At 38.1% G+C, this 259,355-nt stretch overlaps 1 protein-coding gene across 11 annotated transcripts; it reads right to left on the reverse strand.

Moving 5' to 3' along the window:
• Window positions 1-388: 388 nt before the first annotated feature.
• PCNX1 (pecanex 1) lies at window positions 389-185,956 on the reverse strand. 11 transcript variants are annotated; one of them, XM_087448299.1, is made up of 37 exons: window positions 185,456-185,956; window positions 138,170-138,378; window positions 127,371-127,476; window positions 122,065-122,110; window positions 120,924-121,013; window positions 112,032-113,738; window positions 99,989-100,121; window positions 94,349-94,533; window positions 81,474-81,564; window positions 79,886-79,943; window positions 77,837-78,054; window positions 71,804-71,957; window positions 69,395-69,427; window positions 66,646-66,817; window positions 65,770-65,880; window positions 63,825-63,916; window positions 57,617-57,726; window positions 57,105-57,210; window positions 55,635-55,727; window positions 52,458-52,608; window positions 50,141-50,282; window positions 49,229-49,406; window positions 46,545-46,653; window positions 44,988-45,117; window positions 41,131-41,189; window positions 39,198-39,413; window positions 34,907-35,160; window positions 32,964-33,194; window positions 27,097-27,197; window positions 26,173-26,323; window positions 20,524-20,754; window positions 19,367-19,641; window positions 17,761-17,966; window positions 14,708-15,150; window positions 14,148-14,288; window positions 13,907-13,943; window positions 389-749 (listed from the first exon to the last, which is right to left on the reverse strand). In XM_087448299.1, the coding sequence occupies exons 1-37, from the start codon at window positions 185,606-185,608 to the stop codon at window positions 709-711; spliced, it is 6,963 nt and encodes a 2,320-aa protein (XP_087304425.1). In that variant the 5' UTR covers window positions 185,609-185,956; the 3' UTR covers window positions 389-708. The 11 variants fall into 11 exon arrangements, with proteins under 11 accessions (XP_087304425.1, XP_014639841.2, XP_014639839.1 ...); XM_014784355.2 differs by lacking the exon at window positions 389-749 and adding an exon at window positions 8,306-13,758 and having other exon boundaries at window positions 185,456-185,955; XM_014784353.2 differs by lacking the exon at window positions 389-749 and having other exon boundaries at window positions 8,306-13,943; window positions 99,989-100,118; window positions 185,456-185,955.
• Between the last annotated feature and the right edge of the window lie 73,399 nt (window positions 185,957-259,355).

Below are 259,355 nucleotides of genomic sequence, written 5' to 3' on the forward strand. Positions count from 1 at the left end.
GCTTTTCCCAAGGCTGGCAAAAAACTGACATTCAGAATTATACACGTCCGCGTGCTCTAATTCTCTCCATAAACTGACATCTGATGACCAACGTGGCCTCTCACTAATCTTCTGATATGAGGCTGGGAGCGCCCTCATCTCTAGAACTGTAAATTAATACACTGGCAGTTTGATCAACATATTGATCTTCTACTACTTTCTTTATCATTAGTTGGTTCTGAAGTTAATTCAGGTTCTGAAAGAAATCAAGTTTCTAAAAAAACTTAGGTTCTGACAAAATCAAGTTTAAGTACTAACTCCTAACAAACCCTAAAGCCAGCCATATTTGGATAGCCAATCGGCCCTTCTGCAACCTCTCCTCTCTCTCTCCACATTAATTCTAGCTCTAACAACATCTTTCTCACTCCTTTATCTAAAACACACTTGGTGCAACTTTAAGTACAAAGTGATGTTAATGAAAATTTCATGATAAAAAAATGCACCCTAAATTTGTCTTTATTGTCCATATTATCTAGAAAAGCAGGGGCTGAGGATCCTGCATTTTTTAGGTCCGATGTCCAGTTTCCATTAGGCTGCTGTGCTGGCCATGGCAGATGAGCCAGTGCTTGCCTTGGTGGTCATGTCGTACCATCTAACGACGGGAGACACGGAAGCTTTCCCTGGTTTCCGTGTTTGTCATTTCTTCGGCCCTCTCACCCATGGCCCAGATCACAGGTAGGTTTTTCTGACCTGCATTTCCAGAGAGTGACCTAATACAGGTTGAGAAACAGAGATGTTAACTAGGGACGCGTTGAAACTTGTGGAATTGGATAGTTTTCTGGCTTCCAGAAAGGAAAAGATATTATCTAAGTGAAGCTATTTTTTTTTTTTGCCTCCTGTCCTCTCGCCCCATATTTTCAAAGAAAAAGTAAGTCTAAGGTCACATAAAATGAATCATAAGCCTCTGGACTGGATGGTTTTCAGTAATTAAACCACTCTGTTTCTCCAAACACATTCTACTCAGCTCAGAAAAAAGAGATCAAGTTCACTTAGCTTTTATCTGAAGCACATTTCAGTGCTTAGGCCATCAATGGAGATTTTGCTCCATTTAGAATGAATTGAAAGGTTAAACTTAAGGCTGGAAAAGGACTTTGCATTGGGTGTCTTGTGTCTGCTATTACTGCAGGTATATCACCCCAGTGTGTCACATCTGATACAGGAGGGTCAAGAAGGACCCAGGAAAATAACCGCCTAGAAAAGAGAACATGCAAAAACCCACTGTGTTGTGACTAAAGAGGAAAGAGTGATTTCTAAATCACAAATAATGTGACTCTGTAATCTAATCAGACCCCGCAGGCATGAAAATGTTAATGAGATCCCGTGTATCTTTCAGTGGGCAACTTGTTTTATCTGAGGTGTCTGCCCCACCTCAATGATACACTTTGGAGTGGATAGGACAAAACCTTCAGAATAGCTGCCATATCCACACCTACTTCTGAGGCCAGTGACCCTGTTTTCTCTCAGCTCCTGCTATCTCAGTGGACTTGGTTTATACCATGAGACCCTGTGCCCTCCACTCACCACCTCCAACCCTCTCCATCATGGGTGGCTACAGTGTGTCGGTTAGCTAGCAACTTAAGACATGGCTGGACTTGAAATGAAATACCATAGGCTAAGTCAAGGTGAAGGCAAGCCAAAGCTTAAGTAACATGATATTATGATATAGACAGAGAGGTGAGGAAGCCAGTTGATAGTAAGAAAAGGATTAACATTTGACATGGGAGATATTCCCCCCCCAATAATGGCAAATTAGCTTGTTGCAGACCAACCCTTCAACCAAAAACAATGAGAAAAGCTGTACAAAATATAAAAATAGGGGCCGGCCCCATGGTGTAGCGGTCAAGTGCGCATGTTCTGCTGCTGGCGGCCCAGGTTCAGATCCCGACGCACACCAATGCACCGCTTGTCGGGCCATGCTGTGACGGTGTCCCATATAAAGTGGAGGAAGATGGGCACGGATGTTAGCCCAGGGCCAGTCTTCCTCAGCAAAAAGAGGAGGACTGGCATGGATGTTAGCTCAGGGCTGATCTTCCTCACACACACACACACACACACACACACAGAAAATACATATATATATAAAAATATATTTGAATGCACTGAAGAACTACTACAGTAACTACAACTTTAGGAGCCAAGACCTAGAGCGAAGGAAGCCCAGAGAGATAAGACTTGCATTCGATGCCACATCTGCCAATCTGAAAGCAGTGGCTGAGAGGCTGAGCAGAGCTTTTGAACTCGCACAGGCTGCAATGTCAATAATTACAATTCAGGGCCCGCCAAGGATGAAACCCAGACTTTAACTATGGATACCTGAAGGGCTATGCCGCAGAAGTAAAGGTGAACTAGAAATAGACTGGACCTCAGGAGACTGAAGTTCACCTTCCAAATAGCTCATTCTCTATATTTCCTACCTTGTCTACCAAAAGTAAAAGTATTATCTTGAGGAACATAATAACATCCAGAGCCTCAATTATCTACACATTTTCATATACTACTTTATTTCATATCAGAAATAAGCATGCAAACAAAGACAAAAACTGACTGAGAAATAAGAGAAAAAACAAAGGAAATAGATGTTCAAGAGATCCAGATACTGAAATTATTAGACATGAACTTTAAAATAATGGTGGTTAATATGTTTAACAAATTAAATAATAAGAGAAAATATCATCAGTTAACTGAAAACTACACTAAAGAATCAAATGGAAATTATGGAACTGAAAAATACAAAAACTAAAATTAAGAACAACAGATCCGTTTAACAGATTAGATACAGCTGAAGGAAGAAATAAACTGGAAGACACATAGAAGAAAATACTCAGATTGAAACATGGAGAGACTTAAGATAGGAAATTCAGAAAAGAATATAAGAGATAAGAATATAAGCAATGTGAGAAGAGGAGAGAAAGACAACGTGGCAGAAGGCATATCTGAAGAGAAAATGGCCAAGATTCAAGAGATAATAAAAAACTTTGGCAAGATAAATACAGAGAAAACTGCATATAATCTAAATATGGAAAACTACTAAAAATCAAAGGCAAAAATGAAATCTTAAAAATAACCAGAGGAATAAAAAGGCATTGCCTTTTAAAAAAGCAGTAGACTAAAACAAAGTATGGAAGCTGGAAGATAATGGAATACTACTTTTGAAGTGCAGAAAGAAAATAACTGCCAATTCAGTACTCTATCTCATCCAAAAAAACTTAAAAAAAAGACATAGTCACATCAAGAAAAATAAAAACTCAGGAAATTTGTTATTAGCAGACCAAGAAACAGTAAAGGGAGTTCTTTGGACAGAAGGAATATTATCCGAAATGAAACCACAAAAATATGGAAAGGAACAAAGAACAATAGAAAGAGTAAATATGTGTATAAATCTAAATTAATATTTACTATACTAAATGATAATAATGTCTTTGAAGTTTAAAATATATACAGAGTTAGTTTAAAACATATACAGAGTTAGGGGCTAGCCCCATGGCGTAGCGCACGCTCCGCTGCTGGCTGCCCAGGTTTGGATCCTGGGCGTGCACCGATGCACTGCTTATCAAGTCCTGCTGTGGTGGCGTCCCATATAAAGTGGAGGAAGATGGGCATGGATGTTAGCCCAGGGCCAGTCTTCCTTAGCAAAAAGAGGAGGATTGGCATGGATGTTAGCTCAGGGCTGATCTTCCTCACATACACAAAAAAATATATATATAGTTAAAAATGCATGTGCAAAAGATGGGAAGGTAGTAATGGAGTCAGTCCAGGAGATGGTGAGGTACTCAGTAGACAAGGTGCAATTTCAATAACCACTAAAAGAATAATAAAAAGATGTATAGGTAATAAGCAAAAAGAGAAGTATAATAATGCAAATGACTTATTCCAAAATGTGGCAAGAAAGGAGTGAAAAGATACACAGAAAAGATGGAACAAAAAGGAAACAAATAGTGAGATGGTAAATTTAAGCTAAAAATACTAATAATTTTCTTAAGTGTAAATGGATTAAATACTCCATTTAAAAGGCAAAGACTGTCAAACTAAATAAAAAATCCTAATTATATGGTAGTTTATAAGAGTACACCCTAAATATAAGAGATAGAAAAGTTGAAAGTAAAAGAACAGGTAAAGTTATACTACACAAACCTGTTAAGCTGTACTAACATCAGATAAAGTAAACTTTAGGGCAAGAAGTATTACTAGAGATGAGAGGGCATTTCATAATGATTAAAGTTGTCAATCAATTAAAAGAAATCTTCTAAATTTATATGCACTTCATGCAGCCTCAAAATATATAAATCAAAACTGGATAGAAGTAAAATGAGAAATAAATCTATAACTATACACCAAAAAAAAAAAAATCAATAATATATGGGATCTGAATAACGCAACATTGACTTAATTGATATATACGGTATAGGAGGCTTTCATAACTGCAGAATGCACATTTTTTTCCCCAAATGCCCATTGGAACATTTACTAAAATTGACAATATACTGAGACACAAAGCAAGGCTAACCAAAGTTCAAAGGATTAATATCATACAGAGTTTCTCTGACCAGTTATTAAGCAATAACTAGAAAATCTCCAAATATTTGAAAATTTGGGTCTAATTATCCCATTGGTCAACAAAGAAATCATAATGAAAATTAGATAATTAGAAATAATAATGGAGGGCCGGCCCCGTGGCTTAGCGGTTAAGTGCGTGTGCTCCACTGCTGGCGGCCCGGGTTCGGATCCCGGGCGCGCACCGACGCACTGCTTCTCTGGCCATGCTGAGGCCGCGTCCCACATACAGCAACTAGAGGGATGTGCAACTATGACATACAACTATCTACCAGGGCTTTGGGGGGAAAAAAAAAATAATAATAATGGAAATTCATAGTAATGACTGGTAATGGAAATATGACATATCAAATCTTGTTTGATGCAGCTAGTGCCAATGCTTAATGAGAAATGTATTGTCTTAAAATGCATATAGTAAAACCTAAAGTTAAGTGTCCATCTCAAGAAGTTAGAAAAATAGCAAACTAAACCAGAAAGAATAAATATAAATGTGGAGGGCCGGCCCCGTGGCTTAGTGGTTAAGTGCGTGCACTCCGATGCTGGCAGCCCAGGTTCGGATCCCGGGCGCGCACCGACGCACCGCTTTTCCGGCCATGCTGGGGCCGTGTCCCACATGCAGCAACTGGAAGGATGTGCAGCTATGACATACAACTATCTACTGGGGCTTTGGGGGAAAAATAAATAAATAAAAATTATTAAAAAAATATATATATATAAATGTGGAAATAAATAGGTAAACAAAAAATACAAGGGATGAACAAAGCCAAAAGTTGGTTCTTTGAAAAGATAATCTCTCCTTGAGGCTAATTAAGAAAGAGACAGCAAAAGTAATGAGTATCAGGAATGAAAAAGGGGATATCTCTACAGATGTTACAGACACTATACAGGTGAAAGAATATTATGAGTTAATTTATGCCAATAAATTTGAAAATGAAAATGAGGGGGATGTATTTCTGCAACAGTGACTCTCACAGTATAGTCTGCAGACCCTGGGGAGTGCCCAAGACCCTCTCAGGGGAATCGATGAGATCAAAATTATTTTCATCTTCCACATGAATGAAATCATATGGCACGTCTTTCTCTACCTGGCTTATTAAAAAAAATATTTTCACAATAATACTAACATCATCTGCCTTATTCACTGTATTGACATTTGTAATAATTGTGCAAAAGAAGTGGTAAAACCGCCGGTGCCTTAGCAGGAGCTAAGGCAACGGCACCCAACTGTACTAGTAGCCACTGTATTCTTTACCACCGTGCACTCGCAGGGGGAAAGATCAACTTCACTTAAGAATGTCCTTGATGAAGCAGTAAAAATTAATTTTATTAAATCCTGTTCCTTCAAGGCACATCTTTTTTATGTTCTTTAGGGTGAAATGGGAAGTATGCACAAAGCACTTCTGCAGCATACCAGACTACAGTTTTCTCAAAGAACAGCCCTTTTGTGATTATGAGCTGAGTTAGTCACTTTTCTTCAGGGAATGCCATTTTTACTTGAACAAATGACTAAGAGACAAACTACGGCTATTCGGACTTCTGTACTTGATAGGTATTTTCTCAAAAATGAAGTGAGCCTGTTGCTTCAAGGAAAACAACCGGCAATATTTGTTACCAATGATAAAATTTGAGCTTTCAATCAGAAATTAGAATTTTAGAAAACTTGTATCTGCCACTATAAGCTTTACAGCTCCCTGATAAAGTCAATGTTGATATGAACACGTGATTTTTAAATATTGTATAATGAAATGTGTCAATATCTGGAAGATCTGCATAACTCAGGGAACTATTATGTTCTAAATAATCAATAAATGATGTTACAAAATCACACAGGTAAAAGATCCATTCCAAGTAAGATAAACCAATGGATTTTAATGTAATCCAGTAAAAATGGGAGTCCACATTGCAACTAAACTTTACGAAACTACTACTTGTCAAATTTTAGTGATGTATCAAAATAAGAATATCAACAACTAAGTGAAAAAGCTACTAAAACGCTCCTCTCTCTTCCAACTATACATATATATGATAGATTTTCTTCATAGGCTTCAACCAAAACAATATAATGCAACACATTGTATGTAGCAGCAGACAGGAGTTCAGATGTTTTATACAATTTCCTTTTAATTTAAAACATTATTTTAAATAAAAATATTCTGTTAACATGAGTTTATTATTAATTCATTTAGAAATAACAATATCTTTAAAATGTGTTGTTTTAATTTCTAATGCAATAAAGATAAACCACATAACAAAAGCTCTTGGGGGGGGTGGGGGTTGCGCGGAGGAGGGCTCAATACTTATTTAAAATGTAAAAGTACTCCAAGATCAAAAAGTTGAAAACTGCTGCCGTAGAAAAACCTAACTTTCCAAAACTAACTAAAAAAAGAATAGAAAATCTGAATAGTCCTTTAGAAACTGAATCCATAATTAAAAGCCTTCTCCAAAAGATTATTCTAGGTCCTGGGGGTTTCACTGGTAAATGTTTTTTCCCAATAATTTAAGGAAGGACATAATTCACATGGAGAAAAGCAGAAGTGTCATGAGAGGTAAGGCAGCCCTGAGAAAAAGAGAGCAAGTATCAGACCTATGTCCACCTCAGCTTCTGCTGACACTCTGTTCTAGGTCTACTACAGATGCATCCTAAAAGAAACACCTTATTTCTTAGGTGGTCTGAGTCTCTGTTTCTTGAAAACAATACTCAAGTTCTGGAAAACTATGTACAGATGTGTTGTGGACACTGTGATCAACTCCTCTGCACACATCGTGCAGCAACCGTACAGTTTGGGGAATGGACTCCAGGTTCAGGGCTAGGCTCTGATTCGTCTGAGCCAGTCATGGTGATTCTGTTTCTTTTGTCAGTGACCAGCTTAGAAAATTAGCAAAACACCTCTGGATGCTTCAGGAGGAAAAATCCTAAGTAAACTGCACTTTAAGAATAATGAAGAGGTTTTATGGGACAAAAATGTCATGCCAACTGCCCTTTGGATCTCTGGCTCTCAGATTAATGTAGCTCATGTACCCAGAGAATTCCTTTCTTTGAGGATGAGTTTCATTTAACTGACATGTTTTCTGTCACTAGAAAAACCACTGTCCTTCGAGACTGGATCCCACTACACTCCCAGGTGTGCCACTGTGATCCGGCAGGAAGACAGCAAGTTGTGTGGGACTCCAGGCAGACAGCACACGTTCTGCGTTCTGCTGGTTCAGGTTGTTACTAACAGTTAAAATGATTCACTAAAGGCCTAATAAATGATTTAATCAAGAGCATATCTATTCTCATTGTAAGTCAGCTTGCACTTTCTTTAAGTTATATACATGAAATCAGTGGGTTAGTACACACCCCAAGTTAGCATTTGCCTGATTTTAATGATCACAATCCAAATGTTCTTTCCTTTTTCTGTATTATAATTTAGTGTAACATAGTGAACACAGATGCATTTTTATCATTCTACATGTTCCATCTAATATTATATCATTAATATGACACATTTAGATAAATTCAGAAGATGTAAACTACAACTTTCCTACCATGTGTGAAAAGATATCCTTTTAATATGAAATATGTACGTTTCTATCATAAGCTGGATCACATGTGTATAGGCCAAGGCTTCTGTTTAAGTTATTTCAGAACCAAGCAGATGTTTTAAAAATATGCAATGCAGGGCTTAATACGGTGTATTCTAATTTTTCTTAATTTGACAAAAATGGACAGAAGGCAAAATGAAAAAAAAATTTATTTCCTCAGTGTTTTATCCACTGTCAATACTGTATTTTTGATGCAATATATTTGCAAAGAAAAAAACAATCTCAGCTTTTATTTTCCATTTTAAACAACTACAATATTTACAAGCTCTTTCGAATAACAAACACTCAGACACACACACACTCACGGACACACGCGAGTACATATATTCTTATCTCTGGTTTATACTGAATGCTGGTAGAGGCAATGAATACTTTCAGAGCCCATGATCAGAAAAGGGAAACCCATTTTCCTTCCTCACACCCACCTTCCTAGAATCATTTTTAGTATTCTTCCTTCCATTTCCTCATGCAGAGCTCATTGCCAGACTTGTATAGGGTTAAGGTAATCAGTTTTTACAATTTATTTTACTTAAACTATAAGCTTTTAAAAAGCATAAGCAGACATGATTTTCCCCCCATTTCTATTATTTTGGTTGTAGAATCAAGCTTCGTATATAAAAAATCTTGTTTAACCACAATTGTACTAAACCCAAGAGCCATCTGGAGCAGCCGTCTCCTCCTCCACTACTATTCTGTTTTAAATTCCAGGGTATCACCCCATCTGTGCAAGTAACACCCAGGAATTCATCTTTATCACAACCTTAGATGACTTTTGTTCCTTCTAGCTTGGCTCCTCTGAATCATAAACTGTCAGGTACAGAGCTGAGGCATAAGGAAAAAGATATAAGCCTATATAATAGGTATAAGTCTTAGGACAGAGTTGTCATATAACCTTTTGGTGACAATCAGCTCTGGTTCCCACGAAGAATGTTATGCTGCTTCCATAAAATGGCAGATAATGAAGTTCAGCTAACAAATTGAACTTATTTACTCTAATTCAGAAAGAATACATGGCTAACAGGCAATAAAGAGAAATTCTTATACACATAATTCATGACAGATAACTCTGGTGAGGTTCCAAAGCAGAAAATATACTTCTGTTTCAAGCAAAATTAATACTCCACTCACATAGCTACCAGATCTATTTGTATAATAATTAATTCCTTTTCCAATCACAGTTCTTACCTAAATATTTAACAAGTTAAAAATGAGAAGGCCTAGGTGTATATCAATGAGATTTTTTTTTTTTTAAAGAGAAATGAAGAAAAGAGAGGTTGGTTTTTTAATACTTAAAAAAAAAAAGAAACTGTATATCCAACGTAATATTAAAATTTATGCTGCACAAATACATGGTAATATCTAATTTTCATCTTTCTCTAGATCAGTAAAACTCAATTTCCACATAGGACTGAAACAGAAAGTTCAAAGTCCATTAACAGGTTCCATGTATCATCTCAGACTTGACTGACATTATTCTCTCCATTCATCTGGGAATTAAAGGAAAAGTCTCGAGAATAAAAATGGATGTTTTATACCTCATCTGAACAACGTATCATATCAAAGGAAAAAATTGACTGTGTCTGTCCAGGCAAAGTAATTTTATAAGATTATATTATATGACAAAAAAGAACAAGAATGAATACTGAGGACTTAAAAAAAAAAAAAAAAGAGCTTTGTCCATATTTATGAAAAAGTAATGAAAATAAAAACAAAAAGTAATTAATCTGGGCAGCAGTTTATAGTTTGGTAGTTAGTAATCATAAATTCAAAGAATTCTCATGCAAAATTACTAAGTTATCTTTTTCTCAAGTCACATATTTAGGAGGAAAGGTTTTTAAAAGTTAACTAAAAGAAAAAGGTAATTTTAGATTCTGGGCAAATCATAAGTTTAAAAGACCCAGGTCTGCAAGAATGACTCAATGCAGCAATCCACCAAATGAAGAATTTCTAAGCAAAGGCAGAAGGATGCTGCTCAGAAGCAAAGTAGAATTTATTAAGGCTAAGTTACCCTTGCTTAGATTTGAAGTTGTTTTTTATATTTTGATATGAGATGGATAAACAAACCAACCCAGGAAGAGAAAAACACCTCTTCTTAATGAGCTGTATTTCCTACATAAAAACTTGTATTTTCATTGCCTGACATTTAGTACACAGAGTAATTTCCCATATCTCAGTCAGGATAGAAATACTGTCTGACTGCTTCTGTTTCAAGGATTAGTAGAAGTATCTCAGATGTACTTGAAATATTTTAAAAAATACTTCAAATCTAACGGAAGTTAATCTTCCAGTAATGGAAACTCAAGGAAGGCATAATACTGATTAAGCCTGTTCACTAATTTCCTGGAAGATAATTAATCTCCTCTTACCTTAAATGTATAACAGCCTTACCACCTACTCTCCCAAGTGCCTTAAATATCAACACCTTATATTAATCTAGACTTGTGGAAAAATTAGAGTTCTTTAGGAAAAAGTGAACATTTAAAGTTTTATCAAGTATTGAAAATGGTGTAAAAAGAGGGCTTACACCAAGTTATAAGCTGGAAGATTAACCAAAAGCTTAATTTTGAGTTATAAAATGATTTTTACCACTGAATGAGGAAATAAGATACAAACCTAACAATTTATAACTCATTCCGGGACTCTCTCTCAAAAAGGGGAAAAAACAAAATCGAACAAGAAAAAAAACCAGAAAGCTATCAATGAAACTCTATTTAAAAGAAATAATAAAAAGCTAGTGTTTTAATCACATATTTTTACTTTCAAATGATGGAACTTTGCAGATTTTGGCAGTTGTGAACTAAAGACACTAACGAGCGTGTGCTGGAGTCCTGTACATTCATGCAAAAGCTCAGCGGAGAATCAAAGAGCTCACTTCTCCCCAAGGCAGGGGGGAGTGAGGGGGTGCTGGGTGAGACACACATGATGGATTTAATTAGTGAAAGTGTGCATATTTCTATACAATAATTTAGGTCGATTTATTCTTAACACATGAATCTTTCTTCAATTATAACCACTCCCCCTGATGCAATTATTGGAAAAGTATCATGATTTTTAAAAGACTATCAGTTGTAGACTTAAAAAATAAGGACATGGCTCCTCTTAGGGTTCCTAACTGATATATTCACTAGTTACAGGGCTATCTGATAACAAAATTCAACTTGTTTTGAGAAAAATGTCCATTAGTTGCTATCCCAAATCAAGACCCAATATATATGTTCTGTATAAAATCTACTTTTTTATTTGAAATCTGACTTTTTAGAGTGTGTGATGTGTTTAACAATTGGGGGTGGGGGTGGGAAGCTAGGAATAAAAATAATTCTAGCCCTTATGATTAAATCATCTGAAGTTCAGATTTTTTTTTTCTGTGTAGGAAAATGAAGATTTATCTGCCATTTGAGTGAAAAGGCTCCTCTTATCTTCTCCTCTAGGCAATGAACATGAAAAGATCACGCTCATTTCAGAAAGGGAACAAGCAGCACGGAGCATAATTCCTTTGAGAAGATTTTAAATAAACATATAGAGATAGAGATACAGAGATCATATATTCAGTTTCAGAAGGAAAAAAAAGGAGCCTGAACCTTCACGGCATACTAGAGATTTGCCAAAAGGAGGCAAATACAAAATATAACCCCAGTATCAGGAAAACACATTTTAATTGGTCGATTTAGAAAGGGTATCTTGGTGTAAAGGTTCAGAAAACCACTTCACAAAGGTTTTTAAACAGTAAATTTTGCAAAGTGTGAAGTCTGGAAACATCAACACGAGGCACATTGGGTCCTGAATAACCGCAAAAATTTGAAAAAGGAAAAATAAATAGGTTTTGGAGTGGAAATGCAATAATATGCTGTATATTAGCCATTTACTTCCTTAGTTTTCATTCCTTCTACTGAAGCGTTAGGCTAATCTGTAGATCTACATCAGAATTAGTAGGAAAAACAGCTTCTTTCTCCCGTCACTTCGTCAAAAGATACTTTACACCCGTGCTGTCCAATATAGTAGCCACTAGGCACACGTGGCTAATATGCACTTGACATATGCCCAGTGCCACATGCTGAATTAGTAACACTTTGGATATATTGGATTAAATAAAATGTACGACTGAAATTACTTTCACCTGCTTCTTTCTACTTCCCATTCACAGGGGGTGGAAAGATGGCTGCTCCTAAATGCTCAGAGGAGACGTACAGTCTTCTTTGGAGTTTCACACAAAAAGGGAAAGTTTTCTGAAGAATTTAAAAAATGCCAAAAATTTAAAATTAAACCTAAATTGGAGTTCCCACCTAGCCCAACTGTAAATCTGAATTATATAATTCCCTGAATACACGCATTTAAAAAAAAAAACCAATAAAATTTAAGTTATGAGACAACATATGAATTAAGTCAATTTCACAGTTATAAATATTTCAAATTACAGCTACACACTATAAATTACAGAAAATAAAATTCAAGTAATAGAAAAAGAAGAGAGGAGGAAAATAAAAGGCAAAGTTATCAAAGAGGATTTAACAATAAGAACTGCACCATTGGGATAATTTTGTTTGAAAAATTTTACTTGATTAACTGAACTGCATGTGAATAACTTCAAGAGCTAAGAACTCTTAAAATAAAAGGCAATCAATCCTTTCTTTAAATTTCTGGACATTCATCATCGTCTTTGAAAAGCAAAAGTATTTTCTTCCCAGAACTGACCCCAGCAGCGCTCGCCCCGGTGGAGAGAAGCAGAGTGCCTGGGGCACGCCCAGCGGGAGCGCGTCTGAAATGTGGACACGGGAGCTGGCAGTAGTGTTCACAGGACCGAGTCACTGACTATTGGCTCCGGGAAACGCCAATGATGAAGCCATGTATAGCTTGAGATTCGATATTCATTTTAAAGAAAACATCCAATGTACTGGCATGAAGTACAGACTACTAACAGAAAAATAGGCAGCAGAGCTCCTGCTACGTATGTTTATAAGGAAAGGGAAGGGGTTCATCCCAAAGGCAATTTAAATAATGGTATTTTATTTTCATATATAAATAAACGTTCTGAGAAATCTCAGACTTTAGTGCATTGTTGTAAAAAATTAGTGCAGTTTTTCCATTAAAGTTTTTAGCGCTCAAGGCATAAGATAAATCTATGTCTGTTCATAGTCTCTTTCACTGTACATTAAACTTTTATACTGCTATATGTCAAACTGAAGGTTTCTACACTGGTCTGCTTTTAAAAATCAAGGTAAATGGATTTCATGTTCTATGACAAAACATGGCAATTATTTTTGGCAAAGAAATTAGAAAAATATGAGATCATAGTTTAGAAATCAAGAGTTTGTTGATTTAAAGCATAGGCAATGCATAGGTAAAAACTTTTTTTAAGGATGAGGATGTATTTTAACAGAACTTTATCCTTCATGCAAAATGTTTTCTTGGCAGCTAACTTAAAAAAATATTTCAGCTTTATTTGGGGATGGAGACAGCGACAGGAGTTGGGGTGAAGGGCGAAGGAGAGGTGCTTAGCGAAGCCCACTCTGTGTTCGAGTCTCTCCTACATAGGATCCAAGCGATACCTGCAGGCATCTTCTGCTCTCTCCTCTCTTTTTCCAGTGTCTTGGAATTGAGAGGGAAAAGAAACGTAGTTATAAAACACTGGCTCACACTTCAGCCCCAAGTTCTAGTACACCGGTTTCAATTACAGTCACATATTTATCATCAATCTGGACCAGAAGCACTGTCTTGTCGATGTGGGATCTAGTACCTGGATCTCTGCTGCAAGGCACCCATCGGTGAATCACCTAATGATTCAGAATACAACAAGAAGTTAGTGGCAGAGACCCTGAATGGACTCACAAACTCTATTCCTTCAATTAGGATTAGAGGTAGCAATTCTGCTTGATAATTAAACGTAAGTATATAAATCAGCTAAAAACATGCATACAAGTCAGTCAGGCTACAAAAAGGTCAGAGCACCAGACCATTAGCTTCATCAGAGAACTTACATGGCCTTCCATGCCCTCCTGAGGACTCCAGTCTTTCCAGCTGTTTCTCCCAGCTTTTAACCGAACACCCTCATCAGGCCACTGCAGCTCTTTCCTTTTTGACAGGTTGATCCCATCCAGAATTTGACTGGGATCCACAATCTATATTGTAAATAAATATGGATCATTTCCAAAACATTTTTTTCCTGATAATGAAAAATTATATAATCTCAAACAAGATTTCTTTGACAGTACTCTATGCCTCAAGTTCTCCATTGCCTATAATGGAATAAAAAACAATCTAAAGAGCCATCTGCCATTTCCTTTTAGCCTACTGGTAGACCTTACTGCACTGGCCAAATGGCAACAGCTGGACAGGGAACAAACATCACCACTGGAAAACTGCTTGCTTTCAGTTTTTATACTGACAGAAACATTTTTTTTAAACATTCAAAAGTGTTCTAAGTCTTCAGACTAAATAGTATCAGATGTGTTTTCACAAAACTCCTTTACTCAACCAAGGCGAAATAAAAACAAATGAGTAAGAGAAACAGCGCAAGAAGAACCCCGGGTTTACTCACTTGGACTCTGTAAATCACCTCCCCCTTTTTGGCGTGTGAATTATTGGCGGGACTCAAGGTGTTGCCTGGCTGTGCATCAGTGGCACTGCTCTGACCTCCATCTGTCCCAAGAAAGCCCACGAGAGTGTGATGCTTGCAGGCTGGGATGCTTTGGCTGGAGCTGCTGGAAGAAGGGAGGCCATGCTGCACACAGGCCAGGCCGCCCTGACCGGAGGGTTCCATTTGGTTCACCATAGAGAGGCGGGACTGGATGGATGATGGCAAGTTTCGAAGTGATATCTGACTGGTGGAAGAGCGCCGACAAGGCACAAGCCCCGTGGTGGACATCCGAAGAGAAGAGTGCCGGCTGCTATAGCAGTAAGAAGACTGGCTGGCCACCGAGGCCCGAGCAGGGGACTGTCTGACCAGGGTCGACTGCACAGAGTGAGAGCTGTGGCTGGTGCCTAGGGATGGAGAAACAACAACAGCACTCACTCCAAGAGGAATGACTCAGACACAACTATTATTTTGTAGTTTCAAAGACTTTCTTCCCTAAGCAGTTACTTGGGAAATTTATTGAATTTCACATTTAAACTTAAAACTTTTAAGTTGTCAAAAAGAAATAAATATCTGAGACCTGTTTTCTTGTGTGGTTTTTATAATATAATTTTTATTTGCTGAAGCTTTTTAAAATTCAAATTATGGGGCATAAGAAAGATACAACTAAATTTACAGAAAATATCAGGACTTAAGGTTGGGACAAATCCTAAAATATTTTTCACAGAAATATTTCAGAATAACAAGAATACTTCTTTAATACATCAGGAATGAAATATCTCATGGGAATGAGAGAAATATTTATTAAGGATTTACTATATGTAACTACTATTTCTCAAAGTACAGTATTAATGCCCTTTCAATCTAGTGTAGTGACAAGCTACACTGCCTGTAGAAAGAGAGTGACACCACATTATAATTTTCATATACTTGAAGGGATTACTGCTAAATAACGTATCAGCGATACTGAATAGCAGGTTCTTCTGTATTCTTTTTCTAACAGCTTGATACGATTATTCAGATTTGTCCTTTTCCTGACTCATAAGTGATGTGAAGATTATTAGAAAATAATTATTAACCACAGTTGTCCCCCCTTATCTGCAAGGGATACGTTCCAAGATCCCCGGATGCCTGAAACCATGGATAGTGACGAACCCTATTTATTCTACCTTTTTTTCCTATACATACATACCTATGATAAAGTTAATTTATAAATTAGGCACAGTAAGAGATAAATAACAGTAACTAATAATAAAATAGAACAATTATAACAAGATACTATAATAAAAGTTACCGTAGATCTTAGCAACCTTAGCATACGATATTTTTTCTTTCCTTATTAAGTCGAGAACTTGCACCTTTTCACTGAAAGAAAGCACTTTACAGCTTCTCCTTGGCATATGTGAATTGCCAGCATCACTTCTCTTGCACTTTGGGGCCATTATTAGGTAAAATAAGGGTTACTGGAACACAAGCACCGTGATATCGTGATAGTTGATCTGATAACCAAGTTGGCTACTAAATGACCAATGGGCAGGTAGTGTAAAGGGATGATTCATGTCCCGGGCGGGACAGAGCAGGAAGGCATGAAATTTCACCACACTACTCAGAATGGCATGCAATTTAAAACTTATGAATTATTTCTGGAATTTTCCATTTAATATTTTTGGACCTTGGTTGATCATGGGTAACCAAAACCGAGGATAAGGGGGGAATACTATATATTGAAAGGGGATTACTATATATTGAAAAAATAGCTACACGCACTTTTTGTCTGAAAATAAAAAGAGCTCATCAATGTAAGAGCAAAAGGTACATTTAAAGAAGCATATTGAAAATTATAGGTTTTCACTCAGAAGTTAAAAAATGACATGCAAACTGTTGATCATATACCTATTTAGAGTCTTAGCAATTCCAGTGCCATTGAAATTTCTTTTTTTTTTTTAACTCAAGTAAATGTCTCAAGACTTCACCGGATCCATGTGAAGCAGTGGGGGAAAGGACCGTGCTGGATCAACCGACCAGCCACATGGACACAGGAAATCTGGTTCCTGCTGCAGACCAGGCGGACTGTAGGTCTCATGTAAAAGGTAAACTAGTACCCCAGTAAACCACTACCTTCTTTTGGGACAGGGAAATTTTTCTTAAATAGGATACAAAAAGTACTAATCACAAAACATCAGTAAATTGCTTCACACTAAAATTAAAAACTTCTCATCAAAAGAAGGCACGACACTCTTCACAGGAAAATGGAAAGCCAAGAGACAGAACGAGAAAAGATATTTGTAGTACAGAAAACTGACAAAGAGCTCAAAATCCAGAATATACAAATATAAATGAGAAAAAGATAACCAAATAGAAAAATGGGCAAGAGACTTAATAGGTAGTTCAGAAAAAAGAATAGCTGATAAACTCATTTAAAAGCTTTCAATCTCAGGCATCAGAGCAATGCAAATTAAAATAATAAAATTAAAGACCACCCCCTTCTCCTGCCCCTCTGAGCAAGCAGGGAGCAGAGATGGAACTGATAATACGCAAAGCTAGTGAAAGTTTACAGGATGGGCATTCCTGTACATGACTGCTGAGAGTACCAATTGGTACAAAAACCTTCTAGAAAGACTTCTGGCATTATGTGTCATGAGTCTTAAATATTCTCATAAACTTTGACTTAGTGATTCCATTTTTAAAGTGTCCAGCTTAACAAAATAGTGTGCACAAAGATTATTACAATCCTTGTCCAACAAGAGGGAAGTTAGATAAATTATATTAATTAAATATTATTAGCCTTTAAAAATGATACTTTCAAAGAAATGATATTTTAAATTATACATATACATATTTATATATATAAAATGATTAATATAAACAAGTAGGATAATGTCCAACTGGGAATCAAACAAAATATTCTATTTATACATTTCCAAGTAGGTAATATGTCATCCTCTTTATCCACACGTACTAACTGAACCCCACAGCTAAGAGGCTAACATCATACACATAACTTTGTTTCATATTACCGAGTGTTGGAGGATAAGAGGTGATAGGCGGATGGAGTCCTGCTCCCGACCCCTGGCCTGGATTTCCAGTGCTTCCTTGGGACACACTGCTGTGGGGATCATGGGCAGTTGTTGCATTGTTAGTAGAGTAGGAAGTTCCACCTCCAGTATCAGAATCTTCAATGTTGCCACCACTGTTACATCCAGCTCCACAACCTTTCCTTAACCTAGGAACAAATACCAGAGTAGGAAGCATTATCCCAAGATCACTTCAAGGTAAGTATTTTACTCTTTTTCTAGCTATTCTGAACATTTAATGTACTAAAGCTCACCTTTGCAAGTCTTTGTGGTGCAATCAATATTAGTAACAAAAAAAATCTGTTATTATGTTTTCATATCTCCCTCTTATATTCACTGCCTCAAATCTTCCCCATCGATTTCACTTTTATACACTCTATCACCTTTCCTATACCATAATAAAGAACTGCACATAACACAGTCATACCATTAAGATCACAGTTAGAAACAGAATTCTTGCCAGTGTCTATTCAGTGCCTCTGAAGTATGCAACCCCTGAAAATCTAATTTATTTAAATTAACCTAATTTATGCTGCAGCACACCTGAAACGAGCTGCTGGAGTAATTTCTTTCTTTCTTTTTTTTTTTTTTAAAGTGTAGGGTCACCAACTGTCCTGGTTTGCCCACAAGTGTCTCTGTTTGGCACTGAGAATCCTGCATCCCAGGAAACCCCTTAGTCCCGGACAAATAAGGCACTTCTAGCACAACACATCTTTTTTGAAAAAAACTTGCTTTGAACACGACCCTGGTTTGTGTTCTTCCTTCTGCTTGAACAGGGATCGACGTTAAAATGGTGCAACTTTACTCTTTAACGTTGGCTATTCTTAGAAGAATTTAAAAACACCCATTGGAGAGTTTGTTGCTCTAATCCCAGATCCCGTTTTTCTTAAGCTCCGATATTTAAGGCTCTGAATAACTCTTAAGAAACTGAAAATAATATCCTGCGATTTTTCTTCACCATTCACCAAATTATGATGTTCCTATACAATACATCATAATTTACTAGACAAAAGGCAGAGAAAAAATTCATGTGCATTCTTGAAGACACTACAGATTTGCCATGTGAGTGATGACTGGACTGTTAAAAGGGCAGTAGAGTGTATCTGTATCCTTCAACCAGGAGTTCCAACATGGGTCGAGTGCTCCCCCTACTGCTGGAACGGAGTAAAATAGAAGAAAGTAACCAACTTGCACAAGTTACTTAGTTTTTCTCTAATTTGCCCTGTTTACTGACTCACACACTCTTATAGTGGCAATATGCTGCAATAGAGAGTCATAAAAATTAAACAAAGAAAGGATACTATCCAAGATACTATTCACTGAATGCTAGAGCAGTGGTTCTGAATCAGAGTTGTACATTAGATTTATCTAATAAGAGTTTGAAGATATAAATGCTCAGACTCCACCTCCTGAAGTTCAGATATAACAAGCTGATGTCATGCCATGGCATCTGTATTTTTTCTACCGGCTTTCCCGGTGGTGCTAATGCACTCTGCCTAGATGAAGGACAGGATACACCACCACTGAAAAATGCAACCCCATGGCTCACCTGTGCCAGGTTGACACTATAAAGCTTCTGATATTTCCCAAGCTGATAGGTCCCCCAAGAATTTCTTTAAGCTGTTCATGGCTGTCAGAGTAAGAAGTTGTCAGGGGTGAGACAAAGATCGGGTAGCCAATAGGCTGATCACAAGATGAGTTTATCATGTTTCTCAGAGCTTGCTTCGCATTTTGGATGCTACCTCTCTCTGGGTTACGGTTACGTAGAAAAACTAGCTCCTGCTGTTGTCCTGCCCAAAGACCTCGGACACATTCCTTATTCACCTGAAAACCAGAACACACAGGAATTAGGTGAAGGGGCCAAGAATGAAATTCACATAAACAGAAGAGCGGAAATGGGAGGGATACAAAAGACATTATGACAACCAACTGTGAAAAGCAGAAAACAAATATAAGTAGGTCACATGTGAACACGAGTTAACCAACTTTCCATTGTCATTAGCAGGTTGTTAAATAATAAGTACCTACAGAGCTCTTCCCTCTGCTCTGTCATATAAAAATATCAAGAAAATGTAGTCCATTTAGTTCTCCAAATTAGTGAAGTACTGAATTTTGAAATTGAGATAACACATATTTTTGATAGAAATCAGAAGTAACAAATATTTAGAGTTGAAATGATGTTTGTAACTTTGGGGGTTGACTAAACGAAGTAGAGAAAGAAATAAACCATTACAAACTATCAAAATAAATTTCAGAAATTAAGGCTCTTAAAGCCGTGAGATGTTTAGAAAAACAAGGAAAAGTTAGAGTGAGCGATTTACAGTTAGCTACTGATCACTATGAAGTACAAGCTATGTTGTTATTTTGCAACCTAGGAGTCACAGCATATTAGCATGATAGTGCTGACCTTTGAAGAGATGCTGTCCAGATTGTAATAGATAAAAGACCACCATATAATGGATAAAAGAGTGCCAAAATAGAAATAAAGCAAAAATTTTAGGGCTTAATGGTACATGAGAAAATTTCAGAGAACAGAATAAATTACTGACAAAATAAATCAAATTAAGTGCTCATAAACAATAAATGCCAATGTAGTATGGTCATTATTTTTTTCTATAAAAGAGTTTTAATTACTTTTTAAAAGTTTGGATAAGTTATCTAAGTTCCATTTTTTTCAGACACAAAAAAAATGCCTCCAAAACGTACTTTAATGACCCTGAAGCTAAGGTAGCGTCTGTTCAGCATGATGATTTTATATTCATTGGTGCCATCATCCATGACATGCCGCAAGGCAAGCAAGGAAGGAGAGTTGGCGAGGACAGCACTCCGCCACGCAGGGTCCCCTTCATGGGCTATTACAAGGTTTTTTTCGTGAGATACAATGGCCTCGTAGAGCACGGTAGGGTCATCGTACTCATCTGGAGAAGTGAAATGATCCTAGACACAGAAACAAAAAATACACCTTTTTTAGGAAAAGAAGAGAATGACTTCCAGGATGACAAAAAACTTCTATAATTACTAAATCAGTTACTAAATAAAAATTCTTGAAAACCAGTTTATACATGTGCCAGCATGTTAACATTATTAGAGATAAATTATAGATTCTTAAACTTATCTAGGTTAGGAATTAGCTCACTACTGCTATAGTACTTTTGTAGATTCCTTGATCCAACCCTATCCTCTAAACAAATATTTTTAGTTTTAGCTAAACAAATATTATTTCCAATTTTTATATATTTTGTTTTCCTCATTTAAGTTGGTTTTTCACATCTTCATTCCTATTCATCTTTTTCTGTTAAAAGATTACCTCACTGTTATCAGTTAAGGAAGGCAAAAACTACATAAATATCTCTAAATTGTGTTTCCTTTAAGCTAGGCACTTTTCACATAAACCCACATCTCTAGAATGATTCTAATATAACATTTATCCTGCCTCTCATCTACTTAAGATATGGCTCAAAGCTACAAGCTCTGAGGACAGATTAAGGGTCCTAGTCCTGGAGAAGCTAGTGAAGTCTTCCCTGAAAAACATCTTGGTCTTGATAACTACTTATTCATTTGATAAACAGTTACCTAATATCTACCATGTGCAAGATTCTGTGGCAGGTAGCACGAATGAAACAGAAGAGTGTATGAAATGTATCTCCCATTCAGAAACCTACAAATAAACAGGGGATACAGGATATATACCCAAATAACAATAACACAAACCTGAACTTCTAAAATGGCATGTTATTAAGGAGACACAAATATTGTATTGGCTACCTTCATATTTATGGTATAGAGGTTGATAAATTTTTACATCCAGGTAAAGTAACTCATTTGTACTCAAGCCAATTGACCACAGTGTGAGCTATCTGAAGGGGAGACGAGTGAGAGCAAGAAGGCAGTATCCCCAGGAAAGCAACTCCAAGTCTGGGGGTTGGCCTACATGAGAATAATAAAAGTATTCACTGTACATAATGCTTCATAATGTAAAAAGTTCTCCAACACGCTATTTCATCTAACTCTTACGACAGCCTTCAAGTAGCTTGAGCAGATAATACCAGCATTTTAGAAATATCAAAACTGAAGCTCAAAGAGGCTTAGCTCCCTCCTAGGTTTAGGAGTATTTTTTCATTCTGATTTAAAAAATTATATGATTATAAAAGTTAACTGAAAAACCTGTCAGGTCTAGTTGATGTGATTAGGGAAAGCTACACAACACAGGTAGTTTTGAGCTGGATCTTAAAGAATGAATACAATTTCAGTGGATGGAGATGGGCACCGTGGGAAAGGGCTCCAGGCAAGACAACCTGCAGAGAAACGCAGAGGTCAGTGAAGAGATCAAGTTAATTACAGCATAAAGTCTCTGTGGGAACTGGGGACCTATTGTGCTGCCAAGAACCGTGCTAGCTACTGGGGAAAATAGTAGTAAGCAAGACAGATACAAGCACTGCTGTCATGGAACCTAGGGTCTAGCTGCAAAACGGTGAGAAAATTAGAAAACTAGGTTTCAGCTAGATTGTGAAGCACGTCACTGGTGCCTTGTCCAGATTTCTTCTACTAGGCTGGTGCACTCCTCTCTCCATGGTTTTGAGTGTTGGCTCTTAACGGCTCACAGCTGTTCTCTCTTCTACAAACCACCTTCAGCTGACGGAGCTGCTTGGGTAGGAAATGCCAGGGGAGGTTTGTTCTCCCCATGGTTGTGGGGGTGCGAGGTACACAACATAACTCTTGGTGATGTTCACATTCCAGAATGCCCTCTAGACTTCAGCGGAAGCTAGAATACAGCTGAAACACATTTTCGCTTAGCTCCTTCCCTTCTTCTTTCCCGCTTCCACCATTTCCTTAAAAATTTTCCTGAGGGCACCCTCTCAATTAACCTCTCGCACAAGAATCCTGGACTGTGACTCGGCTTCTAGAGAACGTGGCCCAAGATAAGAGAGCCTTTACAACTTAAAATACTGATAGGCGGTGCTTGATGTCTGTACACCAACCCTCCTAATGTTTCTTTTAAATACTGAGTTCACTTTACTATGCCAGCAGACAGCTGGATGTCATAAGATTTGCTCTCTTTTAGCATAGTTCCATTAGGGAAGGAATGACATTGTTGTAGAGTTGTGTTGGTACAACTACTTGAACAGAAAAAAGAAGTGCAGACATAGGCAATGATCAAATTCTTAATAAAATGGACACAAAGTTGGAAACAATCAGGCATGTCAAAAGTGGAGAATGTTTAATCTTATCCAAATATGTCTTTTCACTGGGCTTAAAATGGACGAATGAGTATGTAAAGTTCTATAAACATCATTCAACATTGCTTAAGTGGCAAAATATTGTAAACAAGCAGAATGTCCATAAATAGGAAAATGGTTGAATAAACTGAGTAAAAATTATACTCTGGAATACTACAGAGCACTAAAAAATGGAAGGGGCCTCTATACGTGCTGACTCGGAAAGGTGTCCATGTTATACCAAATGGAAAAAAAACCATGTTACAGATCAATTTATATAGCACAATTACATTTTTAAAAAGGAAAATATTTATAAATATAGATGCAAATGTCTACATAAACTTGGTGAAATCAGAAAAGAGATGCATCAAATCATTGGCACTGATTGTTTCTTTGGGGTGTTGTACAATGGGCTGGGTGATGGGAAGATGCTTACTCTTGGGTGATGTTTACTTTTTTAACATTTTTCATTATTTTTGAAATAAATAAAAAGAGATAATGTTCCCAGTTCTTCTAGAAAAAGTTTCAGAAGCATTTTAGAAATACACTTGAGAACTTATGAGCAGATGCACGGGAAAATACTACTTTTTGAAAACAATGAAACTCATTCATTTAACAAACATTCATTGGCCGCCAGGCACTGTGCTAAGCAATGAGGACATAAAGATTAATAAGAAATTATCCCTGTCCTCAAGGATATCACAGATTGAAAGATTTTCATCACATATCACTTACAAACAAAATTGGACTTTGACTAGTTTATTTTAGTTCTAACAACTATGTAATCCTTAAAGAGACTAATAAGAAAGGAAGAACGAATAAGGAGGCAAGTTATTTTACAAAATATTAAATAGAGGGTAAGACAGAACACACGAAAAGGGCAATTTGCTTAATTTCTCTGAGTTCTGGTTAACCTTCATCTACAAAATAAGGATTAAAATAATTTTTCGGGTTGTGGTGATATAATGTGTATGAGAGCACTAATACATTATAGGGCACTATCCAATTATATTACACAGACTATAACAGTTTTAATTTCTCAAGTAAAAACGTAATACATTAGACTGGAGAATTTTTAAAAAAATAAAAAAGAACTATAAGGGAAAAAGTAAAAGTTAAAAACACCTATGAAGTGCTAAAAGCACACTATCAAAGACTGTTTGAAAGGCAAAGTTAGAAATTTTATATTTTTAGCTCTGGGAACATAATCTTTTTTTTTAAATCAAATTTGAGGTATAATTTACGTACAATAAATGGCACCTATTCTGACAATACAGTTAGACGCACTCTGACGAATATGCACCTGTGTAACCACTGCTACAATCTACAGAGAACATTTCCATCACCCCAAAAAGTCCCTTCCTGCCGTTTGGCATTCAGTCTCTACATCCCAAGCAACCACTGATCTGCTTTCTGTTGCTAGAGATTAGTTTGGCCTGTTCTAAATTGTGTGTGTGTGTGTGTGTGTGTGTGTGTGTGTGGTGTGTGTGTGTGTGTGTGTGTGTGTGTGTGTGTGTGTGTGTGTGTGTGGTGTGTGTGTGTGTGTGTGTGTGTGTGTGTAAGATTAGCCCTGAGCTAACATCTGTTGCCAATCCTCCTCTTTTTGCTGAGGAAGACTAGCCATGAACTAACATCTGTGCCCATCTTCCTCTACTTGATATGTGGGACGCCTGCCACAGCATGGCTTGATAAGCAGTGTGTTGGTCCACACCCAGGATCCAAACCTGCGAACCCCGGGTGACTGAAGCAGAGTGCGTGAACTTAACCACTATGCCACCGGGCCGGCCCCCCGCCTGGTCTTTTTGCACCATGCTCTCACCTTCTGGCACTGTATCAGACACGGCTCCGCTGCTATTCATAGGGGTTTATGGCCAATGTTTTCAGAAGTGGGTGGTCAGATCCTTCTTCCTAGTCTCTTAGTGTGGAAGCGCTCCACTGAAACCTGTCCACCATGGGTGACCCTGCTGCTATTTGAAACATGGTGGCACAGCTTTCAGCATCATAGCAACCTGCAGCCACCACAGTGTGACAACCGACAGACGGGGGTGGAGGGTGGAGTGTGGGGGTGTGGGGGTGTGGTGGTTCCCTGACCAGGAAACGAACCTGGGCTGGGGTGGTGACAGTGCCAACTCTTAAGCATGAGACCACCAGGGCTGGCTACTTCCTATATAGCAGATACATAATTGGTACCTTTTGAGAAGTTCTGAGGTTTTAAAAACATTATAATCTGAAGTCATTATCTTTTTTCAATTCACTGAATTTTGTCTCAAAACTATGAAGCCAGTCTGAAGATAGACAGTTCCACTTGATCCCAAATGTATATTTTCCCCACTGTCCTCCAAACAGTATTACATTTTTCACCGATTTTCAAATAATACATCCCTTACTAGTAATACTCTTAAATAATATGAGACATTAACTTCATTGCATTACTTTAATCATAGTAAAATCACTTGAAGAATAATTCATCCTTTATTTGGGGGAAAAAGGATTCAATCAGATTTGAGCACAGCAGATGCATTTTAATGAGTCTTATCATGTGGTCTCTATCATCAGATCTGATAACCACTGTCAAGCGGAATGATCAGAGCAGCCAGTGCCAGTACTTAACTTCAACATACACTCTTGACAGGATCCAGGGCTTTGGATATGCATTTTTGGGCCTCATTTTAATTTTATTACCCTACCAGGACTATTTAACTAATGCTAAATCTGTCCTAACCATCTATTATTCTGCATAACATGCTAAATGAAACTCATAGTTCACTTACAAGATGCCTGAGATGCTGCTACAGTGCACTGGGAGTCAGCTAACACTCACCCACGGAAGAGGCAGGAGTTACAATCACGTGAAGTCACAGCAAGTACTACAGACGCCAAAGACTTTATTTCTGGCTTGTCACTGCTTACATTATTCCTCAAGTTCATGCCCAGATCAGTCACTCTCTAATATTAATATTCAAATTTGCTGTTAGAAAAACAGGTTCAGGCTTCTAAGATTTAATCTTGCCATGAATCATGTTTTTCTTTGTTTCCAATCATAATATTTCTCAAAAGGTTCCTAAGAAACATAATTTGGAAGTCAAGTGAAGAAGTACCATTAAACACCAGTAATGCATTAGAAATTTCCTCTTCTTACCTGATGAAGTTTGATGGACATGCGGATTCCAGGGACGACCACTTTTCTTAGCAATTCCATGTCAGCAAAGATCCATTCATCTCGAATTGAAGAAATACGGAAGTCTCCCTTAAATAGGGCATGCAATCCATAGAGGAATGACTCCAAATTACTGTTAAGATTGGAGATAAAAGTTTACATATTTCGACAAAGGTCTTCCATTACACTGATTCTTACATGTGGTTGTGCATCAGAATCATCTGAGAGTATTCTGAAAATATGGATTCCAAGAACTAATGTCAGCACCCCTGAATCAGAATCACAAGGGACAGAGCCTGTTTGACCTGGGACCCCTGTTTATGAACCACTTTAATAGGAGGCCATGAAAATAAACAACAGGCAAATAATCTATAAGTTAAAATAAATTAAGGAGGCCTGATGGAAAACATCGTAATCACAGAAGAAACTTAAAATATGTGGTATTTCTTAATTCTAATTCATTTGGATGCGTATGTCAAGAAATCCAGTTTATATTTAGAGTCCCAAAATCTAACGTACAACTATATTAAAAGTATAAATGCTCTGGACAAAAATTGAGAGGAAGTATGGAAAAACAAAAAGAGGTGAATTGTTAGAAAAACAGATGTATACGGGAGGAGACCAATCAAATGTTATGGGGTGATTAGTTTTTAAAATGTCTTAAATCCATTAAACTCTCATTATCAACAGTTGCCCGTACACATGTGAATTTTAAAAGCCAGTTCTGTTAACCACTTAGCAGAACTCAACTGTGTTCAGCAAAAAGATCTACACAATACAATATCTGAAGAGACTTTTCACAATAAATTAGCATAGAATGCTTCCATGGAAAATTATTTCAAATTTTTCAGATTTAGGTTACACAGCTTCCCACAGTCTTCCTGAAAACAGAAACGCCTTCGTTACCTGGACATATGGTGGGATGCTGTCCCCAAAGCTCTCCGTCCCAGAACACAGAGTCCATAACAAAGAGTCACCAGGGATGAATCTTTGTCTACATCCACTGGCTTTAAAAAAAACAAAGAATAGGGGGTCAAAAGGTACAAATTTCCAGTTATAAACTAAGTCAGTCATGGGGATGTAATGTACAGCATGGTGACTATAGTTAGTAATATTGTATCGCATATTTGAAAGTTGCTAAAGAGTAGATCTTAAAAGTTCTCATCTCAAGGAAAAACAATTTTTTTAACTATGTATGCTGATAGCTGATACCTAGCCTTATTTTGGTGATCATTTCACAACATACACAAATATCGAATCATTATGTTGTACACCTGAAACTAGTAATGTTATATGCCAATTATACCTCAATAAAAAAAGAAAAAAGAAAAACAAACAACAAAAAAACAAAGAATGTTAGTTATCAGAAAGGTATATAAGTATTTAACGAATCAGAAGATATCATTTAATAAATCAGAAGATAAGGAACTCAACTAGTACATAATTCCTATCTCTTCAAATAAAAGTTCTAATGAAAAGAAACTTAACAAGCAAAGTATAAATGTATATGAGGAGGTTCTTTGGAATCTCTAAGTAAAATCCAATACTTCACAATACCGGAACACACTCAAAAAGAACTGGCTGTGTTACAGAATGTCAGGATCTTAGCTAAACATCTCAAAGCACTTACTAACATACATCATTACTGATATTGTCTTCTCCTAAAAACACAATATTCTATCTGTTAATTAGTTACTTCTGGACTTAACCGGGCAGGCAGGCTATTAGTGATAGCTTCATTAGCCTATTAGTGACCATAATCATAGTAAAGAAAATCAAATTGATATCTGTAGAATATTGCTTCCCCTCAACCTTTTAATTTTTTTAACAATTGCATACCTTAATTACTATTATATATATAATAATATATAATACAATACTTATATATGTATAACAAAATGGTATACTTTATACAATACTAAGGAAAATCTTGGTAGCAGCTCAATTACTGAGAACAATCTAGGGCAATGGTTCTCAAAGTGTAGTCCTAGGACACAACATCAGCATCACCTGGGAACTTATAAGAAATGCAAATTCTTGGGCCACTTCAGCCCTAAGAAATCAAATTCTGGAGGCAGGGTCCAGCAATCACACTCCAGTGATTCTAATGTATGCTAAAGTTGAAGAATCATGGATATAGGCTAATAAGGAGCTTAATGATTCCAATGTTACCAAGGTATATATTTTTGGCTTTATAAACCATTAATTTATAAATAAAAAAGAGAAGTTGTCTAAGATACTAACTTAATGTTGATTGGTTAATTTAATTATCATTAATTGGGTAATTTAGTTAATTAATAGTACCTGTGTAAGAGATATTCTAGTTGCTTGCCAAATGGAGTTGTTTCAAAGATATATTACCTCTTACAGCACATATCCTAGTTTCATCAAGCAGGTTCTTTGAAGGAATTTTGGATCCAAGTTACAAAACAGTAGATAAAGAATTTGAGAACACTTGTTTTAAGAAATAGAAAAGAAAAATAAAAGAGATGGGGTGTGTAGAGACTTGAAGTTATATAAACAAACCACTAAAGGTGGTTATAATGGGTGGTAAAATTATGATTTTCTTTCTTTCTTTTCAGTCTCCCTCTCTCCATTACCTAGTCAACTTTCTATGCTAAAAATGTACTGCTTTTGTGATAAGAAAAAAAAATTGTTTTTATTGAGTTCAAGCTTCTGCATCTGGCCGAGAGAGTAATAAAGACCAGATTTACCCTTGCACCTGAAACAATCAAAAACAAACCAAGACCTGAACAGAACATATGAAGCAATGATTTTGAGACATTGGACATTAATTTCTGAGAGATGAGAAACAAACGAAGTAGCCCTACGCGAGTTTCACACGCAGCACAAGGAAGGGGAACACAGGTGCAGCCCAGAGGTCTCCAAGTTGAGGAGACAGCTGGGAGTCTGGGGAGGTCAAGGTGGCTAGAGCTGGTAGGGAAAGTGCCAAGGAGAGAGCTACACAGAGAAAGCAAGCTCTGGGAATCTGCAGACGGGCCCTCTTGAGTCTTCAGCAGATTCCTGATCACCACATGCACCAAGGACCCAGGGCCAAGAAAAGAACCATCAGAAAGGGGCAGAAAGGAACAACGGAAAATCTCATGATTAGCTAGGGTACTCACAAGAGTATTGTCTCAGTAATGGGGAAAAATTAGCCCCAGACTAAAGGCTGCTCTGGTCCCTCCTAAGAAAGCTCAAAAGCAAGCCCCGAAAAGATAGAACTGTCCTCCAAGAATTTAATTGTGTCACAGATCAAAGTTCAAGAATATTTACAAGAATACAAAAATACTCAACACTCATCAAGGTAAAATTCATCAAGTCTAGCATCCAATCAAAAATTGTCAGGCATGCAAAGCAGCAGGAAAATATGACCCATAATTGGAAGAATAATCAGTTAATCACTCACTCAACCAAAACTGACCCAGAATTGACACAGATGTTAGAATTAGTCAACAAGGACATTAGAAGAGTTACTATAACTGTATTCCATAAATTCAAAAAGACAGAGGAAAGGCTGAGCATCCTAAGTAGAGACATGGAAGATTTACATAAAAGACACAAATTAAACCTCACGAGATATGAAAAATGCACTGTCTGAGATAAAAAAGATGGGATTAATGGCATTTTTTTGTATGTGTGAGGAAGATCAGCCCTGAGCTAACATCTGCCAATCCTCCTCTTTTCTGCTGAGGAAGACTGGCCCTGGGCTAACATCCGTGCCCATCTTCCTCCACTTTACACGGGACGGCGCCACAGGCTGGCTTGGCAAGCGGGGCGTCGGTGCGCGCCCAGGATCCGAACCGGCGAACCCCGGGCCGCTGCAGCGGAGCGCGCGCACTTAACCGCTTGCACCACCGGGCCAGCCGGATTATTGGCATATTAAACAAAGGCAGAAAAAAAGTAAATGATCTAAAAAATATAGCAATAAAAACTATGCAAAATTAAACACAGAGACAAAAACGACTAAAACAAGAAGGAACAGAACATCCCCAAGCTGTAGGACAATACCTACATATGTTGGCAGCCTAATATAAATGTACCTGGAGTCCCCAAAAGAGGGAATAGAGGAGAACCAAAAAAACCTTAAAAAAAATAATGGCTGAAAAATTTCTGAATCAGATAAACTATATATCTAGGGATTCAAGAAGCTCAATGAACTCCAAAAAAAGAAACATGAAGAAAACTACACCAAGGTACATCATAATTAAATTGCTTAAAATTATTGATGAAGAGAAAATCTTAAAAGCAGCCAGTGCAAAAAAACCCATCATGCTGTACATATTATTTGTACATAGGAGCAAAGATAAGAATGTCCAGACACTTCTCATCAGAAACAATGCAAGCCAGAAGGCACTGTAGCAATATCATTAATGTACTGAAAGAAAAAGTAATTGGTTCTACCCTGGTAGCTCTGTTTTGTTACTGCTGGAGAAGGCATGTGTCTTACATCCTCAGCTGCATTAGAAATACAAAGAATTCTTGCTAATACTAACAACAATGGCGAAAGAAATGTATTGTCATTTAAGAAGCAGGAAGCAAAACCAAGCTGAGAAAAACTCTTCCAATTTGGCATTCAGGTAATTTTAATGCGGTTAGTCCAGGGCCACACTTATAAAAATATTTTATCTAGCTGTTTAGAATACAGGTACAGCTAGTATAGGGGAGATTATTTCCTACTAGCATACATATAAGAGGAGGAGTAAAGAATGATTTTTTACTTCTGTGTAATATGTAAGTTAGAGTACAATCTTGGAAGGAAACTACGGAAGGAGAGTCTCAAGGCAACTTTTTTAACACTGAGGTGAGGGTACCAGAACTTGGAGGCAGCAAATCTTTCTGGCCTAATTAACCTCCCTTGGAAGAGGCTATTCTGGGAACAGTGATTCAGAAAATAGAACACATGGTTTTAAGGAGGTGGAGATAACCTTGTTCAACTTCAAAGAAAACCTGGAACATGAAGGGGAGTATATGGTACAGCTGATAATTTTCTTCTAGAAGGGACAGCAGAGCAGAGTGTAAGCCACACTGACCTAGTGATAAGAAGCTATCTGAAGAGACTGGGAATACCCAAATTTGGAGGTAAACCTTTTGAACATATGATTCATTAGCAATTGGGAGGAGGACTTCCTTGGGCTATGTCTATGATCTCAGCAATAATCTCTAGAAGGGTCCTTAAATTTAGGAAGGATGGAGCCTTGTTCCTGAGTAGGTAGACGGTGAATTCCTAGTCCAGGCGACCATGGTTAAACCAAACAAAAGTAACTAATATAATCTAAGCTAGAGAAAGGCTATGAGAGTAATACAACCACTCCCACCCCCAAAAAATATGTCCAAGGATTTGAGAACAGTATGCAAAGCATTCTAATATATTTCATTTATAAAAAAATAAACTGCTTGTTATGTGTTTGGAGGAAGAGACGTTTAGCTTTGAGGTCCTCCATTTCCAGATATTGTCTGCTGGTCCTTTTTCTGAGCCTCTTAGGAGGTTATTTTATTCTATTCTTTATTCTTCTTTAAAAATATGCTACTCTGCTTAGTATCTGTTGTGCATCCAGTACAGAAGTTCAAAGGACACTGTTCAGAGAGGAAGTACAAGGATGCTCTCTTTCTTATCGATGAAGTGAAGAGAAAAGAGGCTGCTATGATGGTGTGCCTGACTCTAAGCAGCTGTAAAGGAAGGACTAAACCAGGTGCTACAGCTAAGGACAGGTGTGCACATTCCAGACTATGAGCAAGGCACCAGTTGTCAAGGTGGCTCACTATCCTCCACGCTACAGAGTAATCCTGTACAGGATGCCGGTGGTTCAACTACATAAGACTTTTGCTTGGAAAACAATAGTGGTGGTAGGAATTAGCTGTTAGAAGCACAGGCCTTGGTATTGTGGTTATGTTACATGGAGTCTAACCAGGGGGGCAAAATTGCCACGAGAGCCATGAGAGCTAGAAGAATAGTAGTAGTTGGTGAAGTCTACAACTCACCTTACCTTTATGATAAGACAATTTATCTGAAGTGTGGATTAGAAACCACCTGAATCACAATCATCCAGACTGACACAGATTTTGGGTCCCCAGTCTAGGCCTACAGAATTAGAATCTCTTAGGTGAGGTCCAGGAATCTGCATTTTTACACATTTCCTAGGTCATTTTTACCATGTTAACACTTCAAAGTCAATTGTCTGTTCAATATGGTAGCTACTAGGCTACATGGGCTATTAAATTTAAATCAATTACAATTAAATTTAAAATTCAGTTCCTTAGTCATATTGGCCATATTTCAAGTGTTTAATAATAGCTACATGTGGTGGATTAGTAACTACCATACTGGAACAGCACAGAATATTTCCATCATTGCAGAAAATTCTATTAGACAGCACTGGTCTAGAATGCATTTGGGATGAAGATACTAAATTATCCTTAAGTCTGGTGTGTGTGTGTGTGTGTGGAGGGATTTAGTCTTTAAGAAGGTGCTACATGTAATCTGTAACCTAAATTTGTGTACATGTATGCATGCACAGGGTGCAGGGGATGCTATCTAGACAGTGATATTATGACACTGCAAATGAAAAGAATGAGGGAGGCCACTTTCTTTAACCTGTTTTGGCAAAGTTGGTTGATTTGGCCCAACCATAACAAACAAGACAGGTTCTCTTACCCAGATGGTCAGAAAGAGGCAAATGTGGAAAAATTGACCTCATAATATGAACAAAGATATTCTTTCCACCTTTGGAAAAACAATTCAAAGAGTTATAAATGAAATAAACAAACTCTACCTTTGCTCTTCGGGAAGAGCAATACTCTATCCAGTTGAGGTAAATCACACAGAAACTCTCCCTGGATATGCCTGCTAGTCGATGGTCATAGTCTTCATCAATGTTTGGATTAAATGTCGGGTCCACATCAACATAATTTCGATCTGCACACAGACGTAGTCCTTCCTGCATTGTCTCGTTAGCTAGCCACTCCTCTAGCTTAGAAGAGGTTGTAACATAATAAATGATACCCTAACAAGGGAAAGATAAAATTCAGGCTAAATCATTTTGAATTAACAACTCCTCAGTAAATAAATTTCAACTGTTTACATTGATAGTACGACTCAAAAATATATTATTGTAGCTCAATACCATAAGAATACATTTTAAGAATGCTATAATAATATACCTCAGGCCTTCCTGGATGAAAAAACATTTAATTTAATACTTTTAAAATCACAACCATAAATTCAGCAAGGCAACTTCAAAACAATTCTAATCTATTGACTTTAGAGCTTCAGAATATAGGATCTTTTAAGAGATGTTAAAAACCTCTATTGTGGTGCATTTATTTTGAGAAATTTCTCATAGAAAGCTATTTAACTATCTTGTGGTCCTAGGTCAAGTTACAGAAATGTAACTAATAAAAAAGCAATAGAAATATACATATTAAGAGACAGAAAATGCCACACACGTGCGTAAAAAATGTAAAATCAACCTCTAGCTTCCTGAGGTTGGTAAAAAGACTCAAGGTTCACCCCAATCAGCACAAATAAGGTGGTACATAGAGGTAATAACACAAGATATGTAAAATTCAGATATGGGTCATTAAAATTTAGCACACACTTTCCTCTTGAAAATACTGGTTTTGCCTACAAGCCCCTAAATCATAAGGATGCTGTATTTCTGTAAAATCGTTAGCAAAAATAGAATACCTATGCAGTAAAGAACTAACCTTGCCCAACGAGAGTCTTGGGTCCTGGAAGGTAACCTATAATCCCTTGGAATGTCCTGCCTGATAAGAGAGTCTTGGTTCACTTGGAGGCTTAGAGTCATGACCTCTAGAGGAGCTGCAGACTAAGGCTGGCCATGTGGGGTGGTCAACCACATCCCAAGCGACTGTGCTCCAACAAAAACTCTGCATGCCGAGGCTCAGGCGGGCTTCCTTGGTTGGCAACATTCTGTAAGTAGTGTCACACACAGTTGCCGCGAGAAATAAGCGTTGTTTGCACAACTCCACTAGGAGAGGACAACTGGAAGCTCATACCTTGGTGTTTCTGGACCCTGCCCTATGTGCCTCTTCCCTTGGGCTGATTTTAACCTGTATCCTTACACTGTAATAAATCCTAACCAAGAATATAATGGCCTTGCTGAGTTCTATGAGTCCTTCTAGCAAATTACTGAACCTGAGGGTGGTCTTGGGGACCTTGAAATTGCAGCTGGCATCACAAGTGAAGATGGTCTTGGGGAGCTCCTAAATCTTGCAATACTTTTATTCAGTTTGTTGAAAGCAGTGCAAAGCAGTGTTTAACAGCAGGAGCTCAGGAATAAGACAAGCCTGGGTTTTAAATCCCTGACTCCACTTGCTAGTTAGAGAACTTTGGGCAAGTTAACTTCTGAGCTTCAACTTATTTGTGAAACAGGGATGCAATATTCCTTTAGAGAATTAGGTAAGACACACGTATATGTATGTATGCATGCATGTGTGTATATCCCTCAGCACAGTGCCTAAAACATATAAGCTACAAATGGTAGCTATTAATATTAATGAACAAATAGAATAAGTTCCACCAAAGAAAGAAACAGCAAGACCTCTGTAGGTATATTTCACTGACTATACTGGATACCAGAGAATTTAAATCATGACTTAGAAGCAAAGCATAAGTTAAAAAAAAATTATATATATGTCTTTTCTAAGAAGAGCCTCTGATCATCAGAGGATCTAAGTAGGCACATACCCTTACCTTGACATAGTAAGTGGTGAGTACTTTCCGAAGATCAAAGACTTGAAGCATAGAAGCAGCACTATTGTCAGTGATGCTATAACCCTCCAGAATATACTTGGTGACTATCACTTCCCAAGCTAGCCAGCGCTGGCTAAATGCAGCATTAAATGAAAGTACATGAGGAATATGGCCAGGTTCACAACAGCAAAATCCTTCATCTTCCTCAACACCTTCAGTAATGGCCTCTACTTCCCGTTGTTGACAGTAAGTACCTTAAAAACAGAGAGAGAGAGAGACCACTTACAAAGGGGGAGAAAACATGAAGAGGAAAAACAAATGCTTCAAAAACACAAGGAATTTAGAAAAAAGACACATTTTATAGCAACTGTAAGTATATGATTAATTTGCCTTAGAACGTTCATTAACAAACCGCAGCAAGCTCCAGAAACCAGGCATACTATATCCAGCTCCTACAGAATCACGATGTGCATTAGCACATTCAAGATTCTTAGAATTTGTATGGTAAAGAAATCTCCTTAATTTTGATACATCAATTCCCAAACTTTTCAAATTTGGGTTTACAATTGCATTCATACCAAATGAAAGCCAAATGAATAAAAGTACACCTCATGAAGGTTTGAGTTAATCCCAAAAAAGAAGAGAGGAATGAGAAGTGAATCATCTGAGGGCACACAATACAGACAGACATGCAGAACTCAAAAGAATCTGAGCTCTATTTACCAGATCATGACCATGCTGCAAGCAGAAATATTATATATATCTTGCTTATTTGGCTGTATAATTTGTAATAGTTCATTATAATACTAAATACATAATTAAAATTTTTTCTGTTGCCAATTCCATCAATAATTGGATAAGATTACATAATTGGCATTTGAGGCTTACCTGCTGATAAAGCTTCAATTAGGTATGAGGTCTGACTGTCTGCCCTAGCAAACAATTCTTTGAAGTTACATTCTTTTGTACAAGATACTTATCCAACAGGCATTCTCCTCATTAGTATTGTTGAAGTAAAATTACAAAATCAGATTAAATACAGAATTAGACCAACAACAATCTAGTGCCAACAAAATATCATCCATCACACTAATGTTAATTTTTATTTTGCTCTGTGGTCTTGTTTCCATTTAATTTGTAAACTTATATTATGTAAGGACTATAAAGTAATTATACTTCATTTTATAAAGGTACATATTAAAATTATATCATAACAAAAATAACTTAAGTGAGACTGCACAATAATTTTTTTCCTCTGAAGAGAATATATACACCATTCATGTTTGAAACACACTGCTTTGAGAGAAAAAGATGCCCTGAAACCCAGCCCCAGCTGGTGGTGGTGGTGGAATGAGAAAAGAGAAGGCTGAAGAGGCAGGTATGGCCCAGCTAATGCACTGCATTGTTTAGTTCTCTAGAACCCTCAACAATTCTATTATTTGATTTTATCCATATTATTTCATTGTTTAATTACATTGGTGAACACTTTCAAAATAATGTTACACAGTGGTTACAAGAAAAACCCTCCCTTGAACCTGACATTAACAGGAATGCCTGCTGTGGTTGACCATTACATATGATACTGACTATAGATACATATATACATTTTTTTTCAGAATAAGGATGTAATTATGGAGAGTATTTTTCAAACCAATAATTAAAATGAAATTTACTCAAATGTCTTCTGGCATGTTTTGAGAGAATCATATTATATTGTTTTTCTCCTGGGACCTATTAAAAGAAGATAAATTCTATTAATTTGCTTTTTAATACTTAAATTAATTTCAAAAATGATTGACTTGGTGAAGGGTACTTAAAAAAGAGTACTGCTGGTTTCTGCTTATTATGGGTTTTGAGTATTTTTGTATCTATTTTCACAAGTGAATCAAACTACGGTTACTTTTTTAGCTAGTTTAGCCATATTTTGACATCAGTATTACACCGGTTTTATAAAAAGCCTTGAGAAATTTTCCTTCTTTATCCATGTGCTAGAATAGATTAGAAAGGGCAGAAGAACTATTCAATTTCTAGAAGAAACTTCCTGAGCCTGGGTTTTTAAAATTGTGGCAAGAAGTTGGGTCTTTGCTTAGGTTTTATGTGTTATCAGTTCATTTTATTCTTTTTGTCATCTTTCTGGGAAGTCAGTCAAAGGAAAGGAAATAATTGTAGTTATTGTAGTAAAGGAAATAACACAATGAGAGCTATATTCTACGCAGATCACTTTGCTAGTAGTATATATAGAAGAGATGTGGCAAGAGGGAATTTGGAGATTTTGACATTTACTCAGAAGGGACAGAATGAGGTCCTTGTTCAGAGTAGCAGAATAAAGTGAACAGAGTAATGGAATTAATGCGGGATGTTTTCACTCTACCCCAAAACCCCAAGAATATTTTCTACCTCAACACATCCTAGTAATACATTTTACTTAGAAAATAAAGTCAACAATAAGCACAGGAATTAATAGTAATAATTGAAAAAAGAATTTTGAGACTTGGAAAGTGATTCTAGAATATCTATGAGGAATTATTACCAATTGTTTTCTGGATTAGCTAGATCTTTCAGTCACCTCATAGTGAATATAACTGGTAAAAATAAATACAACTAACTATTATGAAAACCAGACATGTTAAAATTAATTTGAATGAAAATTGAAAGACTGTAAGGGGTACTGTGTTCCCAAATAGGTTTGATTTGAGTTTTTTTTGGCAAATAATGAGAGTTTGGATGGCAAAGGATTTATCCAAAATTTTATTTGAATCTACTCAGCACCAGAGAGTGAAAGCTGGGAGAGAGAGAATTTGGATCAATTTCTGCTTTGGAGAATTTCTGATCAATATGGTAGAACAGCAGATGACAAGAAAGATCCCCTTCCGACTCACACACATAGAAATGCTAGATAAAATAGCCTCCCCACGTACATTTGTAAAAAAAAAAAAAAAAAAAAGTTAGAATTAAAAAGCAAAGGTGGAATCTTCAGGTGCCAACAATTAAAAAAGAAGTTAAAGTCACAGCAGTGGTAGGTGTAGAGGTGAGGGGGTACTGACTTCTGAATGAGTCTAGCTGGACTAGATTTGAACAGCACTGGGTAAGACTCTAGAAGAGATGGAATTAAGGTCCTGGACTCCTGATGGAGAGGCAGAAACAAACCATAAGACAAAAATAGGACATTTTAAAAAAGAGAGAGGATGGAAATATATATAACAATGAATAACAAACATCAACATTTACTGCCTTAATCTGAGTGTTGCACAAGTAAAATCTTATTTCAGCGAACGCAGTAAATTTAGAGAAGCATCTGCTCCACTAACAAAGATATTACAGGACACAGCTGCAAGCCCTCTGATTCAACACCAGGTGAAAATAAAGCTAGAGGGTACAGGTCTGATTTGATCCTCTATCTAGTCAAATGCTTTCTGATTTCCTATTTCAGGTTAAAAACACACAAGGCCCTTCTTAGAAAAGATCAAAACACAGCTTGGATGCTTTCTCTAAAAACTCTGAAGTCCAAATATTCTCTAGATTGCAAAAAGACGCATGAATAGGACTTTCTTCAATTCCTATAAAACAAGTCTCTTTTCATGCTTACAAGATATTCAACTTACAGCAGTTGGTAACATCAAGTTGATATGTTTCTGAATGCACGATTTTCTTGTAGAAATAGCTTCATTTGTCAGTATACAAAACTGTTGAGGGCTGGTGGGGGAAGAGGAGTAACTGCTTAATGGATGAGGGGTTTTATTTTGGGACGATGAAAATGCTTTGGAAGTAGAGAGAGGTGGTAGTAGCACAGCATTGTGAATGTACTAAAAACCACTGATTTGTTCACTTTAAAATTGTTAATTTGATGTTACGTAAATTTCACCTCAATAAAAAAAATTGTTGAGGACAAAGGCATGGCGTCTATATGAAAGTAACTCGGTTAGCTACTCTCTGCCTCACACAAAAACACAGCATTCTATGCTACCAGCCATCTAACACATATATGCAACCGGTTACCAAAAGAGACTGGCAAGAGAGCAATCACAGAACAGAAATTCAACATCACCAAGAAAACAAGTCAAATATACACTAGTGACACTACCTTCACATATATAGCATACCACAAAAACGATTCTTCTCTGAATGTGAAATTAGGGGAAAAATCTAATAATTACTCTTTAACAACTTTTATCATTCCACAATTCCAAAGACTAAGGACCTAACTTTATGATAACTTTTGATTTGAGATGTAAACACACAAAACTTAGACGTCACAGGAGTACATTATAGAAATAAAAGGTGAATGTCTTACCTCTGAATTCAAGTCCCCGCAGCTGGAAAGTGACAAGCCCATTGCCTATCTCTATAAGGTGCACTAACGCATTGAGGTAGTCAGAGGCAAGAATGAAACAGTCTCCTGTGCTGTAGTTTCCCCATCGTCCTAGGAGCAAATCACCACAGAGACTGTGTTGTAGGGATCTGGTTAAATGTTCATAAAAGATGGAATTCAGGTTGTTGTCATCTGATCCTACAAGAAGGGATTAAAAAAATGTTAAATTTTACTCTAAGTCCCCTTTATATCAACAAACAAGATTGTTAAAAATATTAAAACTAATTTCTAGTTAGGATTGTATCTAAATTTTTTGACAAGGAAAATAATATTCATACCCTTACAATTTCTATATAAAAATGAAATATAAGGTAATGGGAAAAGTTCAGAATTTGAGTTAGAAGTCACATAACCTCTCTGACTCCCTGGTTCCCATCCATAACGTGGGAATTGGATTAGATGAAAGCTAAGGTCTTTTCCACCTCTTGAACAGTCCATGATCTTTTCTGTCACTGTTGAATGAACTACACCTTTTAATTAAAAAAACCCCAAGAGAAATGAAAAAGATAAAAGAAATTCAGAACTAGAACAAAAAGACATACTGGTAAAGGAAGTGGATAAAGTAATACAAGATTTGAACAAACAAGACAGCCCAAAACAAAGAGAAGTTGGTAGGTCAAAAAAACCCTATAGATTAAGATGGCTAAAGCCAGCTTAACAGAAATAACCTATATATACAGAAACAGCAGCAAAGAACCTAAATAATTGTTTAGAGTCATCTTTAAGAAAAAAAATATGATAAAACATCACCCAATAAGTGAAATGAACATCTTTAGTAGTAACCCATCCAAGGCACTAATCTGTAAATGGGTGCCCAAAGTATAGCATTGGAGAGTGGCAAAATATACAAAGCTTAATAGTTATTTCAAATTCAGCCTAACTAAATAATAAAATAATGAAAGGGGAACTCCAGACTCTAACTTCAATAAAATGGGCATATTAATTCAGAACATGGTCTTGTTGATGCGCAGAATGGCATCATCAGCATCGTGAGAATTCCAAGCCCCTTACGAGAACACACTAGAGCTGAGATGGTTGTTTTATCTACCAGAACGTGATAATGACAGTCATTAATAACCAATCCTCCTTATTTTACAATTACGAATCAATCTGATTATTATAATTTAGTTTCTCAAATAGAGCATTTGAAGGAATCTGCAAGTCAAATGGATACAAATATTCCAGTCTATTTGGGAGTAATACTTCTTTTAGTAAAGTAATACATTGGAATTCTGGTTGATATGTTAATCTCTTATAGTTGGCACTGTGAGATTCACCCTCTCTGTGTCAGATTACTAATGGGTGGGCCGACAAAAGGATGTTTCCCAAACAACAAAACTAAAAACCAGAATTTAGAATAATGGTACCACCACCAAAATGCCACCCACTGAAGCCCTATCCTAGTGGCTATTTGGCCTCCCCACATGACATCTCTATATACAATAAACTAAATGAAATGAAATTAATATTTACTGAAACATCTGGGGAAGGGGGGGAAGCAATCATATTAATAACACACATATTGGTCAGATTGTATACTCTTCAATACATCCTGACCAGTTTTTACTTTAACTGTGTTCTGTTTTTTAACCTATGTAAGAACAATCTTTGAACTGCATTTTTTATTCCTATTAGCATTCTTAAAATACATTTTATAAAAGATGGGATTTAAATTGTAGATACTCTATCTTTGGCAATGTATACATTGCCAAAGAAAAACAAAATAAAGCAAACGATATTTAGTTTTTAAAAAAGGAGCATTTGGAATCCAGAAAGGATTCCCAACAAGTCAGGAGTGAAATATATATAAGAAATTCCTTAGAGTTGCTTCTTTACTCACAAATAGAGCTATTACCTGGATTTCTATCAAGCTGGGAAGCCAATCTTGTATTTGAATGATCCACTCGTTTTGTGCTGAAGAGGGCAAAATAAAACATTTTTAGTAACCTTTTTTATATTTAAAAAATGTCTAATAATTAAAAGGGAGAAAACTATACAATATCGATGAAATAAATATTATCACTATGAATATGTCTGAGAAAAACCTTTGATCAGCATACTGATTACACTCCTCAGTAGCACAATTTTAGGGGGAAAGTGTTTTTTACTCTCCCACCTCCATCATACATAAACACCTCAGTTATTTCCTAACTGGTGTTTCACTGAACAGTGTGTAGAAAGACATTAATGAGTTTAATGTAAAAAAAAAATTTTTTTTTGATCAGATTGAAAAAATGCATACTGTATATAGTTCTTAGAAATATTCTTTGCAAAGGGAAGGTACATGTATTAATGTCCAGCGGTACTGGGTTTTTTAGAACAGTGGTTCCCAAAAAGTGACCCACAGAACCCAGAGTGGGTGACTCAAGACCCTTTCAGGAGTTTTCCAGATCAAAACTCTTTTCATAATAATACTGAGCTGTTATTTGCTTTTTTTCATTGTATTGACCATTGCATTGATGGTGCAAAAGCTATGGTGGGTAAGACTGCTAGTGCTTTAATATGAATCAAGGCAATAGCACCAAACTACACTATTTTTCACTGCCACACATGCACAAGAAAAAACAATAAATAAAAATCCAAGTTTCAGTTAAAAATGCTCTTAATGAAGGAACAAAAAACATTACTTTTATTAAATTGCAGCCCCTCAAAACAGGTCTTTCTAGTACTGTGTGTGGCAGAATACACATAAAGAATGCACTTCTGGGGGCTGGCCCAGTGGCATAGTGGTTAAGTGCACATGCCCCGCTTCAGCGGCCCAGGGTTCACGGGTTTGGATCCCCGGCGTGCGCCGACACACCGCTTGTCAAGCCATGCTGTGGCGGCGTCCCATATAAAGTAGAGGAAGATGGGCACAGACGTTAGCCCAGGGCAACATATTCCTCAGCAAAAAGAGGAGGACTGGCATCAGATGTTAGCTCAGCGCTAATCTTCCTCATCAAAAACAAACAAACAAAAAAAAGCACTTCTGCTGCATTCTGAGGCAGGATGGTTGTCTCAAGGGAAAACATTTGTGCAACTGTTTGAATTGCAAGCTGTACTAGCTACCTTTTTTTTTTTTTTCCACAGAACAACATTTTTACTTGAACGGCTGATTAAACTACGATAATTCAGACTTGGGTATTTGACAGACATCTCTCAAAAAAGAAGAAAGTGAGTTTGTCATTTCAAGGGAAAGAACTGACAATGATATCTGTTGCCAAAAATAAAATTCAAATTTTCAAGCAAAAATTCGAATTATGTAAAACTTATATCTACCATCATGAGCTTGATAGCGTCCCAATACTTTAACAGTTTTCTTTTGAGATTGGTAGTGGTATGAATGAATACATTTAAAAAATTTTGTATAATGAAATGTGTCAAAATTTGGAATATCTACATTACTCAGTGAACCAATACTTTCCAAATGATTGATAAAGGATGTTATTAGATTTCATGGGTATGGGTATATGTATGGGTAAAAGATCCATTCAAAGTATAGGACATATCAGTGGGTTTTTATATAACACAGTTCCAAAAATTTATGGATATGGTTTTAAATTCCACATTGCAACTAATCTTTAGGAAACCATTTGTCAACTTTTAGTGAAGGATCAAAGAGGAATATCCACAATTGTCTAAAAAGGCTATTAAAGTACTTCTTTCTTTTCCAATTATACGTCTGTGAGGCCAGATTTTCTTCAATACTTCAACAAAAACAACATAATACAACAACAGACTGAATGCAGAAGCAGATATGAGAATCCAGCTGCCTTTTATTAAGCCAGACATTAAAGAGATTTATAAAACTATAAAAACAATGACAATCTTCTTTACTGATATATTTGGTGGGATGGGAAACACAGTTATTTTCCTTACAAAAATGTTATTTATGTTAACATGTAATAGGTTTATTGTTGCTATTTTTAAATTCATAAATAAACATTTAAAATCTTCCGAGTTTTGGGCCAGCCTAGTGGCGCAAGCAGTTAAGTGCGCACGCTCTGCTGTGGCGGCCCAGGGTTAGCCAGTTTGGATCCCGGGCACACACCCATGCACCGCTTGACAAGCCATGCTGTGGCTCGTCCCATATAAAGCAGAGTAAGATGGGTACGGATGTTAGCTCAGGGCCAATCTTCAAAAAAAAAAAAAAAAGAAAAAAAACATCTTCTGAGTTTTGATTTCTAATACAATAAATATGGGTAGTTAAAACCCATATCAACAAAAACTCTTTGGAGACTAGAATAATTTTTTTTTTTTTGAGGAAGATCAGCCCCTAAGCTAACACCCAACGCCAATCCTCCTCTTTTTGCCGAGGAAGATTGGCCCTGGGCTAACATCCATGCACACCTTCCTCTACTTTATATGGGACGCCACCACAGCATGGCTTGACAAGCGGTGTATGCGTGCACACCCGGGATCCAAACCTGCGAACCCTGGGCCGCTGAAGCAGAGCTTGCGCACTTAACCACTACACCACTGGGCTGGCCCTAGAATAATTTTTAAGATGGTAAAGGCGTTCTAAGACCAGAAAGTTTAAGAACTGCTGCCACAGCCGTTATTTGGGACTAAATTTAAGTTGGTCCAGAAGAATAGGATATAAATAACACTGAAATTCACCAAAAAGGGAAACACTATGTGTGGTTTTAGGTGAAAGACCAGAGCAACAAAAGTTTCAAATTCACAAGCTAGTTCAATGTTTAAAAGGTGAGATTACCATTTTCACCTATTATACATGCCAAAGTGTGAAAGTGTAGAGAGAAAATAAGTCATGGAGATGGCCAGTAGAATTATAAATCAGTACAAGCTCTTTCTGAATTGATATGCTAATACATATTAAAAGTCTTAAAAACGTTTAAGCTCCATGACTCAGTAATTCCCCCTTTAAAAAATTTTTCTTAAAAAAAAAATTTGAAGAGATAACATACAAGGATAGTTTCTACACATCAGATTAAACAGCTGGCCTAAGGAACTAAGCCTATTGAGAAATTAGAGAAAATTGAGAAAATACTTTGTGCACAAAGATTGTCATTAAAAACTTATCCTCGGAGGGGCCGGCCTGGTGGCGCAAGCGGTTAAGTGCATGCGCTCCGCTGCAGCAGCCCGGGGTTCGCCGGTTCGGATCCCAGGCACGCACCGACGCACTGCTTGGCAAGCCATGCTGTGGCGGCATCCCATATAAAGTGGAGGAAGATGGGCACAGATGTTAGCCCAGGGCCAGTCTTCCTCAGCAAAAAAAAAAAAAAAAAACAAGAGGACGATTGGCAGATGTTAGCACAGGGCTGATCTCCTCACACACACAAAAAAACTTATCCTCATGAAAACCCAGAAATAACCTATAAAAAATTTAGCTCTAGAAATAGCTATTTCTAAGAAAACTATGAGATAACTAATAATGACTATTATGATGTAACATTGTACAGCATAAAGTTTCAGAGTACTAACATGAAACAATTCTAATACCATTAAAAAAAGAAAAATGAGTATATTCAACTAGAACTATGTTTAAAAAATCTTACAAATAGGAAAATAAGGTAGAGAAAGTAAAGAGTAATTATTCTTTGACTCTTCTAACTTTATATCATTTTGAAACTTTAAGAGTATTCATAAAATTTCAGCAAAATACTTCAAGACAAAAAATTCTTAATCATGAATTACTTATAACAACACTGCCAATAGTTTTTCCTAGTAAAAAAGATAACAACTGGCTTTCACATGTTTTATTTTACTCACTTATAGTCTCTCTCCCAGAATTTCACAGGTCGAACATATGAAGTGATGAATATTGCACTTCCCAGAAAGGGGTTTAGTGGAGTAGAAAAGAAGGCCGATACAGCAGCTTGAACAAACAACATGGCTGAATCTAAGGGAAAACTAGTTAAGGACCTTAACATTCATCCGAGCATGTGCGCACACACATGCATTTGCACATACACACATTCATCTGAGCGTGCGCTCACACACTCAAATATATCTCACAAACACACTGCGACGACAGCAATTAGAAAAATGAGCTTCGGGGCCGGCCCCGTGGCTTAGCGGCTAAGTGCTCGCACTTTGCTACTGGCGACCCGGGTTTGGATTCCGGGTGCACCCGGACGCACCGCTTCTCCAGCCACGCTGAGGCCGCGTCCCACATACAGCAACTAGAAGGATGTGCAGCTATGACACACAACTATCTACTGGGGCTTTGGGGAAAACAAGGAGGAGGATTGGCAATAGATGTTAGCTCAGAGCCGGTCTTCCTCAGCAAAAAGAGGAGGAATAGCAAGATGTTAGCTCAGGGCTGATCTTCCTCACAAAAAAAAAAAAATGAGCTTCATGGGGGAATACAGAAAAGGGTGGCACTGGACAGTATAAGGGGGTAGAAGTAAAAAGACACAGCCAGGAAAGTACAGCCTGGCATGATGCTTTGAAGGGAGGCAAAGAAATATTTGCTAACATGTATATGGCAAAAGTCCATATATCACTCTTGGGTAGAGATGCCTGGGTTTAATTTTCCAGAAGATAAAACTAAAATTAAAGATACAAAAAGTCTGTATTTCAACATCTATATGGTCACTAACCTTTATTTTTAGTTAGAAAGTACTTTTAAGAAATGATGAGAATAGAAAATTTTGGACATAAAGTTTAGTTACAATCATGATTATGAAAAATGTTTTGTATCTTCATTCACTTGAAAATATTTCTAGGGCCAGCCCCGTGGCTTAGCAGTTAAGGTGCGAGTGCTCCGCTACTGGCGGCCCGGATTCAGATCCCGGGCACGCACCGATGCACTGCTTCTCCGGTCATGCTGAGGCCACATTGCACACACAGCAACTAGAAGGATGTGCAACTATGATGACATACAACTATCTACTGGGGATTTGGGGAGAAAATGGAGGAGGACTGGCGGTAGGTGTTAGCTCAGAGCCGGTCTTCCTCAGCAAAAAGAGGAGGATTAGCGTGGATGTTAGCTCAGCGCTGATCTTCCTCACAAAAAAAAAAAGTATTTCTAAAGATTTTGTATTTAGAAAATTCCTGGACTTTAATACTCACATATATAAACATAAAATTTTAAATCAGCACTACTTATTTATAAAACCTTAATACGTTTCTCATGTTCAGATGATCTGTAGGCCACAGATGTTAATACAAGTTAAACAATCAAAATCAGTATAGGTGTGGACTCAAAAGATTGTGGATTTTTGATAATTTATCACAAGGTAACCTATACTCTATGCCTGCAAACCAACATTCTCATCAAGGATATCACTGCCCTTTCTTATAAAACTTTTATTAGAAGGATACGAGGCACTGCAAAGGGCTGAGCAAAAGCATGAAAAGCAGAACCCCATGTAATCTGCCATGGGGCGATGTAGGTGTACACGAACTGCAGTTTATAAAGGAGTTCCCAAAGCTGTAGGAGGAAAGGAAAATAATCAGCAAAAAACTTACCATCAGATATTTGAATGAGAAAATGAAGACCTCTAAAATGTATTTTCTTCCTAATAGGGAAATGACTTGAAATTATTTGCCATTTGCATAAAAGGAAAAGACATATCAACTGCCCAAACACTGTATATATTTTTAAGAAAAGACAGTTAGCTGATTTCTGGATTTGTTTCATCTGTTTAAAAAGTTCTATGCCTTCTATTGACTATTTTACTACTACTACAAGCAAAACAAAAGGCAGGAAATCTAGACGTCTATAAAGCTTAAGTAATATATCTGTATTCTAACACACACGTTCCTCAAATTTTAGTGCTTTAGAAACTATGTTTTAAGTGCAATGTCAATAGGAATTTGAAAGCAGCCAGGTAGGGCATGAAGTTGTAATACAGTTGTCACTGCCTAAGAATTTAGTAGTGTGTTGGGCAACTGTTCATAATCTCCATTGTTATTGTCAACGGAAACACAACATATTTTAAGCTTATTTAAGTTAACATCTGTTTTGTTGTTGAACATGACTTCAACATGAAACAGAATTACTGTGTTTGCCCCAGACTGCCTCTGTATGCTCGGCAACACAAGGCCCAATTCTCAAAACAGATCACAGAATCTTAAAAGCAAGAAGTTCTGACAAATTCGGTGCCATGATCCAAGCACCAAACACTTCATATTTCAATCATTTAGCTGATTTACAAATGACCCCGTTTAACTTCCAATTTAAAAAAGAAATCATAACTTCAACCAACTAGAAAATGCAGATGCACCCCTGCATTCTTTCCATGACTTAGAATTATGCTGACAATCGTCGGCACTGATGTGATCAGGACGACAGGAAGAAAGAGCGGCATGTATATGATCAAGATGCCATAACTGCTTAAAAGCAGTGATTCAGAAAACTCTCCAGATTTCTAAATATGAAACAGAGTGTACTCAAATTTTGACTGTAATATTGAAAAAAATGATATGCAATTACATGGATAAGTGGTTAGTAGGTAAAAATATTTTTTTACATTCAATTTTTTCTTGAAAGATTATTAAATCAATAGCGCATCTTACAATGATATCTTAAAATAAAAAATATATCTAAAGAGATCCCTTGAATATTACTTGCTTATTATCACTGTCAAGTTCTATCAAGTAACCATACAACATGCAAATTCCTTAAGGGCAGAGCTTTCTCTGTTTTGTTCACTGATGAAGCCTAAGCATCTAGAACAGTTCTAGAACATGGTATGTTCTCAAAAACATTTCACTTAACAAACAAATGCATTAAGAAAATCCAAACTAATACAAGTTAGGCATAGTGACCGTATTTCAAGGATTGTTTAGTTTATATTTTACTGCAACTTTCATTTTTTCCCAACCAGTATAATACAATGCAATACAATTTCCAATCTAAATATTTAAATTTGTGAGAAATCACATGCTTCTTTATACAAACAATTCTCTGATTAACTTTCTGGCTTCTTCCTTTGGTTAACCATGCTCACTAGAAGAGGGAATAAATGATAAAAATGCATGCAAATTAGTGATGGAACAAATACAATACTGCAATATTTTAGAAGCTATTTAGCACAATATTTTGAAATTGACTATCACTAAAATCTTGTTCAGATTAATGGTTTTCCATTTGATCTGTTTCCATCCTACATCAGACCTCTATCACATCTAAATTACTGTCACAATCTCTTAAACTGTTCTCCATACCTTCAGGTTCTCTCTTCCCCAATTCATCTCAAATGTGGCTGACCAGGCTAACTTTCCTAAAATTGGGCTTTCATTGTGTTTTGTAGCTGCTCATATGCTTCAGCTCTCTGTTACCTATCAAATGGGATAATATATGTCAAAGTCCTTTGTATGTGGTCAGTGTTAACATGAAATCTAAGGTCTACTTAATTTATAAATAACCTGACTGCACAACCTATTTCATTTAGAAAGGTAGTGTGGTTCAGCAAAAAGTTTCTTGGAATGGGAGGCAGAAGATGCATATTTACCATCTTATTTGTAAAAGAACTAAAAGCATCTATCTTACGGGTGGATAACACATTTTCGCAGCATTCTGTAAAGTTCACAGTATTCTGCAAATGTCACCAAACTAATTTCTGATTGCTCCCACATGGCCTCACCACCCTCACTATCTACCATCTTCATTCTCCCATCAGGTTATTTCCTCCCATCATCTATCCAGCAGCCCACAGCCCAGTTCAACTACTACCATGGCTATTTCCAAAATTATTCAAAACCACACACCCCTTTGGAAGATCCCATATACTTAAAAATATATTCTTATTAATGTTTCTCTAATTTTTCCACATAACTTACTCTTACCTTCCTAGCTATAGCAAGAAATATGTTTTTTGGATCACAGTGATTTGCATTGTTTAGGAATTCTAATATGTTCCTAAATAACTGGTTGCTTGAAGAAAGACATTACTTGAAAGATAATGAAGCAAATGAAATGCAAGCATAATCCTCACTAAATAGCATATTACTTAGGGAGATACTTTTTATAGATAGGGATATTCTTTTTGGTGATAAATTACCTTGTTGAAGAGGATGGACATGAAAAAGAGATCTAATAGCATGGTCTCTGAAAAAGCTTCATAGTCAATTTTGAAAAAGAGCACAGTGAAGATGACTGTGACATACTGATACGTAGGGCTGCTAAAAGAGGATCGTAGCAACTTCAGACCAGCAATGGTGATCATTAAAGCACCTAATCTATAATATAAAGAAAGCACAACTCATCAACCAATGACTGAAAACTTTAGAAAATGCGCTAACTTCAGAAAAATCACCATTTCATTTACTAAGCTTACAACACATATCAAATTTAAACTTCTAAAAATGATTTATACAACTAAACAAATCACATCCTAAAATAAACTATTATAATATTCCCTTTTCATAATATGTATTATGATTCTTACCCTTTATATAAATAAGTATGTTTAAAAAATAAGTAAAAGTACTGCAATTTTCACTTTTGGTTCTCCAGTTTCTCAATAATTCTATTGCTTTAACATTAATAGCATTTAGCACACGAAAAACATATATTAACGCTTACCCAACAACATGTACCTAGTCTAGTAAGTGGGCCTATAAGATGACTGTATAACCAAGTGACCACCTTATATAGTCTGATGTACACAGTACACAAAAATAACCATCTCCCAAAGTTATCATCTGATATTAAAAAGTAACCTTATTTAATAAATATTCTCTCATAAAATATCAGTTGACAATGAGAGGTCTGGAGTAGTGATTTGCCAAGAGCAGAAACAGATGTTCAGAAAAAGGAAGTCAAAGACAAAATTTCTTCTGAATTCTTTATCTCACAGTGCCTTGTACCAAAGAGACACTCAATGATTATTTGTTACTTGATCAATAACTTAGGACATTGCTTATGACAGCCTCCAGTAGCCAAACTTAGATTAGAGGAGTACCGTACTTACTCTGTATCCAGTTTTTTTGGACTAGCAATTGTCTCTGCACTGCTACTAAGTTCATTGAGAACAATCAATGGATAGATGATATTCTTCTCCACAAAAAGAAGCCACACATGAAGTTTCTCAAACCACATCATAGTGGCTGCATCTAACAAGGCAACAGAAGTCAAGAAGACCACATCATCTAATGTATAAAATTGTTTGGCAATGTGATGAGAAAGAAAAATCTTACAACTCAAATTCAGCTCTACAATTCCAGTACTTCAAGCAACTGTCAACTTCTACGGATTCTGAGACACATCCAACTCTGCAACTTAGATGAGACTTAAATTTAGATGAATTTCATTTTAAACTTTAATTCTTGAAACCTCAACTTTTAACCATAACCTTTTCTCGTTTATGCCTATCACTTTTGGAGAAAAGGTTACTAAAGATTATTACACTTTCCCTTTCCCCATAAAGAAATAAATGACCTATTAAATTATCTGTTCTTAAAATCCCAGATACACACACATACACACACACACAATCATGCGTCACTTAAACAATAGGGATATGTTCTGAGAAATGCTTTAGATGATTTTGATGTATTATGAACACCAGAGTGTACTTACACAAACCTAGATGGTATAGCCTACACACACTTAGGCTATATGGTACTAATCTTGCAGGAGCACCATTGTATATGTGGTCTGTCGTTGACCGAAATGTTACGTGGCGCCTGACTGTACGTATCTTATAAGACATATATCTCAGAAGAGATATAAAAGTATGATATGTTTTGGATTCACACACTTCATAAGAGTCATTTTCATTGCCAATAATATTTTTTCCAATAATTTAGTATTATTTCATTGGGGAAAGTGTCTAGGACAAACAAAGATTTAAAATAAGGTTCTCTGGCTATCTGAAAACAATGTCACCAGGCTTAGGGAAGTTCTCTAATGCATAATATTTTTCTTTCAGTTGCTAAAATCAGTAGAAGGGGAAAAAAATCAACTTGGCTAATACCTAGTCAAAAATGTTATGTTGATCCAAATCTGTAAAAATTCAGATTATATGTTTTAAGATCAAAAATAAACAATATGATCAATGATGTACTTTAATGAAAACTGCTCTTTAAAACAAACCAGATACACTTGCTATCCTTTATATAAGAAAGCAATACTAATAGTTCACCATCAAAAAAACACATCAGTCTGAGTTATTGTCCTGATGGTAAGAATGAGCCAGTACAGATTCTTATACAGTTTTACGACATTTCCCCTTATTAAAAGAGCACATATTCTGTAAAAGGCCTGCACAAGGACATCAGTATGACATGACATTACTGCAATCTACACATTAGTGTTTAATTATCTCTCCAGGATCAAACTGGTGATCAAGATTACAGTACCATGATGCTTTAAGCAATTTTGTTAAAAGGCCCAGGAAATTTCCTTTGAGAATGCAAAGTCAAGGAAGGTATAAAAAGCTTTCAAAAGCCTCAGAGTTCTCTCAAGAATTTAATTTCAAACAATTGAGGAATTTACCCCCTATGGTAATTCATTAACTGAAGAAAAAGTCTGAGGAAAAAACGTTGGCCTGTTTAATCACTGGTAAGGAATAAATGATGACATAGATATGAACTTTTATCATTTCTCTAAAATGAGGAATTAACAGTATATTACAGGTCATGAGCCCAGTGAACAAGGACTGAATACTTGTAATAAGAAAGAAAAGTCAGGGTCTCAAGAGGCAAGAAGCTCGCCAAGCGAACGAGCCTTCTACCTCTTTTTGAGTCACTTTATACTTCATCCCAAATCTGAACGAGTAACAGCATTTACAAATGTTTTTAACTTCTTTTCACTTGATCAACTCTTTTAAATCCCTCTTTGGTAGGACCTGGTGTCTCTGGTGGAAACAGAAACAAAGACCTTTCTATTCTCCCTACACTTTGAGTTACAAGTATTTCAAATAGAAGTTTTAAAGAGGATTGGGTTGCCTGCATGTGGCAAGGAAAATTGAGTGAAGGGTGGGGACTGGAAAGAGAAGTCACAGACACACACAGAAGGATTCACCAAGGAGAGGGCTGTGAGGAACGATTTAGAGAAGGAAGAAGTAAGGTTATTCTGTGGCAAGTCGGCATGGCAGCACTGACATTTACACCTCAACTGAAAGCAAAGCGTCCTGCAAAAGGTTTGACTCATTACAGCTTCAGACCTAAGTACAAGAAACACAAGCTACAGCGTTACTTAATGCAACTTATTTAACTGTCATCTGTCAACAAAGTAAAAGAAAAAATCCATAGTATTGAAAAGAAGAGTGTTAATGAAATACTTACTTCGAACTTCATATTGATTATACTCCACTGTCTTCAGCAGAGGGTGAGAAAAACAGTGCCAGGGTAGCTGTTTTCTAACTTGGGGCAGCAAGTAATGGGTTACAAAACCTACGAAGCCGACCAATGCATACAACACATACTTGAGAGCAGGCTAAAAGAAGAATAAAGTTGAAAAAATTAAAAGTGATACTGAGACCCACAAGAGAACTTCTAATTTGTCAGTTCAATTTTGCCCTTGATAATGGAAAATAGCAAAGTCAACTTTAGAATCTAAGAACTAAATATTTGCAGTTAACATTTCTATATTATGTAGTTTTTCTGATTAAATCAGCTATGAAAGTTAGTGATTGTTTGTGTATTACAGCTATTTAGAAATGTGTTGGCGGCTGGCCCGGTGGCATAGCGGTTAAGCGCGTGAGCTCCACTTCAGCGGCCCGGGGTCCGCAGGTTCGGATTCCAGGCGCGCACCAACGCACCGCTAGTCAAGCCGTGCTGCGGCAGCATTCCATATAAAGTGGAGGAAGATGGGCATGGATGTTAGCCCAGGGCTAATCTCCCTCACAAAAAAATTTTTTTTTTAATGTGTTAACTACTTTCTTTGGTGTCTCACACTATCATATAATTAGAGAGTGGCCTGAGGTGTACTGCTTGGTACTCCAAGAATGTTTCATGCGACTTGCAGAGCTATGTATTAAATTGTTTTAACTAGCAGAGATAAAGGACATAAGCTAAATAAAACTGTAAGTCTGAGTGAAGAGCAGGATAAGACGAAAAAAAATATTATTTTTTCCTGCTTTCATATGGTATATCATTAGAAGAAAGTTTTTATGTATGACTAAATTCACAAAAGAAGAAAACAAGCACCATTACTTCAAATATTCAAATTAAAAGTCATATATTTGGAAACTCTGGAACCTCTTGGACATGAAGAGGCCTCCATGTGAGCCCTGAAGACCCAGTGGACCTTACTCAGCTTGCAAAGTACTCAAAAATTAACAGCTCAAATTGGAAGAAAAGAAAAACAGGCAAAAATGTTAGACAAAATTAAACAATATAACCTTTGCTTCTGGTCAAATGGAATAAAAGGAATTTACTCTGCCACATGAAACAACAAAAACAGAATAAAATACACGAACCAATGGTTTGCAATACGCTAGACATAAGGAAATAAACAGTAAACTCTGAGAGTAAGGAAACAGATAAGGTCAGTGCCAGGACTGCCCCAGCTTACTGCCTTGAGAGAGTTTCCAGGTTGTAGCGCAGGGAGGGGAACCCTTGTGAAGCCTGGTAGCCCGAGTTGAAGAGAGAGAACTGAGAGTTCGGCAAGACCAAGGCAGCCAGAGTTCACCAGAACAGACAGTGTACCAAAGAGAATGCTGCATAGAGACAGAACTCTGAAGATCTGCAGAGGGTCTCGCTCGAGTACGCAGGGGAATCGGCACGTGTGTGAGGAAACTACGTGAGGCCAGGGAAAAAACCACATGAGAGGATTAGAGAGAATGGTCCCCAGCATGCACACAGGGCTAGGAATAGTGCCTCTTCCCACAAGTCAGACGGGAAAAGCTCAAGATTCACAGGGCACTGGTCACAGTACTCAAAAGGGTGTTGCCTCAGTAGGGGAATATTAGCCTCAGACCAAACATAGCCCTGCTCCCAAATTAGAAATCTTAAAAGCAAGACCTGAAAGGATCAAACTGTTAACAAGTAAGTTAATGGTGCTGAAAAATAAAGTTCAAGAATATTTCTAAAATACAAAATTGTCCAATACCCAACAAGGTAAAATTTAAAATGCTTGACATCCAATCAAAAACTACCACGCACGCAAAGAATCAGGAAACTACCATCCGTGAGGGAAAAGAAAAATCAATTAATCAAAACCAACCCATAAATGACACAGAAGTCAGAATTAGGACACAGGGACTTTGAGTTAGAACTGAATTCCACATGTTCAAAAAGGTAAGTAGAGGCATGGGAGATACAAAAAAAAATTAAATCAAACTTCTAAAGATGAAAATTATTAGTTCTGAGACGAAAAATACACTGGATGGGATTAATGAAAGATTACACATTACAGAAGAAAAGATTAGTGAACTTAACAACATAGCAATAGAAAGTATTCAAAATTAAACAGAAAAAAAGAAATTAAAATGAACAAAGCATCAGTGCACTGTAGGACAAACTCAAGAGACCTAAGACGTAACTGGAGTCCATGAGGTTGGGGGTGGGGGGAGGACAGCAGAAAGAGAAGGACAGAAAAAACATTTGAAGTAATAATGACCAAAATTTTCCAGATTTGATGAAAACTAGATTCAATGTCCCTCAAGCACAAAAACATGAAGAAAATTATGCAAAGGTATATCATAATCAAGTTGACACCATGTGGGAACACGGATCTGCACAAAAGAATGAAGAGCACTGAGAGTGGTAACTGCACGGCCTACAGATGAGCAGAACTGTACTGGAGGAACAACACTGAGGAGCCTCACCCACACCTGGACCTGATTTAGACGACAAGGTTCTAGACTTCCAGTTGTACTGGAATGAGACTTCTGGGGGTTTGAGGAAGAGATAAGTGTATTTTGCATTTGGGAGAGATGTGAATCAGGAGGCCAGAGGGTGCACTGTGGTAGTCAGTGTCCAACGTGGTTCCCACGGTCCTCACTTCCTGGTATTTATGCTGCTGTATCCCCCTCCCACACTGTACCAGGGTTGCCCTATGTGACCCGTAGGTACAGAAGAAGTGGTGGTATGTCACATCTGACATCAGTTATAAAAGACTGGCTTCTGTCTTGGGCTTTCTCTCTCTAGGATCACTGGCTCTCTCTAGAATCACTGCGTGAGGATACTCAGGCAGACTACAGCAAGGACCACATGGAGAGGAACTAAGGTCTCTGGCCAACAGTCAGCAAGGAACTGAGGTCTGCTAAAAACAGCCTCAGCTGAATGTAGCCCCAGATGATCGCAGCATCATAACACACCCTGAGCTGGGATCAGCCAGCTAAGCCACTCCCAGATTCATGACCCAGAGAAACCATAAGAAAATAAATATTTGTTGTTAAAATCAAACAAATAAAAAGTCAAATATTTCAGCATTATGCACAAACATTACAATCAAATCAGAAATGAGTCCAAACAAAGTTGTTTTCCCCCAACCAAAAGAACAAAATGATTCCTTACCTGCAGTACTGTGAACACTGTGCTTACATGAATAGCAAAATATAGCACACCAATTACAATGCATACCACTAGGTCAGACTGTAAACGCTCACTCTGTGGAACGAAACAGAATTACCAAACAATTACGTAAAATTACAAAAACATCTTTCCCTTATTCCCAACTGGCAAAGTTTAAGAAATAATTTTTTCATTGATCCTATTCTTTAGCACTTCTAGATATTTCTTACACATAACAGTTATGATAAGTCTTATTTTCTTCCTCAATTTCCTTATATTGTGGTTTGACACTGCAATACCAAGGAAATTAAACTAATCTAGTTTCACACACTGTATAACATATCATAACAAAGTCTTTTAGAATGAAGATTTTTTCCCCCCATTTGTCTGTAAGTTTTACTTTTACATATGGGAAAAGGAAATGAGGTACTTAAGTTACTGTATCATTTATAGGTTATATCCTTTTGGATAACAAAGTTATATTTTCATTGGTCTTTTGAAATGTTCAAACTGCAGGCATATGTCCTATTTTACTTACTGGATTTGGGTTCTTTTAGTGGTTGTAGTAAAAACCAGAAACCTCTTAATATCTTTGGTCATCAATTGACCTGTAGATTTATGCTTTTAAGCTAGATTCAGAAATATCCTACTATATTTAACAGGAAATGTCCTTTGCAAACAGGGAAACTCAAGTCAGAAAAAATTGTTTAAATTATACCTTGAGGAAGTTCTGGTATTTCTCAAGTTTTCTAAAGAATATGTGAACAGCTTAAGTTCAATGAAGATAAAAATTATGTCTAATTCAAGTCATATATAAGTTCAGTCTTTCACAAATGGAAGTAATATAAAATAACTCAGAAAAAGAATGTTTTATGTTTTGTTCCATAAAGCAGATATAAATCTATAGAATTCATTTTTCAAATAATTACCGAGAGAATACAGGCAACATTAAAATTCACAAAATTAGAAATTTAAAAAAAATTACTACATTTACTTAATTAAGTATATTAAATTAGTACAGGTTTTTGTTCTCTCCTTCAATCTGGAAAATAAACACACACATGCACTTTTCAGACCCTGAGAAACAGAACACGCAAAAACACCAGCAGATGGCTTACAAGGACAGAGTTTTTATCCATAAGAACAATAACAACAAAATCAATCTAACTTATGTTAATATCCATCTTTCAAATCCTAGCTTAAATTGCATAGGATTAAGAATTCTATAAACAACGAAATTAGCTAATTTCATCTGATTTGAAAACAAATGTTTAGCATACTGTTCCATGTAGAAACAAACTGTGAGGAATGAGCATTTCTTCTAGGTTAAAATTTGAAATAAAAGCAATCAATAATACACAACTATACATTTTCCTCTAACTATTAAAGGCCTTGAAAAAGCGTTCCTTATATAACATGATGAACTGTCTAAAATTAATGTCTTCTAGGTGATTTTAAAAAGCTAAAACTTACAACAGAATTTCTAAGTTTTTCAGGCAGTGGATCTTTTACTTCAGACAGAGGGTCTTCTGGATTTTTCTCTTCTGTTTTTGGAAAAACCTTGGATTGTACCAAAGAGCTTTACATTAAAAAAAAGAGAGAGAAAATAATTAATAAAAAATACATACATAACCTGAAAACCAGTACTTCAAATGGCAAAGTTTATGACTAAAAACCAAGTGATCCAAGTATATTTAATCACTAGCAAATGATAAGTTCTAAAAAGTTTAAGATGCCATAAATAAGCATACCGTGAGAATATTTTTATTAAAACATAGTTTTAATACTTAGGAGAGAAAAAGCTAACAAATACTCTCAGTCAATGTGGTTAGAACGACTCAGAGTTAATATATTTCGAAAGTGAATTATAGATTACGTCAATACCACTTTGCAAGGCATTCGGAAACAGATCTTGAAAGTTAAAGTTGAAGAAAATGCCAACTTATTTAAATTTCTTTAAATCAGTAACAATTGATTTCACTTACAAAAGCACAGATGGATCACTGCTTTGTCGGCTGAGATGATAGGACACTGCCACTAATAAACCACAAAAAATGGAGAAAAGTACTGGAATATGTTGGCCATCCCAAGAATCCTGGTGGAAAAAAAATTTGACAGAATATGCTTTTAATTTATAATCATATAATCCTTTTATGTCAGTATTTTGGAGAAAGATAATTAATTTCAACAAAAACTTTTTAGCCATATTACTAATTGCATTTTATTCCAGATAAATTTAGATTTACTTTCTGATGAGCTGGAATCTAGCTGCTACACCGACTTCAGATTTCTTTTGGTACTGAAAGCTCTATTTATACACTAGAAACAATACATTTACTTATGATTCATGCTGCTGTCAATTTCTTTCAGATTTTAAGTGGTATTAAGCTTACAGTAAACTATGTTTTCCCTTTGAAAAACAAAATGACTTAGTGAAGTAAATTTTTTGATTATAAGTAATAATGGAGTAGGAAAAGGCAATACACGACAACACATTAGGCAAAACAGAATGCTGACATTTGGGGTGCTACTTTCTTGATGCCTCTGCTCATGTAATATGCCATTCTATCCTCCATAACATTGAGCTGGCATTCAGTGTTTGTTGAACAAATGAACTGTGTATTCCCAGAAATAAATAATATAAAGGCTAGCTTCTAAGGCCAACCAAACACATGGGTGTGGTTTGTGGATATACCATGTCTGCTCTGCTCACTGCAGTATCTCTGGAATCCACCAGCATGGTACCTGGTACAGACCACATAATACTGATAAAAGGAATAGTTAACAGTTCTGAAGTATGGCCTGTGAGGTAAACACCATTCTAATCCTTCATCTTTCTCTGGGGATTCATTCATGAGAATGGCAGGAGTGGTAGTAATAAACAAATGGTAGTTTATTTATACAACTTGCTTTGTTTTCCATTTAATAGTAGTCTTGGAAGTTGTTCCACATCACAACATAGAGACCTTTTTTTAAATAGCTATGCCAAAATCCTATTATCGTATTGAACACTGTGTGTTGAGCCCCATTCTTAGATCTTTATAAGTATTTCCTAAATAATTCTTATAATCATCCTTAGAGATACGAATTACTACTCCCAATTTATAGATGAGAAAACTAAGGCACAGAAGGTTTAAGTAATTTGTCCAGTTAAGCGGTGGTGGAACCAGGAACTCTGATATGTTGGAACTCACTGAGAGGAAAGTTAAACAATACGTGAAGAGTTTGAGAATGAAAGAGAGATAAATACATAAGAAAACAAAGGAGAAAACAAAATACATATAGGAATAGCATTTGCATCATGATAATAAGGTAAATATATCAGGTGTCTGAGGGAGACAAGGAAGACCGTGTGTGTGGTGGAGATGTGGGGGAGGTGAAAGAAAGTTAAGCCTACAACTTCCATCAAGCGCAGTCCATGGATAATGCCTAAAACTTAAGAAAATACAAGAGTAGAAGTAGAAGTGAGTTACGTAGAGAACTGAAAGTTGTAACTCTGAGAAAGGGATAAAGGAGTAGGGATTGCTGTTCCTAGTAATAAGTCTTGTAGAAATACCTGACTTTTTAAAAGATATGTACGTACAACTTCAGTAAAAATTAAAACTAAAAAAAGATGTCCAGCGCAACCACTTTGGAAAACTAGCAATTCCATTTCTATCTATTTACCCAAGAAAAATGAAAACACGTGTCCATAAAAAGACTTGTACAAGAATGTTCACGGCAGCATTATTTCTAATATCCCTAAAGGAGAAACAACTCAGACGTTCATCTCTAAGACAGTAGATAGGAGTAAGGAGGATTTAAAACTAAATGAGATACTTCTCTGCAATAAAAAGACACAAACTGCTGATACACATGTGGATGAATCTCAAAAACATTATAGTGAACAAAGAATGTTACCTATAAAAGAGTAAATATGGTACAATTCTATTTATATGAAGTTCAACAACTGTAATCTTATATAAAAGTGGTTACACAGGGGGACTGGGAAGGAACATGAGGGAACTTTCTGGTGGTGTTGGGACTATTTTATATCTTGATAGGGGTGTATATTACACAGGTGTATGCATTTGTCAAAACCTATCAATTTGTGTATTTAAGATATATGGATTTCACCATATATGTAAATTCTATCTCAATTAAAACACAACAAAACAAGTATTTGGAAAAAAACAAAAGACGCCTGTCTGTATTTGATGAATGCTTGATACTACTTTTTATTGCTCTCAGATGAAAGAAAAACATTCTTAAATTGATCTCAAAATGACTTACTTCATTTAGATTAAGAATTTAGCATACTCACGCATTCAACGTAATTCATGAATATGCAAACAGATAGTAACTGCCACCTTTATTGAGTCACTAACTAGAAAAACAAAAAGCAGAACAAACCCAGTCACCTCTGAGTTTTTAATGAACTCTTTGATTTGTAAGTAGGAGAAAATTCAGAAACTATGAAAAACAAAACTGCTTAGGGAAGCTGATCTAGTTCAAAAGATTAAAAGGTGGGTTTGTTCTACCCACCATAGTGGGTCTGAACATTTTTGCTTTATTATATAATAACGGCCCAAAATCTAGCAATCTCTTAAAAATATGAAAACATCTAGAAAGTATACACATATTAATAGGATGCACTAAAGTTGCCTTAAAGAAAAAATTTTAGCTTTTAATGAGCTAAAAAGTTCAAGGAAAAACAAAAGAGTAAATATAAGGAAAGCAGAAATCAGAAAATAGATGGAACAGTCTATATTAGTGAATAGATAAAAAGAAAAATTAAACCAGTCCTGAAGGTATGCAATGATGTCTGCCAACGAGTCTAACTGTCCAGAAGTAACTACTGTTATCGATTTCTTGTGTATTCTTCCATAATTATTCTATGTATATACAGGCCATTGGATGTGTTTTTTTTTTTTTAAAAAGGCACAAGGTAAACATCCACTTTCCGGCATATTGCCTTTCTATTTAAAAAAACAAGAAAATGTGGTGTGAACGTGTGCGCACGTGCACACACACACAGAATGGAATATTATTCAGCCTTAAGAAGGAAAGAAGGAAATCCTGTCATTTGCAACAACATGGATGAAACTAGAGGGCATTATGCTAAATGAAATAAGTCAGACAGAGAAAGACAAACACCGCATGGTGGAATCTTAAAAAAAAGCTGAACTCAAAAACAGAGCAAAGTGGTTGCCAAGGACTGGGAGGTGGGGGAAACAGGATAAGGTTGGTAAAAGGGTACAAACTTTCAGTTATAAGATGAAAAGGTGTGTGTCAGGGTAGGCAGGGAGAAAGGGGTAAAGAGGGTCAAATGGTACAAACTCCCAATTATAAATTAGGTTATTCATGAGATGTAATGTATAGCATGGCAACTACAGTTAATAATACTGTACTACATATTTGAAAATTGCTAAGAGAGTAGATCTTAAAAGTTCTCATCACAAGAAAAATAATTTGTAATTATGTATGGTGACAGATGTTAAGTAGACTTATTGTGGTGATCATTTTGCCCTACATACAAATACCGAATCATGTATATCTGAAATTAATATAAAGTTATATGTCAATTATACCTCAATAAAAAAATTAAAAAGGGGCCAGTCCTGTGGTGTAGTGGTTAAGCTCGGTGCAATCCACTTTGGTGGCCTGGGTTCGGTTCCAGGGCACAGACCTACACCACTCACTGGTGGCCATGCTGTGGCAGGGACCCACGTACAAAATAGAGGAAGATTGGCACAGATGTTAGCTCAGGGCGAATCTTCCTCAAGCAAAAAGAGGAAGATTGGCAACGGATGTTAGCTCAGGGTGAATCTTCCTCAGCAAAAATAAATAAATAAATAAAAACAATTAAACAAAAAATTAAACCTAAAAATTAAGAAAAGATGAAGAAAGTCTGAGGATCTAATGTATAGAAATAGTGACTATAGTTAATAATGCTGTATTGTATAATTGCAATTTGCTAAGAGAGTAGAACTTAAATGTTCTCACCAAAAAAAGGAAACATATGAGGTGACGGATGTGTTAATTAACTCAATGGGGGGAATCCTTTCACAATGTATACGTATATCAAATCATCACGTTGTACACACTTTAAATATCTTACGATTTTGTCAATTATACTTGAATACAGCTTGGAAAAAAACTCCAAACAAACAGTATGTCTTGGAAATTATTCCACTTTAGACACAAAAATTGGTTTTATTCTTCTTAGTGGTTGTACAGTATTCCGTTGTGTGGCTACCCCACAATTAATTTAGGTCATTTACAGCTTTTTGCTGTTACAAACACTACTATAATGAAATTCTTACACACAATCTTTGCTCACGTACCTAACTAAATCTGCAGTTTTATTATATTATAATGGGTGACATCTAAAACTAAAATAGTTTAATGCAAATCCCATGTCCAAGAAGAAGGAAGAAAACTTATCTTCCTGCCTGCCTTCGGACACAAGGTTCTAGTTGGCAGTTTTACAACTGCTGCTCTTCTGCAACATAATCATAGTTAAACAGGCCTGTGTACACCAGGCTAGAAAACTTACTGCACTGTTAACTTCTACGATTGCAACTTCCAAATAATGACTCACTTTCTAAAACATGACTGCAAACACAGATCTAAAACCTTTATACTAGGATGGTTTACAGGTAGCACACCTGGGAGAAGCCTGGATTTGGATCTCATTGCCTCTAGCTCCTTCCTGGGCTTAGCTCCATTAAGTGTCTTCTTCCCTACTCAATTTTCCCCCTCCCCTTTTAAATGCAATCAAGTCTCAGATCTTTTAAAAAAATAAAAACCAGAACACAGCCCCCATCATGTGCACAAATTTCCCAACTACATATTAGAAAGAGTAGAATACATTTCCTTAATATCTATTCAAACCTAAACTTACCTTAATCTAGCATCCTCAGCCAAAAAAACCAAAGAAGCTGTTTTGTTCAAGTCACCAATAACCTATTAACTGCCAAATTCAATGAAAACTTTTTTCAAACTGTAGTGCCTCCGAAGTTTCCTTTGTGGGATTCCTTTTTGGGATTTTCTAACCACCCTTTAAATATTGGCATTTCCCAGGGTTCTATCCTGGGAATTTGTTCTAACACAAATTTTTGTGTTCATAATTTGGTGACAATATTTTTAAAATGGAACTAATAAGGCTCATCCAGCTCCTTCTAAACCAATAGAGACATTAAATTTCAGTGCATTAATATATTTTTATTGTGGTGAGGAAGATTATCCTTGAGCTAACATCTGTTGCCAATCCTCCTCTTTTTGCTTGAGGAAGATTGTCCCTGAGCTAACATCTGTGCCAGTCTTCCTCTATTTTGTATGTGGGTGGCCGCCACATCATGGCTGATGAGCAGTGTGTAGGTCGGCACCCGGGATCCTAACCCGCAAACCCTGGGCCACCGAAGCAGAGTGGAGCGTGCAAACTTAACCACTGTGCCACTGGGCCAGCCCCTCAGTGTGTTAATTTTTACTAGAATGTATGTTAAATTGCACTCCTTGAACTTGTTCTCATAAGTTTTAAGAAATCTTTTTTATTTTATTATTTTTTTTATTGTGGTAACACTGGTTTATAACATTATATAAATTTTGGGTGTACATCATTATATTTTGATTTCCCTGTAGGTTACATCATATTCACCACCAAAGACGAATTATAATCCATCACCACACACATGTGCCTAGTCACCCCTTTCACCCCTCTCCCTCCTCCCTTCCCCTCTGGTAACCACTAATCCAATCTGTCTCTTTGTGTCTGTTTGTTGTTGTTTTTGTCTTCTATTTATGAAAGAGATCATGTAGTATTTGACTTTCTCCCTCTGACTTCATGAGTTTCAAGAAATCTTGATATGAACAGTAGTTACTCATATTCTTAACTAGAAATCTAAAATTAATTTCATATTCTGTTACCACCATGCCTACCTCTATCCCAGGCCAGCCTAGTTTTTAATAATCTATTTATAGTATAAACCAATGATTATTACATGGAAAAGGATTTTCTTTTAATAATGGTTAACTATGAAATTGCTTTCAAATTCGAAGTAAATGAGAATGAGGATAATGTTCAACATATGAAGATCATGGAAATTAATGCTAATGTGGCACCAGGAAAAAAATCATTATTAGTCACTTTAAAACAATCTTCATATAGAAAAACAGCCTTAAAGACAAAACCTACTACAATGTGTTGCTCACCTTTAAAGCGCCATAACACAATCCATACAGTAAGGCTACTGCCACGACGCTGCAGATAAAACTGTAAAGGGCTGCAAGCAGGCTTGTAGTGGCTGGATGGAAGAGGAAAAAGGAAATTAATATTTTATAAACATATATGGAAAAACATATATGGTCACTGGAAAGTATTTAAAATGGTATAATATTGACTATAATTAAATATCTACTCATTTGATTTGTAAAAATTCAGTTACTTCAGCCTGTCCTTTCAAATGATTTTGAAATGACAGGTTTACCATCCACAATTTTTGATACAGATAAAATACTCATCTTGAAAGTAATGAACATTTATACATAGCAGAAAAAATTATGCCTATATTATGCTTCAAGAATATATCCTATTTACAAAAGTATGGGAAAAGGCAGCTTGCACAGGCCTGAAAAGGAACTGGAGATGTATTAAGTACTCCCTGAAAGATATCAGTCTATGTAAATAGAACTTGTGTTACCCACAGAAGTAAATTTATATTCTTACATTATATATTTTCATAATATTATATACATATATTACATACATTTATATATTATACATATTATATATATACATCTATATTATTACATTATTATTTATTAATTATCACAAAAAAGTATAGATCTGACATTATTAACAATAACAACAACAAAAAATAGACCCAATAGGATTACTAGTAATAAAGAACAGGGGATGGCTAAGACAGCTATTCTTTATTTTAAAATATGGATAACAGATTTTCTTTAATGGTAATTTTATCTGGTGACCATAAAAGAAATCTACAGGAAAAAATTTTCTTTAGGAAATATTAAAAAACTAACACCTTGGACAAGTTTGCAAATTATAATATGACAAAGCCCCTATTATAAATTACCCACACTAAACTCTCTCCATAGTATTTGGATTAATATTGCATCTATAATAGTCCCTAAATACTAAAACTGCCTTCTACCCACTAAGCTATGTTGAAGACCAGCCCAGTTTTAAATCATACCCCTTCCAAAAATTTTCAAAACATTAAAAATGCTCTAGATACACAGAAACAGAAAAAACTTAGTTTCTATTGAAAATTTAAGCCATAATATCAACATTTTATCAGCAGAGATTATTTCAATGCACATACTTGGAAGATCTGAACTGCAAATGTGAAGTATGAAGAGAAATGGACTATAATGTTATAGTATTTGTTTCCTTTTCATATTTTTCCCCTAGTTGTACACTCATCTTTCAGTAAAATTCTAAATGGTTAAAGTAAATAAGGGTATATTTTAACCACAGCAGCTGCCATAGGGTTATTTTCAAGTTCTGCAAACCATTATCTATTCTAGAGTAATATTGGTATGGTCTCATTTATTTTGAAAATAAAATATACATATAATAGGGGAATAAATTCCTAAGTATATCAATTCATATCCACATATTCTACTCTAAAAACAGAGATACTTCTAAAAATCTTATTTATTAAAATGCTTTTACTAAAAGCATTCTGATTTTGGCATTTCCAGTCTAAAGATAAAATAAAGCTCTGAAATCAAATACATAGACCAAATACATATACCAGTTCAAAATCCACACATAACGCCATTTATCAGAGCTCAATCTATTTGGGATAGATGATCTTTTATAATATTTCCTAAGTCTACACAGGTTCCATGTAAACTCACTATAACTTTTAGTTTTGGACAATAGTATTGTATCACTTTTTACAAATCAACTCCATTATTCCTGAATCTTTCACTAAAGTAGCTGACTTGACTACTTTTTCCTATCTATATATTAATTCCTGCTCTGTCTTTAATTATTAAATAAGTGCCTTTTTCTTTCTAATTTCAATTCTAAAATGAAAACTGGAAAAGCATTTTAATGTTCAGTTTATTACTTAATCATCTGTAAAAGTCATACTGTAATCTATAATTTTTTTAAGGAAGTACTCACCATTACCACCAAAGATATGAATATCCAATTGTTCACAAAGGTACATTACAAATGTATTCACCTGAGGCAGGAGACCAATGAAAAACACTATCGGGAAACAGAGTGTAAACACTATAGAAGGAAAGAAAGGCATATTAAAAATAGCGTTCCACATGCATCCTTTTTTTCATTTATGATCATAAAATAAATAATAAAAAGAAATCCAAAATTAATATATAACTTCTAAACAATTTTTGCAAAGACATAATTTTAAATTATTTCTCTCTACATAATTGCTTGGGTATCAAATAATCTTTTCAACTATAAAGAACAGCTTTTAGAATTATTTCAACCATGTTCACATAATAGGAACCTGAGATAAAGAATCCGAAGGAAACTTTCCATTGCATATGCTTCAAATATAAAAGAAATACTATAATATTTGTTCATCATTAACTTTTTTCATTCGTAATAGCACTATAGTTCTGTTCCTCACAGAGAGGATTACAATAAACAGCAAAGTAAGCCTATTAAAACTATTTTTAACGGGGCTGGCCCCGTGCCTTAGCAGTTAAGTGCGCGCACTCCGCTACTGGTGGCCCGGGTTTGGATCCCGGGCGCGCACCAACGCACCACTTCTCCGGCCATGCTGAGGCCGCGTCCCACATACAGCAACTAGAAGGATGTGCAACTATGACATACAACTATCTACTAGGGCTTTGGGGAAGAAAAAAAGGAGAAGGATTGGCAATAGATGTTAGCTCAGGGCTGATCTCCCTCACCAAAAAACAAAACAAACAAACAATTTTTACCTATATAACGCATCTATTTATCCAATAACTGTTTGTATACAAACAAATTAATGTTAAGATCTGAAATATTTTAAAGACGACTCACCTATAACTAAATCCCTGGCTGATATAAGCACCAGTGGATTGGTGAAAGTTATTCCATATAATTTGAACTTGTTTGTAGTAAGGTTTCTGCTACCATAGTCCAAGAGCCAAATAAGACCACAACATAAACAGAAGTAAACTGGTCTACTGTAGGCAATGATACGATTATGACCCTGAAAATGATATTAAAAAAGAAGTCAGTTTAGTTAATTTTAAGAGTCACAACTAGCTACTGAGATGTTTGATGGCTTATATCCTAAGGATTCAAAATGTTTCCACATGGAAGCCAGGTTTCTGACTGTGGCAGAAGAGAATTACAAACATGGAAAGCAAGAAGAACAGAATGAATCCTGTGATACTGGATTGAAATTAGAGGAATCAGTATGAACTCACTGTTTTTAATATGCATATAAATAGATATAAGAATAGCTGTGTGTGTGTATGTGTGTACATGTGTGTATATACAGACATATATTTTCCAGCTTTATCCACTGAGAGGACCTAGAAGCAACGACATTCTACTAATAAAGATTATTAGCAACCAGATCTTAGATTATAAATACTATTATTCACTAAAAAGAACTAGCACTCGATAGAGGAAATGCTGGGTTGGGGCTAGGGTAGGGAGAGTATAAGATGAGCCTGGAACATCCTATTGTGCCCAAAAGGAAGAAGTACTTAAAGAATGATAAGGATACATCAAAAGGACACAGAGGGCAGCTTCATGGGCTCCCAATGCCCAAATCAGGGACAATTTGAGCATCAAAATAAATAATGATAGTAAGATTACAGTCCATTGAATAAGAATTTGTGACTCCACAACATTACAAAAAAATTAAGATAGAAGGGAAAGTTCTTCCTTACAGTAAAAAGTGAACTAATAAATGTAGAAGGAATAATGGAATTAGAAAATCACTATTTGGCAACCATCAAGTGATAGTGACTCAGGCAAGCAAACAAGTGGGTAGAAGTTTGCTGGCCATTGGTCATATGTATACAATCTCAACATATCTCCCTATGAGATATTTATTAACTACAAGAGAAAAATAGTAACATTACAGGAGTAGTTCTTAAGGGGGTGGGAGGGGATTTTTTCTCCCAGAGCAAAATTTGGCAATGTCGAGAGACCTTTTGGTTGTCACAATTGGGGTGGGGGTGCCAGTAGCATCTAGTGGGTAGAGGTCAGAGAGAATACTATACATCCTATAATGTACAGGACAGCACTCCCCTCACAAACTCTTAACAAAGAATTGTCCAGCTCAAAACGTTAATGTTGCAGAGTTTGAAAAACTCTGCCGACACTACTCTTACCCAAAAGATCAAAGTTAATGTCAGGAGTAAAAGGAAAAATCAACATCACGTGCTTTCTGATATGATGCACTGAGAAGAACACATCATTTTTGTAATATTCCTACCAAAAAAGCATGTCCTGTATCTAACCGAGAAGAACCATCAAACTCAAATTGAGAGATGGTCTACAAAATAACTGGCCTGTACCCATCAAAAATGTCAATATTGTGAAAAACAAATTATAAAGAACTGCTCCAGATTAGAGGCTAAAAAGAACAAATGCATAATCAGGGATTTTCTATTGCCAACTGAGACAACAGGAAACACCTGAGTAAGATCTTTAGATTAGAAAATACTATTATATCAGTGTTAATGTCCTGATTACGAGAATTACATTGGATTAATTTAAACAAATGCCTTTGTTTCTAGGAAACACATACTGAGGTGTTTAGAAGTAAAGGGGCATCGTGTCTATAATTCACCCTCAAACAGTGTAGAAAAGTGTGTACGTGTTGTGGGGGGCGGGGAGAAGAACTAGAGAGGGAATAAACAAACAGGGTAAAATGTGAACACAGGGAACTGGGTGAATGGCATTAGGAAATCTTTGCACAATCTGTGCAACTTTTCCCTAAGTCTGAAATTATGTCAAAATAAAAAGTTAGAAACAATACTTCCATACATTATTACACTTCAAAAGCACTCTTACAAAATAATAAACAACCTGTTGAAAGAAAGTCATTTGCCTCCTTGTTCTGTTTTGCTTACGTACTCTCGTTAAGTATTCCAATGTATGGGCAAAAATGATAATTTTACTCAAGAAAGAAGGCATGATCATAAACTGTTCTTGGAGTCTGTTTTTTAACTACTTTAAAGAGAAGCCCTTTGGTCTTTCTATTAAATAAATACTCTAGGGTAAGGTCTAAAACTTGACTTCACAATAAACAGTGTTAGGCAGCTAATACTTTTGTCTAAAGTCACAAAGTGATTAACAAGGTTTTTAATCTCCTTAGAGTCCATAGGTCTAAACACCAGATCAATGTATTACTTCTTTATTCTTGCTCCTAATGATTACCTAAGCAAAATAATGTAAAATTTTTCCTACTTCAAAATTCTATTTTTCAATACTTATTCATGATTTATTGTTCAAAATTTATTAAATGAAAGTTATCAAATAACCATGAATTTATATGAACCATGTCTACCTAACTGATAACCTCCTCCTAAAACAGGGTGTCAAACAATGAATTACTTTGCTCATTTTCAACCAAGATTTAGAGTCCACAATTATAATGCAATTTTATTTCATGCTAATAAATCACCTATATATCTAGTAGTGTGTCAAAACTCAGATGAGAAAATAATAACATAAATCTTAATTCAATCTGACATATGACAAAAAAAAAAAAGGTTTTGATGAATGTTAAGGAACTACCAGTTACAGGCATCTCAGAGTGACTTACATGTCTGGGAGAAGAAGAATCTGGTTGAACACTCTAAAAATGAAACAGAAAGATAGATTATACTACTGAAACCCTGGTAATTTTACAAGCAACTTCTAAAATGCCTGAAATAATTTCAAGTGAATATCTCACAGCTAAGAAATGACCTACGTTAACTCTGTTGAAACATAACAGAAGATGAAACATCAGCTCTAGACACTGGTGTCCCTGTGATATTAAAAACATTTCAAATCTTTCTTTACTCTTCAACCTATTATGGTTAATTAGTAATTTGCATCTGGCTTAACGTTTCTGAAATGGCATTTGGTAGACAGATCCATCTTACTGCTCGGCTCTTTGCTACACATAAGTATAGTTAAGGTAGAACACTTTCTTATGCAACATCACTCCATTCAGGAAATGCAAAAAACTTGGCTTAGCTTATAAGAAGAATCCTAATTCTGCCCACAAATTCCAAGCTTACTAAACAATTCAATGGCATTTGTATTAAATATATTATCTGCATTTTCACATCAAAATCATCAAATAGGTTAAGCTATATCCTTGTAAAAAACTTTATCAACTTTCCATAAAAATGTTCCAAAGGCATTATGCAGCTACTTCTGAAATCGTGACTTTTCTCTCAAATTCCAGTTCATTTCCAGTAGCATAGTAAGCAGTTTCACTAGGATGGCCTGTCATCACCCTACAATTCTAGACTGGACCAAGCTCAGAGTTTGGCCCTAGGCTGGATATGAGACCAGGTAATCTTTCCGTTCTTTCAATTCCAACATCTACCCTCTAACAGCTTCTACTCCAGCCTTTCTTATTTATGACTTTACTATTCTTCTAGTCAACTAATTTCAAAAATCTCAGTCATCTTTTACCTGTTCTATATCTAACCATATTAACCTGAAAGCAGTGGACAGAATTAATGGGACAAAGGACATTGGGGCCAGGGAATGATTTTAAATAGTTTAAGGCAATAAAGGGATGGATTAAGGTGGTTGAAATGGAAAGCAAGAACAAAGGCCAGAAATTTTAACATGGGATCACAAATTTAATCAAAGCGCCTTGGTTACGTGTTATTAGGGATACAGAAGGATGGCGTAGAGGCTCTAAGATTTTGAGTTGGTATACTACTGTCAAAAGAAAAGGAACTGGGAAAGGAAAATATTTATCAGAAGATGATGATGTGCTATTTTTAAAATGTGCCAACTGCTGCTTAGATATATAGAACTAAAGCTTGTGAGAAAGGTGCAAACTTTGAGATACAAATCTGGACATAATCCGTATATGAGGCAACAAATAAAGTAATAAAAGAGGATGACCTCACTCGCAAGGAATTGCAAACTGAGAAGAGGGCCAAACAAAACCCTAGAGAATTCTCATAAATTAAGAAGTGGTCAAAAGAACAAAGAGGCATCAAAAAAAGGAAAACAAAGATATGTGACAAGTAGGAAAATCGTCGGGGTAGTATAAAGTCACAGAACATCAATGAGGAGAATATAGAAATGGAAGGTAATATTCAGAGGTATCATATGATGCAGCACTCACAGAGAATGAAGACTAAGAAAAGGACACGGATTTGGCAATTAGAGATTATTAGTACCACAAAGACTGTAATTTCAGTACTGCAATGAGGAAAAAAGTATGGATGGGCCTTGAAGAAATGAAGCAGTTGACATAGGTGGTTTACCCCAGATGTCTGTCTACAAATGGAGAGAGAAAAAAGAAAGGACAGCTGATGGTATAAACAGAACTAAATAGTTTTCAGGATGGGGGAGGGTTCTGCACATCAGCATATATCAGGCAAATAACCAATACAAACAAGGGTATTTACTGGCTAAGAAAGAAAGGAAAGGGAACAGTTCATGTTAACAGTCCACACTGATTTTGCATGGAAGGTGAAAAATTTGGTGTATGATTCTCCCAATTTTCGAAAGCTTAAAATTGATAACATTTGGCATTTTAGAGCCACTTTTGAAACAAGAGCAAAGGGACATCAATCTTCTGCTTTCAGTGTCCCAAAAGAACATATATTCTAGTTTTGACATTATTATATCCACCAAGGATGGATTTTAATAAATCTCACCTACAGAATAGAAGACTTAAAATACGGGAGTGAGAGAGTTAATGTTGATAAATTTAAAAGAAATGAACTTCAAGAAAGCAAATTATTTTTAACAAATGCCCAAATATTTTCTTTTAATACAAAAAAATAGTTTTTAGGAAGCTTCACTTACATATCATTATTTTTTTAAAGTGTATATATCCCTTTTGTTCCCTATCCAATCTAAGGTAAACATGTAAACATCCAAGGAAAATAAATCTAAAAATTATCTTACTATAATTCAATGAATGATACAAAACCTTCCGCCTTGTAACACAACTATTATTCCAAAGTCTGAAAAGAAGAGACGCTGGTACCTTAAGCAATGAGTACTGACAGCTGGCTATCACCAGGCAGAACTGGAAGACCCAAATCTCTCTGAAGAAGCCGTGAATGAGAAGAACAGATCCCAAAAAAGCCACAAGGACAGCCAGGATGACAGCTAACACGTTTTCCAGGATCTCACGATTTCTGCAGACAGAAAAATTTATGAGTAAGTATATCATCAGTGTAAGAAACTGATCAGAGTGAAAAAAGGGAAGACATCAATATGAAGCTCATATTATGTTTCCTGAGAGGTTTTTTGGTACTGGGTTTGAATAAGATTTTGGATCATACTGAAAAAGAAACTAGTTTATGTGGAAAATTAATACAAATTCTTATGTGCAAATAAAGATTCCTGCAGTGGACTGTGAAGTTTTAATTTTAATACATAATATAGTTTTAATTTCTATTTTAAAAACTTTACTCTTCTTAACATCTTCTTGATCTGCCAAATTTGTTGCAAAATAACTAACTGAGATGGCAAATAAAGGAGATACACAAAGAACCAAATTTGAAAGACAAAATCTTGAAATAGTTTCTAGAAAATTAAATTTAAAAGTTATTTTAGGGCCGGCCCCGTGGCTTGGTGGTTAAGTGAGCGCGCTCCACTGCTGGCGACCCGGGTTCGGATCCCGGGCGCGCACCGACGCGCTGCTTCTCCGGCCATGCTGAGGCCGCGTCCCACATACAGCAACTAGAAGGATGTGCAGCTATGACACACAACTATCTACTGGGGCTTTGGGGGGAAAAAATAAATAAATAAAATCTTTAAAAAAAAAGTTATTTTACATGACAAAGTTGGTAACCAAATTTTGATACCAAGTGGTTTCATTTTCCCCATCTCTAAATCATCTGAAATTATCTGAAAACTAACTTACTAGAGTTACTTAAATACAGGCTCTTACACATGTTGAGAAAGATGGCAGTGATCAAGACGATCAATATTGCCTCTGTGAAAGTTGCTGAGACAGTTCTATATTTTATTAAACTGATTCTGTACAAGAAACAATATGATGCCGAAGACATTACATATAGCAATGAAAATGATTTTTATATGTCATACCAAAAAATAAAAATCTGTCTCATTACTTCTTGGGGAAATTTTATTCACAAAATGCTAATTACTTGCTAAAAGTCTTGCTTTTAAAGAATATTTACTGACACAGGAACATACTCAGCACATTTGCTATACAAAAAACAGGACACAAACTGTGTGTAAAGGAAGATAAAAGTTCTGTTATTTAAAAAACACACACATACACGTTAAAAAGATAAAATATCAAAATGACACTACTCATAATGGTTCTCTCTGGGTGGAAGAATTATGGTTGGCCTCTGTCTTAAAATTTTTCTATATATTTAAATTTTCTATAATGGGTAAAGAATTAATTACTCTTATAATCATAAAAATGTTTTTATTAATTTGTTTTTTAAGTCAATGTCATGTTTATAATCAACTGACCTAAAAAATAAAATTCACAAACATCTCTGTACTATTTTATTTGATAGTTCTACCAGATTAAAACAACTTCAATAGTATTTTCAAATCAATAAACACTGGTGTTTTCATTGACCTTATATGGCAGTTGTGGAATTCCAGATTTGCCAAATCCAATGATCCTCATTGTCCCTGCTACACTACATACTTTCCAAGTCGCTAGACACTGAACATGTGCTCTCCTTTGGTTGTTTTTAGTTTTTGATTTTGATGAATCCAATTATCAATTTGTTCTTTTACTGATCTTGTTTTTGGTGTCACATCTAAGAAATTTTGCCTAACCCAAGGTCACAAAAATGTTCTCCTATGTTTTTTTTTTCCCCCAGAAGTTTTATGGTTTTAGATTTTACATTTAGGCCTATGATCCATTTTGAATTAATTCTTGTAATATGGTACAAGGTAAGGATACAAGTTTTTTTTTTTGCATATGGTTTCAGTACTATTTATTGAAAAAGCTATCCCTTCTCCACTTCACTGATTTGGGATATTATTCTGATGCCATCTAAGCCTGGAGTTTTCTTTATGGGAAGGTTTTTAACTTCAATTTCCATTTATTTGATACAGGACCAATAAGGTAATGTATTTCTTTCAGAATGAACTTTGATAATGTATATCTTTCAAGAAATTTGTCCACTGTCAAATTTATTTACATACAGTTGTTTATAATATTCTATTATCCATTTAATACCTGTAGAATCTGTAGTGATATCTTATCTCATATTCCCGATATTGGTAATTTATATCTTTTATTTTTTTTTTTCCTGATCAGCCTGGCTAAAAGTTTATCAATTAAATTGATCTTCTCAAAGATGGAGCTTTTAGTTTCCTTGATTTTTCTCTATTGTTTTTCTGTTTCCTCATTGATTTCTGCTTTGTTCTTTATTATTTTCTTTCTTCTGCTTATTCGGATGTAATGTGCTCTAGTTTTTCTCCTAGTTTCTTCAGGTGGAAGGTGAAGTCCCTCATTTGACTTTTCTTCTTATTTAGTGCTATACTCTCCCAAGTACTGTGTTAGTGGCATTCCAAAAATTCTGATATGTTGTTTTCATTTTTATTCAGTTCAAAAATACTAATTTTCCTCTTGATTTCTTCTTTGATCCATGAGTTATTTGGAAGTGTTATTTAGTTTCCAAATATTTAGGGATTTTTTCCAAGACTCTTTTTGCTATTAATTTATAATTACTTTCACTATGGTCAGAGAACACACTAGGTGTGATGTGAGTCCTTTTAAATATGACCCTTGGATTATGGCCCAGACTATGGTCTATCTTAGTGGATTTTCCACGTGCACTTAAAAGAATGTGTATTCTGTTGTTATGAGTGGAGTGTTTCATAAATGTCAATGAACCTAGGTTGGTTGACAGTACTGTTCAAGTCTACTATATACTTACTGATCTTCTACATACTTGTTCTACCAATTATTGAGAGAGGGATGTTGAATTCAACTATAACTGTGAATCTGTCTATTTCTTCTATTTCTATCAGCTTTTACTTTATGTATTTTAAAGTGTTGTTTTAAGTGTAGAAACATTTAGGATGGTTAAATCCTATGGATTAACTGACCCCTTATCATTATGAAATGACCTTCTTTATCCTTGGTAACATTCTTTGCTCTGAAATTTACTTTGTCTGACATTAATACAGCCGCTCCCGCTTTCCTTTGACTAGTGTTAGCATACTATATCTTTTACAATCTTTTTACTTTTAACCTATTTCTGTTTTTATATTCAAATGCATTTCTTGCAGGCAGCACAGAGTTCAGTCTTGCTTTTTTCTCCAATCTGATGCCTTCTGACTTTTTCCGACTATAATCTTGTCATTTATTTTCCATCTGCTGATCTATTTGTTCTTAATCTTTTCCTTCTTTTTCTGCCTTCTTTTACATTAATAATTTTTATGAATCCATTTTATCTCCTCTTTTTACTTACTAACTCTTTTGTTATTTTAGTGGTTGCTTTAGGGTTTACAGTATACATTTTATGACAATCTACTTTTAAATGATGTTATATGACTTCACATATAAGAAATTTATAAAAGTATACTTTTATACCTCCCTTCCTGGCCTTTATGCTATTATTTCCATGAATATTTATGTTTACATATGTTATAAACCACACAATAATTATTATTTTTGTTTAAACATCCAATTATCTCTTAAAGAGATCTAATTAGCAAAATCTTCTATATTTATCCATGTAGTTACTTACCATTTCCAGTAATCTTTGTTCCTTTGGGTAGGTTCAGATTTCTGTTTGGTATCATTTTCCTTCTGCCTGAAAGACATCCCATTTTTTTTTTTTTTTTGGTGAGGAAGATTGGCCCTGAGCTTTACATCTGTTGCCAATCTTCCTCTTTTTGCTTGAAGAAGACTGTCCTTGAGCTAACATCTGTGCCAATCTTCCTCTATTTTATATATGAGGCACCACCACAGTATGGCCTGATTAGCGGTGCACAGGTCTGTGCCCAGGATCTGAACCTGCGAACCCCAGGCCACTGAAGCGGAATGTGCAAACTTAAGGACTATGCCACCAGGCCAGCCCCCTGAAAGACATTCTTTAGAATATTTTGTAGCATTGAATTCTTGCAAAGAATTCTTTCAGTTTTTCCCAGTCTGAAAATGTCTTTATTTCATCTTGGTTATTAAAAGATATTTTTACTCGGTATAGAATTCCAGGTTGACAATTTTTTTTTTCCTTTCACTACTTTAAAAATGTTGCTCCACTGCCTTCTCACTTCCATTATTTCCCATAATAAATGTGATGTCTTCCTTATCCTTGTTCCTCTAACAAACTCTGTCTTGTTTTCTCTTGCAGTTTTTAAGATTTCGTCACTGGTTTTGAGCTATTATGTGCTTTGGTGTAGTTTTCTTCACGAAAACTGTGCTTGGGCTTTATTGAGCTTCTTTAATGTGGATGTTTATAGCTTTCATCAAATTTGGAAAGTTCTCCCCCATTATTTCCTCAAAATTTTTCTGTCTCCCTATCTCCCCTTGAAGTTGTCTCACAAGCTACTTTTACCTTCTTTCTAAGTTCTTTTCTTTGGGAGATGGGAGTGGGAGGACGATGCTTTTTTCTTTCTGTGTCATTGTGGATAGTTTCTATTGCTATGCTTTCAGGGTCACTAATATTTTCTTCTGTGATGTCTAATCTACCTTTAATCCCATCCATTGTATTTTTCATCTCAGACATTCTAGTTTTCATCTCTATAAGTTTGATTTGGGTCTTTATTTATATCTTCCATGTCTCTAATTAACTTTTTTAACATATGGAGTACAGTTATAATTGTTTTAATGTCTTTGCTAATCCTAATACCTGTGACAGTTATAGGCTGGTTTCAATTGATTCATTATTTTCCTCATTATAAATGTTTTTTATCACTTCTTTGCATGCTTGGTAATCTTTGAATGCCAGACATCATAAATCTTAACTTACTGGGTGCTGAGAATCTCTGGATTTCTGTAAATCTTCTTGGGCTATGTTATACTACTTGGAAACAATTTGATCCTTTCAGGTCTTGCTTTTATGACTTGTTAGGTGGGTCTGGAGCAGTGCTCAAGCTAGGGCTAATTATTCCCCACTTCTAAGGCAAGACTTTCTTGAGTGCATATTTTATGCAGCATAAAATATAAATTATCACTTTCTTCCATCTGGCTGGTGGGAACAGGCACGTATTCGCGGCCCTGTGTAAGTGTCAGGCACTGTTCCTCTATTTCCTTCACAGTTCTTTCTCTGGTAGATTCCTCACAAACATTCACTTATCAAAACACTGCTGAATAGTTGAAGAGACCCACTGCAGACCTCTTGAGATTCTCTCTCTGATATTCTGTCCTATGGATTTGAGCTGCCTTAGTCTCCCTGGACTCTTAGCTCCATCTCCTCAACTCAGGAAGTCTGCTGGGCTCTACTTCAGTACCTCCTCCTTGTGTGGCAGCCTGGAAACTCTCTTAAGGCGGGAAGCTGGGGCAACTGTAGGGCTCACATACTTTGTTTCCCATCTCTCAGGAATCACTGTCTTTTGTTGTCTTGAAAACCACTGTTTCATGCATGTTGTCTGTTTTTCATTGTTTCAGGTAGGAGGGTAAATCCAATCCTTGTTACTCCATGCTGACTGGAGGCAGCATTTGGTCACCAAGTTCACGATAGACTAATGTTGTTTACTATTAAGACTAGTGCTAAGAAATAGGGAAACAGAAGTTTCACCTTACAGCTTTTTACTTAGGGTTATATTACCTATAATCTTATGATCATTAACACCTCCTATTCTCTGGCTTTTAAGTACAGTCCCATGATTCTTATTAATAATAAAAATGATTTTTTGTATAAACATATTAAAATGGCCACAAAAAAGTTTTTAATGGATTCGAGAGTTAACGTTTGGGAACCCTATTAACTTAAATTTTATCTCAAAAGGATCAAAATAGAAAAACATTTCCAACATGGTAACTAAGTAAAAACTTCAATGGGTAATTAGAGACGTCAATTTAAAAACAAAATCTGTGCATATCTCTAACATCAGACTATATTCTCACCTATCAAACAGGGCCAAAAGTGTAAGTCTGTCAAAGTTAATGCCGATCCACAACTGGGGCAGGATCCAAAAGCGATAATAGTGTTTAACCTTTTGGGCAGCTTCTTCTGTTGGACCATAAGTAGCTGCCAAGTCAGGGCTTAGATCAATGTCTTGTTGCTCCAACAAATCTGTATCGATGGTCAATAGTCTGTTCAGTCGAATCTGCGGAAGAGAGAGCTAAAAGAAAGTCAGCATTAAAAGGCTTAAAATATCTTAAATGAAGTCAAGATTCAAGGGCTACTCATTAGTCCACTCCCTGTGGATATTTTACGACCATTATAAACTAGAGCCATGAGCCACATAATGACGTTTCAGTCAACAACAGACCGCATAAACAACGATGGTCCCATAAGATTAGTACCATATAGCCTAGGTGTGTAGGCTATACCATCTAGGTTTGTGTAAGTACACTATGATGTTCACACAATGATGAAATCGCCTAATAACGCATTTCCAAAAGAACATATCCCTTTTGCTAAGCAACACGTGTCTGTACAGAAGGTGACAATAGGAACTGAACTAAAACAAAGCAAATTAATCAATAGGCCTTTTAGAAAGGTTGTTATTAGGAAAAGTGTTCGAAATCTTAACACTTTATGATTGTGTAGCTAGTAAATCCATTAAAATCACTTAGAATGAATCACTAATGGCTTCCCTTCTCCCTGTCACATTTACGGTCTTTTCTCATTAAGCTGTGAACCTCATTGCCATGTTCAATCTGAGCTCCTCTGCCTTGGATCCAATGCCTTCAATTCTCATTTCTTCCTAGTGTCTTCACTGTTACTGCTGTTTTCAAATCCCTCCCACATCCCTTTTTGTGTTGTTTTGGCAGGCTGCTAATCTGAGGCTACACAGGAAATTACCTCATTACATTTCTTTTAGCTTTAACTCATCCATTCACCAGTTCACCAATTTCCCCTTCCTCTGAAAGAATCAAAAGCTTACTGTATCTAGCACAGCACTAGCCAGCAGTTTGCTATCTCAAGACTCCCATATGTTTGAGTGGAAAACAATAAAATAATCATTTTCCCACTTTTGCTTTCCTATGGAGTTTCCAGGAATACACTACAGCAAAAAAGTAAGGACAGCCTTTACTTTTCAAACACATAAGTGAGTATAGTCAAGAAAATTTGCTTTCTATATATAATAAAGCCATTTCTATCTCTAACCATTGACAAATACTTCCCCAAACACTTTTTTTTCTTATCCTCTATGCCAGGGTTTCTCAACCTTGGCACTACAGGTATTTTTGGCCAGATAATTCTTTGTTGTGGGGGCTGTGCTGTCCACTGCACGATGTCTACCTGGCTTGTAACCACTAGATAGAAGCATTCCCCAAGTTGTGACAATCAAAAATGTTTCCAGACATTACTAATTGTCCACTAGTTGAAAACCTCTGCTCTATGCCAACTCACATCCATTGTCTTAAAACCCTGCTCACAACTTGTCACCTTCAGGAAGCTGCTAATAATTAATCCCTTTGGCACTACACTTATCTACATGTATCTCTCATGTGTTGCTTATAAGGATTTCATCCATTTTGTCTTTTCCAACTTCAGTATATACTTCTTGATGGCAAAGGGAGTGTTATCTTTTTAAAATATCCCCACTGTATTTCATGTGGCATTTTTAGTGACGTCATTAGTAAGTTTCCCCCACCCACACTGGTATATGAACAACCAATAGGTAACCAATGGATAACTGCACCAAAATCATAATATTCGCAGTGAAGTTTTAAAATGGCACAACCAGATTATGACGCTGGTGAGAAAATGGACCTTTACATACCCTCATAAGTGTAATAATTGATCGATATATAGCTAATTAAACTTCATGGTGTTCTATGTTTCTTAACAAAGGACTTATAAGAAGAAATTCACTATGGGACAGCAAAGGTGATTTTGCCATAGTTTTCAACAAAATTGATATTTTATAACTACATCAACTTTTCTGATTTGTATAGTTAATCTGAAAATACATCATTTTATAAAAATAAAGGAAAACCTACCACATCATGTGGATAAAATCGAACTGAGGTAGAACTGGATACATGAGAATCCGTGTCACTAAAATAAGATGAAAAAGACTTTAACGGATAAACAGTTTGTCAAGCAGTAAAAAAAAAAAAAAAAGTCCTTTAACAATTGGATGATATTTACACTGTCTTCATTGTTTCATGTAAACTTCAAAATGCAAAACAGCATTTTCCTCGAGTTGTGATTAAGAGATAGCCCCTGGGTCAGGGTATTTGAATATCTATATTTGAATCTCTTCATCAACTGAATGAGATCTTGGACAAGTTATCCAACCTTTTTATACCTCAGTTTCCTCATTGGTAACATAAGATAATCGTATCTCTATCACAAAGTTCTTGTGAAAAGTGTTTAAGAAAGCAATTAATATATTGCCTGGAACCAGAATAAATTTTAGCCATAATATAATAGCCTAGAACATGACAACTCACTTTTCACAGTTCAGTCAAGTTTAGATTTCAAAACCTGAAACCTTACCAAATTTATGGTATAAAGAATTGCTCTTAACTTGAATTATATTAAACAATGGTTTCCATTGTTCCATCATCCTATTCTACTGTTACAAAATCATCTAAGACTCAAATTTAATCATTTTTGACAGGGTGAATTCTGAAACTGGACTAAAGGAGCTTTTTCAAGAGTACAGTTTTCTAAATGTTCCATCTTTTCAGCATGCTAAGCTAAGTGACTATAAGATCTTATTCCTTTACATGGCCCCTCAAAACTTAAAAAACTAAGCGAACTGCCCATAGATGTGTAACATTTAAATAGGTGTTCCCTATTATTAAATGAAAGTCCTAAAATAAGAATCAAATGACCCTTGTGAAAAAAGTGAGCTAATTAATAATGGATTTCAAAGCAGCAACTAGAATAGATGAACAGTAAGGTTAAAATTTTAGAAAAAATTTCAACACATTCTAAACAATAATTATGCGATGTGATCAAGATCTCTAATTTCTTATTTGAGCTTTTCTCCTACCTTCTCCATTATCTTATATAATTCCTTCCTATGAGCAGGAGGGAAAAGAAACTAAATGTAACATATGACCCATATTTTAAGAAATTCCTCCTTCTCATAGCTGGTAAACAAATTTTAAAACAAAATGAGAGATGAATCATTAAAAAAATACTGGACCAAAACCCTTATAAGGAAATAAAAATTTTAAATCACACAAAGAAAGAGATCTGATGGGTTTGAACTTAGTTGTGTAAATATTTTTCTAACAAGCTTTTTTACATTATGCACAATATATATATATAGCATGAAATCTATAGTTAAATTTGGAACTGTGCAAAACCACTGTCCCACTGTAAGATCTACAGAAAATTTTTACTTAATTTTTTAAAACACAGAATAGTTTTTGTTTTAAGAAGAATGCTTTCTTTTTTCTATAGCAAAAAATTCTACTTTAACTCTGTAGAGACAAATGCACTATGACAAATTATTCAAGTCAATATAAACAAATGTTTTCAAAATAACTTCTATATCTCAAGGCTTAAAAACTTTAAACAAGTCAAACATATGTAAGTACACACACTCTCCTAATACGACTTCACACATACCAGATATTGGATGCTCTTCTTGCTGCTGGTTCAAAATTCACAAGTGACATATCACAGCCACCAGTCTCATAAAGCGTAGAAGAGAACTTACCTAGCAAATAAATGATTTTTTTAAAAAGCCATTAGAACACTCAGAATTTTGCCTTCAAGAAACACTAAATTTTAAACTTGTTACAATTTAAGAAAATGTACTATAATCTTTTTTTCTAAAATATTTTAAGAACAATGATCTGCATGTAATTCAGCATGATGTGAATTGAAGACGAATGCTCAACAGTGGGGCAAAATGTCCACAGACATAATCAGGTATTAAAAGGGATTTAAGTCAGCTTTGCAATACCAGTCTCCTTCTCCTTTCACCTCCCAGCACAGTCTCAATTCAAATAATCAAATGAATAAAGTTAATGTTGTTTAAAAGTCACCTGGCTACTACTTGCAAGTGGTGACTGGCCATTTGGAAAGCTGCTTAAATTTTAAGATAGCTCAAACTGCAAAGCAACAAATCTGTGTGATTACCTTCAGTTTTGTTTTGTTTTGTTTTGAAGAAGAAAAGAAAAGTATCAAATGGATCTAAGGAAGTTCAATGAATGAAGTATAACAGTGTTGGTGATATTTAAATTACAATATTTAATGAGCACTACTACTTGTATGATTCTACAAGAACTCTATGAAAAAATTTAAGAACACCATTTGCTGTAGCCAAATATCTCCACAAAACTGATAAAAGGTTTAGAAATTATATTGGTTGCAGAGGAATATAGGTTAAAAAATAGTCTCTTAAGATGAATTCTATAAGATAAAATGATTTCTGATACTGGAATTTTAAAAATCTGGATACCGTCGGAAATGCACTCTTCACCTTGACGATCTATGGTAGCCTTATCAGTGGTGGGTGAGGGAGCATCAACAGATGAATATAAATTTCCAGGAGGGCAATGAGATGAGGTATATAACTCTGCAACCACTTGGGTCTAGTCCAGGCTGCTTTTCGAGTATTTATATGAAGTTTTTGTTTTACTAGCTGGAATTACTGAGGTTATAAATATGAGGAATCTTAAAAGGCACATTTCAACTGATGGCAGGGCTATAAGATTTCTCTTCCATGACTACAATGTAAATAGTATACAATAAAGATTTTTAGATTTCTCTTCCATGACTACAATGTAAATAGTATACAATAAAGATTTTTATTTAAGTTTTGAAAAGCTTGAAAAATGACAATACAAGTCCCCCATACTATTTTAATAATATAACTAAGGGTTTGCAGAACATTTCAACAATTACTTCATTCTTCCAAAGGACTAGAATCAGAAAAAATACTTTATTAAATAGGATTATTAGAGTTCTTTCTACAGGTCACAGATAGAATATGCAAATATTTTATTTTATTATGACGTTTTCTGTAGTAGCATTTTTTTTTCTCAGAATAATATATTTCTGAGATAAATTAGGAAAAGAAAGCATTTTGTGAAATGCTTATTCATTTGCTGTTTTGCAAGGGAGAATTATTCAAATAATGTGGATTATCTAAAACTGCTTTTTACTCCCCTGTCTTTTAGTCAAGAGTCATTCACTCTTGGCACCTCTAACAGAAACCAGATTATGAACTAAAATGAAATAATACAAGCTGTCATTTTGGTTACTTCTTAGATATACTACTGAAAAAAATTCTGAAGTGGTAGGGTAGATTGCATAAAGTGTTAGTGAAGAAAAAAAATTCAACAAACATACTGGCTTGACTGAGATTTAAGAATTATTTTTAAATTGTAATTTTTAATGCTCTGCTCTTTCCTCACTTATCATGGATAATCAAAGACTGGCTGTGCCACTATAATCAACTTACATTAATAGAAAAAGGAAACATCTGATCAAAATCACAGACTGCATAATGCAGAAGAATTATAAACCCGTATTAAATGACTAAATCAGAGAGTAACAAAGAGTTGGGATGGCTTGACTACTATGTGTGAAAGCCAGCAAGAATGGAATGTATAAATGAAAGTGTTTACTGCACATAATTTTGTACGTATTTTAGAAGTTAATTCCATAGTCAACAGAGTTTAAATTACTGGAGTATATTCTGAGTATTTAAGCGTTCCATGAAATTTTTAGTAATGTAAGTCCTGTTCTTGGTATACAGAAAATAATAAATATTTATATGCAACTGAAATCAACTAAAGATACTACTCTTTGTAATTTTCAAATGGAACAGTAAAAGAATATTGTCTTTACACAACTATGTTGTCTTTATGTACAGATGTCTAGAATGAAACTCACATAGAAATAGTTGCATTTAAAAAAATATAAATATAAACATAAAAATAAAGCATGCCCCCCAAAAGCTTTTTAGATAGAAAGAAAGCTGGAAAAATTGAGTAGTTTTATTACTACATAAATCTACAATTCTGAATGCTTCTATGAAAACCAATCACTAACAAGTAATAAAATTTAGAAGCATAAACCATGTCTAAGAAAAGGGCAGCTATAATTTTAACAAATGTGCATGATTTCAACAGTGCTTTTTTTTTGTTTATAAAGAATATCTTAAATTTGTATAAATTTTCTTAGCATACATAACAATTTTATATATATCTCATTTGAGATTAAAACCATAATCATAGTTAACCTTTGAATCCAAAGTAAAATGTGCCCTTATTAATAGCCCTATTTTAATATTATTCTGTATTAAGAAAAAATACTTCAACTTAAATATTGATTATTTCTAATGATTATCAATTGGGGGAAAAGTAGAGCATCAAGGAAATATGTCCTCCTCACATGAATTATGATTATAAACTAAGTCATCTCATCATAATTCAAGTCCCAGATTGTAAGTTAATTTTACATAATAGGATGGCTGTGACAATTTAAAAAGAAAAAGATCAATTTCTGATAAAATAAACAAGACTGGAGGCTGGAATTTCAGACTTAATAAAGATATTGACCATGACATAGTATCTCCAAATACAAAGAAAATAAAGATAAGGTACCTGGTATTTCTCAGTTTTGAACATTCAATAATGACTGCTATTGTCTACAAAGACTAATTATACAAAACATTTTTTTGAGTTAGGAGAAATTCAAAGTACTAACCATAGGTCAATACATAAGTGATGAGCAACAGGAAGACCAGTAAAATTGCATACTGACTTAAAGAGCAAAGACGCTTGAAGCATTTGCCTAAAGCCATGGATGGTGCAGCAGACAAATTCAAAATAAACACTGGCAAAATACTGATAAAAGACAAGAGACACTAATGGGATTCTCTAACTTAGCCTATCAGTCAAAATCCTCGCCACATGACACAAAGTTAAATGCATAAAGATTATAAAACTAGTACTTGCCTAAGAAACTTCTATTTGGAGCTTGATGTCACTCTCATTTTACCTATGTATCCTGGAAGGAGGTAGTTACTAGGAGAACAAATTATCTGTAGGGCTTTTCTAAGTCTCCCAGTACCAACAACACAGGAGGCCTCTGAAATTTCTTGGATGATTTCCTTCTTTGGACCCTCACCCCCACTCCTTTCATTCTGCATCCTCCAAGCCTAATCCTCATACACTGTCTTAACTGACTTTTCACTTTTCTAGTATTTCTCTTAGGCCAGGGAGGGGCTATAAGAGCAAAGAGAGATATGAATGTATTATTATACTTTTAAAGAGAGAAGGCCTGTAAGGCTAATTCCAGTTTTTTGGATAGCACCCCCCTTATTATCATGAGTGGTGACTATAAGTCTCTGAGGAAACATGAGTTTCCAACCAGACAGAAATGATTCAATTTATTGCTGCTTATGGGTTAATGGACTTGTTTCGCCCTAGACCAAGGATTAGCAAACTTTTTCTGAAAAAGGCCAGACGATAAATATTTTAGGCTTTGTGGGCCAGATGGTCTCTGTTGGAGCAATTCAAGTCTGCCATTGTAGCATGAAAGCAGCCACAGAAAACACATAACATAAATACATATTAATTTACTTTATTTATAAAATTTATTTATAAAAACGAGCATCAAGCTGGATTTAGCCCTAAGGCTATATTTGCCAACCCCTGTCCTAGACCAAAAGCCTTAGGCTTCTAAAATCTCTTTAACTCTTGTGCTACAATGAAATCAAGTCACTATGCTATTGTAATTAAAAGTTTCAATACTGATAACCAAGCCTTCTTCCTGGAATGTGCGACACTGCACTACGTTTTTAAAACAGGAGAAGGCGGCAAATGGCAGATGTAAGAAGAGGTGGGTTTAGATGATAGCTTTTGAGGACTGGTAAAGAAAGACAGATATCTCTGTTGCTTGGCATCAGTAAAAGGGATTTATTTACTGACATGGCCACTATTCTCTAGTTCTGACTTAATATGACATGCCTTCATTCATTGTTAAGTCTCCACTCCCACTGCCTAATCCCCAGATGAGGGGCACCTCCCAGAATTGAATGTACAAGTTCATAGTCTGCTATGATTTCATCATTTGATCACATTTTCTTTCAAAGGGACAAGTCTTCCTTCCTTATTTTGGTAAAGTAATCCATAACAATGATATTGATGACATTACAACTGGTCAGGTAAACAGAAAGGCAAGCCACAGAATGGGAGAAAATATTTGTAATTTGTATCTGACAGATTAAATGTATCTAAAATATCAAAAGGACTCTTACATCCCAATAATAAGACAACTCAATTTTAAAAGTGAGTAAAAGATTTGGACACACTTCAGAAAAGAAGATATATGTATAGCCAATAAACAGACCAAAAGATACTCATCATCCTTAGCCATAAGAGAAATGTAAATTTAGACCACAATGAGAAACCATTATACACCCATTAGGGCTAAAATGTAAAAGGCCAACAACAGCAAATGTCAGCAAGAATGGGAACAACTGGAACTCGCGTACACGGCTAGTGGGAATGTAAAAGCACTTCTGAAAAGTTAGAAGTTTAGTTCACAACAGCCAAAACATGGAAACAGTACAAATGTCCATCAACAGATAAATGGATACTGATATACAGTATGCTCATACAATGGAATAATACTCAGCAACAACAAGGAACAAACTTGCATAACACATGCAACAACATGATGAATCTCAAAAGCATCATGCTAAGTGCAAAACTAAATACAAAAGGCCACGTATTGTATGATCGCATTTATACGAACTTCTAAGAGAGGGAAACCCACAATGACATAAAGTACGTAGTGGCTGCCTGCAGCTGGGGCGAAGGAGGGACAGACTGCAACGGGGCACAAGGAATCTTTTGAAGATGATGGACATGTTCTGTAACTTGACTGCATATTTCACAGGCATGCATGTCTATTAAAACTCTTTGAACTGTACATGCCAAGTGGATCCAATTTATTATACCTAAATTATATATCAATAAAATTGATTTAAAAACAAAGCAGGAAAAAAAAAAGACTAGTCAGGTAAGAGTCTAAGTAGATAGATGAAGGTGAGATAGTACGTAGTCAGTGAAATTCCTACCGGATACTAATCAAGATTTTGGAGAGTGAGTGATATTTGTTGTTTTGGTTTTGTGCTTCATTTAAAAAATACTATGCATTGAAGATTCAAAAGTAGTGCAGTATATAAAATGAAGAAAGTTCTCCACTCTCCAGCTTTTGGCAATGGCTGTGTTCTTCTGAACAATTTTTACATACATTTTGTCCCAAGACAAGTGGATCATTCTCCTCATACACACCTTTTAAAATTTACTTATTTTGCTTACTAAATAGCTTAACTTTTCATGTCAATAATACAGATGCATCAAGTTCTGAATATTACACTATGCTGATGCACCATCATCTCTTTCAGAGATTCTCCAGTAACGGACATTGAGATGGTTTAATGTTTTTCAAAATTACAAAAAATGCTACAATGAATATCCATGTACATATACCTTTGCATGTTTGTAAAATTTGCGGATTGAAGGGCATTTGAGGTCTATAGTTCTAAACTCCCCTCCAAAAAGGTTGTGTCTGTTAGTTGTCTATTTCTCCCAACTCTTTCCAACAATGGACATTGCTACATGTTCAACAGATAAAAAATATCTCAATCCTGTTTTTAATTTGCAATTTTAAAAATTATGAGCAAGGTTGAGCTGTTTGCCCATGATTGCAAGCCCCTTGTATTTCTTTGAACTCTCAACTCTTCTATTAGGTCACTGATCTTTATCTTATTGATTTGAAATGCTTATTGTGGCAAAAACTGATAACAGACCTCCACTATTCACCCTCTCCTTTATCATTATTTATTATCTTTTATTATTTATTAATACGACCTTCTCCTCAGTGAATTTCATCTGGGCACATGTCCACCTAGTTAGAAACATTTCCCGGTCTCTCTTGCAGCTAGACGTTTCCATGTGACTACGTATGGGCCCATGCGAGGTGGAGAAAGCTCCAGGCACATCTCCCAAGTAACACTCTAAAAGATGAAGGCTAGCCATCCTTGACATTTTTGAAGGCACTCTCTCTTCCTATTTTCAGGGAGATGTCAACACCTGGAGCAGTCACTATGGACCAGGCAGGGAAGCAACATGCAGAGATGAGAACCAATCCATCTGCTAGGGATGGCTCCCAGCCGACTTATGAGAGAAATGCAAACTTCTCTTTTATTTCAACCATGATGGGGGGCGGGGGGTCTCTCTACTAAATAATCTAACCTATTATCCAACTAATGCATATATTAACTTTAGTTTAGAATTTTAAGAATGTTAATGTGAGAAAGCAGACAATCTTGTCTAGGGCTTCAATGAATTCTTTACAACACAGACCAGCAAGAGACAATCAGATATCTCAACCACTCCCCGTTATCTTCCGTAAAATTCCTAGAGCAGTTCAGGCATCCAAAACTTTTAAAATAATGTGCTAGTAGTCTTTCCAAAGTAACAACAATAAACCTCCGAGCATTATCCAGGAGATAAGTGTTAGAGTAGATAAAATAAAATTTGTCTAGGTTTATTTTTAATTTATAATATTTGTGCGGATAAAACAGATACTCTCAAACCCTGCTAGATAAAGTATAAACTGGTACAAGTTTTCCATAAAGCAATTAACATATACATCAAAGTCCCAATAATGTTTATTCCCCTTGACCAATGATTCCATTTTAACATTTTTATTCTAAGGAAATAATCACAGCTGTACAGAAAGGTTTATGTAAAGGATGTTCAGCAGAATGTTTATTAAACAATAGGAAATATCAGGAATCATCTTGAAGACTAATAACGGAGTTAGTTAACTGGTTAAATAAATTATGATTAATAATAATAATAATAGCAATGATTATTTATGTAATTGACTTACTATTGCCAGGCACTGTTCTAACTGCTTTGCATATTTTAATAGATATAATCCTCACTATCAACCTATGAAGTAGGCATTATTATTGCCCCTTCTTTCATAAACGAGGAAACTGAGGCATAGGGAGAGAACATAACTTGCCCAAGGTCACACAGCTAATAAGTGGTAGAGCTTGGATTTGAAGCCAGGAAGTCTGCCTCTAGAGTCCACTACACTATACTGCCTTTCATGTAGATCTAAGTGATAACATATTACAAGTCTTTTAAAAACAAGTTAAAGAACAATTAATAACATGAGTAAATATTCAGGCATGCTAAGTGAAAAAAGCAAGATACAAAACTCACAGAGTAGCACAAAAGTCACACAACATGATCCCAAGTCTGTTTTAGAAAAGTATATACGTGTGTGCATTAAAAAAGACAGAAAGGAAAAAATTATAAATCCCTGAGTGATGAGATTACAGACGACTTAATTTTCTTCATTATATTTTCCAGTATTTCTAAACTTGTATTGCTGTTATAAGGATGGGAAAAGCACATTCTAATTTTATCAAAAGGAAGTATAAGTAGAATACATCCCCCAAACCTCATAACAACTCTTCCTTCTAGATATAATGAAGCATTTTTACTGTTTCAATAAAAATAAACATTTTACTTTCATTTATATATACTTTATGTTGCCCTCCCCCCAAAAAAGAACAAAAAATAGAATTTAGTATTTTGTGTGTTTGTGTGTGTGTGTGTGTGTGTGTGTGTGTGAGGAAGATCAGCCCTGAGCTAACACCTGTGCTAATCCTCCTCTTTTCGCTGAGGAAGACCGGCTCTGAGCTAACATCTATTGCCAATCCTCCTCCTTTTTTTGTCCCCCAAAGCCCCAGTAGATAGTTGTATGTCATAGTTGCACATCTTTCTAGTTGCTGTATGTGGGACATGGCCTCAGCACAGCCGGAGAAGCGGTGCGTCGGTGCGCGCCCGGGATCCGAACCCAGGCCGCGAGTAGCGGAGGGCGCGCACTTAGCCGCTAAGCCACAGGGCTGGCCCATGAATTTAGTATTTTTTGTGCTCAAAAACATCAATAAAAAACAAGACCAAGGTTGTTGTAAAAATAATATAACTTTTTGTTAAGATGAATGAAAATATTCTACCATAACATAGGGGACTGAAATATAGACTGCAAGGTCCTTTATAGCTCTCTTGACTCCGTGTTTATAGTAACGAGGAAATAGCCCAAAATGCTACAGAGTAGTACGTAATAATCTTTTTTAAACACCAAAGACTAACTCTAATAAAATCACTAAAAGTATTATAAGTCATCTGAGTCTCTGCTTTTTCAAGTAAAAAATTTAAAAGCCTCCAAATCAGGGGCCGGCCCAGTGGCGCAAGCGGTTAAGTGCGCGCGCTCCGCTGCGGCGGCCCGGGGTTCGCTGGTTCGGATCCCGGGCGCGCACCGACGCACTGCTTGGCAAGCCATGCTGTGGCGGCGTCCCATATAAAGTGGAGGAAGATGGGCACAGATGTTAGCCCAGGGCCGTCTTCCTTGGCAAAAAAAAAAGAGGAGGATTGGCGGATGTTAGCACAGGGCTGATCTCCTCACACACACACAAAAAAAAGCCTCCAAATCATATTTCTGCTTAATAATGCATAGCTGCTATAAACTGCTTAATAAGAAGGGCAACAGGCAGTGGCATAGCAGTTAAGTGCGCCTGCTCCACTTTGGGGGCTGGCATTCGCAAGTTTGGATCCCAGGCGCCCACTGATGCACCGCTTGTCAAGCCATGCTGTGGCGGCGTCCCATATAAAGTAGAGGAAGATGGGCACAGATGTTAGCCCAGGGCCAGTATTCCTCAACAAAAAGAGGAGGATTGGCATCGAATGTTAGCTCAGGGCTGATCTTCCTCACAAAAAAAAAAAAAAAAAGAAGGGCTATACGGTGCTGCCAGATTTTCTTTAAGTCTTTTTCTAGAGCCAATCACATTTTCAAGTTGATAAATTCTGTAGTAAAGTGGATTATCTCAAAGAATACCTTCTTTGTCAATCCTTGTACACAGTAATGAAACAAAAGAAAACCTTAGAAAAACCAATTCAATCATCACTTTTTGAACCTCTAATACATTAATGATATTAAGACAATCAAATTCATCAGGGGAACACTACCTATGATATTTATATATTTTATATTTATGTCTTGATAAACAGAAAACTCCATTGTCCTCATTCCTTGTCTATATGATAACAGATATTTTTTTCACATGAAAATAAAAGTTCTATATATACTTTTTCAAAGCATATCCTCACCGCTGACCACCACTAATTTCATACACAGAAAAAACACAGATAAATTTTCCTGTTTTATCTGATCTTATCTAGAACATTTATTTCCCCTGAGATGATGTTATATATGAAGAGTTTATCAACTATAATGGCATGTTTCATCACTATGTCAATTTATTAGTCTTAACTTACAAGAGGACCTGGGATTAACATAAAAACTGAGAAGTGACTGCCAAATTTTATAGAAAAAGCTTAACAGACATAAAATAGAACTTGACCTGAATTCAGAGTCTCTTGTGTAACTTATCTGGGCACTGAGCCACAGCTCGTTTTACTTAGTAGTACTGCAGTTTAATTCAGAAAACAGTATGAAATCAACTGCTAATAAACAAGTCCAACGAAAGACTGATGAGAAGAAAACTGACCTTTAAGATGTGCTTTCTTTTTCTTTAAAGAGCAACATGTTACACTGAAGGATTTGAGAAATTCTTTGATGGTAATTTCCTTTTCAAAGATGTTAACTTCAAAAATCATTCGAACAGTTTTTTTAACTAAGTTTGCAGGGAAATGAAGTCTACAAATAAGAAAGGAAGCCAAATTTCTCCAACCAGGTTCTAAATTATATACTTATAATTCAGTTTTTAAAATTAATTATGATTAGCAATTATGCCTGCTGAATACAGATGATGAAAATACATTTTCCTCTGCTGAATAAGCTACTAATAAAATCCTTATAATATCATCTTCAATGAATTTTTCCACCATGTCTAATGCTACCTGGTAACCCCGAAATGCTAGTTAAAATGCAACAGGGAAGTAAAGATTCTCAGGGTTTAGTATAGGGAATGGATGTGGTTATCTATTGTGACACCACAGAGTGAGGATGTAGAAAACCCAGTTAAGGAAAACTACCTAGGCCTGGAATTAAACAATGGCTGACTGTACGTTTCCTTTAATCCAAAAAGGCTATTCCTCAGTTTAAAAATAAACACACAACTATCACATATCTATGTGTACATATACAAACATTTCTATGCACTCAAACATGCATATGTATGAGTGTACATATAAGTTTGACTGTCTGTATGCGTATGAGTGTGTATATATGTATGTATGAGTGTTTCATATAAATGTATTATGTACATGTCTACATTTTCACATGTAAAAATTTTCAATTGAAGAAGTTAAATTTGGAAGGAAGCACTCCTTTGTAAATACTCCACACTTTTAGGGAATACCATGGCTAACTTGAACATATTTGAGTATATAGTACCCAAATGCATTCACACAAAATTATCTTACTACTGTTAACTAAAATCACATAGAAAATTACACCATGCAACAAAAATATTCTAGTGGAATATATTATAAAAATCAGTGTCTCTACCCACAATTCCTTTAAGTTCAGCTACAGTTCATTTTCAGAATCTCTTTTGGCCAACTTTATGTGCTATGGAACAGGTATACACTGTCCGTTGATTGCCTGTTTTGTGCTAATTATTACCAGGCATTCAATTTGGCAGTATTCAGCTACCATAGGCCAAGAATTAGCTATCAGAAGGCAGTTAACACAAAAGATAAAATCCAAATTTCAAGAGAGTGTTCTGAATATTCACCAGCAGATGCTAAAGTCACTTCCAATCAGAAGAGTCTTATCTTCAGAACTGTCAAGACAGTCCATACGTACATATCTTCAATAATTTCCAAGTGGATTTAGGACAGGACCTTACAATTAAAGCTTTCTTAGCAAGTTATTTGAGTGAATTAATAATTTTTATAGAGGAAAATCATCTACTGTTTCATTTTACGCTTGATTTGACAAAAGTCTAAAAATCCACAGTGGATCAAAACTAAGCGTTTTATTGTAGCTAATCTACTACCATAAACCCAATGGGCAACAGTGATGGTGACTGTAATTTTATATGCACAAATTGAAAAGTCCTCTTCACAGGAACTTTTGGTTAATGCGAGAGAAGTATCAATGAAAAGATAACTGAATACATCTGCAACTAGAAAAGCATCACTGTTTTAAGTCAAATAAAGTAACTGAAGTCTACCTTACTCTCTCTCAAGTACCCTCCTTATAGACTCCCTGGCCTCTTCAAATTACAAATCCAAAAGCAAAAGCATTCTAAAATTAAAATGTTTTATTTCCTTCTCATTTTATTTAGAAATCACCAAACATTCTAATGTTATAAATATCTTGGATGATCATTTTCAAGTTTCTGTAAGATTTGCTAAAGACAATTATTTTCATCAATATGCATATCTAATGCTTATTAATATCTCTCTGTAACAAGGATTTTTACAAATTGGGAAAAGAGTCAAAAATAAATAGCATATGAGATTTTATTATACATAATTTGGGCACCTTACACCACATATCCTTCTAGTCAAAGCAACAACTGGATTATCATATTTATAAATGAACGGCAATTATAACACGGATAAACAAAATCACGGTGAGCAAATGTAATGCTTTCAAATGGGTATTTCTGAATAAGATTTTCTTCTTCATTATATTTACTTAAATTGTTATTAATCTGCATTCTGAACACAAGAAAGCTGAATTGTACAAAGAAATAAAAACTAAAGTAGTATAAAATATTGTCTTTAAGGCACAAAACAGATATTTGAGTGGATATGCATTACTGAGGTTTTAAACTGTACCACCTCTCTGGGAATTAACTACTTAACAACTTATTATTTATATTTATAGGTGTGTTAACAGGAAAAAGAAAAAACTTTACAACGTTATAATTTGATATTGGTATAGAACCATAATGTCCTCTGAGTACTGTATTTAGAATTATAGTAAAGTCCTACTTTAGGTGATGAACACTGAAGTGAAATATAGAATACCTAAAAAGAAATATAGATTCTATAGTAATAGACCATTAGAAAGTATTTTTGCCTTTCCCATAGCACATTCAGATTAACTGAAAGAAGTTAAGGTTTAATGAAAATAATTTTTAAAAAATCAACATTTTCCCACATGGCACAAATGCCAAGAAATAACAGAATTGCCCAAATCATTATAAGAGAACATTGAAGCATGAACATTTATTAATACTTTTAACTACCTATTAATAATGGACATGCTCAAAAGAAAATGTAGAATGTGAGTAGAAAGGAACAGAAAAAGGAAAAGCAACAGTCAAATTTTCCTTACAGACAGGGCAAATTCTATAAAAAGTGCTCTTACGCATAGTCCCAAAACAAATCGACCTCAAGAAAGAACTGCAATCATTGTCACCCATTATCTGCTGCTTTCAAGTTTTCTATCACCAAGATTACATAAGGCCTGCATACCAAGTTCATCGTGCACACTGCTGCCGCCTACAGCAGATGCATTGTCATGTGACGCTTCTAAGTGGACACTCCCATTTCTCACCAGCAAGGAGGCACTAGCACTGAGCACTGCAGCCTGGGAAGGGGGGCGGGACTGGACTCTGACCTGGGCTGTGGACTGCTGGCCTTGCTGACCATCTTGAAGGCTAGGAAAAAACATGGATTGGGGAGACATTACAGGGAAGAAAAGAGAAAACAACAGCTAGAATGAAGTCAATATAGAAAAAACTGATTTAAAAAAACATCTTTTTCAATGTAACCTAAGAAAGAGCCAAGAAACTTTGTAAAATACATAGATTATACTGCCAGCTTAAATATTCTGGTCTTTAGAAATCTGATTCATGGTGATGAACACAGTAAACATTTAATGTATATATAAATCAATCAATCTGTGAGTTTTTTCCACCTCAAGCCAACAAAGCTCTAGTATAAGGAAAAAGGAAGAAGCAAAGAAGAATCATGAGTACGTTAAATATTTATGGGTTGTAGCTGGTCCCCAACAGATAAACCCTGTTTTTCAGTTAAATATGCATTTCTATTCATAACTTTATAATAATAATTCTAGAATTGTTATTTCAAATTATCTGGAATTTCAAATTCACAATTACTCAAGATTTCTAAGTACTTGAAAACAAAAGAATTTTTATCAAATGCAACCAAGATGACAATTTTGAATCAAAAGAAAATCACAAAGTAGGGCAAGAGAACCAGAAAAACAAACACTGACTCAACCAAGTCAAACTCAAATGACTGCTGGGATGCTGGCAGAAGTTATAAACTATATATTTTATATGCATAAAGTGTTTTTTCTGTGAAAAGTGTACATATTTCTGAAATAAGGCCACAGGCTTTATATAGAAGGTGTTAGTTAATAATAATTATGTGCCCTTAACAATTTTGTTATTACCTTTTCCAATTCATATAAGAGTTTCATGAACAAGGACCCATCATTTTATAAAATTTTTAAAATAATTTGGAAACCAGTAATTTCTCAAGGGATATTATAGTCTTTTCTATATTTTATAAATATTTAAAATACTTAGTATTTTGTGATTATAAATTTATTATTTATTAAAATTGTTCATAAAAATTATCTAAATTATCTAAAATTAAGAAACTATTCTTAACTCATTTTATATTTTTATATACATTTTTAAAACACTATGAATTTTAATGTTCTTGGTACAACACAAATTTAAACTGATAAAATTCATGAAAATATTTTGAGTATAATTATTTTGTCATCTTCTACATGATGCTCAATAAAACTCTGCATTCTGTCACTAAAATTATTAGACCTTTTAGGGAAAAAAAAGAAGAATGCTACTTAGGATGGTCTCATTCAGTTACTTTATCATTTTCATGAGTATCAGCTTCTCTCTAAACTTTGAATTCAATGCAATGGTTTATCTGATGCCAATAAAACAACAAACTCATCTGCTGCAGACTGTGAAGAGAGGTGTAATTTGAAATAACCATGAAATAAAAGACTAAGTAAAAAATACTGCATATTATTGCTTAAGCCTGTGGTTACGGCAATAGAATACACTCTGGAACTACACTGCCTGATACAGCAGCCACATGTGACTATTTTTAAAGTAACTAAACTTTTAGTTCCTCAGTCACCATCCACATTTCAAGTGCTCAATAGCCACAAAACACAGCTAGCGGCTACCATAGCTTAAAGTTACCAGAGTGGGCAGAAGCTAGTAGTTAGTGTTAGATTATAGAATATTTCCACTACCACAGAAAGTTCTATTAATCACCACTACCTGGAACCTTTATTTTTCAGGTTTCTTTTAAAGCCAATGAAAAGCACACTCTCAAGTAAAGTTTAGGAATGTATGTAACATATTTAAAAACCAAGCCTGCAAAATGTTGACTTGTCAATGCTTACTGGCATTATTTTTTTAAGCCATAACTATAAAAGTATTCATTTAATAACTCCTTTGGACTAGAATCTTTATATAATAGACATAAATCAAGAGATGGTCTTGGGAACTAATACAATCAAATACCTTTGCATCTTCTGTACATATCTAATAAGTCTGTTACTCTTCCTCAGAAGCTACCTAAACTTATCCACAAACCTTCCAAAATGACCAAATTTCACAAGAGAACATTCTGAGTAGTTCAAGTACTATTTCCCTTCAGATTCAGAAGACAGAGAATTTTATAGAATATGTACTCAAATTTTTTTATCAATTTTTTTCACTTAAAGTCATAAAGGTGTTATATGGCAGTTAGATGTATTTTAATGTGAATATATTTGAGAATAACTAATCTTCAACATCCCCAAATATACAAAAAGTTTTCAAAATATTAGGCAATGCATGAAAATCAACTCCAGAATAAAGAAACGAAGGAAATAGCCAAAATCTATGTGGTTGTAAAAGTCAAGTTTTTGAACATCAAAAGCTAGTCATAAAATGTTTAAGCCCCTTGAATTTCTGTTTTCAAAATCCTTCAAAAACAACAAAAAAGCCTGTCATTTTTGCAGAAATTGTTAGAAAAACTATTTCTGGAGGGCTGTAATTTACCTTAAGCTAACTAATAATTGACAAGAATTAATCTTTTTAGAGTACGAATTAAATACCAGTCTGAGAAAAGGTAGCAACTATTTTACAACACATCAAAAGGAAAGGTAGGAATTTAGGTCTATAACTATCGCTATCAATAGCATCGCTGACATGCAATCTTACTAATTAACATTTCTAATTTAAATGATAGAAAAATATAGTTGGTCTTGTCTTTCCTTCCTCTGTACCACTTATTTAGTATTCGTCACATTCCGCCTTATACTGTTAGTTATCTTTGTATGTGTCTCCCCAACTAAAAAGTAAACTCGGAGAGCATAATCACATTATTGCTATGAATCTCCAGATGCCAGGGAACACTCAGAAGAGTGTCTTGAACACAGTCCACAAACAACAAATATTTGGTGGATTCATTCCTGAGCACCAAAAAATGATCCGTATGGATTCCTAACCATGGACTCCCAGTTATTACTATGCTTTTATTTGATTACAGATCTTTCAATCTTATGACACTTTTAAAAATAAATATAATACACTAAAGCTTTTTCTCTTCCCCAAAATGCACTGATGATTTCTTTTCATTCCAGTCCATTAACTAGAGTTCTAAAAGATATCGCATTTAGGTTGATAAACATAGATAAATACAGAACTAACTCTTAATATTAGTATTATAAAATTTTAAAATATTCATCTTTGCTTTTATCTCTAGTCATTGGGAAGAGCTAGCAAAGGCCTACAAAACCTACCTACAAAGCTAACAACGAAAAAAATACTTTTAAAAATAATTCTGCAACAGGATATTCTAACAAGCATAAAAAATATACGCAAATCCTCTTTGTGAGGAAATTTGATGATTTACTCTCAATCCTTGGGTAAAATAACATATATTTTACCAGGTTGCTTTTTAGATTGTCAATTACTTAAACTATTTATTAAAGTTTAAAATGTTAGTAGATTTTACTAGTATTTATATAGTAATTGCAATTATCACACCTATTCCATTTCTTTTTGACAAACAAGTTTTTCAAGTTTTGCACGACCATGCCATCCTAAATTTAAAGATGAGATTATTACGTTAGTCACACTGAGAATTAACACCAATATACTTTACCTGATTATTTTTGCAATTAAAAAAGATGATTTTATTAAATTGGTGTTTCTCCTATTTCCTCACAGCTACATTTTTTCTTATTTCATCCATGATGAAGTCAGCCTACTTAAGATACATGCAACTTTTGTACTGGAAATATCCTGGAACATCTACAAATGCACAAGCTGACTAACGGAAGACTACTTTCCAAAAATGCTAACGTGAACCCTTTACAGATAAGTTTCACACCATATCTTCATTTGAATGGTGATGTATTTAAAACCCTACAAAAACATGGAGAATTTCTACATGATTGGCTGGAGTTAGAACACAGTTCTTTAACATTCCACCAGGCAGAGAAAAAAGCTGATTTGTCTACATTTGTTTGGTGAGTGGGATCCAGCAGCCTCACTTATGGCAAAGGATAAAAGAATGTTTAAAGACTAAAAAGAGAAGGTTAAAAAAAGGATTTTAAGAAACATCAACACGGAGTGAATTAGAAAGTAAAGAAGATGTCTATGGCAAGAATTATTCAAGGAGCCAAAAAGAAAAGGTTAGAAAACATAAAATAGAAAAAGTAAAATGAAATGCTGAGCTTTTTCTGCAGGTTGGGACGAGATCCCAAATCCATCAGCAGAAAGAAAAGTTACTTCAGGGACCAAAGAAAAGGGTGGAGAAGCAGCAGCAGAGGAGGGCTCACGAAAGGCAAAGGCTTCTAGACCAAATGTTTCTTTTAACTGGTGCCTTCTCATTTTTACTTTTTAAATATTGGTTTAACTAATCCATACTACTTTTTATAGAATTATGTGTTACTGCAGGATTAATTAGGAACATGACCTCCAAAAGATGAAGTTCCTGATTATAATGTAAAATCCAGAAAGATAATCAAGTCTTAAATTCCAGGGGAAAATAAAATAAAGAAATAAGGAATCTGCTACTCTCAAGAACAAGATTTTGCAAGGGAAGGGGTTGTTTCTCCCAATCCACCATGCATTCAACAGCAGTACATGCTCTTCCTTTTGAATTCCAAATTAAAATGTAGGAAAATAATTTGGATAATGGTGCTTTTGGACACAGAGATTAATAAAGTATATGGTACAATATACACACTTGCTTAAGCACGCAGATGTATTTTTGTCCACGTTTGTGTTCTTAAAATAAAGCACAAATTTTTGAATAGATTTTTATATTTCTAATTCAAGACATAGACTCATTCGATTTGACACAATTGAGAATAAAACACCTACTCAAGTGTTAATGGAAAATTATTCCCAACATTATAAATAGATGCTTTCTAAATAAGGAATATTAGAAAAAATTAAAAATGTTTTTTGTTCAGTACACTATAGAGGTTGAGAAATTCAACACAGATAATACATACAAATAAATATATATATCCAATTGGCCATACTTTACCATAAATTAAATAGTTTAGTTCTGTATTATCTACTAGGTCCTGGTGATTATTGGAAATAAGACATCAGTTTTTAAGCAATACAAAATAAAACATATTTTTGTGAAATAAAACAATCAAACTGGCTTATCAAGCTGAGGTCAGTTATCTGTTATTCCTCAACAAGCTCACCGTTCAGTTCATATTTGTTCATATTAAATACTGTCAAGATGTTGGTGAAAGATCTTGTATTAATATTAATTTGGACTAGAAAAAAAATGAAAAGCTGACCTAAGGCCTCTACTTAAATTTCTAGAACTGTCCTAAACTGATTTTACCATGTAAAATTGGCTAAACCAATCTGATCATTTTGTTTAAATAGTGCAACATAAGGCATGCATAATGCAATAGACTCATGTTCACATGCAGAGAAAGCCTAAAGAGCTTAAAAGTATAGGAGAGAGACTGGAAGAAAAAGAAAAACAAAGCTATTTAAATGCTTTCTTGGGACTGATAGAACAGGTTAGAAGGTCTGTTACATGCAAGCAAGCTAAACTTGGTGGAATTTTAAAATACCATACCTTAGGGGTGATCCGATGAGCAATGTAGGAGGGGTAGGGTTACTCCCTGCATTGTGCCGGCGCCGCACTGCCTGGCGCCTAAATGTGCTGCGTTCACGGCGAAATGCCACCGCCTCCTCGCTGGCCTGTGCTGCTGCATCAAGACAGACTTAGGTCAAATCAGAGCCTAGGTCAGAGATGTACATAGCAGCTGAGCTTGTCTCTCCCTCGACTTCCCACCCTTAAAGATAAAGGGAACTGGTCTAATTGAGCCAAACCGCTTTCTTAAGTCCACTGTAAAATCTATCATATCAGGGAATACACAAGTATGCACATCATGGTGCGGCCCCCTGGCTTAGTGGTTAAGTGGGCTCGCTCCGCTACTGGCAGCCCAGGTTCAGATCCCGGGCGCGCGCCGATGCACTGCTTCTCCGGCCATGCTGAGGCCGCATACAGCAACCAGAAGGATTTGCAACTATGACATACAACTATCTACTGGGGCTTTGGGGGAAAAAAAAGGAGGAGGATTGGCAATAGATTTTAGCTCAGAACCGGTCTTCCTCAGCAAAAAGAGGAAGATTAGCATGGATGTTAGCTCAGGGCTGATCTTCCTCGCAAAATAAAAAAAGTATGCACATCATTTATGTAAAGATAATTGTTTCTTTAAAAATAATGTTTTTGATCTACTATCTAGCCTCATTATCCTCTCTTCAACCTCAATTTCCTATTTTAAGGTCTCTGTTGTTTCAAATACTTTTCTAAAGGTCTCATTTATTTAGTCCCATATTCCTCTATTCCTTCTTTAATTAAGTCAGCCTTAAACGCACAGTATTTGTTAGTTCCAACTAATGGGAACGGGGCATTAGTTTCTTACTCTCATGAGGACAGTAAAAGCAGCAAGGATAGTACTTCATTTCTGACGCCAAGGAGTAAGTTTACCTCACACCTTTGGCAGCATTAAATGAAATCACTGACTGCTAGGTTGCACAACTAGTTTTTTAATGTTCAATTCAAGATAGCATGAATATATCTTAATGGTGAAATAGTTTGCTGCCATCAAACTTTATTCAATTCTATGCTCCCAGCACCAGTCCCCTCAACATCAGGAAGCAAATATCAGCAAAATGGCAAACAGAGAAACTCATAACTTAATCCAAAAGCAGTAAAGTACAAACTAAAACCAAATACTGCACAACAATGAGAAAATCACAATGGCTTAATAAAATTACATAAAATTTTACAAAACCATACTAATTGACTGATTTGAATTTCTAAAACAAAATGCAAAATGATGTTTATTCATTTGAATTTAAAACAATTGTTTTCTAGTGATCTAAATATTTTAGGAATCATTTTGATTTTGAGAAAGGGCATTTTGATACTAAATATGAATAAAGACAAAACAACTTAGTACAGAAACATTCTTTCCAAACATCTTAAAATTCTTTTTTAGTAAGTATGAAACGGATTACAAAATCAAGAATGTTATATTTAGATTTCAGTTTTACTGCAAGCCTTCTTGACATTTTAAAAGCATTAATAATTCTCAAATCATTATTCTGCTTAGCAATAGCCCATTCTATCAGTTTGAATGTTGACTTTAATAACCAAAGTATTCTTTTAAATGTTTACCTTTTTATCCCCTGCCCAGGCTACACCAGTGAATATTTTTTGTGCATTTAATCCATAATGATTAGGAATATACGGACTACCTCCAGAAGGCACGGACTTCTCTGTCTTTAGGCATTGTTTTCTTTTATTGAAGGAATGACAAACACAGAATTATTTCACCCATTTGGCAAGCTTCTGCCAGTAAGAAGTATAAGTCACAAATTACAGGACTCCTTATTTACATTACTTATTTCTTTTTCGGCTTACATACTTACAGAGACATTCTGAAGTTAGGCAACTAAATAAGAATTAGGCTTTGGGGCTTTGGATCCAAATCAAACTTGACTCCTTGAGCTAATATTTCTTTTCTTTTTCTTTTTCTCTAGCTTTACTGAGATATAATGAAAATTCCTTTAAATCTGAAAAAGCTGTTACTTGTGATGTAAAAGTTCACATATGCAAAAATTATATATCACCTGTGAAAACAAATGACGCTGATTAAATCTGGTCATCTAGAACTGTACTGTCCAACACGACAGCCACAAGTCATATGTGGCTATTTAATTAAAATTAAATAAAATTAAAAATTCAGAGGGCCACCCAGTGGTGCAAGAGGTTAAGTGCGCACGCTCCGCTTCCGTGGCCTGGGGTTCGGATCCTGGGTGTGCACTGATGCACCGCTTGTCACACCATGCTGTGACGGTGTCCCATATAAAGTGGAGGAAGATGGGCACGGATGTTAGCCCAGGGCCAATCTTCCTCAGCAAAAAAGAGGAGGATCGGCATCAGAAGTTAGCTCAGGGCTGATATTCCTCATAAAAAAAAAAAAGAAAAAAAATTCAGTTTATCGAATTCATAAACTACATTTCAAGCGCTCAATAGCTACATGTGGCTAGTGGCTACCATAACTGGACAGTACAAATACAGAACATTTCCATCATCACAGAAAGTTGTGTTGGACAATGCCCATCTAGAAAGTCAAGGATTCCTTTTTGTCACCACAATCTACGAAGCATATTGTGTGCTTTGCCTATTCCCGACAACCATGACCTCAATAAAAGGAAACTGGAACCAGCGTTGTCACAAAGGAGAACATATATTGGCAGGGCAGTCATCGGATGACGGAGAAAACAAACCACTTGAAGGAAGACATGAAAACTTAGATGAGTGACTGGTATACCTGTTAACGGTTCTTAGATATCAGTAACGTTAACTCGGGTTATGTAATTTAAAATCGCTCTTTTAAAAACTCAATTCAAGACCTATTTTGTGAACTTACATTGAAAATTTCTATTCTATTGTTGTAACAAACTACTGCAAAATTTACAAGTCAATTCGCTTCATTAAGAAACTTTCAAACATTCTCTCGTTTTAGATATTTCGTTTCGACCAAAATAACAAAGTAAAATTTACCCAGGTATAACATATAGAGATAATTTAATTCATAAAATGCACTAAAATTATTCAGAAAGATTTAGATAAAGGTAGTAAGTGATCACTGAATACTTAGCATAGGAAGAAGGGAAATAGGAAACAGCTTTCTTTACTATCTTCTTCCTACTGAAGACTTAATGGTGCCAATTTTAAGTAAAAGTTAAGTAAATAGTTATTCCATAGTACTGGGATGAAAAGATAAGCTAACGTGTCCATTTATAGTCAAAATGTTCTTTGGCTACTTCAGAAAACACATTTTTTTTTGCTATTAACACACCATTTATATTTTGTTATCTGCAAAATAACTACATATTAACACTACTTACTTTCTTAATAAAATAGTTTTGGAAACACATCAAGATGAAAGTTTAGACCTCCAATGAACAAACACATAGCTCCACTATTAAAACACATAACTCCATTATCAAAATGGAGCTATGATTACTGCCTATGTTGTCCTCTGTAACATTCAGGGTATAAATATCTAATGCTAAAACAATTTTCAATGTTTACTATAGCAATTACTTTAACAGTGGCTAGGAGTACCTATTCAACTGAAAACACTATGCTATAAGTTATAGTCACAACAAATAAGAGTAAACCACGCCCCTTGGGAACGTGCTACTTATAGAGAACATCTCTATTTGGAATAGGGTCCAGAGGGGGTCCAGTCCTGTTAGAGCAAAGGAAAGAAAAGTGTCTTTAAAGCTTAAAATAATTTACTGTAAGCATATTCAGTCACATAAATTTTAGCCATAGTTGATGAAAATTCACTTCCGCAATCCAATTGCAGTAATTTTGAATCCTTTAACTTTATAAGAGAAAGAAAACAAAATAAAACAAAATCTTTTAACTACGGAACCAGACAGAAGGGAGAAAACACTTTGAAATCTGTCTTTGAAGTTGACACTGCTTAAAACCCAATATCTCCTCACAAAACAATGAAATTAACTAATATAATAAGACCATAAAATGCAAATAGTGAAAATTTAGCACTCTAGGTACAACTAAATTTTATGCATGAGTAGGTAAAGGAGAAAAAAAATCACAAACATTCTGTGATTCAAAAACCATGAATGACAAGACAGAAAATCCTTTCAAGGACATTTATTTAGACAATTGTGAATTTTTTAGCTTTTTTTTTGTGAAGAAGATTAGCCCTGAGTTAACATCTGGTGCCAATCCTCCTCTTTTTGCTGAGGAAGATTGGCCCTGGGCTAACATCTGTGCCCATCTTCCTCTACTTTATATGGGACGCCGCCACAGCATGGCTTGACAAGCGGTGCATCGGTGCAAGTCTGGTATCCCAACCTGCAAACCCCGGGCCACCACAGCGGAGAGCATGCACTTCACTGCTATGCCACGGGGCCGGCCCCGGCATATTATTATTATTATTTTTTTAATTACAAGAGTCTTGACTTCCTAATCATTTCTTAGCGTGGAGAAAACTTTCAGACTATTACAATCACAGCAAGTTTAAGAGAGAACTTCAGATAATTTATCTCTTTACATCTGAGGTAGTGACAGAATCATTCAATTGAGTTTAAACATTATTAGGTGCCTAAGGGCAGTTCATGCAAAATGCACAGATATCCTAAGATATGTCACGCAGCTGTGATCTGATCTATTCCAAAAGATCCAAAAGAAAATAAAACCCACAATACACACCTCCCACCTCAGGAGTTACTTCCCATTTACTTCACTGAGTTAAGAAAAATTCTAAGCATTCTATATTGAATTATTTTAGAGCAACTATTTATTTTTATATGGGGGTATTGAAACAACAGACTATTAGTCTGTTTTACTCTGTGAATGAAAACAGGGAAAGCATTAAAGGCACTAAAATACTCTCAGCATGGCTGGGACACACAAAAGAGCAAAGTTTGGTGAGGTAGGAGGTAAGGGTTGTCTATATTCTATCTCAAAAATTGGAAAGTTATGAACATAAATATGTACAGAAAAAGATGCCACTTAAAAATGATGTCAATCATACAGCTGATTGCTTAGTGGAAGGATTCACACCTAAGAAGTGACCTTCTAGTTGTTATATACTGCTATGACTGGCCTCTTGTGACTGCTCAATTGCTATTAAATGAATTAATAAAAATTTAGGGCCGGCCCAGCGGTTAAGCATGTGCGCTCCGCTTCAGCGGCCTAGGCTTTGCAGGTTCGGATCCCGGGTGCCCACTGATGCACGGCTTGTCAAGCGACGCTGTGGCGGTGTCCCATATAAAGTAGAGGAAGATGGGCACGGATGTTAGCCCAGGGCCAGTCTTCCTCAGCAAAAAGAGGAGGATTGGCACCAGATGTTAGCTCAGGGCTAATCTTCCTCACCAAAAAAAAAAAAAAAAAAAAGTACAGAAAAAACTGCTCAAGAAAAGTGTTAATTTCAGTGGGGAGAGTTTATTGCAGGAAAAGGAGTAAAACTGGAAAGATCATGAAAATAAAAACGTGTTTTGGCACCTCAAACAGACTAGACACAAATGCTATTAGGAAATTAGACTTTAAAGAAAGAAGACGACAGTATGAAACAAGTAAGTATATGTACATCTCCAAAAAATAAAAGATATATGCAAATATTCTGAGATACAGGGAAATATTCTTCAAGGTAAAAACTATTTTACTTAAGAATAAAGTTACTATATGACGAAAGGAACATTCAAACAATTTTCCAAAAAAATTTTTAAAAGAAATATTTTAGGGGCCAGCCCTAAAGGTTAGGTGGCGCAGAGGTTAAGTTCCCACGCTTTGCTTTGGCAGTGGCCTGGGGTTCACTGGCTCTGATCCTGGGTGCGGACCTATGCACTGCTCATCAAGTCATGCTGAGGCGGGGTCCCACATAGAGCAACTAGAAGGATTACAACTATGACATGCAGCTATCTGCAGGGGCTTTGGGGAGAAAAAAGGAGGAAGACTGGCAACAGATGTTAGCTCAGGGCCAATCTTCTTCAAAAAAAAAGAAAAAATACATTAAAAAACTTTCAAAAATTAAAATAAATAAATAAAATAAATATTTTAGTCTAGGCATGAAATCCATTTTATCCCTTTAAACATCTTTTCCCTTTCTTACTTTCCATGTCAGCCAAGGATGATGCTAACATCAGCATGCAAAGATTTTGTTCTCATAGAGAAACAAATACTTATAGGCGTCATTTTCTGAGAGGCCAAAGAACAATGAGAATCTACTACACAACTTCTAAGCATTCATTCTGAATTAAAATAATTTCCATCTGTGAAAACATTTTAAAGGACTACTTTACTTTTTGACAAGTAAACCAACAAACAGCAAACAACAAAACTATTAGCTGTGTCTTGAGTTAAAGAGAATTTACATATCCTTATTGATATTTCCCACAATCCCAGGCAGCTAAACAAATATAGTGGGGTAGACGAAATGCTTTCAAGAAATTAAATGAGGGGCCGGCCTGGTGGCGTAGCAGTTCAGTTCTCGAGCTCCGCTTAGGCACCTGGGGTTCGCAGGTTCGGATCCCAGGCGCACACCGACGCACCATGCTGTGGCGGTGACCCATACAAAGTAGAGGAAGATGGGCACGGATGTTAGCCCAGGGCCAGTCTTCCTCAGCAAAAAGACGAGGATTGGCAATGGATATTAGCTCAGGGCTAATCTTACTCACCAAAAAGAAAAGAAAGAAATTAAATGATACTCTGGAGTGACAACTCACAGAGAACAGTTCCTAAATGATACAGTTTTACTTTCACAGGTGGTTCCTAATCCTTTTTAATTCTTTGCAAATAGGATGAAAGACATGGACCCTCTCCTAGAAAAGTGCACTTAAAAACAAATTTTGCATGTATTTTCAGGAGATTCACCTAATAAGAAGTCATTAGTGAAGAATATATATTTGAAGTGACATATATTTGAAAAGAAAAACGTCCTTACAAATGATTAAAAGGCATTAGTGCATTAGTTTTCATAATAAATCCACAATTTCCAAAGCACTTTTACATATCTAGCTTATTAGAGTCTGACAGTTAACTGAGACAAGCCTAGATAGTTACTATCCCTGTTTTACAATTAAGGAAATTAAGGCAGAGATTTAATGGTTTGCAATAGTATCCAGTTAGTAATTAGAGGTAGTATTAAAATGTAACTGTTTGATTCCTTATCTAGAACTTCACTGCTGCTAGAAAGAAAAATACTATGTCTGCTCCTACCACAAAAAATCACGCATAGGCTGGTTTTGGGAATTCTATATACAAACCCTTATTTATCTCATCAATAAATATCTCTTTGCTTGATACTGTTTTAAGAAAAGATAATTTTTCCAAGTAACTGAAGCATCCAAACCTGTTTACTACATTTAATGAGCATTCTATACGTGGTTTTATGTCTAAGCTTTCCTCTCAGTATAGACTAATATAATCTTTCCTTAATGAATCTGAGTCAGTCACACATACATTACTCCATTATACTATAAAGCAGCATTAAATTATGATACTATGATGTCTTCGAACAATATCAAAATTAACAAGTCAATTTGCCCCTGCATTTAATGACCCCACCCCGTTGTGTTTTTTGCTTTGGTTTGTATGGTTACTCCAGCTTCTCCTTTCGTGTCAGCACTGTAGTTCTTCTGCTGTCATTATTTTAGCCTCTACAAGTACCCATCCCCTTTTACTAATCTGCTTCTTCTAACTTGCTATGCGGACTGGGAGATCAGAAAATTAATTTATTAGATTTTATAGTCCCTCTATTTACTAACGTACAAAAGCTTTAACTCACATGTTCTCGTCTGCTCTGTGGTCTTCGTCTTTTCTTTCTAAAGTTCAATGATACTTGGGTTCAAATAACCAACCTTCCTTCAATTTACACAGAGGGCACAAACCCTCATAAATTATTGAGAAGATTTGGCTTTTCTTTCAATAAAGTAATATTCCCTTAACAAAAGATTATCTTTTGCTCCCAACACAAAAATATTATAATAGGATTTAATGCTTACAGAATAGTGACGCAAACATTACACTTAAAATAATTTTCTCAAACAGAAAACCAGAGATTAAGAAATTCAGGAAAAAATACAAAATAACAGAGTGAATATAAACCTTTCCATTTTAGCTGTTCTTTATAATCTGGTGGCTCGTGCAGTAAATAAGTTTAAGCGACCCAAAAGAAAATGATTTTTGAAAAGCAATGCAGGCTAGAAAACAAAACCCTTTTCTATCATACATAACTTGTTTGTACTTTTTTATTCTTAAAATATTACTCATAAATTAAAGATATGCTTTATAATTATAAAAGAAAAATTAAATGCAAAACAAGAGATCAACAAGAAAATGCCTTAGTTTAAATCTAAAACTTTTTTTCTAGAACATTATTGACGAAATCCAATTTTAACCAAAGTATTTGATTAATGGTGAGAAGTCATAAAAATAATCACTTGTTATGTGACTGAATATCAAAAGATAAGTTATATGACATGTTGTTGTCAAAATAAGATCAACGTCCATATTACTAGATTAGATGTTAATAAAAATGTTTTTCTGTTGGTATTATGTAAGAAATTAAGAATTCAGATATTATTTTTGTTTTTACTATTGTCGACTTTCACAACAGCACAATTAGAATATCTCTAATATATTTCTATATTTAGTCATTTTCATCTACTTTCAGGACAGGATACATTTGAGTAGCATAACAAACAAGCCTGCAGAATAGAAATGCCAGCACTACTAAGCATTTACTATGTGCCAGGCACTGTTCTAAGCATTTCACATCTATTAATTCCTTTAATCCTCACAAGAACCCTATGAGACAGATACTCTGGTCATCTCCACTTTATGACGAGGAAGCTGAGCCTTAAAGAAGGCAAGCAGCTTTCTTAGGGCCACGGCTACAGTGGAGCCCACGTACTAACAAGGGTGTATGACATGTCACTATATTAGATTATTCGTATTTTAGAGGATTTTATTTTAGTACTTGAAAGTACATTTCCTAAATTCCATCCTTCCACGCTACCAACACTATTCAGCTAAAAATAAAACAAAAAAATTGTTGGAGAACTCATAACACTTCTAAATTCACTAGGGTACTATCTACTCATGGTTTATGTCTAGGCATACAAATGGTCAAGCAGTATCCTCTGTTTTATTGACACACTTCAGGAGTACAGTATGTAAGGTAGAACAGATAGACCAAAAGAAGTCTTCTAAATTGCCAGAAAGGACTGTAACAATTAGTGCTAATATAAACAAATCTTTACCAAGTGTTTGAGATTCTATGTAATTTTTAAGTACTGACAACCAAAATACATCCTATCCCATTACCTTCAATCTTCCAAGAAGCCCAAACAAACCCCTAATAAAATGAGATGAAAACCAACTAAATATAAATCCTCAACATATTTAAGCAGTTTAGTTTTGTTCTTATTTCTATTCCAAACACAATGAAGCTCAAATAAAAATAGCCCTTTCACTTGGGCTGCTTCCACTTCTTGGCTATAGTGAATAATGCTGCAATGAACATAGGGGTGCATAAGTCTCTTGGGATTGTTGATTTCAGGTTCGTTGGACAGTGTCCCTCGACTGATGAATGGATCAAGGTGTGGTATATATATACAATGGAATACTACTCAGCCATAAAAAAAGACAAAATCGTCCCATTTGCAACAACATGGATGGACCTGGAGGGTATTATGTTAAGTGAAATAAGCCAGAAAGAGAAAGACAAACACCGTATGATCTCACTCATTTGTGGAATATAAACCAACACATGGACAGAGAAAACTGTATTGTGGTTACCAGGGGCAGTGGGGGTAGAGAGTGGGCACAAGGGGTGAAGGGAGACATGTATATGATGACGGACAAACAAAAATGTACAACCAAAAATTTCACAACGTTACAAACTATTAAAACATCAATTAAAAAAAAAAAAGAATGTAAGTAGAAACAGGAAAAAAAAATAGCCCTTTCACTGCCTTCTTTTGGCAAAAAATGTTTTTTAACCACCCACAGACTATTACATTTATTCCATCAAAGTGAACGGAAACTTTTAGTTCATTATTTCTTTCTTATTAACATTCAATGGTTTGTTTGTTTTTTGTGAGGAAGATTAGCCCTGAGCTAACATCTGTTGCCAATCATCCTCTTTTTTTGCTGAGGAAGGTTGGCCCTCGGCTAATATCCGTGCCCATCTTCCTCCACTTTATATGGGACGCCGCCACAGCATGGCTTAACAAGCGCTGCGTCAGTGCACGCCCAGGATCTGAACCTGCAAACCCCAGGCCGCTGAAGTAGGAGCACGCGCACTTAACCGCTATGCCACCGGGCCGGCCCATGTTGGTTTGTTTTTTAAAGATAAGAACACAAACAAAAGCTGTAATCTGGAAAAATGAGGGCTCATATTAGTCAAAGATCTGCAATGAGAAGCATTCCACATAACCTTTCCTGAAAAACAGAACACTCCACATTGCCTATGAAAAGGAAATGACATTTCAAACACAAAGACATACAGATTTACTACAGCTCTTGCACATATTTTTTAGTATTTACATTTCAACAGTATTTAGAAGAGCAATATTCTTCTATCATAGCATGTTCACTCTTAAAATTTATTTTAATGACAACTTTAAAAATTAAGCTAAAATCCAATGGTTTCTTGCAAGTCATGAACAAATTTGATATGATTTGCATAGGAAATCACTAAAAGGCATTTCAGCTTTTCCATAAAAAAATAGAATGATAATCACATCAAAGACTCAAGGGAATTTAATTACTATATTGTCACCAAATGGTTATAATCATCTCAGGTATAATTAGTTCTCAACATTTAAGTTTGATAGAATATTTTCTTCCTTAGGTACTAAAGATCATTTTTTCCATTCCTTTTAGAAATTAATCTTTGTTAGAAACTATACCAAAAGAAACAAGAGAACGTTTATGAAAAGAAACAAGAGAATGTTTACCACAATATGGACTTTTAAAATAACTCTGGGTGAAATTAGAATTCTTTGAGAGAAAAACCATGTTCCTTGTGTTTCAGAACGTTTGTACACACAAAAAATTCAGCTTAACTTTTAATAAGAGATTGAACGTTACTACACTAACAGACTATAAACTTGAAAGATATAAGCTTGAATAAAGGGAATGGGGGTAGAAGATAAAAAAAGCTACAGTGCTTCCAGCAGACTTCATTCTGATTCTGTTCAAGACCCAGATTCTGTAATAACCAGAAGAACAGAATAAACAAACTATTCTGGGCAGGAGGAAAGAGCAAGAAATAACTCTGAAATAACAAAATGGCCAACATACACAGATAATATAGAATCACCCACTGAATTTTGCACAATTTCCCATAAACCTGAAATAACTAAGCTATTACTTTAACCAAAACACCATTACTGTTATCATAGGGAGCATCATATATCCATTAATGGATATTAAATGTCAATATACACTACAAACATCGATTTAATAAACTTTAAGAAAAGTTTGAAGATAAAGAAAAAATAAAATGTTCTTAATCCCTGAAACTTGAGTAAGCAAGAAATAAAACCAAAGAGACAGACAAAAAAGAGCCACAAGTTCTCAAAGTACACAGTCAGGGCTAAAGTATATTTGGAAAAATCTTACATAACGAGTTGAGTGATCTAATTCTGAAAGTTCAGTGACACACACTGTATAAGAGATGACAAAAAAATGGTCTGGTGCTCTAATAAAATTCTACATTTTGTTGTTGCTATTGTTGTACAGAGAAGGAAGAGGACCAATTTTTGTTATTCCTGGTAAAACACTAAGGCGGCAACTGGCTTAGAAAAGGTGAATGCCATCAAGAACAAATTGATAGATCCAAATAATACAATTGAAAAAATATTTTCTTGATGTTCATACCAAAACCCTTTCTAAGATAACCATGTCCTTCTTCATGGAAGAAAGTTTCTTTTAATAACATAGTGGAAGAGGCGATATTAACACAAAGCATACTTTAATAAGGACTACTCTAATCAAAAGAACCAAAAATTGCAGTGACTCTTGGGGAAATCTCTTCCTGTAATTTACTTACCTCCACTGACTGCGTCTTGCTCTTCACCTTCAGGAAATGCAACCTGGGTTGGCAAGCTATTCCTAGATCGAGTGACTGTCTCTAACTGGGAAGCCCGTCCCAATAAAGATAGCTCATCTAGCACCTCTCCCTCTTTGGCCTCGAGATCTGATTTTGAAGTGGTTAAGGGTTTTACACTTTCGGGTGCCATCAGCCTGCTGGAGTCATTCAAACACGCTACCGTGCCGCTGTCCAGGCTCAACACTCGCGCCCTGGTCTTGGCACTGTTTGTGCTGGAAGTCCGACGTGCTGTCCGCTTTTTGCCAGTTCCTTCAGGACCCAAATGGGCTTTGTGTGCATGCTCAGGGTCGGTGCCCCTTTCTTTAGGGACGTGTTTGGTCTTGAGAGCACTGTATCTGCCCTCAGGAGACTGACACGAATGAGAAGTGGTGCTAGAAGAGCTGTCACTGCTGAACTGGTGAGCAGACTGAACACTTGATGCTCTGCTCAAGTCACTTTGGTCACTAGAGTCCTCATCATGACAGAATATAGCACTGTGTGGCTTGGTACCAGAAACGCCTCGAAAGGAAACATAGTCCCTATGCCGACTTGAATCAAAACTGCTGGCCCGTTTTTTTCCTGTCCGTCTCCTGCCTGATTTATGGGCAGAGGCTGTCCGGTGGATTAAGCTAGAAGATTTAGGTCGTACGTCCCCTTCTTTTTGCTTTCCTTCAACGTCTTTACCAACTTTTGAGTCCACTGAAACAACTGACTTATCACCCTGCTCCTCTTTGTTTTCAGCAGTTTTCCCAAGTGGCTGGTCCCCCTGGGAAGTGACTTCATTTGCATGGGGATTTTTATTGGCTTCTTCAGATGCAGAGGTGCTGAGACCTCTCTGATTGGTCATGTTATCAGAGGTATTAGAATCCTTGGCCTCTTGAACCCCACTATTTGTACTCATTTCCAAGACAGTCTTTTCACTACTAGTCCTTTTGTCACTGGTACAGCTACTCCTGTCCTCTGGGTCAGCACAGCACTCTTTTTTCCTACCACTTTTCTTTCCTACTTTAGGCGACTCCTCATGCTCCGACAAGATGCTCTCTATGTGAGTTGAGCTGGTCTGTTCACTTTTATAGCTGCTGACAGTACTGTTAGTGTCCCGGTCCGTTCCACTGCAATAGCTCTCTGTTGACCCACTACTCCGCGTGCTCAGGCTCCTCAAGCTGTCCATGCTTTTGTCTGCTTTCAAAGGTTTGCTCTTCCCACTTTTTGTAGGTGGCTGAGAACTACTGTTTTTCAGCTCACCAACAAGCTGAAATTCCCCAGATAAACAAGAATTTTCCACCAAGGATTCTTTGGATCCAGAATGAGGCTTGGAAGATTCTAACTCACTAACTGGATCTAACCCACGTCTTTGCTGATACAGAGAGAAGTCATTCAATGAAGTGTCTGGAAAAGCCACAGCAGAGCTAGAAGTCCGTGGTACACCTCTCGGCCGGTGATCTTTCCTGTAAGAGTGTGAATGTAAGGGGACGAGAGAAGCTACTTCGGTGTCACAGGCGCTGGACAGAGACTGATCAATGTGGTGGTGGTGGCTGTGACTTGGAAGGCTTACTTTGTCGCTGAAGTCCCTTGGTAAGTCCTGTCCACAAGAGGATAAGGAAGGCTGAATGGAGATGAAGGAATCATTGGAGACCAGACGGAAGAGCTTCCGATCAGTTGCCAAATCTGTTTCAAACACATATTTGAAAATGTTAACACAAATCTATGATCTGCTTTTCTACTGGTTAACAATGGAAAGACTTCACAGCATTATACAGTAAATCAAGTATAAACAATTTCTCAAGTAGTTCACTGAATAACAGTTGGCCAGTCATTCAAAAGAGCTGGTTTCTATTTCACAGCTGCACAAAGAAAGCATTCTACTAATGGAATGAACTGAACTTTCAAATCTTCGATTGGCCTCAGAAAAACTTCTATAGACTATCAAAAATAAAATAAGAGCCAACAAAAGATTATATTCAAAATGGACCTAGACTTTTATGTGAGCTCTGTCTCTAACTTACTGAGTGACCTTGGGTCATCTTTCTAAGCCTCTGCATCCTCATCTGTAAATACAATATCAGTCTCACTGAGTAGTACATACCACGGAATAACTGAGTTATTGACATATGTTGTTTACACAATGCCTGGCACAATTAACAACAGCTATCATTACTTTACCTCACTAACACAATACAAAAATCTTTTTGAAAAAAAATGATATGATTATTTTATAATTCAACAAAAAACCTCGAGTAATCAGAAACAGAAAAAAAGCTGAAAGGCTGGCTGACCAATGCCTAAACAAGATGTGATATAACGATGCAAGACAGCCTGCTATTCATAATGGTTGAAAAGATTAAAGCAATAATTACAGGGCAAAATACTGCATTTTCTCTTTCATCGTTGATGCAACAATTACAAAACGTCTCATGAAAAAAATACATATCCCTCTATATCTGTAAGACCATTCCTTTAACCCTCCATTCAGGACAGTGATTAGTGACTTGAGTTACCACATACAGTATGTATGCAGATATAACTATAAATAAATCCATCTACCTACCTTCCTACATTGTAATTTATCTTGAAATATAGCATGACAACCAAATTGCACGATAGCTAATTTTTTTATACTTTCTGACAGACAAGAATAGCTGACTCTGCTGTTAGTTCAATAAAAAGAAAAATTATTGTCTTATTTGTCATAACTGCATAATAAAATACAATAACAGATTCTGTAGTTAAGTCAGACTCTTCCCAGTAGAATCTTAATAAAAGCATACATTTTTCCCTAAGATTAATATGAAATAAGAATGAATTACTAGAGATGTTTACATACTTAAAAAAAATCTAGATCTAGATTAGATTTAAGGAATTAAAAACTTAGAGACAGCCTCTAGAATGTACCATATAAACTGTGATTTATAAATGACCTATTAGGCTTTATCTTATGTTTTATAAAGTCTTCAAGATAAGTAAAATCTATGTTCTTTATCATTTGTTCAAAACAGCTGCCACTACACTTGGGTTCTTATATTCACTATATACATTCTTAATATATTTATATATAATATATAAATATTAATATATATATTATATATTATTTATATATTAATATATATTAATAATATAAATATATAAATATATTATATATAAATATATTCTTAATATAGTCTTTAAATACTAAAACTTAAAAGTTAGTACTGTATTTACTTTTATGTAATATTAAATTATAAAGTTATTTCTAAAAACTCTCTATATATCTCTAAAAATTATGCAATGGTGTGATATTCACATTTCAAGGTTGAATTTTACAGAATGAAAACTTAACTGAACAAGTAGCTGAAAATCACCAATTCTAATACACAACAAAAGACTTTTTAAAAAATGCTAATGATCAAAACCAAGACCCTTCTAAGACATTAATAGAGCAGAAATTTAAGTCTTTCATTTTAAAAGACACACTCAAACTTTAATACATGCACTTTTTTCAATGTTGCTAAATAAATATACCATAAAAAAACTTTAATTTTGTCAGGAAGAACTTTAAGTAGTTTTAGGAAATTTTCAAGTAAATATACTTTCTTAGACATTTTTCTTACTGGTAGCAATATACTCAAAGACAGGCTCAAATCAACACAGAAATATTATTTTTCATATAACTGAACTTTTCTTCAGTGATTACTACTAGCAGTGTTTAGGATAGGACAGACATGCTCACATACTGCTCATCGTGGTGCAAACTGGCATAACTAAAGCAATCTGGTGATATGGCTGAAAGCCTTCAAAAAGTATACTCATCCATGGTCAGTAATCTATTTCCAGAAATTGCTGCTAAAGGATAAAATCAGATATGCGTATAAGGTTTTAGCAAAAAGTTGTTCATGTCAGGTTGTTATAAAACTTCTTAAAAGTATAACAATGTCCAATAAAAAAAGGTTGAATAAATTATACTATTAATAACATCATGCAGGAACTAAAAATGTTTTCAATTACGTAATAATATGAGAAAATACCTAAGTGAAAAAGACAGCACTATATAAAAAGTATGATGCCAATCTGTAAGAGTTAGAAAGGGTATACGTGTGTGTTTGTAGGAATGGTAAAAGTAATACACCATATTTAGTCTTAAACTCCTGACACATGCTACAACACGCTAAGTGAACGACCCCGGACACAAAAAACCACATAATTCCATCTATATGAAATGTCCAGAATAGGCAAATGCATAGAGACAGAAAATAGATTAGTGGTTGCTTGGGGCTAGTTGAAGGAGGAAATGGGGAGTGTAATGGGTATGGGTTTCTTTTTAGGGTGATGAAAATGTTCTGGAATTGGATAGTGGTGATGGGTGCACAATCTTGTGAAATAGTAAAAACCACTGAATTGTATACTTTAGAAGGGTGAATTTTATGGTATGTGAATTATATCACAATAAAAAAAAATAAGAAAAAAAAGTGATACACCCAGTAAATATTAACAGTTACCTCAGTGGCAAAAGTGTGAATTATTTTCTTCTTCATACTTAACTATATTTTTTAAAATTAACATATATTACTTTTATAAACAAAAATCTTATTTTCCTTCTCTCTTTTGAATCATCTCCATCAATTATAAAAACATGCTGTTATTTCTCTTACATATTCTTAGAAAATCCAAATCTCTCCTTTTCCTCACTTCCCCTGCTAGGTATCACCTTATGTCTCTGACCCCCTTTACATAAATTCATTAAAAGAGAAGTCTACATTCACTGTTTTCAATTCTTTCTCCTCTAATTCTCTGAGTATCCCAAAACCACTCTACTGACATCGTGCTTATCAAGGTCACCAATGACCTCCACACTGTTACATCCAATGGTCCAAGTCTCAGTCTACCACCACTTGACCTTATCAGCAACGCTTAACAAAGCTGATCACTCCACTCTCCTGGAAACACTGGGATGCGACACTTCTCTATCTCACCAGTTGTTCCTCCTTACTCTCCTGGACTTATTAAACCAGAGTGGCTCAGAGCTCAATCCTTGGAACTTCTCGTTTTTCTATCTACACTCTCTCTTGAGATCCCATGCAGTTTTCTGGCCCCGTGATACCTAAATTCAGAAATACTTGTAACTAGTTCCTTCATCTTCTACCCAGCCCCCATACTCATATGGGGATGGGCGAGAGTTTTGATCTGGAGTAGTGAAGACATGACTGAGGCTGGAGAGGGAAACTGGAGATAATCCCTACTTAGAAGTGAAAAAGTAGAAGACACATCCCCACACCCTCAGTTTTCTCCCAATCACCCTGAATCGTGTCAATAAAACGCGTGTCAACTAATCAAGTGCTAACCAACTAACTAAAGGTCACTGTCCTATAAATCCAAACCAGACAGAGAACGAGAAGAGCCCCAACTGATATTTAAGCTAGAATGAACAACTGCCACTAGGTGGTGCCAAACCGTAGCCAAGACCAACACCAATTCGGATCAGGGGGCCAGGCCACCTAACAAACTCCAGGCCTACTCACCATGGGGGCTTGCCCTGTTAGTTTATGAACTTCATGATAACCCAAACCCACAGTTGAAATGACTGAATTTTTTTGGTATTTATACACTGATAACTCCTAAATTTAAAATCTCAACCCAGACGTCTTACTTGAAATCCAGACCTATCTAATTATCTACTAATTATTGCCACTTAGAAGTCTAACAGCGTCTCATACCTTATATGTCCAAAACAACTCCCTCTCTTACCCTCCTCCATGCTCTCCCTACCCCGAAATCTGCTCCTTCTCAGTCTTCCCCCTTTCAGTTAATGGGGACTCCATCCTTCCCATTGCTTAACCTCAAAACCTTAGTCATCCATGATTATGATTTCTCTCACATGATATATCCAAATCCATCAGCACCAATATATCCTCTCATTAACATCTTCTACACACAGTCAGACAACCTCTTACTACCCCGATCTGTGCCCTGGATTACTGCAATAATCTGCTAACTGAGCTCCCAGCTTCAGACTTCGCCCCTTTTAATATATTCTCAACATAAGAGCAGCAGTGATTCTGTTAAAATGTAACACAAATCAGGACACTCCTCTGCTCAAAACCCTTTAGCAGTTCCTCATCTCACTGGGTATTAAAACAAAAATCTTTAAAATGGCTTACAAGACTATATAATTTGTCCCCTCACTTACACCGCACCAGCCATACTTCTGAAAGCTGACAGGCATGTTCCTACTTTAGGACAACTACCTATGCTGTCGCCTCTGCATGGAGCGAGCCCCTCCCCCACATATCCTGACAGCTCACTGCTGCACCTCCTCAGGTCTTGGCTCCCAGCGAGGCTTTCCCTCAACCACGCTCTTTACACTTCCATTCCCCCAGCCCCCACCACTCCCTGTCCTCTCTCTCTGTTACTACATATGCTATATATTTGATTTATACTAGGATGATCTCACACTAATAGTACGGAAGCCACAAGAGGGTAGACATTTTTGTCTGTTTGTTCACTGATTTATTTCCAGTACTAAGAATGGTGCTCAGCATGTAATGAGTTCTAGATACTATCTATTAAATGTTAACTACATGGAAAAATGCTACATGATAAAAACAAGTTATAAAACTCTATGAAAGTAGGATAGTATAGCAATTAAAAGCATGATTCAAAACTAGATATCAATTATAAGACAGCCACTTTGTAGCTCTGTGACTTTGGGCAAGTTTCTTTTCTTTTTTTTCTTTCTTCTTCTTTTTTTTTTTTTGTGAGGAAGATTGGCCCTGGGCTAACATCGTGCCCATTTCCTCTACTTCATATGGGACACCGCCACAGCATGGCTTGACAAGCGGTGCGTCTGTCCGCACCCAGGATCCGAACATATGAACCCTGGGCCGCCGAAGCGGAGCCCGCGCACTTAACCGCTATGCCACCGGGCCAGCCCCCTGGGCAAGTTTCTTATAACGTCTCTCTAAGCCATGATATGCTCATCTGTAAAGTGAGAATAATAATGGTATTAACTTCAAATGCTTACAGTGAAGATTAACTGGGTGAACGCATACAAAGTGCTTAAAATAAGATCTAAACCAGGGGTTGACAAACTAAGGCCCATGAAGCCAAGAATGCTCTCTGCCTGTTTTTGGAAATAAAGTTTAGCATAACACAGCCATGCCCACTCATTTACGCATTGTTTATGGCCCCCTTCACTCCACAACGGCAGACTGAGTAATTGCGAGAGAGATCATAACGGCCTACGAAGCTATCTGACCATTTATAGAAAAAATTTGCTAACCTCTAACCTAAATAATAGTATGCACTCAGTGAATGTCACATATCATTAGCTATGTCAATATGTATCTGCAAGGGTAGGTTGGTGTCTATATAATTCCCAACCTGCCAGACTACAAAATTCTTGCTCGTGCATGGTACTTTCCAGATATAAAATAAAGAGATAAATGCAGTGGCACTAGCCCCTCTAAGATCATTACCTAGTTTTTGAGACAGTCTGATGATTACATCTTATAGATGTAATCAAAGAAAGGGATATTGTAATTCTCAAACCAATCAATTCACCTTTACTTTTACAAGAAAATAGTTCACTGTTTTCTTACAGTAAATACTGTATGTTTAGAAGCATTTTTTTTTACAGGAGGAGGGGCAGGTTGGCAGAAGCAGTCCACAAAAGCAAATAAACAATGATAGGGTCCTGCAATTCCAAAAAAGCAGAGTTATAGTGATAAACTTGAAATTCCAATACCAGTAACAAAATATGCTTGTAAGAACTGGACTTGGGTAAAATATTAAATTAGTGGGAAAATGTCATAATTTGTGATCTATTTGTAACTTCATAAATAAGTTTCATAATTAAATAGAGGAAATTTATCAGCCTGCCTGCCTACCAAATATAACCCAGAGGCTAATCAAAACAACAGTCTGGAAACAGGGAGACAGGTTTCTGTCTCACTGATTATATAACCTGGGATAATCTCCACTTGAAAATGGGGATGACATATCCATACTTTCATGTTTGAAAATTAAAAATCAAAAATGAAATGTGGCAGTTCTTAAAAAAAAAAAAAACTCCATAAAATCCAAAATTTATAATGGAGTTGAATAAGGAGGGAAAAAAATCACTTAAAGCTAAAATTTCTATTAAATATCTGCTACAGGAGGCGCCATGTTGGAGGCAGACATACAGTTTCTCAGTAAGTCCAACTGCAAGTGATTTCTCTGCTAAAACATATTGCTGGGCAAGACATGAAGCAAGTGACATTTAGAGGGCATACAGGGCTGGCCCGGTGGCACAAGCAGTTAAGTGCGCACTCTGCTGCAGTGGCCCAGGGTTCGCCGGTTTGGATCCCCGACGTGCACTGACGCACCACTTGTCAAGCCATACTGTGGTGGCGTCCCATATCAAGTAGAGGAAGATGGGCATGGATGTTAGCCCAGGATGAGTCTTCCTCAGCAAAAAGAGGAGGATTGGCAGATGTTAGCTTAGGGCCGATCTTCCTCACAAAAAAAAAAATAAATAGAGGTCATACTGAATGGAAAAGAACAGTTTTACTTACTAGGTTATCACTAAGCCAGGCAAGATGCTCTGACCAAGTAAAGCAATAGCACATTCTTATCTCCCATCTCATCCTCGCTCTAGGATATCTGCTCATAAAATTTTTCTCTCCATGTTTACTTGGCAGAACATGTACAATTGAATTCCAGAAAGCTAAAAGTACTTATAACACTGTATTACTGTTATCCTAGTAAATAATTTTATTTTAAAAATGTTTCTCAAAAATATCATATTAAATTATTCTGCCAAAATGTGAGTGGGCATATTCCACAACCCATTCTGGTCACCACAATATATAACGTCACTGTGAAGTATAACGTTCTTACCTTGTTCTTCACTTCCTTCCTTACAAAGACTAGAGCTCTGGCCCAGACTTAAGCTGATATCGTCAGAAGTCTTAGCAGTGTCTGTATCTCCTACAAAGTTAAAAGAAACATGTAAAGACATTAATTATTACAAGTAAAGGCCGTACAGGGTGGCATAACAAGGAAGGACATCAAGTAGTATACTAGATATCTACTATACTAGTTTACTGTATACTATACTAGTACACTGTACCTACTAAAGCAGTTTTTGTCTATCAAGTATTACAACAATGGAAGATGCATTGAACTAATAGGAAGTGTCAGAAGACTACCAGATGACATAATTATCCTCACAGCACTACAAACCAAATAATATGGACAGCTTTATATCGTTAGCTAATAAACTATTTCTTTATAAGAAGGAGTTTTTAAAGAGATGCAAATTATGTAATAACTTGAAATAACATAAATTTCCTTCCCAGGGAAAATTAGCAAGCTAAAAAATTATAAGGTAAAAATAATATGAATGTATCTGAAATAGATGTATAGAATAAAAGGCATATATGAGATGTATACAAAAACACTTTCCTTTTTTTTTTTTTTTTTTGGCTGAGGAAGATTGGCCCTGAGCTAACACCTGCGCCAATCTTCCTCTATGTTGTACGTGGGTCACCACCACAGCATGGCTGCCAACAAGTGCTGTAGGTCCGTGCCCAGAATCCGAACCCGTGAACCCGGGCCGCTGAAGCGGAGCGCACTGAACTTAACCACTAGGCCGCGGGACCAGCCCCCACTTTCCCTTTTTTAGTGTCTCATTTGTGCCCAATTTAAAGGTTTCACATTAAATTACTCAGTTTCTCATGAACCTCACCAAAACCCATGAAATTATTTTCCCTCAAGGCAAGGAAGTTTCTTATAGATCAAAACTTATACTTCATGCAATGCAATGCAAATGGTCAAATACTTTTGTGAAATTTGGATGATGAAAGCGGAACACAATTTAAATCAAATAACCTTTAATATAAGATACATAATTTTATCTACAAAATAATTTCAAGAATGATTTTTCATTACATGTGAATATATAGTACTCAGTTATCTTTATTACAACTAAAAATGAAATGGAAAGTCAGAGGCAACTTTCAAATTAGACCATGTCTACCTTTAATAGTTGCTGCTGTTCCAAGACGAGATGAACCAGATCCAATCTGAAAACATGACATGAAGTAAGTAAAACTAATTAAAATGCTAGCTATGTCATTATCAATATAGACTAGCAAGATTACCAAACAAAATTACCACATTATCAAAACATGTTGTCAATCACTTTTATCAACATTAAAAGATATCACATCAGAGCCACAGAACCTGCTTGCTATGGCACATGCTGTGTATCTATTACAGACATGCTGGGACCCTGAATCCCTCTGCATGCTCAGGCTTGATGGAGCTCCCAGGGCAGGATGCCTCCAACCTCAAGCAATCCATGTCATACAATTATTACCATTTTTTAAATTGCATCATCACATGTTTATGTTATGAACAAAAGCAAAACTAGGTGTTGAGTCTATGTGAAATAAATTTAGACTTATCAGACCATATAAAGGGAAGGTTTGGAGGACAACACACTAACATATGCTACAAAGAGTAACCTAAATCTTACTGTCAAATTGTTAGTGTATCAATATGGACTCTCCTGAGTTTCAGACAACATGTAAGTACTTCTCTGTAGACTGCTATAGCATATTTCAAAAGAATAAAACTAAGGCATCCATAAAAAGTGAATTTTTAGCACAAAGTATAAACAGAAAACTAAAGTCTACTGAGCTTTTCGTGCTTACAGTCAAGATGGTATAACACTTCCCTAAAATTTCACAGTGATCATTTATTACACTACCATAAAAATCATATAAAGAAATACCACAAATTCCACGAACACATTAAGGAAACCAAATATAACAACATGACAGTTAATAAATCAACATCTTACTAAGTCAATAAGTAATTCTTTCTATAACCTGTTTTCAAGGGATTCAAGAAGAAAATAGTCAAGAAAATTTAACATCTTAGAATAAAATTAAGAAATTCATATAAACTTTGTATTTTACCAAATCTTGCCTTTCACTGATTCAACTGAACACGAGTTTACAATAAGAAATTTGCTCAAAATATAGGTTAATATGGACTTTGAAGGGGCGTGACAGACTTTCTTGATCTGGGTGACAATTAAATGGGTATATACATATGTAAAAACACACTGAGTTGTACACTTAAAATGTGTATACTCTTGTCAAGCCATGCTGTGCTGGCATCCCACATAAAGTGGAGGAAGATGGGCACGGATGTTAGCCCAGGGCCAGTCTTCCTCAGCAAAAAGAGGAGGATTGGCAGCTGTCAGCTCAGGGCTGATCTGCCTCATAAAAAAAAGAAAAAAATGTGTATACTATGCTGTATAAAAGTTATATGGAAGTGAAAAAGTAAGTAAAAATGAGCATACACAAACAGGTTAAAACTACTAATAAACTTGATGTAGCCAATAAAAAAAATGAGCTTTGCAATATTTTTTTAACTGTTTATCAAGCTTGATTCTCCTGATTTTTCCTAATTTCTGCTTTCAATTAGCCATAAAAGGCACTGCAACTGGACAGAAAGAAAGAAGGTCAAAAAGCATCTTACTGCAAAAGAAAGTTTCATTCTTACCCCACCTGCTAGACAAGTTACAGAACTAACACATGTTACTTTTCAACTAGAAATAATAAATACATAACTTCCTGGACAGAAATTTAAAAACAAGTAAGCAAACAAAAAAACACCACTTTATGCACACGCTTCTAGGAATTTAAACTTAAAAAAATAACTTTTTGACTAGGGTAGTCATTTGCTCACAACCTCAAAGTGTTCCCTTTTTCTTTCCTTAACAAGCTTCCCATTTTGCTCAGATGTTGGGCATACATATATCTTTTGATCTGTGAGAAGTGGGCCCAGTCTCGGGTCTAGGTGTGCGCCTTAGGTCTGGTCAATGAATGCATGGGAGAGGTTGCTGGAGCGCTCAGAGAAAGACCTTTTCATGTCTGAGAAGAAGATGACCAAGGACAACTTCTCTGCCCCACACTGTTGCCTGCTGTTTACTTTTCAACAGGATTCTGATAGAAGCGGCTGTGCTCATTCTGCAATCCTGAGGGAAAGCCAAAAGAACTATGGAATTGCCAACCCAGAGCCCTAACATTATTGAGCTGCTGAACAAATACCACACAACTACCTCCAGAATTAGGTGACAAACATAAACTCTTATTTCTTTAGGTCACTTAATTAGTTGAGCTCTATTTTTTGCTGATAAAAGCATTCTTAATGGATACAGTGAGTGGTTATATTTTATTCTTCATGCTTTTCTGTATCACTTACGTTTATCCCCCCAAAATGTGAAAGTGTTGTGACTATTTACATGTGAAACAACACACTGAGATTGAGAATATAAACTACAGTACATCCAAATAAAAGAATGCAACACATTTCCCAAAATGTCACTGTAGAAAAACACTTCATGACATTAACATTCCAGTGAAGAGAATCAAGTTCCAAACAGCATGCACACTATAAGCCCACTCTGTCAAAAAAAGTTTTTTGATTATGACACTATGGATGATTTTTATTTTCTTCTTTTTGCTCTCTCACTTGCTAATTTTCTAAAAGTGAACACATTTAGAAAAGGAAAAAATTAAGAAAAAACTGGTATCTTCATACACTTAGAGGTGAAGTTTTTTACTTAAGTGGTTTGCATAAACCAAAATGGCCCAGGTGTTTCTTCTCTTTGATAAACGCCATAGGAAAGGTCCAGGAAGGATTATGGATGTCAGAGAAGAAAAATTTCTTCCAACCGAAGAGCAATTGAGCAAAGCCACCTCCTCAACGAAGCCCTGCCCCTCTCTCCACGTGGAAACAATTATTTTCTCCTCGGAAATCATGAGCCCTTTTTCTGTACCATTCCTATGGCAATTATTACTTTGTATCTGATACTTATATTTCCTTGGTAACATATATCCTACCTATAACTTTGGTTACTTAAAGCACATCTACTATGAGATTGCAAACTCTTTGAGGGTAAGATCCACTCCCCACCCCAGACAAGTAAATTGCCTTGAGTATTAACAGGCACTAAAATATTTGAATGAAGACAAGTGACAAAAGGAAAGAGAGGGAAGTAAGGGACAGTAAAAAAGGGGAAAAAAGAAAGGGAAGGGAAATGGAGAGTAGAAGATGGAAGGGAGAAGGGTAGAAGTGACAAGAAGGAAAGAATGACAATAACTAAGAGCTACTATGTTCAAGGAGCTCACTACCTAGTACAGCAGACATGTATATAAACAACTACGATCTCGTGTGGTGAGTGCTATCTAATAAAATATGCATAAGAAACACGGTATGTCAATATTGGTAATATCACTACCAATTTACAAAAAGCCTAACTCTACTTCTTTCACTTCAACTTCCCTAAAGGGTAACAATAATTATGTCAACCATTTCTTTTGCAATAAACAGGAGAAAACTAAAACACCAAAATCCAAGTAGCACAATAGCCTCCAATATTTGCCCATTTTTATTCAAGGGTTAATATTTTAAGGAAAACCAAATTAGGTACGCTGTGTATTTATGTGAAGACATGCTTTAATTACATTCAGGATGGGACTCCCTCTAGAACAAGCAGGGCAAGTTCCCAAAGACACGAAGCGAAGGGGAGAGTTACCAAAGGTGGATGGCCACTGCTGTGCCCTTTCACCTGTCCTACTGAAAAAATGAAAAAAGGTATGGCTCTCCAAAAGACTGCTGGAAAAACATAGGCTTACAGGGGTAATCTGACATTGCCCACGTTTGTCAGTAAGAAGAAAGGCCAGGATTAATTAAGAATACAAACGTGCAGCCATATTTAAGGACTAAGTCATTTCGTTTTACAAAGAAGAGGCTGAGAAAGCACAAGGCCCACGAAAACAGGATCAAGGATAGTAACACTTTTCTTAAAACTGGCATTGTAAAAACTGAAACTTAAAAAGTATTAATCTAATTAAAATGTCACAGCCCTTTTCCATAATGTCCTTTTTTTTTGTTTTTTAACTCCGTTTCCCACTCTATCTGCTTGTTACAGAAAGAAGACAAATTTCAGGACCTATTTGTTCTATACTACATTCAATCCCAACTAAAACTGTTACCAAAAATTCATCCACTTGAAGTTTAAATCATGAAATGCAATTCAAATAGGGGTAAGTCTTCTATCAAAATACATTAGAAAACAAGACCCTATTCAAGATTCTGATTCAGAGAATTCGGTGTTTTTCATATTACCGTACTTGGATAGTGTAGGGCTAACAACGTGCAATGGTAGAACACTGTGGCACAGAGTCTGGAGAATCAGGTCTGCTACTTATTTATCCGTTAAATGAACCAGATCTGATTCTATCTCTGAAGTTCTATTATCTATATAGAAAAAGATAATTAGCAATCATTAAATGAAAGTCAACCGAGCACAAGGCAGCAGTGGAGAAAAGAGAAAAATTACTCTGTAGAGGCTTATAAACTGCCACGTCATCACAGACCAAAAACTAAGTGCTAAATAAATACCATAAATAAGTGCTCCATCTGCAAGAGAAAGGGGCCATACCTCAAGGCCCTTGAAACTCTTGAGGAATAGGGACACATAATGAAAGGGCTAACACAATGACCACAAAAACCCATAGTTATCAAAAGTTCTACTATAAGAAGACCTCTAAAGTTTCTTGCTCAATTTACTCTCTTATGATTATATAATTTTACTCTAGCTACAGAAGTCATGTGCTGAGAAGGCAAGCAGGAATAACTTGGATTTGGTTAGTGTGGAAGATGTTTAGGATGAAAAAGAAATGCAGCAGTGAAGGCCCAGCAAGGTTAGACAGAATGGGAATACAGCAGGCTTCGGCCAAGTTTTGAGATAATACTTTTAGAGTTGCTATTTTAAGCTAAAAGTAAAAGTAACATGGCAGAAAGACATTGTAATTGTCAAAAGGACATCTGTCCTCTACTTCTACCTCCACCATTAACATCTTGAACACTGTGAGATTTTTGAGGAAGTAATTTCTTTTTTTTTTGCCATGTTTAAACTAGGGATACCCACAGACATCTATCCTCTCCAATGCAGATAAAGTGAAGGTAAATAAGACAGTGCAAGCTAAAAGCTCAATTTCCTAAAGACATTCACCACAACCGTCTTGATCAAAACTATCCCCAGGCAATGAGCATGTGGTGCGTGGTCAGCAAAAATGTACTTAATTAATATGAAAATTCAGCTAAAAATAAGAATATTAATAAAAGATATTATTAATAAACAACCAAAAAATTATTAATCAGCAAGATAAACCCAAACACCAACTAATACAGACAGAAGAATACTGGAGACCACCATAAGGAAGAAGGGAAAAAGTAAAATAAAATTGCACAGGTTCCTACCTGGTTGCTTGGATCCAGGCCAGCATAAGAATTTCTTGAACTGCAACCAACTGGGGGTGTGGCCTCTCGAATGAACTCAGACATTTCAATCCCTCCACCAGGATCACTGTGGGAAAAAAATGAGAAAAGAGAGCAACTGTCATTATTCTGAAACCAATGGTTTTCTTTTCATTTTTTTAAATTATACTTTTTTAAAAAAATAAAGACGTTCTCATTTTTAATAGAGCAAACAGTAAAAAAAAATCATCATTCTTCATTTATAAGTCTCATAATTTGAACTATTTTGTAAACACATCGCTAGCTGAAAATATTTAAAACTCTCTCCCAAACTGTCTGAACCCAATCCAACATTGGAAACTGACCTTAATTCAGTTATAGCATACTAAACAGCACAAACTTTATGATATGTGTCATAAAACCACTCTAGCAAAGAAATGATTTACCTTTTGTTTCCCAAGAGCAAAGAGAAACTGGTGACTGTAAACACAAAAAGTAATCCGATCTTACACTACCCCTCTCCAAGAGCACACTCTGACGGAGCTGCAGGACACAACGACGAACGTGCCAGAGAACAGTTGTCCTGCTCAAGCTATTTCTATCTCTATTTTCTAAGTTAACAGCATTTACCTCGGATACTAACTTGTTTTACAGAACTGGAAACCTAAGATTTTAGATTTGTGTGTATTGATTTATAAGGCTTAAGTTAAAAAAGTAAAATGATGCTATATAGTAACAAGAGGTATTAGAAAGACAAAAGAGAGAAAAGTACTAAGTTTAAAGAACTGAGAAAGTCCACATACAGTACTTAAAGATAATGGGGTCCCAAAATTAGAAAAAATGATCACACCAAATTTCAAAAAACTTAGAAAGTTTTATAATAAGGTTCCTTAGAAACACAACTTTTAGAAGGACTCAGGCCCAAAAGTTGTCATAATCCTATTTTTTGCCCAAAGTTTTTTACTCATCTACCTGGTATATACAGAGTAAGTACTCAATAAATTTTTTAGCTATTATTATCATGGATAAAAGCTCTAGTATATATGCTAGACATTACAGTGGAAATAAACTATCTTATCATCTACCATCTGATGCAACCTCCTAGTTAACAACATCAAAAAAAACCAACCCCAAATTCTTCTGGTGAACCACCTCATCCCAAACTCTCATATGGTTTTGGGTAATGTTGATCCCACGCTCAGGTTTAGGGTTTGAGCTCTACTAGCCAAAGCCAACCAGCACATCCTATTCTCCTGGTCATAGAGCCTAGGTTCTAGAATAAGGACATGACGCAACACAGGCTAGCATGAGTCAGGCCAGGAGTGTCTAAGCCTGTCTGTCTAAGAAGCCAGCTGACAGAAAAGCACACAGCCTGTGAGGGGAAGCAGGATTGTGAAGCGACTGTTTGAAACCGCACCTTGCCACATGAAGACATCCCTTACACATAGACTTTTCAGTAATGTGAGCCAAAAATTCCCTTAAGCCTGTTTGGGTGGGGTATTCTGATAGCTGCAATCAAGAGATATAGGCAAAGTAGAATTTGCTTGAAGTATACCTTCTATTTAAGTATTTATCACTATGGCTGCTTGAATTCTACTGTGTTTTTATTATTAATGGTCTCATAACTATCATGTCCCTGTTTGCTTAATGGGTTCCTAACTCTAGGCCAGTGACTACAGTTAGCTAACTCATGTTCAATCAGGAAAAATAGTTTTCTAATTTGCTATCCATTTATAAAAATAAAACATACTGGAACTCAGTTACAAATTTGATGGCCAATTTAGCATACAAATGTCCATGTGTGAGAAAAGTGGAACATGCTCAAGTTTGTCACAGCTGTTTGGTCTTATACAGGATATACAGGCCAGAATGAGAAATGTTTTTCTAATTTGGCAAAATCTTAAGTGGATATAGAGACAGCTATCACCACACTCAATCAGTGATGAGTAATAACCAGCAACATTACTGTTATCTCCACTGGAAGGCATTCTCCAAGTAAGATTCCATGGAAATCAGAAGATGGAGAGCAAGGTGGAGACTAAGGAGTAAAATATTCAACACCAGAGAAAGGATAGAGAGCCCTCATCTTGCCTAGTTTATATACATCATCTTTACTGATATATAATTCACATACCATCCAATTAATCCATTTAAACTGTGCAATTCAATGGTTTTTAGTATAATCATAGTTACGCAGCCATCGCCACAGTCAATTTCAGAACATTTTTATCACCTCAAAAACAAATCCCTTTAGCCATTACTCCCCTATCCTTCCCATCTCCCCCACCCCCGCCCTAAGTGGCCACTAATCTACTTTCTGTCTCTATAGATTTGCCTATTCTGGATTTCATATAAATGGAATCATATAATATGTGGTCTTTTGTGACTGGCTTCTTTCACTTAGCATACTGTTTTCAAGATTCATCCATGTTGTAGCAAGTACCAGTACTTCATAGCTTTTTATGGCCAAATAATATTCCACTGCATGGATAGAACACACTTTGTTTATCCATTCATCAGTTGATGGACAATCTTGCCTAGTTTTATACATCAATTCTGATAACAAGTGTAAATGATTGCAATCTGAATGTAAAGCTACTATTAACAACAAATAAAAGCAAATATTTACTAAGTAGTTACTATATTCCAGTCACAGGAGCACGTGCTTTATTTGCATTTTCTCGTGAAATATTCCCCTAAAATCTATGATATAAATACTACTATCCTCACTTTACAGATGAAAAAACTGAAAACCAAAAGGTATAAAAACTTGCCTAAGGCCTCTGAGTGAGCAAGATAAACTGAGTCACTGGCATAAGAGTTCAGGGCGGGGGAGGGAGGATATAAATAATGCTTACTCAGCACTCTACAATGTATTAGCATATCTATTCTTTTTCCCCCACACTCCTGAATGTACGTACTCATAACCAGTAAGGACTGAGACAAGATCTGAACACCAGGTCTGTACAACTCTAAAGCCCACAGTCTAAGACACCATTACTACCTTTCAATAAATAGGAACTGAGGTTCTCTTCCCAGTTCAAAACCAAAAGTAAACACCATTATCTAGAGCAGGGTATCTTAACCTCAGCACTACTGACATTTTGGGCCAGGTAATTCTTGATTGAGGGGAGCCATTCTATGCATGGTAAGATGGTCAGCAGCATCCCTGACCTCTACCCACTAGATGCCAGTAGCACTCCCCCTAGTTGCGATAAGCAAAAATGTCCCCAAATACTGCCAAATGTCTCCGGGGGGGGGGTAAAAATCACCCCCAGTTGAGAAACAATGATCTAGAACTAATGATCAATGGCCAACATTGAGTGAAAAGGAGGTATTAAGGGAAAAAAAAAGATGAAGGAAAAATTGGACAGCTCGTTTTATTTAAAAAAAAAATCCTCTAGCAAAATTAATGTACCTCTATCTTCTCTACAAATTCAGAAGTAGAACGTTTAGCCAGCTGTAGGTGTCCTAAATATAGCTAAACATAAAATGGCTATGACTAAAAATTTTATTAGCAAGACTTGCAGGTTTTCTGCAATGGAGATTTCAGCACATACCTGGAAAGTATAGCAGTTTACAATTCTCAGAGAAGCAAAGTGGTCTACTGCAGTAAGCAATACACCAAATTCAGGGAATCTCTACCCTTATGCCTTAATTTCCCCATCTGTTAAAAAAAATACCAGGTACAGGGAAAGGCTGAGAAGCAGAAGGAGTCTAATCTGAATTATAAAGGAGACTTCACAAACTAATGTTGATTATTAGTAGTATTAACTGCTCAGGCTTTAATCAGAAACTTCACAGCACCATTACAGTACTAAATTTACAAATCTAATCGAGATTACAATGATATTCATACAAGTATGAATAGATAAAAACAAAGTCCCTAAACAGAATAAATCTTCTTCAGAAAATTTAGCCTAAAATTCACCTACATATAGTTTAAATGGATCCTTAACTACAATATTGCAAGCATTACTGCCATGAGAAAGAGAGAAAATATGGTCTGTCTCCAAAATATTTGTATTCAAATCCTGAAATTCAATGTACTAATTTCCTCCCCTGAAATGTCAGAAATGAAACGTCAGAAATGTAACACAAACATTAATGACTTTGACTCTTTCTCTAAGATAAACATTTAACAAGTATTTCCGAACTGCTGTACCACAGCCAGTGAAAACCATACGGCTCAAGTAGTCCTACTATATTCATTCATTTATGCAACAAATTGACAGCTGTAATGTACCGAGCACAGTGATAGGCTCTGGAAATAAAAATGTTTCTTTTCTTGTTCATTTATTTTCTTCAGAACAGAATGTGAGATTCACAAGTGGGAGGGTGGAGGAAACGAGATGTCAAAACCAAAAATCTACAACAAAGATCTTATTCGAGGGTGAAACATAAAAGCACTCTCTTTGAGTGGCCAGCCCCATGGCGTAGTGGTTAAGTGCGCGCGCTCCGCTGCTGGCGGCCCGGGTTCGGATCCCGGGCGTGCACCGATGCACCGCTTGTCAAGCCATGTTGTGGCGGTGTCCCATATAAAGTGGAGGAAGATAGGCATGGATGTTAGCCTAGGGCCGGTCTTCCTCAGCAAAAGGAGGAGGATTGGCATAGATGTTAGCTCAGGGCTGATCTTCCTCACCAAAATAAAAATAAAAAAAAAAACCTCTCTTTGAGATTAGAAAAAGACAAAGATGTACACCAATACTATTTCAGTTTAACCATGTGTTAGAAATCATAGCCAATGAAAAAGTTAAACAGGAAGTGTAAGGACTGGAAAAGAAGAAATAAAACTGCCATCATTTCTAGAGAATCAAGAAATAACTTATCCAGTTTTATCATTAATCAGCGAGTTTAACAAGGTTGCTGGGTACAAAGTAAACTGCTACATTTCAATGTAGAAAAACAGAAAAAGCAATTATAAGAAATTTTTACAGGGGCCGGCCCGGTGGCACAAGCAGTTAAGTGCGCGCGCTCTGCTGTGGCGGCCCAGGGTTCTCTGGTTCGGATCCCCGGCACACACCGATGCACCACTTGGCAAGCCATGCTGTGGCGGCGTCCCATGTAAAGTGGAGGAAGATGGGCACGGATGTTAGCCCAGGGCCAGTGTTCCTCAGCAAAAAAAGAGGATTGGCAGATGTTAGCACAGGGCTGATCTTCCTCAAAAAAAAAAAAAAAAAAATTTATAATAGCAGAAAAACTACAAAATAATTTGGCAAATTTAACAAAAGCAATGCAAGCCTTTTAATGGAGAAATGATAAATCTTTACTGAAACACATTAAGGAAGACTAAATGAAGAGATTCAATATTGTAAAGATATCGATTCTTAGCAGAAGAATCTACATATTCAATGTAATTAATTCCAATAAAACACCTAAATTCTTATAGACTTTGCCCAGCAGACTCTAAAGTTAAATCAAAGAGCGAAGAGCCAAGAATAGCAAAGTCACTCCTGAAAAAGAACAAGGTAGAAGGTTTGCCCCCCAGATATCAAAGTTATGTTATAAAGCTACAGTATCACGACAGTGTGGTAAAGGCACAGACATAGACAACTAGATCAACGGAACAGAAAAGAGAGCCCAGAAACAAGCCTACTATACATGGACACTTAGTTTATGACAGAGTGAGTACTGCACATCGCCAAGGAAAGACATGCAGTACATTTGCCTGTTGAACAAATACCGATTAAACCAGTCATTCATAAAGAAAAAAAACAAATCTTGAATCCCTATCTGACGCTACAGATTAAAATAATTTCCAGTAGAATTGAAATGTGAAAACAAAAGAAACATGAGACTTTACAAATACAATACAGCAGCATATCTTTCTGATCTTTGTGTAGGAAATAATTTCTTAAACAAGACACAAAAATGCTAATTACAAAAAAATAATAAATCATATGTATGATAATCATAAGAAACCTTAAGAAAGCTAAATGACAAGCCACAAACTAGGAGAAGATGTCTGTAATGTATATAACCAATAAAGGAGTAGTATTATGAATATATATATATTTTTAAAATCTTCTATTAATCAATAAGAAAAAGGCAACTCCAAAGAAAAATGAAACAAGACATGAATGGGCACTGGAAAGAACAGAAAACTTAAACAGACCATATATATATAATAAGATGCTCAGCCTCATTAGTAATCAGAAAGGTTAACTGAGGGGCCGGCCCCGTGGCTTGGTGGTTAAGTGAGCGTGCTCCACTGCTGGCGACCCGGGTTCGGATCCCGGGCTCGCACCGACGCGCTGCTTCTCTGGCCATGCTGAGGCCGCGTCCCACATACAGCAACTAGAAGGATGTGCAGCTATGACACGCAACTATCTACTGGGGCTTTGGGGGGAAAAAATAAATAAATAAAATCTTTAAAAAAAAAAAAAAAAAGAAAGGTTAACTGAAAGTCACAATGAGACACATATAACACTTACTTGTTAAAATGGCAAATTTTTAAAGCTTACCAATCAAATAATGATGAGGATACGGAACAATAAGGACTTGCACACACTAATGGTGAGAATATAAACTGGTACAATCATTTTGGCAAACAGCTTGGAATTACCTAATAAAACTGAACAGGAAAATATCCTACAAACCAGCTTATATACTCGTGTACCAAGAGACATAAAATAATAATGTGTTATCAGAGCAAAAAAACTAGAAATAATCTGAATGGCTATCAAGAGAAGAATGGATAAATAAATTGTAGTCTATTTCTACAGTGGTAGACTATGCAACAATAAATATGAATAAACAAAATATGAATAAATGATACTACAAGCATCAACATGGGTAAGCCTATATAAAATAAAATCTTCTGCACAAAAAAACCCCTCACAGAGAAAAACATACAGTGTGATTCTCTTTAGGATGTCCTAAGGCAGACAAAATTAAATAATATATGTTTAGTAATATCTAAAAAACTGGATAACAATAAAAAAGAGCAAGGGAATTATTAACATAAAATTCAAGATAATGGTCACTCCTGAAGGAAAAAGAGTAGAATGAAAGGAGTAGGGAAAGGAGAAATGAAGACTTGTATGATGTCCTATTTCTTAAACTATGTGGTGGGTAATTAAGTATTCACTTAATTATTGTTCTCTAAATTATACAAATAATTGATCTACTATTTGGAAATATATATATTTCACAACAAAAATTTTTTAAAACTAAAAGAAAATAGAAAACAATTCAGTAATAGAAGCAATTAAAAATATATACAATATCCAGAAATAATAACAGCTAATATTACTGAGTGGTTAGCATGTATCAGGAATGGTTCTAAGTGCTTTACACATATGAGCTCATTTATTCTCTGTACTAGCCCTATGAGACAGTACTGCTATTTGCCTCATCATTTAGATGAGGAAGCCAAGGCATAAAAAGCTTAAGTAACTCCAAGGTCATACGATCGGGAAGTGATTCAAGCCCAAGCAGATGAAGTGCAGAGTCTACACTCTGTTTGCTTACCTAATATATGAGGGTATGCGTTTCCTAATAGAAACAGAATAGAAATACGCAGAACCCATTAAAAAAAACTGAAGTTTTTTGTTTGTTTTTTTTTTCTGGGTTTTTGTTTGTTTGTTTGTTTGTTTTTTTGGTGAGGAAGATTAGCCCTGAGCTAACATCTGTGCCAATCTTCCTCTACTTTGTATGTGGGACGCTGCCACAGCATGGTTTGATGATCGGTGTGCAGGCCCACGCCCAGGATCCGAACCCACAAATGCCGGGCTGCCGAAGCAGACTGTGTGAACCCAACCAGGCTGGCCCCAAATCTGAAGTTTTATGAGACATAAAAGACAAGTGAATAAATGAATACATATACACCATGTTGCTGAATGAGACTTCCTATTTTAAAGGTTGCGTTCTCTCCAAATTTAACATAATTATAATCAAAATTCTAATGAAATTCTGGAGGATGAGCATACAAGAGAACACTTTACAAAAAACTAAGTATATGCATGATAATAATCAAGATAACATTGAAAGAAAAATATTGAAGAATTCACATTGCTAAGTACTAAGCATATTAGAAAGCCACAGAAACAGTATGGTATAAACAAAAAGACAGAGAGATCAATGGAGAAAACAAAACCCAGAAACAAACATAAGGATGTATAAGTGCATGTGCTACATAAAGAAAAAGCATTTAAAATTACAGGGAAAAAATGCATTATTCACTCAATAATGTTGGTACCAACAAAACCTAAAAGAAAAAAGTTAGAATGTTTTCAGATTGACTACAATTTAAGAATAAAAAATAAAATGATAAAAATACTGAAAGTAGATACAAGTGAATATTTATATAATTTGGGGGAAGAAAAAAATCTAGAAAACTTGATATCAAAAGCAGAACTAATAGGGGCCGGCCCGGTGGCGTAAGCGGTTAAGTGTGTGCGCTCCGCTACTGGCAGCCTGGGTTTGGATCCCGGGCGCGCACCGACACACCGCTTCTCCGGCCATGCTGAGGCCGAGTCCCACATACAGCAACTAGAAGGATGTGCAACTGTGACATACAACTATCTACTGGGGCTTTGGGGACAAAAAATAAAAAAGGAGGATGATTGGCAATAGATGTTAGCTCAGAGCCGGTCTTCCTCAGCAAAAAGAGGAGGATTAGCAGGGATGTTAGCTCAGGGCTGATCCTCCTCACAAAAAAATAAATAAATAAAAAATAAGTAAATTGTGGCATATAAATATATAAATAAAATGCCATAAATTGAGGAAAAGTATTTGACACAAGAGTTAATATTCTTCCTAAATAAATATCTTCTCTAAACCAATAGCAAAAAACTAACCACCAATAGAAAAATACACAATTCACAAAATAACAAATATAAAAGCAACAACATAAGAAAAACACCTCCATTTCACCAGTAATCCAAAAACTGAAAAATTAAATGAGATATCCACCACAGTTTGTCAAAATACTAAACACTCAACGTTGTCAAAAGTACAAAAAAAGAAGCCTTCAAACTGCTGGTCACAGTAATTAAAAGGTAAAAATCCTTGGAAATTGGCAATATATATTGAAAAACTTAAAAATGGGTGTAGCTTTCTAGTAATTATATTTCTAAGTTATGATTAAAAATTTAGTCATTTAGGGGCTGGCCCCGTGGTGTAGCAGTTAAGTGCGCGGGCTCTGCTGCTGGCGGCCCAGGTTCAGATCCCAGGCGTGCACCGACACACCGCTTGTCAGGTCATGCTGTGGCAGCACCCCACATAAAGTGGAGAAAAATGGGCACGGATGTTAGTTCAGGGCCAGTCTTCCTCAGCAAAAAGAGGAGGATTGGCATGGATGTTAGCTCAGGGCTGATCTTCCTCACACACACACACTAAAATAAATGAATAAATAAATTTAAGAAAAGAAAAATTTAGTCATTTGAAATTTAAACGTCATAGTGATTTAATATTTAAATTTAAAGTTGACAATAATTGAAATAACTAAAAACAAGATAGTTAAATTATGGTATGTCCACAAAATGGAATACTGTGCAGTCATTAAAAATAACATCACAGAAAAAATGTTTTCACTATTTCAAATATTTGCTGAGTACCTATCAATGCCAGACACTGTTTTAAAACCTGGGACTATAATAGTTTATAAGAAAAACAAGGCCCTTGCCTTCAAGAAGCTTATAAATGCAAACAAATGATTAAGTAAGATAATTTCAGAGAGTGATTAATGCTATGAACAAAATTATTACAAGGGTAAAATATCTGTTCAATGAACAAACACAGTAATCATGTTAGGGATGGAGAAAATGTAATTAAAAAGGGATAAACAAAGGCTTTCAGCACACTGGAAAATATACAGAAATATTATCTGTCTTAACAGATAAGTACCCACTTTTTATTATATTATTTATATCTTGATACCTGAAATATTTCATATTATACTGAGTGGAAACACGGCACAGTGGTTAAAAGCATGAGCCTGGCTGCCTGAATTATTTGATGTTTCTCATCTTAGTTTCCACATCTGTAAATGAGGCTAATAACAGCATCTACCTCACAGAAGTGTTTTGAGGACTGAATGAGCTTATATATGTCAAGTGCTCATCTAGTGACTATTTTTTAAGAGTTAAATTAGTGGTACCTATTATTTCTATAAAGTCACAAACTTCTCACTATAAAAAAGTAAATCCCTCTGTCAAAAAGAGAAAGTGGGTGAGGCCCAGGTAACTCAACAGACTGTGACTGAGAGCCATAGAGGGAATACTTGAGTTGGGACGGAAAAGAAAGCCTCCAGGAGGAAGTGACCTACAGAGTTGAACCCTACGAAGTTAGTCTGGCAAAGACATAGGGAAGGAACAGCTAAGTTTCTAAGGTGAGAATATAAAACTGAAAAATGTTTAAAGTAGATTAAATGAAAAATGTAGATTATAAATGTCAAGCAAAATGTTATCACAATTTGCTTAAGATATATCTACATTTTATTTATATCTATAAATAAAATATAAATGCTAAGATTTATAAGCCATGCTTGATTATTTCTTTAAAGTGTTTTTCATTGGTTTTGATCTTTGGTGTGAATAACTATTATACAATTATAACCATTATTGTTCTAACATTTTATTTAGTAATAAGGCCAAGGATATTGATTTAATCCCCCAGACAGGCCCGTTAGCTTTGCTGTGACCTAATGTGACAATCTGTACTTGTCTCTGTACCTACAGTGGTAAGATCTACCACTGCCTTAAAACCACATAAACAGAACAGACACAATACAATAACCACATCGTTACATACACGCAAGATCTACATCATTACAAACTGAGTGACATGGGTTTCCTCACCTTGGTCCATTGCTGTCTTTTCTCCTAGATGAACAGTTGCCTTGCTCTGCTTTGGCTCGCTGATCTGTGAACTCATTTGCGGTCCTATCTACAACTTCTCCAGCATCAAGTGCTCTGTGGAGTCGATAGTTGACCATCTTTAGAACAATGAAAACAGCAGCTATCACAGGACAATAAACTGCTACTATAATCATGGAAGAAGGAAGGGCCTTTAAGAAAAAAAAAATAAAGACAGGCATTTTTAAATATTTTATATTTTATTCAATTAGAGAAATCTGTAACTAAAATAGTAAACACACACATTCACACACAAAACAACAATCACGTTACTAGCACTAAGCGGCAAAAGTATAAGACAGCTTGCTCAGTACAGTAGCCACTAGCCATATGTGGCTAGTGAGACCTGAAATGTGGTCAGTCTGAATTGAGGTGTGCACTAAGAATTAAGTAACACTGGATTTTGAAGACTCAGTATGACAAAAAGAATGAAAAATATCTCAATAATTTTTACATTGATTATACATTGAAATAACATTAGATTATACTGGGTTAAGTAAAATATATCATTAAAATTAACTTCATCTGTTTCTCTTTTTTTTTTTAAAGATGCATTTATTTTTTTTAAACATTTTATTTATTTATTTATTTTCCCCCCAAAGCCCCAGTAGATAGTTTTATGTCATAGCTGCACATCCTTCTAGTTGCTGTATGTGGGATGCGGCCTCAGCATGGCCAGAGAAGCAGTGTGTCGGTGCGCGCCTGGGACCCGAACCCGGGCCGCCAGCATCGCAGTGCGCGGACTTAACCGCTAAGCCACAGGGCCGGCCCCATCTGTTTCTTTTTACTTATTTTTAATACGGCCACGAGAAAATTTTAAATTACATATGTGGCTCACATTACATTTCCATTGGACAGCAGTGGTATAAAGTCAACGCCAAAAAGCTTATAATACAATTAGAGAGTTAAGGTATCACGTTACATAATATGTGAATAAGATAGGGTTGTGATCCAAATATACATAATCCCTGTCTATGTGCTCTCTAACTTTTTTTAGGATATAAACATTCTTTGTGTTCTAGAAAATTGCAAGTCAAAACTGTCATGAGGGGCCGGCCCCGTGGCTTGGTGGTTGAGTGAGCGCGCTCCACTGCTGGCGACCCGGGTTCGGATCCCGGGCTCGCACCGACGCGCTGCTTCTCCAGCCATGCTGAGGCCGCATCCCACATGCAGCAACTAGAAGGATGTGCAGCTATGACATGCAACTATCTACTGGGGCTTTGGGGGGAAAAAATAAATAAATAAAATCTTAAAAAAAAAAAAAAAAAAAAAAAACTGTCATGAGAATAACCTTAGAACTGTGCCTGTAAAACCACATAAGACACGGGAGACATGCGAAATCCAAATAGGTTTTATTTTAAAATACTTAAACGCTTAAAATACTCAAAAACTGTAGGCTGCCAAATAAAAAGAATAAAAGAATACAGAACAGAATCAGGCAATAAATAGATTGACTGAAATATCCTGGGCGTGGGGATTGCAGACCCATCATACTTGAGGATGGGGTGATGTGGACTTGAGTCCAGGAGCTTGGAGACCACCCCACTTGGAAAGCAGGGCCTCAGAGTCACTGCTGGCAGAGACCATAAAACTAGGCTCAACTTCTGTCCGCTTGCATGAAAAAAAATCACTCTGGATATCTGTAGCGCTAGATTCTGCATGTTTTCATAAGATTCAACCTCAGTCATCTGAGAACATGGCTCCAGATTTGCTTGGGAAGATAACCTCAAATTGCCTGAGATGGTAAAATTGAAAAGGTCCTGGTGAGCAAGGCAGGTTTAGAAGGCACATGATAAAAGTTAAAAAAAAAAAAAAAAAAAGTAGTTTGGGAGGAAGAGAGAGGGAAAGAATGTGGGTTGGAATTGGAAGAGGGGGAAGAAAGACAAATCAAGCCCAGAGTCTAATACTTTTGAGTTGGGTGTGAGCATAATAACCATATATTTGCTATTTTTAAATACCTGGATTAAGAAGCCCTTCATATTATTGTATTTAAACACTTAAACTTGTGATTCCAATTTTAAGTGTCATTGAATATAACTGATTTAGGCTTATGATTTTAAGTTGAAAAATGTATTTAAAATTTTACAAAAGTCCACAAATATTAGGTTTAGAAGAGTTAAGTACTTGGAAAGATTCTCATATAATTTAAGCACTTAAAAGTGAATACTAAGTTTATAAATGAAATTTAAATTAAAGAACCTAACCTCTTAAAAATGCCTATTAAAATACGTTCAATTTGGGACATCAGCATCATGGCGGAGTGAGCTTCCCACATTGAACTCTTCCCCCTCTAAGACACAACAAAAACGACATTCATATTCCAACAGAAGATATTCATACAACACAGGGGACGTCTGAGGCACCCAGGCAGCCATACACCTGAGGACAGAGGTGCTGGAATCCCTAGAGGAAGGGGAAGGAGTGCCCTAGCACCTCCTTCTTCAGCCCAGCGAACTCCAGTTCCAGCTTCTTTGGCCCAGCAGTGCTCCAGCTCTTCCTTGTTCAGCCCAGCGCACTCCAGTTCTAGCTCTTCTGCCCAGCGCACTCCAGCCCCTGCTTCTTTGGCCCAGTGGCACCTCAGCTGCAGCTGCTTCAACCCACCTGCACCCGAGCCCCAGCTGCTTCGGCCTAGCTGAGCTCCAGTCTCAGCTGTTCCCACGCTTCCTCCCCAGCAGCCTCCACTCAGCCACGCCTCAGATCAGCCAGGGGCCGAAGACAGTGCCTGCGGATTGAGGCAGCCCAGAATACACAGCCCTTGACCCCCACGCAGCGCCAGCAAGAGGAAACTGAGACCATATATTTTCACCATGAGGAAAAGTAAGCCAACACCAACAGGCACCATGCAAAAATATATTAACTCTCCAGAACAAAAGGAAAATGACAAGCACCCACAAGTCAACCCAGAAAGCATAGAAATGTATAACCTTAACAACAGAGAATTCAAAATAGCCATCATAAAAAAGCTTAATGAAATACAAGAAAACACAGACAGACAATTCAATCTCTTCTTCACAAAAGAGATTGAAATTATAAAAAAAAAAAAAAAAAACCAGTCAGAAATCTTAGAGATCTGGGCCAGCCCTGTGGCTTAGCAGTTAAGTGCGCACGCTTCGCTGCTGGCGGCCCGGGTTCGGATCCCAGGCACGCACCACTTCTCCGGCCATGCTGAGGCCACGTCCCACATACAGCAACTAGAAGGCTGTGCAACTATGACATACAACTATCTACTGGGGCTTTGGGGGAAATAAATAAATAAAAATTAAAAAAAAAAAAAGAAATCTTAGAGATGAAAAACACAATAGAAGAGATAAAGACAAATCTGGAAGGCTTAAGCATCAGAGCTGACAACATGGAGGAAAGAATTAGCAATACTGAGGACAGCAATGCAGAAATGCTCCAGATGGAGGAGGAAAGAGAACTAAGACTAAAAAGAAATGAAGAAACTCTCTGAGAAATATCCGACTCAATTAGGAAATCCAACATAAGGATTTTAGGTATTCCAGAGGGAGAAGAAAGGGAAAAAGGAGCAGAGAGCTTGTTCAAAGAAATAATATCTGAGAAATTCCCAAACGTGGGGAAGGAGCTGGAAATACCAATGAATGAAATAAACAGATCTCCTAAATATATCAACCTGAAAAGACCCTCTCCAAGGCATATAGTAGTAAAGCTGGCAAAAGACAACGACAAAGAAAAGATATTAAGGGCAGCTAGACCAAAAAAAATAACATACAAAGGATTTCCTATCAGGTTCTCAGCCAATTTCTCGACAGAAACTTTACAGGCTAGGAGAGAGTGGAACGATATATTCAAAATTCTGAAGGACAAAAATTTTCAGCCAAGAATACTCTATCCAGCAAAAATATCCTTCAGATATGATGGAGAAATAATAACTATCCGAGATAAACAAAACCTAAGGGAGTTCATTGCCACAAGACCCCCACTATAAGAAGTGCTCAAGAAGGCCCTCATCCCTGAGGAAAAAAAGAGAAAGGGGATTCAAAGTTTTGAACAAGGAGGAAAATAAGTTGACAAAACCAGAAAATTGCAGTCCTCTACCAAAATAGATTAGCAAACACTTAATTATAAAACCAAAGATCAAGGGAAGGTAAGCACCAAGCATAAATATAACTTCATCATGTTAAACACAAACTCACAACACAAGAAGGAATAAGATGTGACAACAATAACTTAGAAAGGCAAGAGGAAAGGGATTGAACTGACTTAGTCTAAGGGAATAAGAGACCATCAAAAAATGGACTATCACATCCACGAGATTTTTTATACAAACCTCATGGTAACCACTAACCAAATAAACAGAACAGAATCACACATGATAAGAAAGAGAAGACTAAGAGAACCCACATACAGAACTACCAAACTAAATTGGTAGTCCGAAACACATGGGATGAGAAACAAAAGAAATGCAAAAGAACCGGAAAAAGAGCGATAACAAGCCCCCATATATCAATAATTACCCTAAATGTAAATGGACTGAACTCTCCAATCAAAAGACACAGAGTGGTGGGATGGATTAAAAAATAAGACCCAACAATATGCTGCCTCCAGGAAACACATCTCAGCTCTAAAGACAAACACAGGCTCAGAGCGAAAGGATGGAAGACAATACTCCAAGCTAATGGCAAACAAAAGAAAGCAGGTGTTGCCATACTTATATCAGACAAAGTTGACTTCAAGATAAAACAGGTAATGAGAGACAAAGAGGGGCAATATATAATGATAAAAGGGACACTCCACCAAGAAGATATATCACTTTTAAATATATATGCACCCAATACAGGAGCACCCAGGTACATAAAGCAACTATTAACAAACCTAAAAGGAGATATTAACAACAACACAATAATAGTAGGGGATCTCAACACCCCAACACCCCACTCTCATCAATGGACAGATCATCCAGACAGAAAATAAATAAGGAAATAATGGACCTAAACTAAAAACTAGATGAGATGCACTTAACAGACATATACAGAGCACTCCATCCAAACACAGCAGATTACACATTCTTCTCAAGCACACATGGAACATTCTACAGAATAGACCATATGTTGGGAAACAAGGCATGCTGATATAAATTTAAGAAGATTGAAATCATAACAAGCATCTTCTCAGACCATAATGCCATGAAGTTAGAAATCAACTACAAGGAAAAAACTGGGAAAGTGACAAAGCTGTGGAGACTCAACAACATGCTACTAAACAACCAATGGATCATTGATGAAATTAAAGTAGAAATCAAAGCATATCGGGAGACAAATGAAACCATACCAATTCATATGGGATGCAGCAAAAGCGGTCCTGAGAGGGAAACTCATAGCAATACAGGCCCACCTTAACAAACAAGAAAAAGCCCAAATACGCAACCTCAAACTACGCCTAACAGAATTAGAAAAAGATGAACAAACAAAGCCTAAAGTCAGCAGAAGGAGGGAAATAATAAAAATCAGAAATAAATAATTAAAATAAATAAAAAGCAGAAATAAATGAAACTGAAATTTAAAAAAACAGCAGAAAGGACCAATGAAACAAAGAGCTGGTTCTTTGGGAAGATAAACAAAATTGACAAACCCTTAGCCAGACTCACCAAGAAAAAAAGAGAGAAGGCTCAAATAAATAAAATTAGAAATGAAAAAGGAGAAATTACACAGATACCACAAAAATACGAAAGATTATAATACTATGAAAAACTATATTCCAACAAATTGGACAATCTAGAAGAAATGGATAAATTCCTAGACTCATAAACCTCCCAAAACTGAATCAAGAAGAAATAGAGAATCTGAATAGACCAATCACAAGTAAAGAGATTGAAACAGTAATCAAAAACCTCCCAAAAAATAAAAGTCCAGGACCAAATGGCTTCTCTGGAGAATTTTACCAAACATTCAAAGAAGACTTAATACCTATCCTTCTCAAACTATTTAAAAAAATAGAGGAAGATGGAACACTTCCCAACACATTCTACGAGGCCCACATCACCCTGATACCAAAGCCAGGCAAAGACAATACTAAGAAGGAAAACTACAGAGCAATATCCCTGATGAACATAGATGCAAAAATCCTCAACAAAATATCGGCAAACCGAATACAGCAATACATTAAAAAGATCATACACCATGATCAACTGGGATTTATACCAGGGACACAGGGATGGTTCAACATCCACAAATCAATCAATGTGATACACCACATTAACAAAATGAGGAATAAAAACCATATGATCATCTCAATAGATGCAGAGAAGGCTCTTGACAAGATCCAACATCCATTCATGATAAAAATTCTCAAGAAAATGGGTATAGAAGGAAAGTACCTTAACATAATAAAGGCCATACATGACAAACCCACAGCAAACATCATACTCAATGGGGAAAAACTGAAAGCCATCCCTCTGAAAACAGGGACAAGACAAGGGTGCCCACTCTCACCACTCTTGTTCAACACAGTACTGGAGGTTCTGGCCAGAGCAATTAGGCAAGAAAAAGGAATAAAAGGAATCCAAACAGGCAACGAAAAAGTGAAACTCTCCCTGTTTGCAGATGACATGATCTTATATATAGAAAACCCTAAAGAATCCATTGGAAAACTATTAGAAATAATCAACAACTACAGCCAAGTGGCAGGGTACAAAATTGACTTACAGAAATCAGTTGCATTTCTACGTGCCAACTGCGAACTAACAGAAAGAGAACTCAAGAAGACAATCCCATTTACAATTGCAACAAAAAGAATAAATATCTAGGAGTAAATTTAACCAAGGAAGTGAAAGACCTATACAATGAAAACTATAGGACATTACTGAGTGAAATCAATGATGACATAAAGAAATGGAAAAAGATTCCATGCACTTGGATTGAAAGAACAAACGTTGTTAAAATGTCCATACTACCTAAAGCAATCTACAGATTCAATGCAATCCCAATCAGAATCCCAAGGACATTCTTCACAGAAACAGAACAAAGAATACTAGCATTCATATGGGGCAACAAAAGACCCCGTATAGCTAAAGCAATCCTGAAAAAGAAGAACAAGGCTGGAGAATCACAATCCCTTACTTCAAAACATACTACAAAGTGATAGTAATTAAAACAGCATGGTACTGGTACAAAAACAGACACACAGATCAATGGAACAGAATTGAAAGTCCAGAAATAAAACCTCATATCTATGGGCAGCTAATCTTTGACAAACGAGCTGAGGACATACAGTGGAGAAAGAAAAGTCTCTTCAACAAACGGTTCTGGGAAAACTGGACAGCCACTTGCAAAAGAATGAAAGTAGATCATCATCTTTCACCATACACAAAAATTAACTCAAAATGGATCAAAGACCTGAAGGTGAGACCTGAAACTATAAAACTCTTGGAAGAAAATATAGGTAGTACACTACTCGTCATCAGCCATAAAGGGATCTTTCTGAATTCCATGTCTACTCAGACAAGGGAAACAAAAGAAAAAATAAACAAGTGGGACTTCATCAGATTAAAGAGCTTCTACTTGGGCCGGCCCCGTGGCTTAGTGGTTAGGTGCGCGCGCTCCGCTGCTGGCAGCCCAGGTTCGGATCCTGGGCGGGCACAGATGCACCGCTTGTCCGGCCATGCTGAGGCCGCGTCCCACATACAGCAACTAGATGGAGGTGCAGCTATGACACACAACTATCTACTGGGGCTTTGGGAGGAAAATAAATAAATAAATAAAATTATTAAAGAGCTTCTACAAGGCAAATGAAACCAGGATCAAAATGAATATGGAACCCACCAGCTGGGAAAAAATATTTGCAAACTATATAGCTGACAAGGGATTAATCTCCATAATATATAAAGACCTCACACAACTGAATAACAAAAAAAAAACCCAATCAAAAAATGGGCAGAGGAAATGAACAGACACTTCTCCAAAGAAGATATACAGATGGTCAACAGGCATATGAAAAGATGCTCAACATCACTAATCATCAGGGAAACGCAAATCAAAACCACACTAAGATATCATCTTACACCCATTAGAATGGGTAAAATCACCAAGACAAAAAGCAACAAATGCTGGAGAGGCTGTGGAGAAATGGGAACCCTAATCCACTGCTGGTGGGAAAGCAAACTGGTGCAGCCTCTATGGAAAACAGTAAGGAGATTCCTCAGAAAATTAAAAATAGAAATACCTTATGATCCAGCTATCCCACTACTGGGTATCTACCCAATGCACCTGAAATCAACAATCCAAAGAGGCTTATGCACCCCTATGTTCATCGCAGCATTATTCACTATAGCCAAGACATGCAAGCAACCCAAGTATCCCTTGACTGATGACTGGATAAAGGAGATGTGGTATATATATACCATGGAATACTACTCAGCCATAAAAAAAGACAAAAGTGTCCCATTTGCAACAACATGGATGGACCTGGAGGGTATTATGTTAAGTGAAATAAGCCAGAAAGAGAAAGACAAACAGTGCATGATTTCACTCATACATGGAAGATAAACCAACACACGGACAGATAGAACTGTTTGGTGGTTACCAGGGGCTAGGGGGGTGGAGGGTGGGCACTAGGGGTGGAGGGATGCACTTATATGGTGACTGATAAACAATAATGTACAACAAAAATTTCACAATAAAAAAAATGTGTTCAATTTGTAGAGTTGAATTTAAAATTCTAAGTTGTTTAATTTATAGCTTTAATAAATCTAACATTCACTGCAAAAAAATAAAGTGCCCTGAATAAACTTTTCAGAGTAGAAAACACAGACACACACATGCACGCGCGCACACACACACACTCAAACTGACAAAAATTTCAAAATAAACACAGATATAAACATATATATCGCCTAGAGCATTTACAAAAGTTTTGCATGATGCTGGTTTCCATATGATATGTTCACATAAGAATTAAAATTCTTGGAGATCATTTAGTTCAACACTGTCATTTCCAGACAGAAAATTGAGACCTACTAACTTCAAATGACTTAGCCAGGATCACTCATCTTAATAACATCTTAATGACAAAATTAAGCAAGGTCTCTCATGCCTGTGTCACTGCATGTTTTACCATCTACCATGATACTGATTCCATTTTCAAATGTGAAGTGTCAATGAAAAATGAGTCAGAGTTCCATCATTACTCACCATAGTCCATATTAAGATTAAAATGATTGATTATATTAATTAAGTGGATCCACAGAGAACAACTTCACCATTATCATTCAGGGCGGCAGACAAATTCAGTGGAAATGTTAATGGCCCCACCAAATGGGAAAAGATAAAAGAGACTGCTTAATATTGAATGGGCTATCGTATTTGCTTTTACAAAAAGAATCAAAGATTATGAATACTTAAAAGAGATCTAAATAAACTCTTTCTACCTACTATTATATTTTTAAGATTACTGGATAATTGAGTGCCAAAAAACACACTAAAATGTACAGGATCTATACAGTAAGTACAGAATTTCTTTTTTTAAAACACTAAATATTGAAAAGACTGAAAACAAAATAAAAATTAAGTGACCATTTCATACTAGAAACTGGTACAGATGATTAAAACTTGAATTTTCAACTCAAACTACAAAAGTTACTCATTTATTTTACACCGTATGGTTTAAATGCTTAACCCCTGTCAGTGATTACCGCTGAGGTTTCTAGGTGACGGAGGACAGCTGTGCTGTGTCACTTTTCCCGAAGGGGGTAAAGTGCACAGACACACCTTGAGCTGTTGCCTGACTCTGATTAAACTTGCTCTCCACTTGCATTGCTTCACTGGGCTCTCAGCTGATCCCAGGGCAGCTGACAATATTAGTATCGGATCAGAAATGGATCATAAACTCTCCCTGGAACTTCGCTCCACTAATACTAAAAGAACACTTTAAATCGTGTCTCCCTTTACGTGGTTTCAGTGGTCCCCTAAAATCAAACACCAAAAACCCTGAAACTAGTTAGGTCACCTTTCTTCAGTTTTATGGATTATATACCAAAATGGCAAACCAAGTAGTATTTACTATTCACTTTTATATTTTATTAAATTAGATCTATCAATACTGTGTTTTCAAAGAAAGATTTTCAGAGACATTCAGAATTCTATTTATTAATAAGCAGCATCTCATGGGAAAGCAGGTTCTTTTTCTGAAGGAAAAAAACCTTTTACAAAATAAAATTGCTTACATTTCTGTTAAAAATAGCTTTTGTATCCCATTCAATAACCCAATTCTAAATTAAAACATCTACTTTGAATTTTTTTGGCAGGTACTTACTGACTTAAGGTTAATTATGTTTCATAACAAACAATACTTTAAAAAGCACTAATACTGGGGCCGGCCTGGTGGCGCAGCAGTTACACGCGGGCGCTCTGTTTGGTGGCCCAGGGTTCACAGGTTTGGATCCTGGGCAAGGACCGACACACCGCTTGTCGGGCCATGCTGTGGCGGCATCCCATATAAAGTAGAGGAGGATGGGCAAGGATGTTAGCCCAGGGCCAATCTTCCTCAGCAAAAAGAGGAGGATTGGCATCAGATGTTAGCTCAGGGCTGGTCTTTCTCACCAAAAAAAAAAAGTACTAGTATTTCCAAAAGGACATATTTCATCTTCTTAGGTTATTTTTTTATTATAGATGCCAACTTCAAGTTAATGCTGATGCAACCAAGCACATTAATTGCCCTCTTGTAATAAAAGCTGATCTATTTTATCTTCATGTAAATGTCTATCTCTAGTTATAAACTGCTTATATAAAAAGGCTGGTTTTACTTCTTTCCTAGGACACCACCAACAGTGGACAGTAGAGAATGAAGATGGACTAATACTAATTACAGCAAGGCCCTCACTAAATAACTAGAAAGGCCACAGCATCGCAAGCTCAAGACGAAGGCCTGCAGAGTCATCATAGGCTTCAAGTCCTCCCTTACACATCTCACACATCTGTCTATCTTACACATCTTATAGGTCAAAAGGTCAAGACATTAAAACAGACAAGCTGGGTATTTTTGTGTTCTATTATGCTATGAGCAGTTAACATCTTGATTTTTGAGATTTACTTATTACGTAGTCACACTCAGGTATTCAGACCAGTTCAGTCAGAAACCAGTGGTCTCTAACTCCAAAGTTAAGAGAATGGCACACATCACCCACAACTAAGGCCAAGGTTGTGAAAAAAAAAAATAGCCGTCATTAATGCTAGACACCATGTATGCTTGTTTTTTTGCACTATTGCAACTACCTCATTACTTAAGGCAACGTTTACCAAACTTTTGGCATCATGGCCTTAACGGGCATTCAAGCAAACACGTGAACTGCAAATTTTAAGCAAAGATTCATCATATTTTAATTTCTTAAACTGACAAATGGATTAAAGACTTTAATGTAAAGAGCAAAAACTTTAAGGCTTTTAGAAGAAATATAAAAGAATATCTTTATGACCTTAGGCCATGGAAGATTTATTTTTAAGCATGATTCTCAAAGAACAAACTATAAAGGACTGATGAGTTAAAATTAAGAACTTCTGTTTATTAAGAGACACTGTAAATTAAGTGAAAAGACAAGCTACAAACCAGAAGACATTAAAATATGTATCACTATATATGTATATATTTATATATGTGTGTATATACCATATAAAGAATATATTATAAAGAATTCCTTCAAAATCAATAACAAAGAGGCAAACAAACCAACAAAAATAAAGGACAACAGACAGACCTTACACAGAAAAGATATATAAATAGCCAATGAAAACATCTTCATCAGTAATGAGCAAAATACAATTTAAAATCACAACAATATATCATTTAACACCCATCTGTATGGACAAAAATTAAGAAATCAGACAAAAATTAAGTATGGAAAACCAGAACTCTTATAAACTGCTAGTAGAAATATAAATCAATAGATACATCACCCACGATTCAGCATTTCCTCTCATAAGCATAAAACTGAAACTCCTGCACATGCAGCACTATGACTTTCACCAAAAAAAAGGGGGGGGGGGACTCAACTGAAAATCAACAGGAAAATGGAAAACTGTAGACTAATTACCAATGGAATATAATATGGCAGTGAAAACTACAGTTACAGGCAGCAACATAAACCGTACCAATATGTATTATACTCCAAATGTAAACTTACGCTTTACTATATTTTCTTGATTTCTTGGTAATGAGCATGTATTTATTTTATAATTAGAAAATAAGAGCTAAAATGTTAAGTGATTAAAAGGTTTTCATATCAGAAAAAAGGTATATTAGCTTTCATGTTTTACAAAGACATGATCTATACCCATCTCAATAATGGATGACTAAGCAACAGGTCAAGTTCCACATCACGGCAGTTTCTCACTTTACTCCTTATCTGCAAGAAGTTAAAACAGCATCTTAACTCTCAGTTAGACATCCCTGAGAATGGCAGAAGTGTTAATGACTGTCAGATAACTCTAGATATTCAGACCAAATATAGACCCAAAACTTGTGGTAACCCTCCTTACTGAGAACTGTGTGAGATACTTTTAATAAGACTATCTCTCTTAAAATTTAGATGGAGCGGCCGGCCCAGAGACCTAGTGGTTAAGTTCAGTGTGCTCCACTTTGACAGCCCCGGTTTTGTTCCCAGGTGCAGATTTACACCACTCGCCAGTGGCCATGCTGTGGCAGCAACCCACATATAAAAAAGAGGAAGATTGGCAACAGATGTTAGCTCAGGGTGAATCTTCCTCAGTAAAAAAAAAAAAAAAAAAAAAAGTTAGATGGATAGAAATGCAAATCAAAACTACAATGAAATATCACCAAACACCCATTAGGATGGCTACCATCAATAAGGAAGGAAGGGAAAGAGCAGGGGGGGGGGGGAAACGAGAAAATAACAAGTGTTAGCAAGGATGTGGAGAAATTGGAACCTTTGTGCACTATTGATGGGAATGTAAAATGGTGCATCCTCTATGAAAACAGTAGTTTTCAAAAAATTAAAAATAGAATTACCATGTGATCTAGCAATCCCACTTATGAGTATTTATCCAAAAGAATTAGAAGCAGGATCTCAAAGAGATGCTTGCCCACCCATGTTCACGGCAGCATTATGCACAACAGCCAAGAGGAGAAAGCAATGCACTAAATGTCCACAAATGCATGAATGGATAAACAAAATGTACGCTATACATATAATGGAATACTATTCAGTCTTGAAAAGGAAGGAAATCCTGTCATAGGCTACAACATGAATGAACCTTGAGGACATTATGCTAAGTGAAATAAGTCAGTCACAAAAAGACAAAATACTGGATGATTCCACTCATATGAGGTATCTAAAGTAGTCAAACTCATGGAAATATAAAGCAGAATGGTAGTTGCCAGGGGTTAGCGGGAGGGAGAAATGGGGAGTTGTTGTTTAATGGGTACAGAGTTTCAATTCTGTAGGATGAAAAAGTTCTGGAGATCCACTGCACAACAATGTGAATGTACTTAACACTACTAAGCAGTACACTTAAAAAATGTGTTAAAATGGTAAGTTTTGTTATGTGTTTTTTACTACAACTTAAAAAACAAGTTAAATGGAAGAATACTTCACTTCCTTCTTCACTGTCTTCTCTCCAGTGAGAAAAGAAAATCAAACACTGAGAAACAAGTTGGGAGACTAAGCCATTTACACCACAGTTTAGCCTTCTTAAATTCTTACAGTTTCTCCTTAACACAAAGAAATTGTGATATTTCAGCCAGGAGTGACAAGGTCAAGCTACTCAAGATACCAAAAATACTTCTGACAGAACTCTTGAGAAAGTCACTTGGAATCACAGAAATGGTCATACTAGAATTATCACAGTCGTGAAGTAACCTATCTTACACTTCATTTCAAAATCTCAAGTGAATAATTCTCCCCTATGGCTAGCATACTGCATGGTAGAAAAGCAACCTTTTTCTTTTTTTTTTTTTGTGAGGAAGATTAGCCTGAGCTAACATCTGTTACCAATCCTCCTCTTCTTGCTGAGGAAGATTGGCCCTGGGCTGACATCCATGCCCATCTTCCCCTACTTTACATGGAATGCCACCACAGCATGGCTTAGATAAGCAGTGCATCGGTGTGCACCCGGGATTCAAACACACAAACTCTGGGCCGCTGCAGCAGAGGGCGTGCACTTAACCGCTGCACCACCGGGCCGGCCCAAAAAGCAACCTTTTATACAACACTCATTTCCTTGAGCAGCAATGTAAAGACAAATGCTCCCTGTCTATGTTTTGTGTCAGATTGATAATTTTCACTATTTTCTACACCACTGAATTAAGATCTGGAAGTTTACTGTTAACAAAGGAGTACTTCCTTAATATATCGGTAGCTGTTCTCAATCAGAACTGATTTCAACGCATCTTTTCCAGTTCATGTTACAAAGTGATTATCAACTAAATCTAACACTTAGCGCCAACTAAGATCTTATACCTAGATATCAACTAACATCTAACACTTAGTGATTACCATGTGCCGGGCACACTTCTAAGTGCTTTATGTATATTAACTCATCTAACCCTCACAATCATATGATGAAGTTGGCACTATTAGTCTTCCCATTTTACAGATGGAGAAACTGAGGCACAAAGAGGTAAGTAACTTGCCCAAGGTCTCAGAAAGAGACACTAAAGAGCAGTTTGGCTTCAGAGTTCTTGCTCTTAATCATGATACCTAATTGCCTCTAAATAAGAGGTGGGCAAACTTTTTCTGTTTAAGGCCAGACAAAAAATATTTCACACTCTGCAGGTTATACAATCTGTCTTAACTACTCAACTCTGCTTCTGCAGTGTGCAAGCAGCCATATTGTCTGTGAACACGAGCACAGTGTTTCCCAATAAAACTTTGTGAACACTGAAATTTGACTTTCATATAATTTTCACATAGCATGAAATATTAATCTTCTTTTGATTTTTTTTGCAACCACTAAACAACGTAAAAACCATTCTTAGCTCATGGGCCATACAAAAACTACATAGGCCATAATTTGTTGATCTCTGCTCTAAATGAAAATTTCTTTTCTTCTCTCACCAATAAACCAAACAAAAGGTTGTCAAGCACTTCTCCCTCATATATGCCAAGTACAAATCTATAATCTCCAACACCACCAGTTCCATCCAACTAGGAAACAAAGTAGCTGCTAGCAAGCATAGGGCAATAACCTATGGCCACAATGCATGCCTGGGAAATCAACTTACATTCCACAGTGTCATTTAATAACAAAATTCTGAAAAGCACTCATCTTGCTTGTTCTCCAAGCAAAACAACCATAATTAATGTTAAAAAGTAGCTTTAGGAGCTGGCCTGGTGGCGCAAGCGGTTAAGTGTGTGCGCGCCGCTTCGGCAGCCCAGGGTTCGCTGGTTCGGATCCCGGGGGCGTGCCGAGGCACCGCTTGTCAAGCCATGCTGTGATGGCATCCCATATAAAGCAGAGGAAGATGGGCACGGATGTTAGCTCAGGGCCAATCTTCCTCAGCAAAAAAAAAAAAAAAAGTAGTTTTACAAGTTTTTAGGCAAAAGCATATAGTATACCTGTTTTTTAGTACAAGAAGCTATAATTTTGGATAATGCCTCTATGTTCTTAGTATCTTCCCATTCATTGAGAAAATTTATCAATTTACAATGGAAAACACTGGCTTGGGATTATTGTGGGAAAATTCCACAGAAATTGTTCCACAGAACAATTGGTTCCAAAGAAATCACTAGAAAAGTGATAAAAACTTCAATGGCCCTACATAAATTTTGACAAAGTTTCACGACACATAACTATCTAGGCACTAGGGGCAGAGGGCCTGTCAATACTATAAAGAAAAATTTTATTTATTTATTTTTTTGTGTGTGAGGAAGACCGGCCCTGAGCTAACATCCATTGCCAATCCTCCTTCTTCTTCCCCCCAAAGCCCCAGTAGATAGTTGTATGTCATAGTTGCACATCCCTCTAGTCGCTGTATGTGGGACGCGGCTTCAGCATGGCCGGAGAAGCGGTGTGTCAGTGCGCGCCCGGATCCGAACCCAGGCCGCCAGTAATGGAGCGCGTGCACTTAACTGCTAAGCCACGGGGCCAGCCTGATAAAGGAAAATTTTAAAATAGACAGAAACATGAAAATTGTATCTCACTGTCTCTCTAAAAAAGTAGATTAATTGTAAGAGAATCATAGAAAGCAAAAAAAAAAAAAAAATTTAGGGCAGCCTTTCAAAATACAAATAGATATCCAGGAGGTCACATTTCTACATAACATCTCCTTAAATTAGACACTTTTCCTCAAAATATTTAGCTCTAAATTTATAACTAATAAATACAATTGTCATTCCCCTGAGGCCCTTCTGTGCTGCCTTAGGATACCCTATAGTTCAATATCCAGCTATAAGAAAAAATGGAGTAACAGTTTTGTTTCCAAGTTCAAAACACTAAATTCATTCAGATTATTCTTTTTAAGTCCATGCTTCTCTCCTTGTGCGGTTTAGGAACTTTAAAGGCTGCCAACTACCAAAGTAGTTGGTGCTTCTAGTGAGCTAAAATGGAAACAATCACTACCACATTTAGAGAGAAAAACTGAATTTAAATTTTTCTTAGCTTTCAAGTTCTGTGTGCTCTGCCAATCTGTTGTAGAAAAGGGAGTAAAAATTAAATGATAGCAAAAAAGGTATCTGATAAATGAAAGCAAAAACTAGAATTTGAAAGCAGTATGCCTTATGCCCTAGGCAGGGGGAAAAAAACCCCACAGATACTAATCCTGCACTAAATTATAAATCCCATCCATCAATAACACTGCACTAACTTTTCTTAACACTTTTTCAGAAGAAGAAAAACTAGACAGTTATAGCAATAAGGAGTGCTGCCTTCTTTCCATAGTCTGCCCCCAAATCAGTCAGTCCTATGGCTGTTTTCAATGGGTGCAAATGACCAACAGTGCAAAGAATTAAGAACCATTTTTTGTAATGCTCTACTGGGATAGCCAATTGGCCCTGAGTTCTAGCTTTTCTACTGGTATACCTGCAGCTGGAGGGAATACCTATACTTACTCATCCTGATGGAAAATCCCTTTTGGATTATGCACAAAAAGGATAAACGGACAAGCTAATTCTGACAATGTGCAGAATTCAGTTCCATATCTGTACCACCTTTCATTTCTGGCAGACAGAGAATGTTGAGAGAAAAGAGAAGAAGCGCTTAGTAACCAAATATTGCCCATAAATTGTGGAAAATGACTGTTAATTAGGTGTACGGGGAGAGGTTAGATCAGAAAGAAAATGAATGTTTTTAAGCCTTACAGTTTTCACATGCAGGCTGCCCCCAAAGGACTTAAAAGGCCCTCATATCACAATCATGGCACAATCAGGGACTCAGCCCTCTTGCCACAGTCTCCTTCGGGGGTTAAGATAAAGCATTCCAGGTAGCAGAGGACGGGGCTGCAGGGGAAAAGAAAAAAGTACTCCTAATGCTGAGATGCAGGCATACTTTCCCAGAGGGGAAAAGAAAATACATATATATACATAAAATTTTCTATAAATCCAACTATACAATGAGTCATATTCATTTCAGAGGGCCAGCTGGGAACCTCTGTAACAAACTCAGAATACATTTTCTCCAAAGGCAACTGGTTTACAAGTGAACTTGAGCCTACTCATATTTCTGCAGAAGTCTGAATTTTATCTACATAATAAATATTCTAATATAAATAGAATCATTAAAATACTAGAAACTGTTTATATTTGCATTTTATATTTATGTCACTCTAAAACACATACTTGTATTTACATTTTTACCTATAGCAGAATGCTCTTCTTAGGGAGGCAACATTCAAAATTTATTATATATTACCCAGCTAAAAAGGGACCAAAGTAATATAGTACATACAATCCATCATCAACATATACGTACTAGGAGCTTGAGATGGGCAGCTTATAACACATATAAGAAGATACGGCTATAATACTTTAAAGAAATTTTCCTATACTTTTATTTTTCCCAGCAAGAAAAGAAAAAAAAGGGCTTTTAGACAATTTGAATCTATAAATTTTGGTGAAAGTCAGTGTCTTTATAGTTAAAATGTTATGTAAAACATATTTACATATATTTTTCTCCTCTCCTATTTCATGAAACAATTTTTGTTCAATGCACTCACATGTATCTTTAGCAACAGAGCATTCTTCATCACAAAAGCCATTATGAGTTATCTAACATAGGCTTACACAGCACATCAACATCATTTCAGTATATGTCATTTATATCATTTAAATTACGACACTTTTTGAATATGCATATCATGCTGTTACTGGAAATTCTGTGTATCATGATACCCTTTTGCATTTCATTAAAACAACTGTTCTTTTTTCATTTATCTCATAAATGCATATTCCTATCTCCATAACCTAATAACATGTATTGCTTTTAACTTAATCTTTAATAATTTATCATGACATTTAACATTTGCAAATTATGAAGTTATAACCCTAGCAATAGTTACTATATCAATGTTAAATTTTTTTAACTTTTTAAAAAAACATAGTAGTGTTGTTGAAAACATGATAAAGCAACTGAGGGAAAAGTAACTGAGCAAGCAGCAGGTAATGTAAGAGACTTTGTAATGACTCAGATAATACGGCAACTCTTTCTCTGCTGAGGGATAGTTGAGGAGAGGGGAGTCCAGCCTCATGTTAAAATATATATAGCAATATGGTGGACTACAGATGGAATGCTACAAAACAAGAACAAGATGGTAGCAGGGAAAAAACGCGAACACACTTGAACAGCAAAGCTCTCCCTCTGTTTCCATAATCACCTTTAGATTACTATAGAGAACAAAGGCGAGATAAAAAACAATTGTCACATAATTCCAAAAGGGTCTCCAAACGATTCCTGTCTAGAAGAATCTGTCAATAACTATAGCACATTGAAGTACTGAAAATTTATCAAAATTGAAGGTAACAAAGAGGTAGGCCCCCAAATACAAATACCCCACAATCTAAATTATATAGATGGAATTAGTGATTCAAAAAATCCTTTCCAAAACTAATCCATCCTATCCTCTGTGTTGAAATCGTTTTCTGACGAGATTAATGTGCCTATTCCCAAGCTATCAAGCAGCAGCCAACCTAAAGTGTAACAAAAAATAATTGACAGGAAATTATAACTGGTTATTAAAATATGCCAGAACAGCAAATAAAAGGAGAAAGGTAGAGATATTTATGCATCTAAAATAAAGAAACCGGTACAGATTTATCTTTCAATATTATCCAGATGGTATTATATAGAGACTGGACTCCGTTCTTTACCAAAAAATTCCCCAAATGAAATCATTAGAACATAACTTGAGAGGCATCAATGTTTTGATTTACATATGTTTTTATGAGTAAACCTAAGCATCCTGGAAAGATAGTGGGGTATTCTATACTAAGAACTACCTTGATTCATATCTCCTTTTTTAAATTAGTAATTTGACATTTTGGTGTATGAATCACTCTTTTATTGGTTTAATCAGTCTAAGTAAATCCGAGTAATTTGATAAAAAGCAATTCAGTAAATCAATATAAACAATTCATCTAAATGGTAAATATGAGGATCAGAAGCTGTCTCATAAAATCCAATTTAAATAGCTTGACCTATTTCTTTATTCCATTTGTTTCTGATGGAAACAAATTTCTAGCTATTGAAACATTCTTTCAGGGTTCATAGTAAGTGGAAATAAGAATTCACTAACAAGCTCTGTCAACATGACTGCAATTCTGAAGAACAGCAGCTGGTTACTATCTTTTTACTATACCTCACCAAATGCCAGTTCAGGATCTATTCAATGGGATTATTCTATAGGCCAATACATATAAAACAATGGGCTGCTGCTTGCACTTACTAACTCTGCTCCTATAGATGTAGTATACTCTACAAGCACAAAATAACAACACAGTAGCTCAAATTTAAGGCTTAAAAATCAAAATAATTTCATTCAATAACAAAAACATTAAGTCAAAGGAAAAAACTATGAGGATCAAGTAAAAATAAATATTTTAAAATAAAATAATATACACAAAAATTTTGGTTTTCAAAAGTTATTTGATTGTATTTTTATGTTTCACTAAAATTAAGTGGAATAAATTGCAAGCTGAGATTCTAACACAAGAATCAGTAAGATTAATAAATTAAAAGAAGTATATTAGCTCTCCTAAGACTATTAACAGAGTCCATGTATCATTTTTGCCCTGAGCTCAATCTGCTTGAAACAGAATGATGGTATTGCATGCTATATAATCCATTTCTACCTTTAAAAGTAAATGCTAAAATTAGGCAATGTATTACACACGGGATTCAAAGTGAGGTAAATATGAAAGATGCCTAACAGAAAAAAAGAATAGAGGTGAATATAGCACATCTTACTACTACCATTTCCTCATTTTCCATAAAGGCAACTCTGACACACTTAACTCAGTGAATAAGAGCTTTATTCATTCATTCAACATACATTTAGTGAACACTTATTAAGTCTCAGATACTCTTCTAAGGAATGGTAATACTGCAATAAACAAGATCCCTTCTCTCCTCAAGCTTCTTAGAAGAACGACTGATTGAGTGTTTTACCAAGCGCCTGATGCTTTAAATGGATTATCTCACAACAATCCTTTGAAGAAAGTACTATTATTCTTTTTATAGATAAGAAAACTGAGGCTATGAAGTCATCTACCTGCAGCTGGTAAACGGCAGAAACAGGATTTACATCCAGTCTGACTCCAGTGGTTAAGATCCGAGTTTTTAACCTCTACACTAGACAGTCTCCCTCCAAGGCAGTGTTTCTCAACTTTTTTCTCATTATTGGCCTCATAAGGAGCCTTTTTAAACTTTTTTTTTCCTCATCACTCCCTGTGAAATAATAGAAAAAATATATATATATTGGTTTCTGCCCTTGGTTCCTGGCACAGAGCTCCTAAAACCCTTGGAATGTCGTATGTGATAAGAGCACAAGGAGCATCTTTTGTTCTAATATTTGGTCTTTGACTTGGGTTCCTGACACAGAGCTCCTAAATCTCTTGGAATTTCCTAGGTGATGGGAGTGTCTTTTGTTCTAATGAGGTGATTCTTGCTGGGCTCCTAGATGGAAGCTGTTCACCAAAAAGACAAAGCAATGATTAGAAGCTTGGAAGTTTCAACCGCACTCCCCGTTCTCCAAAGAGAAGAGAGGGGCTGAAAACGGAGTTAATAATTGATCATGCCTATGTGATGAAGCCTCCATAAAATCCCAATAGAATGGAGTTCAGAGAGCTTCCCGGGTGGTGAACACCTGGAGGACCTGGAGAGCTGGCTCACCCAAAGAGGGCATGGAAGCTCTGCGCCCCTTCCCACAAAACTTGCCCTCTGCATCCCTTCTGGTTGGATGTTCATCTGTATCCTTTATCACATCCTTTTATGATAAACTGGTCAACAGTAAGTAAACTGTTTTCCTGAGTTCTGTGAGCCGCTCTAGCAAATTAATCAAACCTGAGGATGGGGTCATGGGAACCTCCAATTTATAGCCAACTGGTCAGAAGGACAGGTAACAACCTAAACTTGTGATTGGCCTCTGAATGGCGGGGAGGGGCAGTCTTGTGGGACTGAGCCCTTAACCTGCAGGATCTGATGCTGTCACCAGGTAGACAGTGTCAGAATTGAATTAAACTGTAGGACACCCAGCTGGTGTCTCAGAGAATCACTTGGTGTGGGGAAAAAATTCCACGCATCTGGTGTCAGAAGTGTTCTGATGTGGTAGCAGTGACAGAGTAAAAGAAAAACATACAAAAACGTAGGTTTTCTAAACACTCTCTCTCATGAAATTGTACTAACACAGATGCACTGTATATCTGTATGTACTGTATGTACACTTGTACTTTATACATAAAAAGAGTTTCTCACCACTACCACCCTCACCAAGAACTAATTTTTACCCCCTTGAAGGCAACATTACACCCAGTGAGAATGCATGCTCTAGAGCAATGTTTCTCAGCCTCAGCACTGTTGACATTTGGGCTAGATAAATCCTATGTTGTGGGGGGCTGCCCTTCGCATTATAGGATGTTTAGCACCCTCCCTAGCCTGTATCCACCAGAAACCAACAGTACCACTGTGCCAAAGTTAGGTTAAAATCTCCTGAAACAAGTTTCCTTCCCTTGAAACATGCAGCTAAGTAGTAGCAACTGCTTCTCTTGCTACTATTTACATATTCATAAGGACTACTGTTCCAGATTTTGTTCATAAAAAACTGGAATGGACAGGATATAAGCAGCCTGCAAATGCTGCATTTCTGTAGCTGGAGTGAAGGAGCACGTGTATTAGCAGCAGTGGCAAGAAGGAAATAGTATTTTATATAAACACAGCAGGAAAGAACCCCACACAGACCAGTAAGTGAAAGGACATTAAATTTTAATAAAATCCATTTATAATACATGCCACAGAACAAGGCTAACTAACCCCTCCCTCTAAAATGATGAGTGAGACAAACTGTCTCACTTTAAGTACATGTGAGAACCATAACGAAATCCCTGGGAGAGCACTATGCTTTATAATGGGCTTCCACAGTATTCACAGAAGATGCTGGTCAAGAAGGGGAGCCAAGATTCAGGATATAATTAGATGGCGATGTGAAGGGCAGCTCTGAGAGTTCTAGATTCAGAATGCATATCGAAAATATCAGGGGACACTTAGTTCATCTCAAATCAATCACTGGTAGGCTTTCAGGAGCAGATTAATCAGAAAAGCATCCTGTGCGCCTGTGTGGAGGAGGCTGGTTGGGGGGACTGTGGTGGTGGTCCTAAGCTCAAAGGGAAAAAATGGCAGAGGCAATCTGCATAAACCTGAGCCAGTGATTTAACTTCTGGAAGCCTCTGTTTCTGTAAAATGGAGATAATAACAGTATCTTCCTTCACAGGACTGTGATGCAGATTAAATGAGAAAACTTGAAAGTAGATGGTGCATGAGCATACAATAGCACAACAACTATTTGATGTTTTTAATAATGTTTAAGCAACGTAGTAACAAAACTAAGATAAGGAAACAAAAAGACCTCTGAGTGGAAATGCTTCAGAGGAACCAAAGATGAGCTACAAAAAGCAGATGAGGTAGATAGACCTATGAGACCTCAGAAACACAGAGATGAACATTAGCCTGAGAGTGAATGACCAAAGACACTGGAAAATAGAGATATACTTCCATACATGGTACAGAAAAAAGAATCTATATTTCAAACGAAAACTTAGTATGCTTAATGGTAAAACAATACAATTCCCATTAAAAGTAGGAAACAAGGCAAGGCTGTCCATATTTTCAGCATGCAAAGCAATTACACAAGAGAAAAAAGTATAAATATTGGCAAGAAGTTAAAATTGTTATCTACAGATATAATTGCATATCTGAAAATCCTTTTAAAATAAGTAGAAAAATTACTAGAAAGAATAAAATAATTCCATAAAGACCCTGGCTACAAAATTAATAAATTAAAATCAATAGTTTTGGATGGGATCCTGGAACAGGAAAAAGACATTAGGTAAAAACTAAAGAAATGTGAATAAAGTATGGACTTTAAGTTAATAATGATGTATCAATATTAATTTACTAGGGGCCAGCCTAGTGGCGTAGTGGTTAAGTTCACATGTTCCACTTCGGTGGCCCGGAGTTTGCAGATTTCGATCCCAGGCGTGGACCTACACACCACTCATCAAGCCATGCTATGGCAGCATCCCATATATAAAATAGAGGAGGACGGGCACAGATGTTAGCTCAGGGCCAAGCTTCCTCACATACACAGACAAAAAATTAATTCACTGGCTATGACAAACGTACCACAGTAATCCAAGATGCTAACAACAGCAGAAACTGGGTGCATGCATATATGGGACCTCTCTGTACTTTGCAACTCTCTGATCTTTGCAACTTTTCTATAAACCTAAAACTATTCTAAATTAAGTTTATTTTTTAAAAATACGCATATAAGCAATATAAGCATTAATAACATATAAGCAATAATCAGTAAGAATATGACATATAATAATAATAACATATAAGCAATAATCAGTAAGAAACACAGTGAAAGATACGCTTCCACTTACACTAATGTTAGAAACTAAAATCTAAGAAGAATAGGGGCCAGCCCGGTGGCGTAATGGCTAAGTTCGCAGGTTCAGATCCCAGGCACAGACCTATGCGTCACTTATCAAGCCAAGCTGTGGCGGCGTCCCATATAAAGTAGAGGAAGATGGACACAGATGTTAGCCCAGGGCCAATCTTCCTCAGCAAAAAAGAGGAGGATTGGCAACAGATGTTAGCTCAGGGCTAATATTCCTCAAAAAAAAAAAAAATCTAAACATAATAAACTTAAGGGAAAACGTGCAAGGTTAATATAAAGAAAACTCTAAAAAACTCGATTGAGCGACATAAAAGAAATGAAGAGATCATTTTATCTCAATATTATAAAGATGTCAAACTTCCCTCCCTAAAGTAATCCACAAATTCAATCAAAAATTCAATAGCGAGTGACGTCAGTGTCATGGCAGAGTGAGCTTTCCCGTAAACTCTTTCCCTGATAAGATACAACAAAAGGAACAGTCACAGACCAACAACGGACTCCTAGACAGTGAAAAGCAAGAGCGGAAAGATCCAGACTGCTGCACATCTGAGAGTGGAACATGCTGGGCCCCCGGAGTAAGTGGGGAGAGGTAAGGAGAACTCCTCTCCCTCCCCATCAGATCAGCAATCCCGGTCTGCGCAGCTCCCAGAGACGGGGGAGGGGCGGCCCTATGCAGGGAAACTGTAGCTCTTTGGGCTCTCTCAGCCACTGGGAAACTCCCACAAAGTTGACTCAGAACTGCTACAGGGTACCATCAACATCTGAGCACCGCAGGAGACCGGATAACGAGGGGTGAGCGAGAAGCCCCCCACGCCAGGGACCCAGCGGGCAAAAGAGAGAGCCCCCTTCCCCCCACCCCCGCAAGCCAGACACTTCAGCTCAGGCGACCAGACCAGACCAAGCGGCCGGCGGATTGCAGCGAACAGCCGGGGCAGAGCGCAGGGGGCTCAGATTACACAGCCCACACAGTGGCGGGGAGTGGAAATTGCAACCAGATATTTCCAGGATGAGGAAAAACAAAGCCAATACAGGAACCACAATGCAACAGTACATGCAATTACCAGACCAGAAGGAAAATGTCAAGCACCTGGAAACCAACCCTGAAGACATAGAAATCCATAACCTAAATGACAGAGATTTCAAAATAGCTATCACAAAAAAACTCAACAAAATATGAGACAACACAGACAAACAATTCAATGAGATTAGGAGTTTCTTCATAAAAGAGATTGAAATCATAAAGAAAAACCAATCAGTACTGATGGAGATGAAGAACACAATGGAAGAGATAAAGGAGAATCTGGAATCTTTAAAGAACAGAGCTGACAATATGGAGGAAAGAATTAGCATTATAAAGGATAGAAATATAGATATGCTCCAGATGGAAGAAGAGAAAGAAATAAGACTAAAAAGAAATGAAGAAAGTCTCTGAGACATATCTGACTCTATTAGGAAATGTAACATAAGAATTATAGGTATTCCTGAGGGAGAAGAGAGGGAAAGAGGAACAGAGAGCTTATTCAAGGAAATAATAGCTGAGAACTTCCCAAATCTGGGGAAGGACTAGGAAATACCAGTAAGTGAAGCCAATAGGTCACCTAAATACATCAACAGGCAAAGGCCCACTCCACGACATGTAGTGGTAAGGCTGGCCAAAGTCAATGACAAAGAAACAATGTTAAGGGCAGCTAGACAAAAACAAAAAATAACGTACAAAGGAACTCCCATCAGGCTCTCAGTGGATTTCTCAACAGAAATTTTACAGGCTAGGAGAGACTGGAATGATATCTTCAAAATACTGAAACACAAAAACTTTCAGCCAAGAATACTCTATCCACCAAAAATATCCTTCAAATATGATGCAGGAATAGTAACTTTCCCAGATAAACAAAAGCTAAGGGAGTTCACGGCCACGAGACCCCCACTACAAGAAATACTCAAGAAGGCCCTCAGGCCTGAAAAAAAGAAGAGAAAGGGAATACAAAGCTTGGAGCAAGGAGAAAAATAGGTAGACAGACTCAGAAAAATAGTAAATCATTACTGGAATAGGTTAGCAACAACTTAAATACCAAACTCAAAGATCAAAGGAAGGAATTCACCAAAAATAAATATAAGCTCATCACTGTAAACACACACCCACAACACAAGATAGAATAAGGTATAACAAGAAGGACTTAGAAGGGGAAGAGGAAAATGATTGAATTGACTTAGTATAAGGAAATAAGAGGCCATCACATAATGGACTATCTCATACACAAGATTTTTTATACAAACCTCAAGGTAACCACTAAACAAATAATCTAAACAAAATCACATATGATAAACAAAGAGAAAACTAGAAGAGTCATAAGACAGAACAACCAAACTGATTTGGCAGTCTGAAACAAATGGGACAAGAAACAATGGAAATGCAAAAGAACCAGAAAATAAGTGACAAAACAACAACATTAAGTCCTCTTATATCAATAATTACCCTAAATGTAAATGGATTGAACTCTCCAATCAAAAGATACAGAATGGCAGGATGGATTAAAAAGCAAGACCCAACAATATGCTGCCTCCAGAAAACACATCTCAGCTCTAAAGACAAACACAGGCTCAGAGTGAAAGGATGGAAGACAATACTCCAAGCTAATGGCAAACAAAAGAAGGCAGGTGTTGCCATACTCATATCAGACAAAGTAGACTTCAAGATAAAACAGGTTAAGAGAGACAAAGAAGGAAAATATATAATGATAAAAGGGACACTCCACCAAGAAGACATATCACTTATAAATATATATGCACCCAACATAGGAGCACCAATGTACATAAAGCAACTATTAACAAACCTAAAAGGAGATATTAACAACAACACAATAATAGTAGGGGATCTTAATACCCCACTTACATCAATGCATAGATCATCCAGACAAAAAGTCAATAAAGAAATTGCGGACTTCAATGAAAAACTGGATGAGATGGACCTAATAGACATATACAGAGCACTCCATCCAAAAACAGCTGACTCCACATTCTTCTCAAGCACGCCTGGAACATTCTCAAGGATAGACCATATGTTGGGAAACAAAGCAAGCCTCAATAAATTTAAGAAGATTGAAATCATAACAAGCATCTTTTCAGACCATAATGCTATGAAACTGGAAATCAACCACAAAAAAAAAACTGGGAAAGTAACAAAAATGTGGAGATTAAACAACATGCTACTGAACAACCAATGGATCGTTGATGAAATTAAAGGAGAAATCAAAAACTATCTGGAAACAAACGAAAATGAAAATATGCCATACCAAACCATATGGGATGCAGCAAAAGCGGTCCTGAGAGGGAAACTCATAGCGATACAAGCCCACCTTAACAAACAAGAAAAAGCCCAAATAAGCAACCTTAAATTACACCTAACAGAACTAGAAAAAGAAGAACAAAGCTCAAAGTCAGCAGAAGGAGAGAGATAATAAAAATCAGAGCAGAAATAAATGAAATTGAGACCAAAAAAACAGTAGAAAGGATTAATGAAACAAAGAGTTGGTTCTTTGAGAAGATAAACAAAATTGACAAACCCTTGAGAAAAGACTCAAGGAAATAAAATTAGAAATGAAAGAGGAGAAATTACAACCGATACCACAGAAATACAAAGGATTATAAGAGAATACTATGAGAAATTATATGCCAACAACTTGGACAATCTAGAAGAAATGGATAAATTTTTAGACTCATACAACCTCCCAAAACTGAACCAAGAAGAAATGGAGACTCTGAATAGACCAATCACAAGTAAAGAGATTGAAATAGTAATCAAAAATCTCCCCAAAAATAAAAGTCCAGGACCAGATAGCTTCTCTGGTGAATTATACCAAACATTCAAAGAAGATTTAATACCCACCCTCCTCAAACTATTCCAAAAAATAGAGGAAGATGGAACACTTCCCAAATCATTCTACGAGGCCAACATCACCCTGATACCAAAGCCAGGCAAAGACAATACAAAGAAGGAAAATTACAGGCCAATATCACTGATGAACATTGATGCAAAAATCCTCAACAAAATATTGGCAAACTGAATACAGCAATACATTAAAAAGATCATACACCAATACATTAAAAAGATCATACACCATGATCAAGTGAGATTTAAACCAGGGATGCAGGGATGGTTCAACATCCACAAATCAATCAACGTGATACACCACATCAACAAAACAAAGAATAAAAACCACAAGGTCATCTCAATAGATGCAGAGAAGACATTTGACAAGATACAACATCCATTTATGATAAAAACTCTCAACAAAATGGGTATAGAAGGAAAGTACCTCAACATAATGAAGGCTATTTATGACAAATCCACAGCCAACATCATACTCAACGGGGAAAGACTGAAAGCCATTCCTCTGAGAACACTCTCACCACTCCTGTTCAACATAGTACTGGAGGTGTTGGCCAGAGCAATTAGGCAAGAAAAAGGAATAAAAGGAATCCAAATAGGCAACGAAGAAGTGAAACTCTCACTATTTGCAGATGACATGATTTTATATACAGAAAACCCTAAAGAATCTGTTGGAAAACTATTAGAAATAATCAACAACTACAGCAAAGTTGCAGGGTACAAAATCAATCTACAAAAATCAGTTGCATTTCTGTGTGCTAATAACGAACTAACAGAGAGCTCAAAAACATAATACCGTTCACAATTGCATCAAAAAGAATAAAATATCTAGGAATAAATCTTACCAAGGAGGTGAAAGACCTATACAATGAAAACTACAAGACATTATTGAAAGAAATCGATGATGACATAAAGAAATGGAAAGACATCCCATGCACATGGATTGGAAGAATAAACATAGTTAAAATGTCTATATTACCTAAAGCAATCTACAGATTCAATGCAATCCCAATCAGAATCCCAATGACATTCTTCACAGAAATAGAAAAAAGAATACTAAAATTCATATGGGGCAACAAAAGACCCCAAATAGCTAAAGCAATCCTAAGAAAAAAGAACAAAGCTGGAGGCATCACAATCCCTGACTTCAAAACATACTACAAAGCAATAGTAATCAAAACAGCATGTTACTGGTACAAAAACAGACACATAGATCAATGGAACAGAATTGAAAGCCCAGAAATAATACCACACATATATGGACAGCTAATTTTTGACAAAGGAGCTAAGAACATACAATGGAGAAAGGAAAGTCTCTTCAATAAATGGTGTTGGGAAAACTGGACAGCCACATGCAAAAGAATGAAAGTGGACCATCTGCTATCGCCATTCACAAAAATTAACTCAAAATGGATCAAAGACCTGAAGGTGAGACCTGAAACTATAAAACTCATAGAAGAAAATATAGGCAACACACTATTTGACATGGGTCATAAAGGAATCTTTTCAGATGACATGCCTATCCAGACTAGGGAAACTAAAGAAAAAATAAGCAAGTGGGTCTTTATCAGATTAAAAAGCTTCTACAAGACAAACGAAACCAGAATCAAGAGGAACAGACAACCCACCAGCTGGGAGAGAATGTTTGCAAAACATATGTCTGACAAGGGGTTAATCTCCATAATATATACAGAACTCACACAACTGAACAACAAAACAACAAACAACCCGATCACAAAATGGGCAGAGGAAATGAACAGACATTTCTCCAAAGAAGATATACAGATGGCCAACAGGCACATGAAAAGATGTTCAACATCACTAATCATCAGGGAAATGCAAATCAAAACACTAAGATATCACCTCATGCCTGTTAGAATGGCTATAATCACCAAGACAAAAACCAACAAATGTTGGAGAGGATGTGGAGAAACAGGAACCCTCATACACAGCTGGTGGGAATGCAAACTGGTGCAGCCTCTACGGAAAACGGTATGTAGATTCCTCAAAGAATTAAAAATAGAGATGCCCTATGATCCAGCTATCCCACTACTGGGAATCTACCCAACCAACCTGAAATCAACAATCCAAAGAGGCTTACGCACCCCTATGTTCACTGCAGCATTATTCACTATAGCCAAGAAGTGGAAGCAACCTAAGTGTCCCTCGACTGATGATTGGATCAAGAAGATGTGGTATATATACATGTATATATACGTATATATACATCCACACAATGGAATACTACTACTCAGCCATAAAAAAATATAAAATCGTCCCATTTGCAACAACATGGATGGGCCTGGAGGGTATTATGTTAAGTGAAATAAGCCAGAAAGAGAAAGACAAACACTGTATGATCTCACTCATATGTGGAATATAAAGCAACAGATGGACAGAGAAAACTGTATTGTGGTTACCAGGGGCAATGGGGGTGGGGGGTGGGCACAAGGGGTGAAGGGAGACATATATATGGTGATGGACAAACAAAAATGTACAACCCAAAATTTCACAATGTTATAAACTATTAAAACATCAATTAAGAAAAAAATTCAATAGCATCCCTAGGAAACTTAACAAAATGGAAGAGTAAATATGCAAGAATAGACAAGAAAATGATGATAAGAAAGAATAACTAGGTAAGACTACTACTATGAAAGATATATAAAAATATAAAACTAGAGTTACTGAAAAAATACAGTATTCACGTAAGAATAAACATATTGATAAAACCGAAAATGCAAATACCCCAGTGGGAACTTAGATAATGAAAAAGGTGGCATTCAAACCACAGAGAAAAAGATGAGATTGTTTAATAAATTAGGTTGACTGGGACAATTGCTTGTCTAAAAAAATTTTTTTAACTAGATGCTCACACATTGCTTACAGCAAAATCAACTCCAAAAGGGCTAAACTATAAAACTATTAGATGTTTGCAATTACATTAAAGACAAAGGACTAATCTCCTTAATATATAAAAGCTCTTAGATATCAGTAAAAAACAACTTGGTAGAAAATGGATAAAGCACATGAACAGTTCACAGAAAAACAGGAAAAAAAAAATGACCCTTAAGCTTATGAAAAGCTGCTCAACCTCAAAGTAAAACAAATGCAAATTAAAACCACTCTAAGATACTATTTCTCATCTATGAAAATAGGAAAACTCTATGAGGCTGTGGCACACATGGGCACAAACAAGCACTCTCATACATTGCTTGCAGGCATGCAAAGTGAGTGATATAACCCCTCTGGGGGGGAATTTCGCAGTAATCTTTCTTTTTTTTTTTTTTTTTTTTAAGATTTTTTATTTATTTATTTTTCCCCCCCAAAGCCCCAGTAGACAGTTGTATGCCACAGCTGCACATCCCTCCAGTCGCTGCACGTGGGACGCGGCCTCAGCGTGGCCGGAGAAGCGGTGCATCGGTGCGCGCCCAGGATCCGAACCCGGGCCGCCAGCAGTGGAGCGCACGCACTTAACCGCTAAGCCACGGGCCCGGCCCCGCAGTAATCTTTCAAAATTACAAAAGCATTTACCTTTGACCAAGCAATCTCATTTCCAAGAATTTATATTAATACTGCACTTGGACACATGTGTGATGATATTTGTACAAATTATTTACTGCAGCAGGGGTTGTCTTAGCAAAAGGTTGCAAACAAATTAAATGTCTATCAGCACAAAACACGTTAAATAATACATCCACACGATGGAATACTCTGCCACTACTAAAAAAACCGAACCCAACAAACAAAAGTCCAGGACCAGACGGCTTCACTGGCAAATTCTACCAAACATTTAAAAAAGAATTAATACCAATCCTTCTCAAACTCTTCCAAAAAATAGAAAAGAAAGGAACACTTCCTCATTTTACAAGGCCAGCATTACCCTGATACCAAAACCAGACAAGAATGCCACAAGGAAAGAAAATTACAGGCCAATACCTCTAATGAACATAGACGCAAAAATCCTCAACAAAACATTAGCAAACCAAATTCAGTAATACATTAAAATGATCATACACCATGATCAAGTGGGAATTATTCCAGGGATGCAAGGACGGTTCAACATCCACAAATCAATCAATGTGATACACCACATTAACAAAGTGAAGGATAGAAATCATATGCTCATCTCAATAGATGCAAAAAAACATTTGACAAAATTCAACACCCATTTATGATAAAAACTCTCAACAAAGGGGGTATACATACCTCAACATAATAAAGGCCATATGTGACAAGCCCACAGCTAACACCAGAATCAATGATGAAAAGCTGAAAGCTTTTCCTCTAACGTGGGGAACTAGATAAAGATGCCCACTCTCGCCACTGTTACTCAACATAGTATAAGAAGTCCTAGCCAGAGCAATTGGGCCAGAAAAAGAAATAAAAGGCATCCAAATTGGAAAGGAAGAAGTAAAACTGTCACTATTCGCAGATGACATGCTATTATATATAGAAAACCCCAAAGACTACACCAAAAAACTTTGAATAAACGAATTCAGTAAAGCTGCAAGATATAAAATCAATATGCAAAAATTTGTTGCATTTCTATACACTAAGAAGAAAGTATCAGAATGAGAAATTAAGAAAACAATCCCATTTATAACTGCATCAAAAAGAATAAAATAACTAGAATAAATTTAACCAAGGAGGTGAAAGACTTGTATACTGAAAACTATAAGACACTGATGAAAGAAACTAAAGACACAAATAAATGGAAAGATAACCCATGCTCATGAATTGGCAGACTAAATATTGTTAAAATGTCCATACTACCCAAAGCAATCTAAAGACTCAACGCAATCCCTATCAAAATTCCAATGGCATTTTTCACAGATATAGAACAAACAATCCTAAAATTTGTATGGAACCATAAAAAGACCCCAAATAGCCAAAGCAATCTTGAGAAAAAAGAACAAAGCTGGAGGCATCACACTTTCTGATTTCAAACTGATTACAAAGCTATAGTAATCAAAACCATATGGTATTGGCATAAAAACAGACACACAGATCAATGGAATAGAATAGAGAGCTCAGAAATAAACCCACACATTTATGGTCAATTAATTTAAAACAAAGCCAATAATATACAATGAGGAAAGGACAATCTCTTCACTAAATGGTGTTGGGAAAACTGGACAGCCACATGCAAAGGAATGAAAGTGGATCACTATCTTACACCATACACAAAAACTAACTTAAAATGGATTAAAGAATTGAACGTAAGACCTGAAACCATAAAACTCTTAGAAGAAAACATAGGAGATAAGCTCCTTGACATCGGTCTTAGAGATGACTTTTTGAGTTTGAAATCAAAAGCAAGGGCAACAAAAGCAAAAATAAATAAATGGGACTACATCAAACTAAAAAGCTTCTGCACAACAAAGAATATCATCAACAAAATGAAAAGGCAACCTATGGAATGGGAGAAAATACTGGCAAATCATATACCCGATAAGGGGTTAATATCCAAAATATATAAAGAACTCATACAACTCAATAGCAAAAAAACAAACAATCCAATTAAAAAATGGGCAGAGAGCCTGAATAGACATTTCTCCAAAGAACACATACAGATGGCCAACAGGTACATGAAAAGGTGCTCAACATCACTAATCATCAAGGAAATGAAAATCAAAACCAGAATGAGATATTACCTAACACCTTTTAGAATGGTTATTATTAAAAAGACAAGAAATAAACAAATGTTGGGAGGATGTGGAGAAAAGGGAACCCTTGTGCACTGTTGGTGGGAATATAAATTGGTGTAGCAACTATAGAAAACAGTATGGAAGTTCTTCAAAAAATTAGAAATAGGGGGCTGGCCCAGTGGCATAGTGGTTAAGTTCGCATGCTCTGCTTCACGGCCCAGGTTTCGCAGGTTCGGATCCCAGGCATGGACATATGCACCACTTATCAAGCCACGCTGTGGCAGGTGTCCCACATATAAAGTAGAGGAAGATGGGCATGGATGTTAGCCCAGGGCCAATCTTCCTCAGCAAACAGAGGAGGATTGGCAATGGATGTTAGCTCAGGGCTAATCTTCTTCACCAAAAAAAAAAAAAAAAAAACAATAGAAATAGAACTATCATATGATCCAGCAATTCCACTTCTGGGTATTTATTCGAAGGAAATAAAAACATTAACTTTAAAAGATATATGTACCCCCATTTCATTGCAGCATTATTTATAATAGCCAAGACACGGAAGCAACCTAAGTGCCCATCGATGGATGAATGAATAAAGAACATGTGGTACACACACACGCACACATGCACGCACACACACACAGGAATATCCTTCAGCCATAAAAAAGGAAATCTTGCCATCCTGCCATTTGCAACAACATGGATGGACCTTGAGGGCATTATGCTAAGTGAAATAAGTCAGAGAGAGAAAAACAAATACTGTATGATCTCACTTATATGTGGAATCTAAAAACAAAACAAAAACAAATGGAGCTCATAGACAGAGAATAGACTGGTGGTTGCCAGAGGTTGGGGGGGGTGAAATGGGTGAAGGGGGTCAAAAGGTACAAACGTCCAGTATAAAATAAATAAGTCATGGGGATGTAACGTACAGTATTATTAATCACAGTTAAAAGTTGCATATTTGAAATATTTGAAAGTTGCTAAGAGAGTAAACCTTTTTTTTATTTTGTTGAGGAAGACCGGCCATGAGCTAACATCTGTTGCCAATCTTCCTCTTTTTGCTAAGGAAGACTGGCCCTGAGCTAACATCTGCCCATCCTCCTCTATTTTGTATGTGGGATGCTGCCATAGCATGGCTTGATGTGCAGTGTGTAGGTCCACGCCCAGGATCCGGGTCTGTGAACCCCAGGCTGCCAAAGCGGAGCATGCGAACTTAACCACTATGCCACCGGGTCGGCCCCCCTAATAATGGTTTTTTAACTGGAGGATAAAATGCTCAAGAAACATACTATAATGCGTAAAAAGCACTATATAAGCATTACTATTATCGGTACCATAAAAGTCTCTACTACAGTCAGAATCAAAGTTATTCAGTAATTTATTCACTGCTGAAAAAAGATGAGTTACACCTACACAAGCAAACAATAAGGTGTTTTCAGACATTCACAAATAACAGACTAAGACCTCCCAGGTAGTGACTGTTAACTTGAGGTGTCCATCAGAATCACCTGTGGGCTTTTTTCTGTTGGTACATTTAGGGGGAGTTGTTTTTCAAAATACACATGCCTGAAATCTCTCCCGGATACTGATTTATTGGAGTGGAGCCAAACAGGACCCCAGGCAAGTTAATTCCCAGTTATCAGATGGTGGGTTTTGGGGGTTTTTTTTTAAGAAAAAAGGTAATGACAATGCTGTCCCGTGTATCAGTTGTGTGGACGCCGGTGTCATGCACCATAGGCCAGTGATTCTCAAGTGGAGTATCATGACAGCCACTAGTAAAGAATATAAAAGGAATTCATAGCAATCTTCTAAAGCTGCTGTATAACTTCCTTTAAAAAAAAAAAAAAAGGTAGGTTCAGGATTATCCCTACATTAGCCTCACCCTAGCCTGTGTGGTGACATGCACTTTGCTACAGGAGAAGGAAAAGAGACGAGCAGCGACTCCGAATGAGCGGAAGAGTGGAAGGCATGTAGTTTGAAATCGTCCCATGGAGAACTCGAATTCTTCTCACCCCTTTTAGTAAGCAGAAATACATGAAGTTATAACCAGCTGAAAGCCCCGTGTCAACGCAGAGAATGGCATGAAGAGCCACGTGGTGCCCCTTGGTGATTTTACAGTTACTGTGACTCTCCTTATTTTACCTACAGGTATGTCCTTAACAAGGAAGAAAGCAAAATATATACACAATGACAGCCTAAGTGACACTGACACTGCACAATGATGTGACCAGAAACGATGTTATAAACACATCCATTGTGTAAGATTACCACACCAAGGGCAAAGCAACAATGAAAGGGAAATTTGCAATAGAACAGTAACCATGTTAAATAGCATGTTAAAATTAATAAATTCTAGAAACTATAACTTCGGACAATAAAATAAGGTTTAAGTTTACAGGAACTACAGAGAATAGAGAGGAAAAATATGACATCACAATTAGACAAATCCATAAAGTGACACATTTCTATAAGATAATTAGCCAAGACTTTTTAGAAGTCAGTTAGATTGGGGAGAAATGATTAAACTCTAACTGGATCCTAGGTTTGGAAAAACTGGCTATAAATGACATTTTTGGAATAACTGGGGAAATTTGAACATGAACTAGATGTTAGATGTTAGAGAATTATTGTTAATTTTCTTCAGTGTGATAAGGGTGTTATGATTATGCAGGAGATGAAGCCTGAAGCATTTAGGGGTGAGGCATCATGATGTACCAGATACACATGCGTGTGTGTGCATGAGACAGTGTGTTTAGAGGTGTGCGTGTAGAGAGCTATACCATGCATCGGTATACAGTTGAAGCAAATAACGATTTTTTAAAAGGTTCAGAATCATTGAATCTAGATACGGGAGATATGGGAGATGTATGGAGATATATGAATCTAGATATATGGAGATAGGGGAGATCACCTATTATTCTTTCAACTTTCTGTTCATTTGAAAATCTTTATATTAAGAAATCTGAAAAATAAGATTACTTTAAGCTTATTCTTCAACAGCACATACTGTATACCTTAATATTCTTGAGGCATAAAGGAGTAAAAAATAGACTTTTTAACAATGCTGTATAATTTCATTTAGATTAGCCATATTTATTCTTACTTAAAAAAAATCTTTAAATTGAGAATTTCATTACCAAATGCCAGAAAAGAAAACCCTCTTTACTCCCTTGCAAAGTTCACTTGGGTTCTGTCTTACGGGTCTGTGATACTTGTGGAAATCATCTGTGATGCTTCATCTGTAATGGACATTGTGGCATAAAGGAAATAGAAGACTGCTTAGTGCAAATGGTAACTGGTTTATTGAAGTTTTCATAACTGTTTGTTTTTACATAGTACTTTCTTTTAACTGTTCCAGATACTTACCAGGAACAGTACTATTATGGACATAAATAATATTCTGAGAAGTTAAAAAATAATTCACTGAGAAATCTTTAACATGTTGGATATATTACAGTAAAATACTTGATAGCAGAGCAAACCACTATACCCAAGAACATATAATCTTTTAATAAATAATCTTTTTTCCCCAGAACAAAGATTCATTTGCCTGGTGGAAAGATTATGGGAAACGCTGTTTCAGCACAAACAACAAAACTCATAAAGGTCGCCCACATAAGGCTTACCACAGTGCCCGGCATACAGTAAATGTTTTGAATGTAGGAATTATCCTCTGAATAAAGCCTTCTAGGAAGTAACTGCATCCTCCTTCCAATTCCTGAACACTTGATGACACATAAGGGATTAGTCATACTCTACCTGCTAATACAGTTGTGTATTTGTCTCATGGCCTCTAATTTATAAATTAGGAAAAACAGCATTATACAGGAAACTAAGACATTGGTGTCCATTCTACTGTGAATGAGGTCTAAACTCTTTTTTATCTTTACAATTATTTCATTTCACACAATTCTTCCTATGTAAGATATCTCAGTTTTAAAGTAGCCTAACATAGGTTAATGGCCATTGCAAATTTTAAATTATTCAGAATACTCTCCACTTTTGTCTATCTAAAATGTATCTATCACCTACATAAAACCTTTGACTAATTTTTCTTATAAGACACAATTTGATAAATTGTTATAAATTATAAAATTCCTTAAAGAATAGAATTCCAGCATGGTAAGGGAAAACAGTAAGAAAACCATATGAAAGACTATGATACTAAATTCAATATGTATAGTATCCTGGATTGAATCCTGAAACAGAAAAGGGACATTAGTGGAAAAACTGTAAAATCCAAATAAAGTCTATAGTTCGTTAATAGTACTGTACCAATATTAATTTCTTCATTTTGATAAATGCATCATGGTTACATAAGATTTTAATCTTAGAGGAAGCTGGGCAAAGGGTATACAAGACCTCTCTATACTATTTTTGTAACTTCTCTGTAAATCTAAAATTATTTCAAAATATAAAGTTTTAAAGATGGTAACTAGGGTGGTTGGATCTGTTTAGTTTATGTCTAGACAGCACTCCGGGAGTGAAGAGGGGCAGCAAAAGAAAAACAGTCAGATATACATGATTCAAGCTTCTCAAATCTGTGACTAATCTTCCTGCCTATTCTCAGGGCAGCTGGCACTCAGGGTTCTATTTGGTTTGTACGAAGCTCTACAGAATAGGACTTTTTTTTTTCCTTACAACCTCAAAAGGAAATGGTTTGCTTTTCCCTAGATTTTTTTTTTCTTTCTGATCATAACACAAGCAACAGAGACAAGCACCAACAGTACAAGTTATAAAAGATGCAACCTCTCAGGTTCTAATAATAAAGAAAGAGAAGTCTGAACTGTTTTACAATTCTACCAAAGAAAGCAGAGGAACCAGAGGAATCAGAATCAGCAGCTACTTATCTCACTGTGATCTGGTAAAACTCATCTATATGCTCAAGAAGTAAACAGAAGTAAAATCTACAGAATATGTGCTGTAATCTGCCCTTTTCCATACCATGAGTCTGTCCTATTCCAGTGTTACTCCGCCAGCCCACTCACAAAATAATTCTTCGCCCTCCCCAGAGACACAGGAAAACCATTTGATTTAACTCAGATTAAATAACAGAAAGAAACAATTGACCTCCTCTTAAACATTTCTGCTTGTTTATCAGTTGCCTGCTATGAAAATTATCTGAGTACAGAATATAGGAAAAATCAGATAAAACTCGTTATGTGATATATATTAGTGCAGTAAACATCCTTAATTTGGACTAAGAAAAGTTTGAATTAAAAAGTACTTTAAGAGAAATTCTGCCTATTATCAAAAACAGAATATTGCTGAAATGGTTTTACTCAACATTTCATTGAATAAGCAATCTACAACAGTAACAACCCTATCTTGGAAAGTGTTGAGTGGAGGCAGGAAGACAAGTACTCTCAAACCCTGGTGATGACAATTTAAATTAGTACTACCTTTCAGGAGGGCAACCTGGCATTTCTGACCATTTTCTTTTCAAAAATACTCTCTTTCCTTGGCTCCTGTACCAGGTTCCTCTCTTCATTTTCCTCTTACCTTTCTTGTCTCTTTTGATGATTTTTAACTGCTGTTGGGCCTTGGGAGTTCTGCCCCAGCCATTTTCTTTTTAATGAATTATACTTTCTCCCCAGATCTCATCTACTCTCTAGCTTGGATTATCCTCTACAAAGCTGATAACTTCCAAGTAAATCTTGCCCCAAATTTCTCTCCTGCAAGTCCTCTTCAACACTCTGAACTCATGTTCTCCAACCTCAAAGGTACCCTCAAAATTCCCTGGCAATCCTGCCATCCCTTGCTAGTCATTTCATTTTCCCACTCTCCAAAAATTAGGGTAGCATTTCAGCTTCTGGAGTTCCCCCTCAAAATGTGACTATCCTCCTCACCTCCCCCTCACTCGCAACAGAAAACATTCACTCCGTATTTCAAAGAGATTACATAAATCATAAAAGATCTACCTCAACTTCTACCACCAACTGTTTATCCCTTCTTCCATCAGCATTCATCCTTACCTCCGTCCTTCCTTTCTGAGGACGATCTCTTACTACCTGTGTGCTCTGGACCACAAACTTATGCTGCCTTCTCAGAAACCATGCATTATCATCTATCAATTTCTCATTCTCCCATTCATATTCTCTCTAAGTATAAAGATTCACTCAATGTTTGTAAAATGAATGATTATTTATCAAACAAAAAGATGCATATCCTTTAATCCAACAAGTCTACTTCTAGGAATTTATACAAAAGACTAGTGCTACAAAGATTTAACTACGAGAATATTCACCCCTAGCATTTTCTAAATAGCTAAAAACTACAACCTATATAACCAATAACAGGAAAGTGAACTGTAACACATTTGTACTGTGGTCTACTACAGAGCTATTAAAATTCTTACTTTTTTTCCCCCACATGGAAACATTCACAATTTATAGTCAGTGGAAAATAAGAGGCTTTAAAACAATACAAATTTTATAAGCCTATTTTTTGTAAGGAAGAAGCATAATCCATATTTATAAGCTCCAAATACGTTTTGGTTACTAAAATGTTCAACACACTAGGTCAAAGGGATTACAGTTGGTTTTTATTTTCTTCTTTTTACTTAGCTATAATTTCTGATTTAGCATATATATAAAACTGAAGAAAATGAGTCTACTGCATTGACAAAACAGAGAAAAATCTAAATACTGAGCAAATAAAAGTACAGTATTAAAAACTACAAAAATTGAAACAAGAGGATGAAATATGCAATTATCATTCATTTATTTTAGGTTAAAACAATCTATTTGGGAAGAGAAAGTGTTTTTGATATTCAATGAAGTTTTCCAATTTCTCTGAGTCCCGATAAAACCTATCCTCAAGTTGGGGTCACACCTTTTACATAAAGCCAAAAACTGGAACAAGGTCCTCATCTCCAGGAGAATGGACAGAGGTGAATCAACTGTAGTATAGTCAGACAAAGAGATACTGCTCTGCAACAAAAAGCAACAAGCTACTGATATACACAATATGGATGAATCTCAAAAACATGCTGAGTGAAAAAGACTTACAGAATGTATATGCTACATGACTCCACTTAAATGAAGTTCTAGAACATGATAAACTACTCTATGATGGAAAGAAATCATATTGACTGATGATGATCGACTGGGAAGACTGACTAGGAAGGGCAAGCGGGAACTTTCTGGGGTGATGTTAATGTTCTACAACATGAAAGGTTTGCACTACACAGGTGTATGCATTTATCAAAATTCAAAAGTCATCCAACTACACATCCACTTAGATTTGTGATGTGTGCCTTTTAGAACTCTAGCTAATAGTACGCATGCTGAAGTGTTTAGGGGTGATCTGTACCGATGTCAGCAACTTACTTCACATGCATCCCCCTTAAAAAAAAGGTCTTGATAGACAGAGGGATACATAGACTGAGACACATAATTTAAAAAATTGCAGACTCCAGGTGGTAGGTACAATTCTTTCAACTTTTCTATATGTCTGAAAATTCTCATAAAAAACTGTTGGAAAAATTTATCTTTCAGCAAAGTCAGCTAAAGGAAGCAAACTACCTCATTAAATCTATGTATTCAAAGTCTGGAAAAGAAACAGAAACTTTCCTAGTCTTTCAACTACCAAGTAATGTTACAACCTGGAGTAATTTCTCAAATGGCAGAAAATATTCCACCTTTAATAAAAGACACAAACATTTTAGCAATCATTTGCATTTTTGTAAATTTACAAGCTTTTCTACAAGTTGACAAATATGGCTGCTTTCTTAGAAACTTCATTTGCAAAACATCTTTGGACAACGTATCCCTAATTTAGTATAGGCGACATAACAGAGAGATAAGAGCTATATCTGTGCCATAGCCAATTATGGAAACAATTACATTCACCTCAATATTAAATATTGAAAATACTGGTAAGAAAAGGCACAGGATATAGGTCAAAACAGACCATCCACTATTCACTAAACTTTCCTAAAGGACACAGAAAATACTCTAATACTAAATAACCATGTTTAATTGCTAATTTATAATACAATAACTTTCCTAATTAAAACTTTTTAGGAATTATGAAATATGAAAATTTCAGTTTTAGTCATCATAACAAAATCTTGTTTACATTGATCTTTAAAACATTTTTAAATCTTTGGGAAAGAAAATGACTTGAGGGCCTCAGAGAAATCCTCACTAATAAAGGATTTTTCATTGTGTAGATGATAAAGATCAGCTACAGAAAATAATAAGATAACTATGAAGAAAAAGTTGATATCTTCATAAATTTTATATGAATGACTTAGTTTCTGAATATAATCTCTCCACAGAATTATATAGTATATATTACTGTATATATCATGTGTATATATGTATATGTATGTATAACTGCACAAAGTTGTATAATCAAAAAACTATGCTGCATTTTAAATGATTTAATGCTTTTTCAAGACGCATTCTGTTTTTGATTTGTCATGCACACTGATATTGAACTAACCCCCAAATAAGATGTGACTCCACCTATAACACAGCCCATCACAGTACTTCCCCCACCCCTAACTATTCTATATCAGTTAAGCTGATAAGTCTCAAGAAGGTTCACATATATTATAAAAAACTCATTCAACAAATATTTATTCAGGCCTAATATAAGCCAAGCACAAGAGTAGACACTGGATATACAATGCCAAGTAAATCAGACATGACCCCTGCCCCCATGGAACTTACAAGGTATTGAGCGGGGACGGAATGTTAGAGAGAGCAAACAAGTAAATAAACCAAGATATAAATATATGTTTGTGATAAGAACCATGAAAGAAAGCTACAGGATGGAATGACAGAAAAAGAGAGAGAACCTGTTTATGGTTATCGGGTTAGGCCTCCCTGAGGAGATGATATTAAGCCCAGCCCTAAGACCAAGTAGCAGCCAGCCCTGCAAAGAGCAGGAGGGAAGAGCAGCCCCTCAGAAGACAGAGCCTGGGGGCCGGCCTGGTGGCACAAGCGGTTAAGTGCGCGCGCCCCGCTGCGGCGGCCTGGGGTTCGCCGGTTCGGATCCCAGGCATACACTGACGCACTGCTTGGCAAGCCATGCTGTGGCGGTGTCCCATACAAAGTGGAGGAAGATGGGCACGGATGTTAGCCCAGGGCCAGTCTTCCTCAGCAAAAAAAGAGGAGGACTGGCAGATGTTAGCACGGGGCTGATCCTCCTCACAAAAAAAAAAAAAAAAAAAGACAGAGCCCTTGCAAAGACCCCAGGAGAACAAGCTCAGCAGGGTGAGGTCCCAGAGAGGAGGCCATGTGACTACAACACCAACTGCAGACAGGGCGGAGTGGCCTGCAGTGAGGCCTGGGTTAGGATGCTGGATTTTATTCTAAGTATAAAAGAAAATCACTGAGGAATAAGAGAAAGGGAGAATGACACGAACAGATTGATGTCTTTTACTTTGAGGAGAACAAGCTATAAAAGGGCTAGAACAGAAGCTAAGGTAGCAGTGCAGACAAAAAATGGTATGAACTTGGAAGCGAAAAGGAAGGTTTGAGGTATTCTGACAGAAGAATTGATAAGACTTGCTCTTAAGGTGAGGTATGAGCAACTAAATACGTGACTAAGATGACAAGGCCAGAGGAAGAAAACAAGTTTGGTGGTGCTGGTGGTGGTAATGGGGTGGGGAGGTTTAGTGGGGAATCAACAACAGTTTTAGACATGATACCTTTGAGATGCCTGTGAGACAGCCAAGAGGATAGGAGGAGAGGGCAGCTGGATGTAACTCAGGGGCTGGGAATCGGGACATACTGATCAAGTTCTTTAAACTGACCAAGATGTTTATAAAATACAACGTAACGGGCCACATCTCAGATCTGCATCAGAGTGACCATGCACATGTACACATTTTTAACATGTTCCAAGGATTCTGATGTCAACTGGAGTCTGAACCACTTCTGTAAACAGATTTTAATGTTACAGCTCTTCACTAGGGACATAACTCTTTATGGAAGAAAACAATACGTTGAGCAGTATGTTAAGATAGTGGTTTGACTTAATAAATCCAGAGCTATGTCATCTCCTCCAGTCATACATTACTGAGGAAACGCTGTTCTAATTAGCCATCCTTTCAAACGACATTTACTAAAGGCCACTCCAAAGGTGAACAATTTCTTTTATAAATATTTTCTTACAAAATACACATGAAATATCTCATAAACGAGTAAATCAAGGTTCAGAAAGGTGGAAAGTCTTGCCCAAAGGGCACACAATCAGTAACAAAGCCAAGACTCAAAAATCAAGATAACACCAATTCCAATCTGCTTTCCACCACATGAAAATGCCACAGAGCTCACGCCCACAAAGCTCACCATCTGTGACATGTCACGTACAAAAATAATTACAAGATAAAATGGGGTGAGTGCCTGAAACAGAAAAGGCAATGAAAGTAAAAGGAAATATTACTCCTTGATTTTCACTACTTAAAAGTTTTATAAACGCAGAGACTATAAATTCCACTCCTCAAAGTATCCACAAAAGCTACTAATAGAAAAAGTATCTGAATCCTACGCAAGGAGTCTTAAGACTCTTCCTAACTTAACGTACTGCCTCTTCACAGACTTTGGGTCTTTAAACAAAAACAAGGCTGCCTGTACAATGGCTTCAAAAGCCCTGTGTAAATCCTAGCTCTTTATCTGCCTAAGGTCATAAAACAAGTCACTAAGAGCTAAACCTCAGGTGTCCCCATCAGCAAAAGGAGGACACAGGGTTTGGGATAAAGAACCTATACACATACTTAATAAATAGTCATTATTATTTATAATTATTACTGGAAGACTATACATATAATATTAACTGAGATTTTATTTTAACATGGAATGTTGGATTTTGCTTCAAGTGTATCCTTCAAACTACCTACCTCAGTACTGTACTACTACTATGTTTCCTAAAATGTTTACAAATCCTCTTTGCTGACTGCCCCTAGACAAGGATCAACCCCCTGACTATCAGCTCAGGGTCACTCTGCATTTCCCTTTTCACAACAGTTCCAATGCTTGCAATTGTTCTTTATCCTAGAGCTAGACTTCAAGTTCCTTGAAGGCAGAAGCTGTGTCTTGTTCATTTCTGATCATTCATTTAGTATCTGAGTACTTACTCTATGTTTGGCACTGATCTAAGTCCTGACAATGCAGCAGTGAACAAAATAGTCTCTGCTCTCTTAGAGCTTATATTATAACAAGAGAGACATTAAGTTAATAAATATATATCAATTAGTGATAAATGCTATTAAATATAAAGGAGGGTAGGAGGGCTAAGAAGTATTGTAGGAGCTAGGAAGTGGCTATTTTACATAGGTTATCAGGGAAAGCCTCACATATAACTAAATCTGAAATAGGTGGAACAAGTCACACAGATATCTGGAGGGGAGGAGTCATCTAGACAGAAGGGGAAGACCAAGTGCAAAAGCCCTGCAGCAGGAACACAGTTATTGTGCAGAAAAAATCTAAGGCGGCAAATGTGTGGGAGGGGGAGGGGGGTAGAGACACAAGGGATGGCAGGCTCTGAGAGCAGAAGAGTGCCATGATCAGACAAGTTTTTAAAGAATCACTCAGACTTCTGTACGGAGAATAGAGAATAAAGAATGGAAGCTATGAATCTCATTAGAACGCTGCAATAATCCAGGGCAGATATATTGGTGGCTTTACCAAGGGAATGATGATGACAATTAGCTGAATTCTAGTTAGATTTTGAAGACAGAACCACAAGCCTTGGGGCCGGTCCAGTGGTGTAGTTAAGTTCGAGCACTCCGCTTCGGCGGCCCGGGGTTCACCAGTTCGGATCCCTGTGGAGGACCTACGCACTGCTCATCAAGCCATGCTGAGGCGGCATCTGATGTACCAAATAGAGGAAGCCTGGCACAGATGTTTGCTCAGGGCCAATCTTCCTCACAAAAACAAAGGACCACAAGATTTGTTGATGAACTGGATGTGAAGAGAGAGAGAGAGAAGAATCAAGGAGAGCTTTTAAAAGGTTTAGGAAGAGCAGTGTTGCCATTAACTGAGGCAAGAAAGTCAGAGAAGCAATTTTACTTTCCCAGAACCCAGCAAATTGCCCAGTGCACAGTAGACACTCAAATATTTATTTGTGAATTAAATTCAACTGAATAAACTCCCAAAATGAAGCAGTAAATTCAATGTATTGCTTTCCATTTGCTCTAATTTCCTTTAGTACTGTTTGTTAATTATACCAAGGGACTTAGCCACTAACACAGTTCACGTGCTAACATAAAAACCTTACACGGGGACACAGCAACTAATCCTCACATCCCAAGAACCAGTTTCACTTTTATAGTACAATCCTCCTGGATATAAGAGAAATTTGCTATGAAAGCTCTGTGACAGCCTGAGGATTCTTACACCCAAAGTAATTAACCTGTTCATTAATGATGTCATGTTCCTGGAAGGTAGAAAAGTGCAAACAGAACTCTCTAGGCCAGAATTAATTGAAAATTATAACACTTCAAGATAAATTTCCAGAATGGGACAAGAATGAACAAGTCCCCTAAAAAAGTACATTTTTAAAAAATGGCTTTTTTACCGCATCTCTCTTCCACATTAGTGACCACAATGCCCCACCCTAACCTAATACGTTTAAAAAAAAAAATGCGCTTACAACTTGCAGTGAAAATATAGCTTAAAAACCTAAATCATTCGGAGAGCTGATCGTACTGAATTCAGCAACAGGCAGTACCTTCCTTTTCCCTATCAGTAAAAGGCCTTGAACCAAGGCCTTTTACAGATAAAACAAATCTGCTGAAATGCCAGCCAGACTCCCCGTACCTCCCCCGCTCCCTCCCCACAAAGCTGGCCTGGCAACAGTACAGCCACGGACCACGGAGAACAGAAAAGAACGAGTGGCGAGGAAAAACAATGGTTCTAGAGGCAGGAAGGTTAAGAGCCAGGATTTCAACCACCACCTATTCCAGCGAGGAAGCGCCCGGACGACCCACAAATACATTCCCAACAGAGCGGCACGCATTCTTCCCCCGCTCCGAAGGCTCCGCACGCGGATCAGAGGCGAGGAGGAGGGTGGGGACTCCCCGGAGAGGAGGAGGGGGAACCGCCTAACCGCCTGGGGTGAAGGGAGTGCCCAGGGGGTGCCCGGCGCCCGAGGAACGGAGCGCAAATAAGCACGCGTGCCAAGGATGCAGGCGGCGTCCCCTTAGGAGCAGCACGCTGGGCGCCTTCCCCCAAACGCTAAGGGCAGGGAACCACTGGGCTCTACCCGGGCGGAAAGGCTGGAAAGGGTACAGGCTCGCGACCCCCCAAGAATGGGCCTAGGGAGAGACCATGTGCCAGGAAACCGGTTGGGCGCACGGGGGCGGGCGGGGGGGGGGGCGCAGCTGATCCGTTTCGCTTGTCATCACAGAACTAGGGGAAGCCCTAGAGCCAGAGGAGAGTGGGGAGTCAGGGTAGGGGAGAGGAGCACGACAGCGAGCGAGGCTTCGGGCCCCGAGGCGGCGGGGACGCGGGATGGTGGGGCGCGCGCCCCGGGAAGAGGAAGAGGGCGCGACCCCGGCCCGGAGCCAGGGAGGCGCGCGCCCGGCGGCCTCGGGAAACCCGGCGCGTCCCCGCCCGCGGGCAGGGGCAGGAGCCACCCTCTCCCCGCCCCCACACTCACCATGTAGAGGGTGAAGGGCAGGCCGAGCAGAAAGAGCCACAGGTAGAGGTGCAGCGCGTTCACGAAGGTGGCCTGGTGCGGGTCGTAGTACCAGCCCCCGCTGAGCGCGGCCCACACCCCCTGCCGGAGGATCTGCAGCGTCTGCGACCCCATCCCCACCCGGCGCCGCCGCCGCCGCCGCCGCCGCCGTCCCCGCCCCGGCCCCAGCTCGGCCTCGGTCGCCAGAGCCCGCCGCTGCCCCGTCTATCCCCCTCCGGAGCTCCGGGAGAGCGGGCCGGCGCTCCGGCGGTCGCTAGGGCTGCTGCTGGAGGAGGAGGCGGCGGCGAACGAGGAGGAGGAGACCGGGGAGGAGGCGGCGAGCGGCGGGGCGGAGGAGAGCGGAGGAGAGGAGGAGACCGGCCTCCACAGCGCCGCCGCCATCTTGTCTCCTAACACCCGGGGCCGGAGCCAGGCCCCCGCCGCCCGCGGCCTGCCAGCGCCGCCGCCGCCGCCGCGACCCCCGCCGGCCGCCAGCCTGGGCCAGGCGGAGAAAGAGGCCCGGCGCCCGGGAGGAACGGGGAGCAAGCCGCGCCCCCTCCGGCTCCTCCTCTCCGCTGCCCCCGCCCCCTGGGCCGGCTCCCCGCGGGTGCGCACAGCGCCTCGGCCGCCGCGGGCGCCTCCTGCCGGCGCCTGGGAGAAGCGGGCCCGGCCCGGGGCGGCGGTCGGGGCTGCCGAGGTTCCGGGACCGGCCGGAGGGGCTCCAGGAGAGGCCGTTCCTCTCCCGGCCCACCGACCAGGGAAGTCCACTGACCAGTCCTTAAGCCAGGTCTTCCTCTCTCCGAAACCTTGTCAGCATCCTGGCTGACGTTTTATGGTATTTATTAAAGACCTAGGAACAATGAGGCCAATATCCGAGATACTCATTGAAGGCTCGGAAGAGTTAGGTACAGCTGACCACACTGTTGAACAGTCACAAACGCACCCAATTTGAACAAGAACGGTGTTGAGCCTTGGAGCAGGCTGGAGGCCCTTGGGTGAGAAAAACAGCCACATCCGGGATTGGGAGGATTTACTACTTCCAAAGACAGATAAATTAATAGAAGTTGCAAAAGGTGTAAAAGTGTGGGGTGGACAGGTTTATTATTGTACACGGTGATTTTATTTTTTGACGTGCTGTAACTTGTAGCCATTTTTATTAATGGGGCAATCTAAACAGGGTTGAAAGATTCACTGTGACTCCGCCCCAAGTCACGATAGGATCTTGTACTTCTCTTTTTATAGCTGCAAAAGCTGGGAATCATTCTTGGCTCTGTGTAATGTTTATGAGGTATGTCTGATCTCATTGAAAGAAATTTTTAAAAAAAGAGTTTGAAGTTTGTTTATGATAGCAATAAAAGTACTCTATTCCTGGATTAAAGTTGCTGTAATTAATGAGAAAAGAGAGCCAAAGGAAACTGGTGACATTTTAAAGAAGAGTATTGAAAAACCATTACAGTGCCACACCACTTTACCGTTCAGCATTTTCACGCCCATTTCGTTTGGCCTTCACAACACTTATGTGAGGGCCATATAGAGGATCTCGTTATTTCATGAATGAGAAGACCAAAGCTCAAAGAAACTATCCACATTCTCATAAGTAATAAATAGTTGAGAAGACCTCTGAAACCAGCAGTCAACCTACTGCAGAGACTGAACTTTGGAAGCCTGTTTCTCAGCACTCTCTACCTTATCCATTCAGATAAGCGTTTGCACTGACCAATAACTGCTCAGCAGCTTCTGGTTACCTGTGGCCAGTTTGAATGTATGACCAGTTGTTCTCAAAGTGTGGTCCCAGGGCCAGCTGTGTCAACATCACCTGAGAACGTGTTAGAAATGCAAATTCTCAGGCACCGCTCCAGAGACACTCCGGGCACAGGACCCAGCAATCTGTTTTAACAAGCCCTCTGGAAGACTCTAATGTACCTTAAAAGTTGCAACTACCACTGTAGAACGGCATCCCCAGCCTTGATTTGTTTCCTCATAACCACAAAGCCATTGAATTCCAATAAGATACCTTGAAACTGAGAGATATGAAGAAATACTGGCCAAAATATACTTTTAAATGTATTAGTATGTCTAAAAGCTAAATTAAGATTGAATAATGCAATTTTACAATGAACATAGTGGCCATGAGGCTTGGTCATAGACTAAAGAAATTGTCAAGTGTTCATATGTTTCTTCTGAAGGAGACAGGAAAGTTCTCAGAGCAGATTTTGGAAGTGATCCCAAGCTTTCCAACACAAAGACAGATATAAACAAGGATAAAATTCCCCAAACCACATCGGTTTCCACACCAGCAAATATCTGCTGTAGTTTAATGTAAAAGGATTAACTGTAATAGGGATGAGGTGGACTGGAAAAAGTGGAGACTAGAACTAGATACATCCTTGGAATTAGAGGCAGACCCAGCTGGCGTGATGAGTTGGCAGCCAGAAGACAGTATCTGGAGGGTATGGAACGGAGAGCAACCAGGAAGGCAGCCAGCATCAGTCTGGTTCAGCATGGAGAATGCGAGTGTTGTAAGTCAATGGGCAGCTGGAACACAGCCTTGGGAAATCCAGGAGCAGACAAAAATTGGGAAATCACAGCAAACATTAAGAAAATATGTTGCTTATAGCAAGGCCCCAGCCTCAGTGCTGTCTTCCAGGTCTGGATTCCTCTCCCCCTAGGGAATCGATGAAAACAAATGGAATTCAGGTCCTTGAGGCGAGGTACTGGGCAAGTTTTGGGGGCAAGGACTTGGGCTCAGGGCAACAAGATCCAAAGTCCAGTCTTGGCGGACAGAATGAGACTTGGAAACAATGCAGAAGTTTGATACCTAGAACTGAGACAGAATTTCACGCTAATCATGGTTGCCTTATGTTGAGTTCCCAGGGTGTTAGTATAGAACTCCAGTTCCCCTCCATTATGGCTGGGATTGACCCAGGAGCCTAGGGATGGGAGTCACATGGCACCAGCCACTGAGTATAAAGGGGTCAGCAGGATGGGCAGGCCCAGAGGGTAGAAAAGGCAGTTATAGCCTACGTCATTCAGCTCTGAACTGGTAAAAGCATTTTAGAAAAATGCTAATTAATTGGCTTAGGGAGCTAAGAAAGAATTCAATGAAATGGATGACCTTTCAAAAGACTGACTCAGACCTTGGAGTGGGGCTGGGAGGGGAGAGAATCCTACAGTGCTTTTTATCTGTAGCTTTCAAAATGTTTATGAATGCTGCCGTAACAAGCTTCCTATTTTATAAACAGGAAGCCAAGGCACAGAGAGTTAAATAGTTTGCCCAAAGTAACATATTCTATCATACTCATAAAATATGAAAGGAGAACAAAACCTAAGGAATCTAATTTGCTAAGTGTTAACCCTCTTAGCCGTGCATAAAAGCCATTAATTATGTTACACTTAGCATGTCAAAGTTAGCAGCCATGACGTACTACCAAACCACCACCTGACATTTGCTCATCTTTCAGCTAATTCTATTAAAATAATACTTCCTGACTAGCTTATAGGCCCCTTGAGGACTAGGAATGCTCTGACAGCAGATGCTCACTCCTGCCTGAAAGGGACAAAGCTGAGTGCACAAAACCTTCTAACAACCCCCACCCAAGCCCACCTTGGAGCAGAGACGTACAAATTGCAGCTCTGGTCAGTTTATGTGGCAGCCATTATTTGCTTTAGACATTATAGCCCACATGTCCTGGCAACACCCCAAATGCAGCAAGTATCCATGTCTTCCCCCGCCCACCACCATCTCAGACCAGCCCTTCTTATTTACATCTCTCAGTGAAACCAACATTTTCCAACTCGCTCAGACTGGAAACCTCATATTCCCTCCCCCATGGTCTAGTTTCCTGCCGTCTTTCCGCTGCTCAGTCCTTCTTTTACGTTGCCAGATCAACCATCCTGGTGGATGCCCTCATCAACTCATACCAAATAGCCTCCTGTTGCCTCCAATCTCTCTTCAAAACCATTCTACATTCCACCAACAAATTAATCTCCCTAATCCACTTTTCCCATGCCCCTCCTTTTCTCGGAAGCTTTCTGTTCTCTTCTGTCGGCTACAGTACTAAAGGCATACTCCTTAGCCAGGCATTCAAGGTCCCCCAAACCTGAATCACTATTTTCTCTAACTTGCTCCCACTACTCCCCACCATGAACCCTTTTTACTGGTGAATATCAGCATACTGTTTGTTTATTTTTGTTTATCAGCCCATCCACTTATTAATTTCTACTTCTATGCTCTTGCTGACACCATTTGCCTTACCTAGAAAACCTTACTCCTCCATCTGCCTACTAAAATCCGCAATGACTAGTACTTCAAACCCATTCATGAATAGCCTAGAGCACGCATATGTTACATTCATTTAGCACTTAAATGTGTACTATTTCGTATTCCTCCAACTAAACTGTACATTCCTTGAGGGCAAGGCACTTCTCAGCCTGTCGCACACAAGGCCAAGCAGAAAGCTGTTAACATCAATCGACACTCAGTCGATGTAAGTTGAATAAATGAAGCAATGCAGAAAGCAATGACTTTTTGTGTGTGTCTATGTGAGGATGATCAGCCCTGAGCTAACATCCATGCTAATCCTCCTCTTTTTGCTGAGGAAGACCGGCTCTGAGCTAATATCCATTGCTAATCCTTCTCCTTTTTGTTTTTCCCCCCAAAGCCCCAGTAGATAGTTGTATGTCATAGTTGCACATCCTTCTAGTTGCTGCATGTGGGACTCGGCCTCAGCATGGCCGGAGAAGCAGTGCATCGGTGCATGCCTGGGATCTGAACCCAGGCCACCGGTAACGGAGCGCACACACCCAACTGCTAAGCCACGGGGTTGGCCCAGCGACTTTTTCATTTAAAGATTTTAATCTATTTCAGCTTTTGTTTGGTAACTCTTCAATATTCAAAAGCATTTCTCTAGCTTAGAAGAATTATGGAATAAAGGTGAAGATAATTTGGAAGAGAAGACAAATGCCCTCGAGTTCTTCCCTGATTCTCTTTTTAGTCATTTGCTATATACCACTTCATATCACATCAGGAGAATAAATGTCAAGGGTGGGGAAGGGGAACTTCCCAAGTCTCATATAATATAATTGTAAATACCAATATCTGGATGTGGAGCTAAATAAGTAAAATTGAACAGCTCATCCTTCTCAGAAATCTCAACTCAATCTACTTGGTTTTTTTTAAGTAGTAATTCCATCTGATGAGTACTTTAAAACATGTTTTGTTTTGTTTTGTTTTTGTGAGGAAGATCAGCCCTGAGCTAACATCCATGCTAATCCTCCTCTTTTTGCTGAGGAAGACTGGCTCTGAGCTAACATCTATTGCCAATCCTCCTCCGTTTTTTACCCCCCAAAGCCCCGGTAGATAGTTGTATGTCATAGTTGCACATCCTTCTAGTTGCTGTATGTGGGACATGGCCTCAGCATGGCCAGAGAAGCGGTGCGTCGGTGCGCGCCTGGGATCGGAACCTGGGCCTCGAGTATCGGAGCGCGCCTACTTAACCGCTAAGCCACAGGGCCAACCCTAAAACATGTTTTAATTGACACTAACTAGTTCAGGAATGCTCGCTATGATCTTGTATCATCCTGAGGATACCTTCTGTTACATCTCAAAAACTCGATTCACTTTTCTTAAATTCACGTGCAATACTTTTAAGGCAGGGCAATGAAAGGAAAGGGGAAGTATACAGGATATTGCAAAACTCCCGAAATACTGGGAACCCCTGAATTAGAAACAATACACACACACGTTATTTCCCATCTTTTGACATGAAAAGATTCTTCTATGTCAGTGAGATGTCTGATGTGTTTAGCTATATTGTATTAAAGAGCTTGTTTACCTTTCTGTTTCAGCCAGGGTATGTTAACTCCAGCAAGAACTATTGGGCCAACTAATGTAATGATTCTCGTAAGAGCTCCCTGATTAGTAGTTACCAGTGTCATCTGGAGGACCCGCCTGTAGCTGTGCAGAAGGGAGAGAGGCGTCACCTCTGGAGGCTGGATGTCTGGCTCCTCTGGCAAGGAGCACCAAGAACATTCCTTGGTGGGAAGCAGTGGTTGGTAGTAGAAAGGTCACAGAATGTGGAATCAGATAAACTTGTGTTTCAATCCAGAGTCTGCTACTTTCTAAGTTAGTCCTAGCCCCACGTCAAGAAATCCAAGTAGAATTGAAGAATCCTGGGGAATTCAATGGACTCATTTCATTTAGTTTCGATTGCTGGAACTTTTTTCTAACCAAAAATGAAAATTCCAATGATGTAATAAAAAGATCTTTTCTAGGCCCAGCCTGGTGGTGTAGTGGTTAAGTTAGAGCACTCCGCTTTGGCGGCCCAGGGTTTGCAGGTTCGAATCCCGGGAGCAGACTGACGCACCACTCATCAAGCCATGCTGTGGCAGCGTCCCACATACAAAATGGAGGCAGATGGGCACGAGTGTTAGCTCAGAGCCAATCTTCCTCACACACACACAAAAAAAACTTGAAAAAAAAAACCATAATAAACTGCCACCAACTTGGAAAAAAAAAAGATCTTTCCCTTGGAGATTTTTCACAAATTTCTTTTTGGAAACTTTGACAGCACAGGTGAATGTATTTCTTACTAGTGTTGTTTGTTCCTTTGGTTTGGTTTAGCTTTTTTGTTTTTGTTTTTGCTTTGCCTATTGTCACTGAAATTCAGCAGCTATTAATATCCATAACCATTTTCTAATTATACACAAATAGTGTATTTTGTATATACCTTCCTGGGGAGTGATATATTTAGGATAAAAATCTCTCAAATCAGTAGAGATTATGATGCAAAGTGAATCTTCCCTGTCCTTCAAGTTTTCTCACTCTCTTTCTCTCTGCATTTCCATCTTTTAAACTCACTATGCTCTCAAGTCCTGTGACAAGTGTTTTTCAATGTGTGGTCCATGAACCCCCATAATCACAATCTATTAAAAACATAGAATTCCAGAGCCAGCCCTGATGGCCTAGTGCTTAAAGTTTGGCTCCCTCTGCTTCAGTGGCCCAGGTTCACTTCCTGGGAGTGGAACCACACCACTGGTCTGTCAGCAGCCATGCTGTGGCAGTGGCTCACAGAGAAGAACTAGAAGGACTTACAACTACAATATACAACGATGTACTGGGGGCTCTTTTTTTGTGTGTGTGAGGAAGATTAGCCCTAAGCTAACATCTGTTGCCAATCCTCCTCTATTTGCTGAGGAAGATTGGCCCTGGGCTAACATCCATGCTCATCTTCCTCTAGTTTATATGGGACACCGTCACAGCATGGCTTGATAAGCGGTGCGAACCCCAGGCCACCAAAGTGGAGCATGCAAACTCAATCACTACACCACCGGGCCAGCCTCCACAGCTATGTACTGGGGAGGAAAAAAAAAAAGAGAGAGAAGAATATTGACAACAGATATTAGCTCAGGGCGAATCTTTCAAAAAAAACCCATAGAATTCCAAATTATGGTACATCTTTATATATAGAGTATTGAAAAACCCCTCCGGTGTTGGGAATCCCTAATTTAGATAATTAATATAAACACCCATTGTTTTCCATATTTTGGTATTAAAAAATAGAATTCCAAGGGGGCCAGCCCGGTGGTGTAGCGGTTAAGATCACGTGCTCCACTTCGGCAGCCCAGGGTTTGCCGGTTGGGATACTGGGCACGCACCAATGGACCGCTTGTCAAGCCATACTGTGGTGGCATCCCATGTAAAGTAGAGGAAGATGAGCACAGATGTTATCCCAGGGCCAATCTTCCTCAGCAAAAAAAGGAGGATTGGCAACAGATGTTAGCTCATGGCTAATCTTCCTCACACACAAAAAAATAGAATTCCAAGCAGCCAATAGAATATTGAAGTAGCTTTTAATGAACTCATCCATTGGACTGATCTTTAAGATATATGGTTAAGTAAAAAAAAAAGTGTGGAACAGTGTGTATGATATGCTGTTGTTTGCATAAAGAAAAAAAATATATTGGGATTATGTATTGAAGGTCCCTAACAGGGCATCTGACAAAATGGCAGCAGGCATTGCCACAGAGGCAAAAGACTTACTTTTCATTGTATATCTTTTGGACTTTCTGAATTTTATGTCATGCACATATTACTCATTTTTAAAAAATAATAATTTGGAAAAATAATACAGGTCTTTGGGTTCTACTCAAGACATACTAAATTGGAATCTCTCACATGGGGTCCAGAGATCTGCATTTTTAATAAACTCCCTAAAACAGCACATAAAACACGGGCCAGCTTAAACTAGTTTTGCTTCCTTGAAACAGGTAATTGATTAATCAAGCCTTGCTGGGGGAACCCATAGCCCCAGGATGACCCCAGCCTTCAATAAGGAAAATCTGGCTTCCAGCAGCTTGATTACCATATGCGGACTGAATCAAGACTAGCCAATCAGCTTACATGGACCCAGCTACAGCTTAGTAGCCCCTAACTCCTTAAATTTTGCCCTGAAGTTTGGGTCGGGGACACAGATTTAAGAGCTTTGCCTCATGTCTCCTTGCCAATCAACCTCAAAATAAAGCTTTTTCTTTTCTCCAAAGCTGGCGCCATAGTATTGGCTTCTGTGCATGTCAGGTAGTGAGCCCTTGGTTGGTAACTTCCCTATTCTGCAAACCAGTGCTGAGAACCACTGTCCCCGACCTTTCCTTTTTTCAAAATTTCTTCCTTCTCCTGACCCCTCTACCACCACCACTTCTCCTCCCCTCACTTCCTTGTCTAGTTTAGGTCTCATGGTTTCACAATTCAATCATTCCGTGGCTAGTGCTTTTTCACTCCTGTGCCTCCCACTCTTGCCCTCAACCAAAACCATAATGCTGGATGGATCTGCTTTTTCTGCCTCCAGCACACAGGCTAACTTTCCAGGTTCCAATCTCAGCTGCTACCAGGATTCTTCCTGGTAATTCTTTGGTTCTTATTCAGTTCTTGTTCCATCCCTCTAGGTGACTTTTAAAATCCCACCAATGTTCTCAAGACATCGATAGCACTCTCACTCCCAGAGCACAAAGTGAATAGAGGAAATCAGACTGTAAGCTCTCAATTTCCTGCCCTCTTACTTCTAAGTTTATCTACACATGCATCCGTCTTTCCTTTTTTTTTTTTTCCTTCTCTTAGTGGAATAGATGTTGTTCTGCCTAAGGAAATCCCTCCATCTGTGCTCTGGACCCCATCTCTTGCAGTCTCTAAACCATACTCAATCTGTTAACCTTGGTCCCTCAGGTACCACAAGCATTCTCTTTCTACTAGCACTTTCCTTCGCCTATAAGCAGGCACTCTCATCCCTAGACCTTCTGTCTACTCCAGCTTCCACCCTCTTTCTCCTCTCCTTCGCAGCCAAGTTTCTTAAGAGTGGAACGATGCTCCTCACCTGCGTTGAACTTAACTCTCATTTCTGCTTTTGCCTAAGTCACCAATAACTTCCTAGTTGCCAAGTCCAACAGGCACTTTTCAGTACCTATCTTATTTAATCTTTTTGCTTCTGGGTCATCACTCTCTCTTCCTGGTTTCCTCTTACTTCCCTCCCTGATTATCCCAGACTCAAGTCTCCTTTACGGAGTCTTTGTCTTCCTTCTAGGTTGTCAGTGGATTAAGAAGGGGAAAAAAATAATTTCTGTCGTCCACTTCCAGGATTCTCCTTGGTCCAGAAGATGCCAAAGCCTCCCAACTTGAGTCCTGTAGTGACCCTCAGCCTGTGGGAATCCCCAGAAAATGAAAACAAACTATGTATGAGGGGTGACTAGAAACACGACACCTCAAAATTATTTGTGAAATCATCGTCTCCAGAACAGAAAAATCAGGGGCCGGCCCTGTGGCGTAGTGGTTAAGTGCGTGCGCTCTGCTGCTGGTGGCCCGGGTTCGGATCCCGGGCACGCACCAACTTACCGCTTGTCAGGCCATGCTGTGGCGGCGTCCCATATAAAGTAGAGGAAGAAAGGCACGGATGTTAGCCCAGGGCCAGTCTTCCTCAGCAAAAAGAGGAGGATTGGCATGGATGTTACCTCAGGGCTGATCTTCCTCACACACACACACACAAAAAAGAACAGAAAAATCAGCTCTGCTTTAAATATTACAGCTGTAATCTAAATTTGCTTTTTGGGTTTTGTTAGTTTGTTTTAAATCCCTCACTCCTATTAGCCTCAGGTTTACTAGGAATTCTTAAACTTCCTAATCTCTAATTTATGAAGAGATTTTAATAAGCATTTATTTATTTATTTAGCCTTCAGGCTTGTGTTTTGAAAACCTGACGTTAACTTATTGGGGGTTTGCTTGGCCCAACCTCTCTACCATTCTGCTTCCATGTGGCCTTTTGGGCTGGTATTTCGTTTTCCATTATAAAAGTAACACATTCACATTTTTCATCTGAGGAGAAATGTAGAAAAGGGAGATAAAATTACCCAGTAGCCTCCCTACCCTGTCATAAGCACTGTGAATGTTTGGTATCTTTCTTCTCAGTGTCTCCACCCCTTCCCCCAGCTACTTCTGTACCATATTCTAATTGGAGTTCAGAGCCTGATTTGGAAAGTTTTTATGTCAACACATGCCATGTGCCTTGGCAGTTTGCTAAGTCTGAGAAACTTCAGGAGGCATTTTTTCCTTCTGACTTATCCATGTGTTTCACTTAGATTCTTGGAAACATATTCCTCTGTGTGACATGGGTATTAGCCTGCAGCTTCAAGTAACAGAAAATTCCATTCAAACTCACATAAACAATAAGGAAAATTATTGCTTCATATAACTGCAAGTCTATTTCTCTGTGATACCCTGAGATGACCTCCTCTATGTGTTGGCTTTGACTTTGGGCTGCTTCCTTCATGGAGGCAAAATGGCTGTAACAGTTACTGGTTTCACAGAGATGCCATCAATTTGGGTGAAGTCTACCTAAGACTACCTAAGAGCAAGGAAAGAGCAAGAAGTCTACCTAAGAGCAAGGAAACTTCTTTCCAGGAATCTGTAGTATGTTTGGAGTCACATGCCTATTCTTGAGTCAACCTCTGTTCTCAGGGCAATGCCACACAGACTTTAGCCAGGGTTCCTGAACCAATTACTGGCCATGGGAATGAGATTACCCTTAAAGCAGGCAGTCCCAGATGTGGACTGAGACACAGGGGGTATGTTGGGAGGGGCAGATGCCTAAATAAAACTGGATTATGTTAAGAATCAGAGAGGAGAAATAGAGATTGAATAGACAACCACACATCAGTTTAGAAACTTGATCATTCAATTTTATTTATTTATTTGGCTTATTATTTTGGCTTATTTTTTATTTCCTTTTTTAAAAAGTTTTAATAGGTGATACTTTCATATAGTTCAATATTCAAAACAAAACAAAAAGGATATACAGTGAAACATCCTTTCCACTGTTGACCCCAGCCATACAGAGATATTTTAAGTATATACAAGGGGAAAATTATATATATATATATACATTACTCATATACATGTACATATGTACAGTAAGTATAGCATGCTATACACGCTGTTCTGCACCTTGCTTTTTTCACTTAACAATATATATTGGAGATTATTATATCAGTACATAAAGAGCTTCCTCATTCTTTTCTTCACTGCTTTGTATTATACTATGTGGGTGGGCCACAATTTATTTAATGCCTATGGATGGGCATTTAGGTAGCTAATAAAGTTTTGCTTTAAAAACACTGGTATAATGAATAATATTGTGTATATTTCATCATGCACATTTGGGGAATATCTAAAGCATAAATTCCTAAAAGTGGAGTTAAGGCCAATTGCTGTACTTAGTGGTTGCACCAACTTATATCCCCACTAGGAGAGTATGAAAATACCTGTTTCAGAACACCATCATCAACAGGGCATGTTATCAGACTTTTGGATCTTTGATAATTTGATCATTGAAAATTTATATCTCAGTATGATTTTTTTTAATAATTTTTTATTTATTTATTTATTTTTCCCCCAAAGCCCCAGTAGATAGTTGTATGTCATAGTTGCACATCTTTCTAGTTGCTGTATGTGGGACGCGGCCTCAGCATGGCCGGAGAAGCAATGTGTCAGTGCACGCCCGGGATCCAAACCCGGGCCGCCAGCATTGGAGTGCGAGCACTTAACCGCTAGGCTACGGGGCCAGCCCATCTCAGTATGATTTTAATTCATTTCTTCTACTGTGAATGAGACTGAGCCATTAGGTGCCTCAGAGCTATTTGTGCTTCCTCTTCCAGGCCCTGCCTGTTCATATTTTTTGCCCATTCTTCTATTGCACTGTTGGTTTTTCCTTTCTGATTTGTTGGAAGCTCATATGTTAAGGAAGTTAGTCTTTCTTCTGTAACAGAGCTGCACGTATTTCCTTCCAGTTTGTCATTTGTCTTTTGACTTTGCTGATGGTTTTTTTCCATGCAGAAAGTTTTGATGTAATGCGATTGAATATATTATTCATTTCTTTTATGGTTCTGGATTTAACGTCATAGTTAGAAAGGACTTCCTCACTCTAAAGTGAATAACTCTCTTTCGGTTTCTCTTTTAGTTTCTTCTAAGACTTTGATGGTTTCATTTTATCCATTTAACTATTGAATCTACTTGGAATTTACTCTAGTCAGGTGTGAGGAATAATCCAACTTGGATTTTTTTTTCTATTTGATTGACTTTAATTTTACGCTGTTTCATGACTATGCCCCTTTTTGTTTTGTGACACTCAGGTATTGCCAATATTCTCTATAAATGTTTAAAAATCTCAGTTTTCATTGACTTTAATTAACAAAACGGTAACTCACAGAGTTTCTGTAATTTACCTTAGACATAATATATTTTGGAGGTTGAGGAGAGGATGGAATAAAAAGGTCTTGAAATTATACAAAGAATAAGGCTTGTTGCATTTTCATCATCACTGCTTTTTGGAAATGTGCTTACTCAGGACAGGTACTCACAATATAAACAATTAAAAACGATAAAGTGTAGCTTAAGTGACTTAAATCACTTAAAACTGGCACGTTTAATGTTCTACTTACGAATGTAGGCTCTTTTTAGACATGAATCTTTTTTACTCTCCTGCAGGACTGGGGTAGGTAGTTGGCTCCTGTGTGCATTCTAAGATGCTACTGAGCCCCCAGAGTCTTAATCAAGAGGCAGCCCACCATGGGGTATAAAGCCCTCTCCAAGGCTACCCATGGGTAGGGAAGCCCAGCAGCAAAGACAGAACAGAGACACGTCCTGTTCCTTAAGCTGTGGATTTGGGCAGTGGGACTGGCCGAATCCAGATGCCCAGAGACACTCTGCTCAACTCCCTTTCACTGCAAGGAGAATGTAATATGCATTGTGATTCTCTAGTGGGATAGAAACTAACATCTATCCACAGCAACAGCGTATCACGGTCACTGCTAAATAAAAATCCTTTGACAAATCCAAACAGACTTCTGCTGTAGCACTGTCACATCGCGTTATAGTTATTTGTTTACTTCTCCATCTTTCCCAGGAGACTGAGAATTCTTTAATGGCAGAAGCTCTTTGTCTTCTTTGAACTCTTATAGCTTAGTATATTCAGCCCTCTATAGGAATGTGCTTACTGCATGCTTTCTCTCTTAAGTGGGCAGTCTACTTATATATCCCACTCTTCAACATTCACCATTTGTTGAGCAGTTCCGCATGTCAGCCACTGAACTAAAGCACTTCTCATGCATTGCCTTTTTCAATTCTGACAACAGCTGAGGTACGTACTATTATTGCCTTTTTCAATTCTGACAACAGCTGAGGTAGGTACTATTACTTCCCCCACTGTAACAGTGAGGGAACTAAGGGACGCGACGGAAAGGGTAAGTAAATTGCCCAAGGTCACACAGATAATAGATGATGGAGCCAAGATTCAAATCCCAGATGGTCTAACTCCAGTTCCCACTGCTCTTTTTTTTTCCCAGGATGGGGGGTGGGGTGGAGATTGTCCCTGAGCTAACATCTGTGCCAATCTTCCTCTATTTTGCATGTGGGACGCGGTCACAGCATGGCTTGATGAGGAGTGTGTATGTCCACACCGATCCAAACCCACGACCCCCCACAACCCCTCAGCCGCTGAAGTGGAGCTGACGTAGTGAACCACTGCACCTCCCATTGGCCCTGCCCAATGCTGTTAACAGCTACGCCACATTGTTTGTCCTCGGTCTGTTGGCAAGAAAAAAAATTCTATGTAAAACAAGTACTTACACTTTTACCTTCCAGAACATCATAATTTATCCCATGGGGTATGGGTTTTTTTGTGATTACTGTTATTTGTCTAGGAACAAATAGGAACTTTGATGTTCCCATTTGAGTAATACCACTCCCGCCCCACCCAGGGCAGGGGAAGAAGAGAGTGAAACAATGAAGGCTAAATTGCTTTGTATAAGAAAGAAATAGGAATTTGTGAGGTTTTAGCTGGCCACTCTAGAGACAAGTAGGGGACAGGGGGAGTGAGATGTGAGAGGGTGAGGAACTCTGGCAACTAGATGGGACAGCTACACCTCTTGCGAGTTCAGGGGCAGTGAGAAATTTCCTGTGGTGAGGAAGACTTGAGACATTCACAAATGACGCTGAACAATCGATTAGCAGTAGTTTGTAGTCCACAATAAGCATCCATAAGAGGTGTTTTGCAGACAGAGAGAAAGAGGAATGGTATGCAATGTGGAGCAAAGTGGTCCTGGGAGGGAGGCAGCAGATGCAGGAGCTGAAAGCAACAGTTCCAAGCAGGCAGTAGCAGTGAAAAAAAAAAAAAGCAAATAGAATCAACAGCCCACAGCTAAAACAAAAGGCACCTGAAAACCCAGAGGAACTGTTAGGAGTGACTTTCCCACTGTGGACTGAGGGCTTGAGCAAAACTGACTCCCAAAAGCTAAAGGACATAGAGATGGCTGGGTTATATGAACAAACTTTTTTCCCCTTCTATGATTGAACCCAGTTGCAGTTTGCTCAGCTGCATTGATACCAATTTCTACCAACATACTTATCATTTTAGTGTCAGTGTAGATCAGAGTTTCTTAACCTCAGACTTGGTGACATTTTGGGGCAAATATTTCTTTGTTGTGGGGGCTATCTTGTGCATTGTAAGATGTTTAGCAGCATCTCTAGATGCCAGTGGCAATGGCATACCAGTCCCCAGTCACGACAATCAAAAATGTCTCCAGACATTACCAGTGTCCTCTGGGAGGGCAAAAATCACAACAGCACTATTTGGGGTATAAATCGCTCCCAAATGTATTTTAAGCGTTTGTACTAAGTCACGCTAAGTGGTACAGACTCTGAACATCTGGGGAGTGGCCAGGAGTGATGCTACAGCAAGTTGCCAGTTCTTCAAGAATGTTTACATTGTATTTGTGTAATAGTATTTACAGTTTTCTATAGCCTATATTGCCAGCCCTGGTGGTCTAGTGGTGAACAGTCAGTGCTCTCACCTCTGAGGCCTGGTTGTCATACTGTGACGGCTGTGTGCTGCTGTGATGCAGAAAGCTATACCACCAGTATTTCAAATACCAGCAGGGTCACCCTTGGTGGACAGGTTTCAGCAGAGCTTCCAGACTAAGACAGACTAGGAGGAAGGACCTGGCCACCCACTTCCGAAAACATTGGCCATGAAAACCCTGTGAATAGCAGCGGAGCACTGTCTATATAGCGGCAGAAGGTGAGAAGATGGTGCAAAAAGACCAGGCAGGGTTCCGCTCTGCTGCCCACAGGGGCACTAGGAGTCAGAATCCAGTTGACGGCACTAATAACATAAATAGCCTATATTACTGACATAGTAATAATATTGTCATTAATAGAACACTGAAGTTTTAACATTATGTACAAATAAGAATTAAGAGTTGGTTGTACATGGGCCGGCCCCGTGGCTTAGCAGTTAAGTGCACACGCTCCGCTGCTGGCAGCCTGGGTTCAGATCCCTGGCGCCCACCGACGCACCGCTTCTCCGGCCATGCTGAGGCCGCATCCCACATACAGCAACTAGAAGGATGTGCAGCTATGACATAAAACTATCTACTGGGGCTTGGGGGGAAAATAAATAAATAAATAAAATTATAAAAAAAAAAAAAGTGTTGGTTGTACAAGTTTTTCCTATGAGCAAAAGTCCATTACATTAGTGTGTGTTAGGGATGAGTACCCAGCTTTGATACAGAGTAGTGGTTCAAAGGAACTGAACTGTGTACTGCCATAGTCAGATGTGTGATGAGCCACAGTGATTCTCTACCTTCGTCTTTTAGAGATGTTCAAGATGAGTGACATTCACACAAGCAACGCACTCTCATGGGAGAACCCCGATTCAAACTTTGGTGAAACTCAGTATTTTGCAGGGAAGTAAAGCAGGGGAATAACTTACAATCATGACAACTATTATTGTTTCCACCAGCCATAGTCTTTTGGTGTTACTGCACAGATAAAACTGATGTGTGTGTTTCCCCAGGTAGCTTGCTGCAATTTGGCCCATTATCCTTGCTGAAAAAGCACATTTGGATATGAGAAAATGAGAAAGACTTTACCTGCTCTGATTTATGATTCTAAAATATATCACCATCAAATCTAGTTTTTTTGTTAATGACAAATTATTGTGTGACGCGTCTCACAACTGATTGCCACACAGTGCAATAGAGCCTCTGGTTTATTGGGAAGGATGTGGGATTGGGATTCAGAGAGACTGGGTTTATTTCTGGCTTGCAACTCACTGACTGTTGCTTAAGAAAGTGAGTCTATTGCCTCATCTGTAGAATATGTAATAAAATAACCCTTTTATCTCAGGCTTGTTGAGAGGATTAAATGAGGTTTAAAACAATCTGCTGTAAAATGCTAAACTAGAGTCAATCATTGTTATTACCTCCCACTATTGCCAGCACCTTGCACAGACCACCAAGTCTCTTCAGTGCCTTATAGGGGGTCTGGCTTTTTCTTGCTCCAAGCCTCCTCAGTGGTGCGGTACATACATTACTTTCTCAAGGTGAAAAACTAATTTCTCTAGATTGGGGTAGTTGATATACTGTTCCAACCCAAATGTCAGGTCTGCTTAAGCAGCTGCTAAAAGAGAGGGATTATCCCAGCTCCTATTTCTCGCTGTTCCTGCAGAGTAAAACAGCAGCTGAGAGCTAAGACTCTCTGACACCAGTTCCTTTCTCAGCATTATAGGCCAGTATCCTGGGATCTGACATGAACCATTAGGAATTTCTTAAGCAGCAGCAGGCTGGGAAAGGCAACTGCCAGTGTTCAAGAACTATGTTAAAACTCATTTTTTTTACAGTAAAAGTCACGAAGATAGACGAATATGCTGAGTTGACTCATACCCCTCAATATAGAGCAGGCATCTTGATGGTGACACTCATCCTGATGATGCTAAACAGGTGACCTATTCTGTCAGCAACGGGATACAGAGCCGCTGGAACACCATGTGTATCATTATGTCATCTAGGGGGAAAATGTTGACTAAGCCTCCAGGATCCCAAGGGTTTTTTTTTTTTTTTTTAAAGATTTTATTTATTCAGTTTTTTCCCCCCAAAGCCCCAGTAGATAGTTGTACGTCATAGGTTCACATCCTTCTAGTTGCTGTACGTGGGACCCGGCCTCGCGTTGGACAGAGAAGCGGTGCCTCGGGGCGCCCCCGGGATCCGAACCCGGGCCGCCAGCATCAGAGCGCGCGCACTTAACCGCTAAGCCACGGAGCCGGCCCTCAAGGGTTTTAATTAATAGGAAAATTTGATTCAATAGTAGTCATTAAATAAATGGAAGGGAAACCAGGAGTCGGATTGATAAGGGTGAGGAGCAGAGGCAGGAAGCATGTAGGAAAATGCCCTGCAGGCTTCTAACTGGCACTCTTGCAAGTCAAGGCTAGATTAGCGAGGAGACTGAAACAGACTCTTAGCCACAGATACAGAGGCTGGGAGCTACCTCCATAGACATTCTGATCGTGTTCTTCTCTTATCTAGCAAACTCCACTTCCTTTCTTTATCTTCTGCTTTCTAAGTGCTGTTCCGCTCGTGACTTGTCTTGCAGGAATGAGAGGCTCAACTGTTGCTGCTCTGGTAGGATCAGGATGAGGAAGATATCTCAGGATATTTCTTACCCATCTCTCTCCACCTCCGTGAACATCTCCCACTCCCAATGCCCACAATCTGCTCTTCTTTGCTTAAAAATATTCAAACCATCTCCAAAGCTCACCTCTTCCATGAAACCTTCCTTGACCTCTCCAGCACATACTAATTTTTTCTTTCTTCTACAACTTGTATATAACACAGTTAATGGACACACACACACATATTTTTCTCTGTCTCATGTGTGTTGACCTTTTCTTTCTAAATAGCTTATAAACCCCTTGAGGACAGGAACCAGATCTAAACTTCCTGAAATCACCTGCCTAATTCTGTGATTTGTCAATTAGCCCAGCTGAGGCCCTAGAGTGTCTCCATGGTCTGGGAGAATATAAGGAGCCCTAAACTAGCATCTCCACAGAATAGCATTAAATCAGCCTTGCTGTTGGGCCTACACAAACCTTCCCCTGATTCCAGTGGCAGGCCTCATGCCTGGAGATTAACTCCCTAGCAGTCTGTATGTGGGCCCCTTTTCTGTGACCCTTGCTGTATCCCATTTGTTCTGGATTGGGTGTGTGCTCTTGCTCCTGTCAATCTTCCTGAGGACCCAAATCCCGCCTCTGAACTTCGCTCTCCCAGGCGCAGTCTCTGCTACCCACTATCCAGAACAGCTCATTTGGACTCCAGACTGCTCAGACCTCTCTACCATGTGGGTTGTGCTCCACCCACCTGTAGTTCAAGTCTCACCCTCCCGGGCTCTGACCGGCCAGCACTCTTCTCGGTCTTGCTCTCTCTGCCTTGCTCTCTCTGCCAAGGCCTTCTGGGAATGCCTGCCTTGCTGCAGGGTTTCTGGCTGGTCTCTGCGTGCTTTCCAGTCTGCCATCATCTGAGCCATCATTCTGAGATTTAAAAACAATATTTGCCTCAAAGTTGGAGACAAGCAGACACACACGCACACATATACCCATACTCACAAATTCATTTATCAGTTGAGAAGATTTCCACTACCTTCCTAAATTTATATTCTCCCTTTTCAGGCATTTATCATCATTTCTAAGTCTTCCACTGTCCAGCTTGGAATTTTCTTTAAATCAAAGGGGCACTTAGAGATCATTTACTCCAACCCTCTTATTTAATTCCTAGTCTCTATTTTACTACCCTGTGTTTATACTTCTATTTAGAAGCTAGTGGCATAGGGCTTTTGCTAATGATGACTTTAGCAAGGAATTCTCTTCATATGTTAGTAAATTACCATGGTGCTAGAAGATTTTCTAGAAGGGCTCAACTTGGTAATCAGTTACCATCAAAACGCATGTATCCATTGCTAAAATGAGATCATTAGCTGCTCAGCCCCAGAAAGGAGACACATACACACAACAAGTACACAAACACACACTCACACTCACACTCCCAATGTGATCAGCCAGCTTTCTGTCTGGAACAATCAAAATACCTCCTAGCTGGAATGACAGCATCATTTTATTGATGCTGAAATAGAGAGTGATAAAGCAAGTCTCAGCAGGCAGAGCAGAAATGCCCTATGTTTATGATTCATATTTCAGAAATGATGCCATGAGACCAAAAATGCAAAGCAGAGTTTGTTATATTTTGGCAAAAACATAGTTAAAGGCAGTCACCCCCCATTGTGCCTTTCAATCTCTGGAGGAAGCAACACTTCTACCAATTCCCCTCACCCTGAGGTTGCTACGGACACTTGGACTTTCCCACAGCCATTCCCTCTCTGTGCTCTGTGCTGTGAATGGGCTAAGAAAAGGGCAGTATTTCCGGTGTATGTGGGGATCTTGCTATAGCTTTGGGTACTCGTGTGAAGGGCGGTGGAACAGCATCTCCAGGATTATGTCCTGCCTAGCCCCACCTCTTGACTGGGTCTGTCTTTGGCCACACTCTCCAAACCCAGAATCCACAGGGAATGTGTGTTGCTTCTTTCTCTGCTTTGTTTGAAGAGGGAACTCTCCCCACTCTAGAAAACCCCTGGGAATTCCCTCTACCTGCAGCTTTCTGGCAGCTTGTTTCCCACTTCTTACTTTGACTTCTCTTCTCTCAGACCCAAGTAAGGAGAACAATGTTGGGTTAACATTTTATGAGCCATGTAACTATAGGATCATGCCATTGGGAGGAAAACAGGACAGGACTCAGAAAAGATGGGCTTGAGTCCTGGAACCTCAGATCTTTGACATCAGAGTATTACAAAGGCTCTTATTTAAAATACAGGCACTAAGGTTTATCAGCACACGTCGTCTATGTTGCACTTAGAGTTCCCTGAGTAGAAGCTGCTGTCTTCGTGTAAACATCACTGCATCTGGAGACTCATTCCTGGACATTGGTTATGAGTCAGTGAAAAACCCCAAACGATCTTCGAATCAGTTGCTCTTTTACACTTTCAGTTTACACAGCGATCAAGAAAAAGGGCTTAGCTCAATTTGCTGGAATCTCCCCCAACACAGTTCATTTTTATTTTGAAGTCATTGCTGGTAAATTTTAGTACTAAAGGAGAGGCTTACAACAAATGAGTCGAAATGAAAGCGGAAATGAGGCGGTTTACATAGTCTCGATTTCCATGACTCTAAAAACGTTGACCAATCAACAATGCAGCTCATCAAAAACTCTTTGTTATAGGCGGAATTCTAAGTGGCCCCCAAGACTGCCAGCCCCTGGTATACACAAGCCTTCTCCCAGTTATTGGTCAAACACTAACCTAGGTCCTGCTGTGAGGGGATTACACAGATGTCATTAAGGTTCCAAATCAGTTGGCTTTAAGACAGGAGATTGTCTGGGTGTCTTGACCTAATCACATGGCCCTTTAAATCTGGATCTAGAGGTCAGAGACAGAAAGAGTTCAAGAGATTTGCAGTGGGAGAAGGATTCAACAAAAGGGAGATTCTCCATTACCAGCTTTGAAGATGGAAGGGCCAGGTGGTAAGAAATGCAATAGTTTCTAGGAACTGAGAGTGGGCCCCCGTTGATGGCCAGCCGGGAAACAGAGACCTCAGTCCTCTAGCTGCAAGAGACTGAATTCTGTGACAAGCTGAATGGACTTGGACAAGAGCCCTGAGCTCCAGAGGAGAACACAGCCTGGCTGACACCTTGATTCAGCCTTGTGAGAACCTGAGCAAAGAGTCCCGCTGTTCCCAGACGCCTGACCCACAAAAACTGTGAGATAATAAATGGGGGTTGTTGGAAGGTGCTAAATTTGTTACTCAGCGTAGAAAATGAGTGCACACTCCGTAAATGGTTTAAAAGCTCCTTATCCAAGACCAAAATCCAACCTCCTCTGGAGAGAAATCTGCCAACCATTGTGAACCAAATCTATCAGGCAAGCCCGTTGCTGCTCAAAGTATGATCCAGACCAACAGCATACACATAGCCTGAGAGCTGCTTAGAAATGCAGCATCTCAGGTGCCAGCCAGATTTTCTGAATCAAAATCTCCATTTTAACAAATCCTCTGTGACTCATATGCATATTAAAGTGTGAGAAGCACTGGTTAGCATTCTAATTCAGAGCTGGAGATCTGGCGTCAGCAAAACCTGGATTCCCAATCTAACTCAACAGTGTTACCAGCTGTGTGGCCTTGGACAAGTTGCTTAACCTCTCTGAGCCTCTATTAATCTATAAAGTGGATCAGACAATAGTACCAACCTCATAGGGTTGGAGTGAGGATTAAATGGAACAGTATGTAAAATGTGTTAGCCCAGTGCCTGGCATGCAGTAAGAGCTTAATAAATGTTGCTTGTTATTGGATTATGCACTAAGATGCGCAAACCACATCAGTTGGAAACATGCAGGATCACGTGGTAAACATCCTCCTCTGGTCAAATACGTTGTCACGGAATCCTCAGAGGCTTCGGAAGGTCATGACCTTGGTTTTCTACACTAGTAAGCATCTCCTGACACCAGGCTGAGTCAGGCATGCCCTTCCATCACAAGCACCACCTCTTGTAACCACCTGTGTCTCCCTTCAACCGCGCCCCGCCCCCAGCCACACACACACACAAATCTCTCCTGCCGGCATTAACCTATTAACCTCCCTGCTGCACCTCACTTAGCTAATGAGATCTGCCAGAAACCACAGAGACGCTTGTCAGACACCCCGAGCAGGTGGTGTCCCTGGATATTGATGACAGCTCACCCCACGGAAAAGATGAATGGCTATACCAGCTGCAGAGCACAAGCCGCGTGGCTGGTTTAAGAGAAATCTATGATTCTTTTTATTTTTACTGGAGGGAATGATCACAATGTGACAGCAGCCCCGAGAGTAAAGACAAATGAGCACACCGACAATTACAAACGGCCAGTATGTAAGGGAGAGGCGTCATCTGTGATGGGTTCTGGAGAAGCCCAGCTCCCCCTCCTGTTCTCTCTCTTCTTGGCAAAGGCTCCTCTCACTTTATCTTCTCAGCCTGAGCTGAAGAAATCTCTGTGGTTCAATATAAATAATGAGGGTGATATTGATAATAATACCAGCTCTCATTTGTTGAGTACTCCAAATGCCAAGCACTTTTCATGTATCATTTATACTCTTTATAACAACTCTGTGAGGTAGACATTATTATGTTCCTTTTTTGTCAGGGAAATGGAGGCTCAGAGAGATCAAGTGGCTTGTCCCAGTTTACACAGAAGTTGCCCCTGGATTCAAACCTGGGTCTGCGTGACTCTGAAACCTGTGCTCTCTTCACTTTGTCTCTATAGCATAGCTGTTGTCCTGACTCCTTGTCTGACTCTTGACCCTCTGCTGGACCCTTATTTGGGCCTTTGATGCTACTACCCAGTCACTAGCTCCTGAATTGCCTTTCTCCTGCCCTTCTGAGATTTACACCACTTCTGGGTCCTGTCTTTTCGGCTCAGATGCTGCCCGGCCCCTGGATACATACAGCACTCACCTATTTCTTGTTGGTCCACATGGTTCTCATCCAGGGGCTTCCTCATCTCACTGTTCATAAATGTGCTGGCTGGGCTTGACACTCCAACACTCTGGGTAACTTTCCCTCCTTCTAGACCCTGCCTCGCAAGTAGAGCCTCCTATATCCTCCAGCCTGGTTCATGATTACAGAAGAGTGTTTCATGGACGTTCCAGGTGTTCAAGTAATTAAACAAGGATGCCATTAGCCTGGGTTGGCTCTAATGCCTTGGTAGCCTATGTAAGCAAACCAAAACCTAAGCCAGAGTCAATGTGCTCAAATCCAAGAAAATGAAACTCAAAAATGACCAATCACAAACAGCCAACTAGGCTTTCCCAAATAAGGCAACTGCTTAAGCTATAGCCAATCAAATAATTTCCCTGCTTTGCTTCCATGTCTTCTCTATAAAAATCTCTCCCCTAGCTCCTGTCAGGTGGAGCACTCTTAACCGCCTTCAGTTTGGCGCTGCCTCGTTTGAAGTGATGTACATGTTCAAATAAACTGTTGAAAATTTTAATGTGCCTCAGTTTATGTTTCAACACAGGGAAACAACTCCACCTAAGTTCCTCTCTCTGCTCCTGCTTTGCTTTGTCTTGAATATTCTTTCTTTCTTTCAAAACCACATTCTATTGCCCAGTTCATACCTCATTCCAAATCCACTCTACTGCTCACAGAATAATACGTTGACCTGGAATCATATCCCTTTACCATCTGGCCTCAATGACCCTTCCAAGTTCCAATCCTATTTTCCAGCCAACTGCTCCTTGTCCATTCTCTGTGATTTTCTGCTGGGCCTTTGTTCCTGCTCCACTCTGCCAGAAGTGCTCGTTTTCTTTGCACCATTTCTGTATAATCCAAGATCTCACTCAAAATCCATCTTCTCCACAAAAATAGCCCTAGTCTGCCCAGCTGGATACAATCTCTACCTTTAGTTGATGTGCTGTGGCACTTTATCTGTACTGCTCTAGTGATACTTAACAATTTTACACATTTCACCATAGTTAATTATGTACATAATTTTTCCCCTTTTAGACTATAAAGTCTCTGAGTACAGAGAGCATCTGCTTTTTTTCTTTTTGGTAGCCTTACAGTGCCTAACAAAATGACTTGATTAGTGCTTGATATAAATCTATTTGTCCATCAGCTGGACGGTGGATGAATGGATGGATGGACGGAAGGGAGATTATAGGCATTGGGACTCTGGCTGGGCTTTTCAACTAGGCCACCATGACAGGAGAAAGGCTGTACCTGTCAGGCGAGCAGGCCATCAAAATCATCGGAGGGGAAGAATAGCTTGAACCAATGAACCACGCTGGGGGTAAAATCAGGCCATGCATTTTCACAATTTTTCATATTTACCAGGCTATATCAGTAGGATGCTTTAAAATATGAGCAACAAAAACCCAACTCAATTTCAAACTAGCTTCCGTGGTAAAGAAATTTATTGGTATGAATACAGGAAGTCAGAGGTAGGGGAGGGTTCAGGATTGGTGGACCCAGTGGCTCTTTCCATTTCTCTGCTGTGCTGTCCCCCATGCTGACTTCATCCTAAGGCAAGTTCCCTGGGTTTTGGAAGGCTTCTAGTAGTTATTGGGCTAATTGCCTCCCTTTTCACCTTCTGCTAACTTCCTATAGCACTTTCTTAAGGATAAGGAAGCATATTTTCCAGAAGTGCCTAAAAGGCGCCTCTTCATGACTCATTGGTCCAAAGTGGCCCAGGCCTAGCCTACTCCAGACCCATTCACTGGCAGTGGGGATGGGGCTCAGGCCACTCAGGGCCCAGCCTGAAGCTGTGGGGACACCCAAGATAGAGAGTCACTACAGTACCCATTAACAGCAGACTGTTTTACGGGTACTACTCCTGCTGAGGGTTGGCTCTCGTGGCCTTAGCATTTTAGACTAACAGTAAACAATGGAAAACACGTCATCCAAAAGATCTCATTCCCATGGATCTTACAATACATCTTGCTGGCCTAAGAGTCCTTCAGTGCTTGTGCAAAATCATGGGTTAGTCCGTAGGGTTTATTGAACACATGCTGTTTAGATAGTATTATTTTAAGCACTGTGCAAAGTTAGCAAAAGAAAAGGAAACAATGAAGTGACTTAAAAAAAAAAGCAATAGACTGGGTGTTGAGGGAAATAGTTCTGTTTTAAGGGCAGCATTAATTCTACTTAATTATTTTCCAGAATGTAGAGTCCCTTCCTTCTTTCTTTGTCCTCTCTTATTGAACTCTCCCTTTTCTTGTCACTATTTTTCTCGTCTCTTATTCTTTGCTCATTTCAGGAAAGCAATATAGCAGAGATTAAGAGGGTGGAATGTGGAGTCAGACTTGCTGGGTGGGAATTCTGGCTTTGAGTCCCACTGGGAATTTCTAGCAATTATTTCACATCTCTAAGCTTCTATTTTTCATTGGTAAGTCACACCTAATAAATATGCCTACCTCCTTGGATGATGCACATTAAAAACAATTAATAAGGGTTAACTATTTTAATTTTGTTCCTCATTCATTCTATTTTAATTGTGCACATTTTTTGTCCTACTCTTCCCTGCCAAATCTGATACATGGTTAGGAAATAGTCAGGAATAGAGTGTACAGAATCAACTTTCTAGTAAGGAATGGAGTAGAACCATTTCAGTTCCTTCTCTTTTCTTCATTATGGTTACAGTATTTAAAGAGTGCTATTGAATATAATTAAGGAAAAGATGAAAATGTACAAAACAGATGAGAGGAACACATATGTGCTACATATGTAAGCAGGAGAGTGAATGTTCTAGTCCACGTAAAAATCTCCCAGCTGACAATTCCAGCTTCATTTAGGCCTAGTTTGCTCAAATGGTAAGAGCACTTTCTGATCAGACCAAGATCGTGGCTTTAATTCCAGAATGTGGTGACCTTGCTTTATCTATTTTAGGGCTACAGACTGATCCCCCGACCCTGGCCAGCCATCTGTAAATGCATCCATTGTTTAGAAGATGATCAATTGGAGGAGTCTGATTGAAGCAGTGCAAATCTATCACCTTAATTGGAAACAACAACTACAACCCAAAGTACGTGCCATCATGGCGGTGGAGTGGTGTTATGTTTGCACTTGAAGAGAGCACAGACTGACATCATTGTAGAGTTCATAGAAGATCAATAGGTTTGAAGACAAAGGTTTGACAACAGTTGACAACCTGCAACAAAGATTGGTCCTATGTCCCTTGCCTTCAATGCCCCCAGCTCTGCACAGAGACCATTCGGAGAATTACCATTTATGTCTCTCGACTAGACTCATCTGCCAAAAGTACCACCTCACATGGGAAGACTTTCCTGACACCTCTTTTTCCTCTTCCCAACTTAGCTTCTCTCCAACCCCCACCCCTGCTAGTGTTACGTGTTATCTTTACTATGTTTCTTTGTACATCATAATTTGAGAGTTACAATCCCTTTTGCTAAAATGCATGTTTCTTTGACATGAATGATATCCTTGTAACCAGGAAGTCACCTTGATTCATATATGATTTTCCCAGCAAGTTAATGTGGCAAGTGATTGGGACAAGGTTTTCCACATTCACAGAATAAGTGTGAGCTATATTTGAAGACCTTAAGAAAAAGGCGAAATGGATAGTGAAAGTTCTGCCTGGTTTAGTGGCTTTAAGAATTATTCCCCTCTCCACCACATTTAAACTATCTGGAGAAGCTGAGAGTGTAACATTGAAGCTGTGAAGACGTTGCCCTGTGTATCAATACAATACATAAAAGAAAAAGGCTACACTATGGATCATGTTTTTAATTTTGATGGAAATGATTTCCTTTAGAAGTAAATGCCTATGTCTAAGTCCTATGTCTTGAAGGAAGAAGTCTGAACCCCCAGGTTGAAGACATCAAAGAATTGACTAATACTGGGTGCAAATACCAATTTAACTATCTGTTGTTTTTATTAGAATTGTTACTGTTTTTGTTAGTGCTCTGGTTTCTGTAGGTTTTGAGAAGTCTGCCCTAACCCTATTTCTCCCATAGACTCTGTTATTTTCAATGCACAATTTTTCAAATGTGAGATTTTTTTAGGAATGCATACATGATGTTGTACCAGAAATACCTATACTTGTTTACATGCCTGTGCTAGAACAGTGCTTCTGGGACATTAATATGTGTACGAATCACCTGGAGTTCTTTTTAAAGTGGAGATTTTGATTCAGTAGGTCTAGGGTGGGGACTGAAACTTTGCGTTTCTAACAAGCTCCCAAGTGGTGCTGGTGCTGCTCATCCAATGACTACTCTGAATAAATAGCAGAGTCTTAGAATACATTGTGAACTTCTAGAGAACAAGAGCTGTGCCGTGCCTTCTTCTTTTATATATTTTTGGTGAGGAAGATTCGCCCTGAGCTAGCACCCATTGCCAATCTTCCTCTATTTTGTATGTGGATCACAGCTGTCGCATGGCTACTGATGAGTAGTGTAGGTTGGCACCGGGCTGCTGAAGCAGAGCGTGGGGAACTTAACCACTAGGCCACAGTGCCGGCCCCCCAGAGTGATCCTTTTAAATGTAAATCAGATTATGTCTCTCATTTACTCAAAGCCACCAATGGTTTCCCTTCTTAATATGGAGTAAAAGCCAAAGTCTTCACAATGGCCCACAAGGCCCTATAGATATGCCCCCCCTATACATACCCATTACCTCTCTGATTTCATATCAGCTACCTCTCTTCATCCCCCTCCTCACCACATTTATGCTGCTCCAGCCAGATTGGCCTCACTCTTACCTAAATATGCCAAGCCTATCCCACCTCAGGGCCTTTGCATTGGCCGTTCTCTCTGCCTGGAATGTTCTTCTCCCAGGTGGCTGCATGGCTTACTCCCTCAGGCCATTCAAGTCTTTGACCAAATATTCTTTTTTCAAACAAGCCTACCCTGACCATCCTTTTCAAAATGGCAATTTGTCTCTAATTGCCCCCCCATCTCCTTTACTCTACTCTTTTTCTTTTTTTCCCACAGACCCTACTGCCTTAGAACATACCATGTATTTATTTGCTTATTATATCTATTCTTTATTGTTTATCTTACTTTGCTAGAATTTAAGTTATACTGGGGAGAAGTAGTTGATATGAAATCATACAAATGTTTGATTTGTACCTACAAACATACAAATGTTTCTCCCTCCCCTCTCCTCCCCTCCCCTTCGCTTCTTTCTTTTCTGACCCAGCTCAAAAAATACCGGCTGAATGAATGAATGTAAGAATACAACCACAGGGGCTGGCCCCGTGGCATAGCAGTTAAGTGCGCACGCTCTGCTGCTGGCAGCCTGGGTTTGAATCCTGGGCGTGCACTGACGCACTGCTTATCAAGCTATGCTGTGGTGGTGTCCCATATAAAGTGGAGGAAGATCGGCACGGATGTTAGCTCAGGGCCAGTCTTCCTCAGCAAAAAAAAAAGAGGAATGGCAGATGTTAGCTCAGGGCTGATCTTCCTCACACACACACAAAAAAGAATACAACCACAAAAATTACAATGTTGTTCTCCTGGAGTCAGGAAAACGCGGCCCTGTATGGATGTTTATTTGCTTAGAAAAGGTAGACAAATCAACTTATGTTGGTTTCATTGATATTTTTGCAGACCCATTGTTCTTATGTATATAGGGGAAACTGAGGCAGTCAGCCTCATCTTGCATTTGAATGCTTTCTTTGTGCAAGGCATTGTGTATACTCATTCATTTAATACATTAGGATATCGTATCTCATTATTACCTCCTCACACAGCCTAACCGTTGGAGCTCCTTGGAGATAAGGTAATATTACATTGCAAATCTCCATGGCATAGGCTGTGAAGAGATGGAGTTAGAATTCCATAGTGCCATTTACCTCTCCATATATTCCACAGCCCTGATCTCTGCTACTGGCTCCACTCCTCTGACCTTCTCTTCTCACACTCAGTCCTGTCTCTCTCACCCCTCTCTACCTTCTCCTACTTCTACCTCAGATGCCCACTCTGGTCCGCAGAAGCCTCCATCCATCAGCACTTACCTTGGCTTCACCATTAGCTCCGGGTCAAGTTGAAAAAAAGACTTCAGTTTATACAACTGGTCAGCAGGCCCATGTAAAGAATGGACTAGTGCCATTGGTTCTCTCCAGAAGTTACAATATCTCTTAACAGAATCCTCACTAGTACTGGAAAAGGCTGAAGACAATTGGTCTCATGAAAATCCTGGGGTTGTTGAATTATAAATTTTATCTCCATCAGTTTTCATTTTGTTTGAGAGAAGGCCTGGCCTCACACAAGTTGTGAAGAAGGAGACTTTCTCTTCTTCCCTGGCATTCTCTCCTTTCCTCCCATAGGCACGGCTGGTAAGAAACTATCTAGGACAGATCTGTGATGAGCACGGACGATGATCTCTGTAACATGGTCTCATGTGTGTCACTTCTCTTTCCCAGCACTGTGGTGTGACCATTGATGAATAAATGACAAGCAACAGGATATATTGGAGTATATGAGGCAGCCATTTGGTTTAAAACTAATTCAGCCTGAACTTGTTTTTCCAGAAAGGCCTGACATGGCCTGTTGAGCATGTGTTGTACATCTGCTTTAAACATTTACAATGTCCCAAAGATGAGAAAGATGCCCGTAAAGATAGGGATGTAGCTTTCCCCCCACATTGGCATTTCTTTAAGGATAAGTACCTCTTACTGGAAACTAAGGATTAATTACCGACCTGCTGTGCTCACCGTGTGACCACTGACCTGCTGTGCTAGCTAAGCATCTCGTGACAGTAGTAAAAGGGACACTACTATCATATGTGATGTATGCTCTTTGTTCCAAGATGGTATATAACCACTCTGTATACCCCACTTCTTTGGTGTGCTCCTTCTTTGGGGCTATAGTCCTCAGAATTGGCTCATAATAAACTCACTCCAAATTTTGGTTTATATATTGATTATGCATTATTTGTGTTGATACCTTGCTCCTTTTAAGGTGATGAGTGCACTTGAAGCCCTGTACCCCATAAATTAGGCAACTAAAATGAGTTGGCCCTATAATTGGCCAAAGGCCCACATGTTCCCCTCTCCCTTTAGTCTCATTAAGGAAAAAGGATTGTTATTCATTGAAATTATTGCCCTCCTTGCCAATTTCTCCTCCACCTCCAGAGGGGAGAGGCATCTACAAAAATTAAATTATTAATACTGTACTAAACCTTCACACCTTTGTTCTTTTTAATCCTCATAAAAGCCCTAGAGTTAGGTACTATTATTACTCCATTTTATAGATGAGGAAATGGAGGCTTACACAGTTATGTTAACATGCCCAAGACCATGTAGCCCGTAAAGGCATGGAGCTGGAATTCAAATCCAGGCCTATATTACTCAAGCCTTTAGCACAGTGTCCTGTGCTGCATTGTAAAATACGGATGGATTTTTAACATACACCAGCGGAGGTAGAATTTGGGTGGACACTAAGACATAACACACAGGCAGTTCAGTGGCTTTCTCTGTCTGACATTATGGATAAGCCTGTTTGGGTGTATTGTTTTAAGACACACTTTGGCCTAAGGCTTTGGGGTCACACAACAGTCTATAACACAACCTTTCTTTTGGCTACAATTTTTGCACCTTTGTGTGCAAATGGCCATGTAAACAGTTCCATTTTATGCAGTTCAAAAAATTCTTGGTGGAGTTTGGAGTGACATCAACATCATGGTGGAGTGAGCTCTTCCCTTAGTCTCTCCCATCTAAGATATGGTGAAAAGGACATTCATAAACCAACAGAGGACATTCACACAACACAACAGACCTCTGAGAGATCCACACAGCCTTATGCCTGAAATGCAGGTGCTGGATCCCCCCGGGAGACAGTGGAAGGAGGTAAGTGGATCTCCTCTCCCTCCTGACCGGCAGCGATCTAGGGTGTGGGACCTTGTGTTGTGGCTGGTGTGCAACTCTGAGAGGAGAGGGGGGAAGAGGTAGCCCTCCATGGGAACTCTTGTGATCTCAGAGTTTCCTCTTAACCTGTGGGAATACTCCATGCCAAGGTGGCTAAGCACTCATAGGGGCATCCACACCAAGCCGAGCAGCCCAGGTGAGCAGACAGTGAGTGCAGAGGAGGAGCACACAGGATTGTGCACATGAAAGAAAATGCCCCTCCCCCTCTCCTGCCTGGCAGGCCGGCTCAGCCAGTCGACTGGAGCAGGGGATCGCTGCCAGAGGGCCTGCACCTATGTGTGTAAAGCAGCAGCGGCCAGAGGGCAAACACAGATGGGCCCTGTTGGCACAGCTTCCAACAGACAGGTACATCTGCCAGGGGTCACAGGGGGCTCAGAAAACACAGCTCCTGCCACCCCCCAGTTGTGGCAGGTGGAATCTGCGACCAGATACAATTGCTATGAGAGGGCAAAAGTCAACCCCATCAAATAGCATGAAGAAGTATATTAACACTCCAGACTGGAAGGAAAATGGCAAGTACCCAGAAATCAATCCTGAAGTCATGGAAATTTACAATCTAAATGACAGAGAATTCAAAATAGCTATCATAAAAAAAACTCAATGAGTTACAAGAAAACTCTGAAAGACAGTTCAATGAAATCAAGAATAAAATTGAATTTTACCAAACATTCAAAGAAGATTTAATACCCATCCTTCTCAAACTATTCCAAAAAATAGAGGAAGATGGAACACTTCCTAAATCATTCTACGAGGCCAACATCACCCTGATACCAAAGCCAGACAAAGACAATACAAAGAAAGAAAATTACAGGCCAATATCACTGATGAACATTGATGCAAAAATCCTCAACAAAATATTGGCAAACTGAATACAACAATACATTAAAAAGATCATACACCATGATCAAGTGAGATTTATACCAGTGATGCAGGGATGGTTCAACATCCACAAATCAATCAACGTGATACATCACATCAACAAAACAAAGAATAAAAACCACATGATCATCTCAATAGATGCAGAGAAGGCATTTGAGAAGATATAACATCCATTTATGATAAAAACTCTCAACAAAATGGGAATAGAAGGAAAGTACCTCAACATAATAAAGGCTATTTATGACAAACCCACAGCCAACATCATACTCAACGGGGAAAGACTGAAAGCCATTCCTCTGAGAACAGGAACAAGGCAGGGCTGCCCACTCTCACCACTCCTGTTCAACATAGTACTGGAGGTTTTGGCCAGAGCAATTAGGCAAGAAAAAGGAATAAAAGGAATCCAAATAGGTAACGAAGAAGTGAAACTCTCACTATTTGCAGATGACATGATTGTATATATAGAAAACCCTAAAGAATCTGTTGGAAAACTATTAGAAACAATCAACAACTACAACAAAGTTGCAGGGTACAAAATCAATCTACAAAAATCAGTTGTATTTCTGTATGCTAATAATGAACTAACAGAAAGAGAGCTCAAAAAGATAATACCATTTACAATTGCATCAAAAAGAATAAAATACCTAGGAATAAATCTTACCAAGGAGGTGAAGGACATATACAATGAGAACTATAAGACATTATTGAAAGAAATCCATGATGACATAAAGAAATGGAAAGATAACCCATGCACGTGGATTGGAAGAATAAATATAGTTAAAATGTCTATATTACCTAAAGCAATCTACAGATTCAATGCAATCCCAATCAGAATCCCAATGACATTCTTCACAGAAATAGAAAAAAGAATACTAAAATTTATATGGGTCAACAAAAGACCCCGAATAGCTAAAGAAATCCTAAGAAAAAAGAACAAAGCAGGAGGCATCACAATCCCTGACTTCAAAACATACTACAAAGCAATAGTAATCAAAACAGCATATTACTGGTACAAAAACAGACACATAGATCAATGGAACAGAATTGAAAGCCCAGAAATAAAACCACACATATACGGACAGCTAATTTTCGACAAAGGTGCTAAGAACATACAATGGAGAAAGGAAAGTCTCTTCAATAAATGGTGTTGGGAAAACTGGACAGCCACCTAAGAATGAAAGTGGACCATCTGCTATCGCCATTCACAAAAATTAACTCAAAATGGATCAAAGACCTCAAGGTGAGACCTGAAACTATAAAACTCATAGAAGAAAATATAGGCAACACACTATTTGACATTGGTTTTAAAGGAATCTTTTTGGATAACATGCCTACCCAGACTAGGGAAACTAAAGAAAAAATCAACAAGTGGGACTTTATCAGATTAAAGAGCTTTTATAAGACAAATGAAACCAGAATCAAGATGAACAGACAACCAACTGGCTGGGAGAGAATATTTGCAAAACATACATCTGACAAGGGGTTGATCTCCATAAAATATAAAGAACTCACACAACTGAATGACAAAAAAACAAACAACGTGATCAAAAAATGGGCAGAGGAAATGAACAGACACTTCTCCAAGGAAGATATACAGATGGCCAATAGGCACATGAAAATATGTTCAACATCACTAATCATCAGGGAAATGCAAATCAAAACAACACTAATATACCACCTCACGCCCGTTAGAATGGCTATAATCACCAAGACAAAAAACAGCAAGTGTTTCAGAGGATGTGGAGAAACAGGAACGCTCATACACAGCTGGTGGGAATGCAAACTGGTGCAGCCTCTATGGAAAACGGTATGGAGATTCCTCAAAGAATTAAAAATAGAGATGCCCTATGACCCAGCCATCTCACTACTGGGAATCTATCCAATGAACCTGAAATCAACAATCCAAAGAGGCTTATGCACCCCTATGTTCATTGCAGCATTATTCACCATAGCCAAGAAGTGGAAGCAACCTAAGTGTCCCTCGTCTGACGATTGGATTAAGAAAATGTGGTATATATATACAATGGAATACTACTACTCAGCCATAAAAAAATATAAAATCGTCCCATTTGCAACAACATGGATGGGCCTGGAGTGTATTATGTTAAGTGAAATAAGCCAGAAAGAGACAGACAAATACTGTATGATCTCACTCATATGTGGAATATAAACCAACACATGGACAGAGAAAACTGTACTGTGGTTGCCAGGGGCAGTGGGGGTGGGGGGTGGGCACAAGGGGTGAAGGGAGTCATATATATGGTGATGGACAAACAAAAATGCACAACCCAAAATTTCACAATGTTAAAAACCATTAAAACATCAATTAAATAAAAAAAGAAGAAAATTAATGAACAGAGGGAATTCTTCACAAAAGAGACTGAAACTATAAAAAAAGAAAAACAACCAGAAATGTTGGAGGTGAAAAACACAATGAATGAGATAAAGAAAAATCTGGAATCCTTAAAAAACAGAGCTGATATTTTGGAGGACAGAATTAGTAATTTAGAGAATAGAAATATAGAATGCTGCAGATGGAGGAGGAGAGAGAACTAAGACTAAAAAGAAATAAAAAAGTTCTTCAAGAAATACTTGACTCAGTTAGAAAATGCAACGTAAGGATTATGTGTATTCCAGAGGGAGAAAGGAGGCAGAAAGGAGCAGAGAGCTTGCTCAAAGAAATAATAGTTGAGAACTTCCCAAGCCCGGGTAAGGAGATGGAATTACATGTAAATGAAGCTAATAGAATTCCTGATTACATCAATGTAAAAAGACCTTCTCCAAGACACCTATCTGGCAAAAGCCATGACAAAGAAAAAATAGTAAGGGCAGCAAGGCAGAAGAAAATAACCTACAAAGGAACCTCTATCAGGCTTTCAGCAGATTTCTCAGCAGAAACTTTACAGGCTAGGAGAGAGAGGAATGATACATTCAAAATTCTGAAAGATAAAAACTTTCAGCCAAGAATACTCTATCCATTGAAACTATCCTTCAGATACCTTGGATAAATAAAAACTTTAGATAAACAAAAACTGAGGGAGTTCCGCACCACAAAACCACCCCCGCCCAAGAAATGATCAAGAGGCCCTCATACCTCAAAAGAAAAGAAAGAATTTACAAAGCCTGAGCAAGGAGATAAATAGACACACAAAATCAGAAAATTGCAGCCCTCTATCAGAACAGGTTAGCAAACGCTTAATTGTAACATTAAAGATAAAGGGAAGGAAAGCATCAAAAATAACTATAATCACTTCATTTTAATCACAAACTCACAACACAAAACAAAACATGTTGTGACAACAATAACTTAGACGGGGGCCAGCCCCGTGGCTTAGCAGTTAGGTGCGCGCGCTCTGCTGCTGGCGGCCCGGGTTCGGATCCCGGGCACACACCGACGCACTGTTTCTCTGGCCATGCTGAGGCCGTGTCCCACATACAGCAACTAGAAAGATGTGCGGCCATGACCTACAACTATCTACTGGGGCTTTGGGGGAAAAATAAATAAACAAACAAACAACCAAAGAAAACAAAAAAACCCCAATAACTTAGATGGGGAAGAGGAAAGAGATGGAATCTGCTTAGACTAAGGAAATAAGAGGCTATCTGAAAATGGACTAGCTCATCTACTAGATCTTTTATACTAACCTCACAGTAACCACTAAACAAAATTCAAAACAGAGACACAAATGATAAGTAAAGAGAAAACTGAGAAAACCATCATAGAGAAACACCAAACTGAATGGGCAGTCAGAAATACCTGGGACGAGAAACAAGGGAAATAGAGAACAACCAGAAAACAAGTGCTAAAATGGCAGTATTAAGCCCTCATGTATCAACAATCACTCTAAATGTAAATGGATTGAATTCTCCCATCAAAAGACACAGAGTAGCTGGATGGATTAAAAAACAAGACCCAACAATATGCTGCCTCCAGGAAACACATCTCAGCTTTAAAGACAAACGCAGGCCCAGAGTGAAAGGATAGAAGATGATACTCTAAGCCAATGACAAACAAAAGAAAGCAGGTGTTGCCATACTTATATCATACAAAGTAGCCTTAAAGATAAAACAGGTAATGAGAGACAAAGAGGAGCAGTATATAATGACAAAAGGCATACTCCACAAAGAAGATATAACACTTATAAATATACATGCACCCCACACAGGAACACCAAAGGACTTAAAGCAACTATTAAAAAACCTAAAAGGAGATATTAACAGCAACCCAATCATAGTAGGGGACCTCAACACCCCACTTCCATCAATGGCTAGATCATCCAGACAGAAAGTCAATAAGGAAATAGTGGAATTAAATGAAAAACTAGACCAGATGGACTTAATAGATATATATAGAGCGCTCCATCCAAAGTCAGCAGAATATACATTCTTCTCAAGTGCACATAGAACATTCTCAAAGATAGACCATATGTTGGGAAACAAGGAAAGCCTCAATAAATTTAAGAAGATTTAAGTCATATCCAGCATCTTTTCTGACCATAATGCTATGAAACTAGAAATCAACTGCAAGAAAGAAGCTGGGAAAGTGACAAATACGTGGAGACTGAACAACATGCTACTGAACAACCAATGGATCATTGAAGAAATTAAAGGAGAAATCAAAAAATATCTGTAGACAAATGAAAATGAAAACACACCGTACCAACTCATATAGGTTGCAGCAAATGTTGTCCTAAGAGCAAAATTCATAGCAATACAGGCCCACCTTAATGAACAAGAAAAATCTCGGGCGCCGGCCCAGTGGCATAGTGGTTAAGTTCACGTGCTGCGCTTCAGCAGCCCGGGGTTCGCAGATTTGGCTCCTTGATGCGGACCTACTCACCGCTTATCAAGCCATGCTGTGGCAGGCATCCCACATATAAAGTAGAGGAAGATGGGCACGGATATTAGCCCAGGGCCAACCTTCCTCAGCAAAAAGAGGAAGATTGGCAGCAGATGTTAGCTCATGGCTACTCTTCCTCACCAAAAAAAAAAAAAAAAAAAAAAAGGATTAAAAAAAAAAAAGAAAAATCTCAAATAAGTAATCTTAAACTACACCTAACAAGAAATAGAAAAAGAAGAACAAACACAGCCCAAAGTCAGCAGAAAGAGGGAAATAAAAAAATTAGAGCAGAAATAAACAAAACAGAAACCAAAAAAACAGTAGAAAGGATCAATGAAATTAAGATCTGATTCTTTGAGAAGATAAACAAAATTGACAAACCCTTAGCCAGACTCACTAAAAAAAAGAGAGAAGACTCACATAAATAAAATTAGAAATGAAAGAGGAGAAATTACAATGGATACCACGGAAATACAAAGGATTATAAGAGAATACTATGAAAAACTACATGCCAACAAATTGGATAACTTAGAAGAAATGGATGAATTCTTAGACTCATGCAACCTCCCAAAACTGAATCGAGAAGAAATAGAGAATCTGAATAGACCAATCAAAAGTAAAGAGATTGAAACAGTAATCAAAAACCTCCCAAAAAATAAAAGTCCGGGACCAGATGGCTTCTCTGGAGAATTTTACCAAACATTCAAAGAAGATTTAATACCTATCCTTCTCAAACTATTTTAAAAAATTGAAGAAGATGGAACACTTCCTAACACATTCTACGAGGCCAACATCACCCTGATACCAAAGCCAGACAAGGACAACACAAAGAAGGAAAATTATAGGCCACTATTGCTGAAGAACATAGATGCAAAAGTCCTCAACAAAATATTGGCAATTGAAATACAGCAATACATTAAAAGGATCATACACCGTGATCAAGTGAGATTTATACTAGGAACACAGGGATGGTTGAACATCCGCAAATCAATCAATGTGATATACCACATTAACAAATTGAGGAATAAAAACCACATGATCATCTCAATAGATGCAGAGAAAGCATTTGACAAGATCCAGCATCCATTTATGATAAAAACTCTCAACAAAATTGGTATAGAAGGAAATTTCTTCAACATAATAAAGACCATATATGACAAACCCACAGCCAACAGCATACTCAATGGGGAAAAACTGAAAGCCATCCCTATAAGAACAGGAACAATACAAGGGTGACCACTCTTGCCACTCTTATTCAACATAGTACTGGAGGTTTTGGCCAGAGCAATTAGGCAAGAAAAAGGAATAAAAGGTATCTAAATTGCAAGGAAGAAGTGAAACTCTTGCTGTTTACAGATGACGTGATTTTATATATAGAAAACCCTAAAGAATCCAATGGAAAACTATTAGAAATAATCAACAACTACAGCAAAGTTGCAGGGCACAAAATCAACTTACAACAATCAGTTGCATTTCTATACTCTAATAATGAACTAACAGAAAGAGAACTCAAGAATACAATCCCATTTACAATCACAAAAAAGGAATAAAATATCTAGGAATAAATTTAACCAAGGAGGTGAAAGACCTATACAATGAAAACTATAGGATATTATTGAAAGAAATCAATGACATAAAGAAATGGAATGATATTCCATGCACATGGATTGGAAGAATAAACATAGTTAAGATGCCCATACTACCTAGAGCAATCTGCAGATTTAACACAATCCCGGTCAAAATCCCAATGACATTCTTCACGGAAATAGAACAAAGAATCCTAAAACTCATGTGGGACAACAAAAGACCCCCAATAGCTAAAGCAACCCTGAGAAAAAAGAACAAAGCTGGAGGCATCACAATCCCTGACTTCAAAATATACTACAAAACTATAGTACTCAAAATAGCATGGTACTAGTACAAAAACAGACACACAGATCAACGGAACAGAATTGAAAGCCTAGAAATAAAACCACACATCTACGGACAGGTAATCCTCGACAAAGGATCCAAGATCATACAATGGAGAAAGGTAAGTCTCTTCAATAAATGGTGTTGGGAAAACTGGCAGCCACGTGCAAAAGAATGAAAGTAGACTACTATTTTGCATCATACACAAAAACTAACTCAAAATGGATTAAAGACTTGAAGGTAAGACCTGAAACCATAAAACTCCTAGAAGAAAAACATAGGCAATACACTCTTTGACATCAGTCTCAGAAGCATCTTTTCAAATACCATGTCTACTCAGGTAAGGGAAACAAAAGAAAAATAAACAAATGGGACTTCATCAGACTAAAGAGCTTCTGCAAGGCAAATGAAACCAGGAATAAAACAAAAAGGCAACCCACCAAGTGGGAAAAAGATATTTGCAAATCGTATACCTGACAAGGGGTTAATTTCCATAATATACAAAGCACTTAACTCAACAACAAAAAAACAAACTGGATCAAAAAATGGGCAGAGGATATGAATAGAGATTTTTCCAAAGAAGATATACAGATGGCCAACAGACACATGAAAAGGTGTTTAACACCACTAATCATTAGGAAAATGCAAATCAAAACTATAATGAGATATCACCTTACACCTGTTAGAGTGGCTATAATTATCAAGACAAAAATAACAAATGTTGGAGAGGATGTGGAGAAAAGGGAACCCTCATATACTGCTTGTGGGAATGCAAACTGGTGCAGCCACTATGGAAAACAGTATGGAGATTTCTCAAAAAATTAAAAATAGAAACATCGTATGACCCAGCTATTCCACTACTGGGTATTTATCCAAAGAACTTGAAATCAACAATTCAAAGAGACTTATGCACCCCTATGTTCATTGCAGCATTATTCACAATAGCCCAGACGTGGAAGCAACACACATGCTCATCGACTGATGAATGGATAAAGATGTGGTATACAAAATACAATGGAATACTACTCAGCCATAAAAAAAGACAAAATTGTCCCATTTGCAATAACATGGATAGACCTTGAGGGTATCATATTAAGCAAAATAAGCCAGACAAAGAAAGACAAACAACACATGATTTTACTCATATTTGGAAGATAAACTAACACATGGACAAAGAGAACACAATAGTGGTTACCAGAGGGGAAGAACGGTGAGGGGTGGGCATAAGGGGTAAAGGGGCACATATATATGGTGACTGACAAATAATAATGTACAACTGAAATTTCACAATGTTATAAAGTATTATGACCTCAATTAAAAAAAATAGTTGGTGTATTAGTTTGCTAGGGCTTCCACGACAAAGTACCACAGACTGGATCGCCTAAACAACAGAAATTTATTTTCTCACAATTCTGGAGGCTAGAAGTCTGAGAAGAAAATGTTGACAGTGTTGGTTTCTTCTGAGGCCTCTTTCTGTGGCTTATAGGTAGCCGTCCTCTCCCTACATCTTGACGTGATCTTCCCTGAGTGTCCTAATCTCCTCTTCTTATAAGGGCACCGGTCATATTGGATTCGGTGCCACTCTAATGACCTCATTTTAATTTAATTACCTCTTTAAAGACCCTATGTCCAAATACAGTCACATTCTGAGATACTGGAGATTAGGACTTCAATATGTAAATTTTGGAGGGACACTATTCAGCCCATAATACTTGGATTGGTAAAGTACCCCTTGGAAATAACCCTAGATATAGAAGCAAGATCTTCAATTTCAAATGCAAAATTAGCAATCATGTGTGTTTTACACCTGATTCTAATCACAGATATATAGATACTGATATATATAATAACATTATACAAATCATTATTCTAACTTTTCATCTTTTTAAAAAATAAATGTATTTCACGCTGACTTTAAAGTTTTTCAGGAATTGAAGTCTGCAATGTACAAGAATCCAGGCCAAGGGCTGGGGACACAAAAAATAAGCAGCCATGTGCCCTCATAGTCACACTGCCTATAGAGCAAATTTCTTATCTTAAAAATCATTAAGTTTATCATTACTTCTGACTAAAAAAGCAATATCAGCTTGTCAAAATGAGAAAAATTCAAAAATTTATAAATTAGGAGGAAAGTCTCCAGGAATCTCACTTAGAGATGACCTCTAAAGCAGTGGTTTTCTTTCCAGGAATACTGTTTTTGAAAGAAGTAGTGTCAACCTAGTATGTAAAACAGGTAACAACAGAGCCCCATCCTTCTGGCTGCTCCCTTAGAGCTCACCACCCCTCTCCCTACCTACCAGGCCACCTCAGTGATTCAAACCCTACTATACAGGCTGTATTTTTTTCTTTTCCTGATGTTTAGATAGCTAGTAGTATTGATTTATTTTTCTGATTAGATTCCTGTGTATCTTACTCAAGTCAGTCATATTCTTTAAGGAAAGGCAGACCTGGGCCATTGGGATTATGGTGTCTATTATAGGAGTACATCACAATGAGAGATTTGGTCTCATCGGTTGCACAGTTTCCCTTGGTTCTAGACTTTCTGATACTGGGTGATACAGTGAACCTCAAAGAGGACCAGAAAAGTTTAGCATCTTTTTAAAACAATTTTTAAATTGTGGTTAAAATAAAAAACCCATATAACGTAAAACTCACCATCTTTATCATTGTTAAGTGTACAATTCAGTAGTGTAAAGTATATTCACGTTGTCATGCAACAGATCTTCAGGAATTTTCCATCTTGCAAAACTGAAACTCTGTATTCATTAAACAACAACTCTCCATTTCCCCCTCCTACCCCCAGCAATCACCATGCTACTTTCTGTTTCTACGAATTTGACTACATTAGATACCTCATATAAGTGGAATCATACAGTATTTGTCTTTTTGTGACTGACATTTCATTTAGCATAGTGTCCTCAAGGTTCATCTATGTGGTAGCATGTGACAGAAATTCCTTCCTTTTTAAGGCTGAATAACATTCCATTGAATACATATACACCATATTTTGTTTATCCATTCATCTGTTGATGGACACTTGGGTTGTTTCTGCCTCTTGGCTATTGTGCATAATGCTACCATGAACACAAGTGTGGAGAACTTCAGCCTCTTGTTTCTCTTTGTTCATTTGTAGAATTTCAGCTTTCCCAAAGACTCTTTGATGGGTCATTTTGCCACTGCTCAATCTAGAATGTGCTTCTGTGCTTTGTGCTTGGCTTCCTCCAAGGGGGTCTGGTTACAGAGAGTGCACGGAAGCCCTAGTCCATTTAGTTGCATCAGGGTGGCTGGGTTTGATTTCACCTGGCAGTCTAAACCACAAGAAGCACCTCAACCTGCTTTCCTTAGAAAGGTACCTCTATATACAGACTTTAAGTGTTCCCCTATCAGTTTATCCAACAAAACTTGACATCAAATCTTCATTCCATCCTCTCTTTGCCTCTTGGTCTCTTGCCTGGAAAAAATAGGGCTCAAATGATGATCCCTACATATGCTCTCTGTCTGGCCACATATGTGAGTATAGCCGACCAACACTGGCCAGGGATCCCTGCATGGGCATGGCCATGGGCAACAGTGTCTTATGTTGTGGGACCAAATGGGTACTCACTGCCAGAAATCATAACCAAGTCACTCTGCCATATTGAGAAGAGGGTTGGTTGTTTCACATGGCCCATTTGGGGAAGCTCTTCTGAGCTTCTCTCTTCTTCCATCTGTGCTCACACACATCCCCTGAGCCTCCTCCTCGTTCAGCTAACTGGGATGGCGGCTGTGACAGAGAGGGTTGCACACAGTTCCACAGATGGATTGTACATGCAGCTGACCAGAGACACCACTGGAATGAAGCAAGGATGACTTCAGGGAGGAAGAAAACTGCATAGGTGCGTTTCACTGGCCTTTATTCTTCAACCTTCAGCTTAAATGCCACTTCCCTGAGTCCTCAATCTAAATTGTGTCCTCTGTTATACAATTTCATGGAACCCTATACTTTTCCCAAGTAATGCTTATCAAAATTTGACAATTATTCAGTCTCTCCTTTTTGGTATACTTTCTTCTCTTGGCTTCCACAAAACCACACTATCTAGTTTTCTTTATACCTTTCTGTCTGATCCTCCTCAGCATCTTTTGCAGGTTTCTTCTCTTATCCCTGACCTCTAAATGTTGGAGTCCCCAGAACCCCATCTTTGGGCTTCTTTTCTTTTCTCTCCACTCTCAATCCATTGGTGATCTCATCCGGATTCATGGCTTTAAATACCATCTCTGTGCTCATGACTCTCAAATTTGTATTGCCTCTGAACTCCAGACCCATATATCCAATTGTCTACAGGACATCTCTACTAAGCTGTCTAAAATAGGCAAATCAGACTCAGTAAAGTCCAAAGCAAGGTTGTTTTGTGTGTGTGAGGAAGATTGTCCCTGAGCTAACATCTGTACCAATCCTCCTCTATTTCATATGTGGGTCACCACCACAACATGGCCTGATGAGTGGTGCATAGGTCTGTGTCTGGGATCCGAACCGGTAAACCCGGGGCTGCTGAAGCGGAGTGCGCAAACTTTAACCACTATGCCACCGGGTCTGCCCCCCAAAACAAGTTTTATATTGCATCTCAACCTCTAAAACTAGCTCCTTTTCTACCTTAGTTAATGGCAATTATATCTTTCCAATTGCTCAGACCAAAAACCTTGGTGACATCCTTGCTTCTTCTCTTTATCTCACTAGCTACTTTCAATTTTTCAGCAAATCCTGTCTGCTCTACTTTCAAAATGTATCCAGCATTCGACCACTTCTTACCACTCCCATTTGTCTCGACCACCATCATATTTTGCCTAAATTATTGCGACAATCTCCTCACAGACTCCTTACTCCTGCCCTTGACTTTCTGGAGTTTATTTTCATCACAACAGTCAGAAAGATCCTATTAATATGTAAGACAGATTATGTTATCCTCTGCTCAAAATCCTTCAATGATTTCCCTTGATAGAGTAAAAGCCAGTCCTTCCTTGGATTTACCAGGCCATGCATGATCTGGGCTCCATTACATTTTCTCTTCACGTCAGCCACCCGTGCTTTTCCACTGACTGTTTCCTCTGCCCAGAATATTCTTCCTTTAGATACCTGTAGGGCTAGAACCATCATTTCTTTCAGATCTTAACTCAAAAGTTACCTTCTCAGAGAGGCCTTCCAACTATTCTATCTGAAATTTACCATTCCTCCAACATTTAAAATCCCCCTTCCTTGTTATTTTTTTCTTCTCAGGCTTTATAGGGATCTACCATACTTACTACATAGTTTACATATTTATCTTGTTTATTTTATGTTTCCTAATAGAATGAAAATTCCCTGAAGAAGGGGTTTTAGTCTGTTTTGCTGATTATATTATCCGCAGTGCCTAGTACAATGTGTGGCATATAGCTGGCTCTTAATGAATATTTGTTGAATGAATGACTAAACGAATTTGTGTGATTAATTGGTCAATGTATCTGATTCCCCTCCTAGAATGTGAGCTCCATGAGACCATAGACCAAGCCTGTTTTATTCACTCCTGTGTCCCTAGAGCTGATCACAGGGCCAAGCAGGCAGTAGATACTAAGAAATTTTTAAATAAATAATTGAAAATATCATTAATGCCAGTTTTGACAGAAGGAATTTATTAGAGGGAACATGGTAATGCAGATGTCTTCACAGCTATGAGGCTGCTTAAGCAGTCCCCAAATTAATCTCAGAGTAATCTTGGGTATTGTTAGGAGTCACTTTTCATATACATTTAGGGTCTGACAACTTGAAATGACACACCATAGTGTGTGGCACTGGTGTTGCACCATGCTTGGAGTTTGGGTTCAAAAGTCAACATGTAGGGCAAAAATCATATATAGAAAAATTACCATTGAAAATCTCCTAAATTGCCCATACAGTACAGATTACATGGTTTTATGTATTCTGTGCCATCTCTCAGTAAGTTCAACACAGCCAGTTTTTCCCCAGAGTTGGAACAGATGGTCATGGCTGTTTCTTTGGTTGAGCACCAGATGAAGGAATTGGCTTGAATTTAAGGGCCATATTGTAGGGGAGAAAATTACATATATATATATTTTTTCATCTGTATTATTTTCTTTTGTTGAACAGATAGTTGACTTCAAGCAACTTAAATACTTGTGTATGTGACTCCATTGTACTATTTGGTCCTCAGTGTTGTCAGATGCTTTTCATTGTTTATCATGGAGACAGATGTGAAGGAGGTGGAAAGTAATCCTTTGGAAGTATCGCAATAGTTGGCATTACCAATAGGAGAATGCCAACCATAATGATCTTCCAAATTAAAAAAAAAAAAAAAAAGCCTTTTATCTAAATTGTATACAGGTTCTAAATCCTTACAAAAAATAATAAAGAGCGTGTGTAGAGTGCTCTCTATATGCTGGGTGCTAGGTTCTTTATGTATATCATCTCATTGAATTGCCTCATAGTAACACTATGAAGAAGGTATTATAATCCGTGTGACCCTGCTGTGATTCTTCACAATAGCCATGCAGTCATGCAGGCTTGGCCCACTGCCTGCAAGATAACACTTAGCTGTAGCCAATGATGAACACACTCCAAGCCTAGAACATGATACAAACATTCATGTTCTTTTCTCTTGGGTTGTCTTTCAGTCCACACCAAGTCTGCCTTGCAGGGGTGCTTGGAAACCTCATCCCCCACCCTACAAAGGTAACTGGGGGATTATCTATTAAAAAAAGTCGTGAGTAAATCAACTTTTGATTCCGAGTGTTCTGCATTATGGTGCTCACTTTATTGGGAGGGTTGGAAAATTAAAAATTCCATTTTGATGGGAACTTATGAGTTACTTGTAAACCAACTCACTTAAGGGCTGGAAGGAATCATGGTCACTTCCTATGTTCCTTTTTTGAACACATTCTCTACTTAGAGTTCTATTTTCTATGTTGAATATATTCTTTGCTTCAATCTGCTCTCAATGAAAAGACTACTAATATAGCACCATCACTTCAGATAAGCAGCGTTGGAATATTCTGCCTTGTGCACTTTTTATACCTCCTCATATGTTTTTTCCTTAGCTTCTTTATGTATCACAGTTTCTTCCACATCTCCCCAGAACATATTTAATATTGATCATAAGCATAGTCCATTTGTGCCAATATGTCTAAACCCTCCATCATTTTCTTTTCCTTTCTTTTCTATCCCCTCTTCCCCAGGAAGCTGGCATCATCTTATCACTAGCCACTGTGTTCAACTGGGGACAAAGGACTCCACTTGACGCTGGTGAAGATGGGAAAGGATCAAGGGAGAGGAGGCAGAGATGTAGAAATTCTGCATCTCACATTTATAGGTGATGACAGTGGTTCTCAGGGACTTTAAGTAGCTTTTCACATGTTACTCAACTAGTAAGTAGCAGAGTTGGGAGTTGAACCTGGATCAGTAAGGCTCCAAAACACCTACTGTTTCCATTACACTACACTGCATACTATGCACAGCAAAATCCCATTAAATGCAGGTATTAGGCAACAATAATGGGCAGACTTTGTGTCAACAGATAGACTCATGTATGAGTCACTAAATGGGTCTGGTAGCGTGACCTTGGAAAGAGGGACAAGACTAAGTGAAAGGCTTTCCTGAGATCATCAACAGAATGAATGACCAATGTTTACCCTGTGTGGGACCACGCTAGTTGTTTTGAAGGCGACACAGAGCATTCTATAAGACTGCACTCGAGAGACAATTTAGGTAAAAGGAAAAACTATTGTAATAGGTCACCTCCTGGAAACAGAGAGCACGCTCAAACGGTACAATTCAGAAGAGTTTAAGGGACTAATCTATTTATAAAGGTGTAGGTGAGGTTTAGGGAATTGGGAAAGGATAATTCAGTACCCTAGGGCCAGCAACAGTGGGATTCTGTTACCCACCCACACCTCACGTAATGGCAAAGGGAAAAAGCAGGGCATAGCTTCATGAAGAGGGAGGAACACTCCCTTTACCCAGGAGCTGTGACCTTCAGCAGAGAAGCAGCCAACCCGTGGTGACCCATCAAGGAGGGAACCACAGTAATAAATAACTCAACTTCACTCTTTCCACTCTTCAATCTCCTGGGGATGCTTCCCATTAGCTAACCCTCACAAGAAGCTAGAGGGCAAGCATTGATTCCGTCCATAACGACCAGTCTCCCAGACACAGCAAGGAGTGAAAATGGGTAGAGAATGAATCTGAAACGGCAAATGAAAGATATTTTTAAAAATCGGCCTACCATTTAAGTGTATTGTGGAGGTTGCTAATTATAAGAGTATTACTGTAAATTATTTTGTGAAATAATATCCTCTTTAGGCACCTTCGATTTGCAGCATCATTTTTATATATCCTGATGTTCTCTTATTAGGTTAATTTTGAGTAAGAACAGCCCAAATTAAATATTGAAATAGACTGGCTTCCTGGCTCACCCAAAGTGAAAGGCAAGGTGAGCTTAAGCTTTCTGAAGGAGTGCATTTCAATTGCATTACATAAGCAATGTTTTTGCTCATTCTTTTTCCATTGCGTAACTTTATTTCACTCACTCAGATTTTTCTCCATCATTTTTTATATCTTTTCTTCCATTCTTGCTCTCTCCTTTCCTTCAGTAAAAAGGGCTGCTTGGCTCATGCCTCCATCAACAGACGCTTGGAAATAATGCACCATGGCAGCTTTTCAAGGATTTTTCTCTTTCCTCTCTCCAGAGAGAAAAACAAAAGAGTCAGGATGGCTTGAGGGATTGGATCAGAGCATTGTTTTACTGGAATTTGCAGCTGTTTCTGGATTGCAGAAGTCACTGGAGGGAAACAATGTGCTCAGGGACTGAAGGAAATGGTTTGGCTCCAACCTGTCCCAAGTCATCTGGGGAGAAATTTTCTCATTGTTACAGAGGTTGCTACTCAACAGAGACTTTGCTTCTCTCTACAGAGAGCATGTGTCGGGGGAGAGGCATGGGAAATACACAAATGACAGGAACAAAGAAGGCAAAGGCAAAAATTAATGGACATTTGGTCTGGGCACAAAACATTCTCTGGGCTCTGGCCTAGATGTGTAGCTCGTGAAAGATTCATCATTTATTTCTAAGAGCCAGAGGGCTGGGGTGAGTCAATGAGATTTCCATTTTCACCCAGCAGGCAAAATAAAGATGGAGTTTATATACGCAGGTGGATGCAGTTGATGAACCAATGAGTGAAAACAGTCCCTTGGAAGATTTTCAAATGACTTGTATGTAGGAGACTCCTTTTGGCTTCTCATCAATCATAAAAGACTAGATTTTTGTGCTTGAGTATTGCTGGCTCTATAGATATATAGAACAAATAAATCTGTATACACCTTTGCACTCGTGTGTATGTATTACTGCTACTATTTGAGGAAGCCTCTGAAACCATGTGCTTTCCTCTCTGGGTATTATCCCTGCCATAGATGCTGTGACCCTATGAAAGAGCCTGTAAAACCCTCGGCAGTTAGAAAAAGATCAGGCTGGGTGGGCAGACGTGGTCACTCCAACTCCTCTTGGTAGATATTTCAGTTTACTTTTGAGTTCACATATATTCCCCCTTATTGATTTTTTTTTTTTTTTACAAAGTTAGTGATACAGGTTGGATTGTAGTCCCCCTAAAAATATCTAGAAGTCCTAACCCCCAGTACCTATAAATGTGACATTATTTGGAAATCGGGTCTTTGCAGATGATCAAGTTAAGATGAGGTCAGTGGGGTGGGCTCTAATCCAGTATGACTTGTGTCCTTATAGAAACGGCAAATTTTGACACAGTGGCAGACATACAGAAAGTGAAGACAATGTGAAGACTCAGAGAGAAAACAGCCATCTACAAGCCAAGGAACACCTGAGGCTACGAGAATCTAGAGACAAGGAACAGATTCTCCCTCACAACCCAACCCTGCCAACACCTTGATTTCAGACTTCTAATTTCCAGAACTGTGAGAGAATAGATTTTTGTTGTTTAAGCCACCCAGTTTGTAGTACTTTGTCACGGCAGCCCCAGGAAACTAATACAGTTGGGTTTGATGAAATCTTCCATATAATCCTTTCATTTCTTTGATGAAGAAACTGAAACTTAAAAAGTAAGATGACTTAGGCAGTCACAGAGCCAGTTGGGGACAGAGCTCTAAATTGCCAGATCATCTATACCCATTGCTATAACTGGTCTGATCTGAATAAATCACAGCAACAACAGGTTTTTGTTGTCGGCACAAGACAATGGAGAAATGATATCCCTGTCTTCTAATATATATGCTACTAGACTTTAACAGTTTGAAACAAGACTTTGGCATTATTAATGTAGAGTAGGAATGCTTATTCTGCGACTCTCAGTGTCAGTGGATTTCACTTATGTTCACTGATTCATCCTTTGAAAAGCTACAGAAGCTTGAAGATATTGTTAGTGGATTACATATCGAAATTATACCTTATACATGAAAAGAAGTAACTACCTGGGGCACTTCTTGGGATGGTCAATGACAATTTCAGCTACATCTGGTGGCTTCTCTTACAACAATCTAAAGTTCTGGTGTAGCTGTTGGAGCTCCTGAGCCAGACAAAGTTGTGAACAGTGACAGCCACAGAGTGTGTCTCACTTGCAAGCTGTTGGTCCTCTATCAGGTCACCAAGGGGAAGTCTCTCTGCTGCCCTGCTACAAAAGTCAGTGGTTCACATCCTCTGAGTGGGAAGGAACTCAGCCTGCGTGCCCCATTTCCCTTCAGCTTCTCCTAGGACCCGACATCCTGCCTGTGCTGCCTTTCCTGGGCAGTGGGTGATGGGAGGGTCCGCTAATCTCTCCATACCTGACTCATTTTTGGTTGTTACTTGGAGCTCTCAGTGGCTAGTCCCCAAACTCCCATCTGACAAGGGGGGAGTCAATCTTTTTGATTTCTCTCTTTCTGTATTCCGTCAGAGCCCACATCTCACACATCTTCCTCAGGCTTCTCTGTATACTGCTCTAAAGTAGCTTCTCCATGCCAGAGAGGCGGTTAGTAATTGGATCTGAATTGGGAGAGGATGGTATCACCCTTCATGCCATCATCATCTGGCTTGGGTGAATCAGGGAAAACACCACACACTCAAATGTTCAATTTAAGTACAATGCTTTGGGCCAAAAGGACTTGGATTACCAACATAACAACAGAAAGAAAAAACTTCTTAGAGAAAATGGGAATTTGTATGCCTGCATGGAAATTTTGGTTTTGTAACTTGAGAAGTGGAGAGGAATTTTGGTGAAGGCGGAGCCAGAAAAGAAGGAAAGAGCTGTCTGATCACTATCTGATCCAGTTTGAATCTCTATGGTTAAGAGGAAAAGGGCAAAAAGCTGACCCAACAGTTTAAGAGAGACTTTGTGAGATTCTGCCAACACAGATCTTCTTTGGGAAGGGCCCCATTATGACTTTCAAGAGGCTTTAGGAACTTCTGCCTTCTTGGGCCCCTTCCTCCATGAGAAGTATTAAAAATTATATTTTACAACTGTACTGGTATACAGGTGAATATATTAATATTACACATTAAAACATTTTCTTTAACCCTAAAGTTCAGGAGTTTTTGACTGATTTTAAGAAAACTTAAAACTATTTCATGGGCACCTAAAAGTATTGTGAGCTCTAGGTACTGTACCTAATGTGCCTAGCAGATAAGCTGGCCCAGGCTTTAGAGCCCCAGGAAGAAACTGTGGCATAGAGTTAGGAAGGAGGCCCTTCTTCCAGTTGCTGCATGAAATTCAGGTCCGCTCTGATATCCTCATAATAAGAGGCTTCGGGAAGATCCAAAGATAGCATCCATGGCATGGACTTTGGCGTTCATATGGTGGGCAGTGGCATAGGCAAGGCTACTTAAAGTAGTTCTAAGGTCAACACATATGAATAAGTGGGAGCTAAAGCAGGAGAGGTTGGACAACTCATGGTGACTGTGGTGACAGACTGAGTTTTTTATATTTTGAAACATTAATCAAGGCATTTTCCTCCTGCAAGTCCTAATACCTGTCAAAATTGACTATAGTGGAGCCATTTAAAAATGGATTCAGAGCTGCCTTCCCAGAGAAACTGCCTTGCTGTCTTGAACCTTGGACTGGGCCAAAATAGCAATTGTTTTACAAGCAATTGTTTGAGACATCAGCAGGAGAACAGACATCCTGGTCACAAAAACTGAGGGTTGTGGACATTCTGAAGATAGAAGCAATAGTTCATCAATGTTTAGCCAAGACTAGCTCTTTGCCTCCAGCTCCAATTACAATTCTTTGTAATACATTCTCCCTTCTTTGCCTTTAAAAGCCCCTGACTTTCACTCCCTAGTGGGACACTGTTTGGATTTCTACCTGAATCTGTGCTCCCTGAATTGCAATTCTTTGATTCAAATAAATGCTTTGCCTCTTAAACTGGTTTCTGTTTTTGTAGGCTGACATATGGTGTCAGAAGTGGGATCTGAAGTGATCTCACCTTTATGGACTGGTGTCACTTGGAAATGGGTGTGGTACCAATATGAGCTCCCTTGTGTGCTCAGCTGTTTCCACAGGCAGCCGACTCCTCTGATGGTGGGACCTCTGAGGTTCAGACCTCTCTCCTTTTTCATTGAGGTCTTTGCCTTTCTTTGGGATTCTGGGGGTAATAGTCCAATTTGGGGTTGACTGACCAGGAGACAATTGGCTCCAAGCTGGCTCATGGCTATTGCTGCTTGGACGAGTTTCCCTGTTTGGGCCACCTTTTGGCAGCTCACAGTTATTACCATCTGGAATGGTTTCTCTGAGTTGGCTATAGCTGCTGCCATCTGAGGGTTTATTCCCTATCTGATGAGTACTCAAATTCTGTTTTTTTGTGTTGTTTTCCAAACAGCTGTAGCTAGTGGGTCAGAAGGATAGGTAATAAGCTGGGGCTTGCAAATGGTATCTCTCTGTCTCTTTATCTGGCTGTGCTTTAACATGGGAATTTCATCTTCTAAAAGTTCCTGAGAAGGCCGGCCCCGTGGCTTAGTGGTTAAGTGCGTGCGCTCTGCTGCTGGCGGCCTGGGTTCGGATCCCGGGCGCGCACCAACACACTGCTTCTCCGGCCATGCTGAGGCCACGTCCAGCATACAGCAACTAGAAGGATGTGCAGCTATGCCATACAACTATCTATGGGGGTTTTGGGGGCAAAAATAAATAAATAAATAAAATTATAAAAGTTCCTGAGAAGTTCCTCCTTCAGGAACACCAGATAGGTTTAAATTTAAGAACTATGGTCGTTCCTGTTGTAAATTTTTGTCCAGTGGACTGATAATACTAAAGATGATTTCAAAATTACAGTGACCCCTTTGGTGCTCCTTTGATCTTCCAAAACTTTTCTTTTTGTGCACTAGATTTGAGAACCATGGATCAGACAAATTGAGTGCAATCTTCAAGTTCTAAAGAATCAAGTGTGCCACCTTTGAGCACACCTGCTTAAAAACTACGGTCCCAGAAGCTGTAAAATATTTACAAAGAACAGAAAAATGTTACTAAGCTTGTTTGATGTCCTGAGAGCTTGGCTTGGTGACTGTCAGGTTGGGGGCCCAAAATATAGTAAGACAGAAATGTGGGTTGCACCTTATTTGCAGCCTGATATGGGTGGGCATAAATGGGGGTTAAACTCCATTTGCAACTAGGGTCCTACCAAACTGCTGTCAGCCCTCAAGGAAATAACAATGGCTATTAAAAAGAACATTCCAATTAGATAAGATCATTTAATAAGTGTACTAAAAGCAAAGACTTCAAAATTCCAAAATAGCCTTATTGAAAGTTTCATTGCAAAAAAGCTAATGAAAAAATTAAGATATAACAGATACCTAAAAGACTATACAAAAGTCCATTAAGTCAATGGCTTTACAGACACCTCATATCTACCTTCAAAGGAAAGCCCCATTTGGGCCCCTCCCAGAGTTAAGGAGACTGAGAGATTTTCTGGTAAACTGCTATGTTATCCCCTTAAACAGTCAGAGAGAAACAAAATTAAAAATTAATTGAGTCGTTTAATACTTCCGGAAATATTTACTGTTTGTCCCAGCTAAAACCTGCCAAGATATTTGAAAAGATTTAGTAGCTTATGATCAGAAATTTGGCCAAATTGGAAGCTGATAGTCAGAGCCTGATAGGAATTTTTTTTCTAGGCTTTCCCCCAACTAAGCTAAAATAAAACTATGTACTCGGAGGGAAAGAAACAAATTAAGGATAATGTAATTGGATGGATATGTCAGTTTTTTGATAACTAACCTCCCCTGTTTATCTCAAAAAGCTTGTAACCTCTCCAGTTACTATTATCTAGGCCGTCCCCAATGCCTAAGACTGAAGGGAAAAAAAGGGGGGAAATAAGTTTTTGGAGATGCAGACTGCTATGGAAGCACCCTTGCCCAAAAATCTAAGGAAATTTTAAAACGGGGCCTATAAGATATTTGTTTGCATCTTTCTGTGTGTTTATGCATCTATATATGTATGTTATAAATATCTGATATTTTTCTACCTCTGGATGGTATTATCAAAACTCATTTATAAGAAAGCTCTATTTAATTGGCTTAAAAACTAGCACTATATAAATTGAGTATACTCTCAAAAGAAATATAACAGAAACTAACCATGAATTTCAGGATCATGTGAGCTAGGAAACTATTCGGTATGAAAGCTAATTTAAGTTTGTTGGGTTAATTAAAATAGGCATGTCTTTAGTGTTATCAGCATTAAATATAAAACTTTTATTCTACCTAGGTTTACCAAAAGTTAAACAAATTCATGTTATCTCCTTGGCAAAAGTTGGCAGCAAAAAAATTGATGGCTGAGCTTGTCTAATATCTCAAGAAGTTTTTGTAGGTAATCTAAACATAATTATTTGGAACAAGTAAACTAAATATATGTAAGTGAGATGAAACGTTTTGGGGTGAACTTTTTGCATGTTATGGTATATATACTTAAAAAATATCTTCCAAAATCTTTTTGGTAACTTGAAACCTTAGACTTTTGTTAAATTAAGTTAAATGATTAAAATTTATTTAGTATTTAGATCATTTACAAATAAGATAAAATATTAGACATTAATTACTAAACATAAGTTTATCTACTTTTGGCTTCTTATTACAGAAAAACTAAAAGATGTTTGGGTCTATTAGTAAACATGTCTTGTGCCACATTAAAAAAACTTTGTGCTATAAGAAAATGTACGTTTTCAGTAAAGAAGGTATAAGAAATGGAGACACATTCTTTGTGAAGGAGAAGGAAAGTAGTTTTTGTCCTAAGGAGAGGCTAGGAAGGAGGGAAAGCATGGGACAAAATCTGAAAGTAAAAAGGAAGCTATAGAAGATTTGAGGAAGAGGAGCCCTGAGAAAAGAGTTTTGTGCATGGTCAAGTTGGCTAAGATTGAAATGAATTTAACTAAGTAAATGAGTTTTAATATAAAAAATATGCTAATGCAAAATTAGATTTTCGTTTTCTCTCTCTTAAAAGGACAATTTTCTTGCACTTTTAGTTCACTCTTGATAAAGATATTATGAAAAGTTTTTCTTTACCTTTGAGTAAGTCTACCTAAAAGGCAGAAATTCCATGTTTTGTCAAAATAATTTCCTATGTTCAAAAAGCTGAGACCTCTCTATTAAAAGAGCTAAGGTTTTTTTTAACTGTTTAAACTCTTTGTGTTTGTCTTAATATTTTCTGTTGTCACTTTGGTTAAATGGATAACTAAGTATTGTTTCACAGTGGCCTATGATTCTATTTAAACAAGTGTTTTAAAACCCTCTGATATTTTTGTCAAACTTCCCAAAATTAAAATTCAAAATAAAGTCTTTTTTTTTTTTTTTTACTTGAAAGTAACTGAGTATTTCCAGTAGGCCCCTGGAACATTCCATAGTTTTGTTAAACTAATTAGGCTTATTTTGTATGTTAAATTTCATGGGAAGCATTGTCAAATAAGTGATGGTAAACCTCCTTTAGGGATATCCTTGTATGATTAATATAAATGTTCTAAAAATTACATAAAGTTTCTAAAATTCTGATATGTCCTGGTACAATGTTATCAGTCATAATGCTAGTTATTATTTTAAAATGTTATATGTCACAGAAATAACCAAATTTCCTTGTCAATTGCATTGCAATCAGATCTTTTACCATGCAACTCTGAGTCTTTTATCATTTACAGACAGTTATTGTTTTACTATGATGCTTTTGCAAATATGTTTCATCTTCAGAGAGATTCGTGGAAAGGACTCTGACACTCTAGAATACAGGTTTCTGATAAACTTTCAGATCATAAAACTGAACTGGGTAAGAAATTGCAAAACTCGAATGGAGAGACTGATGGCTTCATAAAACTGCTAACAAAAGATCAAGAACAAATATTAATTACTACATGAACTACTACGGGACTACATGAACTGAGGAGGATAGTCTAATGTTTTGTTTTTCCAGATTTAAAGAAATCTTTTTAAGCTATCAACAAGTTGGTAAGATCTACCTTTATGAACAAAGATGAAACATTTACTTTTCTTCCCTACCTGATCCCTCCAGAATTCAGAAACTCCCAATGAGTATTCTTATTATTTCATCAGGCCAAGTTTTTAATATAAACAACTTAGTTTTAGTGTAATTATCTTTGGGGAAAAAATTGAGGGTAATTTTAGAGAGAAAAATTATGTTTACACCTTTGTAGATATTAGATTCTAGTCTTATGCTGGTATAACCAGCTACTGTCTTGTACTCCAATGTCTTATACTCAAGCCTATCATCAACAGGTTAAAGAAGTTTTCTTGGATTCCAATTTAAAAGATCCTGTTGATCACAATCTAGAGCCTGGTGACTGGGTATTCTGGAAACATCATCTGAGGCTTTCCCCAGATGGCCAGACCAGGCCTGTACACCTTTTACTCGCTGTTGCTTCTTACCTTATTTTCTCCCTTGCTTTCTTGAAAAGACAATACTCTTATCCTCAACTCCCAATCTATTACAAACGGGGGAAATCTTTCTGACTGTGGGTTTGTCATCAAAAGCCTGGTTCTGTGCATGAATCTAGAGATACTTTAGTACATTTAATTTACCAATCTGTTTGCCATTCCTCCCCTAATTCCTTGTGCTAAGTGTATAGAACTCCTTGCCTAACCAATCAAATCCTTAGTTTAGTCGATTTCATTATATGATAAATCAGAAACTCAGCATTAAGCATCACCTTTGAATCTACTTTGCAGGCTAAAATGTGGAACTAGTTGCATGCATAGCTAAGGGTGTTTAATGCCTGGTAGTATCAACCCTAGAGAAGCTACCAGATTTGGAAAAATACTTTTTCCTTGGGTAGGCACTGCCACGAATGAATATAGGATCAGAAATTTATCTAATTACCTGGGGGATACTGCTAAACCTCCTAGTTGAACAAGATAGGGTTGTTCTGTGATAAACACCTCATGTTGTACTTGGGTAAACATCTCTGGTGAAGTAAAAACTGAACTGGACAAAAATCTGAGCACAGGCCAAATGGTTAAGTGCTCTGCCCACTGACATTCCATGGTTCTTTGGTCTCTTTAGCTGGCTACCCTCAGGAATGGCCTCCTGGTTCAGATCTATTCTCCAATTTGGATTTAGCATTTTGTTTACTATTATAGGAATTCTCGATGTTGTAAAACTTTGTCTCCTCTGCATAGCTCAATGTTATAAAAACACCACTTGGATAATGGTCGCTCAGACTTTTGAAATGATTGCTAAGGCTTGTGAGAAACTTCACCTGAGAAACTTCGAGGAACTACAGACAATGTTTGCCCTTTAAAGGAAATTGACGGTAAGGCTTTTCTCTGCTCTGGCACTCTTGTTGCTCAAATGTGGCCTAAGTCTCCTAAGGAAACCACTTTCCCTCCTGTATGGGACATGACTTGCCAGGAATGAGCCTTCCTGGTGACAAGGGACCACTGATGCTTTGATAGCTGATCAGCAATACTTTCCAATATTCGATCAGCAATGCTTTCAAATGGTTGATCAGTGATGCTTTCGGAGAAAGATCTCAGTCAAAAGGGGGAAATGTCAAAACTGACTTCAGTGGAGCCATTTTAAAATGGAGTCAGAGCTGCCTTTCCAGAGAAACCACTCTGCTGTCTTGAACGTTGGACTGGGCCAAAATAGCAATTGTTTTACAAGCAATTGTTTGAGAAGTCAGTAGGAGATCAAACACCCTGATCACAAAGACTGAGGATTGCGGACTTGCTGAAGATAGAATCAATAGTCAATCAATGTTTAGCCAAGACTAGCTGTCTGCCTCCAACTCCAATTAAAATTCTTTGTAATACATTCTCCCTTCTTTGCCTTTAAAAGCCCCTGACTCTTACTCCCTTGGGTTTCTACCTGAATCTGTGCTCCCTGAATTTCAATTCTTTGATCCCAAATAAATGCTTTGCTTCTTAAACTGGTTTCTGTCTTTCTAGGTTGACATATGCTTTACACATCCCTGGTGTTAACTAGCATTCATTGCCACAGAGGACAAATGATAGTATAATTTCAAAGGCCAGGACTTTTCCTCTATTATTTTTATGAAGATTTATAATTTATTTACAGTAAAATTTATCCTATATTTATTTGTAATAAAGGATAAAAATCAGGACTAGCCAAGAGAAGAGACCCATAAGGTGAGATCTGGGAGACTCCCAGAGAAGAAGCTTCTATAACCTAAGGATGCATCACCCTCTCAGCACACTAATGTGTATCACCAACCAGGAAGCTCACTGAGTTCCAGAGTCTTTATTGAAGTTGAATACATAGGTATGATTGATTGAATCCTTGGCCACATGATTGAACTAGTCTCTAGACCCCTCCCACCCTTCCCAGTAGGTGGGGCTGATATCACATGGCTCAAAGCTCCAACCCTCTAATCATGTGGTTGGTCTTTCCTGTGTGAACAGCCCCCTTCCTGAGTCACTGCATTAGCATAAATTCAGGTGTGCTCTGAAGGCCCACCACTGATAACAGACACTCCTATCACTTAGGAAAGTCCAAGGATTTAGTCTTCCCCCCAGGAACCAGGGACAAAGACCAGTCAAATTCTTTATCATACACCACTACCTAACAGATTCGTTGTGAGATTAATGCATTTAAAACAGTGTGGTACAGGGTGCTGGCCCAGTGGCACATAGTGGTTGAGTTCACACACTCCACTTCGGCGGCCCAGGGTTCACAGGTTCGGATCCTGGGCGTGGACCTACGTACCACTCACCAAGCCATGTTGTGGCAGCATCCCACATGCAAAATAGAGGGAGATGGGCACAGATGTTAGCTCAGGGCCAATCTTCCTCACCAAAAAACCAAAAAACAAAAAACACTGTGGTACATAGTAGGCACTCAATAAATGATAATTACTAGTTACTAATATGTCAGAGTTTATATTATAAACTGTTAAGAAAAGGTCTTTGTATAACATCTGTACAGTACAGCATGTAAAAGGACACTTAACAAAGCACTTTGAAGATAATGGGATTACTCGGTTGTCTTATAAAATCTCTCTTTATTTTTCTGATGAGGAAGATTAGCCCTGAGCTAATATCTGTGCCAATCTCCCTCTATTTTGTATGTGGGTCACCACCTCAGCATGGCAGACGAGTGGTAGTTCTGTGCCCGGGATCCGAACCTGCGAACCTGGGCTGCCGAACCTGAGGGCACCGAAGTTAACCACTACAGCATGGGGCCAGCCCCTAAAATCTCTTTTTACTAAAGTTGTTATATCTATGTGGAATTGGTACCAGGCTCTCTTTGCAAAGTAAGGACCTGCTAGCAGATCTTTTAGTTGTGGGAGAGAGGGAATTAAATGGAAAGAGGCAATTTTATTAATGATTGTGCCGACACTAAGATACATTTAAATTTTTAATTCACAGGATTTGAAGAGAGTTGAAATATATATGTTCTTTCTCACCATTGGCCTTTTGTACTTTTGCAGATGCCTCCAAAAACTGTTACCTCATTTGCTTGCAAAAGATCCTACCTGAGCATATCATAATTTCAGTGAACCTAAAATCTCCCAGGCTGAATTCTTAATTGAGGAAGCCTATGATCACATTGTTAGAACGTTTTTTTTTTGTGTGTGAGGAAGATCAGCCCTGAGCTAACATCCATGCCAATCCTCCTCTTTTTGCTGAGGAAGACCGGCCCTGAGCTAACATCTATTGCCAATCCTCCTCCTTTTTTTTTTTCTCTTTTTCTCCCCAAAGCCCCCCAGTAGATGGTTGTATGTCATAGTTGCACATCCTTCTAGTTGCTGTATGTGGGACGCGGCCTCAGCATGGCCGGACAAGCGGTGCGTCGGTGCTCACCCAGGATCTGAACCCGGGCCGCCAGTAGCGGAGCTCGCGCACTTAACCACTAAGCCACGGGGCCTGCCCCCTAGAACTTTTAATGTTTAGCTACATCACTAGTGATATTTAATGATGTAGAAACTATTATCTCTAATAAAATACTATATACTGAGATGATATGATTTCACTGGAGTGGTTCTAATGCAGAAGAAAAATGATTAGAAGGAAGTGCTTCGAAATGCTATGGGTGATTGTGTTAGGATGGTGGAATTAGGGATCATTTATTATCTTTTCCTGAGCTCCTGGCTTGAGGAAAGGTCTAATTTAAAGAGGAGTTGGGATATAAGAGAAAGGATGAGGGTAAATCTCAGCCTACGTCAACTGGATGGAGCCATAGGAATACAGATATGGCCGTGGACGGGTGGACCCCTGGGCAGAGCCAACCAGGAAGATTCCTCTAAAAGGTGAAGAAATAAGAACTCCCAGAGCTGGGGTTTTGTGTATAATTATGACATTCACCAGACAAAAAGAAAGAGGGAGGGAATGAGAAGAAATGTGGAAGAGAATGTCAATGAGCAGCTTGTCAGGGCACAGAGAGGACAAGTTTAGATCAAGAACTGGTCTGCTTAATGCAGAAGTTATTTCCATTTTACTTAATGGGTTTGCTAGACAAGCTGACTCTTACATTTGCTATTTTCCTAATCTTTTATATGAGCATTTCCATTGCCTTTCCGGCTCCGATGGAAAATTAGCTTTGGTTACATTTTGTTACATGAATGAGCTTCAGTGAGCTCTATTAAGTCTGCCTCATAAATCAGCTTCCCTGTTCCTTAATCATTTATTCTCCTCTTTTCTGGATTCTCTCCCATTTATCTCTTTCCAGCATGGAGTTATCCATGGCTGAACACAGTGTCCTTGATCACTGCACCAACTGTTATCCCATGTTCTCACTCCTATCATCCCTCAGTCCTTTCCCTTCCTGTCTCCTTTCCAAGGTCTTCACTCTAGTGGAATGTCTTTTAGACACTACTTTGTTCTCAACTCTGCTCCCAGACAGGACTCCAGACCAAATCTTATCTAGGTACTTCCTGTGGGTGTCTGTCTTTGCCTACAAACTTGGCAAACTTCTTCAAGCAAGAGTGACATATGGTGCACTCCTGAATCAAGAAACTCCCACAGGAAGTGTCATGAAATTGGGGTTCTCAGAAGATCTGGTGGGCTGGAATTAAGTGCTAATGGTGAGAAAACTGTTAGGGAGGTCTCAGGCCAAACTTAGACAAAATTGTGAAGCTGGCAGAATTTATCTTCAGACCTACCACTGTCCTTTCAGCCCTCACCACCCCTCTTCCACATTTTCAATGCCCACCTACTCTTCCTGGATGTTGTGGTCTCCTTTCCCAGGTCTGCCCAACCTGGACAGCCAGAAGATTCTGAATCTATTTTTCTATGCTTATGCTTATTCAAATATGCATTTAATTAGCTCTCAACCAATAAGAAGATGGCAAAAGATTTGAACAGATACTTCACTAAAGAAGATGTAAGGACGGCAAATAAGTCCTTGAAAAGATGACCAACATCATTAACTATTAGGGAGATGCTAATTAAATCCACAATGAGATACCACCACACATTCACCAGAATGGCGAATTAAATCACCATCAAAAAATTAAACGTTTTAAAAATTTAAAAATTTTACATTAAAAAGATTGAATGTACTAAATATTGGTAAGGATGTAAAGCAATTGGAAGATCCTGCTCTTGGGGATGCAGAATGGTATAGCCATTTTGGAAAACAGTGTTGACAGTTTCTTAAAAAGGTAAATGTATACGTACCATATGACCTAGCCATTCCACTTCTAGATATTTATCCAAGAGAAATGAAAGCAGATGTCCACAAAAGACATGTACACAAATGTTCACAGCAGCTGCATTTGCTATAGCCCCAAACTGTAAACAACCTATATTAGTCTACCCAGGCCGCCATAACAAAATAGCACAGACTGCATTGCTGAAACAACAGAAATTAATTTTCTCACTGCTCTGGAGGCTGGAAAGTCCAAGGCCAAGGTTTCAATAGGGCTCAGGTTCCCGTAAGGGCTCTCTCCCTGGCTTACAGATGGCTACTTTGTCCTCACATGGCCTTTCCTCTGAAGGTGTTTGGAGAGAAAGACAGAGAAAGACACAGAGAGAGTGCACGTGCACAAGCGAGTGAGGAAGTGAGCTTTCTGGTGTTTCCTCTTATAAGGACACTAATCTAATCTGATCAGGGCCCCACCCCTACCTTAATTACCATACTTCCAAATACAGTCACATTTGGGGGTTAAGGCTTCAACATATTAATTTTGAGGGGGTTGGGGACACACTTCAGTACATAGGGCAGCCCAAATGTCCATCAACAGGGGAATGGATAAACTAATTAGGGCGTATCCATACAACGGTGTACTACTCAGTAATTGAAAAGAATAAACTACACTATGGATAAAACTCAAAATAATCATGTAGAGCAAAAGAAGCCAGACAAAAAAGAGTGTACATACCAGCTGATCCCACTCATATAAAATCTTAGAAACGCAAAGTCATCAACAGCAATAGTCATCAATAGATTAGTGATGGTCAGGGGATGGGGAAAGGAGAAAGGGACAGGAAGGAGCGATTACAAAGTGGCACAAGAAAATTTATGGGGTTGGTGAATATATTCATTATCTTGATTGTATTGACGGTTTCATAGGTAATGGTTTCATTATCATATTGTCTACTGTAAATATGTGCAGTTTCTTGTGTCAATTATGCCTCAATGAAGCTGTAAAATAATTTGCATTTAATTAGTCCATTTGGACAGTTTAATTCATTTGTAGCCATGTTGACCTCTCTTAGGTATCCTGTACAGAGACATTTCTGGCTCTTTCCTCACTCCTTAGCCTCCTCGTCTGAGCCAGGATTTTCTTGTGTTCCACTAAATATTGAGAAGTCTGCCTATAAAGACAAATAATCAAGAGTAGCAAAGTATTTTCTTTTAAAATATATTTTGAAATCTGAAGAAAATTACTAAACTCATTTATGTGGTTTTACTTATTATTCTATATTAACCTGTCTTTAGGGAAATGGGACTGGTGGATGCTGGCCAGGTCCTGGCAGTGACAATAATAGCCAGTATGTGTGAACTGGTAGAAATGAGGCCTAGCTATCTCTCATAGTGAAAAGCATGCCATAATACTTTGTAGCTCCTACCATCAGGAGGTGGAATCTATTTCTCTAGTCCTTGAATTTGGGCTGGCCTTGTGACTTGCTTTGACCAATGGGATGCAGCAAAAGTGACACTGTGCAAGTTCCAGAACCTAGGCCTAAGAGGTCTTGCAGCTCCACCATGGCCCTCTTGGTACGCTCCTGCAGCCACGTAAGCCTGCATTGGACTGCTGAATGACGTCAGCTGGAGAGGAGCAGCCATCAGCTAGCATCAAGGCCCCAGTCCAATAAGTGAGGTCATCTTAGATCATTCGGCTCCAGTCAACCCACCAGAAGATTGCAAGCTCATGAGTGACCCCAGGTGAGACCAGTAGAACTGTCCTGGTGAGCCTAGTCCCAACTGCAGAATCATGAGCTGGTTGTTATTGTAAGTAGCTAAGTTTTGGGGTGGCTTGTTATGCAGTAATAGATACCTGCAATGCTCACCTAAGAGCCAGCCATTTGTGAAATCCACGGCAGTTCCCAGTAAGCTCCTAAGAACCAGTTTCTAGTGTTTTCGCTGCCTCGCATCATAATAGTGGGTAAGTCACTTACCATCTGCACCTAAATTATTTTGCTCTTCAAATGAGAACATCATCATGTATTTCAAAGGGTGTGTTGAAAAAAATTATTCTTGTAGGATGTTTCTACATGTAGTTGTGGGGGAGTGAAAAGTTTAGCTACATATTTAGAAAGTGGGTCTATTTTGATAGCTTTGGCTAGTAAGGTTTCACTGTTGAGGCTGTCCTTAAATAGACTTAATGTCAGGCTGTTCTGCTTTTACCAGCAGACAGTCTTCAGACTACTGATTACTGCCTCTTCCTTCTTGTCTCACTTCCCTCCTTCTCCCCTCTCCATGCCCTTCCTGTCTTCTTTGGGGCAGGAGACATGGGATGGATGTTGCAGCCTTTTATCCATTTCATTTAAGAAAGCCTATGTCTTATTTCTGTCTCTCACTCTTAGCACAGTGCCCTATATGTATTAGGTGCTCAATATATGTTGAATGATGATACTATTAAACTGCCAAAGCTTGGGGAGAAAGAGCCCGAGGAAGGTAAAAATTTATTTCATTAGAGAGAGAAGCTGACTTTTAAAAGGGGCACCTGCTGAAGCCTGTGTCTAGGATGGGTACAACAAAGAACCTTGGGGCAGATCCTGTTTTGCAAGAATTGTCTGAGTTGGCTCTTTGGTTATGCAAAGGTAAAGCCAGTGGTGGCCCAGTGTCCTGGAGGAAGGAAGCAAATAGGGCCAGCTTCATGGCTAGGGCTTGGGGTAATCCCTTGGTATGTGGTTGACTATAGGGGAGAGGCTGGAGAAATAAGCATTGGGGGCCACTTGAATGAAAGGGATCTAACGCTCAGACTACGTCTCTTTGGAGTTTAATATTATTCGACATTCTGATGCCTGAGATGATCCCAGCTAAGGTCAGCAGGCAGGAAGGGACACCAAGACTCTCCACGGGGCAACTTAAACTGACAGCAGGGGGAGCCTGGAATGGCAATTTGGGCTCAGCACCAGCAGCAAGATCATCATATTGGAAAGGCTAGTGTGGGCAGAATGTGGCTAAGGCTGGAAGCCTTTCCTGACTGAGTCACCTGACACTTTGAGTGAGCTTTGGAAACAATAACTGTGTGTATGTGGGAAACACATAGATGAAACTTCAGGAGCCCAGGCCTTTAGAGGTGTGGTAAGACCATTACAAAACCCAGGGGCAAAACTCTGGCCTAATGTGCCAGTGTTAGGAGAGACAAGCTCTTTCTCTATCCCTTACACGCTGACAACTATTTTATCTCTGATGAAGAGTGTGGGGTATAGACCTGAAGTCTCTGGGTTCAAACCCCGGTTCTACCAATTACTGCCTTATAGGGTTGTTACAAGGATTAAATGAGAGACACATGTAACTTGCTTAGAACATTACTTGGTCATTAGATGTTGGCTATGTGCTCTCACAGGTGTAGGCAAGGATGGCATAGGGCTGTGCAAAACGTCCTTTTTTCAATTGTGGTTCCACAGGCAACAGCGGCAGATTCTCAGGCTTTCCCTCCGTGAGGCACTTGGAATGAGTGAGGTCTGGTGCTTTCTCACGACCACCATCCACAGCGCATTCCGTTGCCCATGGTGCTGTTTTTAGAGGGATTTCATGTTCCACATGTGAGCTGCAACACCGTGTCCTAAAGAACCAGCAACTAGGGGCATTTAGGCATCCTTCAGCATCAAGTTGGCTCTCTGTCCCAGCTTCAAGGTGAGCACAGAGAAGCATGTGTGGAATTTAGGACTATCACCAAAGGTAGACCCAGGCAGAAAAGAGGCCCAGTCTCACATGGCAAAACTGAACTCAACATGTCTGATAGGACACTGAAGAGAAATGTGACCTTGCACTGTATACCCTAACTGGAGTGAAGTGGCTCATCCCTGTCACTTTTGAAGACACGCATGTTTTTTTTTTCCCCCCAAAGCCCCAGTAGATAGTTGTATGTCATAGCCGCACATCCTTGTAGTTGTTGTATGTGGGATGCGGCCTCAGCATGGCCAGAGAAGCAGTGCGTCGGTGCGCGCCCGGGATCCGAACCCGGGTTGCCAGCAGCAGAGCGCGAGCACTTAACCGCTAAACCACGGGGCCGGCCCTCATCCCAGTCACTTTTTTTTTTTTTTTTTAAAGATTTTATTTATTCATTTTTTTCTCCCCAAAGCCCCAGTAGATAGTTGTATGTCATAGGTTCACATCCTTCTAGTTGCTGTACGTGGGACTCGGCCTCGGGTTGGACGGAGAAGTGGTGCCTTGGGGCGTGCCCGGGATCCGAACCCGGGCCGCTAGCATCAGAGCGCACGCACTTAACCGCTAAGCCACGGAGCCGGCCCCCCAGTCACTTTTGAATTCCCTCTCCCGCAGAGCTTCTGCAAGTGTGGTCCTGGACTAGCAGTATCAGCATCACCTGTGTACCAGTTAGGACTGCAAACCTTCAAGCCCCATCCCAGACTTCCTGAATCAGAAACTGTGAGGTGGGGCCCAGCAACCTCCATTTTAAGAAGCTCTCTGGGTGATTCTGATGCTTATGAAATAGTTGGAGTACCACTGCTCTACAGCATCCCTGACAAATGGTTGTTTGTCCAACCTCTGCTTGACCTCTTGCGATGAAGAACTCACCACCTCTGAGCAGTCCCCTTAAAAATTACTTGCCCAAATCAAATTCCTTGTCATTTTCTCTCGTTAGTTCTAATTCTGCCATTTAACTGAATCGCTTTGGGGAGTTAAAAAAAACAACAACTGAGTACCAGGTAACCTACTTTGTTAACATTATATTTAGTTAAGAGTTGGATGTAAATTAACTTGTGTTATTTGGATTCTATTTCCTTGCTGACATAATTTGCATACTTCATAGATCTTGAATAGCAGTGGAAGCAGATACTTGCGGGTTTCTCTACCCAGATTCTTTGTCAAGTATTTACTGCCCAATGAGACATTTATATATATATAGATAGATTAAGCGAATTCTTACACTTAAAGGAAGTGAGTTGTAATGTGAAAGGAGGCATGAAATAGTGGAAAGAACTCTCTCTGACCGAGTGGTAATAAGACCTGAGTTCTGGTCCTAGATTGGTTAGCTCCATGTTATTCACTACGCCATTTACTTTCTCTGGACCTTAGTTTCCTCATTTGTAAAATGAGGGGTTGGAGTAATGGTCTATTATTTGGTATTCTGTGAGTCTTACTTTGGGAGGCAAGCATTATAAGATAAGGATTGCATTTTCATGAGGGATCTGTGTTGACTAGAAAGAATACATAGTGTTCATCAAGAAAATTTATGATGAAAATCACAGGCCTGTTTCTTTAAGCACCACTTGCGTCCTGCATCGGCATCTGGGTCCTGATTCTTTTTGCTTTGGAAATGAGCAATAGGTGGCTTGGCAGAAGAGAGAACAGGTGAGGAAGGAGTGAACAGGGGCTTTGGAGAAACGACAGAATTGCTGTCCTGAAATAAGCTTCAGTCTTCAGCGAAAAGACTTGTGTAGATTTCTATAAATAAAAACCTCATGGTAAATATAGACTCATTAAAGGGCCTTAAAAATAGGATCTAGGCTTGGGCTGTAGGCTTGGATAGGGGACACGATGCAACTTTCCTCCTTCTCCTACTCTTTCCTTCTCTCATCCATGAGCTCTTATCTGAAAAGGAGATGTGTCAGGACTCAGTTATAAATAACTGATTGGCTAATTTAGTTCAAAAGATATTTATTTTTTGAGTGATGGATACTGGAGGGGCAACAGCTTTAAAGGAACAACTGAACAACTGAGTCCAGGGAGCAGGCTGCCCTAGTCTCAGCAGGGCACCTGGGGATCTTTTCTATGTGGTGCTGTGTGAAATGATCTCTGTATTTGTCTCAGCTCAAAATTCAGATTCCCTGGAAAGAAGTTCTGATTGCCCAGCTTAGGTCCCTTGTCCACCCCGTGGTCAGGGGAGGGGTCCTGTGACTAACAACCTCGCCAGAAGAGCATGGATGGGGTGGTGTGTGTGTGTGTGGTAGGAGTGGGGTCTACTGGATGCTACCAGAGGGGGAGGGGTGATGGGCAGACAAATGTCATAGTGTCCAAGGCTCCAGAACTTCTCAGGCATAGCTGCAAGTGACAGCAACATCAGGCACCACCAAAGTGCTCCCAGAGCACAACCGGGTAATTTCAGGAGGTGTGAGGGCCAGCTGACCAGAAGGCTGACATCCAGTGGCTGGTTTATATCATAGAGGGTACAGCCAACTGTTTTTTTTCCTTCTGCTTAGGAGCCTTGTAATTGTTGGCATTTAATTATATTCATTGACTAACAGACTGAATGAATGAATGACACATGGGCTAATGGAAGACTTCTGTTCTACTTTAACCTGAGTTGAATTAGTTTAGAAACTGCTTTAATTATGAATCTTTTAGTTGCAAGTGATTGAAATCCATCAGAGCTATCTTTAGCAAAAGATAGTCTTTGCTGGGATATCATTTCTGGCAGGCAGGGACAGACTTGAACCAAGTCCTGAATGCCAGGGAGCCTCTGCCTCTTGTCTTCCCTCCTCTAGGAACCTCAGCTTCATTCTTCCATTCAAACGTGGCAGTTTGACATTCTTTAGTTTCCAGTCCACCTTGTCAGAAAATAGCTGTCCATATCTCCAGGATTTGTAAATCCTCTCCTCAAGAGCTCAGGGTGACTGAGACTGAGTTACCTTCATTCCCATTCCAAACCCAGAGCAGGGACCCTACATGGCCCAGCCTGGGCCAGGGGTCTGCCTCAGGCTCAATCAAACAAAATGGCCAACATGGTGCTTGGGGAGGGGGCGCCATTATGATGTGGATTTGGCTATAGGAGCAGTTCTGGGAAACCAAGGGAGATTTGAGCAGACAATCCAATTGGTGTCTCCTACAGAAGCCAGATAACGATATTTGCTTACAATTGTATAGTGCGTTAAGAATATTTGACATTCAGGACCTCATTTGATTCTTTGCCCAACAGTATGAGGTAGGCAAATCAGGTATTAATAGTCTTTCTTCCATATCTACTTTATTTCATTCTGCTGTGGGGTCTGTTTTTTAATTCCTGTCTCTTCCATCTGACTTACATTTATTGAGGACAGAGATCATATCCTATTTATCTTTGCATCTATGTCCCTGGTACCTAGCTCTGGGCTCTGTGCACATTGGCATCTGACTGATGTTTATTAAAGTTCAATTTCTATTTTTACAGTTGAGAAAATTGAGGTCCAGAGTATTGAATGGCTTACTACAGTACACATAGCTGGAGGGAAGAGAACCTGATGAATTGCAACCCAGTTCTCATTCCTCTATGTATCCAGAGGATGATTCTTAACACTACTGTGGTCCCCCCCTTATCCGCGGGGATATGTTCCAAGACCCCCAGTGGATGCCTGAAACCTCGGATAATACCAAACCCTATATATAGTATGTTTTTTCCTATACATACAACCCTATGATAAAGTTTAATTTATAAATTAGGCACAGTAAGAGATTAATAACAACTAATAATAAAATAGAACAATTATAATAACATGCTGTAATAAAAGTTACTGTAGATCTTAGCAACCTCTGCCTATGATTTTTTTCTTTCCTTATTAAGTCAAGAACTTTCACCTTTTCACTTAGAGGAAGCACTTTACGATTTCTCTTTGGCATATCTAAATTGCCAGCATCACTACTTTTGCATTTGGGGGACATTATTAAGGAAGAAAAGTGTTACTTGGGGCCGGCCGTGTGGCATAGTGGTTAAGTGTGCGTGCTCCGCTGCTGGCGGCCCGGGTTCGGATCCTGGCGCACACCAACGCACCACTTGTCAGGCCGTGCTGTGGCGGGGTCCCACATAAAGTGGAGGAAGATGGGCACAGATGTTAGCTCAGGGCCAGTCTTCCTCAGCAAAAAGAGGAGGATTGGCATGGATGTTAACTCAGGGCTGATCTTCCTCACAAAAAAAAAAGGGGGGGGGGAGCGGTAACTTGAACGCAAGTACTGTGATACGGCAACAGTCGATCTAATAACCGAGACGGCTACTAAATGACTAACAGGTGGGTAGCGTGTACAGTGGGCAAAGGGATGATTCACATTCTGGGTGGGGTGCAGCTGGACAGCCGAGATTTCATCACGCTACTTGGAACACTATGCAATTTCAATTATGAATTGTTTATTTCTGAATTTTCCATTTAATATTTTTGGACTGTGGTTGACTGCAGGTAACTGAAACTGTGGAAAGCAAAACCATGGAAAAGGGGGGTACTGTACAGATAAGCCCTCAAGAGCCCCCAGTTATAGCATGGCTTACGCTAGGTTGCCAGCTGAGAGAGCAGGTCTGCAATGACTCAGAGAGGGCGTGCCTTAAGGCAGAGGGCCCAGGCTCTGACATTAGGGGCCTGAAGCCTGGTGGTCTCCAGGAGAACGGTCTCAGCTCTCAAGAATGGTCTTTGCCAGGAGGTAGATGAGCAAGTCAAGAAGGCAGGTTATCAACACTTTCATTTCCTTGGGAGTTGACTCAGCTCTCTTAGCTGCCTGACATTTGAACTCGATGGCAGAGAAAGGAGAAAGAAGCCAAGCGGGACACCGCCTTTTTGGGAAACTCTACAACATGGCAGGAGGCAGTCAAGGACACCTACAATCTGAGGTCTATGGTCTCCAAACGGGGTTAGAGCTTCCAGTTTTACCACTTACCAAACACCTCGGGCTACTCACTTCCCCTCTTCATGTCCATCCTCCCGGGGCCGGGTGAGGCTACGTGAGAAAATGCTGGGATAAAGCCCTTTACAGATGGTAGATCATTACAGAAGGACTATTATCTCTTTCCATTCAAAGTGGGACAAACAGCAATTGTGCCAGGGAAAGATGAAGAAGGCCAAGGCCCTTTCCTCAAAGATCTGATGGTCAAAGAAGGGGAGCAGATGGCAGTGTGAAGTGGTGAGGGCTCTAGGTGTGGGACAGTCCTGTGTGACCCAGAGAGGAAGCCTCCACACGTCTGCATGAGAATCAGGAAAGAGTTCCCAGGGTGCGGAGCTTCAGAGCCAGGTCTTAAAGGACAGGCAGGAGTTCACTACGCAGGGGAAGTTACATTCACAGGAAGTGGTGGAATTATAACAGGGTGATTATGAAGAGCTGGAATTACAAAAGGGCCCGAGGGTGATGTTACTGCTGTCAGATATCATCAGAGCCTTCACATTTATGCCGCATGGGCCACACGTGGCTGTCTGATTTCAGGGGTACCAACCAGGAAGCCTCTGAAATCACGGGCTCTTAAGATTCCTTTTCCCCAGGTCGCTGGCAGTGTCCATTCCTCTGTTCAGCTCCATTTCTTCAGACATAGAAGAGATCTGGAGACACGATCTGGTGCCATCCTCTGCACCAAGACGGGCATGGATTGGTATCCTGGTTTCATAGACGAGGCAGCTGTAGGGGAGAGAAGCTCCAGTTGGTAACTGAGCACATAGAACCCAGAACGCTTTCTCCTGGAGTTCTTGCTCTCCTCTATCAAGATGCTTCTTTTCTTTGGTCGCTTTTAAGTTTCACATCCCCATTTCAGGTAATTCTTGAGGTTTTACTTATTTATACTTCAAGTTTCAAGTCCATTCTTGGCAGCAGGTTGTATAAAGGAGAGAAGCTGAGACAGGGAGGAAGCAAACAGAATGGGGGGCTGAAGGCTTTACAGACAAAAAGATAAACTTCTTTGGCTGTCAGTGAACTTGGCATCTGTAGCAATCCTACCCAGCGGAAAGGCTCCTTATCCAAACCACAGACCTCGGGAGCTCTGAGAACCAGGACCACTATTTTCATAGCCAATGACTGGAAAGAATCCAGGTGTATAATTTTAAGGGTTTGAGGGTCTATGAAAATAAATTGCTATTATTTATTTTCTGCTCTCTTTTTCTTCCCATCTACCCTATTAGTGACCTACTGTCACGGCCCCAGAAGAGAGTTCCAGCCGAGACAGAGGAGTGGGCAAGTGAAGGAGGGGAACGAGCAGTGGAGCAGGAGGGAGAGAACAGGATGGCACACGCAGACCCAGCTGTAGCTCACGAGGTGCACAGATGGCTCAGCCTGTGCGTGGAGAGCTGTGGGGAGGAGGGCAGCCAAGGGGGGTCACTGTGGGGTAACTAGAGTGACAGCAGACAAGTGTGCTGACTGAGGGTTATTAATAGTGACTAGGACATATATTTGCAACCAGTGGCTTAAATTAGGAGCAGAACAGTCACACCTAGCCAAATCCACGCCCCACACCAAAGACACCTGAAGTGTGCAAAGTGATCGCTCTGATCCCAGCTCACCCAGTTCAGTAAGCCGGCTGCCCCAGGTAGGAGCAGAGAGATCTTTGGTGCCTGCTCAAGCAGATTGTTGCAATTCTGCCCTGGGGTCGCGTTCACAGAGCACAGTGCACCGTTCTAAAAAGAAGGCAGGAAGGAAGAAGGGAGGCAGAGAGGAAGGAAGGTGGGTACATAAGAAGGAAAGAAGGAAGGAAGGATTGAGAGACAGAGAAATGAAAAAAATACCCAGGTTGCTCAGGTCAAAACCTCAGCTCAGGCCGAGCCCTTCAGAGGGTTTCTATTCTCCCACATCCAGTCTCTTGTCTGAATGAGGCAATCGTTCCATTTAACCACAAGAAAGAAATGCACACTGAGACCCAGAAGTGGAGCGTGGAATCTACACGTCATCAGGCAGAGAATAAATGTGGACTCCCAGCCCTGAGGCAGGAGGGGGAGCGGGGGGGGGGGGGGGGGGATGGGAGTGCCTGGTCAGGAATGAGGACACGGGCCCGCGGGCGACTCGGTCCAGACCCCAGACTTCCTCTGCACTCTCCTCAGGCCCAAAGAGACGTCCCCAGTCCATCCTCCATGCTGGAGAGAACCTCTGGACTGGGGATTCTCAGAGGTGGAGGCTACACTGCGTCTGCAGTGGCTGGAGGGGTTCCGTCCGGACCCGGGCTTGGAGGCCAGCAGGCGCAGCCTCCGAGTTTAGGGGAAGGAAGTGAAGGGGGGATGAAGGGTGGGCGGGGCTGGCCCGGGTGTCGCTATACGGCACCTCGTGGCTTGTCCTGGGGTCAGGTTATCCTAAAGGGGTGTGAGGCTGTCTGCCTCGCCCAATCCGCATCGAGTCCTGAAAGGGAGCGTCTCCAGGGCGGCGGATTTTGCACAAAGATCAGCTGCTCCCGGGGAAAGTCTTCCTGTGCAGACACGGGGGCGGGGCTCGGATTCTGCTCCAACACACGGCGCTCCTGTAACTTACTGCCTCTGGGTCCCAGGGTTTATACAAAGGGATCACTAACAGTACCGAGCGCATAGGTTTTTGGTGAAGATGAAACGGGAAAGGCCGCAGAACTGCTTGGCACATGCGTGACCCACCCATGTGCCCAGGAAAGGTGAGTGATTTTTGCTGTTACTCCGGTTATTCCCGGTGTGTCCTTTCACGAAGACAAAGCCAGCGGACACCAGAATACCTGGTGACAAAGTGCGGTCTGACAGAAAACCAATACTCTCGGAGGAAATCGATTCCAAGTGGGAAAAGCTTGGGAATCGAAGGAAGTTGCTGGTGACTGGGTCTAGTGCTTCGGCCACTTGTTACTGTTATCACACTGAATAGCCTCTCTGAGCCTCAGGGTCCTTATTGGTAAAGTTGATTAGGAATTTTTGAGGGCCCAAAGAGGTAATACAATCACGCATGACTTACCAACGGGGACACGTTCTGAGAAATGCGTTGTTGGTAATTTCGTCATTGTGCAAACATCATAGCGCGCACTAACACAAACCTAGATGGTAGGGCCTATCACATACCTAGGCTCTACAGTACTGATGTTATGGGACCACTGTCGTATATGCGGTCCGTCATTGACAGAAACGTCGTTATACAGCACATGACCATATAATCGTGTCTGCCTTTATTGAGGGCTCACTATGTTCCAGGCACTGTTCTTAGTGATTACCTCACTTAATCCTTAAAACCACTTCAGAGCACAGTGTTTGCATATGTCCAAACTCATCAAATTGTACACATTAAATGTCCTGTTCTTTGTATATCAGTTATACCTCAATAAAAAAACACTTAAGGAGGTAGGTGTGATTTTTTAAATCTCCATTTTGCAGTTGTAGAAACAGGCTTAACAGAGGGGTTAAGTAAATTGTCCTTTTTACTACATGTGAAGTGTTTTTGGAACTGTAAAACACTGCTTAAATGCTGGTTATTACAATCAGTGGCATCATTGGTAGGTTGGTGGTATCGTCTTTGTACATTAAATGAGGGCATGTGTTTCAGCTCCTAACCTACTGCCTGGTTCTGAATAAGCTCTCAGTCACTCGGCCATCCCTTGCCCTTGTCACCAAGGGGGGACACGATGCAAAAGAAAGAATTTCAATTCCATTCTGTACAGAGCTATGGCGGGGGGGCCATAAGGGACAGGTAATAAAATAATAGACAGATCACAGAGCTGCAAGCAATTGCCCCTGACCTGGGCATCGACAGAATCCTAGGAAGCGAAGAAGGGAAGTCTTCAGATTGGGATCTCCTCCACCTTTAGTAACAGGAAGCATAACATGGTTTTGCTAATGCTCCACTGGCCTGACAGCCGCCCGCTGGGCTCCTACTGACCGCACGCAGGGCTCCATCCGCAACCCAGGGAACCCAGGAATGTGGTCCTAATGGACTAACCAGTGTCAGGAGAGTTGTATCTCCCGTCTGTGAGCAAAAGGTGAACAGCCTTCAATTATGCAAGGCGGAGCCATTTTAAAAGGTTTCTTTGGGTAGAAATCCGGAAAGCCCAATGCTAAAACAGAAACTCTTTTATCCTTTGGGCCTAAATGTTTTCTAATCATGAAGGTGCCCTTAGTCACTTTATGGACTTAATGTTTTCACTGGCAGGACTGTTAGGACTTAACAGTTCTTGGCTGAACTCAAGACCCCCGTAATCTACTGCCCACCTGACATCCCCAGCTGGGTATGGAGCAGTGGTCGCAAACTTAGCCTGTCAAACCAGGAAATGTTGAGATGCTCCCCCGTCCTCAGTTATGTAGCAGCAACGCTGTGCTTCCAGGCACTCAGGCGAAAAGCCTTCGTGTCATCCTTAACGTGGCTCTTTCTTTCATTCCCCTACTGATCACTCAGCAAAGCTAGTTGCTCTACCCTCAAAATAAAATTCTGACCACCTTTCACCAAACCCATTATCACCTCCCTTGTATAACCTGCTGCCAGGATTACTGAAGGGCTTCCTCGTCTCATGGCCCTGCCTTGTTTTCTGCAGTCCAGTGTGAACCTAGCAGCCTGAGTGTCCCTGTTAGAAAGTTGCTGAGACCACACCACTCCTCTGCTGAAAACGCCTAAATGGCACCCATCTCACTCAATGGAAAAGCTGAAGTCTCCTTTGGCCTGAAAGTCCTGTATGATCCAGTCCCCCATTACTTCTCCTACTTCCTACCCTGGAACTTTCATTC

Source organism: Ceratotherium simum, chromosome 24 (assembly GCF_057802395.1).
Source record: "Ceratotherium simum simum isolate JZ-2026a chromosome 24, ASM5780239v1, whole genome shotgun sequence".
Classification (NCBI taxonomy): domain Eukaryota; kingdom Metazoa; phylum Chordata; class Mammalia; order Perissodactyla; family Rhinocerotidae; genus Ceratotherium; species Ceratotherium simum.

Excerpts from the sequence above, each read along its gene's own strand:
- PCNX1 (XM_004426305.3), bottom strand. The coding sequence starts at position 185,608 with ATGGGGTCGCAGACGCTGCAGATCCTCCGGCAGGGGGTGTGGGCCGCG. Across the intron at positions 69,428-71,803 it reads GTCAGTACTCATTGCTTAAG|AGTGTTCAACCAGATTCTTC; the intron begins GTACCAGCGTCT and ends TTTCATTTTTAG. Across the intron at positions 52,609-55,634 it reads CAGTGTTCACAGTACTGCAG|CCTGCTCTCAAGTATGTGTT; the intron begins GTAAGGAATCAT and ends TTCTTCTTTTAG.